At 52.9% G+C, this 281,161-nt stretch overlaps 8 protein-coding genes and 2 non-coding genes across 19 annotated transcripts; 8 read left to right on the top strand and 2 right to left on the bottom strand.

Moving 5' to 3' along the window:
- The first annotated feature begins 429 nt into the window (after positions 1-429).
- On the top strand, positions 430-27,966 carry CALU (calumenin). 2 transcript variants are annotated; one of them, XM_038752135.1, is made up of 7 exons: positions 430-460; positions 10,516-10,744; positions 16,027-16,220; positions 19,754-19,920; positions 21,037-21,097; positions 24,039-24,238; positions 25,514-27,966. In XM_038752135.1, the coding sequence occupies exons 2-7, from the start codon at positions 10,524-10,526 to the stop codon at positions 25,616-25,618; spliced, it is 948 nt and encodes a 315-aa protein (XP_038608063.1). In that variant the 5' UTR covers positions 430-460; positions 10,516-10,523; the 3' UTR covers positions 25,619-27,966. The 2 variants fall into 2 exon arrangements, with proteins under 2 accessions (XP_038608063.1, XP_038608061.1); XM_038752133.1 differs by lacking the exon at positions 16,027-16,220 and adding an exon at positions 16,294-16,487.
- A 2,765-nt stretch (positions 27,967-30,731) lies between these two features.
- Positions 30,732-30,803, top strand: TRNAP-UGG. Its single transcript has one exon. It is a non-coding gene; the product is annotated as a tRNA-Pro (tRNA).
- Positions 30,804-33,440: 2,637 nt separating this feature from the next.
- On the top strand, positions 33,441-33,512 carry TRNAP-AGG. Its single transcript has one exon. It is a non-coding gene; the product is annotated as a tRNA-Pro (tRNA).
- Positions 33,513-39,167: 5,655 nt separating this feature from the next.
- Positions 39,168-76,930, top strand: CCDC136 (coiled-coil domain containing 136). 5 transcript variants are annotated; one of them, XM_038752341.1, is made up of 18 exons: positions 39,168-39,213; positions 40,552-40,659; positions 44,188-44,436; positions 44,661-44,735; positions 51,201-51,524; positions 56,324-56,435; positions 58,099-58,303; positions 58,540-58,689; positions 59,286-59,462; positions 59,794-59,982; positions 60,903-61,091; positions 65,453-65,662; positions 66,221-66,481; positions 67,182-67,421; positions 68,054-68,320; positions 69,330-69,518; positions 71,161-71,319; positions 74,711-76,930. In XM_038752341.1, exons 1-18 carry the CDS (start codon positions 39,168-39,170, stop codon positions 74,819-74,821), a joined length of 3,261 nt encoding a protein of 1,086 aa, XP_038608269.1. In that variant the 3' UTR covers positions 74,822-76,930. The 5 variants fall into 5 exon arrangements, with proteins under 5 accessions (XP_038608269.1, XP_038608271.1, XP_038608273.1 ...); XM_038752342.1 differs by lacking the exons at positions 39,168-39,213; positions 40,552-40,659; positions 44,188-44,436; positions 44,661-44,735 and adding an exon at positions 45,983-46,045; XM_038752343.1 differs by lacking the exons at positions 65,453-65,662; positions 66,221-66,481; positions 67,182-67,421; ... (1 more) ...; positions 69,330-69,518; positions 71,161-71,319.
- Positions 76,931-82,207: 5,277 nt separating this feature from the next.
- FLNC (filamin C) lies at positions 82,208-120,581 on the top strand. 4 transcript variants are annotated; one of them, XM_038752241.1, is made up of 48 exons: positions 82,208-83,213; positions 92,001-92,249; positions 94,365-94,462; positions 94,581-94,731; positions 94,869-94,987; positions 95,259-95,336; positions 95,512-95,674; positions 95,955-96,155; positions 96,923-97,060; positions 97,330-97,456; positions 97,818-97,954; positions 98,382-98,575; positions 99,621-99,734; positions 100,091-100,234; positions 100,496-100,619; positions 100,827-100,987; positions 101,269-101,359; positions 101,661-101,830; positions 102,082-102,199; positions 102,438-102,700; positions 103,290-103,887; positions 104,654-104,827; positions 105,027-105,189; positions 105,512-105,672; positions 106,358-106,525; positions 106,754-106,877; positions 107,202-107,358; positions 107,477-107,666; positions 107,837-107,860; positions 108,209-108,456; positions 110,511-110,609; positions 110,989-111,088; positions 111,383-111,523; positions 111,799-111,927; positions 112,031-112,204; positions 112,411-112,572; positions 112,807-113,010; positions 113,486-113,638; positions 113,848-113,970; positions 114,200-114,442; positions 114,880-115,149; positions 115,453-115,590; positions 116,393-116,508; positions 116,891-117,023; positions 117,183-117,359; positions 117,584-117,802; positions 118,856-119,065; positions 119,523-120,581. In XM_038752241.1, exons 1-48 carry the CDS (start codon positions 82,859-82,861, stop codon positions 119,708-119,710), a joined length of 8,181 nt encoding a protein of 2,726 aa, XP_038608169.1. In that variant the 5' UTR covers positions 82,208-82,858; the 3' UTR covers positions 119,711-120,581. The 4 variants fall into 4 exon arrangements, with proteins under 4 accessions (XP_038608169.1, XP_038608171.1, XP_038608170.1 ...); XM_038752243.1 differs by lacking the exon at positions 110,511-110,609; XM_038752242.1 differs by lacking the exon at positions 107,837-107,860.
- A 2,418-nt stretch (positions 120,582-122,999) lies between these two features.
- Positions 123,000-128,402, top strand: ATP6V1F (ATPase H+ transporting V1 subunit F). Its single transcript, XM_038752633.1, has 2 exons — positions 123,000-123,221; positions 127,867-128,402. Exons 1-2 carry the CDS (start codon positions 123,064-123,066, stop codon positions 128,066-128,068), a joined length of 360 nt encoding a protein of 119 aa, XP_038608561.1. The 5' UTR covers positions 123,000-123,063; the 3' UTR covers positions 128,069-128,402.
- A 966-nt stretch (positions 128,403-129,368) lies between these two features.
- ATP6V1FNB (ATP6V1F neighbor) lies at positions 129,369-130,732 on the top strand. Its single transcript, XM_038753235.1, has 2 exons — positions 129,369-129,936; positions 130,546-130,732. Exons 1-2 carry the CDS (start codon positions 129,492-129,494, stop codon positions 130,653-130,655), a joined length of 555 nt encoding a protein of 184 aa, XP_038609163.1. The 5' UTR covers positions 129,369-129,491; the 3' UTR covers positions 130,656-130,732.
- A 3,163-nt stretch (positions 130,733-133,895) lies between these two features.
- Positions 133,896-154,488, bottom strand: LOC119932861 (kielin cysteine rich BMP regulator). Its single transcript, XM_038751983.1, has 43 exons — positions 154,343-154,488; positions 154,083-154,257; positions 153,581-153,605; positions 152,255-152,344; positions 150,591-150,805; positions 150,255-150,438; positions 149,705-149,781; positions 149,346-149,403; positions 148,223-148,305; positions 147,701-147,794; positions 147,040-147,122; positions 146,708-146,801; positions 146,106-146,185; positions 145,846-145,939; positions 145,081-145,166; positions 144,895-144,988; positions 144,397-144,549; positions 144,125-144,231; positions 143,913-144,006; positions 143,610-143,783; positions 143,364-143,446; positions 143,134-143,227; positions 142,576-142,761; positions 142,021-142,191; positions 141,524-141,700; positions 141,189-141,274; positions 140,804-140,894; positions 140,563-140,645; positions 140,286-140,379; positions 139,865-140,038; positions 139,455-139,537; positions 139,138-139,258; positions 138,919-138,998; positions 138,617-138,716; positions 138,191-138,279; positions 137,691-137,793; positions 137,471-137,613; positions 136,828-137,000; positions 136,574-136,676; positions 136,157-136,258; positions 135,476-135,640; positions 134,987-135,293; positions 133,896-134,439 (listed from the first exon to the last, which is right to left on the bottom strand). Exons 1-43 carry the CDS (start codon positions 154,486-154,488, stop codon positions 134,171-134,173), a joined length of 5,283 nt encoding a protein of 1,760 aa, XP_038607911.1. The 3' UTR covers positions 133,896-134,170.
- A 45,558-nt stretch (positions 154,489-200,046) lies between these two features.
- IRF5 (interferon regulatory factor 5) lies at positions 200,047-205,715 on the top strand. The gene is made up of 8 exons (XM_038752441.1): positions 200,047-200,247; positions 200,605-200,794; positions 202,412-202,473; positions 203,169-203,202; positions 203,305-203,583; positions 203,926-204,318; positions 204,513-204,631; positions 204,803-205,715. Exons 1-8 carry the CDS (start codon positions 200,062-200,064, stop codon positions 205,040-205,042), a joined length of 1,503 nt encoding a protein of 500 aa, XP_038608369.1. The 5' UTR covers positions 200,047-200,061; the 3' UTR covers positions 205,043-205,715.
- Positions 205,716-206,622: 907 nt separating this feature from the next.
- Positions 206,623-279,155, bottom strand: TNPO3 (transportin 3). Of its 2 annotated transcripts, none has more exons than XM_038752493.1 (23): positions 279,008-279,155; positions 251,053-251,253; positions 242,760-242,833; positions 241,534-241,690; positions 236,484-236,627; positions 233,441-233,616; positions 232,042-232,180; positions 230,963-231,109; positions 230,058-230,165; positions 228,708-228,799; positions 225,874-226,013; positions 224,192-224,383; positions 223,028-223,119; positions 221,580-221,656; positions 220,058-220,118; positions 218,668-218,808; positions 217,561-217,677; positions 216,702-216,796; positions 214,650-214,806; positions 214,042-214,209; positions 211,915-212,027; positions 208,667-208,757; positions 206,623-207,656 (listed from the first exon to the last, which is right to left on the bottom strand). In XM_038752493.1, the coding sequence occupies exons 1-22, from the start codon at positions 279,125-279,127 to the stop codon at positions 208,697-208,699; spliced, it is 2,772 nt and encodes a 923-aa protein (XP_038608421.1). In that variant the 5' UTR covers positions 279,128-279,155; the 3' UTR covers positions 206,623-207,656; positions 208,667-208,696. The 2 variants fall into 2 exon arrangements, with proteins under 2 accessions (XP_038608421.1, XP_038608420.1); XM_038752492.1 differs by having other exon boundaries at positions 218,668-218,814.
- Between the last annotated feature and the right edge of the window lie 2,006 nt (positions 279,156-281,161).

Consider the following 281,161-nt stretch of genomic DNA (forward strand, 5'->3'; position numbering starts at 1 on the left):
AATGAATGGGGCTGGGGGAGGAGGGTCCCACACTGCCTGACACGTACTCAATTCCCCGTTTCCCGGCGGGTCGTTTCCGGGTTCCCGCCCTTTCCCTCCCGCGGTTCCCAAGGCAACGAGGAGGAGGCGGGAGGAGGAAGGGGCGGGGCTTAGCGCGTGAGTGACAGGGCGGGAATCGGGCCCGCGCGCGCTCGTGGGGACGTGGCGCTTTCCGGCCAATCGGGGCCGAGCGGCGGCGCGGCCAATGGCGGCCCGGGGGGGCGGGGCGAAGGGGGCGGACTGGCCTGCGATTGGCTGGCCCCCGGGCAGCCGGGGCCGCTTCCGGTCGGGCGGTGCGCGAGCGCGTGAGGCGAACCGGGCGGGGAGCGGGAGCTGTGGAGGCGGCGGCGGCGGCGACGACGACGACGACGACGACGACGACGACGACGACGACGAGAAGGACGACGACGACAGGGGCCAGGTAACGCGAGCCTGACGGGGACCCTCCCTCCTTTCCCTCGGAAAGACCCCGGTCTCTTCCCGGGACTAGAGAGGAGCGGCCCCCGGCTCCCTCTGCCCATCCGCCAAGCTCGCTCTCTTCCTCCCTTCAAGGCCCTGCTGAGAGCTCACCTCCTCCAGGAGGCCTTCCCAGACTGAGCCCCTTCCCTCCTCTCCCCCTCGTCCCCCTCTCCATCCCCCCGTCTTACCTCCTTCCCTTCCCCACAGCACCTGTATATATGGTTGCACGTATTTATTACTCATTTATTTATTTTACTTGTATATTTCTATCCTATTTATTTTATTTTATTGGTATGTTTGGTTCTGTTCTCTGTCTCCCCCTTTTAGACTGGGAGCCCACTGTTGGGTAGGGACTGTCTCTATGTGTTGCCAATTTGTACTTCCCTAGCGCTTAGTACAGTGCTCTGCACATAGTAAGCGCTCAATAAATACGATTGATTGATTGATTGATGGGCCTGTAACGCCTCCCCGCCTCAACTGGGGCCTGGCCCCCGCCGGGGTCAAAGGTCACCGTTGTCTTGGTGCCCCGGGCCCCCCCCCCGCGGCCACACCACCCTGGTCGCCACTTTTTTATGATAGTGATAGTATTTGTTAAGCGCTTACTACGTGCCAAGCACTGCTCTAAGCGCTGTGGTGGATACAAGCTCATCAGGTTGTCCCACTTGGGGCTCGCAGACTTCATCCCCATTGTACAGATGAGGGGACTGAGGGCCCTCCGCGGCCCCTCCCCCGGGAACACCACCCTGGTCGTCACTGCTTAATAATAATAACAATGATGATGGCGTTTGTTAAGCGCTTACTGTGTGCTAAGCGCTGGGGTGGATACAAGCTCATCAGGTTGTCCCACTTGGGGCTCGCAGACTTCATCCCCATTATACAGATGAGGGGACTGAGGGCTCTCCGCGGCCCCGCCCCCGGGAACACCACCCTGGTCGTCACTGCTTAATAATAATAATAGTAATGATGATGATGATGGTATTTGTTAAGCGCTTACTGTGTGCTAAGCACTGTTCTAAGCGCTGGGGTGGATACAGGCTCATCAGTTTGTCCCACTTGGGGCTCGCAGACCTCATCCCCATTGTACAGATGAGGGGACTGAGGACAGATGAGGGAACTGAGGGCCCTCCGCGGCCCCTCCCCTGGGAACACCACCCTGGTCGTCACTGCTTAATAATAATAATAATGATGATGGTGTTTGTTAAGCGCTTACTACGTGCTAAGCACTGTTTTAAGCGCTGGGGTGGATACAAGCTGTGTACTGTGTGCTAAGCACTGTGTTAAGCGCTTAGTACAGTGCTCTGCACACAGTAAGCGCTCAATAAATATGATTGATGATGTTCTAAGCGCTGGGGTGGGTACAAGCTCATCAGTTTGTCCCACTTGGGGCTCGCAGACTTCATCCCCATTATACAGATGAGGGGACTGAGGACAGATGAGGGAACTGAGGGCTCTCCGCGGCCCCTCCCCCGGGAACACCACCCTGGTCGTCACTGCTTAATAGTAATAATGATGGTATTTGTAAAGCACTTACTATGTGCCAAGCACTGTTCTAATCGCTGGGGTGCATACAAGCTCATCAGGTTGTCCTACGTGGGGCTAACAGTCCTCATCCCCATTGTACAGATGAGTGGACTGAGGACAGATGAGGGAACTGAGGGCTGTCCGCGGCCCCTCTCCCGGGTACACCACCCTGGTCGCCACTGCTTAATAATACTAATGATGATGGTATTTGTTAGGCGCTTACTATGTGCCAAGCACTGTTCTAAGCGCTGGGGGAGATACAAGCTAGTCAGTTTGTGCCACGTGGGGCCCCCTCTCCCCATCCTCCCCGCCTTACCTCCTTCCCCTCCCCACAACATATATATATATATATATGTATATATATATATATATATATAAAAGTAATCATATAATTAATTAATTAATTAAACTAAATTAATTTAATTTAATATAAGTAAATATATATAAAAACATATATAAATATATATATTTGTACGTATTTATTACTCTTATTTGTACATATTTATTCTATTTATTTTACTTTGTTATTATGTTTTGTTTTGTTGTCTGTCTCCCCCTTCTAGACTGTGAGCCCACTGTTGGGTAGGGACCGTCTCTATATGTTGCCAACTTGTACTTCCCAAGCGCTTAGTACAGTGCTCCGCACACAGTAACTGCTCAATAAATATGATTGAATGAATGAATGAATGCTTAATAATGATGATGGTATTTGTAAAGCACTTACTATGTGCCAAGCACTGTTCTAAGCACCGGGGTAGGTACAAGCTCATCAGTTTGTCCCACTTGGGGCTCGCAGTCATCATCCCCATTGTACAGATGAGGGAACTGAGGGCCCCCAGCGGCCACTCCCCCGGCCACACCACCCTGGTCATCACTGTTTAATAATAGTAATAATAATGAAGATGGTATTTGTTAAATGCTTACTATGCGTCAAGCACAGTTCTAAGCACTGGGGGAGATACAAGCTAGTCAGGTTGTCCCATGTGGCGCTCACAGTCTACATCCCCATTTTACAGATGAGGGAGCTGAGGGCTCTCTGCGGCCCCTCCCCCGGCCACACCACCCTGGTCATCACTGGTTAATAATAATGATGATGGTATTTAAGCACTTACTATGTGCCAAGCACTGTTCTAAGCACCAGGGTAGATACAAGCTCATCAGTTTGCCCCATGTGGGGCTCACAGTCTTCATCCCCATTGTACAGAGGAGGTAACTGAGGCCCAGAGAAGTGACTTGCTCAAAGTCACCCAACTGATAAGTGATGGAGGCGGGATTAGAACCCACGACCTCTGACTCCCAAGCCCGGGCTCTTACCACTGAGCCAGGCTGCTTCTGGTTGCATGCCCAAACCGTGGAAGGGCTCCTGCAAGCAGTGGCCTGCATTTGCTGCCCCTCTGCCAACTCCCCGCCTTTACCCCCAAAGGCCAGATCTCAGGCCAAAGGGACAGCCCTTGGCCTGGTCACTTGCTCGCAAGGGGTGGGAGATTAAAAGTTCATTCATTCATTCATTCATTCGTATTTATGCAGCGCTTACTGTGTGCATAGCACTGTATTAAGCTCTTGGGAAATACAATTCAGCAACAGAGATAATCCCTACACATAACGGGCTCACAGTCTAGAACTGGGGAGACAGGCATCAAAACAAGTGAACAGGCATCAGTTATAAATAAATAGAATTATAGGTATATGCATATCATTAATAAAAATGAATAGAATTATAATTGTAAAAATGTACATATATACACAAGCGCTTTGGGGAGGTGGGGTGAAGCAAAGGGGGTGATGGGGGGAGGGGGAGCAGAGGAAAAGGGGGGCTTAGTCTGGGAAGGCCTCCTGGGGCACGGAAGAACATCCCAATGGGTCAGCGGAAGAGGAAGAACATCCCAATGGATCAGCGCAGAAGTGTCTCCTGGGGCTAAATATCCCGTGGCTGACATTGAGAAAGTTAATATGCTTCGAAGACATGGGAGGCACTTTCCCCTTGAACCCTTTCGGGTTCCCTTTTGAACCCTCTAGACTGTGAGCTGGTTGTGGGCAGGGAATGTGTCTTCCCACTTTGCTGTACACTCCCAAGCGCTCAGTAAACTCTTCAGCACACAGTAAGCACTCAGGCAATACGATTGATTGATTTGGGGGCCTCTTTAACAGTCTCCAAGTGGTGCCCTTTAAAACGGAAATGAACACGTAAGGGGCCTTTACTAAGAGCGTTCTTTCAGACCACGAAAATATAAAAGTTACTAAGAAAATGCTTAGCGCACTGATTGTGCGCTAGTAGCTCATTTGCCATCAGTGAAAAATAAATGTAGTAATGTTAGGAGTCATTACTGTGTTATAGACCCAATAATCCCAGGTCTGACACTTTTAATTTTGGGTGTATCTGCGTACAGAATTTCAAGTTCACTTCCAGGCCACTTAGATTAAAATCACTGTCTACACCAAGGGGGAAATCATGTAAGCTTGGGGGTTTTCTGAATATCAGCAAATAAGCGATTTCTGTTGGCACTGAACTCAGGGCACTACCCAGATATAAGGTTGTTAGGGTAACAGGTAATACTTATTGACTAAAATTACGGTAACCTAAATAGATGGCATAATCTGCTCTCAGGACATTTTCAAGATAAATTTTCCTTATTGTTACTCTACAGGTTGCCATTTTCAGAGGAAAGTACATTCCTTTTCAACCTACCAACCATCGTTGATCTAACACACCCGTTTGATTGTTCAGTCAATCATATTTATTGAACACTCGTGCAAAGCGCTTTGGAGAGTGCAAGACAAGGATTGGTAAACATGATCCCTGCCCATCTCAAGCTAAATATAGATCAATACTAAACAGAAAGGACACTCAGGGGCATAGGAAAAAGGGATGAGAAATCTGTGAGGCCATAATTTGGAGATTATGCCTTAAGTTATTTCCAATACCTTGCATTCTGGGGGCCCTCAAATGGATTGTGATGCTAATAGTAAAGTTTGTCCTCTGAAGTTGCAGTAGTTGAAACTGCAAACAGACTTGTTGCTACTGGCTAAAAGTCAGGTCAGGTGAGGGGATTCTTTTGAGTTGCCACAGTAGGATTTACACCTCCCTGAATATCAGTGTTCATTGGTGATATGGAAACATTTTGCAGGCTAAGATTACTGCTTTTAATTTAGAGCGGAGAAAGCTACATGACTTTTTCCAAGGTCATAGAACACTTCCTTCAGTCCGAAGGCAAGCCACAACTAAGGCCCGTTACACTCCCTAGGGTTTGCTCAAGGTCCTTATTTTTGCTGATTTTAGTAATCCTAAAGTACTTGGTGCCACCCTTGTCAACCTTTATTTGGATGACAGGAAGGAAAATAGGTCAGTTGTGTTCCTAGGTTTTGATTTTTCTACAGGTAAATTGGTTGCATGACAGACTTTGCACTTCATACCCATCAAGCTTTGGAGTCATTTTAATGTGTGCTAAAACTCTGTTACATTTTGCAAGAGGCCCTGAATCAAAGAAGAGTCATTTCCAAGAAAGTGAAGGAAAATATGTACCTGACAAATCAGACTGTTTAGCATTCACTACTCTGCATCCTGTATCATTCACAGCGGAGAATAATTCAGCACTTCTTAGTTGAGGGGTCACAGTTGTAAAGTATAGCCCTTTCCCCCACCACGAGTGCCTTTTCTGCAAAATGTGCAGCTCAGAAAAAAGGAATCTGCCCACCATACCCAGTTCTCCCACCAGTCCCTCCTGACTATCAGGCCCCAGGTCACTCAGAATAACAGTTAAAATGACCATTAAACATTCTCTCATGTTGAACACATTGTTGCCCAGGGTAGGCGTTCCTATCCTTAATTTGGTCCATTTGTTCTCTTGATTGGATGTAATACAATCTGGCCCACTGTTTCTGGCCCCCGTGGCCTTTTACCCAAAATTACTAGATTGAGAGGCAGAAAAGAAATGTGACAGTGAGAGTTTAGAGGTTTTATGGTCTATGGCTCCCAGAAGGCCCCATTGTTACACATGTCTTTCAACCTCAAGCCATTAATCTCCCCATTTTAACTGCCAGAACAGCTCATCTTTGCTGAAATAGGCTTTTACCAGTAACATACTGTAGGGGATTGAAAGCTCCTTTATTTATTTTTTTCCCTGTCCCCTCAGTGAATAGGTGTTTAAAGTATCAATAGGATGGGAAGAAAATCTCTTTTTGGGAATTGTAGCTTTTTCCATCTGTTGTATTGTGACATGAGGTAGATTTTTTTCAAAGTTAAGCCACAGACTTTACAGCGGGCTTTAAAAAGGCAATCAAAGTGTTTTCATATTTTTCATTCTTGTGAAGCTTGGTGCTTGTCAAGATTTCTTCTGTAATTATTTTGATATTGTTGGGTGGTTTCTTCAAAAATCGACTGCCCCGAGTTAAAATATGGATCTGAGTATTTGCACTTGAATTATTCCAAAGACCTGGCTTTTGGCCTTGAGTTTTCAGTTTGGACACTTGATGCCAGAATTCTCCCCCGCCCCTTATTGGGAATTTTGAATCCTTATATTTGCATTCATGAACTTGGACAGGAGATTTAGTACTGAGCTTCACTATAATGTGTGTATGGAAGAAATCAGGAGAGACAATGGTTTGGTCAGTCTTGGAAGAAAGTTGGCGCTCCAGGGGTATTTGCACTCAGCACCCCTTGCCAGAAATTAGAGAAATTCTTCAGCAAAGTGAAGAGGCCAAGCTTAAATATCTTTAGCCTCGTTTCCATGGTGATTCCAAAAGCAGCAAAATTAAGTAAAAAAAATTAAAGGTCAGATGGACGAGTATTAAATCAGTCAGTGTTAAATTGTTGACAGTCAAGTTGATAACCAAACCAACTGCTGATGCAAGACATTGCAAGATTGCTCCAGCCCCCTCCGCTGGAGGCAGAGCCATCAGAGCCCCACTGAACAGAGCGCAGGCGGTTCCCTCTGGCCCAGTCTGTTGGAAGTAGAGGAAAGTGATCTGGAACCGCTCCATACCAATTATCGGACCCTCGACAACTTGACTGTTCAATTAGTGTCCATTTGGTATTTAATTTTCAGTGATTTGCTGTTTTTTCCTACAGAGATGAATTGTATTATGTAAATATGTATGATTCATTTTTTAGATGTTTAATTTTAGATGGTTCACCATTTCCCTGTCTCCAGAATCACCTTTAAGGAGTATTTCTTTGTCTTAAGCAGGATGGGCTAGGGGGCCTCCTAGTGCATCCGTATTGCAGATGGGTTTTAGGGGGCCTGCTAGTGCATCCGTATTGCAGATGGGTTTTAGGGAGCCTGCTAGTGCATCCGTATTGCAGATGGGTTTTAGAGAACTCTGGCTATTAGGACTCATTTTGGGAAGGAAATGATGTCTACCAACTGTGTTTCATTGTACTCTCCCAAGTACTTAGTACAGTGCTCTGCACACAGTAAGTGCTCAATAAATGCCATTGATTGATGGATTAGAGCTTTGTGCTGGAACTTCAGGCAGTGTGTTGCCTGGGCCTAGCTAATCTTTAACCTTGAACAGGGGTAAGGATTCCTGTGGTTGAGCTCTTTAGCAGGGGAGTTTATTTAATCCTTATTAAACACAGTGATGAGAAGCAACTTTTTTCATTCTTGAAGCTGTACCTTTTGCTTCTGCTGAAGGAGCCTACCTCAGATCCTTCAACAAAGGTGCATTCTTCCACCTTTGGAGAGCATATTCTTGCAGCTAGACATTAATGGGGTTAATTGAAATCCACGGGTGATAAAAAAAAAAAAAATACCCCTCATTTTGACCAGTGGTTTTAACCTCCTAAAAGTGCTTCCTCTTCCAAACAAAAACTGGCTTCAGGGTGTCTAATAAGTTGCAACTTTTACTAATTTGAATTTTTCCTCCTCTCCTTTACTTGGCTTACCCCCAGCAAACCAAGGACTTTAAAATTAGCTTGTGTGATTCTCCTACTATCACTAGTTTCCAAGGAGCTCCAAAGCCCTTCAAGTATCCAAAGTATGTGAATATCTGTATGCATTAATTAAAAGGCAAAAATTATTTTCCCCCCTGCCCAGTGCAGAACCAAGGCATGAGCTGTAATTTGGCCAGCCCAGAGTCAATAGCAGAGCTAGATCTAGAATCCAGGTCATCTGGCTTAAGAGCCAGTGCTTTTCTAGTATTCTTGACTGGTTTGCCCACATCAGAAACTCTAAGCGGAAGCCGTTTCCTTCATAATGAAATCACAGTGTGCTATCTGGTGAGACAATGCTAAATGCCGTCTTCCTCTAAACCGTAAATTGTTTTTAACTCCCTGCCTGACCCATTTTGTACCTAAGGCTTTAAACAGTTGAAGTTTGCAATAACTATTTGAAGATAATTTGATTTCTCTCAGACTTAGTTTTAGCATCAAAGAATTTCAAAATATGGAATGCATGAAATTTGAGAAGGAGGAGCTCTTTTTCAAGGTGACTTAAAAGCAGGATCCTGCTGTTGCCTTCCTTGGTTTCTGGTTATATCTGCCAGGCCTAGATTTTAGTTCTCCATCAACCGAGGGTGGAATCCTTCTGACCCGTTCTTTGAAAAGTTTTTCTTTACGTAAGCATTACATAATCTTTAGTCTGAGGTGGTTATGACTCACTCTCCCCAGGAACCTACTCTATGTTTCATGTAACCGCTTACCTTGGCAGTAACTTCAGAAAGATCCACCAGGCTAAAAGCTGATACAGCTCCTAGAGCACAATTTTTTTCTTTAATTGTATCTGTTAAGTGCTTACTAAGTGTCAAATACTGTTCTAAGTGCTGGGGTAGGTACAAGTTAATTAGATCAGACACAGTCCCCGTCCTGTACAGGCCTCACAGTCCAAGCAAGAGGGAGAACAGGTATCCACACTTTACCATTGAGGAAATGGAGGCACAGAGAAATGAAGTGGCTTACCTAAGGTCACATATCGGACAAATGGCAGAGCTGGGATTAGAACCCTGGTCCTTCAAATCCCCAGGCCCATGCTCTCTCCAGTAGGCCATGCTGCTTTTGATATTAAGGATCTTTCTTGCGATTTTGTACCTTAAATTGATTTACTAAGTGACTAGCAGAAATAGCTAGTCTGTGCGTAGCTGAGGTGCTCTAATCTTTGCCTCTCTAACTGTCAGTGGGTTAGTACTAACCGGTGTCTTTGCCCACGTCTATCCCTGTGGGCTCCCTCATTCATTCATTCAATCATATTTATTGAGCACTCAGTGTGTGCAGAGCACTGTACTAAGTGCATGGGAAGTACAGCAGCCGGACTTGCACCTTGGGGACCAGCTCTCCTAGATGGCCTTACTGCTGGCCTCCTCTGCTTTGTAGCTCTTCCCTCTTCTTTCTCCTATCTTTTCTGCACCATGCCATTTCCAAATCAGTCAGAGCTTAGCAGTGACCCAGACTATTTTATGCGCTTTCTATATTTACACACGTCTCAAACAAGTGATCTCACCATTGTATATGCACTAGTGTGTGTATATGTAACCTTTACCATCCCTTTCCCTTATTGTAGTGTATCTTTTCCCCTTTTTGAAACTTAAAATGTGATACAAGTCTTCTGGAATGCTTGCCACCTGTAGTTCTCACCAAAGAGAATTTTGTTTGACATGCTGGTCTTCTGCTCTGCGTATAAGCAGGTTTTCACTTGAACTGATGTTTCCTTTACATTAGCATTTGAGGGTTTTTGTTTTCTTCTCTTTACAAGCTACCCTCATGGACCTTTCGCTATTTAATTGATGTGTATTTACCTGAAACCTTTAATGAAAGCATCAGGTCATCTTTTAGTGGAATTAACACCAGAGGTTGCCTTGGAGTGAAACCACCATTTTTCTCTTTGCTTTTTTCCTTTCATTCCCTTTTACTGGAGCTCTATAAATATACATGCTCCCCCTGTGTTCTATGAAAAGTTTGATCTAATAATAGGCACTTCAAGCTTTTTCATGGTGGTACATGAATTCAAAGTATTGCTGTAATTATTAGCTATTCCCTGGTTCCATATGTCTTCAGAATGCTTAGCATATAAAGTTCTTAGCCTCTGTCCTAAGTGCAGAATATGATTTTAAAAATTTTTATTCAAATTAAAGGAGAACTTCCTAGAGTAGGTTGAGTACTGACATCATCAGTATATTTATTGTATATCTACTGATTAGGAAATGCTGCAGTATGTGCTTGGGAGATGCAAGACCCATGATCAATGGAGATTGAGGATGTAACTAAAGAGAGTTGGTATGCAAAATTGAGAGTGGACACTGCTGATGAGTCAGATGAAATGTGGAGGGTCCCGAACATGTCTGTGTATTTAAATGGTGTCTCCTAGGGTTTCTTCCTAGGTACCCCAATGAGGGTGCTGTTTGCCATCCCCTTTTCATAATAAAAGTTAGGGAAGAGGTAAGTGACTTGCCTAGAATCATGAAGCAAATTAGAGAGGTAGAGTTTGCCACGGAGCCTTTTGCCCATTATTTAACTGTTGGGTCATATTGCTTTCTGAAGTGACTGTCTCCTTCTCTCTTCCTCCAAAGAAGTCATCATGGACCTGCGACAGTTTCTCATGTGCCTATCTTTGTGCACAGCCTGTGCTCTTAGCAAGCCCACAGAGAAGAAGGAGCGAGTGCACCATGACCCTCAGCTCAGTGACAAGCTCCATGATGATGCCCAAAACTTTGACTACGATCATGATGCCTTCCTGGGTGCAGAAGAGGCCAAGACCTTTGATCAGCTGACCCCAGAAGAGAGCAAGGAGCGACTTGGGTAAGGGGCCACCTCTGAGGCCCAAAGGTCTAATTAAGGAAGCAGAATCTCTTGAGAATCCAGCCTCACCTCTTTTTGCTCCCTGAGCTTTGCTGCTCAGTGAAGCCAAAGTAGCTGCCGCGTCCTCTGAAAGCCAGGTTGAGAAATAAGGCCCCTAAGTGTTGAAGGGTTTGTTCTTTGAAATTTTCCATTACTTACTAGTTGGCACCCTTTCCTTCAAATCAAAATCACTTTTGCAAGAAACGCAGGCCACAGCTCGAGCAGGCCCCAACTTGTGCTGGACCGTTTTGATCCAAGCAGAACAATGCCTGATGGGGCATGCCATATTTGCAGCTGGGTCTTGGTTTTCAGGATGAAGGCCAACTTGTGACCCTGCTTCCCTTTTGTCCGGTTATTGTTCTGGATTGGGGCTGAGCTGCAGATCAGAACCCCATCTGAAGGAAGATCAAGTCCTTTTATTTCTTAGGTGCCTTAGATAGTTTTTTTGTTTTTGTTTTTTTAATTTAAGTAGCTTCTGCTGCCACAGAAGGGCCAAAGTACTGCTCAGAATCTAGTGGTGAATGAATAGCTGCTTGTGTCTAAAGCCGCAGGTTAGTTTTCTCTACTTCCAAACGTGGCTTCTCTCACAATTGTCTCAGCATGGGTATTCCTTTTGAGTACCAGACTCTTAAGTGCCAAAGAGCCAAAGTCAAAATTGGGATCTGACCTGGCATCTGGGGATTTTTTTTTTCCCTCAGATTTCTTAATTCCTAATCCTCTGTTTAAGGCCTTTGGAGAGGGGCCAGGTCTCAAAATGATGTGCAGAACCTCCTCTGAGCATTCATTTGAAAATACCAGTCTGCTTGGTTCTTCAGATGGGGGCCGTCTCTTGGTTAACAGAGGCCACATAAAACCTTGCATAGAAATCAGTCAGAACCAGGAGTTGGAAATAGAAGTGATTGCAGATCAACTTTTGAGCCACATTTGTCCCCCAGAAGCCTTTTCCATGTCAGCCCCACATTAGTAGTTTATTTTTCCCTGTCCCTCAGAATCCCTCAGAGGGTACTAAGATTACAGCTCCTGACACACACCTCAGAAACTCGTTGTTCATACCGCAGGGCCCTAGGCCTGAAAGTATGCTCAGTTAGCCGGACTGCTTTCTGCTCAGCTCGAGCAGGCTTCTTCAGTGCCTAAGACTGTGGAGGTAAGAGACATGTGCTAGAAACTGAGCCTCTGTTGCTTCTGGTCCCAGCTGGCCACTATTGTATAACCTCAGAAAATGTTCGGTTCCCAAAGATACTGCTCAGATCACAGAGTTTATCCTAGAGCGCATTCTAAAATAAACTTGCTTTTTTCCTCAGGTTTTGAGGCTTTCATTTAGCTGTCCACTGTTAAAGTGACAGATTTTGTTTCTCAGTGGTGACTGAAGTAATCTAATGGGGAAAAGCAAATGATTTTATTCTCCAGTATGAGCAAGTGCAAAAGAAAAATGTTCAGTTGAAAAACGGTCATGAAATGCAGAAACACACGAGGTTCTCGCTAGTCAAATTGTCTTTCTAACCTTCAGGAACCATTGCTTGCTTTCTTGACTCTTCTAACTTGCTTGCAAAAAAGAAGGTGGGTGAAAGAAAAAGTATTCTTTCTCCCACCCCAAGAAGGCAGCTTCCAGCTTGTGCTGTCAGATACTGCATGACCAGCTCAGAGTGCTCCTTCGCCTAACATCACCTTCTCTCCCCTGAATCCTAAATAAAAAGCATCTCAGAAGGGATTTGAAATGCTAAATGAGGTATCTGTAAATGTGAGAATATTGCGTCTTTCGGGGATGGGACTAGCTCTTTCCAGGGCCAGATAACAGCAGCTCTCTTTGGGGTCATCAGTTCATGGCAAGATTAGAAATGGCCAAAGCAGGTAGTGCTTCTGTTTGGAGTGTTACTTGAGAGTAAACCTGAAGAGTAAAAGCAGGTGTAGTGTTCAGGGGAGGGAGAGATGTCCCATTATCATTGGTATTTGAATGCTTATTATGTGCAGAGCACTGTACTAAGCACGTGGAAGAGTACAATACAACAGAGTTGGCCAACATGTTCCTGGCCCACAAGGAACTTACAGTCTTGAGGTTATTACCATCATTGTCAAGAAATCCTTAGAATGATCAGTGTGTGGGCAAATTTTCCTGACAAATTCTCTTGTGCACGAATCTATTTGCTAGTCATAGCATAACAATGAGACTGCATATTCATGAAGCACCTCTTTGGAAGAAATGAGAAAATATCACAGCCATTGTGTAACAAATCCTCCCAGCCCTCTGAAGTGGTGGAGATGGGTACTGTCCTTGTTTTAGAAATGAAGCGTCAATACAAGCTACCCTGGGATTTAAGATTATATTTTTCTCTTGTCCCACAGAATGTCTCTAGGACTATATTTCCATACACGATAGATAATTCAGAGAATGGCTTGTGTTAGTAGAAACTGTCCTTGTAACCATATCAGTGCAGAGTTGTTAATTCTTTATCTAAGAAACAAGCACTTAGCAAGCCTGAGTACTTTCGGTTTCCTATAGTAAATGCCTGAGTGGTAGCTGACTACATTGCCATCTTTTTCAACTTCATATTCTGACTTTTCTAGACCCCAAATTGAATCTGCCCATCTTATAGAAAGACCAGGTCAGACATTCCTTGGTAGTCTAGGCAATTTCCAGGCAGAGCATTCTCACTTAGAAATTTGGGTTCCACTTTGTCTCAGGAATTCCTTTCCTTCTTAGGGTACAGAACTTTAGAGCCCAAAGCTATTATCAGCCTTCATGGCATTGTGCAAGAGTCAGGCAGTGTGGTGATTCCCGTTTTGTGTTTCTCTGTCCCATCTTTTTTCTTAATTATATAAATTTAAAATTGGCACCACACATTTTTATATATAGTTGGATACTGCTTGTACTGCATGCGTAGAGAGATGAGGGACGAGAGGGAGAGAGGGGCTTCAGTTACAGGAACATGGTTTAAATCAGTGTTTAAACAAGCCATACTGCAAAGGTCTGTGGTTAAGATTGTAAGACATTTGCCACTATTCTTGCCCTTGCTTGGTTAGATTTTTGAAATGACAGCGAAGGCGTAGGGAGTAAGGGGAATGAGTAGTAGGGAGGGACGGGGAATGGGAGGTCTTTGTAAAGTACGCTCAGTCTCTTCCCAAATTAGAGACAAATTTTCTTTGGACAGTTCATGCCGGAGTTAAGGAGAGGTCCCTATAGGGTCTTCACCCCAGGTTCGTTCCTTCTTTTACAGGGCTACTAAGACCTTCCTCTTCATCCTCCTTTACAGTTCAAGCTCTGAAAATTTCTGTTTAGAAGAGCAGGGTGTACCTTGCAAGAAAATTAAGATTGGAGCCCAGCTGCAGTATGTTTGCCTTTTTTAGCAGTTCTGTAGCAGGAGCTTCTTTAGAACACATTTTTGAAGAAATGTTTGTGTCATACATTTTGAAAGTGCTGTGGATGCAGCGTCACTATAGGGTTAGCAAAGCCAAGCTAGGGGCTTTCGAGAAGTGATTATTGTGGCTTTTGCCATTTTTCCTCTGGTGTTTTACCAAACTCCAGGATGAGGAAAATAGAACACTGAGCAAAGTTTCCATTTTAAAGTTCTAAATCCAGTAGTAAAAGATGGGTGTCAAAACGTCCAAGCAAGTTTGCCTTCTTTGATCCGTGTAATTCGAGCACCGTCCTGGCAATCAGGAGGCCAACTGTCTTGGGTAGCCTTGGTCAAGGTGCTTTACTATACTGGACTATTCCTTCTGTAAATTTGGGATGACCATATAGGTCATCATGTACCTGAATAGTTGGGGATCCTCAGGTGGGAATATGCACATTAAATCGTATCATTTGGGGTCGATTTACTATAATAGGTGGTACAGTAAAAACCTTAGTTCTTGCAGTACCGAAACAAACATTTCTTTAGAAATATTTTAAACCCACAGCTGAAAGTTTACATTGAAATAGATTTCTTTGTGATTTTGTTAAGGAGGGCGGTTAAGATCGATTCCCTGGGGGTGTGCAACTAGCTCCAGACTGAAACATACAGTACATGGACTAGTTGACGTAGTGAGATCATTCAAATGTTGGAGGCTTACAACATTCTCGTTTGTCCTCAGCGACACTTGCCTGGTTTGTTGGATTAGCTGTTTTATTAATTGGAAGCTGGTGTGTCCTTGTATTCAGCTTTTGTTACTGTCCTTACCCCAAAAAGATCATGGGTTAGTGAGACCTTGGGTAGAACTGAGTCAATAGTAATTTAATAGTAATTTAAACTCCACTGCCCTTACAATAGGTGTGATAACATCAGGGGAGAACGGAAGGCAACAGTTTGACATTTCTGTTGGTTCTTGAGATCTTGCTTGGGAGGAAGGAGAGAGACTAGGCGGTGGGGAGTCAACTCACACTACATAAGCTTTAACGCCTTGCTTTGTCACCCCTAACCTCAGCTCATTAACATCCTCACAATTCCCACACCCCATAACCCTGCCATAGACACCAAACCCATCCAGTGCCGCCTGGGATAGAGAAGCCTTTTTTAACCTTATCCACATGTGAAAAACCGACTCACAAGTGGAGTACGCACACAGTGTCCTGCAAGCTGTTGGCCGTTTCTGGCAGCAGGCAATCCCTTTTTCTAGAAAAGACCAGGATTGGAGCCCAGTGGAGAGATTTTTTTTCTATCCCCATGACCGAGGAATGGGCAGTCAGGACTCTGGTGTTTGTAAACCTTTCTCTAGTGTATTTGCAAATCTTTCGGCCACAAACCAAAAAATGTTTAAAGTGTTTTTTTAAAGGCCTGATTAAAAACATTTTTGATTTCATAAGAATCAGGCCGAGACCTTGTAACTTATCAGTACATCAGGGTTCATTTTTGTAGAATAATAATTGAGAAAAACAAAAACCCAGCAACGTACCCCAGAGAGAAAACAAAGATGGAAAGTCCTGAACCAGTTACTTTCCACGGTCTTTCTCTGGGTTTAGACTCCCCCCTCTACAGGGGTGAGCCGGGCTCTCCACTGGCAGCCCAGGGCAGAAACGAACTCTGCTGTCGCTCTCTTTCTCTCGGCTTCTGCCAAGGTGAGTTGCCAGCAAAGCCAAGCAGGTGACTTGGAAAAGAAGGAGCAACCCTGGGCAGCCCCTTCTGGGATTGAGCCGCTGCCGGGGACTTTCATTTGTCCCCTCCGGCCCGCCAGCCATCGGGACGCTCGGCTCGGCTCAACTCGATTTACCGGGGCCAGGGTCTTGTGTCCTTTTAACCCTTTGCTGGATTTTTCTGCATTTTCTACAGAAAGATTGTAAGTAAAATAGATGAAGACAAAGACGGGTTTGTCACTGTGGACGAGCTCAAAGACTGGATTAAGTTTGCACAAAAGCGCTGGATTTTCGAGGATGTAGAGCGGCAGTGGAAGGGGCATGACCTCAATGAGGACGGCCTCGTTGCCTGGGAGGAGTATAAAAATGCCACCTACGGCTACATCTTAGGTAGGTCGCCACCGTCGGGGGGAAAACACCTTGTGGATCCGGCGCCTTGAAACGTAACTGTTTTGTCTTGTAGAATGATTGTAGATAAAATAGACGCGGATAAGGATGGGTTTGTGACGGAGGGGGAGCTGAAAGCCTGGATTAAGCACGCCCAGAAGAAATACATGTATGACAATGTTGAACGCCAGTGGCAGGAATTTGACCTGAACCAAGACGGCTTAATCTCCTGGGATGAGTACAGAAACGTGACCTATGGCACTTACCTGGGTAAGGGGCAAGGTGTCAGCCTGGAAAAGACCATAGCCTCGAGGTGAAAGACGGAGGAGGGTTTCAGAGTAAGAAGACAGGAGAGGAAATGCCCACGGGGACTGAGCCCCTGATTGGCCCACGTTTAGTCACTTGAAGATTGGGTGGACTTTTTGGTTTGGGTAGCCCTCCCCGCCCCCTCAACTCTTAGCTCCTCTGTGAAGTCATGGTTTCTCTGCCCCCTCTTTCTCCCACCATCTCCCGTACAGGCACTAGACCCCCGCTTTAATGGACCACCGTGTTCTTCTGACAAGAATGAGGCCAAGCGGCAAGGGCTGCAGTTTGGGGAATAGTTCCTTTACCGACCAGGCGAACGAAAGCGCGAGATACTAAGTGTACTTTTTTTGGTCCCTTGTCGGGATGGTGAAAATGATGCCGAAGGGAGGGCCGTGTGATCACGGGCTGCTTTATTTCCCCGACCAAAGTGCAACCGTTTGCTCGCAAGCCCTCTGTAGCCTCTGAACGTAGCAGGAATTTATTTGGCTGCTTTTCAAAGGCCACAGAAGCCAGGGTGGCCCAGTTGTTGCTTTCTCTCAATTTGATTGTGCCCCACCTGATTGTCTTCTCTCTACCCCAGAGCCTAGTACAGTGCTTGGCACCTGGTAAGCACGTAACAAGTGTCACCATTTTGCTGGTCGGTGCAGAGCCGCCAGACAGGAATCCTTCCTCCCAAATAGCTTTCCCTCCGGTTTCTTTCTAACTGTGTTACTGCTACACACTAGGTGGTGCTCCTACCCAGGAGATGCTCAGAGGGCATTAAGCATTGGCAAGGGTCCTCATTATTTGGGGGCTTTTGGGTTTTGTTTTTTTTTTAATGGTAGCTGTGTGAATTTAAAAACTATACCATAATTGTCCACCACTCCAAATCTGATTGGTGGTGGTGGAAAATTGGGGGATAAACTGGGCCATCCTAATCTTTTCTTCCTAGCAGACAGTAACTGGGTAATGAGCGGGCTTCCTGTTGGAGAACCAGCTGTTGTTGTTAATTACAGGACTGAGTGCATTTCTGGGGAGATCTTCGTGTCTGAAAGGCCTGCTCTCCTTCCTGAAACTAAAGTGGAAATCTCTGTCAAATGCTTGATGCCTAGCCAAGCCCCGAACAGAGCCCTTTGCCTAATTAAGAGCATGTGTAGTCAAAAGTCAGTGCAGATGGTGAGGCATCGTTACCTCTTGGCTGACATCCTTCTGATTTATCTAGTATTAAAAACAAATATGAAGCAGAGCGTCAGCCTTTGGTGAGCTAACTGAAAAGGCACGCTCATAAATTGCAGCTCAGCCCTAGGCCCTCACTTGCCTCTTGCCCTGAATCTTGATTTGTGGGTACGAGTGAGAGAGAAAGAGAGAGAGAGAGAGTGTGTGTGTGTGTAAGTAACTCTGATGGCCCTGTTGCCGCACAGGGCAGATGATTCAATGTAAAGGGTATTTCTATGGACGGAGGCTACACACAGCTCTGAAGCAGCAATGGCTTTATAAGGTATTCCTCCCCAGAGTGTGGGTGGCACAGCTCCCTGAGGGGTTGAGCTGTATTTTTTTTTCCTTCCTTATTTAAAGGTCAAGCCTATGGGAGAGGGCCTTCGTTATTAGCTCACCCTCTGAGTTCCGAAAAGCCGACAGGTTGGCTGTTCGCTGATGGCTCACGAAGGAAATGTGCTTCTACAGAAGGAACCCCATCCCCACCTCTCCTATGAAGGAAGGAAGGATCTATGCTGAGCACGGAATGAACCACTGTGTACTTGCCCCCTCCCTCAATCATTTTTGCAGGCTGCAAGTGGACCTTAGAGTGTTGCCTGATTTTTTAAGGGGAGACATACCCTCCTTAGGGTGGGTCTAAGAGTGCAGTCTTGATTTCCTCCTTCTCCTGTTATCTTTATACAAATCACTACCAATCCGGGATCCTTTTGGTTTAAAAGATAAGAGATGATAGGCTATTTGAACGAAGATGGCGTGAACTGGGTGATAACCCGTATGGTCTCTCCTTGGTTCACTCTGCACCCTAAAAAGACACTCCATCAGGTTTATTTTATTTTAAAAGTTTACTCTGGCATTACATGCATTCAGCTGAGGGAATTGTCACCAGAGGGGCTACAGGGAAAGTTAAAAAAACAAAAACAAGACTTCAGTCAGGAAGATAACAGCTCACCCCTAAAGAGGCAGCAGTTTTAAAAAGCTGTACTCTCAATGAGTAGGAAGGCTGGCCTCTGGTTGAACACAGCGGCAGGTTGGCAGGGTAGTGTTTCCAGCCAAGGGGGCTGGTAGGAGGTTTTTATAAAGTTGATGCTGAATGTGTTTGCATGTGGCATATTAGATTTATTTTTAATTTGACTCCTCCTGGTTCTCTTTTTGTAGAGAGGTTCTGAGTTACACTCTCTGTGGTTCTTCCAGCTTTTGAAGGCCCTGGCCAGGTCAGAAGTCAGTTGGGCTAGAATCCCCACAGCCTGATATTTCACAGGGAGGGTGGTAGCAGGAAGCAGATTCCCATCTTTATTTTGGCATCTAGCAGTTCCCTGTGGACGATCATTCTCCTTAGTTGGGATTTAAGGAGAAGACTGAGCGCTTCTCAAGGGGAGAAGAGCTCCCCTTGACATGTGGGAGATCTTGGGTACAACCCAGTTAGTCTCTCTCCAACATTTTTCATTTCAAGGAAATTTATTGCCAGAACCTGGGACAGAGCTTCTGAAATCCAAACGCCAGCATGGCCCTAAATCATTCTAACTTACGGTGTGGAAAACCCAACCTTTTACCCAGAACAGTCCCCAGGATATGGCAAATTTAGGCAGTGGGTCTCATCCTCTTCCAGCCTGAGCAACAAAGCCGTTCAGTGCAGGGCCAAATAGCCCTCTGGAACCAGTGGCTCCTACATTTGCTGCAGGAGGTAAAAGTATAAGGAGGGAGGCTTGTGTACTGAACGCCTCTGACCCCCGAGTAGAGGCTGGAAGCAATAGCCCCACACTAGATGATCTGCCCCAAACCCTATGCCACACTTAGAGACAGCCCTGTTTACTGGGAGACAGATTTGGGTGAGGATAAACTTTGGCATTGTGGGACCTAGAACCCTTAGAATCACACCTCCATGTTGGAAGTCAAGTATTTGAGTGTTCCTAGAGCTGTGAAACTTGTACAGGTTAGAGTTAATGGGCCCTGCTCTGATGGTACTAAACGTGTCCCCAAACCATCCCTTATTGTGCTCTTCCCAAAGCTAATGGCCATGTGACTTGTTTGTTTCCTAGATGACCCAGACCCTGATGATGGATTTAACTACAAACAGATGATGGTGAGAGATGAAAGGAGGTTCAAAATGGCAGACAAAGATGGTGATCTCATTGCCACAAAGGAAGAGTTCACAGCTTTCCTGCACCCTGAGGAATATGACTATATGAAAGATATAGTAGTGCAGGTGGGTGGCCTCGTGAGGTACCTGTGGGTGGTTCAGGAACCATCCTGTTGTCTCTTCTCCTTTAGCCTTTTCCCTGGCTTTGGCAAGGCTAGCTGAATCTGCGGAGTATTAGATTTGGATGTTGTATTTTTCTAAGACTGTTGTTTCTCCATGTATTTGTTTCCCTGTTGGAACAGAGGAGAGAACGCTTGCCTCCAGAACACATCTGTGAAGGGTGATGAGCTAGAGTTCCCGGGAAGAACCAGAAATATGGGCTAAGATCTTATCATTCGTTCAGCCATTGACCACAGGATGCTCTGTGAAGGCCGAAACTCCCATAAATTCAAACAATATTGGGAAAGTCACAAGAGTCACACAGTGTGGTGTAATGGATAGAGCTCGGGCCTGGGAGTGAGAGGGTCATGGGTTCTAATCCCAGCTCCACCACTTGTCTGCTGTGACCTTGGGCAAGTCACTTCACTTCTCTGGGCCTCAGTTACCTCGTCTGTAAAATGGGGATTGAGACTGACCCTCACATGGGACAGGGACTATGTCCAACCCAGTTTGCTTATATCCATCCCAGTGCTTAGTACAGTGCCTAGCACATGGTAAGCACTTAACAAATACTATTATTATAATTATTATTATCATCATTATACTTTTTTTAAAAAATCCCATCCACAGCGGTGATTATGCCATTAGGAGAGAGCAGCACTATTGGCCAGCATGACTGCATACTCAATATTTCATGGGTTGTGTTGGCTTTTGAACCATTTCTTTAACCCTTGCTCTTGCATTTTTGGGAGGGAACCATATTTGGTGACCTGGGGAGCTAATGAAACTGAATTCTGGCCAGGAGCCACCAGTAAGTAGGAAAGAAATGGAGTTGTGTTGGAGTCTCCCCCTTCCCCCCCAAAAATTATCCTCTTCTAGTCTTACTCTCCTTTTCACTCCCTACTGATTTCACTTGTTTTACTGCCTAAGTACCATCTTGGTGCAGGGCAAGCTGAGGTTGCTTTCTGATGGATTGGTAAAATGTTACACCTACTTTTCAAAGTCGGGACAGATCCTCACGCTTTGCTGCCAGTCCTCAAGAGGAGTTGCTGACCTCACCTCCCCCACTCTCTCTATCCTTAGGAAACCATGGAGGACATTGACAAGAATGCTGATGGCTTCATTGACCTGGAAGAATACATTGGTGAGCCCCTTGGCTTCTCTCCCATGTGACCATCCATCACCTCTTGTTTTTCAAGAGTGGGTTGAGATCAGAGAAATCTGTTTGATGTGGGAGCTGGGTGCACTTGAACAGCAGCGCATTGTCAGCCCCAGCTTGGCAATGGAAAATAGCTACTTCACCAAACTGCAGGGGTGCCCCGGGGGCATGCCAGTTCCCTGCTGGAGCCATGACAACAATTTAGCCACCATTGCCACTTTTAGGCTCATGCCTGGAGCTCTGGGATCCTGTATCCCTGTTGCAGGCCCTCCTGGGCCTGGGCACCTGCAGGGGTTGGGGCCAACAGAGAAGAAGGAGGGGCATAGAGGAGAAGAGGAACAGATCAGTGACCCAGATTGCCAGAGTGCATGCTCCGTACTTTCAGTGGGCTGTTTGTCGCAGACTGTGTACTCAGGACTGCTGCCAACCCCAAAAGGTGGGAGTGTGGGTACCCCAGTTTGGCCAGAGCCTGGTTGCCCCATATAGGATTCCCGCTGGCATGTGTGCCAAGGGTGGCCATCGCTGCTGTACAGCATATCACTTCACTATGCTGCGATGCGGGGGTTCTGACAGAAAACCTCAAACATAATCCTTCTCTTGTCGTATCAGAGTTGACTTCTGGAGAAAAAAAATCTTTTTCATCTTCCCTCCTTTTTCTCCCTCCCCTTCTCCTATTCCTACCCCCCTTTACGAAGCATTTGTTTGGGCTGCTAGGTCAGGACAGTCTTGGGCTGAACTCTGCCTGAAGTGTTTATGCTTTGCTGCAGTCGCCATCTGAGTCATCAGAGTGTAGAGAGGGGTCAGAACTGTTTTTGGTAGAGCGATAAAAGCACCCCAGTTTCTCCTGGTGGGTCGGGCCCAGTGAGGGTGGAGGGTGACTGCTGGTGCAGAGATCCTGGCACTGGTAGGTGTTGACATGGGAACTCTGGCTGTCTCAACGATTTGCTGTTCCTGGACCTTAGGACCCCCTTTAAGTTAATGTGGAGGTGAAGAGGGTTCTGGATATCAGACAGCAGCAGCAACAGCAGCCCCTGCATCTTGTGGAAGGACAGGTTGCTGGAAGGAGCTCTCGGGGAAAACCCTGCCTGCACGTGCTGACATCATTTGGGCCTGGCCCCTTGAGAGCTGATTGCCGTGGGGCTAGTTCAGCTCCAAGACCTCTTATACAAGACATGGAGCCAAGTATGCCCAATGCATGGGTGGCAGCACCTTAGCTACCGAGCTGCAGTGCCCCTGCTTTGGCTCACAGCCCAGGCCTGGCCAGGTTTTAAAAAAGACATGCTTGGGTAAGTAGGGGAATAGGAAAGGCAGAGCGCTTGCCTGTTACTCAAACCTGCCTGCCTCCCCCCAGCCGCCCCCCCCCCAAGCCCTTTCAGTTCTTCCCTCCCGTACCCCCTCTAAGCCTGGCCCAAGCTGGGCTTTGGGCCAACCTAGGGGGACCAAAAGGCTTCATGTGCCACACTGGCTTGTGTACCAAAAGGAGGTCAAGAGTACCTGGTCCTCAGTACCAGAAAGAGGAAGGAAATCTGGGTCAATCAGTCAGTCGTAATCATTGAGCATCTACTGGGTGCAGGGCGCTGTTCTAAACACTTGAAAAAGTGCAGTGTAGCAGCGTTGGTGGATGTGATCCCTGCCCATGAGGAACTTACACTCTACAGAGGGAAACAATCATTAAAATAAATTACAGGCATTGGGCAAGGTGCTTCCACTGGTTTACACCTCAGTGCCTCCAGCCATAATTGTCTGGATACAGGAGATGAGACTAATAATTCAGAATTACATAGGGCTTTTCTTCCAAGTATCTATCCCCTTGGAGAAAGACAGTAGATGCACCTTATCAGTTTATGATGGAAGAAACCAATTTCTGGTGCACATAGTCAGTTTCCAAGATAGTATTTGTAAAGAAATACTGAGTTTGTATTTCGTTACGATGACGCTATTCCCCTTAATACCGCCATCCCTAGAGTTACCTACTCTCTTATAACATAGGGGCTGTGTTCTTGCAGCACCCCAGATTAAAGAACACTTGGTGCTGCAGTGCTTGCCCTGAATGCCCAATGCCTCACATGCAGACAGACAAATTACTTCTTCTGACACCACGGTGTGCTGTATCTAGGCAGACTCTGAGTATTCCCTGATTCTGCTGTCACACTGTAACCAAAATGGGTTGTGGAAACACACATTAGAGTGGAACTGGCGGTACTTGGCTGTGCCATTTTTCCCAAGTTGCTAAAGCCTAAAGAATGAACTTAGGCTATGATGATGGACCTTCTTTGGTTACAGGTTTCCTAGTAATGTGCCCCGATATGTTGGCCACGCTTCCCCCTTGAGAAAATTCTTGAGAGATTGAGGAGAGAATTTGTTTCAAGACCTACCTAGAAAGATAGAAAACGCAGCATCTGTATAGGTGGCTAATGTAGATTCTACTGTGTACAGAAGAAACCCTAAAACAAAGGAGCCATTAGTCTCTGTCCTAGCAAAGAGAGTCCAGAACAAAAAGAAAAACCTTTTGTTTCGTTTCTCAGCAGTGGAAATGGATGATTATTTTATGAATGGAAAATAAGATAAAATCTTCACCCCCTATCTTGGAAATTGGTATGAATGGCACCACACACTGTGGCTTCCAGTGAATGTTTTGTTTTGTCTTTTTTCCAAAGTCAGCTAAGAAACATTATGCTTTCTTGTGGAGAGCGCTAACGTAATGGGGAGTGCCTTCCTGCTGCTCAGAGGCATGGGAGGGGTGCCAGAAGTGTCAGGCGCATAGATTCATCGACAGCCCAAACTGTCCAATTCTAAGAAGCCTGCTAAACCTTGCCCGGGTTTGCCTGGGCTAGGCTGCAACCTGGTGGGTGAGGAGGGGTGGGAGGCCACGTTGCTGTGACAGGAAGCTGCCTCTGAGAACTTGAGCATATCTGCTCCCGTGCAGGCGACATGTACAGCCACGATGGAAACGCCGACGAACCAGAGTGGGTGAAGACTGAGCGGGAGCAGTTTGTGGAGTTCCGAGACAAGAACCGGGATGGGAAGATGGACAAGGAGGAGACCAAGGACTGGATCCTCCCCTCTGATTATGATCATGCTGAAGCTGAGGCCAGGCACCTGGTCTATGAGTCTGACCACAACAAGGTAAGCGTGGCCAATCCCTGCAGCTTGGGGGTGCAGGCTTCATTACCAGTGGGCTGGCAGTCCAGGTGGTTGGCCCCCTCCCCCAGCATTTGATCTTGCTGCCTTGGTGTGGCCTAGACTCCAGGGAAGTGCCTTTCCAGTTGCTTGGCATTGGTGTGGTTCTTGTGATCCTGTCCCATCCTGGCATCAGGAAGGGTCATTTCCAGCCCCCTTATCGCCTCCACAGTCTCATCTTTCCCAGTGAAGGCTGAGGTCCTGACAGCAGTGGGGGTGGTGGATATCCCCATCTTTAGCCTGGTTTGGAGAAATTCATGGATGTCTGTCATTACCTGATTATTCCAACAACATTTTGCCCCTGTTGGCAATGTTGTTGTTCTGAATGGGCTATTTGTCTGACTCAGTAATGGCATTTTATATCCTCGGAAAGGTCCACGTGAGGGAAGAGAGGTCTGAATTAGAGGAGAAGCCTGTGGGAAAAAGCCACCTCCCATTGGTGGGCTTGGAAGCAGAGAGAAATGGACAGGGAGATGCAAAAATCACGAGGAAGAGCAGACAGAAGCTGCAGACAGAGGGAAAATGGAGAGACTAAGAGCAGGGAGAACAAGAGAATGAAGGCGTAATATTTGTGATATTTGTTAAGCTCTTACTATATGCCAGGCACTTTACTAAGCGCTGGGGTAGATACAGGATAATCAGGTTGGACACAGTCCCTATCCCACATAGGGCTCACAGTTTTAATCCCCATTTTCTAGATGAGGTAACTGAGGCACAGAGAAGGTAAGTGACTTGTCCAAGGTCACACAGCAGAGAAGTGGCAGAACCAGGGTTAGAACTCAGGCCTCCTGACCCCCAGATCTATACTCTATCCACTAGGTCATGCTGCTTCTCCACCTCTGAGTGGAGAGATGTGTGCCGAATGACATTTTAGAGGAATGGTCCAGGCAGCTGAAGGAAGCATGAACTGGAGAAGTGAGAGGATGAAAACAGGGAGATGAATGAGGTGGCTGATGCAGTAGATTAGTAGCCTTATGATGAGGGTGTGGACCAGGGGTTTGGCTGGAATAGGTAGGCTAGAGCAGTGGTTGGAACCAGGACTGGTTTTGCTTATGACCCTTTCAGCAGGAATTCTTCAACTTCCCTCTCTGCCTGGAGGTGTGGAGAATCAAGCTCAAATAATTACAGGAAGCCACCTCAGACTGACCTAACCCTCGGGGCGGTCTCCGAATGGGGGATGGGGTATGTGCAACCCTGCTGACCCACACTTTCTGATTTCAGGATGGCAAGCTGACCAAGGAGGAGATCGTCGACAAGTATGATTTATTCGTGGGCAGCCAGGCCACAGACTTCGGGGAGGCCTTAGTACGGCACGACGAATTCTGAGCGGCAGACAGAGAAGCGCGATTTTCTTCAAAAGTAATTTATTTTTTACAGCTTCCGGTTTCACGTGAAAATCGTGTTCGCTACTGAGACTGTCCATTACAAAGTTCAAGATGAAAAGCAACGACAGCAACTGCCCCCTTTCCTCTACCCAGAGGGACTAGAGGGAGACTCTGTGCTCCTGATGCACGACTGTAATTTCAAAACTTGTGGTTTTTTGTTTTTTTTTAGATTTACACTTTGGTTTCCTGTATAACGAGTTGTTTTTATTTTTGTATTGCTTTCAGACCAGGTAGATGAAATGAAGGATGTAGATCTCCACTTTCTTCTTTGCCATAGGTTCAAGTTAGTTTCTTCCATCCCCAACCCTGTTTTCCTCCTATCAGTTTGTACTTTTTATTTAGCTAACAAACTGCTTTAAAAGCCTATGATCAACAGAGTCCAGGAGAGGGAAGAGGACAACTGTTCCCCAAATTTTATTCAAGTGAGACCGTTTTCAGGCATTATTTCTCAAGAAGGTGTCAGGGGTGGACCCCCCAGGTTCCACAGACCATTTTCTATCCCACTTGAGCACTATCTACAGTGGTAATGAATCCATTACCCCATTACTGGCATCCTGGGGGGCGGGAAGGAACAACCATCCATCCCAAGGTCAGAATGACCCAGGCCACCTGGCCCAGCAAGAATGGAAGGGGTTAGCATCAGGGCCAGTGGGGTGACCAGTGGCACAGGGGTCTGAAACAGGGCCGTGGATTTGTTTCAGGGATAGCCGGCCGGTGGAAACAGACCCGGGTGTCTTTCCAAACATCTCGACCCTTCGAAATAACTAGGACCGGCTTGACTGATGCCTGTTGAAGTGATTGAACATCTGCTGAGTGGCAAGAGGGTCATAAATGTCCCCGGTAGGCACTTAGGGCTGCTGAGCCTATTTTTCTTATTTTTCAACTGGTTGAAACAGCTAAGATGGATCCCATGTCAGTCATGCCATCCAAGTGCCTTTACCTGCCAAGATAAATGATCAGCCAAAGGGCTTCCCCTCAGGGACCCCAAGGCTAATTAGGCTAAAGTAGAAAGTGATCAAGAGCAGGTTAAGGCTCCAGGAAAGCCCTCCACCTCAGAGAAGACTGCTTAGTCTGGGGATCTGGGATGTAGTGGGGCTTTCTTTTCATTCTCCTTCCTGGGCAGTGAGTGGTGGAACTACTATTAGTTAATAGCTCAATTGCAGTGTTCAAATAGCCCCGTGGGCTGGCTTCTTAAACTGCATGTTGCCTAGTTTACCCAGGGATCCTCTTGGCTCAAAATACAGACCACTCACAAACCAGGAGACATGTGGGGGTCATCACCCCACTTTGTCGGGATCAGTTGGTGAGCACCAGCAGCATTCCCAGTGGGGGCCCCTTCTGCCAAAGTGCCATCCTTCCTCCCTTTTTCCGCATGGCTTTGCAGGTTGCAGACCTATGGGAACAGAAAGGCATTAAGGGAGAGAACTTGGGGAAACCATTCTTTCCAACTCAGCAGATGCCACCCTGTTCTTCCCTCTCTCTGCCTCATACAACACTAATCCTCCGTTTCTGGAACTTCCTCCTTTGAAAACATATTTTGTGTTCCCAGGACACTAAGATATTTGTGTGTGTGTGTGAGAGAGAGAGAGAGAGAGAAGTGTGTGTATCCTTTACTCTTTCATGTAATCTCTATAGGTAATACACCTTTGGTATAACTTGAGACCTCAGCATCAGGAGGTGCTAGGTGAATATTAGAAACCAGATGAGGATTTTTTTTTTTATGGCCACAATGAGGGGCTGGGTTGAAAGCTGAGAAGGCAGGCTCCCAGCCTCCCCAAGGCCTCTGGGATGTAGGATTTAGAGTTGTGGGGTAGGAGCCATGGGTAGAAGACCCACTCTTCCTACTCTCCACCTGAAGAATCAAATTCTCCTGGAGACTGGACCACTCAGCCTGGGGGTCTGAGCCCCTGCCCCGGGGTGAAAGTGTGCTGGGCTGAGCTGCGTGGCGGGGGCTCTGCACAGCTGCAGCCGCAGATCCCGGCTCGCATGAGTGAAAATTCACCCACCCCAAGGGTGAATCTTAACCATACGGCGACAGTGGCACCGACAGCTTCTGTGGGCCGGCTGCTCTGCCAAGTGCATTTTATTCAAATCCCTACTTCGTTCCTGGGTTATTTTTCGTTCAGAGTGAGCCCGAGGTGGGTGAGCAACAAGCAGCACATCCACCGTGAGTATCCTGTGTCCTGTGAGTTCTTGGTTTCTTTTGTAATGGAGTGTAAACCAAGTTTTATATTGTAATGCAAGCAGGTGATATCTGTTTCTCAATAAAACTGTTTACATTCACTCTGACTCTGTGTCCTGATTGAGTTCCTCCCTCGGGCCTAAGGTCCCAAGGAAGTAAGCCGTGCAGCTTGACCCCCTCCCCTGCTTCCGGAGACATCGTCACTATCGAAATTTATCCTCACATCACCCCACCCGTGGCTGCTCCTTGTCCCTCCTCTCTGGCCACACTGCCAGATCCAGCCCAGCTGCGCTCCCCACTGACCAACAGATACACCACTCCCAAGGTGTTAGCTGCGTTTGGCCCAGCTGGCCTTTATTTCATGGCTACTCCTGTGTTCTCTGGGCTATGGGGCCCCTCAGAAGAAAAAGGCAAAATACACCATTTCAGACCTGTTAGTTCCCAGGGGAGAGGGTTGGGTCCCCAGGGCCAGAATGACTTTGAGATCTGCTGTCCCATTTCATGAGGTTTCAGGGTAGGGGGTGTGCTGACTTGAGTGAAAGAATTGAGGGCCTGGCTTGGATTCAGTTGACCAGCCCCAGATAAGGAGAGGCCAGTCAGGTCCTTTAATTCTATTTGTTCTGACAACTTGACACTTGTCCACATGTTTTGTTGTCTGTCTCCCCCTTCTAGACTGTGAGCCTGCTGTTGGGTAGGAACCATCTCTATACGTTGCCAACTTGTACTTCCCAAGTGCTTAGTACAGTGCTCTGCACACAGTAAGCGTTCAATAAGTATGATTGAATGGATTAGTGCTGCCTTCCCTTCTGCCCTCTGACCTTCATCCTGCAAACAGATCAAGGTGACTCCTGGGAGAGCCTCTGATGGTTTACAAGTAGCTGCCAGGGGCATGGACTGTTCCAGCAACTGCTGGCTAGTGGGGTTGGTCTGGACGTGCAGGGTAAGGGCTAAAAGCTGTCCTCAGAAGGGCCTTCAGACTGCCCCTGCCCTTCTGGCTGGGGCTAGGCCAATGAGAAATCTGCCCTGGGGTTGCTGGACTCGCTTCCTTTTCCTGTGCCTGACAGCTGGATTGGGAATCAGCCACCATGAGCTTCCCACACACCGTCTCCATAATGCAAGTATGGAACTGCAGGGAGGAGAGATGGGAGCTGGATCTCTTGGAGACTACCTGGGAGCTGGAAGCAATGGGGAGGGGAAGGAAACCTTTGGCCACCCATTCCTCTGGTCCCCACAGAGACCAATCTGCTTCGGCTCCAAGAGGGAGGTCCACTTTTAAGCCTCATGGTGTGGAGACCCCTCCACACCACGAAAATCCTCAAAAATCTCCAGTGGCTACCAATCAATCTGCGCATCAGGCAGAAAATCCTCACCCTCGGCTTCAAGGCTGTCCATCCCCTCGCCCCCTCCTACCTCACCTCCCTTCTCTCCTTCTCCAGCCCAGCCCGCACTCTCCGCTCCTCTGCCGCTAATCTCCTGACCGTGCCTTGTTCTTGCCTGTCCCGCCGTCGACCCCCGGTCCACGTCATCCCCCTGGACTGGAATGCCCTCCCTCTGCCCATCCGCCAAGCTAGCTCTCTTCCTCCCTTCAAGGACCTACTGAGAGCTCACCTCCTCCAGGAGGCCTTCCCGGACTGAGCCCCCTCCTTCCTCTCCCCCTCGTCCCCCTCTCCATCCCTCCGTCTTACCTCCTTCCCTTCCCCACAGCACCTGTATATATGTGTATATGTTTGTACATATTTATTACTCTATTTTACTTGTACATATCTATTCCATTTTATTTTGTTAATATGTTTGGTTTTGTTCTGTCTCCCCCTTCTAGACTGTGAGCCCACTGTTGGGTAGGGACTGTCTCTATATGTTGCCAACTTGTACTTCCCAAGCGCTTAGTACAGTGCTCTGCACACAGTAAGCACTCAATAAATACGATTGATTGATTGATTGAGAGATGATCATGGTAGGGGCAGTTGGGCCCAGGACTGCGCATCACCTTGGGTCTGCCTTGGAGAGCCCTGTACCCCTGCTCCTCCACCTCAGAGCTGCCCCTTCTGCCATACCCTCATACCTGAAGCTGAATTGGAGTCACCCCTGGGGTTATCCCCTCCTTGCCTCACCAGGCAGTCACCCCACTAGGACGCCTTCTCCACCAGCTCAGCTCCCCAGTCTCTGAGCCCATCTTGCCAGGCTGCTCACCAGTACCTCAGAGTAATTTGCACCATTCCCCTCCAGCAAGGGGGTAAAACTTCAGGCCAAGAGTTCTCACAGGTGGTGATGGCAAACAGATGATTGTCCATTCTCACAGGGTATAGCAGGGATACAACAGATGGCTTCTGAGCTGCCCCCTACCCCTCATATATCCCCTGCCCCAGTGCTGATGAGATAACTGAAGCACAGAGAAATCAAGTGACTTGCTCAGGGTCACATAAATAGTACATTTTATTTATTTTTATCAGTCTGTCTCCCCCACTAAAATGTAAGTTCGTGTGGACAGGGAATATGTCTGCTATATTGCTATAATGTACTCTGCCCAGCATATAGTACAGTGCTCTGCACACATTAAGCACTCAATAAACACAATTGACTGACTGACTCCAAAGGATCAGGTGGATATAGGAAAGAAACTGGGCAGGGACCCTGGATTCACTGCCAAAAGGAAGGCTCATTCAGCAATTGAACCTGGGCCCTCTCACTCATAAAGCAACAATCGTTCCCTTAAACCAGTGCGCTGTCTAAATGCTCTTTGACGATTCCATAGTCTCCCTGGGCAGGCAAAGGCCTGAAGGTTAACGAGAAGCTGCGCAACTGGTTTTTAAGTGCCCAACTCAGACTTCACGGTGTCATCTAGAGCATGCGTGGGAGCTTTCCTAGTACGAGTGGCCTGTTGGTCTAGGGGTATGATTCTCGCTTTGGGTGCGAGAGGTCCCGGGTTCAAATCCCGGACAGGCCCGTTTTTTCTTGACAGACACAGTTTGAAATTAGATTTTACCCATCCTCGCAGGGGCCACCGCTACTCAAAAAAACAGCAATTTCCCATCCCCTTCCGACAGATCTTTCTTGGGAAACAGGCCAAGATGATGCAATGGGAAGCTGGTCCAGATGAATGAGTTGTCATTCCCCCTCGCATGCTTCAATATTGACTGATTCACTCCCAGATGCTCGATGCCCCAGTAAACCCCTGAGCAGGAGGAGTGAGCTTTACCAGGGAAGTGCTCTTCACCCCCTTCGCTGTCGGACAGAGTGCTTGTGGGGCTGGAGCTTGCTTACGGATTAAGAAGCCAGAAGGGGGAGGGGGTAAGGTAGAGGAGGAAGTGGGGTGTAGCAAACAACCTGCAAAGAGAGATGCCTAGGAAAAATACCCCCACCAGGGAATAGGAGGCATGCAGGGGCATGAGGGGGAAAGATGAGCCCAGGAGTTCCTGCCTCCCTTCCTCCTCCAGACCCAAGCAGCCAGGGGAGGAACAGCCCCAGAAGATTTTGATCAAAGTCCCATCCCCTGCTCGATTTAGCTGATGGACTTGACCCTTAAGATGAGTAGGGGCTGCCTTTGAGTACCTCCATGGCCAGGGAGATTCTCTCCAACTCTTTCGAGCGCCTTCTTTCCTTCCTCCTTTAGCACTTAGTAAGTGCTCTGCTCACAGTAAGGGCTCAATAAATACCACTGATGGATTGATAGATTGATTTCCCCAAGACTCCCACCAGGAGAGACAGGGACGTTGGGTCTGGGAGGGACTGGGAAAGGGAGAGAGTAAACTCCTTGTGGTTCCTCAGGGAGAAGGGTCTGGGGGGAAAGGAAAGGGTCTGAGGGAATAATAATAATAATAATAATAATAATAATAATAATAATGGTATTTAAGTATTTGCTATGTGCCAGGCACTGTGCTAAGTGCTGGGATGGATATGAGCAAATTGGGTTGAACACAGTCCCTGTCCCACATGGGGCTCACCGTCTTAATCCCCATTTTAAAGATGGGTAACTAAGGCACAGAGAAGTTATTATTAATAATAATAATAATAATTGTGGTATTTGTTAAGCACTTACTATGTGCCAGGCACTGTACTAAGCACTGGGGTGGATACAAGCAAATCCGGTTGGAAACAGTTTCAGTCTCATAAGGGGCTCACAGTCTTAACCCCATTTTATAGATGAGGAAACAGTCCCAGAGAAGTGAAGTGACTTGGGAACTGAGGCCCAGAGAAGTGAAGTGAGTTGTCCAACATCACACAGCAGAGAAGTGACAGAGCCGAAGTTCGAACCCAGGTCCTTCTGACTCCCAGTCCCGGGCTCTAGCCATTAGGCCATGGTCCTTCCCCATTAGTATTTATTAAGCATCTACCTAATGTGCAAAGCATTGAACTAAATCCTGGCAATTAGATAACCGATCCCTGAACCCCATGTGGTTCACAGTCTAATAAAGCTTGTAGGAGGGGCAACTAGGGGTTGGCTTTAAGGCACTCGGTCAGCTCTCTCCCTGCAGCTTACCCTCCCTCCTCTCCCACTGCAAACCAGCTCACCTGCTTTGCTCCTCTCAGGCCAACCTATTCACTGTACCTTGTTCTTATCTCTCTTACCTCTTGCTCACTACCTCCCTCCTGTCTGGAACTTCCTCCTTCTCACATCTGGCAGACCATTGCTCTCCCTGTTTTCCAAGCCCTTCTGGAATCACACCTTCTCCAGGAGACCTTCCCTGATTTCTCTCTCATCTCTTCCTCCTTTATTTCCCTCCATTCTGCCACTTGAACACTTCCGCACCGTGTAAGGACTTGGGGACTCACTGCCCCTTCCTCACCCTTGTACAACTCCCACAGTGCTTATATGCATATGCTTAAACTTGTCGCTTGCCCCTATCTGTGATTTATCTTAGCATCTGTAAGTTCTTTGAGGGCAGGGATCAGTGCCTACCAACTCCATCGTACTCTCCCAAGTGCTAAGTACAGGGCTCAGCTCATAGCATTTATTTCTGCTATGCTCAATAAATAGCATTGGTTGATTGATTTGAATGATGATGATGGCATTTATTAAGCACTTACTATGTGCAAAGCACTGTTCAAAGCACTGGAGAGGTTATCAGGTTGTCCCACGGGGGGCTCACAGTCTTAATCCCCATTTTACAGATGAGGGAACTGAGGCACAGAGAAGTGAAATGACTTGCCCACAGTCACACAGCTGACAATTGGCAGAGTCGGGATTTGAACCCATGACCTCTGACTCCAGGGCAGCCATTGGCTGGATTTGAAACTAAATCTGGACACTGCCGCAGCCAAAAACAAGAAGCCTCCTGTTGTGGAATAGCACTAGACTACTCTCCTCCCGGCATTGGGTTGCTGGGGGGAGGGGGGACGATGCCTGCCCCTGCCTTGCAAATCAGTTGATCAATGAGGGTCTGAGTCTGGGGGCAGAGAGGAGAAAGAAGGAAGAGCCAGGAGAAGTGGGAGAGGGAGGCTGGGAGGAACAGAGTGGAATGGACTAGGCCTGGGCTCTCAGCCAGGTAGGGTGGAGAGAAAGGAGCCGCCTCCTGAAACCAGAAGCCTCAGTTGCTGCTGATGTGGCAAAGAAGACCACATCTGGCCAGCTACTCCTATCACCGGCTCGTTGGTCTAGGGGTATGATTCTCGCTTAGGGTGCGAGAGGTCCCGGGTTCAAATCCCGGACGAGCCCTGTTTTTTCCACCTGGTTTTATTTTAGGGCAGGCAGGGGAGAGCCTGCTGGGGAGCCAGAATGGATGGAGGGGATTATCTGGCCCTTAGTTTTATGTAATAATAATGATAATAATAGTAATAATAATAATAATTTTATTAATTACATCCACTGAGCCCCAGCTCCCTGCCTCAAGACAAACCCAGGTAAGGAGTCAGGTTTTGGGGCTGAAGCCTTCTCCTGGCCCATTCTTCCTCCCTGGCCGCAGAGGCTCCAGGGGAAGGAAGGGAGTTGGAAGGGGCCTGGGAGAGCCTCGGGAAAGGGTTGGAGGAGGGGAAAGTTGCTAGGTGGGGAGGAGGGACTAGCTAAGGTCTTGGGTGGAAGCCTGGAGGGGTTAGGGGGCTAAGGTAAGGGAAGCCTGGAGGGAGTTAATAATAATAAAAGTAATAATAGTGGCATTTGTTAAGCACTTACTAAGTGCCAGGCACTTTACTAAGCGCTGGGGTGGATACAATCAAATTGGGTTGGACACCGTCCCTGTCCTACATGGGGCTCACAGTCGCGATCCCTATTTTTCAGATGAGGTTACTGAGGCCCAGAGAAGTTGTGACTTGCCCAAGGTCACACAGCAGACAAGTAGCAGAGCTGGGATTAGAACCCATGACCTTCTGACTCTCAGGCCCGTGCTCTGTCCACTACACAATGCTGCTTATCACTATGACTTGCTACTTCTGCGTGGGTTAGGGACCTGGGGGAAGCCTAGGGGGTGGGGATTAGGGGCCCAGGGACAGCCTGGAGGAGTTAGGAGTCCAGGGCAGCCTGGAAGGAAAGGGGCCGGTCTGGCCCAGGGGAAGGAGCTGGTTCTGGGGGCAAAGAGGGGAAGATCCTGAGGCTAGGAAAAAGCAATCTCAGGCATCTGCAGGAAACGTGAGCTACTGAGCTACAGTTGGGCAGCTGAGCCCCTTGAGACCCCAGGTTGCAGGGTGATTAAAACAAACTGCTCCCTCAGCTGATTGCGGAGTGGACAACCTCCCTCTCCACCCCAACGCCACTCTGGCCCCAGCCCTGGCCCATCTCGTTGCCCAGCTTCCCATGAGGACAGAAGAATCAGTCCCTCCCTGCCACAGTCCTGCAGCCCAGATGGCCAACCCCATCCCTCTTCAATCTCACCCCCGAGACCCGGGGCTGTGGGGGCTCTGTCGAATGCTGCCACCCCCACTCCCATGGCTAGTGGACTGGGGCTGGAGTGAGAAAGCCCAAATGCCCCTGGGGTGGAGCATCGAGAAGGCAGGCATTGGGAGCAGGACTGGGGGTGGGGGAGAAGTTAGGAGGCTGGGGGAAACCCAGAATGGCTTAGGGGCCCAGGGGAAGCCTGCTTTAGGTCCTTGCTGGGTGCTGGGGCAGGGGGCAGGAGGGGAGAGGACTGCGCTTCTGGGCTGCCCTGGCACAACTGGCTACAAGCAGCCCCACGCCCCTACACCATGATCCCCCGAGGAGGGACCGGGTGCCCATCGGGGGTCTGTGGGGTAAAGTCAACCTGCTGGCTCCTTTCTGGCTCCAAGGGGTGAGACAAGCTAGCCCCAAAACGTTGGGAATGAACGTAATAGTGTCTCCCCTATGGTGCTGAGTCTACAGGGGCCATGATCCCCATGACCCACCCTATGGAGTGGGTGCCTCTGAGCCTCACGGGCCTCTGGCCACTGCCGAGGTACGTGTGCGTGGGGGTGGGGTGTGCTTGCACGTGTATGGGAGTGGGACAACTAGTGTTGGGAAAGGCAGGAGCAGCTCTCCATCCGTGGGCCTGGTCTACCCCCCAACGTATGGGTGAGAGCAGCAGAAAGGGATGGGATGGGGTTAAGTCCCTCAGCCCACTCACAGAATTTGTGGCTCACGGAACTGCGCAAGCAAAAACCGGTCTGCAGGTGCTGAAGTCCGAGTCTGAGGCTTTTCCTAACTCTCCGGAGCCTTGGGCCTGCAGAGCCCAAGCCAAGGAAGAGCTTGCAATCTGAGGTGGGAAGACAGCGGGCCCCCAGGTAATAATCCCCTAGAAGCCAGAGGTGGCCCGCTTCATGAGTGAGAGGTGCTGCAATTATCTGCTGAAAAATTCAGTGCAGTGTGGTATCTTTCTACCCTGCAGCCTCACCCTATGGGTGCCGGGGAGATAAAGGATGAGAGATAATGAGAGAGGAGCATGGGTCTGCGTGTTTGTGTGTGTGTGTGTGTGTGCGTGTGTGTGTGTGTGTGTGTGTGTGTGTGTGTGTGTGTGTTTTGGTGTCCAATAGGCTGGATGGCTCAGGACTAGGGCTTTTGTATATACCTTTGAACTTCACTTTCCCTAAAAGGAGGGTTGGCCAAAAAATGCCAACTTGGGCCATGTCTGAGTAATATGAGTGCTGTCCCTCTGCAGGGCAGGAGTGATGGGGAAGTCGGACCTTGGCGGGTGAAAGGAATTCTCAAAACAGGAATCAGGCACCGCTGGCATCTGTTGGGCTTAATGTATTGAAGCCTGTGGGCGATGGAGCCCAGCACAGGCTGAGAGTACGGGCAACTACAGTCCCACAGAGCAAGTACTGTGCTTCCTGCGTAGGCATATCCTCTCCGCTCCCACCCGGCTGAGCTTGAGTGTCTGACAGTGGAGAGGGGGTGAGACCAGGAGAAGGAATCACTGCACAGTGGCTGAAGTCTACCATTACTCTCTCCCACTTTTCTGCAAAGAGAGAGAGAGAGAGAGTTGCATAATACTGTCCATGAACATACCAGTGTGTGAAGAGTATGAGTGTGACTGAATAGGCTTATGATGGTTATGATGGACTGGATGCATACATGTGAAGCAGCGTGGCTCAGTGGAAAGAGCACGCGCTCTGGAGTCAGAGGTCATGGGTTCAAATTCCGGCTCTGCCAATTGTCAGCTGTGTGACTTGGGGCAAGTCACTTCTCTGTGCCTCAGTTACCTCATCTGCAAAATGGGGATTAAGGCTGTGAGACCCCCTCACTGTAGGACAACCTGATCACCTTGTAACCTCCCCAGCACTTGGAACAGTGCTTTGCACATAGTAAGTGCTTAATAAATGCCATTATTATTATTATTATGTCACTAAGGGTTTGCATGAGAGATGGTGTGAGTGTGTGTTTGGACTTGGTAGTCTTTTTGGGCCATGATTTGAAAGGTGTCCTGCAGCAGAGCCCAGGGATGGGCCACAGGATGGACTCTGGGAACGGACACTGAGGATGGACCCCAGGATCAGCCCCAGGATGGACCCTGGAGATGGACTCCAAAGATGGTCCCAAGGATGGACCCCAGGATGGACTCCAGGGATGGGCCCTGGTAATGGAGTCCTGGGAGTGGACCCCAGAATATATCCCCAAGGATGGACCTAAAGATGGTTCCTGGCATTGGACCCTGGGGATAGGCTGTGGGGATGGGCCCCAGGAAGAAACAGAGAGCCAAAATAACTGGGTCAGGGAGGGGAGGCAGTGGGTAGGGGTGTGAGAGAGGAGCTGTTTAAAGGAGCCAACAGCTGGGCATGAGGCTCTGAGGATGGGCAAGCAGAAACAATTTCTCTGACAAGCTTCAGGCTGTAGATGATCGTGGGGGAGAGAATCACGCCCCCACCCCTGCTCAGTTCCAGACCCTGAGATGCCAGCCCTGGTCCCAAGTGCATTCCTTATCCTTCCCCTACACCCAATCTGCCTGCCATCCGGCTGAGATCCCCTAGCATTCCCCCAGGAGTCACTAGGAAACATTTGCTCCATAGAAGGCAGCTATGGCAAAGGTTTGCCCCAGAGCTGGCTGCACCAGAGGAGCAAGAGTTCCGCCTGAGCTAAGGGTGGCGGACTGAGGACCTGGGTTCTAATCGTGGCTCAGTGGAAACAGCACAGGCTTTGGAGTTAGAGGTCATGGGTTCAAATTCCGGCTCCACCAATTGTCAGCTGTGTGACTTTGGGCAAGTCACTTAACTTCTCTGTGCCTCAGTTCCCTCATCTGTAAAGTGGGGATTAAGACTGTGAGCCTCCCGTGGGACAACCTGATCTCCTTGTAACCTCCCCAGCGCTTAGAACAGTGCTTTGCACATAGTAAGCGCTTAATAAATGCCATTATTATTATTATTATTATCATCTCCACCATGTACCTGCTGTGTGACCTTGGGCAAGTCACTTCACTTCTCTGGCTCTCAGTTCCCTCAGTGGCAAAATGGGGATTCAATATCTGTTCTCCCTTCTACTTGGACTGTGAGCCCCATGTGGGACCAGATTACTTGTATCTACCCCAGCTCTTAGAACAGTCCTTGACACATAGTAGGTGCTTAACAAATATTATTATTATTTATTACATCGCTCATCAGGAGCCATGCAGCAGGGGAGCGGTCAACCTTACTGAAAGCTCACCTTCTCCAGGAGGCCTTCCCTGATTGCACCCCCCTTTTCCTCTGCTCCTCCTCCCCTCCCCATCTCCCCGACTCCCTCCCTCTGCTCTATCTCCCCTTCCCGCACCACAGCATTTGTGTATATATGTACACATTTATTATTCTATTTATTTTATTAATGATGTGTATATCTCTATAATTCTATTTATTGATATTGATGCTACTGATGCCTGTCTACTTTGTTTGTTTTGTTGTCTGCCTCCCCCCTTCTAGGCTGTGAGCCCGTTGTTGGGCAGGGATTGTCTCTTGCTGAATTGTACTTTCCAAGCGCTCAGTGCAGCGTTTTGCACACAGTAAGTGCCCAATAAATATGATGGAATGAATGAATGCAGAACCCAGTTATCCTGGCTCCCGGCCCTCCAGGCAAGACAGCCCCTCTTTTCTCACTCCTCCTTGCTGCTCCTTAGAGAAGCTGCCCCTTTAGAGAAGCAACGTGGCTCAGCGGAAGGAGCCCGGGCTTTGGAGTCGGAGGTCATGGGTTCGAATCCTAGCTCCACCACAAGTCTGCTGTGTGACCTTGGGCGAGTCACTTAGCTTCTCTGGGCCTCAGTTATCCCATCTCTAAAAATGGGGATTAAGACTGTGAGCCCCACGTGGGACAACGGGATCACATTGTATCCCCCCAGGGCTTAGAACAGTGCTTTGCACCTAATAAGCGCTTAACAAATGCCTTTCTCTTTTTCTCTTTCTCTTTTTCTTTCTTTCTTTCTTTCTTTCTTTCTTTCTCTCTCTCTCTCTCTCTTTCTTTCTTTCTTTCTTTCTTTCTTTCTTTCTTTCTTTCTTTCTTTCTGGCTGCCCTTCGGAAGCAGAGCCCTCGTGTGAACTCAGGAGTCCTGGCTCCCAGGGGGTCTGGCTGATGGTCCTGCGCCCCGCCCCCAGAGAGCAAGAGGGGGGCAGGCCTGGTTAATAATAATGATGGTATTTGTTAAGCGCTTACTCTGTGCAATGCACTGTTGAAGATGGGAGGGGGCCTGGACGATGCCCACCGGGAGGCAAGCCAGGCAGAGGGGAGTTAAGGGGACTGGGGGAGGGGGCCTGGATGATGCCCACCGGGAGGCAAGCCAGGCAGAGGGGAGTTAAGGGGTCTGGGGTCGGGGGCCCTGGGGACCCCATAGGTAGGGCTGGGCTGGGGGATGGGAAGGGGGGTGGGGGGCCTGGTCTCCGGGGCCTGGTCAGCTCCCTCCGCCCCCCGCCCCGCCCCGCCCCTCCGGCTCTGCGGCTTCGGCGCTCCGCGGGGCGAGCAGAAGCAGCCATGGAGGCCGGGGCCGGGCCTGGGGCCGGGAGCTGGACTCGTGCAGGTCAGGGGCCCGCCTCGCCCACCTCCTTCTCTCTTCTCCCCCACCCCCGCTTCTTAGTTCCTCTCTCTCTCTCAGCCCCCCGGATCTCCTCCTCTCCATCCCTCTCTCCTCCCCCTCTTCTATTTTTCTTCTCCATCCCTCTGTCCTTAACTCTGCATCCCTTCATTCATTCGCTCAGCCGTATTTATTGAGCGCTTACTGTGGGCAGGGCACTAGACTAGGCGCTTGGAAAGTACAATTCGGCAACAGAGAGAGACCATCCCTGCCCAACAACGGGCTCACGGTCTCTACCCTCCCACCCCCCGCCCCGATCTCCATCTTTCCTGCCCTTCCTGTCTCTCCGTTACCTACCGGTTCCCTCCAACTCTTCTCTCGTCCTGTCTCCCTGCCTCCCTCTTCCCATCCCTGCTTCCCTCCTCCCTTTCCCCCTTCTCCTTTACTCTCCCCCACTCTTCCCACCGCTCCCCTCATCCCACCTTCCTCTCCCCGGGAATCTCCCCACCTGCTCTGACCCAAGAGCTTCCCCAGTCCCGATGGGCCCGGGGCTCGGCCCCGAGGGATGTTTCTGGCTGGGTGGGAGGAGCCGGGGTGGCACCCATTTCTGCCTTTCCACCTGCACCCCCACCTGGAGATCAACTCCCTCCTGCCTCTACAGCCCCCAACCCACCAGAAAGCCCCCCCACTTCCTCCCTGCCTGCGTGATCTAACCCCAACCCAGAAAGCCAACCCCTGAGAGGCTGCAGGGGTGGACAGGAGAGAGGACAAGGGGAGAGGAGTCTTAGTTACAGTTCTGGGGAGGAGGGAGAGGATGCCTCCCTCCCTTTCCTCCTCCCCCTACCTCTTCCCTCTCCATCATCTCTCCCTCTCCTGCTCCCCGACTCTTCTCCCCCTCTCTCTCACCTCCTCCCTCTCTCCCTTTCCGTGCTAAATATACTCCTACCCTTGCTGTCTGTGCCCAAGCAGGAGAGAAATAAGCCAGAGAGAACACTGTCAGTCAGCTTTGGATCCACGGAAACCAGAGGTCCGGTTGGGGGGCTGCAGGGGGAACAGCGGCCTAGAACGTGGGATAGAGTTGGGGGAGGGAAAGGGGGGCGAATGAGGACTTAATTTGGATCTATGTCCTTAGACTCTCAGCCCCGCTGGGCCCACCAAGCCCCACAGAGCCCAGGACCCCTACTCTCTGCTACCTGGGCGGGATGGCTGTCCTGAGCTCAGCCTCTCTCTGACAACCTCACTTGCCTTCCGCCACCCTACCCTCTCTCCCCATCAAGACCAGAGGGTCATGCCAGATATACACACACACACAACACACACACACACACCCCTGTCTGTCTTCAGGACTGGATTTGACCACTGCAGGATCCTGTGAAGGAGCAGAGGGCAACGAGGGGAAGAGAGCCCAGCGCTGGGGCGCTCTGGACCGTCGGAGTGGACCCACCATGGATGGTATGTCTTCCCCTTCCTCCCCACCCCCACTTCCCTCTGCCTAGCCTATATTAATGTCTATCTCCCCACCCGCCCCACCCCAGCCCAGACTGTAAGCTCGTTGTGGGCAGGCAATGTGTCTGTTTATTGCTGTATTTTACTCTCCCAAGCGCTTAGCACAGTGCTCTGCACACGGTAAGTGCTCAATAAATGCAGTTGACTGACTGACCTTTCTTGAAGTTCAGTCCTCCCTGCAGACCCAGCCCTGCTTCGATCCCGGGTTCCATTTCAGAAGTCGTACCCAGAGAGCCCCCGCCAGAAGGGGAGTCATGATTATTATTATATTTGTTAACTACTTACTGTGTGCCAAGCATTGCTCTAAGTGCTGAGGAAGATACAGGTCCATCAGTTTGGACACAGTCCTTGTCCTACAAGAGGCTCACAGTCTAAGTAGGAGGGAGGATTGAATCCCCATTTTACAGATGAGGTAACTGAGGCACGGAGAAGTTAGGTGACTCACCCAAGGTCACACCGCAGACACGCGACAGAGCCGGGATTAGCACCCCGCTCCTCTGACGTCCAGCCCCGTGCTCTTTCCATTAGGCTACGCTGTTTCTCTGAGGCGGTTTCGAAGACCCGCTGGAAAGGATCTGGAGGCCCCCAAAAGCTTGGGCTGCTGGAGGAGCCGCTGGGAGTGAGGGCCGAGGGGATGGATAAAGGAAAGCGGTCCCAGCAAGGTGGTCTTGTAGGGCCACTGGTCTGTCTGGGGCCTGAGACCTCTAAGGCAGGACTGCTTTACTCTGCAGGGAAAAAACCCAATGGCACTGCCTGCTGTTGGGACCCCAGGACAGACTGGTCAGTGCTCTTCTCCCTTACCTCCCCAACTTCCCTTTCCCTCCCTCCCCGGCTCTGCCAGTCCCGGTAAAAGCACCAGAAATGCCAGTTAGGGGAGGGGGTGAATTTTGGCCTCTGGTCCCCTGGGATCCTCCCTAACCTGCTGCTGTCCAGCTGGAGCTGAGATTCTAAAGCCATTTGAAGAGAGGTGTGGGGTTGGGTAATGATGTCAGAGAATTGCGGACCGAATGTCTTTTGGCCGGGGGAGCCGGAATCCTCCCCCTCCAAGACCTTCTTTCCCGGCAACCCCAGCCCCTCCCACCCAGCCTCAAAGATGGGCTGCAACGCCGAGAGGTTGCAAGTGCCGAACTCGGAACGGCTGCTGCCGCCGCTACTGATGACAGCACCTGCAAGCAAAAATGCCAATCTTTCATTTCGCCCGTGAAGCGGTGATGGGGAGCTAGAGGAAGCGGGGATGTCATGGGATGAAAAGGCTCTGGGAGACACAGGTCTAAGGGGAGGTATCTGTATGTGCAAGACATCTTCGGGCCAAACTCCAGACGACCAAGGCAGGACTATGTCTCCTGGGTGTTGGGGACCACCTCGATCAATCAATTAATGATATTTATTCAGGGCTTACTATGTGCAGAACACTGTACTAAGCGCTTGGGAGAGTACAACAGAATTAGTGGACACGTTCCCTGCCCATTACGAGTTTACGGTCTAGAGGGGAGACCGTGTGAATAAATAATTAATAATATATTATTTCAAGATACATAACCGCTACAGGGTTGGGGACGGGGGAAGTATTAAATGTACAACGGTCACAGTTCCAAGTTCGTAGACATCACAGAAGGGCAAGTAAGCCAGGGAAAAGAGGGCTTAGTCAGGGAAGGCCTCTTGGTGGAGATGTGACCTGAATAATCCTTTGAAGGTGGAGAGAGTGTGGGTATGGATGGGGAAGGAGTTCCAGGCTAGGGGGAGGACGTGAGAAAGGGGTCGCTGGTGAAGTAGACATGATCTCCACAGGTCCCACAGCACTTATGTACATATCTATAAGTGATCTAATACAAATTATTTATATTAATGTCTGTCTCTCCCTCTAGACCGTAAGCTCGTTGTGGGCAGGGAACGTTTCTACCAACCCTGTTGCACTGTACTCTCCCAAGCGCTTAGTACAGTGCTCTGCACACAGTAATCGCTCAATAAATACGATTGAATGACTGAATAAAGAAGCAGCATGGCCCGGTGGATAGAGCAGGGGCTTGGAAGTGAGAAGGACCTGGGTTCTGATCTCAGCTCTGCCACTTGTCTGCTGTGTGACCTTGGGCAAGTCATTCAACTTCCCTGTGCCTCAGTTACCTCATCTGTAAAACGGGGATTAAGACTGTGAGCCCCGTTTGGGACACGGACTGTGTTAAACCTGATTAGCTTGTATCAACCTCAGCGCTTAGTCCAGTGCCTGGCACATAGTAAGCACTTAACGAGTACCATTAAATCTTCGGACTCCAAAAAGAGTCAGAGGTCTCAGTTTCCCTCTGAGTGCTCCGAGGGGTAGGGGGCGGGGGGAGCCTGCCAGTGCTCACCCGCTGCTCAGCTCTGCCAGGGCAGTGGGCATGGAGGGGCAGTGGGCGTGGGCTGGGGGAAGGTGGGTATGGATGTGGGGGCTGATGGGGCTGGGGGAGGGTGGGCATGGGGCTGGTGGGACTGGGGGATGGTGGGCAAGGGGCTGGGGGATGATGGGGCTGGGGGATGGTGGGCATGGCGCTGGGGGATGATGGGGCTGGGGGATGGTGGGCATGGCGCTGGGGGATGATGGGGCTGGGGGATGGTGGGCATGGTGCTGGGGGTGATGGGGCTAGGGGAGGGTGGGCATGAGGCTGGGGGATGGTGGGGCTAGAGGAGGGTGGGCATGGGGCTGGGGAATTGATGGGGCTAGGGTAGGGTGGGCATGGAGCTGGGGGATGATGGGGCTAGGGGAGGGTGGGCATGGAGCTGGGGGATGATGGGGCTAGGGGAGGGTGGGCATGGGGCTGGGGGATTCATTCATTCATTCATTCAATTGTATTTATTGAGCGCTTACTGTGTGCAGAGCACTTGGGAAGTACATGTTGGCAACACATAGAGACGGTCCCTACCCAACAGCGGGCTCACAGTCTAGAAGGGGGAGACAGACAACAAAACAAAACACATTAACAAAATAAAATAAATAGAATAGTAAATATGTACAAGGGGAATGATGGGGCTGGGGGGGTGGGCATGGGGCTGGGTGATGATGGGGCTGGGGGAGAGTGGGCATGGGGCTGGGGGATGATGGGGCTAGGGGAGGGTGGGCATGGGGCTGGGGGATTGATGGGGCTAGGGAAGGGTGGGCATGGGGCTGGGGAAGGGTGGGCATGGGGCTGGGTAATGGTGGCCATGGGGCTAGGGGATGGTGGGCATGGGGCTGGGGGATGATGGGGCTGGGGTATGGTGGGCATGGGGCTGGGGGATGATGGGGCTGGGGGATGGTGGGCATGGAGCTGGGGGATGATGGGCATGGGGCTGGGGGATAATGGAGCTGGGAGATAATGGAGCTGGGGGATGGTGAGCATGGGGTTGGGGGATAGTGGGCATGGGGCTGGGGGGTGATGGGGCTAGGGGATGATGGGGCTGGGGGATGGTGGGCATGGGGCTGGGGGATGTGCCCTGATACTGCAGAGATCTGCCTCCCAGGCGAAACCATTCTGCCAGCCCTGTATGAAGAGGAGGAGGAGGAGGAGGAGGAGGAGGAGAAAGAAGAGCAGCAGCTACCTCAGGAGGGTGACGGTGTGGGGACCCTGGAGGAAGGCAAAGCCCGGGAACTGGACCTGACGGAGGTGGAGCTGGAGGAGCTGCGGGCCCAAGTCCTGCAGCTGCTGACGGAGCTGGAGCAGACCAGGGCCCTGGCCGGCCAGCATGAGGACGACTCCCTCGAGCTGCAAGGTGAGGGGCGAGTTGGGGTCAGAGGTGGGGTCACGGGGGTCTCCTCCCACCGAGAGGCCTGGCGCTGTGACCAGAATTCTTCTCCCCATTTGGTGGGTGCCAAGAGCCGGGCCCCAGGAGAGGAGAGGTCTGAGGGAGTGAGGGGGCAGGAGGAGGAGGGGGACAGAGGGGCTGCCAACCCATCCTGAAGACCTCACGCTGTGTCCCTCCTGCTCCTGGGTCAGGACTCCTGGAGGATGAGCGAATGGCCAGTGCCCAGCAGGCAGAGACCTTCTCCAAGCAGATACAGAGACTCCAAGGTAACCCGCTTCCTTGGGGGAGGACATGGCGGGGCGGGGGTTGCTAATCTAGTCGGGGTTCTTGAGATGGAGCAGGAGGAGGTGGGGGATGATCTCTTGCCTTCCTGGAAGCAATGCCAGCAGCTCAGAAATGCCCCCACAACACACACTGACCAGCCTCCGTGGGCAGCTAACTCTGGAAAGGAGTGGCGTAGGCGTCCACCAGCAAAACCAGCATAGGAGGAAGAAGCGCCTGCTTTAGCTCGCCTTAGAAAACAACACAGAGTAGGGAAGAAAGCAGAGAGGACAGAGGAAGAGACGGGCAACGGGAGGGCAGCAAGGCCTAGTGAAAAGAGCACGGGCCTGGGAGTTGAAGAAGCCGAGGTCTGCTTGTGCAGCCTTGGGCAAGTCACTTCACTTCTCTGTGCCTCAGTTAGCTCATCTGTAAAAATGGAGATTAAATCCGTGAGCCCCGTGCGGGACATGGATTGTGTCCAACCTGGTTAGCTTGTACCTACTCCACTGCTCAGTACAGTGCCCAGCACATAGAATGTGCATAACAAATACCATGAGAAGAGGGCTGGGGGAGAGGAGTGTGCCCTGGGTGTGGGAAGGACACAGCACAAAGGGGCAAGAGGAGAGATGAGGGAAAGAGGGAGAGAAGCAGGGGAGGGATAGAGATTGGGTAGAGAAAGGGGGAGAAGGAGAAAGGCCGCTAGAAGGAGAGGAGGGGAAGGAGGGCAGTAGCTGCCTCCACATGATTTTCATCGGGTCTGAGCATCCCTTCCTCCCTCTCCTGGGCGCTGGGGCACAGGGCCAGAACTCCGGGTGTATTTATAGCTGCAGCGGACTGTGTCTGTGGGTGACCCCTTAGCTTCGCCGGCTGAGAGCGGCCCTGTCATGCACATTGATACACGCGCCGCTGACACACGGCCACCTGTCCCCGGAGCATAAATGTATAAATAATTCCGAAGTAAGGCTGCCCGTCCACCCAAATCCATGCTCATATCTACAAGGAGCGCAAGCCGACCCCCGCCGTCTCACAGGGAGAGAGGTTTGCATTGACACGTGGACACGCGATGCCTAACCCCGAGGCCCCGCTCGGGCTTCCCCGGCCGCCCAGCAGGGGGCAGCAGGACTCCCGCGCGCCTCCTGCCGCCCTCCCGCCTGTGCGCACGCGCGCGGTCCGTTTGGCCGCCAGGGGGCGCGCGGCCCGCTTGCCCCGCAGGGGGGCGCGCGGTCCGTTTGGCCCGCCAGGGGGCGCGCGGTGGGCGGTGGGCAGTCCGGGGGGGGCGCCCCCCCCAGGACCGGCACCATGGAGTCCCTCTCCGGTGAGTGACACCCGGGACATCCCCTGGAATGCCCTCCCTCTGCCCATCCGCCCAGCTAGCTCTCTTCCTCCCTTCAAGGCCCTACTGAGAGCTCACCTCCTCCAGGAGGCCTTCCCACACTCAGCCCCTTCCTTCCTGTCCCCCTCTCCATCCCCCTCATCTTACCTCCTTCCCTTCCCCACAGCACCTGTATATATGTATATATGTTTGTACATATTTATTACTCTATTTATTTATTTATTTTACTTGTACATATCTATTCTATTTATTTTATTTTGTTAGTATGTTTGGTTTTGTTCTCTGTCTCCCCCTTTTAGACTGTGAGCCCGCTGTTGGGTAGGGACTGCCTCTATATGTTGCCAACTTGGACTTCCCAAGCGCTTAGTACAGTGCTCTGCACACAGTAAGCGCTCATCAATAAATGATGATAATGGCATTTATTAAGCGCTTACTATGTGCTTAATAAATACGATTGATTGATTCCCAGACTGAGCCCCTTCCCTCCTCTCCCCCTCGTCCCCCTTTCCACCCCCCATCTTACCTCCTTCCCTTCCCCACAGCACCTGTATATATGTATATATGTTTGTACCTATTTATTACTCTATTTTTTATTTATTTTACTTGTACCTATCTATTCTATTTATTTTATTTTGTTAGTATGTTTGGTTTTGTTCTCTGTCTCCCCCTTTTAGGCTGTGAGCCCACTGTTGGGTAGGGACTGTCTCTAGATATTGCCAACTTGGACTTCCCAAGCGCTTAGTACAGTGCTCTGCACACAGTAAGCGCTCATCAATAAATGAGGATAATGGCATTTATTAAGTGCTTACTATGTGCTTAATAAATACGATTGATTGATTCCCAGACTGAACCCCTTCCTTCCTCTCCCCCTCGTCCCCCTCTCCATCCCCCCATCTTACCTCCTTCCCTTCCCCACAGCACCTGTATATATGTATATATGTTTGAACATATTTATTACTCTATTTATTTATTTATCTTACTTGTACATATTTATTCTATTTATTTTATTTTGTCAGTATGTTTTGTTCTCTGCCTCCCCCTTCTAGACTGTGAGCCCACTGTTGGGTAGGGACTATCTCTATGTGTTGCCTACTTGTACTTCCCAAGCGCTTAGTACAGTGCTCTGCACACAGTAAGCGCTCAATAAATACGATTGATTGATTGATTGATCCCCTCCCCCTCACAGCCGTTTCCAGCCTCACCCCCCCTCCAGGCACCTGGCTTGGTCGGGTAGATCGATCAGTCAATCAATAGTATCGGGGAAGCAGCGTGGCTCAGTGGAAAGAGCCCGGGCTTTGGAGTCAGAGGTCATGGGTTCAAATCCCAGCTCTGCCACTTGTCAGCTGTGTGACTTTGGGCAAATCACTTCAATCAATCAATCAATCAATCAATTGTATTGAGCGCTTACTGTGTGCAGAGCACTGTACTAAGCACGTGGGAAGTACAAATTGGCAACATATAGAGACAGTCCCTACCCAACAGTGGGCTCACAGTCTAGAAGGGGGAGACAGAGAACAAAACCAAACATATTAACAAAATAAAATAAATAGAATAGATATGTACAAGTAAAATAAATAAATAAATAAATAAAGTAATAGATATGTACAAACATATATACATATATACTTCACTTCTTTGTACCTCAGTTACCTCCTCTGTAAAATGGGGATTAAGATTGTGAGCCCCACATCAGCCCCACCTGATCACCTCGTATCCTCCCCAGCGCTTAGAACAGCACTTAACAAATACCAAAATTAGTAGTAGTAGTAGTAGTAGTATTGAGCCCTTACTGGATAATAATAATCATGATGATGGCATTTGTTAAGCGCTTACTATGTGCCCAGCACTGTTCTAAGCGCAGGGATAGAGACAAGGTTATCAGGTTGTCCTATTTTGGGCTCGCAGTCTTGATCCCCATCTTACAGATGAGGTAACCGAGACACTGAGAAGTTAAGTGACTTGCCCAAAGTCACACAGCTGACAAGTGGCGGAGACAGGATTAGAACCCACCACTTCTGACCCCCAAACACGGGCTCTTTCCACTATGCCACGCTGCTTCTCTGGACGCCGTACTGATAAGAGTTAGTAGACACGTACCCAGCCCACAGCGAGTTTACAGTCTAGAGGACGAGCTTACAGTCTAGAAGTCTAGATAATAATTGGTATTTGTTAAGCACTTGCTATGTACCAAGCACTATCCTAAGTGCTAAGTGCTGTTCTTTAGAGTAATAATAATAATAATTATGGAATTTGTTAAGCGCCTACTGTGTGCCAAGTACTGTTCTAAGCGCCGGGGTAGATACAAGGTAATTAGGTTGTTCCACAGGGGGCTCACAGTCTTAATCCCCATTTTACAGATGAAGTAACTGAGTCACAGAGAAGTTAAATGACTTGGCCAAGGGCACCCAGCAGTGTTGGAGCCAAGATTAGAATTTAGGTCCTCTAACTCCCAGTCCGTGCTCTTTCCACCAGGCCACGTACTCTCCCGAGTGCTTAGTACAGTGCTCTGCACGCAGTAAGCACTCAGTAAACATCATTGATTGATTGCCCTCTTTAACATCCATCCTGACATTTAGTGTCATGCCAACTGACAGCCTTACCTTCTTCCTTCTCTTTTTCCTTCTCTATCCCCCTTTCCCTCTAGTAACCCAGCATGGAGCGCTTGTTCGCACCTGCTGTTATTTTCAGCCAGCACGACTACCAATGGGAACAAATTCCATATGCTTTCCTCCAGCTGTGGGAAGAAGTGTTTCCTTCGGTTTGCCTTGAACCCACCACGCTGCGGCTTCAATGGCTCACCTCTTGCGCTCGTAATGTGGGATTTGATGAACAGCAATTCCATATTCTCTCTGCACACAGCCTTCAATCATGCCCCTTCTCCAGCTTCATCGTTCTGTTCTGCCCCATTTCCCCAGCTCTTGTTTTCTTCTGGAATGGGGGGATTTTCAGAGACCCCTCTGGATAGAGGTGGGAAGAGAGAGGGAATTGGAGTGAAGAGGAGAGAACAGCCCAGATAGCAAAAACGATCTTTAACGTTCCCTTTCCCTGTCGTCAAGCTGAGCTGCTATCTACTCCTCTGGTTGGGCTCCCAGCCCACCCCTGGTTCCAGGAACTCCCAAGTCTGGAAAGATGGTGGGGGTGAGCCCAGTTTCAGTCTAATCCCGCTCTGGAATGGGACTTCCCAGAACAGAGAAATAGAGAGGGTTCCCCAGGACTTGGAGGTTGCATGAGGAAAAGGGAGGATGTTCGGGGCAGATCTAAGTGATGACAGCGAGTCGTAGGAGAAGATGCCTTGAGCCTGCTGCAGGGCTTTGCAGGAGTCTGGAGTTCAGGGCTGGAAACAACCTGGAGATCTCATGTCATCCTCTGCCCTTTTCAGTCAGTGCTGCCAACTTCACTGCCCACCAGGGGTTCTCAGCCCAAGCCTCTTAGACGAACTCTGGGTTTTCTGGGTTTAGGGAGAATGAGGAAAATCTGTTTACTTCAGATAACTTCTCACTTAATGGGAATTGGATTCCCTCTTTGTCAATCAATCAGTAGTATTTATTTAGCTCCTACTTTGAGCAGAGCACTGGGCTAAACTCTTGGGAGAGCATACTTCATCATCAATCGTATTTATTGAGCGCTTACTATGTGCAGAGCACTGTACTAAGCGCTTGGGAAGTACAAATTGGCAACATATAGAGCCAGTCCCTACCCAACAGGGGGCTCACAGTCTAAAAGGAATCTCCAATCTAATGGTGGAGTTTACAGCCTGCCAGAAAAGCGAACAATCTAATCTGGGCCCTTTCCCTGTATTAGGTGGTGGTTAAGTGGGCTTAGCGCCCCGGGAGAGACAATTGACCATCCTCAGTGGGGTGGAGGCAGCGATCTCTCAGGGCCTGGCCACCACCTTCCAGGGCTGGTTAAGGGGGCCGGGACCCCGTGGCCCTTGGGGGTCCCCTAAGGACCCGATGGAAAGGGTAGGTGCTTGGAGGAATGAAAATTCCTTTCCACTTGCCAGGCCACCCCCTCCCAACTGGCTTCAAGGCAAAGCGGTTCTCTGAGCCAGTTGGCACGGGACCAGCTAGAACGCCACGCCTGTGGCCCCGAGCCAGCCTAGACGGACCCCGGCAGAGGGTGGTCCACGGTTCACTCGATCCGGCCCACTCCGACAGCCGAGAAAGTGCCCCCAGAGCCCCGCAGGGGCGAGGCCAGAGATGATGCTCCATTGCACCGGCGGGAATCCCACCCTTTGTCCCAGTTATCCCCCCGGCTCTGAGGAACAGACAGAGACAAGGGGCTTTGAATCCCTGGCCCCAGGCTGGCCTCACTGACCAAAGGGAGCTCCATCCGGTGAGCTGACACTGTCCAGCTGCCATTTATCTCCCTTTTGTCCTGAGATAAGAAGTCTTTCCTCTAAACTCAGGAATTTGGGTCAGGCTGAGCCCCAATTCGCCAGAATCATCCCAGGTCTGCCAAACAGCAACCAAAACTCCCAAGGGGGACTTGGAGCTGACTATGTTCCACCCCGTCATGGTCTTCGTGACTGAGAATGACCGCCCAGTCCTGATGAATCACTAATAATTGTTGTATGTTTTAAGCATTTACCGTGTAAGCTCACCGTGGGCAGGGAGTGTGTCTGTTTATTATATTGTACTCTCCTAAGCGCTTAGTACCTTGCTTTGCCCTCAATACATGCTCAATAAATACGATTGAATGAATGAATGCATGCATGTGCTAAGCCCTGCGCTAAGTGCTGGGTTAGATTCAAGATAGGTGGGATGCAGTTCGTGTCCCACATGAAACTCACAATCAAAGTGGGAGGGAGATTTTACAGATGAGGGAACTGAGGCCCAGAGAGGTTAACTGACTTGCCCAAGGCCACACAGCAGGCAAAGGGACCAGGCCTCAAGGAGTCCCTGACCAGTCCCAGTCCCCCAAACAAGGACTAATGGACTCTCTCAAGCGCTTAGTACAGCGCTGCCCACCCAGAAGGCACTCAGTAAATTCCATGGATTGATGGATGCGGAAACGGAGGGGGCCTCGGGCCGGAGCGCGGGACCTGGGGCGGAGTCTGGATGGTGGGCGGTTGTCTGCACCCGCCTCGCGTTGGACTCTGCCAACGGTGCCCTCCCTCCCCGTCTGTGCCCGGCAGGCCAGCTGCGGTCCCTGCGGGAGGAGATCACCTGCCTGGAGGAGGAGAAAGAGAGCGAGCTGCAGGAAGCGGAGCAGGAGCTGCGACTGGCCCACGAAGAGATCCAGGCCCTGCGGCAGGCGGCGGAGGACGCGGCGGCCGAACACGAGGGGGACGTGGCCATCCTGCAAGAGGAGCTGTGCCGGCTGCGGGCCGAGCTGGCCCGCACCGAGAGCACCCGGGAGGAGTACGAGCTGGAGATCACCACCCTGCGGGCCGAGATCCAGATGAAGAGCGGCGGGCGGACGGAGAGCAGAGCCCTCACCGACGTCGGCGTGCTTCAAGGTAGGATTGGGCCCCCCCGGCCAGGCCCGGCCCGGGAATAATAACAATAAAATAGTGATGCTAACAAGAATAATAAAACTGGGGTCTTTGTTAAGTGCTTACTATGTGCCAGGCACTACGAAATGCAGGGGTTGATACAGGTTGGACTCGGTCCCTGTCCCACATGGGGCTCACAGTCTCAATCCCCACTTTACAGATGAGAGAACTGAGGCACTGAGAAGCGAAGTCACACGGCAGTCCAACCTAGCCCGGCTCAGCGCCGGCCAGCCCAACCCAGCCTGGTGGCGGGACGGGCAGAGAGTGAGTGGGCCTGTGTTGGGAGCATCTCTGTCCTCCACAGGGTATATGATTCAAAGTTAAAGGCAATCTTTTTTCCCTGTTGGCAGAGTTGGGCACCCTAGTGCGGCCATCTAGATCTCCGAGAGCCTCCCCAGGTTGCAGCTTGAGAGAACAGGAAACGTTCTTGTCTAGTGACTTCTTAGCTGTCCCGAGGCTCTGAAGCCAGTGTCTTCAATCAGTCAATAATATTGATTGAATACTGACTGTGGACAGAGCACTGTAACGAGTGCTTGGGAGAGTATAGTTCAATAGAGTTGGTTAGCTCCTGTCCACAAGGACAGTCTAGACAGGGAGACAGACATGAAAATAAATTGCAGGTAGGGGAAATGGAAGAGTATCAAGATGTGTACTTAAGTGTTGCGGGGCTGGGGTGAATATCAGTGTGCTTAAGGAGTATACCCCTAAGTGTATAGGGGACACAGAGGGGAGGGCAAATAAAGTGGGGAAATGAGAAGTTGTGAGGGAAGGTCTTTTGGAGGAGATATGATTTTATAAGGTTTGGAAGGTGGGGAGAGTGGTCATCTGTTGGATATGAAGGAGGGGGGAGTTTTAGGCTAGAGGGAAGATGTGGGCAAGGGTTTGGGGGCAAGATAGATGAGATCGAGATACAGCGAGTATGTTGGCATAATAATAACAATAATAATAATAATGGCATTTATTGAGGGCTTACTATGTGCAAAGCACTGTTCTAAGTGCTGGGAAGGTTACAAGGTGATCAGATTGTCCCATGGGGGGCTCACAGTCTTAATCCCCATTTTACAGATGAGATAACTGAGGCACAGAAAATTTAAGTGACTTGCCCAAAGTCACAGAGCTGACAAGTGGCAGAGCCGGGATTTGAACCCATGACCTCTGACTCCAAAGCCTGTGCTTTTTCCACTGAGCCACGCTATGCGTTGTAGTAGGTGGTTCACGAGGAAAGGGGGAAGCCAGGAGAGTTGATTGAGTACTTTAAAGCCGGTGATAAGGAGTTTCTGTTTGATGCGAAGAAGGATGGGAAAACATTGGAGGGTTTTGAGGAGTGGCGAGTTGTGGACTGATGGGTTTTTTTTTAGAAAAATGATCCGGCAGCAGAGTGAAGTATGGACAGGAGAAAGGAGGTCAACGAGGAGGACGATGCAGTAGTGATGACTGGATATAATATAAGTGCTTGGATCAGTCTGGTAGCAGCTTGGATGAAGGAAGGGGCAGATTTTAGCCTTGTTGTGAAGGTAGAGACTACAGGATTTGGTGACACACTGAATGTGCGGGTTGAATGAGAGAGATGAGTCGAGGATAATGCTAAGGATATGGGCTCATGAGACAGAGAGGATGGTGGTATAGTCTACAGTGATGGCGAATAATAATAATAATGTTGGTATTAGTTAAGTGCTTACTATGTGTCAAGCACCGTTCTAAGCGCTGGGGTAGATACAAGATAGGTTGGACACAGTGCCCGCTAGAGTGGTGTTGTCTACAGTGCCTTCCCCCATCTTTGCTGAGACCAGCAGTTCCAGAGAGTTGCCTTTGTTTGGCAGACAGACCGTGGCCCGAGAGGCAGGGAGTCGGAGCACAAGTGGCCCAGCCTTAGATCAGGAAAGAAGGGGAAGGGCCAGAGCAGGATCAGTCAAAACTGGGACCTCCAGGGGCTGCAGTCCACCCCAGCTGCAGGAAGCCCTGACCTGCTGCCCCTGGTTTCTTCTAAACCGAGAGGGCTCGGGAACGTGGGCCGGGGCCAGCGGGAGGCAAAGGAAGAGACTGTCAATGGGCTCCCTCGGAAGGACTTACCAGGAAGGCCCACTAGTCCTTGGGATGGGGTGAGGGGAAGCAGGGTCAGAAAAGCAAAGAATGGTTAATAATGAAGACAGGCTGTTTGGGGAAGGCCCCAGCTGCTCATTAATAGCAGCTGGAAACCAGAATCCAAGTAGCTCATGGGTTGGGCAAATGGCTTCATTCAAATGTCAGGTGGTTTTCATGGGGCCTGGCTGCTGTGGGCCATCTTGCCCAAGGGAGACAAAAGGGCAGGTAAGGCAGTGGGAGTCACCAGAATTCCTGCCTTCTCTTCTTTTTTTAATTAATTAATGGTATTTGCTAAGCACTTACTATATGTCAAGCACAGTTCTCAGCGCTGGCGTAAATGAAAGTTAATCAGGTTGAACACAGTCCCTGTCCCACATGGACTCACAGTCTAAGAAAAGAGGGAGAACAGGCATTGAATCCTCATTTGGCAATCGAGAAAACGGAGGCTCAGAGGAGTTAAGTGACTTGCCCAAAGTCACCCAGCAGACAAGTGGGGGAGCCTGGATTAGAACCCAGGTCCTCCAACTGCCCGGCCCGTGCTCTGTCCATTAGGCCACTCTGCTTCCATATTCTGCTGACATCTGAAGTGGGTCAGAGGCGCCTAATTGGGAAACAAGAGCCCGTTGTTGGGTAGGGACCGTCTCTATATGTTGCCGACATGTAATTCCCAAGCACTTAGTACAGTGCTCTCCACAGTAGGCGCTCAATAAATACGATTGAATGAATGAAACAAGGTTCACTGGGATTAGCCGAACTCACCGCTCCACAGGTGTCTTTAGCGATAATGCTGTTTGGCAGGAGCTAGTATCTGAAAGGGAAGGCTGTGACAACTGGATAAAACCCAGAGTGTCATAATAATAATTAGGGTGTTTATTAAGTGCTTACTCTGTGCTAAACTCTGGGGTAGACACCAGAGAATCAGATTGGCCACAGTCCTACCTGGGGATCACAATCGATTTTGGCCCCTTTTGACAGATAATAATAATGATGGTATTTGTTAAGCGCTATGTGCAAAGCACTGTTCTAAGCGCTGGCGGGATACTAGGTGATCAGGTTGACCCATGTGGGGCTCACAGTCTTAAATCCCCATTTTACAGATGAGGGAACTGAGGCACAGAGAAGTTAAGTGACTTGCCCAAAGTCACACAGCTGACAATTGGCAGAGTTGGGATTTGAACCCATGAGCTCTGACTCCAAAGCCCGGGCTCTTTCCACTGAGCCACGCTGCTTCTCTGCAGATGAGGAAACTGTGGCTCAGGAGAGGTTGTGACGTGCCCCAAAGGCATCCAACAAGCCAGTGGCCAAGCCAGGATTTGAACCCAGGACTCCTGGCTCTCAGTCCCAGGGCCTTTCCATTCGGCTCTACTGCCTCCCTTATGGGAATAAAATGATGGAATTAATCAATCAAATCAATCAATCAGTGGTATTGAGCTCTTATTCTGTGCAGATCACTCTACTAAGCACTTGGGAGAGTACAATATAACTGAATTAGCAGACGTTCCCTGCCCATAACAAGCCTACAGTCTAGATGGAAGGGGGAGAGACCTAACACTTCCAGTTAGAGATGAGGGGAGAGACCCAGCATTTTGGAGCTGCTTCTTAGTAAGCGCTTAAAACCCCCCACAAATTATTATTATTAGTGCTCTGCACACAGGAAGAGCTGAATAAGCTCAGAAGCAGCGTGGCTCAGTGGAAGGAGCCCGGGCTTTGAAGTCCGAGGTCATGGGTTCAAATCCCGGCTCCGCCCCTTGTCAGCTATGTGACTTTGGGCAAGTCACTTCACTTCTCCGGGCCTCAGTGACCTCATCTGGAAAATGGGGATGAAGACTGTGAGCCCCCCGTGGGACAACCAGATCACCTTGTAACCTCCCCCGCGCTTAGAACAGTGCTTTGCTCATAGTAAGCGCTTAATAAATGCCATCATTATTATTATTCTTTGTGCCTCAGTTCCCTCATCTGGAAAATGGGGATGAAGACTGTGAGCCCCCTGCGGGACAACCTGATCACCTTGTAACCTCCCCAGCGCTTAGAACAGTGCTTTGCACATAGTAAGTGCTTAATAAATGCCATCATTATTATTATTACTATTATGAAACCGAAGTGCTCCACCCAGCTAAACCGCTAGAGGTTTGGGGGCCCCTGAGATCCAATCATCATCATCATCATCATCATCATCATCAATCGTATTTATTGAGCGCTTACTGTGTGCAGAGCACTGTACTAAGCGCTTGGGAAGTACAAGTTGGCGACATATAGAGACAGTCCCTACCCAGCAGTGGGCTCACAGTCTAAAAGGGGGAGACAGAGAACAAAACCAAACATCCTAACAAAATAAAATAAATAGAATAGATATGTACAAGTAAAATAAATAAATAAATAGAGTAATAAATATGTACAAACATATATACATATATACAGGTGCTGTGGGGAAGGGAAGGAGGTAAGATGGGGGGATGGAGAGGGAGATGAGGGGGTTTGCGACAGCTGAGAAAGCTGTTTGGGGGGATGAAGAGGGGCAGCTGCCTAGGGTGAGGAGAGGAGCCCTGGGCCCTGTGTACCCCTGGGGAAGGGAGGGTGCAAGGATGCTAGCCAGCTGCCTGCTTTCTGTTTTCCAGGCCAGGAAGGCGGGTGGGCCCAGCTCCCATGGATTTAGCTCCTGTCTTGTATTCTCCCTCTTACAGAGGAGCTGCGGCAGCTGCGTGAGCGTTGCCAGATCCTGACAGAAGAGTACCATTCACTGCAGCAGAGCAACGGCCTCCTAAGCGAACAGCTGGAGGAGCTGGAGGCCCAAAGGTACGGCCAGTGGGGCCGGGCAACGCGAGGGGACCTTCAAATGGACCGGCCCGTCATCTGCCTTCTCGGCAAGCCACCCTAGGCTTTCCCCTCCCAAAGCCCCACCTGGGGCACTGGCCCCATCCAACGGGCAAGGCCGAGCAGGGCGGAACTGGGGCAAATAGCAGCCTGCCCCTCCAGCGCCCAAGGCCGTTCCATTCCAGGACAGCCTGGAAGCAGGGAGGTGCTGGACAGGGAGGGATTCCTGGCTTTTGGAGATGGGTTAATAATAATAATAATAATAATAATGATGATGGTATTTGTTGAGTTCTTACCATCAATCAATCAATCGTATTTATTGAGCGCTTACTGTGTGCGGAGCACTGTACTAAGCGCTTGGGAAGTACAAGTTGGCAACATATAGAGACAGTCCCTACCCAACAGTGGGCTCACAGTCTAGAAGGGGGAGACAGAGAACAAAACCAAACATATCAACAAAATAAAATAAATAGAATAGATATGTACAAGTAAAATAAATAAAGAAATAAATAGAGTAATAAATATGTACAAACATATATACATATATACAGGTGCTGTGGGGAAGGGAAGGAGGTAAGATGGGGGAGAGGAAGGAGGGGGCTTAGTCTGGGAAGGCCTCCTGGAGGAGGTGAGCTCTCAGTAGGGCCTTGAAGGGAGGAAGAGAGCTAGCTTGGTGGATGTGCCAAGCCCTGTTCTAAGAGCTGAGGTAGATACAAGGTAATCAGGTTGTCCCACGTGGGGCTCACTGTCTTCATCCCCATTTTACAGATGAGGGAAATGAGGCACAGAGAAGTTAAGTGACTTGCCCAAGATCACACAGAAGACAAGTGGCGGAGCCGGCATTAGAACCCATGACCTCTGACTCCCGAGCTTGTGCTCTTTCCACTAAGCCATGCTGCTTCAATTCATTCAGTCGCATTCATTGAGCGCTTACTGTGGGCAGAGCATTGCACTGAGTGCTTGGGAGGGTACAATACAACAATAAAGACACATTCCCCGCCTACAACGAGTTTACAGTCTAGAGGGTTGAGCAGCCCAGACCGGCCTAAAGTCAGCTCAGAGCCCAGGTCACTAGGCTGGGCGGACCCCGGGGCCGATCACAGACGGGCACGTTCCACGAGGACTCAGTCTCTGGACTCTCCTAATTAGGGATGGAGCAGGAGCAGGCCGGGGCTCACTCCCGCCCTGCTGCCCTGGCGTGCCCTCTGCCCTGGAGCCTGCCACTGGAGACCAAGGAGGGTGGTTGGGGCTGGGCATCAGGCCAAGTCTGTGCGCCAACAGTTGAGTCCCGGTCAGCGATGCCCGCCTCCCTGCTCAGCTGAACTGCAACCGCAATGTTCTGGAGCTCTCATTGTGTTTATCTTTGTCCCGGCGTTTTCAAGTTGTTTTGTCTCTATGTATTCAATGTCTCCTCTTGGGTCCAGTGCCCATCTCCCTGCCCTCTGAGAGCCAGGGACCAAGTCTTATCTGGCCTTTGCTTGGTACCTCATTCCTCGTCCCCCACGATTAGCGCAGCGCCAGGCACATGGTAGATGTGCGGTAAATACCTCTGGCAGGCTGAGTGGCTGGACTAGGAGGAGCTGGGCTGGAGCCGGACAGCCGGCGGGTGGCCCTTCTCACCGAGGCCCCGCTTTCGGGCTTGCAGAGCAGTGAGAGCCGTGGAATCAAGGCAGGAGCCGAGCCCCCGAAAGAAGATGCTGACGACAGGGTGCCAGGCCTCAGAGAAGGAGCTGCAGGGGGAGCCGGGTCCGTCCAAGGCCAGAGAGCATCAGGAAGATTCCGAGGTGGAGGCAGCGCTCCGGCAGCAGCTGCTGGGGGCTGAGGAGCAAGTGCAGCAGATGCAAGGCAAGGTAAGACCCAGGGGAGGACTGGTGGGCTGTCGGGAGGATGGGTGGTGTGGTCAAGAGGCCCGGGGATGGAGGGCGAGGCTGTCCCAGGAAAGGGCCTGGAGGGGCGGACTTGCTGCCGGCTGACGAGCGAGCTCCTTGCCTGTCCCAGGGGTGGCACCACCCCCAGTTCAAGATCCCTTTCTGGAGCGGACCCCCACCTACCCCAGTCCCCACCCCCCGGCCCCCTCTCTGCACAGTGCGAAGAGCTGTTCACGGAGCTGCAGGAACTCCAGCTGCAACACCAGGCCAGCCAGGAGGAGCAGGGCCGGCTGCTGGAGGAGCTGCGGCTCTGTCAGGATGAGCTGCGCCGGCTCCAGAATGCCCAGGGCCCCAGTGCCAACACCCAGGTAACCACTCCTGGGGTGGTGGAGGGGGGGTGGTCAGCAGGGGAGCAAAGGGGGCATGATCAGGGGGCAACTCTAGACCCGGTGGGAACCCCACTGTAGTTCGGGGAGAGGTGGGACCCCCCCCCCCTCAACTGGCTGTTGGCTTCTACCTCGGACATTGATCATGAGCGGCAGCCTATGGGGCAAACGCGGGCAGCTGGGCACCAGGAAAGGGCCCTCATCCTGTGATCCCGGCATCGGAGGAGAGAGCGCACCAAGATTCTTAAGGTAGTTTCTCACAGTACCCTCGACAAAGTCTGCATCCTCCCTGGTGCTGGGTAAAGCTTGATGTGTCACCATCTTTGACTTCGCCTTGGTAAGTGTGTTTTCCTATGGGCAGTGTGCCTGGATCTTGGGCGAAGCGCCGGAAATGAACGACCTGCCCAGGCCAAACCCGCAGCTGGTTTGGTGGCAGGGGAGGCTTTCCAAATGCCGACCTGCCTCCAGGCCTGGAAAAGCGGGAGAAGTTGGGAATTCTGGGCATCGAGGACCAGGCAGCAAGGTGGAGGGCTCACCAGTCCCTCAGTGTAACTATTTCTGCTCCACATCCTCCCCAGCCCCAGAGAGAGGAGCTGGAGATGAAGCTGCAGGAGCTGCAGCAGCTGTACCAGGCCAGCCAGGAGGAGCAGGGGCGGCTCCTGAAGGTGCAGGGGCAATTGCAGACAGAGCTGCACTTCTGTCAGGAGGAGCTGCAGCAGCTCAGGGAAATTCAGGTGGTCTCAAAAAGCAACAAGGTAAAGGCAAGGAGAGGGAGCAGGGTGGCTTTCCCGTCCGGAGGGTGGCTGAGGGGCCGCCAGGAGGAAACGGAGGGGGAGGGCCTGGCTGGAAGCCCTTGGAAAAACCTGGGTGGAAGCCCCAAGAGCGGGGAAGAGACGGGGCAGCAGGAGAGGGTGGGGAGAAAGGATCAGGGCTTCTCGCAACTGGCCACAAGTTCTTTCCCTTCCCCGGGTCCGTGGCACACGGAAGCCTTAAAGGTAGAGCAAAGTGTCTGGATCTGAGTGAGATTCAGGTGGCGGAGGCAGGGATCTCAGGGTAACGGTGCTGCCTCGACCTCCCCCACCACAGAACCAGGAGCTGCTGCACAGGCTGCAGGAGCTGCAGCAGCTGAACCAGGCGAGCAAGGCAGAGCAGGAGCGGCTCCTGGAGGTGCAGGGCCAACTGCGCGAGGAGCTGGGGCTCTGCCAGGACGAGCTACGGCAGCTCAAGGAGGCGCAGGCCCTCCCGTCCAAAAGTGACTCCAGCCCCTGGGACCAGGTAACAGCCAGCCGAGGCCAGAGAGCAGGTTTCCTCCAGCCTGAGGAAACAGCAGAGCACAACAGATGAGGGAGGAGATGTCCCATTCAGATGAGGGAGCCGAGTGGCAGGACGGAACTTTAGCCCCTGGCTGAGCAGAGCCAAAGCTAAGTGGGCTGCAGAGCATCCTCCCCGAGTCCCCACGGGGACTGAAGATGGGGCTGGACAAACTCTGGGTTCCTTTTTTTTAAATGGTATTTATTAAGAGCTTAGTACACCGAGTGGTTTGCTAGGCACTGTACTAAGCGCTGGGGTAGATACAAGGTTGGACCCAGTCAATGGAGCTCACAGTATTCACTCCTATTTTACAGGTGAGTCACTGAGGCAAAGAGAAGTTAAGTGACTTGCCCATTCACTCTTTCATTCATTCATTCAATCATATTCATTGTTGCTTACTGTGTGCCAAGTACTGTACTAAGCGCTTGGGAGAATACAACAACAGACACATTCCCTGCCCACCACGAGCTCACAGTCTAGAACCCAAGGTCACACAGCACCGAAGTGGCAGAAACAGGATTAGAACCTAGGTCCATCTGACTCCCAAGCCCCTGCTTTATCCACTAGGCCACATTGCTTCCTTTGAAGTCTCTGCACTCGAGGAAGCCCTGGTAAGCACAACTCAGGGAAGGGGACATCTTGTGCTTCCTCATTCTCCATCCTCCCTCTTCCCCTGGTCCCTGCCCCTTGCCATCAGATGCAGAGCAGCTAGGCTGGTCCAGACAGGGCAGGGAAGGAGAGGAAGCAAGGAGAGGAGGTCTTAAGAGTGCCTTGTTTCTGAGGAAGATCCTGTGATCTGGACAGGAGGAGGAGGAGGCAGGAATCTCTCAGGGAAACAGCATTGTTTGAACACACCCTCCTCCCCCCCACCCCTTCCCTACCAGGAGAAAGTCCTGCTGCAAATGAAGCTGCAGGAACTGCAGCAGCTGTACCAGACCAGCCAAGAGGAGCGGGGGCGGCTCCTGGAGATGCAGGGACAGTTGCAGGAGGAGCTGTGGCTCTGCCAGGGTGAGCTGCAGCAGCTCAGAAAGGGCCAAGCCTGCCCCCCCGATTACCTCAACCACATTAACAAGGTAACCGTTGCTCAGATAGGAACGACCTACACTGGTGAAGGGGTGGGGGGTGGCAGCATCTCAGGAGGGAGCGTGAGAGGGACAGGGGCAGGGTTGGGTGTACCCTTCCCCTGCCCCCACTCAGTTTCCTGTGACCACAGCTGATGGAAGTAAAAGGACAGATCGACAGATAGGGCTATACCCAGATAAATAATAATAATAATGATGGCATTTATTAAGCTCTTACTATGTGCAAAGCACTGTTCTAGCCCCTACCCAGCCAGAAGTAGATGCTCCTCAACTTTGAACCTGTGGGGACTGATCCTGGCTCATCCACCATCTTCCTACCTTATCCTAATCTGTGCTTTGGTTGGTTTTGCCCATATAAACCCAACAAGCCCCAGAGCGGAGCCTTAGGAGGAGAAGCCCTAACCCCGCTGGACTCTTATGCCAAAGGGCAGCAAGAGTGTGGTTTACCTGGTCAGAATTAGCCAGTATCTCATAATTGCAGTTTACTCTGATGGGACCACAGAAATAATAATAATTATGGTATTTGCTATGTACCTACTGTGTGCCAAGCGCTGGGGTAGATTCAAGCTAATCAGGTTGGCCACAGTCCCTGACCCACGTGGGGCTCACAGCCTTAATCCCCATTTTACAGATGAGGGAACTGAGGCACAGAAAAGTTAAGCAACTTGCCTGAGGTTACAGAGACACCTTCAGAATTCACTCTCCCATTCATCTTCCCCCCCATCCCACCCTGTTCCCAAGCCTGGCCTGGGGAACGGTAGGCGGGGGTGGGTGGAAGCAGCCGGAGGACCCCTCCCCATCCCCTTCACAAGACAGGTAGTTGGAAGGAGGGAAGGAATGAAGTGCAGGTAGGAAGATCTCAAGGGGAGAGAATCGGAGAAATATATCATGTTCAAATGAATGGTGCGAAAAGCAATGAGATATCTATCTACAGTTAAAGTGACTGTCCTGCCCTTGTGGGACAATCCCACATTTTTTCCCTGAGTCCTGCCAGAAGTCCATTTTGACCCAGGTAGGGGTGGTTCCGGGCAGTGGAGCAGCTTCCTGGAATTCCCCCCAACCCGGCCCCCAAACCTGCCCTGGGGAATACCAAGCAGTCTCCAGGCTCTTCCCACTGCTCCGCTCCTGTTGCCTGTCTCTGTTTTGTATCAGTCTCAGCCTCATTCGCCCTCTTGGTCTCTGTTTCTGTCTCTCTTTCTCTCTGCCTTTTTCCTCACTCCAACTCCTTGAACCATTGACTCCTCCCTCTCCCACCTCCCCAGGAAGCCCATCCCATGCCCCACTTTGAGCTCCAGAAAACCTGGTCATTTCATCTCTGTGTGTGTTTGTTGACCTTGAAAGTCCCCTTCTATTCTCTCAAAATACACAATTAGAGGGGACTTGGAAAGTAGGTTTCCTGCAGCCTGGGCATAAAATGAGAAACTAATGCATTTGTTCAGAGGTGGGGGGAAGGGTCATGAGGTGTAGTAATGACTCTCCTTTAATTGCTTGTTAAGCCTTATTCTCCTCCTACTCCCCCCTCCCCACCAAAAAAAAAATATTCAGAGAGATCTCACTCTTCTTCTGCTGGAGCATTTGAAGAGTCGGCAGGCAGGCTGGGGCTTGACCTGACAGAAACAGGAGATGCCCCATCCTCTCCTCTCCTACATACTCTCTTTCAGTTGAAATGTAGCAGTGACAATCTTTTCTTTCATTCATTCATTCAGTCAATCAATCAATCATATTTGAGTGCTTACTGTATGCAAAGAACTCTACTAATCGCTTGGAGAGTACAATCTAACAATATAACAAACGCATTCCCTGCCCACAGCGAGCTTGGGAGGGGGTTGCCACTGGTCCCCCCAGTCAAGGAGTTGTGATGGGAGTCATCTGGGGCAATGGCAAGAAATGTAGCCAGCTACCTGGCAGCCACCATCTCAATGGGCACTTTGTTCATTCATTCAATCGTTATTTAGTGAGTGCTTACTGTGTGCAAAGCACTGAACTTGGGAGAGTACAATTATAACTTGCCCAGTGTTCATTCAGGAAGCACAGAAGATATGTCATCTGCGTCCATCTCACCTCCCCAGAGGCAGCTGGGGCAGTTCACCTCTGGGCTCTGTGATACAGAGGCCTCCCCATTCCCGTTTAGGGATGGGCTAAGGGGAATGAGGAAGATATGGGGATAGAAAAGCCTCTGGTTTCCTCTCAAGGGGCTCTGGGAAATTTTACTCTTTCCAGGCTAGAAGTGATGCAGCCCCTAATGGCCTTGAAACCCAAAATGAAGGGAGGAGATGGAGAAAAATAGGGACAGGGTAGGAACCGGAAGAAGAGGTCCGAATGAGAAAGGCAGGATTCTGGTCTCCCATGGTGACTGAATCAGGGGAAGCAGAAAGAATTGGTGCCTTTTCCAATGTACTAAGTGCTAGGGAGAGTACAACAAAATTGGTAGACATGTTCCCTGCCCACAAGGAGCTTATAGTCTAGTGGGGGAGACAGACTTTAAAATAAAAAAGGGAGATGTGATTTTAGTAAGGTTTGTAAAGGTGGGGATAGTTGTTTGTCAGCTATTAAAGGGAGGGAGAACTTGGCCAAAGGGTCGGTGGCAAGTTAGATGAGAATGAGGTCGAGTGAGTAGGTTGGCTTTAGAGGAGCGAAGTATGTTGAGTTATTGTAGGAAATCAGAGAGGTGAGGTAAGAGGGAACAAGGTGATTTAGTGCTTTAAAGCCAATGGTAAAGAGTTTCTCTTTGATGTGGAGGTGGATGGGCAACCACTGGAGGTTCCTGAGGAATGTGGAAATATGAACTGAACTTTTTTTAGAAAAAAACAGTCTACTTAGACTGCGAGCCTCTTGTAGGACAGGGACTTTGTCCAATCTGATGAATCTGTATCTACCCCAGTGCTTAGAACAGTGCTTGAAATGTGATAAGCACTTAAAAGTGCCATAAAATAAATGATCCAGACTGCAGAGTGAAGTATGGGCTGGAGAGGGAAAAGACAGGAGGCAAGGGGATCAGCAAAGAGTCTGATGCAGTAGACAAGGTGGGATATGATAAGTGCATAGATCAGCATAGCAGCATTTTGGATGGAGAAGAAAGTGTGGATTCTAGCGATATTGTGAAGGTAGAACTGAGGGGATTTGGTGACAGATTGAATATGTGGGATGAATGAGAGATGTGTCAACGATAATGCTAAGGTTACAGGCTAGCGGGACAGGGAAGATGATGGAGCCATCTACACTGATGAGAAAGTCAGGCAGGGGACAGGGTTTGAGTGGTAAGATCCAAGCAGAGATGTCCTGAAGGCAGGAATAGCATCTGGAAGCCACCAGAGCAGGAGGGGCAGCCTGCCCCTGTCCCAGCATTCCTCGCGGCACCCATCCTGGGGCAGCCTCATCTTCATTGTAACTGGTAGCTTTTTAAACTTTTATGGTATTTAAGTGCTTACTATGTGCCAAGCACACTACTAAGCACTGGGGTAGATATAAGCTAATCAGCTTGGACACAGTCCCCGTCCTACACTGGGGCTCACAGTCTTAATCCCCATTTTACAGATGGAGTAACTGAGGCCCAGAAAAGTGACTTGCCCAAGGTCACACAGCAGACAAGTGGCCCAGCCAGGATTAGAACCCAGGTCCATCTGTCTCCCAGGCCCATGCTCTATCCACTACTATTTCTAAGCACTTATTATATGCCGCATCAATCAATTAATCAGTGGTATTTATTGAGCACTCATTATGTGTAGAGCACTGTACTAAATGCTGGGGACAGTAAAGAGTTGTTAGGCACCATCCCTCCCTCAAGGGGCTTACAGTCTAGACAAATATTGTATTAAGTGCTAGGGTAGGGGCACTATAATATCAGACACAGTCTCTGTCCCAACTGGGATTCACAGTCTAATGGGGAGGGAGAATGGATATTGGGTATTTTATCCCCATTTTTACAGAAAGAATAAACTGAGGACCAGAGTAGTTAAGTGACTTGCCCAGGGTCACACAGCAGGCAAGGAGCACAGGTGGGCAGCTGCTCAGGGGAGGGATATCCCCGAGCTCCAATGGCAAAGGGCAGGGAGTTCTTGGATTGCTGCACGGTTAAATGCCCCTCCTCCTCCTGCATTCTCCTCCTCTTCTTCTTTTCTCCTCCTCCTCCCTCCCAGGATAACTGCACTGCCCTCCTCCTCCTCCTCCACCATTCTCCTCCTCCTCCCCTCTTCTCCTCTTCCTCCTACCTCCCAGGATAACTGCAGTACCCTCCTCCCCTACAGTACAGACAGGGTCTGTGAGTAACTGTCACCTGTGTATTAGTTCCCAGGGCTTAGTACAGTGCCCTGCACACAGTAAACGTTTAACAAATGCTATTTCTGCTACTACAGTGTGAGGAGCTACTGAGGAAGCTGCAGGAGTTGCAGGAGTTGTTCCAGGTGAGGCAGGAGTCACTGGGGCAGCTGCAGATGGAGCAGGGGCAGCTATTGGAGGAGCAGAGGTGGCTGCAGGAGAAGCAGGGATCCCTGCAGGAGGAGCTTCTCCTGCTCAAAGACGCTCAAGGCCCCAAGCCAGAAAGCAGATGTCTTTTCAGCAGTAAGGTAACGACAGCCAGAAAGTGGAACCAGGCAGGGTGAGCCTGGAGAGGGGATGGATGGGCGGTGTGGTGGTGAGGAACATCCTGGGGAATTGTTCTAAGGAAAGGAAGAGAGATGGGATGAAGAAAGAGAGAGAGAAAAAGGGAGAGAAAGAGTGGAAGGGAGAGAGAAAAGGGGGGGAGAGACAGAGAAATAATGAGAGGGAAAGAAAGAGGAAGAGAAAAGGGGGAGAGGGAGAGGGGGAGGAAAAGGGGGAGAGGGAGAAAGAGGGAAAGATAAAGGGAGGGAAAGAAGGAGGGAGAGAAAAAGAGGGAGGGAGGGAGAAATCTGAAGATGGGCCCTTGCAAGCACCCAGTCTTGGGGTCCCCTCACATTCTGTCCCGGGCCACATGACAACATGGGCACTGTAATTTGCCTGGACAGTGGGTGCCAGGAGGAAGGGGCTGGTCTGTCTAGTCTGGGTGGACCCAACTAGGCATGAGGATCCTTGTGGTAATGGCCCAAGGAAGAATCTGGTCTGGAGGTAACCATGCCTTCCCACCTCCCCCACTCTCCTGGCAGAGTCAGGAGCTGATGGACAAGTTGCAGGAGCTGCTGAAACTGCAGCTCCTGTACCAAGCCAGCCAGGAAGAACAGAGGCGGCTGGTGGAAGATCAGGGCCATCTAATAGAGGAGCAGGGGCAGCTGCAGGAGGAACTCCAGATCTGTAAGGAATTGTTGAAGCAGGAGGAATATTGGTCAACCCTGTCCTCCCAAACTCAAACCATCACCCTCAGCAGCAGCAGCAGCAGCAGTAGCAGCAGCAACAGCAGCCACAGCAAGGTAACTGCATCCAGAGGGCTGGGCCCCTGCAGTCAGGAAGGAGTTTATCCCAGGCAATATGGCCACCAAGATGCAGGGGTAGTGAGGTGGGTGGGCTGAGAGGGCTGAAATCTCACTCCAAAGGAGGATGGAAGCTGAGGGAAAGGGAGAGAGGAGTGCACCTAAGACCAGGAGGAGCCTCACACCTAGCTGCACAAGTAGCCAAGAAAGCCAGATGCCAGAGACGACTACTTTTAATTTGGGTGTGGAGGTATTGGCTCCTGTGCCTTCCCAGGTTGGATTCCCATTGGATCGAGGTGGGGTAGAAGGTGGGCCATGGGCCTCTGAACTCTCCCACAGGGCAGCGCCCTGGACAAAGGGAATTCCTTGGCCAATGGGACCGAGGAGTGAGGCAGGGTTGGCATGAAAAACCGCAGGGAAGCGGAAAGAGCTGGTAGCATAGGGAGCTCCGCATTGTGGTAGTGGAACATAGACTGCTCCAGCGTCACCCACCAGAGGCACTTTGTGATTATCCTCTAGTTTGATTCTGGCTCCCAGATCCAGGCTAGAGGCCCAAGTCCCGGCGTGCAGTGCAACCTTACTTGTTCAGGCCATCCATCAATCCCCACTGGGCAATTGCACTGGGGTGGGGTGAGGTCCCTGCCCTCGGACTTTCCTGGGATAAGGGTGCCTTCCCCCCAGCCCACTTTCCTCACTGCAGTTTGAGGAGATCTTGGGCAAGCTGCGGGAGCTGCAGGACCTGTACCAGATCAGCCAGGAACAACAGAAGTGGCTGCAGGATGAGCAGGGAAGGCTCCTGGAGGAGCGGAGGCTGTTGCAGGAGGAACTACACCTATGCCAGGAGGAAGTAAAGCTGTTCAAAATCCCAAGCACCCCTGTCTTTTCCCTTCCAAGTGACTTGAGCAATGACAACTTCGGCAGCAGCTTTGAAAGCACTGAGGTAATGACAGCCTGGGTGAGAGACGAGACCGGGAGGTAGAGAGAATGGCCCCAAGGGTGGTGCCAGAGGGGAACTGAGTGATGAGGTCAGGTGCTTGTTAAGGAAATACTAGTACAAAAGGAGAGGCGGAAGGGGATCAGGGAGGATGGGCCTTGGACAGTAGGACTAGAAGATGCCAAGTGCTGCGCCACCTCCCTTGCTTGGATCCACCCTGCAGCAGTGCTGCTCAGTATGCTGAGAACCGGAGAGAGGCTGGGGCCTCCTCCTCAGGCCAAGCTGAGGGGATGATCCTCAGCACCCACTGCCACCCACCCAAGGCGGGCCTTCTAGGGCTGGGCAAGACCGCTCTGGCTAGAAAGTGGGTGGCTGACAACCATGGAGCTGCCTGCCAAGCAGGCGGGACATTTCACCTGGGCACGGCAGACCAGAAGGGTCATCTGGGAATTCCATTGTCAGCCGCCCCACGGCAGTCATCAGGGACCATGATGTACTGCACACACGACACCCCCTTGGACCAGCTGAGCATCGGTCAAGGGGAGGAAAAGTGTAAGGAAGGGCATGGGCCCCACTTTTCTCTGACGGAGCTTGGGCCAGGGGTCTCTAAAGCACACTGCCCGCCTCCCCCGATGCAGGCGGCAGACTTAATTAGCCAGCTCATGGTCAAGCTGCAGAAACTCCAGACTATGTACCAAGACAGCCTCAAGGAGCAGGACCAGCTGAAGCAGGAATTGAGGCAGTGGATGGAGGTGCAGGAGCAGCTGCGGAGGGAGCTACAGAGCTGTCAGGAGGAACTGCAGGAGCTCCGGGAGTCCAAGGCTGTCCCCACTCTTCCTGAAGGCAGCAACCACCACCACCACCACAGCAGCAGCAACAGCAGCGAAGTAACCCCAGCTAGAGAGGTGCGAGCGGGAGCGTCAGGAGCCAAAGGGGGACTCTCTCTCCAGGGGAAGACAGGAGACCCTTCCCTTTAGGGTAACCACGCCAGAGGCAGGGGAGTGGAGGAAGCAAAGGGATGGGGTTCGGTTGGGAGGGAGCATTCTCCCAACTAAATTCCCGGTGGCCACATTGCCCATGAGTTGGATCTCAAGATGCTGCCTAGGGAGACAACACGCAGGGTGGTATTTGACATATTCTCTGTGGGCTACCTGGAGAGGGGAGATCCGGCCTCCATATCGGGGAGAAGGAGGGCACTGTTTCTTCCGCCTTTCTCCCTGGCAGTTCCCCGGGATGGCTTTGGGAACATCCTTGGGCCTGTCCTCGGTCCCCAGTTGGGCTCTTGATTTCCTCTGCTGGGTAGAGGCGTTTTGCAAATTGTGAAGAATGAGGCAGCCACAAAGCTTCTTCTAAACAGCCCTCCTGGCTAGGTTGCCACCTGCCCGGGGAACTGTGGGGCTCTCATTCATTCATTCATTTTTTCAATCGTATTTATTAAGTGCTTACTGTGTGCTGAGTACTGTATTAAGTGCTTGGGAAAGTACAGTACAGCAGGATGAACCACTCTGTCAGAGAAGTTCTGCCCCATGATGTCAGGGATTAGTCTCAAACCTAGGCTAGGTTGCCTGGTTCCTTCACAGCATGGGGTTGAGGGGGCGGGGAGGGCTGGTCAAAGGTGGTAACTCTATCCCTAAATGTTTCCCCCCACCACCAGAGTGGGACACCGCAAATAACAAAGAAAACCAGGTCCACAGCCACTTGTCTGACACCACTTCCTACTCACCCTGTGTGAGTAAAAGCCAGTTGTCGACCAGATCGACTTAAATGCTGATTTTCTGTACTGTCCACCACTTTCCCTGATTGGTCCTTTGCCAGGCCCCATGGGCGATGTAGGGAAATGGCCGGGGGTCTCTAAGCGGAGGCCAGACCAATTGGTCCAGGACTTCCCAGGATAACTACCCTCTCCGCCAGCAGCACAGGGAACTGCAGATGAAGCTGCAGGAGCTGCAGCAGCTGTACCAGATCAGCCAGCAGGAGCAGGGGCGGCTTCTGGAGGTGCAGGGCCAGCTAAAGGAGGAGCTGCGCTTCTGTCAGGAGGAGCTGCAGCAGCTCAAGGTTTTGCAGGCTTCCACTGGAAAAAGCAGCGTTGTCATCAGCAGCAAGGTAACCTGGAAGAGACGGGCCGGGGAGAGAGGCAAGATCCCGGCCACAGCAGCTGGAGGGGAGTGGGGAGAGGAGAGAGAATGGGTGGGTAAGGGGCTTTTCTTTTTTTTTTTTTGTATATATGTGGTATTTGTTAAGCACTGGGGTAGATACAGCCCACATCCACGTGGGACTCATAGTCTTAATCCACATTTTACAGATGAGGTGGCTGAGGCGCAGACTTGCCCGAGGTCACAGAGCAGACAAGTGTTAGATTTAGGGTTAAAATCCAGGTTCTCTGGTTCCCAGGCCAGTGCTCATTTCACTAGGCCATGCTGCCTGAGGAGCTCCCTAAGGTTTCTGCCCCTCACCAGAGACTTAAATAATAATAATAATAATTGTGGTATTCGTTAAGTGCTTACTATGTGCCCAGCACCGTTCTAAGCGCTGGGGTAGATACAAGGTAATTGGGTTGGACACAGTCCCTGTCCCCCATGGGGCTCAAAGTTTTAATCCCCATTTTACAGATGAGGTAGTTGAAGCCCAAAGAAGTGAAGCGACTTGCCCAAGGTCACCCAGCAGACATGCGGCAGAGCCGGCTTTAGAACCCAGGTCCTACTGACTCCCAAACCACTATGCCATGTTAAGGCACTAAGTCGTACCACTGAGTGTTGTGGGCAGGAAACATGTCTGCTAAATCTGTTGTACTCTCCCAAGCTCTTAGTACAGTGCTCTGCACACAGTAAGCACTCTGTAAATACCATTGATTGATTGACACAAGGGAGAAGGGTGGAGATGGGGGCCTCCTCTCCATAGTGGTGGTGGTGGTGATGATCATGGAGTGTCTCAGAGTAAGCAGCAAACAAGGCTTAGCCCAGAAACGAGGATTCTGGGACCGAGAACATGCGCCAAGGAACCGATTAAAGTGCTGGCAGTTTGTGCAGCTTCCAGGGAGGGGTCAGGCCAAGTCAAACCAAACCCACCCTACATAGAAGACCTGGGTTTTCATCTCAGTACACTTCTCTGAGCACCTGACTGCAGGGCCATGCATACAGTACTCTTCATCGTCACCATCATTGATATTTATTGAGTGCTTACTGTGTGCAGAGCATCATACTAAGAGCTTGGGAGTAAAATGTAACAGAGTTGGCAAACACATTCCCTGCCCACACTGAGCCTATAGTCTAATAATAATAATAACTGTGGTATTTGTTAAGCACTTACAATGTGCCAGGCACTGTACTATGTACTGGAGTAGATACAAGGTAATCGGGTTAGAGACAGTCCCTGAGCCACATAGGGCTCACAGTCTTAATTCCCATTTTACATTTTACAGATGAGGTAACTGAGGCATAGAAAAGTTAAGTGACTTGTCCAAGGTCACACAGCAGGCAAGTGGCGAAGCTGGGATTAGAACCCTGGTCCTTATGATTCCCAGCCCCATGCTGCTTCTCCACTTCCACAAACCTCATCCCAATCGGAACACAGTTTCTGTTTTGGAGCCTGGAACTCGATGCTTTTGAAGATGTATCTCTAGATCTTCCAACTAGATCTTTCCAGCATTGCCTGCAGGGAGCCCGTAGCTTCCCTAGGGTGGTACTGAAAGATGACAGAGGCAGGAACCCCTCCAGATAACTTCCCCACTCCCCTCCCCCTTCCACAGAGTGAGGAGCTGCATATGCTGCAGGTGCACTACAAAGCCAGCCAAGAGGAGCAGGGGCAGCAGCTGCAGGACAAAGGGCAGCCGCTGCAGGACGAGCTGCAGCAGCTCAAGGACACTTCCCTCGAACCTCCCAACAGTCCCGACGCAGAGAGTAATAAGGTAATCAGCCCTAGGGGCAAGACTAGGAAGGAACCGGCCCTCTTTCCCAAGGTTCCCCAGTTCTGGAAAGAGAGGGAATGGAATGCTAGTCCCCCAGTGGAAGTGGGGACAGGGAGAGAGAAGCTCAGACAGAGCCGCTGGCCTGGGTGAGTTCCCCCCATTCAGTTCCAGGCAGCCCCCCTTCCCTGGAATCCAAAGGTGGGAACACTGGAGGCTGCAAGGCCTAGCATGCTGCAGTGCACAGTTCAAACCCTATATTGCACGCTGGGAGTAGTCATCTTCAACCGCAGCACTGCTTGTAAGCACCAGTCAGTCACAACAGGGTGAAGAAGCTCTTGCTTGTTATACTCTTGGACAAGAGGTTCCCCCACCCCCTGCTGCTGGGAGCAACGGCTTGGGCCAGGAGAAGACATACTAGTGGTGAGGTGCAGAGGCACACATCTCCAGTGCTTCCAGCACTCTCCCCAGTGTCGGGCAGACCATTGCCTGAATGGGCCATGGCCCACTGAAGAAGTGCTGAGGTTGGGGGTTGGTGGGTGGGGAAGGGAGCAAGGATGCAAGAGGAAGTGAAAAATGTCATTCACACCTGCTCTTCCCATAACACAGCATGATGTCACCCAGACAGGCAGCACCTGGCTGGGACAAACAGTCCAGGCAGGGCTATGGTCTCTCCAGTGTGTAGGCACTGCCTGGCACTGCCCAGCCTAGAGACAGGGAATGAGCTGAAAGTCCATTGGATTTGCTCCATCCTTGAGGGTTACCCATGACTGACCAAATCTATCTGGCTAAGGTCAAGGTCAGCTTCTCTGGCACATCCCCAAGAGATCTGGGGAGCAACCGACAATGGCTGTGCTGGGGTGCAGTGGCCCCACCTCATTCTCATATCTGGTCCGAGGGATCATTCTGGGCCTCTGCTGGAATGGTGGGGAGTTGGGCGGGCTGGGGGCGCAGTTGATTCAGGGACCATGGGGTCCATTGTAGAGTTACTCAAACCTCCCCAGCCTCTTTGGGGTCCTCAGCTCCAGCTCTCCTGCTCACGGGAGCAGGAAGGCCCCCAGGGGAGCCCAGCACTGGACGGTCCCAGAGAAGGTAGAAATTCAGCCACTCATTTGACTGGCTCCCCAGGGTTTGGTTGCTTGACCTGCAGGAAGGCTATGGACTGGTGGGGCCTTCCTCCCGGGTCCCTAGGGGGGTCCCTGCTGGGGGGACCCCCCTGCTGTGTGAGAGGGTCACTCAGGTGTCTGCTCATCAGATCCAGGAGATTCCCAGGCCACAGCCAGGCTGTGAGGCGGGAGGCCTCAAAGATCCTCCCCACCCTTTTGAGGGAGTCCTGGCAAGGCCCATGGACAGAACTCCTGCGCCAACCCCTGCTGTCATGTGAAGGTCTGGACCCCCTCTGGCCCCAGCTTCCAGGCCTGGCTTGCCTCCCTCCCCCAGGGTTGGAGCTCCCTCTGTCCTCTTCTACACACAGGCTCTCCCCCACTGCCCCATTTGTACACTGGCACTGTCCCCCTCCCTGGCAGTGGTGGGTTTGGCCGGTGACTTAGTGAGTGCCTCGGCTCGAGGTGTTATGCTGCCAGTGTGGGAAGGGCAGGGCCCAGGGCCTGACCCTGAGTCAGACTGGGACATGGATGCAAAGAAGGCGGGGGGCCAATGTTGGCAGAGTCGAGGGCCCGACAGGGGGACCATCTTCAGAGGCTCCTGAAGGCGACGGCCCCCTCGGGCATGAGGCCTGGCCCGCCCCCTCGTCTGGATGGTGCCCTCCACCTGCCAAGGTGAGAGGGGCAGGAGGGGCCTGAGTCAGGAGGCCGGCCCTCTGTTCCAAGGCTGTTGCTTCTTCCTTTCTGTTCCACATCTGCAAGGCGCTGACCCCGACGAGCCAAGGTCCCATGCGAGGTCCGAGATGCCAGGGCCCTGCTTACCTGCTTTTTAACCTCTCGGTCTTTTTCCTTTCTCCTTTCCTTTCATTTTGCCATCATCATTACCTGTTGCTTCATCTGTTTGCATCGTGGGCTCCCCTGTGCACCCTTTCCCCCTCCGACATGTCACAGCCACCCCCTGCCCCCGATCCCCCCATCTTCTCCCTGCCTCTCGTAGGCCTGGTGGTCATATCGGCTCTGCTCTGGTGCTGGTGGGCTGAGACCTCGTCCTAACACAGGTACTGGTATTGCTTCCTCTGCTCCCGGGGGCCTGAGGGAGGGAGCCGCTCATGCTGCCTCTCCCTGCTCCCCCCTCTCTTCCACCCCACTCCGTGACACCCCCCACCTTCCCCCACTGCTTGCTTTGTGCTTTCTCCTTTGCGCTGCACCTGGAGTTCGGGCTGGGACTCCTGGCTTCTCCTTGGACTCGGCTTCTCTGGACCGCACTCTCTCTCTCTGCTGTCCGGCGGCAGGGTGCTACCTGGTGGATGGTCCAATCGGAGCTTGAAGACCCAGCTCAGGGGAGGGCGGTCCCACCGTCATCTTCCTACAGCCAGGCTCTCTCTCGTGAGGCCTTTCCTGGCCCAGCCCCTGCCAGGCCAAAGGCTGACGGCTCCGCAGGCTGCTCTCAGGGAGCTTCGGGCTACTCTCAGGGAGCGGCTCCCAGGGAAACCCTCCTGTGGCACCACAGAATGGTCCCCAGAAAACCCATCCCTCCCCGCTGGGGATCCCCAACCCCGGGATGCTGGGCCAGGTCAGCCTCTCCCTCCCTTAGCCCCTGGAAGAGGTAGACAGACCCTCCATTCTGCTCTCACAAAGGCCCAATTCGATGAGAGCTTGTCTCCACCGAGTGAGAACACTCAGAGGGGCATCTCCCAGCTGCTTCCTGGCCAGTGAAATGGGGCGTACTTGATAGCCTGAGTCCTGGATGCGGCCCTCAGGCCTTCTCACTGCTTCAGCCACAGCCCAGTGATCTAGACTCACCTATAGTCCAAATCTCAGGGACCAGACCTCACAGCTGAGATTCCTGGCTCCTGTTCTCGAGGCCTTAATCTCTTCTGCTCATCTCGGCCGGTCTCTGCCTTGTAAAGGAGCTGAGAGGTTTTCCCTGGCCTCATCCCAAACGCTAAGCCCTTTCCTCCTCGAGTTTGGCTGGTAACCAGACCCAGATGCTGACCCTGACCTCAAAGCCTCCTCCTTGACCTCCGACGCCTTGACAGTTTGGCAGTTGGGAAAGATTTCTGTTGTGGTCCCTGTGCCTACCACCCACTGGGAGCTGGGGCGATGTCTCCCCCAATTCTCTGAGAGGGAAACTGAGACCCAGGGGTTCCCACCCGTTCCTGCTCCAGCTCCAGCTGGGCCAGGTCCAGGGAGGATTGGCATCCTCCCGTGGGGGGAGGTGGTGTGAAGGCAGGAAGGGCATCGTCTGGTTGGGGGAGCCCTCAAAGCTTGCTTGTCCTTGGTCCCCACAGAGCCTGCTCGGCATCTGGAAGCCCATGGTGCTCCTGGCCATCGCCGCTGTGGCCATGTACCTGCTACCCAACATTCAGAAGCAGGAGACAGACTGCTGCCCCACAGAGTGAGCGGAGGTCCTGGTCAGTGGGCTCAGCATCCCCACCGGGCCCAGCCGCGGGCAGGACAAACTGGGCCAGAGCCACCTTCCAGTCCGGCGCCCCCCGGGTCCCTGTTCCCCTTCCTTCCAACCGTTCAGCTCGGACAGGCCGCCAGGGAGTCACCGTCACCGCTGGGAGGGACTTAACACTGACCTCTTAGTTGCACCAGAGTGTGTGGCTTTTTCTTGGCTCCCTTCGCCTCGCATGAGAATTCAATCTGCTACTCTCTCTCTGACCTCTTGCCTTTCTGCAGAGCCTGGGCCCCTCACCCAGCAGTCACACCCCCACCCCCATGCTCACCAAGGGCCTGATTTTGCTTGTGCAGGCAGCTGAGGGAAAGCTGGATTTATCTACTCTTCCCTGGCTTAGGGAACATTTACACCTGCCCATCGTTATCATCCTCAGTGGTATTTATTGAGTGCTTATTGTGTGCAGAGCACGGTACTAAGCTTTTGGAAGAGTACAATGCAACAGAGCTAGTAAACAACTTCTCTGCCTACAATAAGCTTATGGTCTAGAGAGGAGCTTAACTGGGCTGTGACCCATCTGTCCCCGTAGAGGAGTGGGTAGTGTTGGTTGTGTTGGGGTGTATGGGGAGGGGGTTGTGTGTTGGTGTGTTGGTGTGTCTGGCCAACCACCCTTCAGCCTCTGTGGTCTGCCATCTGGCTATGTGAGCTACAGGCAGGGTTGATGTGTATGGTCACCTGCTGGTGAGGCCCATCGGACTACGTGTGCCCAGAGTTGACCCCTGAAGTTGCCTGGTGTGTTTACCTGCATGGGCCATTGCTTGTAGGGGTTCTTAATCCGTGTCGATGTGTGAATGCCACCAGGGCTGGGAGTACCGGAGCCAAATTGGTGTGCAGAAAAGGGGGTCACAGGGGTCTTGGGGCCGGAAGGCATCAGAGGGGGTCGCATCCTCACCCTCAAGAGGGGCCCCAAGCTGTCCTCGAGTCCTCCGCCAACAGGACTGCCCCGGTTTCTTAATCTATATCCTCCCTGGTTCCCCTTTACACTTTGTCCTCTAGTTCCCTGGCAGGTGTGTTGCCAGCCAGCACATTGGCAAGGAAGTGTTCCTCCCCTTTTGTTCCCCAGTCCTTCTCAGTGGAAGGAGGTGGAAGGGAAATGGGCTTATGGAAGCCATTGTAGCAGGAGGAGGAGTAATTGTATTAATGGTATTTATTGCGAGTTTAATGAGTGCAATGCAGCAATGGATAGTATATATTGAGTGTTTACAGAGCCCTGAACTAAGTTCTTGGGAGGGTACAATAGAGATAGTAGGAACGACTGCTGCCCTGAGGGAGCTTACAATCTAACAGGAGGTAGGCACTAAAATAAATTAGTGGTCGGTAATGCAGTGCACCCTACCAAGTCCTTGGGAGATTCAGCAGAGCCATGGTGAATGGGAGGCTACTGAAAAACATTTTGTAGCCCACTCTCGGCAGCCAAGTTAAGGGTGATGTCATGAAAGGGTAAGCACCAGGATTCAGGACCTTCTGAACCAAATTATGTCAACAAGGGCTTGGGGGTTACCCTTAGTGCCCCCAGGACTGGAACTACCATTATGGTATTTGGTGGGGTTTTTTTTTTTGAGGCCATTAGGCCAGCCTGGAAGGCAGCTTCAGGACCAGGGGACTTGAAAGAGCACCATCCTCTGTGGGGGCCTATAAGCAAATTTTGGAAGCCCAAACCCTTCAAGGGACTGCCAGTGGGCCTTGTCCCCCAACCCTTCTTACAAATGGCTCTGATGTGGCTCCAAAAAGCCCTAGATCTGGGCTTTAGGCCTGGTTAATGAGTTTGTGTAACTCCCAATACTTCTGTAGAAGTCCCCCTGCCCTCCTGTCATTGCCCCACTCTTGTTTAGCGGTAGTAACGGTAATAGTATTTATTAGGTGCTTACTGTGCGCATAAAACTGTACTAAACACTATACAGAATACAAAGGTAGGAATTCCCTCTAGACTGTAAGCTCACTGTGGGCAAGGAGTATGTCTACCAATTCTGTTATACTGTACTCTCCCAAGCACTTAGTAGTGCTCTGCACAGAGTAAGCGCTCAATAAATACCATTGATTTTGATGATGATGATGATAACGATGAACCGTCTCTGTTCCTAGAGGGGCTCACATTCTGTGTGCTGTTGCCCCGTCAAGGCCCACTGCCTGCCTTGAAGCCCAGACAGAATTAAACAGGTCAGGAGATCTTGGCTCACGTTCCCGATTTTCTTTTTGGTTCTTCAGTGTCACTTCTACAGGAACTTGCCTGCCACGACTTCCCATCACCCCAGCCCACTCCCTCTGATGATGGTCTTGTCCTTACCTGTTTGCAGCTGCTCCTGGGCCCCAGGGCCTCACATAGAGTAGGAAATCCCAGAGGGTGGACAGTAGTGTCCTGGCTAACGGTGGTTAAGTGATCTGATCTGGCTCCTGAGCTCAAGGAAGCTTGGAGCTGGCCTGGTGGTCTGCCCAGGGCCCAGAACAGCTTAGAGCCCCAGATGGACTGATCCCAGCCCTTTCCCAGATCTGTCTTCCTTGTACCCCGATGCTCTTCCGGGCTCATAATGTGTTTGGCCTGGAGCCTGCCTCCCTGTGCCATCTTAGAACTCCAGATCTTGGCTTCTTCCTTTCCCAAGACCCACCATCTTGGTTTGGTGAAGGGAATGGAGTCCTGGCTAGTCGACTCCTGTGCAGGGTGTCCTTCAGCCCCTAGGGTCTTGCCCTGCCAGATGGCCAACCCCAGAACAGAAGCCAGTTGGCCCCGGAGTTAGGTCACTCACCCACTGATCCAGCTTGGCGCCTAGGCTGCTGTAATGGACGTCACGGTGTCTAACAGGCTCAGACCCCACGGGAGAGCGGGACAGCTCGGGTCTCCCGAGGAGGTTCAGTGGGTGGTGAGTCAGGAGGTTATAAACGGCCCACGGCCCCTTCCAGCCCAGTGCCAAGTCAGCTGATGAAGCCCCCTGCACACCCCCTGGTGTGCCCCACGGCCCAGAGGAAAGGGGCAGGCTGGCAATCCTGAGATGGAGGCGGGAGGGTATCGGAGGAGGTTGGCAGGTCCGGGGCAGGCATTGCGCACAGTCCGTTCCGGGCCCACGTCGCTCCCAGTCTCGGGGCCGCAGCTCATGGACTATATTGAGGGCTGAGTCACCGGCCCTGCGCTCTGGGCCAGGAGGGCGGGTGGGCCGACTGGCCAGCCGGGGGCCTGAGTCAAGACCCGATTTATCCTGGACGGCAACGGGCTCAGATTGCGGGGGCGGGGGGTGACGGGAACCATCCGCTGGCATCGCTCCCTGCTCTGCCCCATTCACCGCCTGCCCCTGTCCCTGACGGAGGCTCTGGTTGGGGCCGGTAGAGTGGAGTGGAGAGGAGCTGATGGGGAGGCAGCACCAGGGTGCTCTGCCGGCTCCTTCCCCACCCCAGGCCCGGTGCCCACACTTCTTCCGGGCCCCCTTCCCCGGTGGCCACCCATCATGTGCCAAGTGCTTAATACAGTGCTCTGCACACAGAAAGCGCTCAATAAATATGATTGAATGAAGGTGCCATTTAGCCCTAAGTCGCAGGGCAGTGGCCTCCCTTGCTTCATCCAACCTTGTCCAGGAGCCTCTTTTCTCCACTTAGCCAGCATCGACCCCCTAGCAGTTCTGGGGGGTGGGGGGGAGGGCAGGACTACTGGGTTCTTCCTTCTACATAAGCATGACTCACTCTCTCCTGGCTCTGACTCATGCTCTCCCCACACTAGGACAGGGGATGTCACTCCCCATCCTGGACTGGGGAACACCGTTCCATGAGACCTGGTTGCTCTACAGTCAAATGGCAAGTCCTGGGCTCTCGATTTCCTTTACTGGGCCTCTTGAAAGCTGTCCTGTTGCTCCAGGGCTCCTGGGTCTGGGGTGGGACTAATCCAGTTTGGGAATCCCCTGGGGGGCAGCGGGGGAGCTCACTCTCATCATTTGGGCCCACCCTGGAAATCCCTGGCCCTAGGAAAATGGGCCAATACCAGGGCCCTGAGGATTTGGAGCTTCACCCGTGACCTCCCCACAGTATCCCCAGGCTCTACCTGGGAAGAAGGGTGAGGGCAGAGCCAAACTGGGTTTCCCGGGTCCTTAGGGCTAGGGGTCTTCTAGGGCAGAGCTCCCCTGGCCAGGTGCCATCCCTAGGGGCTCAAAGGGGACTGGACTTCTATTAGGGCCTCTGGGGGCAAATCAGAATATCATTGGGCTCACTTGCCAGCCCCCCGACACAATGGGGACTGGCTGAAGGGCTCAAAGGGTGTGCGAATGGCCCTGGCAGCCGCACCCCCAGAGCAGGCCCCAGGGGTCTCCCAGAGGGACCATGCCCTGTGCCACGAGGAGCTAGGTCAGCCTCAATCCTTTTAACATCAGACCCTGGCAGTAGGGTCCTCCACAGGAGGCCAGGTCTAGAGGAGCAAGACTCTGGGGTCCCTGGTTCTGGGGTGAAGGGACTCGGGGGCCGGGGGGCGGGGGGGGGGGGGGGCGCAGGAACTGTGGTAAAGAGCTGCAACCAGGAGAGTGGAATTCCTGAGCCGCATGTCACGGCCAGGAGACGGAACATGAGCCCTGGGCCGAGGGCTATTTATACCCCAGCCTGTCACCATCAGGGCTCTGGAGCCCCTACCCCCCGCCCCCCATCAATCCATCCTGGTGTCCAGCTAGGGCCCCCAGAGGCCCCCTCCCCCAATTACTTATGCGCTTATCTCCCACCAGCCTCTCCTGCTACCCCAGGCCCTCTTGTCCTTCTTCCATTAGCCCAACCCAGCAGTTCTGAGAGAACTCAGATTGCCCGACCCACCTTTCTCCTGGGAGTGAGAGGGGGTGCTGCCTTCTCTGATCTGAGGTCCCCGCAACCTAGGACAGCCTCCCCCTCCCCCCAGCCCCTCACCCCAGAGGCTCTGCCCTCCTTCCCTAACCCCCAGCTTTTCTGAGGACGAGAGAGAAGTAAATCAACAGGGGAGTCCCAGAACTTTCCAGAGTCTCCTCGCTTCTCACCTCCCCCTCTCCTCTACACTTCCAACCACCACCACCACACACCCCTCCTGCAAGCTGGGCAGGAGACACCGTCTGAGTCAAAGTTTGGAATAGCCCTCCCCACCCCAGGATCTGGACTTAGGGAAATCATGGCTTCTGGGATTTTGGTGGGTGCTCCGGCTTGATGTTGTTTTTCTGCTCACAACTCTGACTCTCTGCGCCCCTTTCCCTGCCCTGTGCCTCAGTTGTCTTGGCATCTCCACCCCGCCGAGTCCTAGGGGCCTAACTCCCGGGCTCCGCTTGGGCCACCTCCACCAGGTTGGGGGCACCACCTTGTTCACCTTTTCCCTCCCTCGGCGGCCCATCGCCCCCCATCAGGTTCAGGGCCTGCCCCCCCGTCTCCGCTCGGGCTCACGTTCCCCCTTGGCCGCCTCCCGAGGGATGTCCCCGCCCGGCAGAGCAGGCTCTTCCTTCCGAAGGCCCGGCCCTCTCCCCAGGCAGGGCACGGTGCCCGGGGGGCTCCCTGGCATGAGGGAGGCTGGTCCTGACCCCCCACCCCTCCCCATGCCCCTGCTCAGTCACCCCCCTGAGTCAGCCCCAGGGGAGGACAGAGATGATTCAGGGGGGGACCATCGCCTCTGAGTCAGGGGTCCCCACGTGCCGAGACTAGTAGGTGGCCCGTTTGGAGGGATTGGGGTGGGGGGCGAGACCTCCCCCTTGTCACACCTAGCCCCGCCCACCCGGTATTGGGGACGGGGGCGAGGGAGAATCGTCTGGGAAGAGCGCGCAGACAGGCAGACGAGTGACTGGGCTGTGAGCCAGGACTCCTGGGTCCTGTTGCTCGTTCTAATAATAATAATAATGATGTCGGTATTCGTTAAGCGCTTACTATGTGCCAGGCACTATTCTAAGCCCTGGGGTAGATGGAAGCATTGTGACCCAATGGAAAGAGCACGGGCTTGGGAGTCAGAGGTCATGGGTTCAAATCCCGGCTCCGCCCACTGTCAGCCGTGTGACTTTGGGCAAGTCACTTAACTTCTCTGGGCCTCAGTTACCTGGTCTGGAAAATGGGGATGAAGACTGTGAGCCCCAAGTGGGACAACCTGATCACCTTGTATCCTCCCCAGCGCTTAGAAAAGTGCTTTGCACACAGTAAGCGCTTAATAAATGCCATCATTATTATTATTATTATGGGTTCAAATCCCGGCTCCGCCCACTGGCAGCTGTGTGACTTCGGGCAAGTCACTTAACTTCTCTGGGCCTCAGTTACCTTGCCTGGAAAATGGGGATGAAGACTGTGAGCCCCAAGTGGGACAACCTGATCACCTTGTATCCTCCCCAGCGCTTAGAACAGTGCTTTGCACACAGTAAGCGCTTAATAAATGCCATCATTATTATTATTATTATGGGTTCAAATCCCGGCTCCGCCCACTGTCAGCTGTGTGACTTCGGGCAAGTCACTTAACTTCTCTGGGCCTCGGTTACCTCGTCTGGAAAATGGGGATGCAGACTGTGAGCCCCAAGTGGGACAACCTGATCACCTTGTATCCTCCCCAGCGCTTAGAACAGTGCTTTGCACAAAGTAAGCGCTTAACAGATGCCATCATTACTATGATACAAGGTAATCAGGTTGTCCCACGTGGGGCTCTCATCCCCATTTAACGGACGAGGGAACTGAGGCCCAGAGGAAGTGAAGCGACTTGCCCAAGGTCCCACAGCCGACAAGTGGCAGAGTCGGGGTTAGAGCCGACTCCACTAAGCCACGCTGCTTCCCGCCAACTTGTCCGGGCCTCAGTTTCCCCTCCCCTAGACCGTCTCTCCCCCCGACCGCTGTGGGAGCCTGGATAGCGGGTGGGGGTCGGGGCCCCGGGGAGACCCTCGGGGGGGGGGGAGTGGGCGGGTCTCCGTGGTCCCGGGCCCCCCCCCCCGCCCCCCGGGCCGGGCCCGGCCGAGTCGGCATTCCTGGGAGGCCGGCGCTCTGACGTGGGCCCGGGGGGCGGCGGGGGGAGGGTCCGGCCCGGGGGCTTCTTATACCCCCCGCCCCCCGCCCTGGTCCGCACTGCCCCGGCCCCCCGGCACCGCCCCCGGAGCCCGCGCGCGGCAGGACCGGCCAGCCAGGGACCCGAGGGACCGAGCGGAGGCGGCGGGACTGAACGGGGAGAGAGGACAGGATCCAGCCGGACCCGGACCCCCGGTCCTAGCCCCGGGCCTCGGACCCCGGCCCCCGCGACAGGCGGACACCAACCCCAAAGTCCAGCCGGGCTCCGGACGCCAATTCCAGGGTCCACCCGGGCTCCGGACACCAACCCCACGGTCCACCCCGGGCTCCGGACGCTAATCCCAGGTCCACCCAGGCTCCGGACATCAGCCCCAAAGTCCAGCCGGGCTCCGGACAGCAATTCCAGGGTCCAGCCGGGCTTCGGACACTAACCCCACAGTCCACCCCGGGCTCCGGACGCTAACCGCAGGTTCACCCAGGCTCCGGACACCAACCCCAAAGTCCAGCCGGGCTCCGGACACTAACCCCAGGGTCCACCCCGGGCTCCGGACGCTAATCGCAGGTCCACCCAGGCTCCGGACACCAACCCCAAAGTCCAGCCGAGCTCCGGACACCAATTCCAGGGTCCAGCCGGGCTCCGGACGCTAATCCCAGGTCCACCCAGGCTCCGGACACCAACCCCAAGGCCAACCCGGGCTCCGGACACCAACCCCAAAGTCCATCCGGGCTCCGGACAGCAACCCCAGAGTCCAGCCGGTCTCCGGACAGCAACCCCAGAGTCCAGCCGGTCTCCAGACACCAACCCCAAAGTCCAGCCGGGCTCCGGACACCAATTCCAGGGTCCCCCCGGGCTCCGGACAGCAACTCCAGAGTCCAGCCGGGCTCCGGACACCAACTCCAGGGTCCAGCCCGGGCTCCGGCCAGCACCCCCAGGGTCCAGCCCGGGCTCCGGCCAGCACCCCCAGGGTCCAGCCCGGGCTCCCTCACCGCAGCTGCGGCCAGCCCCCTCCCCCGCCGCCGAGCCCCCACCATGATGAACAGCAGCGGCTACCCCGAGGGCCCGGCGCCGGGCCCCGGCGAGGAGGCGGAGGAGATGCCGTCCACGGAGAAGGACCTGGCCGAAGACGCGCCCTGGAAGAAGATCCAGCAGAACACGTTCACCCGCTGGTGCAACGAGCACCTGAAGTGCGTGGGCAAGCGGCTGGGCGACCTGCAGCGGGACCTGAGCGACGGGCTGCGGCTCATCGCGCTGCTCGAGGTGCTCAGCCAGAAGCGCATGTACCGCAAGTTCCACCCGCGCCCCAATTTCCGCCAGATGAAGCTCGAAAACGTGTCCGTGGCCCTCGAGTTTCTGGAGCGGGAGCACATCAAGCTCGTGTCCATCGGTCAGTGCGGGGCCGCGCGCGGATAACCAGAATAATCATCATCATAATGTGGCATTTATTAAGCGCTCACTATGTGCCAGGCACTGTTCTGAGCGCTGGGGAGGTTACAGGGTGATCAGGAGGTGTCCCACGGGGGGGCTCACAGTCTTCATCCCCGTTTTACAGATGAGGGAACTGAGGCCCAGAGAAGTTAAGTGACTTGCCCAAAGTTACACAGCTGACAGTTGGCGGAGCCGGGCTTTGAACCCATGACCTCTGACTCCAAAGCCCGGGCTCTTTCCACTGAGCCACGCTGGGTGATCAGGTTGTCCCACGAGGGGCTCACAGTCTTCATCCCCATTTTACAGATGATGATGATGATGGCATTTATTAAGCGCTCACTATGTGCCAAGCACTGTTCTAAGCGCTGGGGAGGTTACAGGGTGATCAGGTTGTCCCACAAGGGGCTCACAGTCTTCATCCCCATTTGACAGATGATGATGATGATGATGATGGCATTTATTAAGCGCTCACTATGTGCCAAGCACTGTTCTAAGCGCTGGAGAGGTTACGAGGTGATCAGGTTGTCCCACGAGGGGCTCACAGTCTTCATCCCCGTTTGACAGATGATGATGATGATGGCATTTATTAAGCGCTCACTATGTGCCAAGCACTGTTCTAAGCGCTGGAGAGGTTACGAGGTGATCAGGTTGTCCCACGAGGGGCTCACAGTCTTCATCCCCGTTTGACAGATGATGATGATGATGGCATTTATTAAGCGCTCACTATGTGCCAAGCACTGTTCTAGGCGCTGGAGAGGTTACAAGGTGATCAGGTTGTCCCACGGGGGGCTCACAGTCTTCATCCCCATTTTACAGATGAGGTAACTGAGGCACAGAGAAGTTAAGTGACTTGCCCAAAGTCTCACAGCTGACAATTGGCAGAGCCAGGATTTGAACCCATGACCTCTGACTCCTAAGCCCGTGCTCTTTCCACTGAGCCACGCTGCTTCTCTAGTAATAATAATGGTAGTTGTTAAGTGCTTACCATGTGCCAAGCGCTGTTCTAACCACTGGGGGAAATACAAAGTTGTTAGGTTGTCTCACGTGGGGCTCACAGTCTTCACCTCACAGCCTGCTTCGTGGGAAGCAGCATGGCTCAGTGGAAAGAGCACAGGTTTGGGAGTCAGAGGGTTCTAATCCCGGCTCCGCCACATGTCTGCTGTGTGACCTCAGGAAAGCCATTTAACTTCTCTGAGCCTCAGTGACCCCATCTGTAAAATGGGGATGAAGACTGTGAGCCCCACTTGGGACAACCTGATCACCTTGTATCCCCCCCCAGCGCTTAGAACAGTGCTTTGCACATAGTAAGCGCTTAATAAATGCCATCATTATTACTATTATTATTATTCACCCCCATTTTATTCATTCATTCATATTTATTGAGCGCTTACTGTGTGCAGAGCACTGGACCTAAGCACTTGGGAAGTACAGATGAGGTCACTGAGGCACAGAGAAGTTAAGTGATTTGCCCAAAGTCGCACAGCTGATGAGTGGCGGAGCTGGGATCAATAATGGTATTTGTTAAGTTTTACAGATGGGAGAACTGAGGCACAGAGAAGTTAAGTGGCTTGCCTAAAGTCACACAGCTGATAAGTGGCAGAGCTGGGATTAGAACCCATGACCTCTGACTCCCAAACCCGGGCTCTTTCCACTAGGCCACGCTGCCGGTGCTTCTATTGGCCCTTGGAAAGGGGACCGAGGGCGAGACCTCTCGGTCCCCGGGGAAATCCACGGTCTGGAGGGTGGAGGGGCTAGGGACCCCTGGCTGGAAGAGGGGCTGTTCAGCAGGGACAGGAAAAGTTTTCCCCCACCCCTGATGTCCCCTTCCATTCCTGGCCCTTAGGGGCCCCAGGCAGGTCCCCCTCAGTCAGGAGCAGAGCTGCGCCTTCACCCCCAGATTTTCCCTGGACCCCCTGCGGCCTGGCAGTCAGAAACACTGGTTTCCAGGGCTTCCTCCTTCATTCCAGCCCCTACAGCCTCCACCCCAGCTCACACTCCTCGCCGGACATCCCCAGCACACCCCCTCCCCAGACATCCCCTCCCCACTCACCCGCTACCCCTTTGTCACACCCCGACCCACGCTCCTTCTACCTCTCCCGCACACCCTGACACACACTTACCTCTCTGGCACACAGATAACAATAATAATAATAATAATAATAATAATAATGGTATTTGTTAAGCGCTTACTATGTGCAAGGCACTGTTCTAAGCGCTGGGGGGATACAAGGTGATGAGGTTGTCCCATGTGGGGCTCACAGTCTTAATCCCCATTTTACAGATGAGGGAACTGAGGCCCAGAGAAGTTAAGTGACTTGCCCAAAGTCACCCAGCTGACAATTGGAGGAGCCGGGATTTGAACCCATGACCTCTGACTCCAAAGCCCGTGCTCTTTCCACTGAGCCACGCTGCTTCTCTGGAGAGGTAGATGCATACACTCTACCTCTCCACCGCACCCTGACACATACCCTACCTATACATCACACCAACACATCCATCCTCTATATCTCCATCACACCCTGACACATACACTCAGCCTGTACCTCTCCATCACCCTGACGAGCACGCTCACCCTCTACCTCTCTGTCACACTCTGACACACACACTCACCCTTTACTTTAGAGAAGCAGCGTGGCTCAGTGGAAAAGAGCCCGGGCTCTGGAGTCAGAGGTCATGAGTTCTTTCTAATCCCGGCTCCACCACTCGTCAGCTGTGGGACTTCGGGCAAGTCACTTCGCTTCTCTGTGCCTCAGTTACCTCATCTGTAAAATGGGGATTAAGACTGTGAGCCGCCTGTGGGACAACCTGATCACCTTGTAACCTCCCCAGCGCTTAGAACAGTGCTTTGCACATAGTAAGTGCTTAATAAAGTGCCATCATTATTTACTTCCACACTCTCACCTGGAAACACACACCTTCATCCTCCCCTCGCATCCTTGCATGCACACACAAACCACCACCCTTTCACCCTTTCCACTCACACCGTCCCACATCCTCCCACACACACACTCACCCACTCAACTCACACCACAACACACACACTCCCTCACCCCCCATGCACACCCCGTCACAGACACATCCGCATACACCTTCACCCACTCCACTCACACTCTGCCACCCACACCCACCCATTCCGTCTACACTCCCCATTCACCCTCACGCACCTTGATACCCACAAGCTCTATCCTCCTCTCCTTTTCTGCCTTCTTTTACAAACCAACATCCCCGCCCGATGCTCACACAGGTCTCCCCACCACCACTTTTCCTTAGAGCACAGGCCTGTTTCCTGTCTGTTGGGGAAACCCTAATCATTCCCTGTCCACCTGGCTACCAGTAAGCTCAGAGTGGAATGGGGCCTGGACCCAGTCCCCTGGGCAAACTCTGGCCCTTCTTACCCTAAGGCATAGACAGCCCCAGTGGCAGTGGGGGACTACAGACATGGGGGTGTGGGGGGAAAGAGGGACATGTAAGTGACCTCTCCCGGATGGTGTGTCTGCCCCTTCCCTGGTCCGGCCACAGTGATGAGGGAACTGGGAATGGGACGCTCCCAGGAATGTGGGTCCCCAACATGTCTCCTTTCATTCTGGGACTGGGGAGACTGAGGAAGCCAGGCTGGAGGGGGCAAGGCAGCAGCATCTCCCCAACCCCTGCCCCTATCCCCACCCCCTCCCTAGGCATGTGCTGAGCAGCTGGGCCCAACCACGGGCAAGGGGGGCGGAGTGGGGTGGGGGGGCCTTTCCAGGGAGAAGTGGGAAGGGGCCCTGTTTCTGAAGCCTAAAAAGGCACTGACTGTGTGCAGGAAGCATTAACCCTTTCCTGCCTGTGCCATGTCTCTGCCTGCCTGAGAGAGTCTCTCTCCCTCGGGGAAAGCAGGAGCTGGGGAGGGGAAGGAAACTGCCTGGGGCAGGAGAGGAGCAAGGAGAGCCCACCTGGAGGAGCCCCCTCAGGCAGAATACGGGGAGGGAACCCTCAGACTGACCACCGACTTGCTGGTCGCTCCCGGGACAGGGCTGAGGGAGCCAGGCCGTGGGATGGCAGCACGATTGGAGGGCCAGGGCCACAGACCACCAGGCCAGGGCTACCAGAAGAATAACCCAAGGGGCCCTTGTTCAGGGACCAGGCCCCCATAAGGGACCTATCAGCAGCCAGTGGAGGAATCAGAGGCATCTTACATGGAGGCTTCGCTCCCGGGCCCCATCACGGAGGCTGGGGTGTTGAGACTCACCCCAGGCTGGAGGAGGCCAGTAGGAGCCCTGGGGAGCGGCTCCTCCATCCCAGGGTGGGGTGGGGGGCACACAGGAGAGAGACATGAGAGAGAGATTTCCAGATTATCCTGCAGGCAGAACTGACCCCTCTCTTCCCCCTTCCCCCCCACCCCCCCTGCACTGCCTGGCCAGCCCAAATTAGCAGCTGAGGTCAGCACGGGGCCCCTTGCCCTGTCCAGCCCCTTCCTCCAATCTCATCCCCCTCCTCCCCCATCTCCCGACCCCCCTGCTCCAGTCTGGAAATAGCCCGGCCGGCCGTGACACAGCAGATGTCTCTGAGCTTTCCAGAAGGACAGACATTGTTGGGGTGGAGGGGGACATGCACGGTGGGCAGGGCAGGTGGCCTTGATGGCCTTCAAAGAGTCCCTTCTCCTTTCAACCCAAACACTACCTCCCTGCTTCCCATTAGGATGGGTTGGATGGGATTGGTTTAAGAGTTGGGGTAGGGCCCGGGGGGCCCCAGACTTCTTGCCCTAGGGAGACTGACAGCAGGATGTAGAATGAAGTCTGGGGAAGGCCGAGAATGGGGTCAAGAGCAGGACTTGGGAGGGTGACCCTGGTGCCGGTGCTAGAGGATGGGGGAGCCGAAGGCCAGTAGAGTAGAGGCCAGTGAAGCCAGACGCCAGTGGACCCAAAGGCCAGGGGGCCAGGGACCAGTGTATCACAGGAGCAATGACAGGAGGGGATTGGGGGGACTGTCAGAGGACTGGATCAGGCAACTCTGTTGGGTTGTGAAACTCTGGGCTGATCCCACTCCCTACCGGTACCTCAGTTTCCCCTGGCTGACAGATCTCTAGTCGCCCGGGGTAGGGTGGAGGGGATCAGGACTGAGGGCCCCAAAGGAGGGTGGGGAAACTTCCTCCCACCTATCCCCCAACCTATCCACCCACTCCAAAGCCCTCGGAAGCCCCGTGTTCCAGCCCAGCTAAGCCCAGCGTGACTGAGTCCCGGAAACCAGTAACACGCATGAACCTGACCTCAGTGGAGGAACACAAAGCTGGGCCGTGGCAGGGGGCTGGGATTGAGGCAGGGGCCGGTGGAGGGAAGAGGCCGACCTGGGCTGGGGAAGCTCCCCTGTTTCCTGTGGGGGTGGGAAGAGAAAGAGGAGCTGTTTCTCAGAGCCAAGTAGCTCATGTGTGTGAGTGTGTGAGTGTGTGTGCGTGCACGCGCTCATGTGCGAACGCACACACACACGGACACACACATCTATGAGATAAGCTGTCAGCAATGCAGCTGTGGGGCTAGGGCTGGGAGGAAGGGGCCAGCCAGGCCTGGATCAGGGGAGAGAACAGTGGGGGGCTGCCCAGCTGTGAGCAGATGTGAGGTGTTTACTCCCTGCCCCTGGGGGCATCCTGTGGCTGCTCCCCCACTTCCCAGCAGCCCCAGAACAAGGGACCCCCCCCCCCCCATCTCCAGGGGAAGGGACAGGTTTGGCTGCTCCTGAGATCAGCTTGGGTCCCAGGCCACCTCCTCCTCCTCCTCCTGTTCCGGGCCAGGGGAGACAGCACATCCCTACCAACCCCACCCTAGCCCACACCCACCCCCCTCCCCCTGGTGTGGAGTCCTGACCCAGCCCTTCCTATTTATCCACAGTGTGAAGCTGCAGAGCAGGAGGGAGGGGAGGAAGCTGGTGGCCGACCGCTGGGGGAATAAGGACCTGGGGGCTGCAGGTCAAAGGCTCGGGCCCACTTCTTCTGCCCCTTGAGGATCTCAGAGATTTCTCACCATGCAGAGAAGGAAACTGAGGCCCCACAGGCACCCAGGGAGCAGGTGGCAGAGTCGGAATGTGCACCCAAGAGTCTTGACCCTGCAGTGGGTTGGGAGAGGGAGGTGTTTAAGTGGCAGGGGAGGTCAGACCCACCAGAGGAACCCACCACTGCCCTGGAGGTGCAGTCTTGACTCCTCTCTCCACCCCGAGGGGCTGAGAACAAAGAGGCCAGTGAGCCCAGCCCACCTCAGCTGTTCCCCAGTTGCTGTCCGGTTCTCCCAGAGCCAACAGCTGGGGGAGCGGGGGTGGGTGGGTGGGGCGCCAGGGTAGGGGCGGGGGTGTAGAGGGCCCGGCAGCTGTCCCGGCCTGGCGGCACTCCCTGCTTCCTTCCCCCTGATCGCTCCTTGAAGGGAGGTGCAGGGGATGTGGAGTGTCCGCTCCCACCCCCCTCCCACTTCAAGGGGACAACCCCTCACTTGGGGAGCTGAGGAAGTGGGGCCGAGGCTCTGGAGTAGGGCAGTCTGGAGGCTGAGCCCTGAGGAAGGAAGCCAGCAGAGAGGGAAAGGAGGAAGGGAGATGAGGAGGAGAAGGCTCTCACTCCTGCCCAGGGGGGTGGGGTCAGGCCAACCGGAGGGAGGCTGTGAGGAGGACAAGGGAACCGGGAATTACGTCCGCTGCCCCTAGTCCCTCCCGGTCTCCTGAGGCCTAACACTCAGCCCCAGGAGGCAGGCAGAGGAGACCTGAGTTGCTGGGGGAGACAATTTTCCCTCCCACAACATAATCCCTTCCCACCATCCCTCCCTTCCTCCGCTCCCTCCCCCCACACCACTTTCTCCCCAGGACTAGCCCTCAACTTGAAAAGGAATCTGGGGATCCAGTGGGTTGGAGCAGTGCTTGCCCACCTCATGGGGTCGGGGCTGGGGTCCAGGGGAGGGCAGGGGACACAAGTGGCCATGTAAAGAGGTGTGTGCATTTGCAGGAGTGTGTTGTGTGTGTGTGTGTTTGTGTGTGTTAGGGTATGAGGGGGTCAGAGAGAGAGAGGAGGGAGCTGGAGTGCCTGGCGGGGGAGTGTGTGTGTCATGGAATACAAAAGCTGCCAAACTATTGTGCTGCGGAGGAGTGTGGGGGCCAGGGGAAAGGGTGGGGGGAGGGGAGACAGTGGAGTAGGAAGGCGGAATCAGTGAGAGGAGAGAGAAGGGGGAGAGGGGACATGGGGCTCCCTCCTCTTTGGGGGTGCGCCTACCCTCTCTTCCCCTCTGAAGCAACAGGATTAGCCCCGTTGGGCCCAGCCAGGGTTTCTGAAGGAAAAAGGGATTCCCCAATTTTCAGGCCCCAGGGTCTCCCCTCAGCTGGTCCCCAGCCAGCAGTGAGGGGGCGGGGGAGAAGGGGGGGAGTGGGAGGGTCCATCCTTCCTACCAGCCCCCGCCTCCATGGCCCTAGCAACCAGAATAAACAAGGCCGACTCTCCTCTTCACCCCACACCCCTTCCACAGGCTGCTCTCTCCGAAGGGGCTGATTGAATCCTGGCTCCCGTCTTCTCTGCCCCAAGAACCCAGGGATAGAGCCCATCGGGGTCTTGAGCAGGGCTTCTGCTAGTGGCCGCAGGATATCCTACTTTGGCCAAGGGAGCCTGCTGCTGGGCATGGTGATCCAGGAGAGCTGGCTTTGGCAATGGGGGGAATTGGGGGCCGGGGGCAGGGAATACCCTCTACCGGCTCCTGCCTTTTCAGACCACATGCCAAGCCCTGCTTCTGAGAGACAGTCTTCCATCTCCCCCACTCCTTCCACCATATCTTGAGGGGCCTCTGAGGAGCTCACAGTGGGAACTGGGGCCTTGGGGCAGGGCAGGGTGGGGCCAGACTCTGCAGTTGGTACAGGGAGCGGGGATGGGAGAGATGTCCACTAGCCAGAAGTCCCATTTCCTCTGCCCACTGAGCTGGCCCCCTTACAGATGTCCATGTTACCCACCCACCCTTCCTCACCCTCACCTACTGGGCACTAAGTTTTCAGGGTGGGCAACTGGGTGCTGGAAAACAGAGCGCCCCCTAAAAAGAAGCTTGACAGTTGCTCCCAGCATCTTTGGGGACCACCTAGAGAGCAAAACACTGGGCAGAGATGACCGGGGTCTAACTCAGGATGGCCTTACTCAGGGACGCACATGGAATGAAAGGTGTCTTGGAGGGAATGGGACACATTGGAAGAAGGAGAGAGAAAGAGAGAGGGAGAGAGAAAGAGAGAGAGACAGAGAGAAAAAGAAAGAAAGAAAGAAAGAAAGAAAGAAAGAAAGAAAGAAAGAAAGAAAAAGAAAGAAAGAAAGAAAAGAAGGAAGACACTTCATCAGCTCTCTTAGTTCTTTTCTCCAGTACACCTCAACTTGCGTGGCATTGTGGATAGAGCACGGGCCTGGAAGCCAAAAGGACCTGGGGTCTAATCCCTGTTCTGCCACTTGTCTGCTGTGTGACCTTGGGCAAGTTACTTCACTTCTTTGGGCCTCAGTTACCTCATCTGTAAAGTGGGGATTGAGGCTGTGAGTATCAAGTGGGACAAGGACTGTGTCCAACCTGAGAAACTCGTATCTACCCCAGTAGTAGTCCATTTACCTCTATTGTATAGGGGACTCTGCCCACAATAGATGCTCAGTAAATACTGTGATGGATTGATTGATTTGGAGTGCTGTCAAGGAAGCCTCCAGGCGTGGGTGCATATATGGGTGGGGGGTGGGAATCAGGTCCTCCCTGACTCTCCTCTGCTGACCTGCCCTCTGCCCTTTCAGACAGCAAGGCCATCGTGGATGGGAACCTGAAGCTGATCCTGGGGCTGATCTGGACCCTGATCCTGCACTACTCCATCTCCATGCCCATGTGGGAGGATGAGGACGATGAGGATGCCCGCAAACAGACCCCCAAGCAGCGGCTGCTGGGCTGGATCCAGAACAAGGTGCCCCAGCTCCCCATCACCAACTTCAACCGTGACTGGCAAGATGGCAAGGCACTGGGCGCCCTGGTAGACAACTGTGCCCCCGGTGAGTGTTGGCACCGGGTGGATAGAGCTGGGAAGGGAGGGGCTAGCAAGACCTGGGGGAGCAGGGAAGGTAGGGCTGATGGGGCCTGGGGAGACAGGGAAAAAGAGCCTGGCAAGGCCTGGGTGGAAGCAATTGGAAAGACTGACCCCCGTGGGCTGGAGAAGTTGGAAGGAAGGGCCAAGAAGTCTTTGGGCTCATGTAGCCCAGGCAAAGGATAAGGTGTGTGACTGGACCAGTTGTTCTCCACCTCCACTGAGGACCGGACCGGCAAGAGGGGACTCTACTGGCCGCATGCGGGATTTCAGTTAGATACCAGGAAGAATTTCTCCACTAAAGGGGTAGGAAGTCACTCGAGCGGGTGTTCGAGGACGGTGGATGACTCTCTGAACGTCTAAATAGTGGAGGCTCATTTGTCTGGGCCGAGTTAGAGGACTGTTCTGCCCAGAGGTGTCTCCCAGCCCAGGGATGCTGGCAGGAAGGCACCAGAGAGGTATTTGAGGGGCATTTTTGCATAGCACCATCACGTGGGCACCTGGCAAGGGGCATTGATGTCCCCCTTGACGGCTTGGAGCAGTGGAGGCAGCTATTGAGTCTGGGAGAAGTCGAGAAGGGAGGACGAAGGGACACGGATGGGGAAAGGGAAGCCTAGAGAAAAGTAGGGTCTCCTCCCTCTTCACTTTCCCCTCTTCACTCCTCCCTTCCCACTCAGGCCTTCCTCCCTCTTCCCTCCTCCCTCTTCCCTGGGCGCTTCCCTTCTGATCCCCCGGAGGATGAGGCAACTCGATCCCTGTGATGCTCCCCGGTGGTCCGGACTGGTGCCTCCTCCCACCCCCATTTTCAGGCTCCCGACCCTTAGTTTGTGGCGGATCCCGGGCCAGACCGGGCCGGACCGGGCCAGTGGACAATGTGGGTTTGGGTGGGGAGGGGCGAGGGTCGGCCCCATGTCCCGGGAAACGATCCCAGCTGTTGCGCCTCTGTCTGTCCCGGCTGCCAACAGTGAGCTCAGCACCTCGGGCTGGTCACGGATTCTGGCCTTCAGTGCCCCCTCCTCCTCCTCCCCCAACATCCAGCCCCACCTCCAGCTCTCACAATAGTCACCCCTTCTCCTTCCTCCCCTCCACCGCCCCAATTCTCCTGCCCTGCCCCTTAGGCCCCACCAGGGCCCAGAAACTTCCTACTCCATAGGTCAGTGTGTGGCTCCCAGCTGGGTGAACTCCTCCCATGCCTGGACCTCAGTTCCCCACCTAGACAAAGCAGGTACAGGGTGAGAGATGGACCAGAACATTATTATTATTAATTATGATACCTGTTGAGTGCTTGCTGTATGCCAAGCACTGTTCTAAGTGCTGGGGTAGATACAAGTTAATCAGGTTGGATACAGTCCCTGTCCCATGTAGGGCTCACGCTCTTAATTCCCATTTTACAGATGAAGTAACTGAGGCCCAGAGAAGTTAAGTGACTTCCCCAAGGTCACACAGCAGACACGTGGCAGAGCCAGGTTTAAAACCCAGGTCGTTTTGGATCCCAGGCCCGTGCTCTATCCACTGATCCACACTGCTTCTCTCTATCTGTTAAGCACTAAGCACTTACTACGTGTAAAGCACTGTTCTAAGCATTAGGGTAGGTACATGTTAATCAGGTAGGACACAGTTTCTCTCCCACATGGGACTCGCAGTCTAAATACAGAAGGACCAGATGCAAGTAACTGGGCAAGTGAAGAGCGCTTGGAGAGCCAGGGGGCAATGTGGGATGGACAAAGGGGGAAGATCTCTCCTGAGTAATGCTGTCAAGCTGGCCCCACCTCAGTGCCGACCAACTGAGCGAGGGCCCAGGCACTGGGGAGTGAACCAGTTCCTCAATATTGGTGCCGGGCAGTGCCAGGCTGGGGCAGAGAAGCTTCATTGTCCACTCCGGGCAGAGCTGGATTCCTCCAACGAGGGCCGAGATCTCCCTGGAGTTCTGTCTGCTGGTGTCTGCGGTGGTCTGTCTCGGGCTGGGGGTGGAGGAGGCCCCAGGCTGCCTGCCCCAGGCAGGGCAGGGTGAGGAGGCATATCGGCTTCATTCCCCCTCCTTAGCTCATCTCTCTTTCCTTCCTCTCCCCCGACCCTGCTCTAGGCCTTTGCCCCGACTGGGAGGCGTGGGACCCCAACCAGCCTGTGGAGAATGCCCGGGAGGCCATGCAGCAGGCCGACGACTGGCTCGGCGTGCCCCAGGTACTGGGCAGACTGGGGACGGCCCAGGGGCTAGCCTAGGGGCCCTGTGATGGGAGAGGGGGTGGTGAGGGGCTGCTCCCTAGGTGTCTCCTGACCCTGGCATTCCCCTGCCTGGCAGGTGATTGCCCCAGAGGAGATCGTGGACCCCAACGTGGATGAGCACTCCGTCATGACCTACCTATCCCAGTTCCCCAAGGCCAAGCTCAAGCCAGGGGCCCCCGTGCGCTCCAAGCAGCTGGACCCCAAAAAGGCCACAGCCTACGGACCCGGTACGCGACCTTGCCCTGGGGACCGCGGGGACCGCCTCCTCCGGGCCATCACTCTTCTGAGTCCTCCCTGGGGAGGGGCTAGGCTGGCCCGGCCCAACTCCTTCACCTCCCCCTCTGCCCCTCTCTGCCCTCCCCAGGCATTGAGCCCCATGGGAACACAGTGCTGCAGCCAGCCCACTTCACGGTGCAGACAGTAGACGCGGGGCTGGGAGAAGTGCTGGTCTACATCGAGGACCCCGAGGGCCACACTGAGGAGGTAGCTGTCCAGACCTCGTGGGAGCTGAAGGGATGGTGGCGGGGAGGAAGGGGAGCGAGGGGCTGCCAGGAAAGGGAGGAGGTAGGAGGGGACCGCCCAAGCAGGGCCAAGATGGCCACCACACTCGCCTGCCATTTTAGACATGAAATCTAGTTAGTTGATAGTGGTTCTGTGGTAACTGGGTGGAGGCATCCCAAGGGGTTGAAGGGAGGAAGATCAGGTAAGCTCATCCCCTTCTCTTACCTTTCCCTTCTTTCCCACCTCCTGCCAGGCTAAAGTCGTGCCCAACAATGACAAGGATCGAACCTTCTCCGTCTCCTATGTGCCCAAGGTGGCTGGGCTGCACAAGGTATTCCTGCCAGCCCCTTCCTCGCCCACTCTGCCCCCTCCCCCCGTCCCCTTAACTCATTCTCCGAGACTCCTGCCCCAAGGCCAATGCCCAGTTCTGATCCCGTATGGTCTCCCCAGCCTGGATGTGCTTTTTCCCAGCTCCCTTCTCCCAGCACTGACCCCTGACTTTGCAGGTGACAGTGCTCTTTGCTGGTCAGAACATCGAGCGAAGCCCCTTCGAGGTGAATGTGGGCATGGCCCTAGGGGACGCCAACAAGGTGTCAGCCCGGGGACCCGGCTTGGAACCTGTGGGCAATGTAGCCAACAAACCCACCTACTTTGATATCTACACTGCAGGTAGGGCCTGCCTGGGAGTCAAAGTGAAAGGTGACACCAAGTCTGATTTCGGGCGGCAGGTGGTGGGTGATGGGGGGCATTAGGGAGTGCTGGGCAAGGGTCACAGGGCAGAACAACTGGGAAAAATCAGGGGATAACAACCAATTAGGATTGGGGCCCAGAGATGAGGTCTTCAGGTGCTCCAGTTCCTGGGGGGTTCCAAAGAACCAAGGGAAGCAAATTTGGGATGAGAGTGTGGGTGTGAGGGGGAGGCTGGAGCTGATAGGCATATCCCCGACAGGGGCAGGCACAGGCGATGTGGCCGTGGTGATCGTGGACCCCCAGGGCCGACGGGACACCGTGGAGGTGGCGCTGGAAGACAAGGGTGATAGCACGTTCCGTTGCACCTACCGGCCTGTGCTGGAGGGGCCACACACCGTGCATGTGGCCTTCGCTGGGGCCCCCATTACCCGCAGCCCCTTCCCTGTCCACGTGGCTGAAGGTGAGCCCCTCCTCCCTCTCCCCTTCCCCCAAATGGCCCCACCCAGAGTCTCTCAGTTTTGCGGTGGGTCCTGACTCCTTGCCTGTGGGCATTCTGAGGCAGACCTTGGATTCTGGGTATCTGCCCAGTGGCTCTGTAGGTGTTCAGTTCTTTGGCATGGCCCGTTTTCCAGGAGGGGCTCTCAGGGGATTTTCTTGTTCAGTGACTCGGCCTTTGGCATTCCTGAGTCTCCTGAAATGAGGTGGGCCACTTCTGCAGGGTGAGGCCCAGTGGACGAAGTGAAGAAGCATGTGCCTTCCTCTCCCCACACCCCACTCTGCCCCCAGCCCACTGCCCATCAGCCTTGAGATCAGCCCTCCCGCTTCCTCCTGAGAGAGGACAGTGGGCATTGTAGCTGGTGCCATTTGAAACCACACCTAAGCACGCTCCTGTCGATACAGAGGATGCCTCACCTGGCTGGTAGCCACCAACTGTGCCGAGGGGGGATGTGTTCCTCAAAGTGGGAGGCGGAAGGGCAATGAGGGGATTGAGACCCATCAGAAGCTATGACTGGGATCCGCAGAGCTTAGCACAGGGCTTGACCCATAGTAAGCACTTAATGAATACCACCATTATCATTACTTTGATATGATAATGAATACGCATTGGAATTGGGTAACCCAGTGGGCTCTCCACTTCACCGGGATGGAGCAGCAGTGGTGGGATGGAGGGTTGGCCCGAAGGAATAGGCCAGGTCTCCCAACCTTGGGCCCTCCGACTGTCCACAGCCTGCAATCCCAATGCCTGTCGGGCCACGGGCCGAGGCCTCCAGCCCAAAGGAGTGAGGGTGAAGGAGGTCGCTGACTTCAAGGTGTTCACCAAGGGGGCCGGCAGCGGGGAGCTCAAGGTCACAGTCAAGGGTCCAAGTGAGTATGAGAACCCTGGGGTGGCAGGGAAATGGGCACGATCTCCTGGGCAGCATCAACCAAGGGAGCCCCCGAACTCTGTCTCCAGAGAGACCTACCAAGCAGCAGGGCCCAGAGCCCAGCGCTCTGCCCCTCAAGGCCATTGGCACAATCTCACCTCCCTAGGCTGATGTTCAGACCCTTCTCCCCCGAGCCATCTGTTCCCAAGCAACCTCTCCCTGGGGCAACTTGGGGGCTGGGCTCACCTCACCCCAACCCTCTCCCAACAGAGGGCACGGAGGAGCCCGTGAAGGTCCGGGAGGCCGGTGACGGCGTGTTTGAGTGTGAATACTACCCAGTGGTGCCCGGGAAGTATGTGGTCACCATCACCTGGGGCGGCTATGCCATCCCCCGCAGGTAAGCCCACGTACCATCCCCCAACCTGCCTTCCGGGACCGTAACAGCCGATGCTCTTGATGAGCCCCAGTGTTGGACCCTTGAGCAGGGTGCCAGGACTTTTCGGTCTTACTCCTGCCCCCACTGGGCCCCGCTCCACGCCTTTAGGAAGGAGGGATCTGAATCTCCCGGAAGCGGGAAGGAACTGGGAAAATCCCAGGGCTCATGGTGACTCCCCATCACCCTCTGCCACCCTGAACCCCTCAGCCTCCTCCCCCACTGAGACCAGAAGGGCAGTGTGAGCAGTGGGCAGAGAGAACTGGGGAGAGTAATGGAGGTGGGCATGCCCTGATGCTGGCTCCCTGCCTTCACTGCCCCGCAGCCCCTTCGAGGTGCAGGTGAGCCCCGAGGCCGGAACACAGAAGGTGCGAGCCTGGGGCCCTGGCCTGGAGACGGGACAGGTGGGCAAGTCGGCTGACTTTGTGGTGGAGGCCATCGGCACGGAGGTGGGGACACTGGGTAAGTGAGCGGGTGCCATGAATCGGGGCTCCGGGGTGAGGGTGTGTATGACTTGGATGTGTGCATATGGAGAGGGGTGGGAAGTTAGGGAGTCCCTGAGTCTGGCTCACCCTGTCCCCTCTCCTAAACCAGTCCTCGGAGGCAGAGGACCAGAGTTCTTATCCCGGCTCTGCCACTTGCCTGCTGTGTGACCCTGGGCAAGTCACTTGACTTCTTTTTGCCTCACTTTCCTCGTCTGTAAAATAGGGATGAGATCCCTGTTCTCCCTTCCCCTTAGCCTGTAAGCCCCCACATGGTACAGGGACTGTGTCCGACCTGATTGTCTTGTATCTACACCCCAGTGCCTAGTACAGTACTCAGCACCTAGTAAATGCTTGACAAATTCCACGGTTGTTATTGTTATCACGATCGTCATTACCATTCCCAGGCTTCTCCATCGAGGGCCCGTCCCAGGCGAAGATCGAATGCGACGACAAGGGCGACGGCTCCTGCGACGTGCGCTACTGGCCCACAGAGCCCGGGGAGTATGCGGTGCATGTCATCTGCGACGACGAGGACATACGGGACTCGCCCTTCATCGCTCACATCCAGCCCGCACCCCCAGACTGCTTCCCCGACAAGGTAAGCTCTAGAATTCTCCCCCTCCCCGTCCCCACACCACTCTGACGGCTGGCCCGCCAGCCTCCATCTCGCCCCCCTCAACCCCTTCACAAACACAACCCAGCCACCAGCCTCAGCCACCCCTGTACCCCCACATCCCCACAGCCACCCTTGAATATTAAGCTTATTCTTGCATCAACTCTCCCGCTCACCTCATTGTTGTCCCGTTGTTGGGTAAGGACCATCCCTATGTGTTGCCGATTTGTACTTCCCAAGCACCTAGTACAGCGTTTCCGCATAAAGTAAGCGCTCAATAAATACGATTGAATGATTGAATGAATGTTGTGCTCTGGTCATTCATTCATTCAATCGTATTTATTGAGTACTTACTGTGTGCAGAGCACTGTATTAAGCTGCAGGGTTCCTCCAGGGGGATTTCTTCCACCTGCTGCTCCCCCACCTACTTAGGAGGTCTCCAGTCAATGGCATTTATGATGATAAAGCAACGTGGCCTAGTAGAAAGAGCAAAGGCCTCGGAGTCAGAAGGATCTGAGTTCTAATTCTGCTCCCCTACTTGTCTGCTGTGTGATCTTTGGCAAGTCACTTAAGTTCTCTGTGCCTCAGTTACCTCATCTGTAAAATGGGGGTTAAGATTTTGAGCTCCATGTGGTACAGGGACTGTGCCCAACCCAATTTGTTTGTAACCATCTCCGCACTTAGTACAGTGTCTGGTGTCCTAGGCTCCTCATGGGTGAATCCCACAGACTTGGGGCAACTCCAGGAGAGTGACAGGGATCTCTGGGTCCACCCCCAAAGCCTGGTGTTCTAGCTGTGGGGTGAAACCACCCAGCTTTTGGATGGATGGACCATCACAGCTGTTCTCCAATATGTCCCAAGGGCTTCCAAGCAGACTCAATGTGACAGAAAAGACCCATCTGACACCTGCCCTTTCCAGAGTTAGTCTGCCCCTGCCAAGCCCCGGCCTGCATGCCTTCCCCCGCAACCTCTCCGCCCGCTTTACCCTTGCCCTGCGGGTTAATCCAGAGTCCCCTCTTCCTCCTTCTAGGTGAAGGCTTTTGGTCCGGGGCTGGAACCCACAGGCTGTATTGTGGACAAACCAGCCGAGTTTACCATCGATGCCCGGGCCGCGGGCAAGGGTGACCTCAAGCTCTATGCCCAGGTAGGGCAGGACCCATTGGTCTGAGGGGCCCACTGATCTGGGGAATCTCTGGGGGAAAGAGGGAAGAGGCAGGGAGACAGGAGGCACTAGAGGCAGAAGGACACGGCTCAGGGAAGAACCAAGAGGCTCCGTTGCCCAAAAGTGTGCCACAGAAGCAGGGAGCAGGGTTTTCTGTGGCTCAGATATTTCAGTGACCTCGCTGGTCCTGGTGGGCCCTGGGACTGTCCGGTGACAGGTTGTGGGAGTCCAGCAATGTGGCTGAGATTTTGATTGGGGGCTGCTGTCTGGCTGGGTTCAGGAGGGGACCATCTGTGGTCTCATTCCTGGGGTTGGGGTGGGGCTGTCTGTGTCCACAGGATGCCGAAGGCTGCCCCATCGATATCAAAGTCCATCCCAATGGGGATGGGACCTTCCGTTGCTCCTACGTGCCCACCAAGCCCATCAAGCACACCATCATCATCACCTGGGGCGGTGTCAACGTCCCCAAGAGTCCCTTCCGGGTACATATTTCCTCAACCCCCTGGCTCCCCTGGCACCCCACCCCTATGACCCCCATCGTACCCCCCCTGCCCTGGGGTCTTGGGGCCTGGAAGTCCTGGGGATGGGAAATCACCCTTTCTGGCTATGCCAGCCTGGGCCTGGGCCCTACTTTCCTCTGAGGGACCCCAGGGAGAGGTGGAGACACAATGAGGGGGCTGGGCCTGAGGAAGAAAGGGAGAGACAAGACGCCATTCTGAGGAGCCTCCCTGCCTCCCCGGCAGGTGAACGTGGGGGAAGGCAGCCACCCAGAACGGGTGAGGGTGTACGGCCCTGGCGTGGAGAAGACGGGGCTCAAAGCCAACGAGCCCACCTACTTCACTGTGGACTGCAGCGAGGCCGGGCAAGGTATGGCATGGGCCTAAGCCATGTCTGGGGGGTGGGGCAGGGGAGGGGAGGTCGGGGTTTGGGCTCTGAGGACAGGAACCAAAAAACTACTCTGATGGCCTTGAGGGATAAGGGGGGAGGACTGGACTTGGCCGAGGAGTAGAGTTGAGGAAAAAAACCTGGGGCCTGGCATTCGTGTCACTGGCCACCATGGTGCCCTTCATCCAGGGGACGTGAGTATTGGCATCAAGTGTGCCCCGGGTGTGGTGGGCCCGGCTGAGGCCGACATCGACTTCGACATCATCAAGAATGACAACGACACCTTCACTGTCAAGTACACGCCCCCTGGGGCCGGCCACTACACCATCATGGTGCTGTTTGCCAACCAGGTAGCCCCTTCACCTACCCCACTCAGGCCCCCCTCCACCTCCCCGGGTCTCCCTCATGTCCTCCTCCACCTATGGTGCGCTGGTGGGTGGAGTATGGACTATTCTCTCCTCTTCCTTGTGCCTCAGTTCCCCCATAGTCCAATTGCCCTGGGCCCTGGCCTGAAGGTGGGAGGAGGAGCGCCTGATGACCCTGTGGTCATGCCTGGCTTGGGAAATCCTTGGCTTGCAGGGGGCTGAGTGAAGCTCTGACCAGCTCCTCTCCCCTGTCCTGCCATGTCCAGGAGATCCCGGCCAGCCCCTTCCACATCAAGGTCGACCCATCCCACGATGCCAGCAAGGTGAAGGCCGAGGGCCCTGGGCTCAACCGCACCGGTGAGTACCCAGTGACTTCCAGGTGGAGGTTGGGCTAGAGGTAGGGTGACCGTTCACCTAGTCTTATTCCAACTAGTTTGATTTCCAGCTGGCTTTCCTCATCCGGGACCATTGGGGTTGGGGTAGGGGAAACGACAAATGGGTGTCCAGCATTCTTGAGTCTTAACTGGAGGCTGGAGTCAGGCCCCTCCCCAGAACTGGGAGATGGCCCCCACCGCCCAGACATCCTGCAGACCCTGGAGAGGCGGATCCTAGCCCCCCTGCTCCCCCCTCATCTGTCCCTCTGGCTGGCGACCTCCAGGTGTCGAAGTGGGGAAGCCCACACATTTCACAGTGCTGACCAAGGGGGCCGGCAAGGCCAAGCTGGATGTAAGCTTTGCTGGAGCAGCCAAGGGCGAGGCCGTGCGGGACTTTGAGATCATCGACAACCACGACTATTCCTACACCGTCAAGTACACAGCCCTCCAGCAGGTAAGCCAAAGCCAATCCCCATGGCTTCCCCACGGTGCCCACCCTGCTCCCCGGGAAGCACCGAAATGCCCCAAGTCCCTGCTGGGGGGCCAAATCAATCAATCAGTCAATGAATCAATCAACTGGGGGTATTAACTGAGTACTTGCCATGTGCAGAGTACTGAGGATCAGGGACAGGGTCCCAGATCTTTGGGGGACCCAAACCCAGTCTTCAAGTGTGATTTGACTCCCTTCCCCGCCCTCCCCCACAGGGCAACATGGCAGTGACCGTGACTTACGGAGGGGACCCAGTCCCCAAGAGCCCCTTTGTGGTGAATGTGGCTCCTCCTCTGGACCTCAGCAAGGTCAAAGTTCAAGGCCTCAACAACAGTAAGTGGAAAAGGAGGGAGGGCAGGGAAAAGGCAGAGAGAGGGGGGAGTGCTGGAACTTGGAGCAGTTGATGTAAGGGGATTGGGGAGGAGTGGAAGGAGGAAGAGTCTGGGGAGGACCTAGGGAGAGCAGGTTAGGAGTCAGGGGAAGTGTTCTGTGACTTCCAGAATCCCTGCCCACCCATCTCATGTGGTCCCTCTTCCCCTCTCTTTCTCACTTTGTCCCTGCTGCGGCCCAGAGGTGGCAGTGGGGCAGGAGCAGGCCTTCTCTGTGAGCACACGTGGGGCCGGAGGCCAGGGTAAGCTGGATGTCCGGATGACCTCTCCCTCACGCCGGCCAATCCCCTGCAAGCTGGAGCCCGGGGGCGGGGCTGAGGCCCAGGCTGTGCGCTACATGCCTCCCGAGGAGGGGCCCTACAAAGTGGACATCACCTACGATGGACATCCCGTACCCGGCAGCCCCTTCGCCGTCGAGGGTGTGCTGCCCCCGGATCCTTCCAAGGTCAGACGGGCAAAACCAAGGGACCAGGGGGGTGAGCCTGGAGGGGAGGGTCTTAGCTGGGAGGGGAGGAACCAGGGGCTGAGTAGAGAGGGAAGGGGTCGGGGCCTTAGGTGGGAAGGGAGAGGCCAGGACTGAGCTGGAAGGGAAAGGACCAGTTGGGGAAAGGGAGGCTGGGTGGTTAAGAAGGAACCAAAAGGGGCCCGGGGGGTAAAGGTGCAGGGCAGAGGGATTGGGCAGACCTTAGGACTGAAGGCTGGTGGGTGTTTTGGGTTGGGCCCCCTTGTCCTGGTGGGTGTTTTGGGTTGGGCCCCCTTGTCTCCCCCACCTCCCGACACCCATCTCCTAGCTGAGTGAAATCAAGAGACAGAATTCTCTCAGGGAGCACCGGATCCACCCAGCCGGGAAAGAGTTAACCTTCCTCTCCTGGAGCCGGGCCATGGGAGAGGCCTTGGGCCAGGCCAGGCTTAGGGCTGAGGTTGGATCTGTGGATAAGGGGTTGGGAGGGGAGGTGCATCTGGCATAAGAAGAAGGGAGGCTTGATGGTGGGCCACAGCTCTGACCTGTGGTCCCTTGTATGTCCCCCCACCAGGTTTGTGCTTATGGGCCAGGCCTGAAGGGCGGGCTGGTGGGCAAGCCAGCGCCATTCTCCATCGACACCAAGGGAGCGGGCACCGGGGGCTTGGGCCTGACGGTGGAGGGCCCCTGCGAGGCCAAGATCGAGTGCCAGGACAATGGGGACGGCTCATGCGCGGTCAGCTACCTCCCCACGGAGCCGGGCGAATATGCCATCAACATCCTGTTCGCCGAGGCCCACATCCCTGGCTCCCCCTTCAAGGCCGACATCCGGCCCGTCTTCGACCCCAGCAAGGTGCGGGCTAGCGGGCCAGGACTGGAACGGGGCAAGGCGGGCGAGGCGGCCACCTTCACTGTGGACTGCTCGGAGGCGGGCGAGGCGGAACTGACCATCGAGATCCTCTCGGACGCCGGGGTCAAGGCTGAGGTGCTGATCCATAACAACGCCGACGGCACCTACCACATCACCTATAGCCCCGCCTTCCCAGGCACCTACACCATCACCATCAAGTATGGTGGCCACCCCGTACCCAAGTTCCCTGCCCGGGTCCGCGTCCACCCTGCTGTTGACACTAGCGGCGTCAAGGTCTCCGGCCCCGGGGTGGAGCCCCACGGTAAGTCGCCCCCTGCTCTGCCCCCTACCCCTCAAAGTCCCCGGACCGAGCGGGCATAGCTCTGCTTTCCTTGCCCGGGCCTGGGTGCACCCACGGTAGAGCGCTGGAATGTGGGCATTGAGTGATTTGGATGGGGTAACTGGGGGCAGTGGCTGCACATGGGTCCTAAAGAAAACAGGAGATAGTGGGAGGGGAGGGGAACGTGGGTGCTCAACCACGGAGGCAGGGTAGGTGGGAGGGTGAAGGATAGGAGGAGGCAAAGGAGGTCTGACTAAGGTAGATGTGAGACAGAAGGCCTGGGGCTGTGAGTGAGGGATGCCACCTTCACTCGTTCCCCGGTGCCACAGTGGGCCAGCCCGTAGGCATTTCGCCAGCCCCAAGCCCTCCGGCCGGGTAGCCTACACTATGTGGGGAGAAAAGATTCTTAAAACCGGAGGGTCGTGGCTGGCTGGCTGCCAAAGGGTGTGAGGAGTCTGGTGTCTGGGGCCTGTGGTGGAAGAACAGGACAGAGTCGAAACAGGGGATCCCTAAGAGTGGGGAATTAGCACCAGGAGGCAGTTGGTAGTGGGTGAGCTAGGGTGGACGGAAGGACAGGCATTTGGATGAGATGTTGGGGCATGGCAGGGGATTGTTCTCTGACTTTAGGGGAAGATGGGAAAGGAGCCCAAAGAGTTATGGGAAACGGGATCTGGCTTAGGGAGGGACACAGGGAAGAGACTCAAGCTGGTGGCTCAATAGGCTGACTTCTCCTCTATCCTGGCCCCAGGCGTCCTGCGGGAGGTGACCACGGAGTTCACAGTGGACGCACGCTCCCTGACCGCCACGGGAGGGAAACACGTGACGGCTCGCGTGCTTAACCCCTCGGGGGCCAAGACGGACACCTACATCACGGACAATGGGGACGGCACCTACCGGGTGCAGTACACCGCCTATGAAGAGGGTAAGGGCAGGCCGGGGCGAGGGGCAGTTGCCGGTGGGGGCAGGAGTGGTGGTGGGGCAGGGAGTACAGCCAGGGAGGCGGCAGCAGGAGGAACCTGGACCAGTGGGCCGGGTGGCAGAGGAGAAAGGGGCCAGAACGGGCTTCCGGGCCCTACCCTCAGCACTGAATTGGACGGATTTTCCTATTCTCTACCTGCCAGGGGTGCATCTGGTGGAAGTCCTTTATGATGACGTGGCTGTGCCCAAGAGCCCATTCCGGGTAGGGGTGACCGAGGGCTGTGACCCAACCCGGGTCCGCGCCTATGGCCCCGGCCTGGAGGGAGGACTGGTCAACAAAGCCAATCGCTTCACCGTGGAGACCAGGTACAGCCCCCTACACCCCTCCCCAGCAACCCGACATCTCAACACCTCTTCACCTGCCCCCTGGGGATCGGGCCAGGCCCAGCTAGGTCAGAGGGAGGATCTGCCTAGATTCCAGCCCCACAGTCCTAGTCCTCTGCTTCAAATAAGGCTGGACTAGCTTTGCTCTGACCGGACCCCATCGTTTCAGCCTTGCTGGGCTCTGGCTGCCACTGCAGGAAAACCTGCCCTGCCCCTGCCCCTCCCATCCTCTCCCACCCATTCTCCTGACCCATCCCTCTGTCCCCACACGCGGCTGAACCAGGGCTTGGGGGTTGTCCCACAGGGGGGCCGGCACCGGGGGTCTGGGCTTGGCCATCGAGGGCCCCTCAGAGGCGAAGATGTCCTGCAAGGACAATAAGGATGGCAGCTGCAGCGTGGAGTACATCCCTTTCACCCCCGGGGACTACGATGTCAATATCACCTTTGGCGGGCGGCCCATACCAGGTGGGGCCATGGTCAGGGCAGGCTGGTGGCGGGGCGGAAGAGGTGACGGGGTTGGGGACACGGGGGCCCAAGAGAGGACTGAGCGGAGAGGGTGGTGAAGGCATAGTATTTACTGAGCACTCACTTGATGCCGTTCACTGAACTAGGCACTTGACAAGTACAGAATAAAGAAGAAACTCATTCCCTGCCCATAGAGAGCTTACATTATAACGGGGAGACAGGCATAAAAATATTTCCAAGTGAAGTAGTCAACTAAGTGGGTGAACGATTAAACATATGAGCAAGAGTGTCAAGGATGGGTGGGAAGTTCATAATCACTGTGGCATTTGTAAAGTACTTGCTGTGTGCCAACCGCTCTCTAAATGCCAGGTAGATACAATGCAATCAGATCGGACCAGTCCCTGTCCCACCTGGGCCTCCCAGGTTAAGGAGTTGGCTCCCACGGCTTGGAGTTGAGCAGCGGACATGGGCAGGGAAGCCCTGAGGAGGATCACGGCCCCAGAGTTAGCTGGGTTTGGGGCGGTGGGTTGGAGAGGCTCAGGGCCTGGACCAGGCCCGAATGGTGAAGGGTGGGAAGTGACAGAGACTGGGGGTTTCTCCCCCTGTGACTACGGTCAGGAGTTCAGGGGGCAGGATGAGGGCCAGGCGCAATCCCTGGGGGTGCTGACCCTCCTGTGCCCCACAGGAAGCCCATTCCGTGTGCCCGTGAAGGATGTGGTAGACCCCAGCAAAGTGAAGTGCTCGGGGCCAGGGCTGGGTGCTGGGGTCCGGGCCCGCGTCCCCCAGACCTTCACCGTGGACTGCAGCCAGGCCGGCCGAGCCCCTCTTCAAGTGGCCGTGCTGGGGCCCACAGGTACGGGACATCTGGGCTCGGAGGTTGTGGGGAGGAGGAAAGGAAGGAGGAGGGGAAGGATGAAGGGCGGGGGAGGGGAGGGAGGGAAGGGAGTGAATCCCAGAGGTGTACTTTCCAAGCGTTTAGTACAGTGCTCTGCACACAGTAAGTGCTCAATAAATACAACTGAATGAATGAATGAATGAATGAATCCTTCTCTACTCTCCCCAATCCCCTCTCGATCCCCAGGAGTAGCCGAGCCCGTGGAAGTGCGGGATAACGGAGACGGCACCCACACTGCCAAATACACTCCGGCCACCGATGGTCCCTACACCGTGGCCGTCAAGTATGCCGACCAGGAAGTGCCTCGCAGGTGAGGCCCCAGTATGGCTCTTAGTCCCCAGGTCCCAGTACGAGCACACATGGCTAGACCTTGGAGGCGGGCCCCCATCCCCCCACCTCTGAATCAGAACTTGGGGAGAAGCCTTAGACCACGTGCCCTCTCATTCCCCACTCTTCCTACCCTCCCCTTGGCATCCCCTAGGGCCCCCTGAACCCCAGAACCTTGTCCCATCCTCCCAAGAGGCCGGGTTGGAGACCTGAAGTCTGGAAAGGCGTCCCAGGTGCCAAGGCATCCCAGGAGGAAGAGGACAAGTGGTCTCCCCCCTGACCGATGACCCCCTTCCTCCCTCCCCAGCCCCTTCAAGATCAAGGTGCTGCCAGCCCACGATGCCAGCAAGGTGCGTGCCAGCGGCCCAGGGCTCAACGCCGCGGGCATTCCTGCCAGCCTGCCCGTCGAGTTCACCATCGATGCCCGTGACGCCGGGGAGGGGCTGCTCACCGTGCAGATTCTGGTGAGAGCCCGGTCCCTGCCTCTCCTCACCCCACCCTACCTCGGGCCTATCTTCACCCACCCCAGCCTGAGTCAGGAGGGGGCAATGCACTCCTCTCACCCCTTCCCCGACCTCGCAGGACCCAGCGGGGAAGCCTAAGAAGGCAAACATCCGGGACAATGGGGATGGCACCTACACAGTGTCCTACTTGCCGGACATGAGCGGCCGCTATACAATCACCATCAAATACGGGGGCGACGAGATCCCCTACTCACCCTTCCGCATCCACGCCCTGCCCACCGGGGATGCCAGCAAGTGTCTCATCACAGGTGGGTGCCCCGTCTGTTAACTCCACCATGGCTTCTGCACCCCAATGCCAACCCCAGGGGTTGGGGAGGAAGCAGATGCCCCAAACTGCCCCCTCTGGGTGTCCCTGGTTCCCCCCGGGCACGTCCCTAACACACTGCCCCCACGTGCTCACACACTCCTCTTTTTCCAGTGTCCATCGGGGGCCACGGCTTGGGTGAGTGTCCTGAGTGTCCTATTTCTTCTTGCTGCATGCCAGGGGCTGGCATGGAGTTGGGTGACCAGGGCCCAAGGGCCCTTGGCCACCTGTCTGACCCACGGGGGGGACTCTGAGGCCATCTTTCCCAAGTCCAGTCCCCTATGTGCCCATCTCTCCTCCCTCTCTGATCCCCACCTCCCCTTCCTCCCCCACCTGCCCCCCACAGAATTACCTCTCTCCATGGGGGCCACTGACCACATCCCCCACCACCTTGGGCCAGGGGGGTCCACTGACCACAGCCATCTTCCCACCACCTGGGCCATGGGGACCACTAACCACACTCCCCTTCCCGCCATCCCTGGGCAGGCGCGTGCCTAGGTCCCCGGATCCAGATCGGAGAAGAGACGGTGATCACGGTAGACGCCAAGGCGGCAGGGAAGGGCAAGGTGACGTGCACGGTGTCCACGCCGGACGGGGCGGAGCTGGACGTGGACGTGGTGGAGAACCACGACGGCACCTTCGACATCTACTACACCGCGCCCGAGCCGGGCAAGTACGTCATCACCATCCGCTTCGGAGGAGAGCACATCCCCAACAGCCCCTTCCATGTGCTGGTGAGCCTGGGGACGAGGGGTGGGGCTACCGAGGGGGTGGGCTTCGGGCAGGTTGAGTCCCGCTGGGGAGTCGGGGGAAGGGGCTGCCGATGGACAGGAAGCGGTAATGGGGATCCAGAAGCATGTGGGCATCCATTCTCCCTCTAACCCTCTCGCCCAACTCAGGGCTCACCAAAGCCCAGTGTGTGACCCAAAGAGGTGCCATTCCCAGGTCCAGTACTGGGCTCCGTGAGGCCTGGGGAGGTGGGAGGGGGCTCTAGGGTGACAGGGTGGCAGATCCCAAGCCCCCCTTCTTGGGGGACAGAAACTACTCAGGTCACCACCTCACTCCCTTCCCGCCAATCCCAGGGACCTCTTGCCACCACTCCCAGGGTAGCTGTATTCAGTCTCTCCAAATTTTCAGCTCCCCTGCATTTCTGCCACCACTCTTGACTGGTGGTGATGTTATGCTGTCATTGAGGGACACGTGAAGGCGGACCCTACTAGCCGAACCTGCCCTGGGCCCAGTCTTCAGTTAACGCAGCCTTAGTCGTGGCAAATTTGGGCCCTGCAGATGATTGGTTCTGTGCGCGTGGTCACCCTACAAACAACTGGCTTAAAGGGGTTCCATCAGATTGTCTCCCAAAAAGCTGCAGTGGCAAAACAAACCTGGGCACTCCCCTGCTGAGAAATTGGCATGCCGGTCACTTCGGTCCAAGGGCTTTGTGCTGAGCCACAGGCACTTTGGGGTCATTGGGTCCCCCTTATGCCATCTGACTACTTGGGGGCAGCAGCCCAGGACTTGAGAGACCCCGAGTCCCCCCAAGAAGAGAACAGAGTTAGGGCCCTCCAGCACCTCAAGGGGCTGACCACCCTTCATGATGCCCATCGTAGGTGGATTAAAAATCAAATTAGCCCTGGCCAATTTATCAATCATTCAATCAATGGCATTCACTTAGTACTTTCTCTGTACAGAGTACTGTACTAAGTGCTTGGAAGAGTTGATAGACATGATCCCTGCCCATAAGGAGCGTACAGTCTAGATGGGGAGGCAGACATTAAAATAAATTACAGATAAGGGAAATGGCAGAGTATAAGGATATGTACCTAAGAGCTGTGGGGCTGGGGCTGGGTGAGCACCAAGTGTTTAAGGGGTACAGATCCCAGTGCGTAGGTGACACAGAGGGGAGGGCAAATAGGGTGTGGAAGTGACGGGTAAGTCAGGGAAGGCCTCTAGGAGGAGATGTGATTTTAGGAGGGCTCTGAAGATGAGGAAAGCGGGGTCTGTCTTTTGTGAAGGAGAAGGGAGTTCCAAGCCAGAGGGAGGAGTGTGACCCGGGAGTCCGCCGACCCCTTGTCCACATCCTGCCTCTGCCCTGGAATGCCCTCCCCCTTCTATCCGACCATCACTCTCCCCATCTTCAAAGCCTTATCCAAGGCACATCTCCAAGAGGCCTTCCCTGACTAAGCCCTCATTTCCTCTGCTCCCTTCCCTTCTGCATTGCCCTTGCATTTGGATTTGCACCCTTTATAATAATGATGGCATTTATTAAGCAGTTACTATGTGCAAAGCACTGTTCTAAGCGCTTTATTCCCCCATCCCTCAGACCCGCAGCACTTATGTACATATATATAATTCCTTTATTTGTATTAATGTCTCTCTTCCCCTCTAGACTGTAAACTCACTGTGGGCAAGGAACGTGTTTGATCTTCTCTGTTATATTGTATTTTCCCAGGTGCTTAGTACGGTGCTCTGCCAACAGTAGGTTCTCAATGAACATGATCGATTGATTGAGGATCTGAGCAAGGGGTTGGTGGCACGATAAATGAGATGGAGGTACAGAAAGTAGGTGGGCATTAGAGGAGCAGAGTGTGTGGACTAGGATGTAGTAGGAGATCAGAGAGGTAAGGTGGAAGGGAGGGAGCGTATTGGGTGCCTTAAAGCGGACAGCAAGGCGTTCCTGTTGGATGTGGAGATGGGCAGACCCGAGCTTTTCCACAGCCACCTTCGCTAACCTGCAATGCCCATGTTGCTGCGGTGTAACTGCGTGTTATCCCATGCCTTGCCTCACCAGGCGTGTGACCCCATCCCTCACGTGGAGGAGCCATGTGACACCCTGCAGCTTCGCCAGCCCTTCCCTCCACACCGGCCCAGCGCCTATCCCGCCCACTGGGTACCAGCCTATCTTCAACTCCCTCCTCCTCTTCCTCCTCCTGCCCTTCCTCCTCTTCCTCTCACTCTTCTTCCCCTCCTTGAGGCTCCAGGGCTCCCAGACTGTGTTGTGGGGGGAACCTCTCAAGGGCTGGAGCCACAGAGGGAGATGGGGTTAGGAAAGGGGAGACTGGAATGGCCCTCCCAAACCATCCCATGACTATAACTCTTCTCTTTCAGCTGCTGCCCTCTCCTCACCTGCTGAGCTTCCTCCAGACGCTAACTCTTTTGATTTCTCTCTCTCATTCTCTATTTCTCTCTCTCTCTCTGGGCAAAAGGCCCCAAACTCACCGGCCCTCCCCAGCCAACCTCGTCTCTCCTCTTCTCCTCCCCTTCCACAGGCTACAAAGGAGCCGGTGGCCCCAGCCGAGCCTCTAGAGTCCATGCTGAGACCCTTCAATCTGGTCATCCCCTTCACAGTTCAGAAGGGAGAGCTCACAGGTACTGCCTCCCTGAGCTACAGGACCCCTTGATTCTGCGCTTGGATCCAGGAGGGTCCCCTCCCAGCCAGGTCAAGCCGGCAACGAGGAGGAACCGAGATATGCCCCCCCGTCCTGGGAGGTCTCAAGCTTGACTGGGAGGTTCTAGGTCCCCTGGTTCCACCCCTGACCCCAACACCAAGCCCCTGGCTAAGGAGGGGGTCGCCTTGAGGGGTGGGAGCTCAGACAGGCCAACAGGGAAGCAGGGCCCAAGGTCTCCACCCGGCAGGACACTAACTCTGCCCGGGCCCGGCAGGTGAAGTGCGGATGCCCTCGGGCAAGACGGCCCGACCCAACATCACGGACAACAAGGATGGCACCATCACAGTGAGGTATGCGCCCAGCGAGAAGGGCCTCCACGAGATGGGCATCAAATACGATGGCAACCACATCCCTGGTGAGTGGAGGACAAGAGAATGGGTAGGGGGCAGGGGGCACTGGGAGAGCAACTAGAGCTGGGTCCAGAAAACTGGGCTGGGGGGATAGGGAGTGGGACTGGGTCCTAGAGGGTAGGGGGAGGAAAGTCAGGTGTCAGTATCAGAAGCCATATCAGCAGCCGGCACAGGAGCCGCAGAGCCAGTGGGGATGGGGCTAGGCAGGGGTTCCGGAATTCCATATTGACTCCTCTCTTCCCTCTACCCCCATGCCCTCCCCGACTTCTCCCACCATCAGGGAGCCCTCTGCAGTTCTACGTCGACGCGATCAACAGCCGCCAGGTGAGCGCCTACGGGCCGGGTCTGAGCCATGGCATGGTCAACAAGCCGGCCACCTTCACCATCGTCACCAAGGATGCTGGGGAAGGTGAGAGGGGAGGGCTAGGAGAGGGCTGGGCGGGAGCGACGGGAGTGGCTGGAGGGACCTGCCCGGAGAGCGGGGTTCCGAGCATGCCCTCTCCCCACCCCAGGGGGTCTGTCCCTGGCCGTCGAAGGCCCGTCCAAGGCCGAGATCACCTGCAAGGACAACAAGGACGGCACCTGCACCGTCTCCTACCTGCCCACGGCACCCGGGGACTACAGCATCATCGTTCGCTTCGACGACAAGCACATCCCTGGGAGCCCCTTCACTGCCAAGATCACAGGTACCCACCCTCACGCTCCCCAAAGGCTCTTCCCTTCACCTCCGGGACCACAAGTTCCCCTGGGCCCCCAAATCCCAGAACTCCATGGCCCTCACCTTCCTCGTCCCCATCCCCCTACTCACCAGCACTTGCCAGGGGAGCCCCTGGGCCCCCCATCCCCAAGGCCCTCGGGACCTGAGGGGCTGACCCCCACTCCCCCTGCTCAGGTGACGACTCCATGCGCACGTCGCAGCTGAATGTGGGCACCTCCACGGACGTGTCCCTGAAGATCACGGAGAGTGACCTGAGCCTGCTGACTGCCAGCATCCGCGCCCCTTCGGGCAATGAGGAGCCGTGCCTGCTCAAGCGGCTGCCCAACCGGCATATCGGTGAGCCTCGGGGTGGGTGCAAGGAGCGTGGAGCAAGGAGGGAGGGAGAATGACCCACAGGCATCCTCCTGCCCGGGCCTGGCCAGCATCTCCAGCATCCTGTCCTCCACTCCAGGCTTTGACTGAGGCCAGAGCAAACCATTTGCCCAGGCCAAAGGCACCGGGCAGAGGGGTATGTAGGGCCTCGCCCAGGGAAAGTGGCCGTAGCTGATGCCCAGCCTGCACTTTCCACAGGGATCTCGTTCACACCCAAGGAGGTGGGTGAGCATGTGGTGAGCGTGCGCAAGAGTGGCAAGCACGTCAACAACAGCCCCTTCAAGATCTTCGTGGGACCCTCGGAGATTGGAGATGCCAGCAAAGTGCGGGTCTGGGGCAAGGGCCTGTCTGAGGGTAACACCTTCCAGGTTTCTGAGTTCATCGTGGACACCCGCACTGCAGGTAACCATCCCCCTCCCGGGAGCCTCTGCGACCCCTTCCCACCTCTGTCGCTCCCGGAACCCCCAGAACCTCTGGAACTCCTGGGGTCAGCATTAGGAAGAGTCGGGGCTGCCACTGGCCCCCGGCCAGGTCAGGGTTAGCCCCACAGGGCTTATGAGAAAGGTTAGTGGCCCCCCCCACCCCGATTCCTGAGGCTCCGGGACAAGAAACAGTCCTCATCTTCCAGGGCCTGGCCTAAGAAAGTCCCAGCAGGCCGAGCTACCCCCGTCCTTTTCCCGTCTTCCTCAGGGCTGAGTCACCATCTCTCCCCAGCCACCTTCCCCTTGCTGAGAGTCATACTGAGGGTTCTGACCCATCGTCATGGAGCAGTGACTCCTGCCCCATCTCTCTCACCCCCAACACCCTAGCTCCCCAGCCTCTGCCCCAGGAGGACTGATCCTGAGGCACCTCTGTCCCTTCCCGTGCCTCCCCGCAGGATATGGGGGCTTGGGGCTGAGCATCGAGGGGCCCAGCAAGGTGGACATCAACTGTGAGGACATGGAGGACGGGACTTGCAAAGTCACCTACTGCCCCACCGAGCCGGGCAACTACATCATCAACATCAAGTTCGCAGACAAGCACGTGCCCGGTGAGGGCGGGACCGGGGCTGGGGGGATGGGGACCCTGAAAACAGGGCCCGGGAACCTGGAATCAGAGCTGGGGACCCCAAAGGCAGGGCCTAGGGATCGGGGGGGGCTGGTGAGATCCTGGGCGTGGGATTGAGGAAAGGTGAGGAGGGAGGAGGGACGGGGCCATGCCCCTGACGGCTTCTCCCCTCCACCACCGCGGCCACCTCAGGGAGCCCGTTCACAGTGAAGGTGACCGGAGAAGGGCGCATGAAGGAGAGCATCACCCGGCGCCGGCAGGCCCCCTCCATCGCCACCATTGGCAGCACCTGTGACCTCAACCTCAAGATCCCAGGTATGCAGGAATAAGGTTGTCCTGAAGCATGGCCACCTGCCCACACGCGTGGCCTGACGGGGACCCTGCTGGGTTGGGGCTGAGTGACCCCCGGGGTTAGGGAGGGGACTGGGCCTTGGGGGTTTTTGGAGCGCCTTTCCTCGCCCTCGTCTCCCTCGCTTCCCCACCCCCTGTCTTGCTATCCCTGCCGCCCCCCGCCCACTCTCCTCTCCTCACCCCCTGCCCACAGGGAACTGGTTCCAGATGGTGTCGGCTCAGGAGCGGCTGACCCGGACGTTCACGCGGAGCAGCCACACATATACGCGCACGGAGCGGACGGAGATCAGCAAGACCCGAGGCGGGGAGACCAAGCGGGAAGTGCGGGTGGAGGAGTCCACGCAAGTTGGGGGTGACCCCTTCCCGGCCGTCTTCGGAGACTTCCTGGGCCGCGAGCGGATCGGCTCCTTCGGGAGCATCACCCGGCAGCAGGAGGGTGAGCCCAGGGCGCTGCCCGTGGGGCCAGTGCTAGTACAGGGTGGCCGGGGTGGCCCCGGTGTCTGACCGGGGATGGAGAGGGGAATTGGTCCAGGTAGTGTCCACTTGTGGGGTTTGCCCACATGACTGTCCACTGTGCCCACTGCTGCGCCTTGTGGCTCCATCCCTGACCCCATCCTATTCTGGGCACATCCCAAGTCCCTCTTCCTGTCTCCATTTTCCCACATCTAGCTGGGATAGTGGGAAGGGGACAGGAGGGGAACCTTCCTCAAGAGCCTCTGGAGCTGTTCTCAGCTGCTCCACCCCAGAGCCAGCTCCACCCCAGAGCCAGCTGTATGTTAGAATGGGAGAAGGGGAGAGCCTCCCTGAGGTCCTGAGCCAGGGGAGGGACTGCCAGCTGACCCTCCTCCTCTGCCCGTCCTCTCTCCCCACCAGGCGAGACCGGGTCCCAGGACATGACCGCGCAGGTGACGAGCCCGTCCGGGAAGACGGAGGATGCCGAGATCCTGGAGGGCGAGGACAGCGCCTACAGCGTGCGCTTTGTGCCCCAGGAGATGGGGCCGCACACGGTCACCGTCAAGTACCGGGGCCAGCACGTGCCGGGCAGCCCTTTCCAGTTCACCGTGGGGCCGCTGGGCGAGGGCGGGGCCCACAAGGTGCGGGCCGGGGGCACCGGGCTGGAGCGCGGCGTGGCTGGCGTGCCAGGTGAGGGGCTCGGGAAGGGGAAGGGGGCAGGGGACAGGACAGGGTGGATGGGGACACCAGCTGGGCAAACACCCAGAGGGAGGTTCCGGGGACAGGACATGGAAGTCCCGGGGTCAGGAATAGGAAGAGCATTTGGGGGATGACCCTGGGGTGCGAGGACTGGGGGGGAGGAGGGACGCTGAGCCTTCCCTAAGACTCCATATAGCTTGAGAGGTGGAGTTTGGAGGCTTCTGAAGTCTCTCCTCTCTCTCTTTCTTCCTCTCTCTCCTCTCCCTCTCTGTCCCTCTCCCTGCCACCCCACAGCGGAGTTCAGCATCTGGACCCGAGAAGCCGGGGCCGGGGGCCTGTCCATCGCAGTGGAAGGGCCCAGCAAGGCTGAGATCGCATTTGAGGACCGCAAGGATGGGTCTTGCGGGGTCTCCTACATCGTTCAGGAGCCAGGTGAGGCGAGATGTATTCATTCATTCATTCATTCATTCATATTTATTGAGCGCTTACCGCGTGCAGAGCACTGTACTAAGCGCTTGGAAAGTACAATTCGGCAGCAGAGACAATCCCTACCCAATGGACTCTCGGTCTAGAAGTAGGGAGACAGACAACAAAAAACAGAAAAAGTTGACAGGCGTCAATAGCATCAATATAAATAAATAGAATTATAGATATATACACATCTTTAATAAGATAAATAGAATAATAAATATGTACAGATGTAGTTTGAAGGTCAGCAGGGGTGCTGGGGTCAGATGGGTCCCCCGCCTCTACCTGGGCCCCGGCCCCATAAACTGGGCATAAACTGGATTCTTCGGTTGACAGACCCTTGAGCCAGGGACTTCGTCTAATTCTCACCCGTGTGTAACTTCCCAATGCTTGGTACATAGTGCTTTGCACCCATTAATGCTTAAGAAATTTTAAGTAAGCAGGGGATGTGCCTAGTTACTCTTTTGTAGTCTTGCAAGCGTACAGTACAGCCCTCTGCATACTCTAAGCACTCAATGAATTCCTAGGCTTAAGTCCTATGCTACGACCCCCATAGTCCCTGCTGGGACAGGGGGAGGAGGTTGTGGGGGGCCTTACACTAGAATGTGCCCCAGGCCCCAAACCCTAGCCAGCCTATCCTGTTGGGAGCTAGGGAAGGTGAGCCGGTTGCAAGGTATCACTGAGTCCTCACTCCTCATTCAATCGTATTTATTGAGCACTTACTGTGTGCAGAGCACTGTACTAACCCCCTCTACCCCCACTCCAGGGGACTATGAGGTCTCTATCAAGTTCAACGATGAGCACATCCCCGACAGCCCCTTCGTGGTGCCCGTGGCCTCCCTGTCGGACGATGCCCGCCGCCTCACAGTCACCAGCCTCCAGGTACCCGTGGGTGGAGGGGGCGACCCAGACCCGAAGCACTGGGTCTGGCCCAGCAGGAGCCCAGATGTGGAGGGGGTTGAGAGGAGGGGCTTTTGGACAGAGCCGGATGCGGGGGGAATGTAGTAGCATCCCCATGAGGAGCCCAAGTCTCCATCACATGATTGTTGTTAAGCAGAGACTGAGGGCAGAGCCCTGTATTGGGCAGATCAAGGACACCCTGCTCTGGTCCTGGCTGGGGGGATGCTGGGGAAGGGGCAGAGCTCCAGGCGTGTGGTGCAAAGGAGGGATGGGGTCCTTGTGCCCAGTCCCAGAGTGGGAGCAGGGAGGAGAAGGGTCAGCCTGAGAGTGGCACGGCCTGCCCTGATGGTGGGTACCGTTGCAGGAGACGGGGCTGAAGGTGAACCAGCCAGCGTCCTTCGCGGTGCAGCTGAATGGAGCCCGGGGCGTGATCGACGCCAGAGTGCACACTCCCTCGGGAGCCGTGGAGGAATGCTACGTCTCTGAGCTGGACAGCGGTGAGGGCTCGGATGGGGACGCCCAGTCTCCCCACACAGGTCCCCTCCAGTCCCGGCCCTTCTCCGCTGTCCTGCAACCTGGGCCTGAAGGGTGTGGGCGGGGTCTTGCCTGGGCAGGAGGTGAGGGACGCCCCCTCCATGGATCCTTCATCTCTGCAGACAAGCACACGATCCGCTTCATTCCCCACGAGAACGGCGTCCACTCCATCGACGTCAAGTTCAACGGCTCACACATCCCAGGGAGCCCCTTCAAGATCCGGGTCGGGGAGCAGAGCCAGGCTGGAGACCCTGGACTTGTCTCTGCCTACGGGCCAGGCCTGGAAGGAGGCACCACCGGTGAGTCTGGGCCGGGACCCTCACCAGGAGGCTCCCTGGGCTTAGAATGGGAGCGGGAGGCGGCTGAAGGGGGAAGTGGCGAGGGGACCCTCGCTCTGCTCTGGTTGTGCCCATGGGCTGACACATGGTTCCCCCCGCCCCACACATGCACACACACAAACACACACACACACACACACAGACCCCCTGTGTGGTCACATGTCCATCCTCCTTTTCCCCTGCAGGCGTGTCATCAGAATTCATCGTGAACACAGTAAATGCGGGCTCGGGGGCACTCTCGGTCACCATTGATGGCCCCTCCAAGGTGCAACTGGACTGCCGCGAGTGTCCGGAGGGTCACGTGATCACCTACACCCCCATGGCCCCCGGCAACTACCTCATCGCCATCAAGTACGGCGGCCCCCAGCACATCGTGGGCAGCCCCTTCAAGGCCAAGGTCACAGGTGAGGGGGGGCCGACAGACCACTCTGGGAAGCTTCAGTCCTCCTTGCCTCCCCGCAGTGGGACTTTGGCTTCCGCTGAGTCAGGTTGGGGACGTAGGGGAGGGGTACCACCCAAGAGGGCTACACAAGCATTGGACTGAACTGTTTGGACGTGGGGCCCTCCTAACCACTGACACCTGTATGCCCAGTGTAATACTGGACTTGGGAGAGGGCAGAAGAAGTAGAAAATATTGTCCTGGCAATTAGAACCTTACACTGTAATGAGGGAGTCAGGCAGGCATAAATTTTCAGTCATTCAATCGTATTTATTGAATTGCAATCATACAATTGGTACAAGAGTTCAGGTACCACAGATACAAGAAATGAAACCTCGCTGGTATTTATCGAGTGCAGAGCATCGTACAAACAAATGGAATAAATGCATCGTTATCCAGGCAGCGCAGAGCCAAGGGCGGCTGCTGGGTGGTCCTGACTGGGGAGGTGAGGGTGAGGTGAGGAAGGCTTCCTAGAGGAGATGGGTTTTAGGAGATTTTGAAGGTGGCAAGGAACTCAGTTTGGTGGCTTTGAGAAGGGGGATGGTTCAAAGCAAGGGGAAGGGCAAGCCCAATGAATTGGAGTCTGGCGAATCGAGAGCGAGGGGCTGCTGGAAGGCTTGCCAGGAGGACAGAGTGGGAGCTGGGCCTTGGGGCAGGGGCCCACAACCTCATACAAGACCAATCCATCTATCAATCAATGGCATTTGGTGAGCTCTCACTGTGCACTGAGCGGGTTGGGGAGTATAAGAGTCAGTGGGGATGATCCCTGCCTTCAAGGGGCTTACAAGATAGGATGCAAATTAGTGCCATGAGCCTTGGATCTCTTCAAAACCAGAGCAGTGGGGCAGAGACCACCCCCCGTCTCCTGGGCAAGCCAGCCGGAGCCACTGAGCGAAGGAATCGCCTCCCCAGCCAACCCCCCTGCATGGCCGGGATGGGACGGGGTGGGACCAGCCTTCCCGCAGTGAGGTCCGGGGCCCATTCCCGGCACTCAGCCCCTCTCCCCTGGCCTCGGCAGGGCCCCGGTTGTCAGGCGGCCACAGCCTCCACGAGACGTCCACGGTGCTGGTGGAGACAGTGACCAAGTCGTCCTCCAGCCGCGGCTCCAGCTACAGTTCCATCCCCAAGTTCTCCTCCGACGCCAGCAAGGTGGTGACCAGGGGCCCCGGGCTGGCCAAGGCCTTCGTGGGCCAGAAGAACTCCTTCACCGTGGACTGCAGCAAAGCAGGTGGGGCGGGGACCCCAGCTGGAGAGCAGGGAGCGGGGAAGGGGTGCGGGGAGATCTTGGGAGCAGTGGACAGGACTGTTGAGCCCCTTGCAGAATGAGGAGCTAGGCAGCGAGGGAGCCGGCAATACCCCACAGGGCCTGCTCTCTGACAGCACGGCATAGTGAACAGAGCATGTGCCTGGGAGTAAGAAGGTCATGGGTTCTAATCCCGGCTCCACCATTTGTCCGCTGTGTGGCCTTGGACAAGTCACTTAACTTCTCTGGGCCTCAGTTACCTCATCCGTAAAATGGGGGTTACGGCTGTGAGCCCCATGGGGGATAGGGGCTGTCTCCAACCTGATTAACTTGTATCCACCCCAGAGCTCAGAACAGTGCTTGGCATATAGTAAGCGCTTAACAAATACCGTCATCGTTATTATTATTATTGTCTCCTCCGCGCTACCCCACGCCCCCCCAGGTACCAACATGATGATGGTGGGAGTCCACGGGCCCAAGACTCCGTGTGAGGAAGTGTACGTGAAGCACATGGGTAACCGGGTGTACAACGTCACCTACACCGTCAAGGAGAAGGGGGACTACATCCTGATCGTCAAGTGGGGTGACGAGAGTGTCCCGGGAAGTCCCTTCAAGGTCAACGTGCCCTGAGCTCCCAGCCTGCGTCCCCCAACCCCTCCACGGTCATCCACCCCCACCACCCACACAGACACAGACACAGACACACAAACACACACACACACACACACACACACACACGTCAGCTGGGGACAAGGGGGCTGTGCCCCGTGTTTTGGGGTTACAGATGAATGGATTGGTTTCCCATTGGGACCCCCCTCATCCTAGGCAGGGTCCCTGGGCCTCTCATCGGAGGGGCTGTGTCCATCCTTGGGATATGCTTTTTGAATTGGGGTGGGGACCGTGGAGCTGAAAAGCTCCCCCTCATCCCTAGTGTGGTGCCTATCGAAATTTGCCTGAGGGAGTTGGGGAGAAGGAGAAAGGAAGCCCTGGGGGGTGCTGGCTGGGCTGAGCCGGGGGCTGCAGGGGGGTGCATGTGTGTGTTTGTGTGTGAGCTCCCCCAAACTGCACCCACAGCCAAGACCCCGGGATACGCCTGCCCCCAAATTGGAGATGCCTATGCCCCCCAGGACTGTAACTTGCCCCCTCCCGCCCCCCCACCCCCACCACCCCCTCCTGGGGCGGAGGATCTGGAGAAACAGATAAAGGACACAAACGTTTAGGAGGGAAAAAGATGTCTGCAGCGAAGAAAAGATTCAGTGGTGACAACGGCAGCAGCAGCAGCACCTGGGGGAAGGTGAATTTTTGTACACTTCGCACAGCCCAGCTTCCTGGGGGACTTTTTTTACCATTGCACAGCTCAGCCCCCGAGGGGGGGCCTTTTGTATGCATTGCGCGGCCCAGCTTTCCTGGGGGGCTTTTGTACCTCTCTTGCGGGCAGCCCCTCTGGGAACTGCTGGGGTGGAAAGCTCTGGCCCCAAATAAAGTGTGGCCTGTCGCAGTGGCTCTGACTCTTCTTTCGCATTTTCTTTCTCCCGCCTCCTTATTGCCCCCCAAACCTGCTGCCTCATTTGGCTCAGAGACCTGGTGCTGAAGAATCCAAGCAGCCTGGCTTAGTGGAAAGAGGTCGTGGGTTCTAATCCCACTCCGCCACTTGTCAGCTGTGTGACTCCGGGCAACTTCTGTGCCTCGGTTACCTCATCCGTAAAATGGGGATTAAGACTGTGAGCCCCAAGCGGGACAACTTCTTAACCCTGCATCTTTCTCAGAGCTTAGAACAGTGCTTGGCACATAGTAAGTGCTTAACAAATACTGTCATTATTGTTATTGTTATTCTCTGTGCCTCAGTTACTTCATCTGTATAATCAATCAGTCGTATTTATTGAGCACTTATTGGGTGCAGAACATTGTGCTAAATGCTTGTGAGAGTACATTATAACAGAGTTGGTGGACTTGTGCCCAGATGACAAGAAGTCAAGGACAAGGATTGAGACTCTGAGCCCCATTGGGGACTGGGACTGCGCCCAACCCAGTTTGCTTATATCCACCCTTCTCGACTGTGAGCCTGTTGTGGGCAGGGATTCCTTGTTGCCGAATTGTACTTAGTACAGTGCTCTGCACACAGTAAATACGATTGAATGAATGAACACTGTGTGTTCAATGGGCCAATGGGAACAGTCCTCATTTACGGTACAGTAAAGCAGCCCCAGTTTCAATCCAGCTAGGTTGTCTGTTGAGTGCGCATGCTCAAGGCCGGGGGGCGGGGCCGTGAAGCCCTCGGACCGACGTCTGACGAGTGCGCATGCTCAAGGAGGGTGGGGCGGGGCCGTGAAGCCCTCGGAACGACGTCTGACGAGTGCGCATGCTCAAGGAGGGTGGGGCGGGGCCGTGAAGCCCTCGGAACGACGTCTGACGAGTGCGCATGCTCAAGGATGGGGGGCGGGGCCGTGAAGCCCCCGGAACGATGTCTGTTGAGTGCGCATGCTCAAGACCGGGGAAGGGCGGGGCTATAAAGCCCCCGGGACAATGTCTGTTGAGTGCGCATGCTCACGGCCCGGGGGGTCGTGAAGGCTTCGGGTCGATGTCGGATCGTCATCATCAATCGTATTTATTGAGCGCTTACTGTGTGCAGAGCACTGTGCTAAGCGCTTGGGAAGTACAATTTGGCAACATATAGAGATAGTCCCTACCCAACAGTGGGCTCACAGTCTAGAAGGGGGAGACAGAGAACAAAACCAAACATACTCACAAAATAAAATGAATATATAGACAGTCCCTACCCAATAGTGGGCTCACAGTCTAAAAGGGGGTCGTGAAGGCCTCGGAACGATGTCGGATGAGTGCGCATGCTCAAGGCCCGGGGTTGGGGGAGGTGGAGGTCGTGAAGGGCTCGGAACGATGTCGGATGAGTGCACATGCTCAAGGCCCGGGGTGGGGAGGGTCATCATCATCGTCATCATCTTCAGTCGTATTTATTGAGCGCTTACTGTGTGCAGAGCACTGTACTAAGCGCTTGGGAAGTACAATTTGGCAACATATAGAGACAGTCCCTACCCAACAGTGGGCTCACAGTCTAAAAGGGGGTCGTGAAGGCCTCGGAACGATGTCGGATGAGTGCGCATGCTCAAGGCCCGGGTTGTGGGGGGGGGGGGTCGTGAAGGCCTTGGGACGATGTCGGATGAGTGCGCATGCTCAAGGGCGGGGGTGGGGGGGGGTCGTGAAGGCCTCGGAACGATGTCGGATGAGTGCGCATGCTCAAGGCCCCGGAACGATGTCGGATGAGTGCGCATGCTCAAGGCCCGAGGTGGTTGGGGGGGGGGGGGTCGTGAAGGCCTCGGAACGATGTCGGATGAGTGCGCATGCTCAAGGGCGGGGGCGGGGGGGGTGTCGTGAAGCCCCCGGAACGATGTCGGATGAGTGCGCATGCTCAAGGCCCGAGGTGGTTGTGGGGGGGGGTCGTGAAGGCCTCGGAATGATGGCGGATGAGTGCGCATGCTCAAGGCCCGAGGTGGTGGGTAGGTCGTGAAGGCCTCGGAACGATGTCGGATGAGTGCGCATGCTCAAGGCCAGGGGTGGGGGGTGGGGGGTCGTGAAGGCCTCGGAACGATGTCGGATGAATGCGCATGCTCAAGGCCTGAGGGGGCGGGGGGGGGGGTCGTGAAGGCCTCGGAACGATGTCGGATGAGTGCGCATGCTCAAGGGCGGGGGCGGGGGGGTGTCGTGAAGCCCCCGGAACGATGTCGGATGAGTGCGCATGCTCAAGGCCCGAGGTGGTGGGGGGTCGTGAAGGCCTCGGAACGATGTCGGATGAGTGCGCATGCTCAAGAGCTGGGGCGGGAGGGGGGGCGTGAGGCCCCGGCACGATGTGGGCCGAGTGCGCATGCGTGGAGGTCGTCGGGGCGGGGCCGTAGAGGAGGCGTTTCCCGAGGGCAGGGTTTCGGCTCCCCGAGTCCCGACGGTGGGCGCCGCGAAGGCGGGCGCGGAGCATGGCCGGCCGGGGGAAGCTCATCGCCGTCATCGGCGACGAGGACACGGTCACCGGCTTCCTGCTCGGTGGCATCGGGGAGCTCAACAAGAACCGACACCCCAACTTCCTGGTGGTGGAGAAGGACACGGCCCTCAACGACATCGAGGACACTTTCCGGTACGGTGGCCCGGGAGGGCCCGGCCGCGCACACCGACCGACGGGCGGACGGACGCGAACCACTGATTCTCCTCCTTATGATTCATAATCACCCTCAGAATCATGGTGGCATTTGTTAAGCGCTTACTGGGTTCCCTTCCTTCCTCTCCATCCCCCCCCATCTTACCTCCTTCCCTTCCCCACAGCACCTGGATAGATGTTTGTACATATTTATTACTCTATTTCTATTTATTTTATTTTGTTAATGTGTCTGGTTTTGTTCTCTGGCTCCCCTTTTAGACTGTGAGCCCATCATCAATCGTATTTATTGAGCGCTTACTACGTGCAGAGCGCTGCGCTAAGCGCTTGGGAAGTCCAAATTGGCAACATCTAGAGACAGTCCCTACCCGACAGTGGGCTCACAGTCTAAAAGGGGGAGACGGAGAGCAAAACCGAACATACTAACAAAATAAAATAAATAGAATGGATATGTACAAGTAAAATAAATAAATAGAGTAATAAATATGTACAGACATATATACATATATACAGGTGCCGTGGGGAAGGGAAGGAGATAAGATGGGGGGGGGGATGGAGAGGGGGACGAGGGGGAGAGGAAGAAAGGGGCTCAGTCTGGGAAGGCCTCCTGGAGGAGGTGAGCTCTCAGGAGGGCCTTGAAGGGAGGAAGAGAGCTAGCTGGGCGGATGGGCAGAGGGAGGGCATTCCAGGCATTCCCCATCTTACCTCCTTCCCTTCCCCACAGCACCTGTATATATTTATATATGTTTGTACATATTTATTACTCTATTTATCTTGTACATATCTATTCTATTTATTTTATTTTGTTAATATGTTTGGTTTTGTTCTCTGTCTCCCCCTTCTAGACTGTGAGCCCACTGTTGGGTAGGGCTGTGTCTATATGTTGCCAACTTGTACTTCCCAAGCGCTTAGTCCAGTGCTCTGCACACAGTAAGCGCTCAGTAAATACGATTGATTGATTGATTGATTGTTTTATTTTGTTAGTATGTTTGGTTTTGTTCTCTGTCTCCCCCTTCTAGACTGTGAGCCCACTGTTGGGTAGGGACCGTCTCTATATGTTGCCAACTTGGACTTCCCAAGCGCTTAGCCCAGTGCTCTGCACACAGTAAGCGCTCAATAAATACGATTGATTGACTGACTGTGAGCCCACTGTTGGGTAGGGACTGTCTCTATATGTTGCCAACTTGGACTTCCCAAGCGCCTAGTCCAGTGCTCTGCACACAGTAAGCGCTCAATAAATATGATTGATTGATTGAGACAAGGTGGAGATACAAGGTGATCAGGTTGTCCCACGTGGGGCTCACAGTCTTCATCCCCATTTGACAGATGAGGGAACTGAGGCACATTCATTCAATCATATTTATTGAGTGCTTACTGTGTGCAGAGCACTATACTAGGCGCTTGGGAAGTGCAAGTTGGCAACATCTAGAGGCGGTCCCCGCCCAACAGCAGGCTCACAGTCTAGAAGGGGAAGACAGACAACAAAACAAAATATATTAATAAAATAAATAGAATAGTAAATACGTACAAGGCACAGAGAAGTGAAGTGACTTGCCCAAGGTCATACAGCTGACAAGTGGCGAGGTTGGGATTATATGTATGTATGTATATATATTTGTACATATTTATTACTCTATTTATTTTACTTGTGCATATCTATTCTATTTATTTTATTTTGTTACTATGTTTGGTTTTGTTCTCCATCCCCCCCTTCTAGACTGTGAGCCCACTGTTGGGTAGGGACTGTCTCTATATGTTTCCAACCTGTACTTCCCAAGCGCTTAGTACAGTGCTCTGCACACAGTAAGTGCTCAATAAATACAATTGATTGATTGATTAGAACTCACGACCTTGGACTCCCAAGCCCCTGCGCTTTCCATTGAGCCACACTGCTTCTCTAATTGTGGTGTTTGTGCCACAACTAGGTGCCAGGCACTGTAGTAAGCGCTGGGGTGGATACAGGCAAATCCCTGAGCGGAGCTAGAGGCAGTTAAAAAAAATACCCAAAACTGTCTTTGTTAAACGCTTTGCAGTAACTGTATTTGCTAAACGCTGGGTTAGGTGCAGTCCTGATTATCTTGTATCTACCCTAGCGCTTAGTACAGTGCCCGGCACATAGTAAACGCTCAACAGATATCATAAAAATAATCCCAGCTGATCGGACACAATCCTTTTCCCACCCGGGCCTCATAGTCTGAGGGAAGGAGAACGGGTATCTTCATCCCCATGTTACAGATGAGGAAACCGAGTCACAGGAAAGTTAGGCATCTTGGCATGGTGGGTAGGGCACGGGCCTGCGAGTCAGAAGGTCATTCATTCATTCAATCGTATTTATTAAGCGCTTACTGTGTGCAGAGCACTGTACTAAGCGCTTGGGAAGTACAAGTTGGCAACATATAGAGATGGTCCCTACCCAACAGCGGGCTCACAGTCTAGAAGGGGGAGACAGACAACAAAACGAAACATTTGTTTTGTTAAGTGCTTTATTTGTTAAATATTATGTGCCAAGCACTGCACTAAGTGCTGGGGATAATCAGGGCCCACAGGATTCACAGTCTTAGGTGAACAGGTATTGGATCCCCATCTTGCAAATGAGGGACCTGGGGCTCAGAGAAATAAAGTGACCTGCCCAAGGTCACACCGCAGAAGAGTGGTGGAGTCATGGGTTCTAATCGCGCCTCACCACCTGTCTGCTGTGTGACCTTGGGTAAGTCACTTCACTTCTCTGGGCCTCAGTGACTTCATCCGTAAAATGGGGATTGCGACTGAGCCTGGGACGGAGACTGTGCCCAATCGGATTTGCTCGTATCCACTCCAGTGCTTAGCGCCTGGCATATAGTAAGCGCTTAACAAATGCCATGGTGATGATGATTATTGTCCAGAGTACTGCATCGGGCCAGTGGCAGAGCTGGGATTCGCACCCAGGCCTCCCGGCTCCCAGTCTCGTGTCGTGTCCACCGGACCACGCGGCTTCTCAGCGAGGGGTGATGTAAGGCCGTCCCGGGGTGGGCTGTCACCGAGTCTGGCTCGGTGGGGGATTCCTGGGTTCCCCGCGCCCGTGGCCACCCCCGGCTCCCTCCGCCTCGGGATCCGTTGTGTGCAGCCGGAGGAGCCGGGGATGCGCCTGGGAAGTTCCCTCCGAGGGTCAGCTTCCCATTTTTTGGCCCCGGAGGTGAGGCCGGGGCAGAGTCAGCCCCTTGTGACCCTCAGCGGGGAGAGCCCGGGACAAGCCGCTGCCCAAGCCCCGCCCTCCTGCTGCCCTTTCCCAGTCAGGCACTTACTGCTGTATACTGAGCGCTTCCTGCGTGCAGAGCACTGTACTAAGCGCTTGGGGAAAGTGCAGTATAACAGAGTTGGTAGACCCCAACGAGGTACTCCACGCCCCCCACCCCTTTTCCAGCCCTGCCCTGCCCGGGAGCTGTTTGCCCTGGGTCTCCCCACCATCAGAGGCATCAGAACCCAGCGAAAACAGGACAGACGGACGGGCACACACACTCATCCCACCCCACCCCACCCTTTAAGAGTGGCCACTTCACCCCACTAGTTGAATAACTTGAATCCAGCCCCTCCCAGTCACGTCCAGACTTGGGCCTGCCCCTGCCGAGGTCCGTGTGCCTGCCCCACGCCCCGACTGTTTCCCCAAACAGTCCAGACCACAGGGTAACTGAGGCCCGACCGGTTTTCGCTGCCCACAGCCCATGGGAACCACTCCCGGCCCGACTCTGGAAAGTCTGATCCTATCGGTCAGCTCTGACTGGCTCCGGGGAAGGTCACCATGACCCTGTGCTATGTGTGTGTGCTGTGGGGCTACTGGAGGGGAGGATAACAAGTGTAAGTGAACATAAAATGAGGTATTGATCCACCTTTCCCTAGCACGGATATAAAATGACAAGAGCAGCAGTTGTTGAATGGGCCTGGCCTGGGAGGAAGAGGAGATTAATCAGGGAAAGTCTCCTGGAGGTGGTGGGTTTTTAGGAGGGCTTTGAAGATTGGGGGGAAGCTGTGGACTGGTAGATTTGAAGGAGTGAGCTCCAGGCCGGAGGAAGAAAGGGGTTGGAGGTGGAGAGTTGAGAAGGAGGCTCTGTGAGGCCTCCTTATTTATTTTAATGGCTGTCTCCTCCTGTAGACTCTAAGTGCCTTGTGGAGAAGGAACGTGTCTACCAACTCTCTGTATTGTCCGCTTCCAAGCACTGTAGTGCTCTGCACACAGTGAGTGCTCAATAAATACCACTGATTGAGGAGTCTCTTTTAGACTGTGAGCCCACTGTTGGGTAGGGACTTTCTATATATGTTGTCAATTTGTACTTCCCAAGCGCTTAGTACAGTGCTCTGCACACAGTAAGCGCTTAATAAATACGATTGATGATGATGATGATGAGTGAAGAGGGCCAAATTGGGTCTCCCTAATTTCTGTGCAGGGTTGCAGCCTGGTGGCCCAACTTGCTTCCCTGCCATTCTCCTGCCTCTTGGTCACTGCCTTTCCCTGAATCCTCTGCTTCTCCACCCCCCGCCCCCCCCCAATCTTCCTGCAGCCACCGTCCCACCCAGACGGAGCCGGGCCCACGGGGAGGCTGACCCTCACAGCTCCTGGCCCCCTCCTCTCTTCCCGTTCTCCCCTCCCCTGCAGGCAGTTCCTCAACCGGGATGACATAGGCATCATCCTCATCAACCAGTATATCGCTGAGATGGTACGGCACGCGCTGGATGCCCACACCCGCTCCCTGCCCGCCGTGCTGGAGATCCCCTCCAAGGAGCACCCCTACGATGCGGCCAAGGATTCGATCCTGCGCCGGGCCCGCGGCATGTTCACAGCCGAAGACCTGCGCTAGCAGCCCCCGGCTACTAGCCCTGAGCCTTCCCTCTGCAGTGTGTGTCCATCTGTCCATCCGGTGTCCCTCCCCTCACTCGGAGGCTTATCCGAGAAGGTGTGGCCTCAGCCTGCTGGCACCCTTCAACCGGATAAGTTCTCTCCAGCCCCCTGGGGTAGGCCGGGGCGAGACCAAAAACCTCAAGAGAAAGTAGATCTGAGGGAACCCGAAGCTGGCCATGCCCTCCAACACGAACACGCGCGCCTTTCTTTCCTTCCCCTCACCCTGCTCCCCAGCAAGGCTGGTGCTGTCTGTTTCATAGTATTATTAAATTAAAGGCTCCCCCTCTCCTGGCTGCCTCTTGATTTTTTGGCTGGCGTTGAGGGAGAGGATGAGTGGACGGTGGGAGGAACAGGGGTGAGGGCGTAGCACAGAGCTGTGCTCAGTGTTGTAGCTGCAGAGCTAGTGTAGTAGTGGCAGAGGAGAGAAGCTAACCCCCAGAATTCCCCAGAGCCCATGGCCTGGGCCCAGTAGTGAAGAGGAATGTGAGGAACAGGAATCTCCCTAAGGAGAGGGAACTGTTCTCCTGTAGGGAGATGGGGAGGGGGTAGCGGGGAGAAGAGGGAACTATATAGACACGAACCCCTGGAGTGTTAATGTTAGCCTGGTGAGGGCTTGGGGCCCCAGGCCAAAACGTCTCCGCAACTCAAGGAACAGTGGGGCCTAGTGGGTGGAGCACGGACCTAGATGTCGGAAGGACCTGGGTTCTAATCCTGGCTCTGCCACTTCTCTGCTCTGTGGCCTTGGGCAAGTCACTTCACTGCTCTGTGCCTCAGTTACCTTACCTGTAAAATGGAGAATAAGACGGTGTCCAATCCGTCTCGTACTTACCCCAGTTCTTAGTACAGTGCTTGGCATATAGTAAGCATTCAGTACTAATTTAAAAAACAAAAGCTCCCTCTGAACTGCGGGTGCTGGCTGGAGATAGGGTAGGGCTAATGGTCATAATAATAACGTGGTATTTTAAGTGCTTGCTGTATGCCAAGCACTATACTAGGTGCTGGGCTAGATATAAATGAATTCCAAGTGGGGCTTAGAGTCTAAGTAAGAGGGTGAACAGGTATTGAATCCCCGTTTTGCAGGTGAGGGAACTGAGGCACAGAGAAATTGAATGACTTGTCTGAGGTCACCGAACAGACAAATGGTGGAACTGGGATTGGAACCCAGGTCCTCTGACTCTCTGGTCTGTGCTCTTCTCGCTAGGTCACGCTACTTCCCGTGCTGGGAAAACTCCAGCGCGGAACCCCTCCACACCCGCACCGGGCCCTGTGTGATGTGATGTGGGGTTCAGTTGCCAAGGCAACAGGCTCCTAGACCCAGCACTGGGCAGGAGGCGACTGGCTCCTGAATTTTCCCCTCGGTCCTGGGCCCCTGCCCGTCATCCATGGCGCGGCACCTGAACATGGATACGCAGCGGCAGAACTTCTGGAAGGAGGAGTACCTCAAGGAGATGCTGCTCCGCTTTGGCTGGCAGCGCAAGTACGGCGCCGCCGTCCGGGCCAAGCAGAGGGCCCGGGTCCAGGCCCGCGAGGGCCTCAAGCTGCCCACCATTGCCCCCAAAGGCCTTCCCAAGGTCCCTTCCCCACCCAAGGCCCCCACCCCACTCCCGCCCAAGGCCCCCGTCCCCAAGCCCACTGGCCCCGTCTGTCCCTCCCCCCCCGACGGGGAGATGTACCCCGTCCCCCCCGCCATCCGCACCCTGCTCTACCACGGCGTCTCCCACGACCAGCAGGGCCGAGTCTGCTACCTGGCCGCCCGTGCGGCCACCAGGCCGGAGGAGCGCTACCTCTACCCCCTCACCACCAGCTTTGTGTACGGCTGGCAGCTGGGTGAGGCGCCCCTGCCCCCCTGTGCCATGGGTGGCCATCACGGGGTGGTGGGAGCGGCAGAGAGGGTCCACTTCCTGCTGGAAAATCCGTGGATGGGGCAGATCCTAGTCTGGGAGGGAACTAGAATTCCACGCGCCCCCAGCCCTGTTCAGTGGCTTTTCCTTCTGCTCATCAGGGCTCTGGCAGGTGATCGATTAATCAATCAGTGGCATTTATTGAGCACTTACTGTGTGTATACCACTGTACTGGAGTGTGAGCTCAGTGTGGGCAGGGACTGTCACTGCTTTGTATTGTACTTTCCCAAGCAGTACAGTGCTCTGCACACAGTAAGTGCTTACTAAATACAATTGAATGAATACTAAACGCCTGGGGGAGTACAGTATAACAGAGTTGATAGACACATTCCCTGACCACCAAGGGCTGATAAGGTGACTCCCTGCCCCCTCTGCACCCCTACAGACATCCATTTCCAATGTCTTCCGGGGGGCTTTTCTCCTTTAATGGGCATCAGCTGGGGTGGACGAGGTCCGTGGTCCAGCACGCAACCGGCCCTCCCTGGCCCACCCACCCGGTCCCCACGCCTGACTCTGCCACGTCTCTCTTCCCCAGGCCCCACTGTGAAGGGGGCCCTCCCTTCCAACAAGCTGTGCCGCATCGAGACCTTCTTCCGCAAGAATGGAGCTTTCTCCGTGCTGGACCCCCGGGACTTGGCCCTCTGAACCCACCCTGGCTGGGAGGAGCCAGGTGGGCCGCAGGTGGGCTGGGGAGATTACAAGCCCCGGGAGGGGCGCCGCAGGCTCCTGGGTTTGTGTGTCTGTCCCGTGCTCCTGCCCGTCGCCGCTCCCAGCTCCTGCTGACCCCCGGCAGCTCTCTGTCTGACCCCTGACCTGCGGCCCAGGATTGGGGGTCCAGGGAGAGTACTGGTCTTTGGGGGCTACTCCCCGGGCCCTGTTAGGCTGCAGCAGCTTCTGGAAGATGTGAGTATTCCTGGGGTAGAGAAGGCCTTCTCTGGTCATGATAGGGGCCGCTCCCCTCCTCCTCCTCTCGTCCTCCTTCCGCATCCTCACCTGTCCCTGCGGGCCTGCAGCTTCCCTGTCCTTTCCCGGTGCACCTGCTCCAGCTGGTCCCTTATGGCACTTCTCTGCCGGTCCACATCCCCCTGCGGCCCCAGGAAAAGAGCCTGGGTCCCCGTAGCCAGCCGGGAGCGGGGCGGGGATACGGCATGGGCAGGCAGCAGCGGGCAGTGCTGCTGCATGGGCATCCAGCTGTGGGTTGACGGGGGCAGAGCTACAGCGCGGGCAGCCAGTCTGGGGGGCAGTCCTACCGCATGGGCAGCCGGCGGGGGTAGTGCTGCCGCAAAGATGGGCAGCAAGGGGCAGAGTTACCGTAAGGATGGGCAGCAGGTGGCAGAGCTACCGCACATCCAGGCCCTCAATCTCCTCCCTCCCCGCCGCCCCGAGCTGGGTCTTGCCTGTGGCCAGGCCTGGGTGGGCGAGGAAGGAGGTCCCACGGGGCCATCTCCGAGGCGGCGGATCCTGGCGATGCACAGGCACTCCTGGACCTGAAGGGCAGGGGGGAGATGGGGGTGATGGGGTTGAGCGGGAGGCAGGGCCGGGCACGAGCCTGACATGATCCTCGGTCCCTGCCTGGTTCACCCCGGCTCCCTCCCTGTCCTCTCCCCAGACTAGCTCACCTGCAGACTGGCTCACCTGCAGCCACTGCCACTCGCCGTCTCGCTTGCGCCTGTGACCTGCCTCCCGCTGCAGATGCAGGAGTCTCTGCAGGGCAGCTTCCTGCTGTTCAGGGGTGGGGGCCACCAAAGTCCTCTCTCTGTGAGGACGACTGAGGCAGGGGTGCTGAGGAGTTGGGGGGAAGGATGGCACTGAGACGGCTTATAGTGATTACAGTATTTGTTAAGCGCTTACTATGGGCCGGGCACTGTACTAAGCACTGGGGTGGATAGAAGCAAATCGGCTTGGACATAGTCCCTGCCCTACATAGGGCTCGCGTTATAGTCTCCATTTTACAGATGAGGTAACTGAAGCCCAGAGAAGTGAACTGACTTTCCCAAGGCACAGTGCTCTCCCCCTTTTAGACTGTGAGCCCACTGTTGGGTAGGGACTGTCTCTATATGTTGCCAACTTGTACTTCCCAAGCGCTTAGTACAGTGCTCTGCACACAGTAAGCGCTCAATAAATACGATCAATTGATTGATTGACTTTCTCCAACCCCTGCCCGATCCTCTCACACCCGACTGTGCTGTGGTCTAAAGCTGGAGGGTGGGGAAAGGGGGAAGCAGGCCAGAGTGCCGGTCTCCAGGGGGGCCTGGGCTGAGGGAAATGCCCTTCTGTCCAGGCGCCAACTCCCCAGAGCTCCCGGCTGTGGTCACTCCCGCCTGATGAAGCCCTCGAGAGCAGGAGCCAGCGGCTGCCGGAGTTGTGAGTCTGGCTCGGACCCTCTGTCCCTCAGGCTACTCCTTCGACCAATTCCTGCCCCCCCTAATCATTCATTGGTATTGAGCACTTACTGGGTGCAGAGCACTGTACTAAGCACTTGGGAGAGCACAATACAACAGAGTCGATAAACTCACTCCCTGCCCCAGCCCAGTGTGTACCTGCTGGAGCCCCCGCCTTGACCCCATGGCCACGGAGACCCCCACTTCCCCCCACCCTCGGCCTCCTCACCAGTGGACCCTTTATGCCATCTGCGCCTCAGGGCTCCAGCCCCGACCCTGCCAGCTGAGCCCAGGGCCCCTCCAGCTGCAGCCCGACCTGGCGTGGCCATAGGAGCCCCAGGCGGGCCCCGGCGACCAGCTTCAGGTCCCACAGGAGCTGAGGAAGGTGAAGGAAAGTCCAACAGGGAGAAACCACTTACTACTCCAGTCTGAACCCGGCCTGTGCCCCTGCCCCTGTCCAGCCCGTCCAATCCATGCCTTGCCCTGCCCGTACCTGCTTCTGTGCCCGCCGCCTCCGCTCCATCTCCAGCAGCACAGTGACCAGCTCTAGCCCTCTGGGGCAACCGGCCCTCAAACCTGGGAGCAGGATACTCCATGGTGGCACCTTCCCTGGCCACCCCAGCCCGTCCCCCCCCCCATCATCCCCCTTACTTTCATCAATGCGGCCCAGTACTGGCCCAGCTGAGCAGGGGCATGAAAGAGTCGCTGGTACAGGACCAAGACCCGCTCCAGGGACGATTGGGGGTGGGGGGCAAATTCGGGGTCCATGACCTCCTCCCCCCAGGTCCAACTGCCCTGCTACCGGGCTGTGCTGCAGCCCCTCAATAATGTATGAGCGCCGATATCTGAGCCTGACTTTATGGGGGAAGGCAGGAGGGTGTGTACGTGTGGCCAGCTGGATATTGTCACTCCCAGCAGGTCGACGGGGCCCAGGGGACCCCAGCTTGGCTATGCAGGGCCCTCAGCCATGGGGTGCCATGGTTCTCTGGACCCTTGCAGTATGAGCGGTTGGATCAGTGGCGGCATCTAGCCCAGATGCCCAGAAAGTAGGCGCTGGGAAGGGCAGGAATGAGTTTGCTCCACCGCCAAAAAGGGTAGGTGCCCCAGGGGGCCATGCCCATCTCTGGGGCTGGGTGCAACAGGTGCCCAGCCTGAGACCACCCTCCCCAGCTGCGTGAACTGAGTGCAGGAACCCAGGCCCAGTTGCTAGGGCTTTCTTCAGCTCAATAACCCCCATGCCAGTCCTCTTGGTCACTGCCTCAGTGTCCCCATCGGCCCCACCGTGATAGTGGGCAGCACCGCAGGGCTTGTGGACACAGCCAAGTTCAGCCCACCCCCTTCTTGGCTTGCCGGCCACTGGCGTTCCTCAGAGGGTGGTGTCCATTCTGCCCGGCACAGACCCAAGGACAGGATGGCATCTAGGATCCGAGGGTTCCATCCCCCGCTTCACCCTCCACGGCCCCGGAGAGCTCGGTGTCCCCACAGAGGAGAAAGGCACAGAGGATGAGAAACCATCAGCGGTTTAATGCTCCAGATGTGGGTTCAGCTGGCACCCCGATTCAGTGGTAAACCAAGCAAACAGGGCCTGACTGGGCACCACCCTCCCCGCACCTTTCCAGACTGGCATCAGCGTGACAAGCCTAGTGGACCAAGGAGTGGAATGGGCCAGGCCACCAAGGGTCTTGGTGTATGGTGGACTGGTCACCAGGCTCTGGTGGGCAAGACCTGGGCGGGGAGTTGTGACTAGAAGCCGAGTTTCCGTCCGGCCAGGTTGTGAGCTCAGGATCTCCGGCGGGGGTCTCTGCTGGGGGTGGGCAGAGGCATGGGCTCCAGTTCTGGGGCCAGCTGGATTGGAGGGCAGAACTCGGGCAGGATGCAGTGACCCTCGTGCTCCAGCAGCCCAGCCGGACACTGGCAGCTGGGCACACACGGCCGCACGCAGTGGGCGGCCAACTCTCCTAGGGGCACGTGCTGGTTGAAGCAGGTCCGGGGGCAGGGCGGGCCACACTCGTCAAACACAAAGCCCCGGTCCAGGGGACAGCCCACCGCTGCGGGGAGAGGAAGCAGGATCAGTGCCAGGGGCCAGCTGGACACCACTCTACACTGGGTTGCACTAAGCAGAAACCCTGACCTTTGGACTTAACCCCACACTGTGGCTGATGCTTCCTTGGTCCCCTGGCACCTTGCCATGAGGCATCATGCTGCCCCCACCCCTATTCCCCTGACTCAACCAAGCCCTCGACCCTCAGCCCCTGGCCTGGCCATGTCCTCTCCCTTTAGCCTCTGGCCTAACCTCGTCCTTTCCCTCCAGCTCCTGGCCTGATCCTGTCCTTCCGTTTCAGCTCTTGGCCCGGCCTTGTCCTTTCCCTTCAGCCCCTGGCCCAGCCTTGCCCTCTCCCTTCAGCCCCTGCCCAGCCTTGCCCTCTCCCTTCAGCCCCTGGCCCACCCTTGCCCTGTCCCTTCAGCCTCTGTCCCACCTCCTCTAGTGCCCCTGCCCACCTACTTCCCTGACACCTTTTTCTTCTCCAACATCCCTTAGGGTACTGCTCCCAGTGGGTCACCCCCACAATCTCCCCAAGGTCCCCAGACCCTCACCACAGAGCGAAGGGCCCCGCCATTTGGGGCTAATGCCAGCTTGGCGGCAGCGGGTGGCATAGGCCTCGAGGACATCACAGAGGCAAGCATCGGCAGGAGCTCCTGGCCCACAGGCACACAGGTCATAGACACAGGCGGCAAAGAAAGGCTCCGGGTGCACGACCGAGTGGCAGCGCCCGAATACCACCGACTTCAGCACCGCGCAACGGGCATTGGCCTCACGCCGGGCCCGGTATCCCGCCTCTCGACATGGATTGACGTCCTGGCCCGGGGAGCAGGAGTCGTCCTGCCCAGGTTCCGTGGGGACCTGGAAGTAGATGAGAGAAATAGGCATCACCCCCAAGTGGGCGCAGAGCCTGGAAGAAGAGCCCTAGACCCCAACTAAGCTGGGTTCAGCCCCCCCTGGATCTGTGCCCACGCAGTGGTTCCGTCCATGGCATCAGCAGTGAGTGGCATAGCCATGTGGGTTCCCACTCAATGCCCACCTACCTTCCAGCTGTTGCCGAAGGCGGCCTCGGAAGCCAGGGGCAGCCCTGTGGGGCCCCGCAGCTCATCCTGGGTGAACCCATTGAAGTTGCCACAGAGCCCACAGGTCCGGCCCCGGTAAGAGCCCGGGACGCTCACCTCCACCTGGGACTGACCATTCCACAGCACCTGGCAGAGGGAGGGGCAGGGAAGCCGGGTCACCCTGGGCTACAAGGGGGCCTGGCCCCCCGGACCTGGGCCCTGACCCTGAGAAACAGTGTGGCCTAGTGGAAAGGGACCCCGGGCCCTAGGCCCTGGCCCCGGGAAGCAGTGTGGCGTAGTAGAAAGAGCCCAGGCCTAGGCGTCTAATCCTGACTTTGCTCCGGGCCTTCTGTGTGACCTTAGGCAAGTCATTTAACGTCTCTGGACCTCAGTTACCTCATCTGTAAAATGGGGATTAAGACTATGAGCTCCATGTGGGACAGGAATTGTGTCTAATTTGATTAATTTATATCTGTCCCAGGTGGTAGTACACTGCCTGGCACAGAGTAAGCACTTAACAAATGCCAAAAAAAACCCCACCCATGGTGGAGGAAGGGGGTTGTTTTCTGGTCCCTAGGGCGAGGCAACTCTCAGGCGCTGGGGTACAAGTCCAGGAGGTGTTGCTTCCCCCTGCCCTGTGCCCCCCTGCTCCCCCGTGCCCACCTTGAGCCCGAGCTGAGTGTGCAGCAGCACCGTGCGGCCCCGCAGCTCCACGAACAGCAGCGGCTCCCGCAGGAAGGGCAGGGACACCGGCCGCCCGTCCACCTGGGGACAGACGGATGGACGGAGGGGTGACCGGGCATCGGGCGGCAGGTGGAACCGGCTCCCGGCGCCCCAAAGCCTGTCTCTGCCCACTGGGCCCAGCGCCCCGGCTCTGCCCTGCCCTGTCCACGCTGCCCCTCCCGGAGCCACAGCTGGGGTCAACCTCCAGCCCGCCCTCAGCCCTGGCCAGAGCCTTACCCCAGGCTGCCCCGTGCCCCCTCCTCAGCCCCACCCGGAGCCCCCCGCCCCATCCTCAGCCCCACCCGGAGTCCACCCCCCCAGCCCCCCTGTGCCCACCCCCAGACTCCCGGCCCTCACCGTGACGTGTCGGTCTTGCAGGAGGCGCACGGCCAGGCCCCCCGCCAGCAGCACCATCACCACCCGTTGCCGCTGGTCCCGCCGGTCCTGCTCCACGTGCACGCTGCCGCCGAGCGCGCCCCCGCCACACACGGACGGACGGACAGACACACGGACGGACAGACAGACGGACGGAGCGCGCTAACCGTGAGTGACAGGCCTGAGCGGGGTGGGGGTCAGGGGTCAGGGGTCAGGGGTCGGGGGTCCGGGCCCACCTGAAGTCCCCTCCCCGGCAGTCCCGGGCCAGCACGTAGCTGCAGCCGCCCTGGAAGCGGAGCAGGCGGCCGTCGAAGGTGCGGTAATGCGGAGCCCCGAAGGCCAGGCAGGAAGCGGGGCGGGGCTGGCAGCGCGGGCAGCAGGCGCCCGGACGGAGGACCGGGGCCTCCTCCTGACACCGAGGGCAACGTCAGAGACGCCCACCAACGGGCCCGCCGGCCCTTGGCCTTGGCCGCCCCCTGCCCGCCTGGCACGCCCTGGCCTCCTGTGCCAGCTTGGCCCGCCCAACCCACTGCCAACACTTGAATTTACGGCCTGGAACGGGTGGGACTCTAGGTTTGCCTCCCCACCGGTCCTTCCTTGCGGATGTGCGCACCCGGAGGACGGGGAGGTGGGCATTGCCAGGGCCCGAGCCGGTGGTTCGATGATAGACGTTGCCTATCTTGACTCCCCAAGCTCTTAGTACAGTGCTCGGCACGCAGCAGGCGCTCAATAAACACGATTGAATGGTCGGGGATGTCGGTCCCTGACTTCAGCTCCCCTCGGGCAGGGAGACTTAGGATAAACCCTGGGAGTGTGGGGCCCACACTTTTCCTGTCCGGCTGCACCCCCTTCCCCAGTTTGAAACTAGGGGCCGCTCACAGGGGCACAGGTGAGGGGTGGGCATCGCTGGCTCCGGCACTGCAGGACGCCGGAGTGGCAGGAGCAACTGGTGCACTCGTCCACTGCCCACTGCTCCCCGGAGGGCACCTCGCGGCCTTGGTAGGAGCAGGGCAGGGCGGGGGCTGGGGAGCCAGAGGGCTTGGGGTCAGACCTCGCTCCCAACTTCCTCCCGCTGCCCCACCGAGTCCCCAGGACTCACCCTGGCACTGGTCACAGCAGCTGCCTGGGACCCGCTCCCTGGTCCAACCAGCGGGACAGGCCAAAGCTGGGCATTCCTCCTTGCGGCACTTCACGTGTCCCAGCTGGGTAGAGGATGGGGGTGGTTCAGGTATGCAGATGGGGTGGGGGGGTAGGAATTCCCTCCTCCCTCCAAAGCATGTCCCTCCCCGTTCCCACCCGCGTGGGGAGAAAGATGAATCCTGATCTGGGAGGAAAAGAGGGGGACTGGAAGAAGGGAAGTGTCCCAGAGTCAAGGGACTCCCCCTTCCTGGTTTCCACTTCCACCTCCTTCCTTCATCACCCAAGTGTAAGAGCCGCCTCCTCCTCTGCAGCTCCTTGTTTCTCCATTCAGCCACCCCGGGCAGCCCTTCTACTCCACCCTCATGTGAAGTCTGAGGCTTCTCCCCTCCTGACCCTGAGCACGCCGCTGCCCTGTGACTCAGTTTCCCTCCCTCAAGCACTCCCCTCCCCCATGCTCACCTGGCAGGTGCAGGTGACACAGGCATTGCCCGCATCCTGCCAGCTCTCCCCGTCGGCCACTCGCTGGTCCTCCACCTCTATCACACAGTCTGATGGGGAAACAAGACCCAAGCGGTCTCAGGGTTCGAGTCCCTCCCAACCGAGCATCCCCCACACTCCCAACCAATCAGCAGGCTGGGGCAGCCCTTTGGTGTTTCGACTCTGTACCGTACCCACACCCCGTAGCAGTTCAACCAGTCAGTCGGCAGCCACAGCTCCCTCTCCTTGGAGGCCAAGGATTCTGGGACCCATAGCTAGAAACCTATTCTAAAATCCCCATCCGTGGTGGAGAAAAGGATGCCCACGGGTGGGAGCAGGGAAACTGGGGTGGTCTGGGGATGGGGCCTGGGGAGCAGGGGGGTCCCGAGGCAGGGGCCAGGCACTTACCATCACAAACAGGGCAACAGGCACCGGGGGGCGTATGGCGCTCTGCCAGGGGGCAGCTGAGCTGAGGGCAGGCCCGGGGCACACACAACCACGTCAGGTCCTAGGGATACAGGGTGACCCCAGAGAGGATGGCCCGGGGTGGATTCGGGGAACACGTGGTGCTCTCTGAGGCACATGAGAAGGGAAGGGCCCAACTTTGGAGCCAGAAAGAATCCTCCCACCCAGAAGAGCCGTCTTTCGGTTTGAAGCTGGTCCTTCCCGTCGTCTCTAAGTCAGAGGCTTTAGGAGGCTCAGGGGGTTACCTGGCATTGGCAGGTGTAGCAGGGATCCGGAGCAGGCAGCCTCCTTCCCAGCAGCCCGGCTGTGCAGTTACTCAAGGCCTCTGTGAGGATGGCCACAGGGAGGTCGAGGAGAAGAGGCTGGGGGCCTGGTTCCTGACTCTCCGCAGGGGACCCCAGCCTCCTCCTGTGAAGGCCCTCAACTTTTTTTTACCTCCCTCCCAACCCCAGCCTGGGACTCACGGGCACAGGTCGGGCAGCAGTGCCGAGGCCCAGGGGGCAGGAGCTGTGATGGGGGGCAGCCCAAGAGGCTGGGGCACTGCATCCGGGAACAGTGCAGGCGTGGGGCACCCTCTGGCTGCAGCTGCAATGAGGTGAGTTGGGGGGACCCCAACAGGTGCAACGGTATTGGGACCCCCCCCCAGCCCAGCCACCAACCCACACCTGGGCACCCAAGATGCCACCTACGAGCTATTTCTACCCTCTCCTGCCACACCTGTCCCCAGGCTGGGCTCCATCCCTGCAGCCACCGGCCCCGTCGCTGCCAGTGCTGGCCATACCTCACAGGTGCAGAGTTCACAGGGGTCGGCGCCCGGCTGGAAACTCTCCCCCGGCTGGTACGTCCGGCCCTCGTGCACACAGTCTGGAGGGGAGCGAGGGCCCGGGCAGGGAGGCGGGTCTCAGATTTGGGACTCCCATCTGAGCTGGCACCCCCAACCCAGCCAGGGGCCGAATGCAAGAAAGTCAGAGCCTTGGGCGAGAGGGGGAAGTGAGAGGCTTCAGGGCCTGGGCCCAGAGAATGGGGGCAGATTGGACATGTCCCTGGATAAGCCAAGAGAAGGGCATGGATTTGGACCCAGGAAACCAGTCTCCCAGCATGTTGACCAGCCTCTGCCACCTTCCCAACTGTCCCTTTCTCCCTCTTTCCCTCCCCAAGCCCTGCCCCAGGACCCCTCTAGGCCTCTGGTACCTTTGCAGAGTGGGCAGCACTCCCCAGGCACCTGGTGGGGGCGGGCACAGGAGCTGACGCAGTGGATGCGGGCACAGGTGACGACGCCCTCGTGGCACACGCAGGTGGAGCAGGGGGTATCTGGCGGGGTCCAGCTGCTGCCCTCAGGGTGTTGGATACCCTGAGACACACAGCCTGAGGGGCCAGGGATTGGGGGGTGTCAGGCATGGACCCCCCCAGCCAGCTGGCAGTGATTTGATGATAGGGGTCTTGGGACTGGGAAGGAGCTGGGGTGGAGGGGGGTCACAGAACTGGCAGCATCTTCCACCCCCCCACCCATCTTCCACCCAAGGGCTGGCAGGCTGGCTGGGAGACAGTCAAGGGGCTGCCCAGGCTGAGGTCAGTGGGGGCCACACGGGGAGAGGTCTCTTGGTGAAACTACCTCTGCAACGGGGGCAACAGGTCCCGGGCTCTGTGACCTGCAGGGCACAGGACAGGCGAGGGCACGGGTCCTTCTCACAGTGCACGCTGCGAGCCTGCAGGAGATGGAGATCAGAAGATGGGGGTCCCCACTGGGATCCCCTACCCTCCCCTGTGGGGCAGGAGTGAGGTGGAGTGTTTGTCCTGTCTCAAACAGGACCTAGCCTACTCCTACAGTGTGACCCCAGCAGACCCCCCCCACCCCACCCCCGCCAAGCCATGCCCACTGAACAGGGTACCTGGCAGCGACACTTCTCACAACTGCCCTCTGGTCCCTCGAACACCTCCCCGTCCTGGCGTTCCTGTCCCTCAAAATGGCAGCCTGGGGCCAGTGGGGAGAGGAGAGGGCCAGTCAGGGGACTGGTCCTGCCTCCTCCCCCAGGGATCCAGGCCGCCCGTTTAAAGGGAAGGAGGAAGGGAGAAATAGTGAGTGGAGGGCAACGAGGTTACAGAAATAGTGAGCGGAGGGCAATGGGTTACCTAGACAGATGGGGCAGGAGCAGGGTCCTGGGGTGGGGTGAGGGCAGGCGGCTGGCGGACACAGCTTCCTCAGGCACTGCACAGAGCCATCCTGGGGGAGAGACAACAAGCTCCCTCAGCTCTCTAAGCCTCCAGGCCCCAGCCCTCTACCCACAGAACCCCCCAGCACACACTCAAGGTACCTATTCTAGCCCCCTTCCCCCACCACCACCACACCCTGGGCCTCCAAACCCCTTCTCCTCCCCTCCGCAAGGACCCTTAGACTCCGGTCCCTTCTCCGCAGGCCCTGGCCCAATTGGGCCTCAGTTTCCCCAAGGAGGCCTGGATGAGGAAGGTCAATTCGACACCTCCCCAGATGATTCTCTCCTTCCCTCCTGGCCGTTACCTGGCAGGTACAGAGGGAACAAGTGGGGTCGGCCGGGTCTGGGAATGTCTCTCCCGTGGCTGCGGTGATCCCCTCGTACAGGCAGCCTGGTGGGAGGTGGGGCTCGGTGAAAGAGCAGGGGTCTGCAAGGAGGGGGCTGGGGAGGGGAATGAGTGAGGGGCCTGGGGTCTGCAGGAGGACTATGGGGCAGGGTGGGCTCACGGGAGCTGGCGGGCCCGAGCCCAGCCCCAGGGGCGGGGGGGGGGGGGGGGGTTGCTATAGACCTGTACGGGGGGTCCTTGCCACAGTGAGGACAGCAGCAAGAGCAAAGGACTGAACTCGGAGCCCAGCCTTACCCTGGCAAAGCGGGCAGCACTGCCCGGGTGGGGTGATCGGGTGACTGCAGCCTGGCTGGTAACAGGGCCGACGGCTGCAGGAGACGAAGCCCCCAAGGCAGGTGCAGTGGCTACACGGTTCTCCGGGCTCTGGGAACTCCTGGCCGCTCACGTAGGACTCACCCAGGTATTCACATCCTGAGGGGACAGCGAGGGACCGGCCTAATGGTCACCGTGTGCCCCCACACAAACACACACCTGCGCAGCTCCCCGGCAGAGGGGAAGCCACCTCCCGACCCCCAGGAAAGCTCCCCCGAAGAGCGGCAGCCCCTGCTCATGCCAAAGTTACTGCCCAGCAGAGTCGGGGCATGGGGGTGGCTGGGTGCAGGACAGTGGAAAGGAGGGTAGGGAGAGAGGAAGGGGGAGGGGAGAAGAGGGTGGAGAGAGGGGAAGGGAAGGGAATGGGGAGGAAGTAGCCCCCTGCCTCAATCCCGCAGCCCGTCTCTGCCCCCACGCACCATCACAGGCCGGGCAGCAAGGTCCCCGGGTGGGGAAGGGGCACTGGACGGAGGCACAGGCGCGGGGCTTGCAGCTGACGCTGCCCTCCCAGCAGAGGCAGACCTCGCAGGGGGCCCCGGGGGCCGGGAAACGCTCCCCATTGGGCAATTCTTTCCCATCGTACAGGCATCCTGCAGTGGGGGTAGGTGGGGAGAGGGGCTGGGGGGCCGGGGGGAGATCCTGCAGAGCAGCAGACCCCGCAGCCCAACCCTGCGAAGCGAGGGCCGTGGGGCTGAGCCAGCAGCCCCCAGCATGGAGGCCCTGCAGGAGCCCAGACCTGTGGAGGTGGGGAGGGGACCAGCGGTGGGGCTGGGACAGGGGTCACAGGGGGGTGGGATGCCTGGCCTCAGCCTGGGGTTGGGCAAGAGAGCAGGGTGCTGTGGTGGCTTCGGGGCCTTCACCCCCTGCCAAGAAGGCCAGCTGGGCTACTGTCAACAAAGGCCAGCTGGGCTAATGTTGCAAGAGGGGTGGCTGGGCTACTAGCGCCCGAGGGCCGGTTGGGGTGGCTGGGCTACCATCACATGAGGGGCAGCAGGCACCCTGCAGGGGATGTGTGCAGGGTGCTGGGGCGCAGGGCAGCCGTTGGCAGGATGTGGAACCATTGAGGCAGAGGCAGCGGCGGCAGGGGTCCCCGGGTGGGGAGAACTGCTCCTGATGGTGTGCGGGGGGTAATCCAGGCCGTGGGCAGCCAGCCGGAGGTTCTGGGGAGGGCGGCCCATCAGAGCCAGCCAGGCCCCACCTCGCTGAGCTCCCTGGGACAACTTCCCTGCTGCCCCCTGATGCCCATGCCAGGCCATGAGCCCTGGGAACCCCACTGCCCCTCACCCCCAGCCCCTTTGAGCCCCTAAAGCCCCTCAGTCCCCAGGGTTAGGCGAGCCGGGAGGAGGACAAGGCTGGCACCAGACTCCATCCCCTCTGATTCCCAGGCCCTCAGCGATGCCCCCTCCCCCTCTCCTCTCTGCCTGCCTTCTGAGATTCTTGGCAAAGCAGGATGGGGAGAGGGGCGCGGCTGGAAGGGTGGGAGGAGATGGGGAAGGGGAGAGGAGTCAGAGAAGAGCAGGGCAGTTCTGTACCCGGGCACCCGGGGCAGCACTCGCCAGGTGGCAAGAAGGGCTCCGGGCAGGGCAGTGGGGGGCACCTCCGGCTCAGGCACTGCACGTTCCCATTCTGCGGGCATTCAGATGCCCACAGTCAGGATCCACTATCCCCCATGCAGCCCCTCCAGACAGGCGGTCTCTGCCAGCCTGTCTGGCTCCGCCACCCCCGCCCCAGACCCTCCCGGCTCTCCCTCCCCTAGACTCACAATGCAGTGGCAGAGGCGGCAACGGTCGGTGGGATGGGGGAATTCCGCTCCGTTGGGATATTCCTTCCCAGCAAAGTCACAGCCTGGGAACAGGATGGGGAGCACCCAAAAGGTGAGTATCCTACTGCTCTCCTCACCCCCTAGTCACCACAGCCCCCCGGGAACTCCAGGCCGCCTTCAGCCTCCCCTAGATCCCTCACTCCATTTCCCCCCGACCCTTCCTGGACCTTCCAATCCACCACTCACCGTTACAGTTGCTCCGGCAGCAGGTACCAGGCAGAGGGTGTGCACAAGGAGCCTCGGGGCAGGCCCGGGACTGGCAATGAACAGAACCTCCCTGGCACTGGCATTCCTGGCACGGATCCCCGGGACTGGAGAAACTCTCGCCATCCACAAACACCTGCTTCTCCAGGAGGCAGTCTGTCCAAGCGGGGTTGGCCAGGTTAGGGGGCCTGGGACTTCTGCCCCCTCCAACTAGCAGGCACCCTGAGATGGGGGAATGTCTGTGGAACTAGCGGGCACACAAGACCAGCCCGCAGAGATACATACCTGGGCACTTGGGGCAGCACTGCCCGGGCAAGGTCTGAGGTCTGGCACAGGTGGTAGGGGGGCAGTTGATGGGAGAGCACTGGACCGTCCCATCCTGAGGAATTAGGAGAGAGCCAGAATGGGGTGGGCCACACTCTGGGGTTCAGAGTGGCAGTGGCGGGGAGTCGGGGAAGGAGTTGAGGAGGGTGGTGAAGGGATCGAGGGCAACATACCAAGCAGTGGCAAGTCTGGCAGGGGTTGTCGGGGTCTGTGAAATTCTGCCCATTGGCATAGATGCAGTGCTGGAAGGTGCAGCTCTGGCATTTGGGGCAGCAGGCTCCTGGACAGGGAGGGGTGGAAGGATCTTGCTGAGCGCAGGGTCCTGGGCAGACTCTGGGAGGGGTCAGTAGGGAGTCGGGGCAGGAGTTCAGGCTGGGCAGTGCTGGGGACAGACCCCAAGCCTGAGGAGGAGATGTGGTAGGAAGCCCAGGGTCGGAGCACTCACCGGGCGTCTGGGTCGGGTGCTGGCAGGTGGGCGGGGGGCAGAGCACAGGTCCACAGACAGGCAGCCCCCGGACACAAGAGCACGTGTGGCAAGGCTGGCCCTCCGGCTCCCACTCCACTCCCTCAGCAAACTCCTCTCTGTTCAGCACGCACACTGAAGGGCACACCACTGTCACCGTGGCAACCCGGACCCTTCCGGCCTTCAGGGACAGCAGGCCTCCTCACCATCTCCATAGTAACCAGAAATCCAGCCCCTCCAGGGGCCCTCTCTGGGTACCCGCCACCTCCTGTCTCCCCCACCTTTGGGGGCACGCCATGTCAGGACACCCCCCCAAAAAAAATCTCCCTGTCACCACGGAAACTGCCTCGGCGGGCTTTGGGGCCCTCTCTCCACAGGACCCGTCCTCTGTACAAGCTGGACATCCCCCCCACCCACCCCGCATGCCTGGGGAGGCTGGGGAAGCTCCCCACCACTCCCTGGCCTAGGAAGGTCCCTCACCCTGGCAAACTGGGCAGCAGTGCTGGGGATGAGAGACGGGGTGAACACAGGGAGCTGGGGGGCACTGCTCCTCCTCACAATGTACAGTTCCAGCCTGCAGAGAGGGCAAGGAGGGGGCGGTTAGGGTGAGACCCCAGAGCAGAGCTTCCCAAATGGGCAGGGGGAGAACCCAGTAGCCCAGCAGACCTGGCAGGAGCAGCGGGTGCAGGGGCCATGCCCTGGGGGCTGGAAGGTCTCCTCGCTGTGGTACTGATGCCCCTCATATTCACAGCCTGTTAGGGAGATGGGAGTTGGGGTTCACCTCAACTAATTCCCTCCTGCCTGGAGGCTGCATGCACCAGCCCAAACAGGGGCGGGAAGGGCCCTCTCCATCTTCTTGAACTCTCTGGAGAAGGAGATTCCCAACCTTCCACAGTCCAAGACTTTAAAGACCCCCCGGGGTAGAAAGCTGTCTAACATATCTAATTGGAATCCTTATTGCGGCAATCGTGACCTTGGGCCCGTCACTTAAGTTCTCTGTGCCTCAGTTAACTCATCTGTAAAATGGGGATTAAGACTGTGAGCCCCATATGAGACATGGCCTGTGTCCAACCTGATTAGCTTTGTATCTATCCCAGTGCTTAGAACAGTGCCTGAAACATAGTAAGCACCTAACAAATACCATAAAAAAATGCTTAACCAATATCAGAAATCATAATAATAAGTCCATTTTTGATTGGTCTGTTGACTGGTCGATAGATACCTTTAGCCTTCCTTTTCTCCCAGGTAAATCATTCCAGTTTCCTAAACCTTTCCTCCTGGAGCTTTTCTTCTGAGACTCAAGTACTACTTGCTGCTCTGCTCCCGGTCCTCTCTGACACCCCCCATCCCTCCAGCTGATGTGTCCTTCCATCAACACCCCCACCCCCAATGCTTCTCCCTGTTGTGCCCCTTGTCAGCCCCCAGACTCACCTTCACAGACAGGGCAGCACTGGCTGGGCCTTTTCCCCGGGTGGCTGCAGGGCACAGAGGGACAGGACACCGGCTCACAGTGGACATGCCCATCCTGCCAAAGGGGAGCCCCAGTCGGCCTTTTGGGAGAACCCCAAGAGACAGCTTCCTCTGGGGTTTCCCTTTCCTCCTCCCCCCGCCCCCCAACCACACTCCCTCCTCCTCCTCCGCTCTTTCAGGGGCTTCCCGTCTGGCTCTTTGGGGCACGGGGACACACTCACCTCACAGCGGCAGTGGGTACAGGGGTCCCCAGATTTCACAGGCTCCCCGCTGCGGTATTCATGCCCACTCAAGAAGCATCCTGGAGGGGACGCAAATTGCTCTTCCATTCCCTCCCTTGCCCCTACCCACCCCATTCACCCAGGACTAGGGAGAGCCACCAGCTCCCTGCAAGAAGGAGGGAGTCGGTAGGCAGGCCTGGGGCTCCTTCACCCCTACCCCACTCCAGTGGGTAGCACCTCCCACCCATGGGACTAGTTGAGAGGCCTCAGAGCTGGTTTCTGGATCGTTTTGGGAATAATAATAATAATGGAGGTATTTAAGTGCTTACTATGTGCAAAGCACTGCTCTAAGCTCTGGGGGGATACAAGGTGATCAGGTTATCCCACATGGGGCTCACAATCTTAATCCCCATTTTACAGATGAGGTAACTGAGGCACAGAGAATTTAAGTGACTTGCCCAAAGTCACACAGCTGACAATTGGCAGAGCTGGGATTTGAACCCATGACCTCTGACTCCAAAGCCTGTGCTCTTTCCACTAAGCCACACTGCATCTCATCTCCCTCCACTCTAGGAGACTTTTTCACACCCCTTCTGGCTCACCGTCACAGACTGGGCAGCAGGTACCAGGGCGGGGCCGGGCAGGGTGTGGGCAGAGGTTGGCACATTCCTTCTGGTGGCACAGGACCTGGCCCTCCTGAGAAGACCGAAGGGGCCAAAGATCAGGACCCCCCACCACCACTAAAGCCCTGTTCCTTTGGCTCCAGCCCCAAAGGATCACATTCCCGAGGCCTCCACCCCCAGATCCGTGTCTCCCCTTACCCCCACCCCAACGCACAGACACACACATGCACACACACAGTGCTCTAGCCTCTCCCTGGGAGAGGAGGAAGTTGGAGGGAAGCTGGGGGAAGGGAGTTTAGAGGGCAGGTTACCGAGCAGCGGCAGAGCTGGCAGGGGTCACCAGGGGCCATCCACTCATCTCCATGGGCGTGGGAAGAGCCGCCCTCCTCACAGCCTGGAAAGAGGGAGCAGGCTCAGGGCTGGGCTGGCTGGACCCACAGAGAGAGCCCTGCCACCTCTTTGGGCCTGGCACCGATCAAGGGAGCCTGGGCCTCATCACCTCCCAGACACCGACCCTGGCAGACAGATAGACATTGCACCAATACCCAGACGTGTGGGGTGTCCTGCCTCATACAGAAGACAGAACTGTGGGGGCAACAGTCTCCGGGCACCTCCCCCTAGTAGGCACTGCCCAGCTGCTGGCACAGCCCAGTTCCAGGGAGGCCCCACACTGTTTGCCTGGGTGGGAGTGGGGCTAGGACCAGGACTAGGCTGCAGAACCCAAGTAAAACACACACACCCATATACACCCCTACCTCACCTTCATCCCCTGGCTCCTTCCGTCCCCTTCCCCAGTCACTCTCCCACCCATGCCCACTGTCCCATGCTGCCCTCCCCAGCCTGGCTGGGTTTCGGTGGCAGAGCTAGTGGAAGCAGCAGGAACAAAGGGAGTGGTGAGTCTCCAGCCCCTTACCCTGGCCTGGGTGGAAGGGGCAATGAGGCAGGGGAGCCAGGAGCTGGGGGAAGTTTCACCTTGGCAGGTTGGGCAGCAGCGCCCAGGGCTCAGGATAGGCTGGGAACAGGTGCTGGGTGGGCACTTCACAGGGAAACAGCGAACCAGGCCCCTCTGTAACCCACAAAAGAGTGAGACAGGGGAGCAAGAGGACTCGGAGTTGGAGAGAGCCTCGCAGGGTGCAGGCAAAGGGCAGAGAAGATGCCAGGTGGTGCCAACCCAAGGCCCATGGCCAGGGTACCCGAGAGCCAAGTGAAAAGAGGGTGGCAGGACTGGCATGGCAGAAAGGGCACAAGATGATGGTAATGATGGTATTTTTAAGCACTTACTATGTGCCAAGTACTGTTCTAAGCACTAGGGTAGATACAAGGTAATAAGGTTGTCCCACGTGGGGGTCACAGTCATCATCCCCATTTTAAAGATGACTGTCCCAGAGGTTCATGATGGACTGGGATTGGGGAGAGCCTCAGAGGCAGGAGCAGGGCTCTGAGGTTGGGTGGCCTGGGGAGGCTCTGGGCAAGGGAGAGGTGCCAGGCTCTCACCAAACAGGAGCAGCTGAGACAAGGATTGGAGCTGGACAGGAAGCTGGTGCCCTCTGGGTAGTGCCGCTCCTCGTACTCACAGCCTGGATGTAGGGGAGGGCAAAGGAAAGGTCACTGAGCCCATGGGCCAGTCATTGGTAGGAACTGGCTGTGGGCAGTGACTCCTGACTCTCAGAAATCTCTCCTCGGTCCTGGCACCTCTGTAAGGGGAGCTGATGGCCATTGGGAGGGGTTTTCAGGCAAGGAGGAGGGGTCAGGAGGACCTGAGTGGCAGACAGGGCAGCAATCTCCAGCTGGGGTGTAATGCTCGAGGCATGTGAGCTCTGGGCACAGGGGCCCCTGGCACTGCACCGTGCCATCCTGTAGGGAAGGAGAAAGAGCCCCTTTGCCCACAGCTCTGTGGGATGCCCAGCATTGGCACCCCAGCTCTCCCAAGGCTGCCTCACCACTCCTCCACCTTGGCTTCCCCTCCACCCCCCACCCCTGCCCCGCTCACCTTGCAGGTACAGTTGGCGCATGGCTCTCCTGAGTAGGTCTCCCCGTTGCCCAACTGTTGCCCACGATAGGAGCAGCCATCACATACTGGGCAGCACTGCCCCGTGGGCACCCAGGCGTGCTGGCAGTCAAGGTGTTGGCACGTCTCCCGGATGCACACCTCCTGGCCTCCCTGCACACAGGGCATACATGGCAATAGACACACAGGGTTTACCTGGAGGGAGAACCGGACCCGGGAACGCCAGGAGTCTGGCCTGCCACGACTGAGGGGCTGATGGGCAGAGGGGACATCGTGCAGGGGGAGGGGACCACAGAGTTCTAGGGGCCCCCATACCCCTTTACCTGGCAGATGCAGCTGACACAGGGCTCCGGGTGCCACGTCTCCCCAGCCCTGTGACCCCCCAAGCAGTCTGGGAAGGAAGGGACAGATGTTCAAACCAAGGCAAAGAGGTAAGAGGGAATCTTTGTGTCCATGAGGGTCTGTGCTTGGGCCAGTTGGGGTCTGGGTCTGGCACACTATCTGTGTGTTGCACATATTGTTTACGTGAGTGTGTGCGGGCAACACCCTACAGCACCTAGTCCTGCTGTGGACCGGGCCCTTCCCTGGGCCCCCAGTCTGGGCACTGACCTGGCTCACAGTGAGGGCAGCATCCTGGGGGCTGCTGAGTACACGCCACTTTCCCATCCTGTGGACAGGAAGAGGCCTCAGTTTCCCAACTGGAAGCAGGATAGAGGTAGTAGAGCCCCCAGGCAATAGGGGCCCACCGCCCTCTCACCGGGGGAAAGTTGGAGAGGCTGATTACGACTCAATTCTGAGCACATTGACTTCCCCAGAACTGTGTTCCTTTTCCAGCTCCCCAACTACCTTTCCAACTGTTTGCCAGCTACCTAACAATACAGAAGCTCAGGATGCACGTTGTGGGCAGCAAGGGAGGTGCAGAGGACAAATCGGGACAGGGTCTGGGGCAGGGGCTCTCCAAGACTCACCAGGCAGCGGCAGGCAGTGCAGAGGTCCGGGAAAAACGTTTCCCCATTGCTGTAGTCCTTGTTGGCATGGCTGCAGCCTAGCCAAAGATTTGGGCTGTCACCAAGGGGGGTCGGGGGAGAAATGCTCCTCTCCAGCAACAGCCACAAGGCAGAGGAAGGAACAAGGGGCCGGAGGAGGATGAAGGAGGGGATGTCCAAGGGTTTCCAGCCTCTAGGGCATGGAAAAACAGGTCTGGAGATGTTCCACGTCCAGCCCCAATGTTCTTAGACTGGGAGCCCAATGTTGGGTAGGGACTGTCTCTATATGTTGCCAATTTGTACTTCCCAAGCGCTTAGTACAGTGCTCTGCACATAGTAAGCGCTCAATAAATATGATTGATTGATTGATTGATTGACGAGGTTAGTTCCCCAATTCTGCTCCACCCCAGCCTGAGCCTAAAGGTGCAGGGCTCCATGGGGAGGGCCGGGGGGTGCAGGGAGCAGAGCAGGATAGGAAAGGTGAAGGGCCCTGGTGCGGGACAGGAGGTACCAGGGGAATGGGAAGGGTTACCGAGGCAGTGGGGTCGGTCTGGGTGGGCCAAGCAGCGCACTGCCCCATCTAGACAGAGGCAGCTGGTACAGGCGTCGGGCTCCCAGCGGGTCCCGTCTGGATGCTGTTGCCCCTGCCAGGTGCACAGAGGCTGGCGGCACTCACAGGACTCCAGCTGCTTCACCCGGGACTGCAGGGCTGCGTTCTGGGCAGAGGAGCCGGGGGCCCATCAGACGGGCGAGCCCGTCCCCACCCCAGGGCAGGAGGAGACTGAGGCACAACGTCCACAAGGGAGGCCCAGTGGAACCAAGGTGGAAACTAGGGTCCCTGACCCCTGACCTCAGTCCCAGCCCCCACCTGCTCTTTGAGCAGGGCCACTGCGGCTCCCAGCCCCCCCAATCTCTCTTCCAGGCGGCGCAGCCGCTCTGCGTCGGGCCCGGCTGGGTCAAGGGGGTCAGCGGGCTTCTGCTGCTGGTAGTGCCGGACATCAGTGAGGCCGGGAGGTCCCAGGGGGCCCGGAGAGCCTGAGGGATATGGGGAAGGGAGCCAGGGCTGGAGGGAGCTCTCCAGGTCTGGGATCGGGGAGGGGAAGAAATCACATCAAGTTTCCCCACCCAAGGTTCTCCTTCCCCCAGCCCGAGGCTCTCCTCTCCTCCAGGCCAGTGGCTACCTCCCTTGGCTACTGCTGGGACTCCACTATCATGAGAGGGGGCAGGCCTCCCAGTGACCGGAGGCCCCCTGGATTGCAAGATCCTCCAGGGCAGGGTTGGTGTCTTTTAACTCCCCCTCTGTATAGAGTGGGCACTCCATTCATTCATTCATTCAATTGTATTAATTGAGCGCTTACTGTGTGCAGAGCACTGTATTAAGCACTGGGGAAGTACAAGTTGGCAACATATAGAGACGGTCCCTATCCAATAAATACTACTTTTTTATAGTGTTTGTTAAGTTCTTACTATGTACCAGGCACTGTACTAAGCGCTGGGGTAGATACAAGGGTAGGTACAGACCGTGTCCCACATGGAGCTCACACTCTTAATCCCCGTTTTACAGATGAAGTAACTGAGGCACAGAGAAGTTAAGTGACCTGCCCAAGGTCACACAGCAGACAAGAGGCAGAACCGGGATTAGAACCCACGTCCTTCTGACTCCCAAGGCCATATACTATCCATTAAGTTATGCTGCTACCTTGAGTGCTGGGATCTTGCTATGGCAATAGGGGACAGATCTACTGGTTCTATGTTGACATGACAGGAGGCCCCCTAGACTGTAATATCCTTGAGGGCAGGAATGGGTCTTGTAACTGTCCTGAGGGTTTAGTATAGTGGTCTGCACAGCGTGGCCAGTTAATAGATACCATTAATTGATTGACTGCCGGAGCTTTGCTATCGCGATGGGAAGTAGGCCTGCTGGTTCTGCGGTGATGGGGACCGAACAAGCTAAGAGGCTCTTTCCAGGAGTCAGTCACCCATAGGGAAAAGTAGGAGGAAGCGGAGAATATGAGAAAGGAGGTGAGGACAAAGGACTCAAGAACAGGCCGGAAATCCAAAGTGGACCCAATGGGAAGTGGCATGGTGTAGTGGATAGACTGTGGTCCTGGGAGTCAGAAGGTCATGAGTTCTAGTCTTGACTCCGCCACATGTCTGCTAGGTGACCTTGGGCAAATCACTTCACTTCTCTGGGCCTCAGTTACCCCATCTGAAAAATGGGGATTAAGACTGTAAGCCTCAAGAGGGACAGGGACTGTGTCCAACCCAATTTGCTTAACAAATACTACAAGTATTATTATTATTATGAGGTGAAACAAGGCTCCTCCTATCACCCCGCCTCGACTTTGATGAGGTCTGAGCGCCACCCCGGGGCCCGGGAACTGAGAATGGGGAAGGGAAGAGGGGAGTGATCTTGGCCCATGGGAGCCCCCTTCGATGTCTTAGAGTCAGGTTGGGGTTCGGGATGCAGGCCTGCCCTGGGTGGTCATGTGGTGGAGCTGTGGGGAGTGAAGCGAATCGGTTTTGATTCACCACCATCGGTGGGTGCGCCGCTCCTCTGACAGCAGCGCAGGGGGTGGGAGGGTGGGGATGAAGAGATGAGGCCCCTGGTGTCCAGCCACTCTGTCCCGGGCATCGGGGGAGAGAGGGAGCAGGTCCGATGGTGAGAGAGCGGTTTCCCACGGACATGCCTCGTTAGCGGAGTCAGGAAGGCAGGGAGCCAGCCTAGCTCCTCATTAGCAGCATTTCCCACGGGAGGGGTCTCTCTCTCTCTCTCTCGCTCTCTCTCTCTCTCTCTCTCTCTCTCTCTTTGACCATCTCCCAGGGGGGTAATGAAGCGTGAGAGTCAGAGGACATTCGTGGTCCATCCCCTGTGACAAAACAGAGCCAAGAGCTTGGCCCTTACCCCACTCCTGGGTCCCCAGTTCTCCAACTACCTGCCCTTCTGCTTTCCACACCAGGGGTTGGGGGTCGGAGAGAAGTGGGCTGGTCCAGAACGGGCCAACCTTGACTCCTCTTCCCAATTTCCTGTCTTCTCTCCAGCCCCTCCAGGAATTTCCGGTGTTGCTGCTCCGCGCCCCAAGTGGGAGTCGAGGGAGACATCCTTCTTTCGTGCTTTCTTTATGGTATTTGTTAAGCGTTTACTAGTCATCAAATACTGTTCTAAGTACTGGGGTAGGAACAAGTTAAGTCAAACACAGTCCCTGTCCTGCATGGAGTGCACAGTCTAGGTAGGAGGGCGAACAGGTACTTAATCCCCGTTTTACAGTTGAGGAAACTGAGACACAGAGAAGTTAAGTGACTTGTCCAACACCACACAGCAAGCCATCCATGCTCTTTCCACTAGGCCAAACTGCTTCCCTGCTTGGAAATGAAGCCCCATCCAGCCCCAGATCTCAAAGCACTTTGCAAGCATGTCTGAGGTTTATGTTTGTCCATTCTGCAGAAAGAGACACTTAGCCATTTCAAGGAGCACTCACCTAGTTGGGCAAAGACCCATGAAGACCCGTGGAGTTGGGCGCTCCAGTCCAGGGCTTCATGGGCCACCAGGTTCCCACACCCAAGAGTCTCATCTGCCCACTGTCCCTGGGGCGAGGGAAAGGGGGGGAGGGGTGTGTGTGTGTGTGTGTGTGTGTTTGTGTGAAACATCTGGATTCTTCTCGCAGCTGGCCCACAGATCTTGGAGTTGGGACACCTGGATTCCTGCCTCTGCCTCTGGAGTCTTTGGGAAAAAACCGAACCTCTTTTCCTGACCACCCCCTTCCCCAGGGGCTCATCTCTGTCCAGTCTGCCCATAGCTGGGAGGGCATCCTAGGAAGAAGGAAGGTGAGAAGCAGTGGGAGGCCTGCACCCACCTACCTGCCCCATCGGGCAGTGCCAGGGCCTGCGGGGTAAGCCGTACGGGGAGATCTCTGCCCGGAGCCAGGAGCCCTGCCAGGGGGATCAGAAGCTGATGAGGGAGGGAGGGAGGGAGGGCGAGAGGGAGGGAAGGATGGAGGGAAGGAAGGTGGGAGGTGGGATGGCATCTAAGGGCCTGCCAGTGGGCAGCAGAATAATAATAATAATAATAATAGTACTTGTTAAGTGCTTGCTATGTGCCAAGCACTGTTCTAAGAGCTGGGGTAGACTCAGGTTGGACCCAGTCCCTGTCCCACATAGGGCTCACACTCTTAATCCCCATTTTACAGAAGTGAAGTGACTTGCCCAAGGTCACACAGCAGACGTGTGATGGAGCCGGGATTAGAACCCATGAACTTCTGATTCCCAGGGCTGTGCACTACCCACTAAGCCACGCTGCTAGTGAGGGAAGGAGGGAAGAAGGGGGGAGCACCCAAAGGCCTGCCAGGGGGCAGCGGCCTACCAGGAATTTGGAGGTGGGGTCCCCGGGTGTGCTGGAGAAGGCCACTATAAGGTCCAGGGGGAGTTGCAAGCTGAGGCCCCCCGGGGCCGGGGTCATGGTCACGGGCTCCTCGCGGTCCCGGTACAGCTGCACCCTGCCCAGCTCCAGGTGCAGCGCCAGGCGAGCCCACCGGCCCCTGAGAGAAGGGCGAGGGCCCGGGCAGCAGCGAGTAGGGCCGCAGGCTGGTCCGGTAGTCCAAGCACAAATAGCCTGCCCGGGACCTCGACACCAGGCGGAGCAAGGGCTGTCCGTCCCTCCAGGTGGCCTCCGGGGAGAGCAGGGCCAGCAGTGAGGGCTCACCCCTGACCCCGGCCCCGATGCCCCGGATCTGCTGCTCCTCGAACCACAGGCTCAGTGCCCCCCGCATGGTGGAGAGCAGTTAGAGGGTGAAGGCGTGGGGCAGGGTCGTCCCCCGGTTAACCCCGGGCACCCCCGCACCGCTGATGTTCAGAGCTTCCAGCAGGTCCCGGATTGGAAGGTGAGAGGGACGGGGAGGGCAGTTGAAGGCGGGCCTGCCCCCTGAGCTCCCGGCACCCTTCGCTGCCTCCTACTCCAGGGTCAGGCTCCTGGAGTCTCACCTGGGTGAAGGCCCGAATGGACAGGGGAACCCAGGGAGAGGCCCAAAGTGACAGGGGACCCCCCCCCCCCCACCCCGTCTAGGCTGGGGGACTCCTTGGGCCCTTCTCTTCCTGTCCCACTCATCTCAACCCCTGCCCCAAGCCTTGCCCCCCGGCCGTCGACCCCCAAGCCCTAAGGCTCATCTTCTCCGGGGTTCTGCCCCCACCCTCGGTTTTGTCCCCAGCCCCGCCCCCCCTCCATCACCCCCTGGACCCCCCATCCAGCCCCGGTGTCAGGGTCACCCTAAGAGTGTCCGACCTTTGAGAAGGAGGACCTGTGCCAGATGGAGGTAGGAGCCAGGACCCAGGAGACTCAGCTTCCCATCTCCCCCATCCCTCCCACCTGGCCGAAAGGAAATCGGGGTGCATAGCAACCCCCTCCCCTCCAAATTTCCTCTGAGCAGCTCACCTCCCATCCTTCTATGACCCCCTGCCCTCAGCATCCTCCGGCCCCATCCTCCCCTCCCCTTCCCCCTACAGCCCCCGGCCCCTCGGTCCTCTCCCAGACCGATAACAAAGAAGAGCCCGCCCATTCCTGCTTTGCTGTTCCTCTCCCTCTCCTTTTCTCCCTTGCTTCCTCTCAAGAAATAATTAACTTCAGACTCCACAAGGAGGCCCATTCCAGGTCTGTCTCTAGCCTCAAGCTGGCCGACTGCGGCGGCGTCTACGCAAGACTTTGCGCCCACCCGGTCCCCGGTCCAGCCCGACTCTGGCGATGGGGTGGGGAGGTCTGTGACAGGGACTGGAGCGGAATCCCCCGGCCCGTGCCCTCTTACCCTTCCTCCCTCCCCATTTCCCTTCCAAGACTTCATTCTCTCAGATCCCCAGGGCCTGGCGTCGCCCATTTCCCCAGTACTGAGGGAACTGGGAAACGGAGGCCCAAGGAGCCAGAGGGACTCGTCCCACAGCCCATCAGTAGTAGAACTGGGAACCGAATATAGGAGGGTTGGTCCCTAGGCCCTTTCTCTCTCCAGATTTGCTCAGAGCCCAGGTGTCCTAGCCCTGGAACCAGCCTAGGACTCAGCCTCAGGGAGAGGGAGGGGACTCACCGTTGTCCTCTAAATTGGGTTGTGCCAACTCCAGCTCGGGTAGTGCCAGGGCAAGGGGTAGCAGGAGGAGGGAAACAGCAGAGGGCAGAGCCCAGGGAATCCCCGGTCTGACCATGCTCCTGCCCCCTGGACCTCTCAGCCGAGAAAAGAATTTGGATTTCTAGGGCTGAAGGCACAGCCGGAGCTGGGCAGGGGCCGGGCTGGGGGCTGGACAGGGGGCTGGACGGGGGGCCGGACCCGGACGGGGGGTGGGGAGAGAAACCACAGCTCTGATTCTCTCTCTTTGTTCGGGGAGTTTGGTGACTGTCTTCCTCTGAGCCTATCCATCTGGGTCTCTGTCTCAGCCCTCTTCCTGGTCTTGGGCTAGGAGAGCTTCTTGTCCAGTTTTCAGCTGGCCTGTCTCCCTGCCTGGGACTGAGGTGGTGCTGGGGGCCTTAATACACTGTATTTGACTTTAAGTGCTCCTCTCCCTCCTCCTCTGCCTCTATCTCCAGGTCCCGTGATTGGAAGAAGGACCCCTGTTCACAGGGACTTGGGGGAATACAAAGGCCCTGAGATAAAAGCTGATCCGGCACCCTCTGGGTGGGGGATAAAAGCTGCTCCTGCCCTCAGACCCCTCCGTCGCCACCGAGAAAGGCGCCCTGGAACTGCTGCCTTCCCTCCATCCACCAAGGGTCCTGGGTCCTTGTTCCCAGCAAGCTCCATGCACACTGGGCCCGGGGTAAAAAGTGTGCCCATGCATACCCTCAGCACGAGGCCTCCACTGTGTGTGTGCCCTGAACTCTTAGTCCTGAGGAGCTTGAAATTCTGCACCCTGGTCCCAGCACCCCGGCCCATCCTCACTTCTTCGTCCTGCAAATCTCTGCACACTTCCCCAGGCCCAGGAGGTGTCCAGTGCCAGCCTCCCCCTTAGACTGTAAGCTCCTCAAGGGCAGGGATTGTGTACTGTACCTCAGCATTAGCAGTTATCTAAGCACTTGGAAGCTCTCATTTCTTCCTTCTGCAAATCACTGCACACTTCCCCAGGCCCAGGATGTGTCCACACCAGCTCCAGCTTCCCCCTTAGATTGTAAGCTTCTTGAGGACAGGGATGTCTATTGTACATCGGCATTAGCAGTTATCTAAGCCCTTGGAAACTCACACACCAGTAACACTTAGGTCAATCAATCAATCGTATTTATTGAGCGCTTACTGTGTGCAGAGCACTGTACTAAGCGCTTAGGAAGTACAAGTTGGCAACATATAGAGACGGTCCCTGCCCAACAGTGGGCTTACGGTCTAGGAGGGGGAGAAGGTCCATGTCTTTACACTCTCCCTTCCTTCTACCTGTAATTTATCTTAGTGTCTGTCTCCCTAACTAGACCGTAAGGCCCTTGAGGGCAGGGATCATGTCCACTAACTCTCCTGACCTTTCCTAGGTGCCTAGTACAGTGCTCTACGCAGAGTAAGCTTGCAATAAATAAGACTGATTGATGGATTGATTGCTAGTACTGGGTTCTGCACCCAGCTGGAGTTCGATTCCTCTAGACTATAGGCTTGCTTTTGCTTTGGATAGGGATTCATTCATTCAGTTGTATTTATTGAGCGCTTACTGTGTGCAGAGCACTGTACTAAGTGCTTGGGAAGTACAAGTCGGCAACATATAGAGTCTCTACCAAATCTGTTGTATTGTACTCTCCCAAGTGTTTAGTGCAATACTCTGCACACAGTAAGCATGCAATAAATCCGATTGATTGAGAAACAGCATGGCATAATCAATCAATCAATCAATCGTATTTATTGAGTGCTTACTGTGTGCAGAGCACTGTACTAAGTGCTTGGGAAGTACAAGTTGGCAACATATAGGGACAGTCCCTACCCAACAGTGGGCTCACAGTCTAGAAAGTGGGCTCACAGTCTAGAAGTGTGGATAGTATATGGGCCTGGGAGTTAGAAGGTCTTGGGTTCTAATCCCGGCTCAGCCACTTGTCTGCTGTGTGATCTTGGGCGAGTCACTTCATTTCTCTGTGCCTCAGTTACCTCATCTGTAAAATGGGGATTGAGATGGTGAGCCCCGTGTGGGACAGGGACTGTGTCCAACCCAATTTGCTTGTACCCACCCCAGCTCTTAGTACAGTGCCTCGAACATAGTAAGTGCTTAACAAATACCATTATTATTATTATTATTGATGGATTGATTGGTTGATAGATACTGTGGCAGATCTCTAGGGGTCTTCTGTCTACCTCCTGGGTAGACTGGATGAGGCCACGCTGCAGGCTAGGGTAGGAGAGGAGGGGGTGGGTGAGTAGTGTGGGCTGCTTTCTCTGTTCCTGGGAAGGAGGCAGCATGAGGATGGGGCAGTCGTGGAACTGGGAAAACATGCCAGGGCGAGGCTAGGGCTAGTGACAGGCTGCGGGGAAGTGGTAGGAGGGACAAGGCAGCAGATAATAATAATAATAATAATAATAATGATGGCATTTGTTAAGCACTTACTATGTGCAAAGCACTGTTCTAAGTGCTGGGGGGATACAAGGTGATCAGGTTGTCCCACATTGTGCTCACAATCTTAATCCCCATTTTACAGACGAGGTAACTGAGGCTCAGAGAAGTTAAATGACTTGCCCAAGGTCACACAGCAGACCTGTGGCAGAGCCGGGATTCGAACCCATGACCTCTGACTCCCAAGCCCGGGCTCTTTCCGCTGAGCCATGCTGCTTCTCTATATGATATGAAGGGGAATGTCACTGGCTGATTGGCTTTCAGTGCAAGCTCACTTAGAGTACAGAAGATTTTACATCCCCCTCTCTAAGCATAAGGGAGGGACACTTTGCTTTCTCTTGAGGGCCAGGAGAGGTCCCCACCCAAGTCCTATAACTGCCATTTTCCTGCTGCCCCCAGCTTCTGCCAACTGCCCCCAGCCTCTGCTGCTGCCTCCAGCCTTTGCCCGCAACCTCCAGCCTTTGCCCGCAACCTCCAGCCTCTGCCCTACCTATCCGCCCTGCCCCTGCCCCCCACCCCCCCCCATCCCCTCAGCCCTCACCCTCTGGCCTGCAGCAGCTGTGGCTGCTAAGCATCTTAGCTCAAAGCCCATTAACGAGGGCTCGTCTTGGGAGAGTAGTCCCAATGCCCCTGCCCCACAGCATCTCCCCCTTCTAGACTGTGAGCCCGTTGTTGCCAACTTGTACTTCCCAAGTGCTTAGTACAGTGCTCTGCACACAGTAAGTGCTCAATAAATACGATTGAATGAATCATCACCTTCCCCTCTCCAGCCGGGACAGCCCCATTCCCTGTCCTACCCCCATTACACACACAAACCCTTCACCCTCCCTGCTCAATTCCCCCCCCCCCCCCCAGCATCTCTGCGGCCTCCTTCCTAACTCCCCACCCACTGGTATGCAGAGCCCCCACTGCCCCTCTCCACCCTTTCCCTTATGGAGGTCCAAGGGTCCAGCCTCCCAACAAAATCAGGTGGTCCTGTGTTCCAGGTGCTCCTCCAACCTGGGAGGAGTGGGTAGGACCCCAGTGCCATTTTCTCTACAATCTCACTGGTTCAGGCTGGAGTCTGGAGCCTCCTGCAGGCCAAGTAATCAGCTTTAATTGTATTTTTAATTCAATTTGTACTTCCCAAGCGCTTAGTACAGTGCTCTGCACACAGTAAGCGCTCAATAAATACGATTGATGATTTGTTCTGACGACTTGACACCTGTCCACATGGGTTTTTTTTGTTGTCTGTCTCCCCCTTCTAGACTGTGAACCCGTTGTTTCGTGGGGACCGTCTCTAATATGTTGCCGACTGGTACTTCCCAAGCGCTTAGTACAGTGCTCTGCGCACAGTAAGTGCTCAATAAATGCGATTGAATGAATGAATGAAAGTAATATGCTCCCCCCCACACACACACTGCCCCCCAACATCATCAGACAGGTGGGAAGTGTGTGGTATAAGATGGGTTAATCCAATTACTCTCTCCCCTGCAGCCACCAGGGAGGGTATTATCTGCCGTGGGGCTGCTGGGTTAACTGAGCCGGCCAGCTGCTGCCGTGGGCAGGCTTGGCTCTGAGCTGTCTCCCTCCCCGATGTGTCCTGGAGCAAGCAGGGCCACCGACTGACCCTGTGGACCTGTCGTGGGGGCCAGGGCCAGAGAGAAGCAGCATAAAGCCTCAGCCGGAGCCATGACATATCCGGACCCCCAACTTGGGTGCTGACCCGGGACGCTCTCGGAACCCAGGGGAACAGGCGAAGTCGTCCCCCAGGTAAGATCCGAGGGGGCGGTGTGGAAATCAAGTTGGACCCCTCATCCAGCTGGAGCTGTTGGCAAGACGTCTGGGACTCAATTAATGGGGTGGGTTTTGCAGGGTGATCCTAACGTGGCAGTATGTGTGTGGAGGAGCAGGAGAAGGAGCAGTAGGGATTCCTGGGGTGAGGGCAGCTGGTTCTGGACTCCTCCCGGGAGAAAAGGCGGGTGATTGGTTTTGGGGCCAAGATGCCCACATCCTTCCCCTACCTGCCCCCTTGGATTCAGCTGTGAGTAGTTCTACTCCTTGTACCCTAACTTCCATCCTCTCACCACCCTCAGAACCAGACCTGCCTGGAGAGCTTGCTTCCCTGCCTATTAAGTGCCCACAGAATCAGGGCACGGCATCCTCGGCCAGGACAGTGCCTGGCTCTGAGAGCCTCAGCTGGTGTGGAGTGGGGGCTGGGTTTGGAGCTAGCCGTCTGAGACAGCAAGGAGGGAACTGGCTCAGGGAAAGGCTGATTTGGCTTTGTCACTGGGCAGGTTGGGCTGAGAATCCTTCCTGACTCAATCTGCCCATGTCTCACCAAGACGATAATAATAATAATAATGGCATTTATTAAGCACTTACTATGTGCAAAGCACTGTTCTAAGTGCTGGGGAGGCTACAAGGTGATCAGTTTGTCCCACAGGGGGCTCACAGTCAATCCCCATTTTCCAGATGAGGGAACTGAGGCGCAGAGAAGTTAAACGACTTGCCCAAAGTTACACAGCTTGACAATTGGCAGAGCCAGAATTTGAACCCATGGCGACTGACTCCAAAGCCCGGGCTCTTTCCACTGAGCCACGCTGCTTCTCTATCTGTCATGAAACATACAAGCCCTATCTGTGTCTGTGCTGCAGGGGGCCATTAGACAACAAGCTCATTGACAGTAGGCACTGTAGCTTTTTTTTATGGTACTTGTTAAGCACATACTATGTGCCAGGCACTGTTCTAAGCACTGGGGAAAATACAAGTAGTCAAATTGGACTCAGTCCCTTTCCCACATTGGGCTCCCCACTTTACAGATGAGGCAGCTGAGGCACACAGAAGTTAAGTGGCTTGCCCAAGGTCACACAGCAGGCAAGTGGCAGAGCCGGGAATAGAACCCAGGTTCTCCTGGCCCCCAGGCCCGTGCTCTACCCACTAGGCCATGCTACTTCTCGTGCTTACTGTTCTTTGTAACTCCATACACAGAGGCTTAGCATACTTCTTGACAGCACCTGAGCTAGGAAAGAGGCCCCACAGTGTTAGGTGGGGAAAGGATGAGAATTAAGGGAAGAGTTAGCATAGGATGATCCCTTGGGGAAGTGACCAAGAGTTCCTGATCTGGACAAAACAGGACCTGGCTGGGGTTTGGCGAGCGGACAGTGCAGACTGGAGTGCCTGGGAGTCCAGAAACTGGGCTCTAGTCCTAGACTAGCTGCAGGGCTGGTCTAGCCTTTCGATTTCTGTATTTCCTTTTCATGCAAATAGAGTAGTGGCCCCCTCTCCTCCTCACCTCACTGGAGTCAAGCTTCGGATTAACAGCAAATAATAAATAATAACAGACAGTAAACAGCAGTTAGTACGGTGCCTGACACATACGTGCTTAACAAATACCATAAAAATAATAACTGTCATTATTATATTTAAGCACTTTGTGCAAAATAGTGAACAAAGCCCTGGCTTTGTTTATGAACAATTTTAAGTAAATCAGACAAAGTCCCTGGGGAGGAAGAACAGGTATCTTACCCCCATTTTCACAGCTGAGGAAATCAATCATTCAATGGTATTTATCAATAATTATGGTACTTGTTAGGCACTTACTGTGTGTCATGCAGTGTTCTAAATACTGGGGTCAGTACAAGTTAATCAGGTTGGACACAATCCCTGTCTCACACTGGGATCATACTCTTAATCCCCATTATACAGATGAGGTAATTGAGGCCCAGAGAAGTTAAGTGACTTGTCCAAGGTCACACAGCAGACATGTGGCAGAGCTAGGATTAGAACCCAGGTCATTCTGACTCCCAGTCCCTTACTTTAAGCACTAATTCATGCTGCTTCTCTTTATTGAGCACTTATTGTGTGCAGAGTACTGTATGAAATACTCAAGTACAATACAACAGAGTTGGTAGACACATTTCCTTCCCACAGTGAACCTACAGTCTAGAGGGAGAGATGGACATTAACATAAATAAATTACAGTATAAATAAATTGTGGAAACTGGGGCACAGAGAAGTTAAATGACTTGCCCAAGGCCACCTAGAAATCAAACAGCAGGCCCAGGATTAGAACAGATTTGGAAATTAAATGGTTTATTAGACAATGATGATTATCTAGGGAATCTTCTCTCACTCCCTTCCGTGTCACCCTTGCACTTGGATTTGCTCCCTTTATTAACCCCTCCCTCGGCTCCGCAGCGCTTATGTACATATCCGTAATTTATTTATTTATAATAATGTCAGGCTCCCCCTCTAGACTGTAAATTCACTGTGGGCACAGAACATGTCTATCAACTCAGTTGAATTGTACTCTCCCAAGAGCTTAGTACAGTGCTCTGTGCATGGTAAGCACTCAGTAAATGCCATTGATTGATCAATTGATACAATAGAGTTGTATTCTATTCCTGCCCTCAGGGGGCTTACAATTAGGGGATTTCCTACTCTCATCACTGAGCCATTTGACTCTGCCATCTTGCAGGGCTATGGCTCTGAGCCCAGCTCCTTGCCTCTCCATTCATCCTGTGCCCTCTGCGCTATGGGTAACACTCCGTCCCTTGACATGGCCGGCCCTCAAATCTTCCCTCTCCTGGTTTCTCTCCCTTTCCTTCTGTTTGAAAGTAGCCGGGAAGATCACGGCAGGAAGCGTGGACTCCTGGGTGTCCACCTTCTTCCCACTGCAGCAGCAGCAGGTAAGTAAAGAGGTGGGACTCCTGGGTTCTAGTCTCCAACTCCACTGAACAGGGCTGGACTCCCTCCTCAGCAGGAGTCCAGCCACCAGATGAGGCACCTAAAGATTGGTGATCATGTGGGCCAACCAACCATTATTTGGACTCGGTTGACAACAATGATGGGGGTCCCAGGGGAGGGGTCTCAGGCTCAATTCCTCTGACCCCACAGCAGTGGGAGGGTCTGCTTGGGGCAAGGAAGAAGCCCCAGACTCTTCTGTTTGCTCTGCAGAGTTGTGGCCCCAGGAGCCCTGTCCCCAAAACATGCCCCAGGCCGAGCTGATGTGGGATGCCTGGCTGCTGGCTTTGGCTGTGACCTTTCACCTGAGCACAGGTATGGGAGTTGGGTGAAGGGGACTTCTTAGTTATTCCCACTCCCATCTGGCTTGGGAGGTTGGGAACGGGGGTGGAGAGGGAGGAGGGGAGAGCTTACTGAGTGAATTGGTAAAGTCATGAGAGCAGGGTGCACCATGGTGGATAGGTGGGGAGAATCAAGGCCTGGGGAAGGGTCAAGCCTGGACAGAGGTGGCATAGTGTTGGGGTGGCAGAGAGCAGGCTGGGCACGTTTCAAAATGCCAGGCCAAGGGGTGGAACGTCAAGGAGGAGGGGCATTAAAGTGACCTAAGATGCGGAGTCAAACCTGAGCTCCACTTGGGACCAGACTGCTCCTTGGCAGCCCAAGTCCCTACTAACAGCTGCAATGTCTGATCTGCATGTGATGCATCTACCCCAGAGCTCAGCGCAGTGTTTGACACAGAAGTGTTTAAATATTATTATTATTATTACTATTGTTGTTATTATTATTGTTATTATTTTTGTAAGAGATGGTACCTGTGTTAATGGAGAACCCATCTCAAAGTACCCTTCACCCCCCTCAGCCTGCTTGGGGATTTACTTCCTATTCCAAATCTGCCTATGATGTGACTTTCGTGCACCCCTAAATCTGCCCACCATATCAGGATTGAATCCCATGGAAACTCCTTTTTCTTCCTTTCCTTACCAAGAGGAATGAAACGCCTTAGTTCAGTGCTCTGCACACAGTAAGTGCTCAATAAATACGATTGAATGAACGAAGGAAATGCTGAAGTGTAACCGCTTCTGTTGGATTATGCTTCTCGCTATGATGCCTCTCATGATATCCCCCAACATTTAGACAAAACCCAACAGCCCAGTTTACCCTCTCCGGTCTTTTCTGAACGGCTCCTCAGCCTGTCACTTCCATTTGTTGTGACTGTCTTGGTGTGGGTAGAGGGGGAAATGTCCCTGGGACTTCTTAATGTTTGTGTGGGACAGGGAGCGAGATTCTTTCCCCTCTGCGTCCTACCCAACTTTCCCCTTAGTCCCACCCATCTTGGGCCCAGTTTAAGGGCCTGCCCTGCCCAGCCCCATCTTCAAGTGCCCGTGGGCATCCATAGGCTCTGACAGCTACTACCACTTCTACAAACTCCCACCCATTGTGCCAGACAAGGCTTAGCTCAGGTCCCCTGCTCCTGCTGGCTCTCTGCTGCTGGCCTTTCCCTGACCAGCCCTGATGACAGTGTACTGACAGGGAGGCTCATAGAGCGGGAGAGCGGTCCCTGTCACCCACTAAAGGAGGTAGTAACCATGGTGCCGGCCCCATTGCCGAGACTTCTGGGCTGGGAATAGAGCTGGTGGGGAAAGTGGGGGATGGTGGCCACGTCTTCTTTGCCTGGAGGTCACCAATTGAAGTAGTTCAGACTTGCTAGAAAGTTGGAGTCCTGGGGTGAGCCTGGGGTTTGCACCAGGAGGGGGAAGACTGGGGGTGACTCTTCAGAGGTAATTTGGTAGCTTGTATGACAATGAGGCCTTCTCTGACTAAGCCCTCCTTTCCTCTTTCCCACTCCCTTCTGTGTCACCCTGACTTGTTCCCTCTATTCATCCCCCCTCCCAGCCCCACAGCACTTATGTACATATGAGTAATTTACTTATTTATATTGTCTGTCTCCCACTCTAGAGGGTAAGTTCATTGTGATCAGGGAATGCACCTTTTTATTGTTATATTGTACTCTCCTAAGCGCTCAATACAGTGTTCTGTGCTCAGTAAGTGCTTAATAAATACAACTGACTGACTGACTTACTGATTGATAGTCCAGCCGGGACCTCCAGTCAGTTTGGGAGTCACTGGCTTAAGGGGAATTGGCTTTGAGTTAGAGAATTCAGTTGGGAGCTGGGAAGGGAAGATTAAAGACTGGAGAAAATGACTTTGTCCCAGCCCTATGGCTGGCCTTCTGTGGGACCTTTGGCAAATTATGTGACTACTCCATGCCTCAGCTTTCCAATCTGTCAAATGGGGATAAAAAATATCTGCTCTCCACTACCTTTTAGATTGTGAGCCCTGGGTGGGATGGGGATGGTGCCTATCTGATTATCTAGAATCTACTCTGGTGCTTAGCACAGTGCTCGGCATGTGGTAAGAGCTTAATAAATACCATTTTTTAAAAAGTTATGGTTGGCTGGAGGGCAGATGAAGGTGCGGGGGGGCGTCCATGGAGATGCTGACATCTGGGCCTGGGTCTTTCTTTGGGAGGCAGCCCCAGGGAGAGCAGACCAGTGCTCTGGAGGCAGCAATATCTTCACGGAGATCCCAGAGAACAGCCCCAATGGCTCCTTCGTGGCCAACCTAACGGGCTTTGGGGATCCGCTGACTGGTGGTCTGCAGCTCTGCCTGGGTGGCACCGATGCCCACTGGTTCTACCTGGAGGAGAAGGCCATGCGACTCAACATCTCTGCAGGGAAGATCCTGGACAGAGAGGTGCAGAATGGGGCCAGGATGGGCATGGGGTAGGGTGCGGTGGGCATGGGGATGGGCGGGGGACGGGGCTGGCGGGCAGGAGGTTGGGGCAGGCGTGGCGCAGGGCCTCTGTGGGAGAGCTGGGAAGGGCAGGATGAGGTTATGGGTGTTAATCATCAACAGTGTATATCCTGATTGATCACTGAGTAATTCCAATCAAAATCGACCTCTCTACCTCATCACCAGCGCATTGGTTTATTAAGGCACCACAATGTCCCCAGCCCTAACTTGACAGTCATGGTATTTATATTAATGTTTTTCTCCCCCTCTAGACTGTAAGCTCATTAGGGGCAGGGAACGTGTCTGCTTATTCTCTTGTACTGTACTTTCCCAGGCGCTTAGAACAGGGCAGGGAATGTGTCTGTTGTTATATTGTACCCTCCCAAGTGCTTAGCACAGTGTTTTGCACACAGTAAGCGCTCAATAAATACGACTGAATTAGTGAATGAATGAAGGCTGTGGACATAGTGGTCTCTGAGAGAAAATCCAGCTGCAAAAACCAGATTGAATGAAAAACCACCCATAGAGTTAGAGCCACTGTTAGGAATAGGGCCTGGACTTTGGAGATTGGGTAAAGTTGGATTATGCCTAACGAGGAAATGGAGCCGGTTCCTAAAATACTAGATCACTGGGGGAATTTAAATGTCTTCTCCCCAGGTGCTCCTGGGATCTGGTTGTCAAGAACAGAATGTTGAGAGTCTGGAGTGGGGAGAGTCTCTGCTAGGGAAGGTGGAAGCGATGGGGGTGGGCCAATGAGAAAGAGCTGGAATGGGGCATCAGTTAATCAAACGTATTTATTGAGCACTTACGGTGTGCAGAGCACTGTACTAAGTGCTTGGGAGAGTCAGTAGACATGTTCCCTACCCACAGTGAGCTTACAATCTGGAGGAGAATAGCAGGGAGGTTTGAGTGATGCCAAGGATGATGGTGGGAGGGGGGTTTGGTCAGAGGGTCAAGAGTTCCACTGGGCACGATGCCAGGCAGGAGAAATGCTGGCTATGATGGTGTTGGTGGTAACCATGGCAGTTGTGATGCTGCTGCCAGGGAGGTTGCTGGAGATGGGTGGAGTGGAGACTGAGACCCTGGAGGAGGAGGCCAGATCCCAGCACCACCTTCAGGGCCTGTGGTTTTGGGAGGGATCCTTGGTGAGGAGCGGTGCCCCTGGGACAGGCTCCCTAGCCTCCATGCCCACAGAATGCCCAGCCAGCACCCATCCCCAGCCCATGCCTGCTCCCGTGGGGGCAGGGCCAGCTGCCAGGCTGCACAACCACCCTGACTCCAGGCTCCACCAGCCCTGCCAGTCTTCTAATAATCATTATGGTACTTGTTAAGCTCTTACTATGTGCTAAGCACTATTCTAAGTGCTGGAGTAAATACAAGTTAATCAGGTTGGACACAGTCGCAGTCCCAAGCCCACAGTGGGCTCGCACTCTTAATCCCCATTTTTCACAGATGAGGTAACTGAGGCACAGAGAAGCTAAATGCCTTGCCAAGGTCACACAGCAGATATGTGGCAGAGATTAGATTAGAACCCAGGTCCTTCTGACTCCCAGGCCTGTGCTCTATCCATTAAGCAACACTGCTTCACTGACCCTGCCCAGTCACCCCAGAGCCCCCAACCTGCCCCTCCCCACCCTCTGCCCCTCTGGAGCTGATCCCAGAATGACCCTGCCACAAGGGATCCGGCTCTGCAGCATGTCTGCTGTGTGACCTGGGGTAAGTCACTTCACTTCTCTGTGCCTGTTGCCTCATCTGTAAAATGGGAATTGAGACTGTGAGCCCCACGAGGGACAGGGACTGTGTCCAACCCGATTTGCTTGCATCCACCCCAGTGCTTGGCACATAGTTAGCGTTTCACAAATGCTACAATCATCATCATCATCAAGGGAGCAAGGTTAACCTCCAACCTCATGTCTGTGTCTTCCAGGCCTTAGATCCTCCTGTGCTGGTAGTAGCTTTGTTCTGTTCTGAGGATCACCTCCCCCCGGTAAGCTCCCCATCCACCCCACGCCCCAAACTTGTTGGCTTGGTGGCCTGACTCTGGAAGTTTATCAGACCCTCTACCCTCTCCCTCCCTGGCTTCCCTCTTGGTAGTCTGAGTCATCTGCCCCTATTTCACCCCCTCTCTCCCCTCCGTCTCGCCCAGGTGGAGTACAGGGTGATGGTACGTGTGCTCGACGTGAATGACCACCAGCCCTACTTCCAGGGAGGGCCCATCCTCTCGCAGAACATCAGTGAGGCAAGACTCCCCAGGAGGGCTGGCCAGGAGGGGAGGGAGGGTCTTGGTGTCCAGGAGGGAGTTTGGAGAAGCAGTGGCAGAGCATGGAGAAGGGTAGATTTCATTCAAACGTATTTATTGAGCGCTTACTGTGTGTAGACCACTGTACTAAGCACTTGGGAAGTACAAGTCGGCAACATATGGAGACGGTCTCTACCCAACAACGGGCTCACAGTCTAGAGGGGGGAGAATTTGAGGTGGGAGGCAATGGGGAAGGTGCCCAGGCTCCTGCTGACACCCATCCTTTGCCCAGCTGGCAGCCCTACACTCCCTGGCGTTCACAACACAGGCAGAAGACAAAGATGGTGACCCACTCATGTACTCCATCGACAGCACCTCGGTGAGCCGACTGGGCTGATTGGGTCCTCCTCGCCTTGCCCCCGGCCCTAGACTGATGCTGCCAGGCTGGGCCCTGCCCACCCTCTCCAAGTGGGAGGATGCGCTCCTGAGAGAGACCCTGCCCCATGCCAGCCCACCCCAGAGTCAGTTGCATTCCGGGGTCAGAGCCAGGGCCTGCAATGATCAGGGGAGGCGGCAAGAAGGAGGGACCCCAACTAAGCCTCTGTTTCCCTGGGGCTGAAAGTCAGGAGGCCACACAGGGCAAAGACCCAGCCATGGGGGAGGGTGGCCCGGGAGGGGATGAGAAGGTCAGCACCCCCTGACCCTCCCCAGTCCCATGATCCCACGAGCCCCTTCTGCCCCTTGCAGACCGATGCCAAGCATTTCCGCATTGATCTTCCCAACAGCGGGAGGGTGGTCCTGGCCCAACCGCTGGACTTCGAGACCAAACGACAGCTGGAGGTCGTGATCCATGCCGTGGTAGGGGGCCCCAGAGCCTGGGGGTGGGTATACAGCCCCTTTGAGAGCTACTGGAGAACCATCAGGCCAGGCCGGGTGGGAAGTGTGTGGGTGGGTGGGTGTACGGCCCTGGACACCTGAGTCTTTGGTCTCGGCCCTGCAGGTTCCTGGGACCTCTGAACTCACCACTGCCGTTGCCACCCTTAATCCCCTTTGTAATTTCCCTAAGTGGCTGGTGGGCACCTGGTTTCAGCCCTCCTTTTAGGATCTGGGCTGGTCACCCTGGAACAGACTTCACCAAGTCCCTGATCCCACTGAAGGATTTGCAGGGCACGCGGCAGGCAATGGATTCCTGAGTTAGACCCAAAAGAGTGCGGGGAGTGGGGTGGCAACTTGTCCTCCCTCTTCATCATGCAGGGGCCATGGGGGATGGACAGAGGCCCCATGGAACAGGCTCTCTCCACTTTGGCTGGCTCCAGCAGATGGAGTTCACCTAGAGATAGTTTATCCATGCCTCAGTTTCTCCCACACCTCCCCAAGGGGAATGGCAGCTGGGTTGGGGTTGAGGCCGGGACCTGTCCCCAAGAGAGTTGTCCTGGTGCCTGGGAGAACATCTTGGGAAGGGGCTGGATGGATGGGTTGTCCCCTGACCCAGACCCTGTGACTGTCCACCCCACCCAAGGAGATGAACACCAGGGAACGCTACCGCTGTTCAGTCACCATCCGCATCAATGTCCTGGACGGGGATGACCAGTACCCCCGCTTCCTCCCTTGCCGTCTGCTGCCCCACCGCGGTGCCGGCGTCTGCGTCAGCCCCGTCTACATTGCCAACATCACCGAGGGAAGCACTGTGGTGAGAGCCCCTCTCAGGGACGAGGAACGTGTCTGCTAATTCTGTGCTCTTCCAAGCTCATAGTACAGTGCTCTGCACATACTACGCACTCAATAACATTGGTTGGCAGGGAAGCGGGGACCCCAGCTGCATCTGCTCCAACAGCCCCTTCCCCTTTCCAATCTCAGGGCATTAGGCAGATTCAAACTCAGTTTCCACAGGCCAGGAAGAGTTGGGGGAGGGCATATTTTGGGGCACAGCCCTGGCATGACCTCACCCTTTATGGGTGGGACTTGGTTTTCCTCCTCATCACCAACGTGACTGCTCTGCCTTAGGCCTGGCTAATGTGTCCAGACAGTAGGGTGGGAGGGAATCACAAGCAATTGGGTTGGGGGAAGTTTGACCTGCCCTCTCCACGCTTCCTCCCAGGAGGGGCCTTTAATCTTTTCACCTGGGGCCATCCACGCTGAGGATGGAGATGAGGGTCTGCAGGCTCCTGTCTCCTACTCCATCCTCTCAGGTACTGGACTCAGGGATACCAGGACCCACCATGCCGGCCCTGTCCCCTGTACCTCCAGGTCATTGTAGTGCCCGACACAATCCTGGGCTCCCCTGACCCCATAGCCCCCTATCAGGGGAGTCACCCACCTGGCCGGGATGGAGGGATGGGGTGGACCAGTTGGGGTCACAGCCGCATACTGGAGAATGAGTCTTGCCGCCTGACAATTATGAAGCGATGATAGGTGTTGGCAGCAAGGGGAGTCTCTCTGACCCATCCGCCGACCACTGCCCCTGGAGCCTGACAAAGCCCGCCGGCCCCAGGAAACTATAACAGAGATGGGGACAGCATTGGCTACCTGGCTAAGGCCAAGACCAGGACTGCTGCAGAGGGCCGGTGGCGTTGCCCGGTTGTGTGTCGGAGGGCTCTCGGGGGGACCCTCAGCTTTCATACAAGAGAGCCTCCTCTGGGCCCCGGCATCCTTGAGCTTCCTCTGCCACCAGGAGTCATGAAAACAGCTTGGGGAGAGGCAAGAAGGCACAGAGGCAACCAAATAATAGGATCGGGGTGGGGAAAGAGAGAAAATAGCCGCCCCCAGGTTCAATCGGGAACAGATCACTGTGGGATGTGGCAGGTTTGGGGAAGGGCACCCAGGTAAGGGTCTTGCTGCCCTGGGCTTCCCAGCCTGGATTGCCACCCCAGGACCTATCCCTGCTGTCATCACCACATCTCCAACCCCCGGCTCTCCTCCTCATGGGGGCTTAGGTGATGCCGCTGGAGATGCGAAGTCTGGCGGCAGGGAGGGCCCCTTACCAACCCATCCTTGGGCCTGCTCGCTTGCAGGGGCAGACTGGGGTCGTTTCCATATTGACAATGCCACAGGGGCCTTGAGCATGCAGAGCGCTGCCCCCAGCAGCCAACTGACCCCCGTCTTCCGCCTCATCATCATGGTAGGGCCCAGCCAGGGGATGGAGACCGGGACGGGTGGGATGGGCCTGGAGAAGCCCCTTAAAGTCCCGAGCGGCCCTAACTCAGGCTCAGAGTGCCCTTACATCTATCCCTCCCTCTCTCTCTCTGTCCTTCCCCGCCTCTTGCCCCTTCAGGCTGCCCAGGTGAATGATGCCAAGAAGTACGCAGTGTCAGAGGTGGTAGTCCGGGTGTTGGCCACCAACCACTTCCCACCACGCTTCCCCCTGCCCCGCCTCGTCTCTTTTGTGCCCGAGGGCCCGGGCGCCGCGGCCCTGCTGCTGACCTACGGCGGGCGGGTCCTCACTCTGCAGGCGGTCGACCCTGACTTCCCCAATGTGAGTTATGCCCCATATTGCCCCAGGGCGCCGGGCTCCTCTGGACCCAGGGCCTCCCCACAGAGGATCCTCCCCGGGGAGAGATGGAGGCCAAATCGAGGATCTGGAGGGGAGGGGAGGTGGGAGCTGGCAGAGGGACCCCCGGGCAGGGAAGTGAGCGTCTCCTCTGGGGTGGAGGGGTGGGTCAGTAGGGTGAGAAGGGAGCCCCATAATCCATCTGCCCTTGCAGGGAGTCAACCCACGCCTGTGGTATGAGCTGCAGCCCCAGGGCAACCAGTCCCAGCTCTTCTACGTGACACAGGGTGGGCTGGTCATCGCCAGGCCCCACCAGCTGCGGGCAGCCGAGAGATACTCCCTGCAGGTGAGAGCTGACCCCTGGGACCCTGAGTTTCTCCCTCTGCCTCCTAGAACCCTTGCCCTGGACCTAGCCTATCTCCCTCGATCCTTTCCCCCTTCCCCGAGTCCCTTCCTCCAGCCCTCCAGAACCCCTTCTCTAAGGCCCTGACCCATCCCCTGAGCCCCTCCCTTGGGGCTTCACCCAAGCCTGCATCCCCAAGGAGGACCAGTGCTGAAGTGACTGTCAAGATTCCTGAGTTCATTTCCTGCCTAGGCCTCACTGGAAGTCCCTCAGTGACTCCCCTAGTTCCTCACCTAAGAGCAGGGTGAATCCCCTCCTTGATAGGACCAGGTGTCTCCAGCCTCCCCTCCCCTGTCCTCTAGGTCATCGCCCGAGATGAAGAGTCAGGGGAGTCCACGAATGTCTCAGTCAGCGTGGAGGTACTGCATGCCAGCCAACCAGGTAAGCTCAGAGTCCTGCGGGGAACCCAGGGGCCAGCGCATGGGCTGGGAAAGCCACGCAAGAGGCCTGAATGAGGAGGGCCCCCACAACAACAATAATAATAATATTGTGATAAGCACTTACTATGTGCCAGGCACTGTACTAAGTGCTGGGGTGGATACAAGCAAATCAGGTTGGACACAGTCCTTGTCCCACGTGGGGCTCACAGTCTCAATCCCCATTTTACAGATGAGATAACTGAGGTACAGAGAAGTGAAGTGACTTTCCCATGGCTACACAGCAGAAAAGTGGCAGAGTCGGGATTAGAACCCATGACCTTCTGATTCCCAGGCCCGTGCTCTATCCACTACCCCATGCTGCTTCCCAGGGGCGGATGGGATGAGGAAGAGGGTCCGGGGTTGGGGAGGGTCCAGAGACTTCCTGAGCCTCTTCTGCTCCTCCCCGCAGCTCCCCCAGATCCAGCAGAGCCCCTCCAGCCCCGGAGCCTGGCGGAGGTGGCAGCCGTGGGTGGGGGTCTCGTTGGGGCCGTACTGTTGGTGGTGGTCGGGCTCTGTCTGGGCTGCCGAGCACTGAGGAGGCGGCAGAGGCGCCGGCAGACCCTGGAGCAGGTGACGCTGGCTGGAGAAAAACACCCAAATGTGGTGAGTGGCAATCAGTCCCCTGATCTCCCTCATAATAATAATAATAATAATAATAATATAATGATGGCATTTATTAAGCACTTACTATGTGCAATGCACTGTTCTAAGTGCTGGATAATAATGATGTCATTTGTTGAGCGCTTTCTATGTGCAATGCACTGTTCTAAGTGCTGGATAATAATGATGATGTCATTTGTTAAGCGCTTACTATGTGCAATGCACTGTTCTAAGTGCTGGATAATAATGATGATGTCATTTGTTAAGCGCTTACTATGTGCAATGCACTGTTCTAAGTGCTGGATAATAATGATGATGTCATTTGTTAAGCGCTTACTATGTGCAATGCACTGTTCTAAGTGCTGGATAATAATGATGATGTCATTTGTTAAGTGCTTACTATGTGCAATGCATTGTTCTAAGCGCTGGATAATAATGATGATGTCATTTGTTAAGCACTTACTATGTGCAATGCACTGTTCTAAGTGCTGGATAATAATGATGATGTCATTTGTTAAGCGCTTACTATGTGCAATGCACTGTTCTAAGTGCTGGATAATAATGATGATGTCATTTGTTAAGCGCTTACTATGTGCAATGCACTGTTCTAAGTGCTGGATAATAATGATGATGTTATTTGTTAAGCGCTTACTATGTGCAATGCACTTCTAAGCTCTGGATAATAATGAGGATGTCATTTGTTAAGCGCTTACTATGTGCAATGCATTGTTCTAAGCGCTGGATAATAATGATGATGTCATTTGTTAAGCGCTTACTATGTGCAATGCACTGTTCTAAGCGCTGGATAATAATGATGATGGCATTTGTTAAGCGCTTACTATGTGCAATGCACTGTTCTAAGCGCTGGATAATAATGATGATGGCATTTGTTAAGCGCTTACTATTTGCAAAGCACTGTTCTAAGCGCTGGGGAGGTTACAAGGTGATCAGGTTGTCCCACGGGGGGGCTCACAGTCTTAATCCCCATTTTACAGATGAGGGAACTGAGGCCCAGAGAAGTTAAGTGACTTGCCCAAAGTCACACAGCTGACAATCGGTGAAGCAGGGATTTGAACCCATGACCTCTGACTCCAAAGCCCGGGCTCTTTCCACTGAGCCATCCTCCTTTTCCACTTTTAGACTGTGAGCCCACTGTTGGGTAGGGACTGTCTCTATATGTTGCCAACTTGTACTTCCCAAGCGCTTAGTACAGTGCTCTGCACACAGTAAGCACTCAATAAATACGATTGATTGATTGATTGATTCTGGCAGTCTCCGGGGGCTGTTCCAGGAGATCCAGAAGTCAGCAGCCTGACCTTTGGCCCCTACAGACCTGTGGTCCCTGCCCTTTCATGAAACCCTTCAACCTCACCCCACGTCCCAGATCCCTCCCTCTGTCCCCCAGGACAGTGACCACGCCTTCCCTTCTCTCCCCACTTTGTTTTAACTTCTGGTGTCCTAGAAGCCACAGGGGCTGGAGCAGGTGAGTGTCCCCAGTGAGGGTAGCCTGGCCCCCGGCCCCTCAAACCCCCCTGTCCCTGTAAAGTCCTCTCAGGCAGGTGGCACCCCCGGGCAAGGAACCGAATGAGACACGAGGTGACCAGGGGAAGAAGGGGTGGGCTTGGCCCAGGCTGGGGATGCTGTGGCCCCCAAGGAGAGGGCCAGCTCCAGACAGGGTCTGGGGAGTATCAGGAGGGGCCTGGAAGGAGACTGGGCTGGGAGCAGAATCCCAACACTTGCTTCTTGCTTCCTTGAAAAGTCCTGATGTCCCCTCTCCCAGAGACCCCTCATCATTCCTAGCATCCATCAGCAAGGGCATTGGCAGGGTCTTCTAACTTCCCTCTAGGGAGTCCAGGCCCCACCATTCCAGGCCTTGGTTATTCCCAGTCTTCTCCTACCTCTTCTTCACCCGCTAAAGCTCCCTGACTCTCCCTGAGTCTACTCCCCTTGTTGTGAGGCGATGCCCACCTGCTGGCTGGGTCTCCTGGCCCCTCACCCCCAGTGGGCTTGGACCCAGCTCTGAGGCCCCAGAGGAACCCAGCCAGGTAACAACACTGCCGCTCTCCACTCTGCCAAGGCTCCGTGGGGCTGTCTGCCAAGGGCAGAATTAGGCTCAGGTGGGGACTAAACAGCCTGTAAGAGGATTAACCTTACTGGCATCAGAAAGATTTCATGCCTTTCACACCTTTTGTAGGGAAGGGTGGAGATTGTCTTGCCCAAATAAGGATCTCTGAGCACTGAACCCAAGTTGGAGGTGGTCAGGGTGTCCCAGAGCCAGAACTCCTGGGAATAACGGAGGGTGTAGCAGCCTCAGGGCTGGGCATAGAACCCCTGGAGGATGGCATTATGCAGGCAGAGTCCCAGATTTGTGAGCTCCCTGATGGGATGCCCTGGGCCGGAATCCTGCCAACCTTGGGGTGGACATCATTATCCCTTTGAGCCCTTGGGCCTATTACCTCAAGCTGGCAATCAACCCAACCTCCCAGGGTAGTGGGTGGAGAGGGATAGGCAAGAACTGAGGGAAGGCTCTCTACACTGTTTCTTTCCAGCTCTCCTCCACCATCCGACCTGGGAGATCCCTCCTGAGAGTGGGGAGCTGGGGGACCGTGGGAGGTGCCCTCGGGGCCAAGCTCACCAAACTTGGCCTGGACTCTAGTCAAATCCTCTCTTCACCACTCCTTCTTCCTACCTCTGGTGACCCCCTGAGTCCTGGGTCTTTCAGCTCCACTGCACTCTCCCACACACCTAGTCTGTATACAGCAGGTGCTCAATGAATATTCTTGAGCAAATGAGGGAGTGAGTGTGTGGATGAGTGAGTGGTTCTCCAAAGCTTCGCCTGCCCAGCACCAATACCGCTGCTGCCACGCCACCTTCACGCCTTTTGCTTCTCTCTCGCTCGCTACTGGTCCCGCTGCCTGAAAGAGTTTAAAGTGTTTCCAGATGGTGAGTCGCTGGCAAGGGTGGGGCGCAGAGGGGGTTTCCCTCCCCCAGCCCCCCTGCTGCCCCCTTGCCTCCAGGGGGTGGGGCCGGGGGACACGTGCTCAGGTTGCCCTGTGCCAGAGTTGTCTGTGTGTGGCCCTTGGTTAGGGGGCAGGGGTTGCAGTAACCAGCCGGCTGGGGGTGGAGGTGGAGGCGGGAACTGTGTTCCCCACAGGGGAAACTGAGGCCTGGGAGGAGGTCTGAAACCCAGCTGCTGAGAATTTTAAGATTCTCGTGGAAACCGTCCCTCCTTTATGATGAAACTTTCGCACTTGTTTGGATGAGTTTGCCGAGGGTGCTGGGTGGGAGGTTCGGATAGGGAGAGTGGGGCTACCTCCAGATTCATTCATTCAATCATATTTGAGCGCTTACTGTGTGCAGAGCACTGTACTAAGCGCTAGGGAAGTACAAGTTGGCAGCATACAGAGATGTTCCCTACCCAACAATGGGCTCACAGTCCAGATCCCTGCAGCCCTCCCCTTCCCGGCGGCTCCCCCTTGCCCTTCACTGTTTCCTGGGGTAGAACCAAGGCCTGTGAGCACTGTTCCCTGCTGGAAAACCGTGGAGGCTGTGTGGCGGGGTGGGGAGGGTGAGATCCAAGACTCAGCCCAGCCCCTGTCCCAGTTCTGGTCCTAGTCCCAGCCCGGGGGCACCAGAGACCCGGCCTCTCAGGCCCAGTGTGTCTCTTGAGACTCTGCTGTACCCCGAACATGCAGCCCACATAATAATAATAACAATAATTGTGGTATTTGTTAGGTGTTTACTTTGTGCCAGGCACTATATTGAGCACTGGATACAAGCAAATTGGGTTAGCCACAGTTCCTGTCCCACATGGGGCTCACAGTCTCAATCCCTATTTTACAGATGAAGTAACTGAGGCACAGAGAAGTGAAGTGACTTGCCCAAGGTCCCCCAGCAGGGAAGTGCAGGGCGCTGAGTCATCCCACCCACCTCCTAAGAGCAGTGGCTAGTGGACAGTGGGACAGATGTGGCTTCTGGCCTCCGCTTTAGGAGCAAGGAGGACTCGACTAAAGAGGGGAAGGGCATAGGGGACTGTGTGACCCTAGGTTTTAGAGTGTGAAGGAAGGAGAGTAGGTGAAATGGCTACCCTCTCCCATCATCCCTCAGTAGAGCTCTGAGGCCCCAGCCCAGGCCGTTTTTCTTTCCTTTGCCTCAATTTCCCCACTCTGTAAAACGATAGCATTTCCCAATCCGTCCACCCGCCGCTGCCCTGTCCAGCCAGCAGACGCCAGCATCTCCCCACCCTTGGAACTAGGGCAGGGAGGGAGGAGCTGGACATGAAGGGAAATGTGGGGAGGAGGAGGGGGGAATGAGGAACTGGGTTGGGGGCTGTGACAGGGAGGAAGGGGCATGGGGCTGAGAGAGACCAGGAAGCGGAGCCATGGCAAAGCCATTTCCTATAAGTCACAAGAGCCCTCCGGGCATGAGCCACTCCGTCCCCCCCGTGCCCTTCCTCCCCTGCCCGGACCACATCTCCACCCTCTTTCCTCCCTCAGGACAGCACCAGCAAGGCAAGCCCGGCCCCGGAAAATATCTCCTTCCAGAATGAAGGCTTCAGCGAGCCCAGGGCCGTGGTGACCAAAGACCCCCCCGGCCCCAACAATGAGAAGGACCTGCCACCACCAAAAGCCAAAAGAAGCCTCAGGCCCCCAGTCTCCAATGCCCAGAGGAGGGAGTCATTAGAGCCAGGGGCAACACAGCTCTTGGAACCAGGCCAAGAGCCCCTGAAGGGAGAGGGGAGGCTGGCAGGGGCCGAGGCTGGATCGGGCCAGGAGGAGAGCCAAGAGCAGAGCCACCCAGCCCAGCCTGTGGAGGAAGCCCTGCTGGGAGGCCAGTACAAAGCCCAGGGTCCCATGTGTGGGGCGCTGCAGGTGGGGGCTAGTGCCCCTGTGGCCAACCATGTAGCTGGAGAGGTGGCCGGCCTGCCCCAGCTTGACCCGGAGTCCCCTGCCGGGACAGACCCAGGGAGGGAGGAGAGGGCAGCCGCCACTGAGATCCCTTCCAATGGGGAAGTGGTTCAGATGGCGCCAGGGGTCCTGACCCCCAAGGAGTCTCCTCTGGAGCCAGCAGTAGTCCCCTCTTCTCTCATCCAGCTCCTGGAAGACTCCATTGAATGCTAGCCCCCTCACCCTCCGTTCCAGCCAGCACCGGCAGGGAAAGAGCAGGTTTGGTCCAGGACTTCAAGGGTCCAACGGGCAGCTCAGGGATCAGGTGGAAGCTTTTGTCTGGGCATGGGTCGGTTCTCTTTTCCACGGTTTTATTGGGAGCAGTTTTCTGTCCTCCATCTGTGCCTCTTTCCCTCAATGAAGGAGAGAGGAGGACACCCACCTCCAGGAGAGGAGGACTGGCACTTGAAAAGTGCCTGGAACTGAAAGGAAGAAGGGGGGCAGGGGGAGGGGTGTGTGTGTGTGTGTGAGTTGGTCAAGGATTTGCTCTGCACACAGTAAGCGCTCAATAAATACGATTGAATGAATGACTGCTAATCCCTGCATTCCATATGCCACTACCGAGTTAAGCAGGGCCCTGTCTCCTTAGAAGACATTTGAGGGAGGGGCTTCCCTGCAAGTTATGTGACCTGTAGAAGGGAGCTTAGGTCTCCTGAGCTTAATTTAGGTGGCCAGACCAAGGCACCTTCCCTTTTCAGAGAGTCCCAACAACGTTTGTATTTTTCTCTTTTTTTAGTCACTAGAGTATGTGCTCAATCAGTCCATAGTATTTATTGGAAACTTACAGTGCGATGAGCAATCTTTTATTTCTAACATGCTCCCAAGCACCTACTCCAGGGCTTTGTGCAAGGTAAGCACTCAGCAGATAGCGATTTTGATGATCAAGGCGGTCTTTCCCCGGGAGGGGATGTTTAGAAAGTTTTCCTTAAAACCACCAAAGGCCAAGAGCTTCAGGCTCAAAGATGCTTCCAAGCAGCTGCCCAGCACACCAGCAAGGGGAGCAAATGGGACGGTGGGAGTTTAGGATTATTCATTCTTTCAATCATATTTCTTGAGCGCTTATTGTGTGCAGCGCTTACTGAGGATTACCCAGGCATGTGCTCAGACCAGAGGTCGGCTTAATGAAACTGACAGTCTCAGGTGGCAGGCGATGCCTAAAACTAAATCTAAAACTAAATCCCGGTAGGCATACCCCAGCCACTCACCTCTGAACTGTGGGCTGATTGAGGTCTTGTGTCTCCTCTTGAATTAGTTTTGAAAATTAACCCCCTTATGGTTTTACTCTATTTTCCTGCTATTTGGTAGAGATCATGTGGAAACCAGGATGGGGGTGGGGGAGAGCGATGACAACCATTACAGGAGATTGAAGTATTCCAACCGGACACCCTGATTTTCACTGTCTGGAGGAGGTGGGCTTCCTGGAGAAGGTGGGCTTTGAGAAGGGAGGGACCCAAGTGGAGGATCAGGTAGAGGCCGGGCCAGACGTGAAGACCGAAGTGTTGGGGAGGAGGTGTGCTGACTGAGGGATGACTGGTGGGGAGCAGGAAAGATGAAGGACAGGCAAAAGGTGGGCCCCAGGAGGAAGAGAAAGAGAGGAAGAGGAGAATGAGTCCCGTTATGTTTGTGTGTCTGAATCTGGCTTGCCTCCCCCATCCCATGGAAAATTCCTCGAGGGGCTATGAGTTTCTCTTCCTCTGAAATCCCCATTCCCATGGAACAGTGCTTGGCACCCAGGTGGACTCTAGGAATACTGTCAACTGATAAGGGGTGAGTCAGGGAAGGGCTTGGTGGGGCAAATGGTAGCCTTTGGGTCAAAGTTGGGGTGGGATGCACGGAAGATATTTAATAAATTGATAAAGGGAATGAAACAAAGGATGAAAAATGGAGGGTTTTTTTTCAGATTTAAGATACATGGATTACAGATTCTGGTGCAAATATACCGATTCTTTGACATGAACAGTACTCCCGATGGCTCAGGCTAAGGATTCATCTAGCCCAGTGTTCTGACTCCTTTGGTGTCCCACCTGTAGAAGTACTGTGCTGCTGATTGCCCTACTGGAAGAGTGTTTGTCATGGGAAGAAAGTCTACTTCACCCTCTCCTGTGGAATCTTCCCTATCCTTTCTGCTAGGATTGGAGGGTTCTGCCAGCCCCGCTCTTGAACAGAGTTTTGAGTTTGGTTCCCGACCAGAGCAGCTCGTGTCTAGCCTCTTTTTTTTAATGGTACTTGTTACGCGCTTACTATGTGCCAGGTACTGTTCTGAGCACTGGGGTAAATGCAAGCTAATCAGGTTGGACAGAGTCCACGTCCCACAAGGGGCTACAGTCTTAATCCCCAATTTAAAGGAGAGGTAACTGAGGCACAGAGAAGTTAAGTGACTTGCCCAAAGTCACAAAGCAGACAAGTGGCAGAACCAGGATTAGAACCCAGCCCCTGCCATTCCTGTGCCCGATTCCCCACTGCTACTTCCTTCCAGAGACCCCCAGCTGTTGGAATTGAACCCCCGGGTTGGGAGTCAATCCCGGGCAGTGCTGTCTTGGGAATCAAATCGGGGCTCCCTGGTGAGAAAAACATTCCTCTTCCTGGGAAAACTCAACACAAGGTGATAGCCACCTGCCGGGGGGACCCAGCACCAAGCTCTACCGTGGGCAAGCAGGGGCAATGAAGGGAAGAGTCTTCCTTAGCTTTAGCTCCAGGAGACACTCAAGCTATCAGAGTGTCAGGGCAGAGGGAGAAGAGTGTCAGGGCAGGGGCATGGGGAAGGGATGGCAGGGGCAGGGGGCAGGAGGAGGGGAGAGCCCAGGAAGTGAGGCAGGCTCTCTGAGGGAGGCAGGCTGAGCTGGAGGCTCCTGGGGATGGAGATGGACACGGATCCCAGGTGTGGGGAGGCCCATCTGGGTCAAGCAGGGGCTGTACCTGTGAAAAGTCAGTGCCAGGGGCTGACCACCCGATCTGCTCTCTCCACACAGGCCTCCAGAGCAGAGCAGAGATTAAGGTGGGAGAAGGCAGTTGGCCCCATGGTCCCCTCTCCCTAGAGTGGAGTTCAAAGTGCTCAGATTTGGAACGTGGCCACAGGGACTATTTTTAGGTTCTTGCTGCCATGCTGGTTTCCAGACTCCCACTGCCTCTTTCACTTCCTCTTGAAGCACTGGTTCTTACTCCCCGGCTTCCGTCCAGCTCGAGGGAGAGTTCCTCTTGCAGGCCTCCCCCTTCCCACTCCCTCACAAGTCACCATTGGCCCAGGGAAGAGTCTCAGGTGGGAACTGCCCTAGGAATGGCTGGGAGCAAAGAGCCTGGGTCTGCTCTCTGGGCTGGAAATTCCAGAGGGTCCGGCCTGAGACTTTGTCTGGAGACGGTAATTCCCCTTCCCTTCCCCCTCGTCTCAGCAGGGGGAAGTGGGAGTCTGGTTCCAGGCTACCCCTTGGGTTGGCAGTGGGGAGGGAAAGGCTTGCTTCCTCTTTCCCAGCCCCAGGCCCCTAGCTCGGGGATAGATGGGGAACTCAGCAGGACCTCCCTCAGGGCTGGGAAAAGCTGCGGGCTCCAATTGCAGGAGGCTTACCGCCCTCCCAGATAGCAATCAATCCTATTTGTTGATGATGATGGTATCTGTTAAGGGCTTCTATTTGATATGGTAGATACAAGGTTATCAGGTTGGATGCAGTCCCTGTCCCACGTGGGAATCACAGTCTTAATCCCCATTTTACAGATAAGGTAACTGAGGCACGGAGAAGGGAATTTACTTTTTTTTGTATTAAGCGCTTACTATGTGCCAGGCACTGCCCAAGGTCACACAGCAGAAAAGTGGCAGAGCTGGGATTAGAACCCAGGTCCTTCTGGCTCCCGGTCCCATGCTCAATCCACTACACCAAGATGCTTCTCTTTGCTGAGGGCTTACTGTGTGAAAAGCACTGTACTGAGGGCTTGGGAGAGTACAGTATAACAGAATCGGTAGGTACGTTCCCTGCTCATAAAGAATTTAGAGGGGATATGCTCACTGGAACCTCAAATCCAAGCAGCCTCTAAGGGTGCGGCCCCTGTGCCTCTCCTTGGACGTTAGAGTCTCCCCCCGGGGATGCTGGCTCAGCTCAGGCCCAACCCCCTCAAGCTTGGGCTTTGACTGGGCTGACGGTCTGACTTTTGACCCACGCAGGACTCAACTCTACCTCTGAATGGAGCAGGGAGCCCTGAGCTTCTCTGGCCTCCGCTTTGAGGGTCAGGCAAGTGTGTGAAGGTTTTGAGGATCATCATCATCATCAATCGTATTTATTGAGCGCTTACTGTGGGCAGAGCACTGTACTAAGCGCTTGGGAAGTACAAATTGGCAACATATAGAGACAGTCCCTACCCAACAGTGGGCTCACAGTCTAAAACGGGGAGACAGAGAACAAAACCAAACATATTAACAAAATAAAATAAATAGAATAGATATGTACAAGAAAAATAAATAAATAAATAGAGTAATAAATATGTACAAACATATATACATATATACAGGTGCTGTGGGGAAGGGAAGGAGGTAAGATGGGGGGGATGGAGAGGGGGACGAGGGGGAGAGGAAGGAAGGGGCTCCGTCTTGGAAGGCCTCCTGGAGGAGGTGAGCTCTCAGTAGGGCCCTGAAGGGAGGAAGAGAGCTAGCTTGGTGGATCCCAACTAACCTAGGGAAAACCCAATTTCAGGCTGAAAAAATATCTCCAAATTTGCTTGCCTTTAAACTACATAATAACAATAATAATAATTGTGGTATTTAAGTGCTTACTGCGTGCCAGGTACTGTACTATATGCCCTAGGGTAGATACAAGTAAATTGGGTTGGGCATAGTCCTTGTCCCACACTCATTCATTCAATCAATCATACTTATTGAGTGCTTACTGTGTGCAGAGCACTGTACTAAGCGCTTGGGAAGTACAAATCGGGAACATATAGAGATGGTCCCTACCCAACAAAGGGCTCACAGTCTAGAAGAAGAATAATTATGTCATTTGTTAAGTGTTTACTGTGTGCCAGTAACTGTTCTAAGAACTGGGGTAGATACAAGATAATTGGGTTGGACACAGAGAAGCCAAGTGACTTGCTGAAGGTCACACAGCGAAGAAGTGGTGGAGCTGGAATTAGAACTCAGGTCCTTCTGACTTGAAGGTCCGTTCTGTATCTAGTAGGCCGTGCTGCTTCTCTGAATATGAGAAGCGTGAAGACACTCTGAACCAAGCTGCTGACCAAGGGGGCTCTGGGGCTGGTCCCGGCCACAGTTTAGTGAGGAAGAGCTGAAGTAGACCGAGTCTGTCCTCGGGGCCTGGGACTCTGTTTGATTAGCAGATGCTTCCCTGGAGGGCTCTGCTCTGCCCCTCTGCACCATCTCCAGTCTGCTTAGCTGCCGAAGATTGGCCTGAAGTTCCCAGGGGAGGCAGCGGGATGCGGAGACGGCACTGAGGGGATTGCATGGGAAAACCTATCAGGAGCCGTCAATCAGGCAGCCATTCTGGTAACAATTGTGATATTTATTAAGCGCTTACTACGTGCCAAGCACAGTACTAAGCACTGGGGTAGGTAAAAGCTAATCAGGACTCACACGGGGCTCATAGTCTAAGTAGGAGGGAGAACAAAAATATTGAATCTCCATTTTGCAGATGGGGGAACTGAGGCGAAGAGAAGTGAAGTGACTTGCCCAAGGTCACACAGTAGGTATGTGGCAGAGCCAGTATTATAACCCAGGTTCTCTGATTCCTCCAATACTTAGACTGTGAGCCCCGTGTGGGACAGGGACCGTATCCAACCTGAATACCTTCTGGTATTTGTTAAGTGCCTCCTCTGTGCCAGGCACTGGACTGAGAAGCAGCGTGGCCCAGTGGAAAGAGCCCGGGCTTGGGAATCAGAGGATGTGGGTTCTAATTCCGGCTCCGTCACTTGTCTGCTGTGTGACTTTGGGCAAGTCACTTAATTTCTCTGTGCCTCAGTTATCTCATCTGTAAAACGGGGATTAAGATTGTGAGCCCCTTGTACCTACCCTAGCGCTTAGAACAGTGCTTAGCACATTGTAAGCACTTAACAAATACCATTATTATTATTGTTACTTAGCAGGGAGGCAGATACAAGCTTATCAGGCTGAACACTGTCCCTTTCCCATATGGGGCTCACGACCTTAATCCTTATTTTACAGATGAGATAATAATAATAATGATGATGGTATTTGTTAAGCGCTTACTATGTGCAAAGCACTGTTCTAAGCGCTGGGGGGATACAAGGTGATCAGGTTGTCCCAGTGGGGCTCACAATCTTAATCCCCATTTTCCAGATGAGGGAACTGAGGCCCAGAGAATCAATCAATCAATCGTATTGATTGTAAGTTAAGTGAAGTTAAGAGAAGTTAAGAGAAGTTAAGTGACTTGCCCAAAGTCACACAGCTGACAATTGGCAGAGCCGGGATTTGAACCCATGACCTCTGAGTCCAAAGCCCGTGATCTTTCCACAAGTTAACTGACTTGCCCAAGTTCACACAGCAGACAACTGGCAAAGCCAGCATTAGAATCCAGGCCCTCTGACTCCCAGGACCGTGCTCTTTTTTTACCATATATCTGAGTGCTTAACAGTGTGGCTCAGTGGAAAGAGCACAGGCTCTGGAGTCAGTGGTCAGGGGTTCAAATCCCGGCTCCGCCAATTGTCAGCTGTGTGACTTTGAGCAAGTCACTTAACTTCTCTGTGCCTCAGTTCCCTCATCTGTAAAATGGGGATTGACTGTGAGCCCCCCATGGGACAATCTAATCACCTTGTAACCTCCCCAGCGCTTAGAACAGTGCCTTGCACATTGAAAGCACTTAATAAATGCCATCATTATTATTATTATTATTATTAGAACAGTGCTTGACACATAGCAAGTGCTTCACAAATGCCTTGATTATTATTCCCAGGTCCATATTATTCCTAGGCCATGCTGCTTCTCATTGTCTAGGTTCCAGGAAGGCTGGGGGTTTAGAGGCAGGAAATTCACTGCATATAGCACAATCCTGGCAAACATTATGCGGATTCAGGCGAAACCTGAACTTTTCTTTTGAAAAAATGACTTGCCCGACAATGTGCATGTTGTCCCTGTTCTGTTGTCCCAGAAAGCCCACTGATTTGCCCAAAGTCCAAAGTCCAAAGCCCAAATGCTCCACCTGGCCCCACAAACCGAATCTCCCTGGCCCAAGCCCCCCATTCTTCCCCTCCCTGGATCCCTGGCAGGGCAGAACCAGGGCGATGGAAATGCCCTCTCACCCCCAGGACACAAATCCAGAACAGTTCTGAGAGTTGGACAGGCCCTCTGCTTTCTGTGTCGCCTAAGCATTTCACTCATTCATTCAATCGTATTTACTGAGCGCTCACTGTGTGCAGAGCACTGTACTAAGCGCTTGGAAAGTACAATTCGGCAACAGAGACAATCCCTGCCAACAATGGGCTCACAGTCTAGAAGTGGGAGACAGGAATCAAAACAATTAAAAAGGCATCAATATCCATAGAATTATAGATATATACACATCATTAATATAAAAAATAAAATATATGTACTTATATGCATAAGTGCTGTGGCGGGGAGGGCGGTAGAAGAAAAGGGGCATTAGTCTGGGAAGGTCTTCGGATCTGTACCCTTTGGGCTCTTGCTATCTGCCCACTCTCAGCCCCTCGGCACACATGTGCATATCCATAATTTATTTATTTATATTAATGTCTGTCTCCTGCTCTAGACTGTCAGCTCGCTGTGGGCAGGGAACGTGTCTACCAACTATGATATGTTGTACTCTATTTTATTAGTGCATATTTATTCTATTTATTTTATTTTGTTAATATGTTTTGTTTTGATCTCTGTCTCCCCCTTCTAGACTGTGGGCCCGCTGTTGGGTCGGGACCGTCTCTCTATGTTGCCAACTTGTACTTCCCAAGCACTTAGTACAGTGCTCTGCACACAGTAAGCGCTCAATAAATTTGATTGCATGAATGAAGTCGGTGAGCGCTTTGTGCTGCACTCCACCCAGATTTACTTATTTATTTATGTATTTATTTTATTTGTACATATTTATTCTATTTATTTTATTTTGTTAATATGTTTTGTTTTGTTCTCTGTCTCCCCCTTCTAGACTGTGAGCCCGTTGTTGGGTAGGGACCGTCTCTATATGTTGCCAACCTGTACTTCCCAAGCGCTTAGTACAGCGCTCTGCACATAGTAAGCGCTCAATAAATACGATTGAATGAATACTCTCCCAAGCACTTAGTACAGTCAAGGGCTCAATAAATACCATTGATTAATTCATTCAATCATATTGAGCGTTTAGCGTGTGCACAATACTGTACTAGGCACTTGAGAAAGTACAATACATTGAGATTCCTGGGCTGGAGTTGTGATGGTCTGGCTCTGTGGTCAGATCAGTCAATCAACCAATCAATGGTATTGATTGATTGATTGATTGATATATTCCTGAGCTGCTCCCACACCTTGCACCCTAGGCCCTGCCCAGGGGAACAGACCCCAGGGAGCCTGCAGCTAGACATTTATTTAGGGCTTGCTGTATGCAGAGCACTGTACTAAGCCCTTGGGAGAGTACAATATAACAATAAACAGGCACATTCCCTGCAGCTACTTATTTAGTGCTTTCTGTGTGCGGAGCACTGTATTAAGCACTTGGAAAAGTGCGGTATAATAAACAGACACATTCCCCGCAGCAGTCCTTTTTCCAAACCAAATTCCGATTAGTTCAATGGTATGTACTGATTGCTTACTGCGTGCAGAGCATGTGCTAAGCGCTTGGGAGAGTACAGTAGAATTTGATTAACTCAATTCCACACGCTGAGTCCCTCCCAAAGCTGCACCTGGGCTTCAATTACGGCACACTGCAAAGGCTGCTTTGGGTTTTTTTGTTTTGTTTTATTCCCCCCGCCCCCCAACCGGATTTTGGAAAGGGGATCGGTGCTTTTCAGTCAATCACAGAAAGCCCCCTCCTTTCCCATAAGAATCAGCGTGGCTTAGTGGAAAGAGCCTGGGCTTGGGATTCAGAGGGTGTGGGTTATAATTCCACCTCCGCCACTTGTCTGCTGTGTTGGACCATGGGTTTGCCACTTAACTTCTCTGTGCCTCAGTTACCTCATCTGTAAAATGGGGATTAAGACTGTGAGCCCCACGTGGGACAACTGATTACCCTGTATCTACCCCAGTGCTTAGAACAGTGCTTGGTACGTAGTAAGCGCTTAACAAATAGTAATAATGATAATGATTAATGATAGTATTTGTTGTCCCACGTTTGGCTCACAGTCTTCATCCCCATTTTACAGATGAGGTAACTGAGGCCCAGAGAAGTGAACTGACTTGCCCAAAGTCACACAGCTGACAAGTGGCAGAGCTGGGATTAGGATCCACCACCTCTGATTCCCAAGCCCATGCTCTTTCCACTGAGCCACGCTGCTTCTCTAATACCATCATATAAATCATACCATCTAATAACTACCATCATCTTAAACAAGGCTTTGTTGTAGGATGAAACATTCCCAAGTGGAATGGGAATACAAATAATTTATTGATTTGTATTAGTGTCTGTTTCCCCCCTCTAGACTGTGAGCTCGTTGTGGGCAGGGAAGGTGTCTGTTTATTGTTGTAGTGCACTTGAAGCAGCTTGGCTCAGTGGAAAGAGCATGGGCTTGGGAGTCAGAGGTCATGGGTACTAATCCCGCTCCGCCACTTGTCAGCTGTGTGACTCTGGGCAAGTCTCTTAACTTCTCTGTGCCTCAGTTACCTCATCTGTAAAATGGGGATTAAGACTGTGAGCCCCATGTGGGACAACCTGATCACCTTGTATCCCCCCAGCGCTTAGAACAGTGCTTTGCACATAGTAAGCGCTAACAAATACCATCATTATTATTTCCCAAGCACTGAATCCAGGGCTCTGCACACAAGCAAGCGCTCAATAAATACGACTGAATGTATGAATGAAATGGGACCCTCCCTCTCCCTGTAGCTCCTCTCTCTACTGTCCTTTGCCTTGACCACTGGCAAGTCACTTCACTTCTCTGTGCCTCAGTTACCTCATCTGTAAAATGGGGATTAAGACTGTGAGCCCCTCATGGAACAACCTGATTCATTCAATCGTATTTAATAATAATGATTAATGATGTGCATCTAGCTTTACTCTATTTATTCTGATGACTTGACACCTGTCCACATGTTTTGTTTTGTTGTCTGTCTCCCCCTTCTAGATTGTGAGCCCGTTGTTGGGTAGGGACCGGCTCTATAAATTGCCAACTTGTACTTCCCAAGCGCTTAGTAAAGTGCTGTGCACACAGGAAGCGCTGAATAAACACGATTGAATGAATGATTGAATGAATGATGGCATTTATTAAGCGCTGACAATGTGCAGAGCACTGTCCTAAGCGCTTGGGAAGTACAAGTTGGCAACATATAGAAACGGTCCCTACCCAACAACGGGCTCACAGTCTAGAAGGGGGAGACACCTTGTCACCTTGTATCCTCCCCAGCGCTTAGAACAGTGCCTTGCACATAGTAATTGCTTAACAAATGCAATTATTATTATTATTATTATTATTATTATTAATCTTAGCGGACCCTCAGGCCCAAGGCGGCCCCAAGAAGGGTAAACATTGGGCTGGACAAAGTACAGCTGCTTGGCTGTAAATAAATCCTGAGGTTAGCAAGCACCCTCCCAGGCCCGGAGCCAAGCCCCACCCTCAGCCCGGCCCCGGCCTGGGGGTGGACGGGACCGGAGAAGAGGCCAGTCCGGGGAGGGAGCGGGGGAGACGCCACCCCCACCTCCAGGCCTCTGGCCCCTTTGGGCTCTGGATTCCTCCCCCGGGAGGCGGGGTAGCAGTGGGATTCATTCATTCTTAGAGAAGCAGCGGGGCTCAGTGGAAAGAACACGGGTTTTGGAGTCAGAGGTCATGGGTTCAAATCCCGGCTCCGCCAATTGTCAGCTGTGCGACTTTGGGCAAGTCACTTAACTTCCCTGTGCCTCATTTACCTCACCTGTAAAATGGGGATTAAGACTGAGCCCCCCTGTGGGACAACCTTATCGCCTTGTAACCTCCCCAGCGTTTAGAACAGCGCTTCGCACATAGTAAGCGCTTAATAAATGCCATCATTATTATTATTATTCTTTCATTCATACTTATTGAGCGATTATTGGGTGCGGAGCACTGTGCTAAGCGCTTGGACAGTCCAATTCGGGAACAGAGAGGGGCAATCCCTACCCACCCTAGAGCGGGATCCCAGTCTAGATTGCCAACGCCTAAACTGGCCATGACCCTTCCCGCCCTCTGCGTGACTCAGTTTGCCCCTCTTGCATCACGGTGGACCAGGAGGGCCGGTGGCCGGGGGTTGGGGGTTTCCCTCTGTCCCCCCTCCCCGCTCGGGCCCCCCATCTTACCTCCTTCCCTTCCCCACAGCACCTGTATATATGTTTGTACATATTTATTACTCTATTTATTTATTTATTTTACTTGTACATATCTATTCTATTTATTTTATTTTGTTAGTATGTTTGGTTTTGTTCTGTGTCTTCCCCTTCTAGACTGTGAGCCCACTGTTGGGTAGGGGCTGTCTCTAGATGTTGCCAACTTGTACTTCCCAAGCGCTTAGTCCAGTGCTCTGCACACAGTAAGCGCTCAATAAGTACGATTGATTGATGGATTGTGCGGAGCCCTCGGAGCCCGGGAAGGCCTCGGCTGGGCTGGGCTGGGCTGCTCGGTCTGCCCTGCCCTGCCCTGGTAGGGGCATCGCGGGCCGGGCGCCCCCGTGCCCCCCGGGCCCGGCTGCGTGCCCGGAACCGGGGCGGGGGCGGAGCGATGCGGAAGTGTCGGCCGGGGAAGGAGGGAGGGAAGGAAGGAAGGAAAGGAGGGAGGGAGGGAGGAGGCGGCGGCCGCCGCCGCCGCAGCTCCAGGTGAGCCCGGCCCGGCCTGGCCTGCCGGGCCCCGCCGCCCGGAGCCCCCTCGCCCCCGCTGACCACTCCAGGTAAGTCCCGCCCGCCCGCTTCCCCCCTCCTCTCCCCTCCAGACAAGGGAACTCTCCTGGGCACTCTCCGGACCAGCTCCTGGCCATTCTCCGGGCCAGCTCCGGAGCATTCTCCTGGGTACTCTCCGGGCCAGTGTCCGGGCCAGCTCCGGGCCAGTCCCCGGGCCAGCTCCTGGCCATTCTCCGGGGCAGGCCCGGAGCATTCTCCTGGGCATTCTCCGGGGCAGTTCCTGGGCATTCTCCGGGGCAGCTCCAGGGCAGCTCCTGGGCATTCTCCGGGGCAGCTCCTGGACATTCCCCGGGGCAGTTCCTGGGCATTCTCCGGGGCAGCTCCAGCGCAGCTCCTGGGCATTCTCCGGGGCAGCTCCTGGACATTCCCCGGGGCAGTTCCTGGGCATTCTCCGGGGCAGCTCCAGGGTAGCTCCTGGGCATTCTCCGGGGCAGCTCCGGACCATTCTCCTGGACATTTTCCGGGGCAGCTCCGGAGCATTCTCCTGGGCATTCCCCGGGGCAGTTCCTGGGCATTCTCCGGGGCAGCTCCGGAGCATTCTCCTGGACATTCTCCGGGGCAGCCCCTGGGCATTCTCCGGGGCAGCTCCTGGACATTCCCCGGGGCAGTTCCTGGGCATTCTCCGGGGCAGCTCCTGGGCATTCTCCGGGGCAGCTCCGGAGCATTCTCCTGGACATTTTCCGGGGCAGCTCCGGAGCATTCTCCAGGGCATTCCCCGGGGCAGTTCGTGGGCATTCTCCGGGGTAGACCTGGCCATTCTCCGGGGCAGCTCCGGAGCATTCTCCTGGGCATTCCGCGGGGCAGTTCCTGGGTATTCTCCGGGGCAGCTCCGGAGTATTCTCCTGGGCATTTCGCGGGGCAGCTCCGGAGTATTCTCCTGGGCATTCCCCGGGGCAGTACCTGGGCATTCTCCCGGGTAGTACTGGGCATTCTCCGGGGCCGCTTCTGGGCGTTCTCCGGGGCAACTCCGGGCCATTCTTCGAGGCAGCTCCGGGGCATTCTTCGGGGCAGCCTCCGGGACATTCTCCGGGGCAGCTCCTGGGTAGCTCCGGAACAGTCTCCGGGGCAGCCCCTGGGCATTCTCTGGGGCAGCTCCGGGCCATTCTTCGAGGCAGCTCCTAGGCATTCTCCGGGGCAGTCTTCGGGGCAGCCTCCGGGACATTCTCCGGGGCAGCTCCTGGGTAGCTCCGGAACAGTCTCCGAGGCAGCTCCTGAGCAGTCTCTGGGACATTCTCCGGGGCAGCTCCTGGGTAGCTCCGGAACAGTCTCCGGGGCAGCTCCTGGGCATTGTCCGGCGCAGTCTTCGGGGCAACTTCGAGGTAGCCTCCGGGACATTCTGTGGGGCAGCTCCGGGGCAGGTCCGGAACAGTCTCCGGGGCAGGCTTCAGGACAGCTCCGGGGCAGTTCCTGGGCATTCTCCGGGGCATTCTGCGGGAGAGTCTCCGGGGCAGGCTTCAGTGCAGCTCCGGGGCAGTTCCTGGGCATTCTCCGGGGCATTCTGCGGGAGAGTCTCCGGGGCAGTCTCCGGAGCAGCCTGACCCCCTCCGGCCGCTCTGTGGGCAGGGATTGGCTCTCTCTGTTGCTGAATTGTACTTTCCAAGCGCTTAGTACAGTGCTTTGAACCCAGTAAGCGCTCAGTAAATACGATTGAATGCATGAATGAATGATCCCCGCCCGCAGCCTTTGGCCCCCGGGAGCCTCCTTGTTCTTCGGGCCCTGCTTGCCCCCTCCCCCGGGCAGCGGGCTCCCCGTGGGCATCGCGCCCTTCGCCCTTGCCCCGGGGACCCCCTCTCACAGTCTGAGCCCCCCCAGCCACATGTTCCAGACCCCCGAGCGAGGCCAGGACCGTGCCCGGGCCAGGTGTACAAGTAAACTTGTACTTCCCAAGCGCTTAGTACAGTGCTCTGCACACAGTAAGAGCTCAATAAATATGATTGAAAGAATGAATGAGGTGCCCATCGCGCCGGGCAGGGCGCCGCAGTGGGAGAGACAGAACAACTGGGTTCCCGCCGATCCACTGGGGCCGAGGATATCTTTGGGGAGAAGGGGCTGGAGGGCCCAGTGTCCTCAGAGACCCTCCCTACGGGATGCTGGAATGTCTCTTCCCCTCATCCCGGGCCCTTCTGCCCCCCTCGCCCCCAGCCGGGGCACACTGGCAAGAGGAGGATTCTGGAATCCCGACCCCCACCCCCCACCCCAGCTTCCTCCCCATCCTCCCCTAGGAGACTGGCAGCAGACTGGCAGGGGTCCCGACCACCTGGAGAATAATAATAATAATGATGGCATATGTTATGTGCCAGGCACTGTTCTAAGCGCTGGAATAGCCACGAGGTCAGCAGGTTGTCCCACGAGGGGCTCGCAGTCTTCATCCTTATTTTACAGATGAAGTCACTGAGAGGCCCAGAGAAGTCAAGTGACTTGCCCAGGGTCACACAGCAGACAAGTGGCAGAGTCGGGATTAGAACCCACGTCCTCTGACTCCTAAACCCGGGCCCTTTCCACTAAACCACACTGGAGAAGTCACCCCTGCCCCACCCAGGGAGTCCTGGGCCCAGGGTGCAGCTCTGGGCTTCCCTGGAGCCAATGGGCGGAAGGGGGCAAGGGGGCCGTGCCCTGGGGCAAGCCCCCCGGTGCACCCAGCCCTGGCAGGGGGCCAGCTGCTACCTGGATTGACCCCGCCAGCCAGTGAAGGCTGCCTGGGAGAGCAGCCCGGCTGGCCACCCACAAACACAGCATCTTTATAGCCCTGGGCCCTTCAGCTTGGGGCTCTCCAACACCTCCCTGCTCTGTGGGCAGGGAAGGCCGGGCCTGGGGCTGTTGTGCCAGAGGAGCCCTGGACCGTGGCCCGGGCGGAGGGGAGACCGACAGAGGCAGCCCAGCAGGCTGGACTTCTGGCCCCCTCAGCAATGGGGAGGGGAGAAGCTGGGTTGGAAGAGAAAATGATGAAGTTCACTTTGGTCGAGATAGGGAGCCCCCTGACCCCTGCCCCTTTTTTGGTCCTTCCTCCTCCCATCCACCTCCTTGGTAGATTTTCCTCCTGCCCCTAAGTCAGGTGACCTAGGAGGGGCAGAGGCCAGGAACTGCCACTGACAGCTCTGTGCAAGGAGGAGGGAAGAAGGGGAAGCAGTGTTTTTGAGGCAGTTTTTCATTGCCCGCAACATCCCTCCCTCTCCCCAACTTGGGTTTACATGCCTTGCAGAAAGCCACCTCTCCGTGCTGGGCACTGGGCATCATCTAGCTGTGGGTCAAATCGACGCCATGACGAGTGCCCAGTGCTGGCAAGAAAAAAATGTGAAAGCCAGCAATTTTTTTTCCCATAACTTTTGATCAGAATTTTTGAGCCCATCTTCTAGACTGTGAGCCCGTTGTTGGGTAGGGGCCGTCTCTGTTGCCAGCTTGTACTTCCCAAGCGCTTAGTACAGTGCTCTGCACACAGTAAGTGCTCAATAAATACGATTGAATGAATGAATGAAATGACCCCTCTGAGATTTTCTCTGTCTGAATGCAAACTCAGAGGACTGACTGGTACCTATGTGCCAGTAGCATGGGAAGGAGGGTCTCTGCACACAGTAAGCACTCAATAAATACAATTGAATGAATGAGGGGGTGCCTGGGACTGGAGGGGGGTGGGACCCAAGGAGGGGCCCAAGGGGAAAACCTTGGGACCTTTTCTTTCACGCATTCGTTCATTCATTCATTCATTCACTCGTATTTATTCCTGGCTTCACCAGTTGTCTCCTGTGTGAACGTGGGCTAGTCAGTTAACTTTTCTATGCCTCAGTTACCTCGTCTGTAAAATGGAGATTGACTGTGAGCCCCACATGGGACAACCTGAATACCTTATATCTACCCCAGCACTTAGAACAGTGGTTGGCACATAATAAGCGCTTAACAAATACCATAATTATTCTTATTGAGCGTTTACTGTGTGCAGAGCACTGTACTAAGCGCTTGGGAAAGCACAATACAACAATAAAGTGACAATCCCTGCCCAGAACGATCTCACAGTCTAGAGACTGTGACAGGAAGGCAGAGACTTTGATCAATCATGTTTATTGAGCACCTTACAAGGTGCAAAGCACTGTGCTAAACACTTGGGGAGGTCCAAGTACAGTATAATGTAATGCAGTAGATTGGGTTTCTATTGTAATTCCCTCAGGATCCTGTTTAGTGTTTTGCACAAGGGAGCCGTTCCATAAGTACTGTTGGTGGTGATGATGTCAGATGGGCCGTGATGTCAGAGGCAAAGAGATCTCGGACTTTCCAAATGGAAAATGGAAACGCAGGGAGGGGTGCCGATAAAACCGTGTGTTTTTAGGAAGTGGGCAGCCGTGAAGGGCTCAATGAATACTTGCCTCCCAAGGCCTGTCTCATTACTATTATTATTATTATTATTATACTTAAACATTTTCTAGGTGTCAGGCACTGGGGTAGATATAAATTCATCAGATCAGATATAGTCGCTGTCCCACATGGGACTCACACAGCCGTAAGTAAGACGGAGAACAGGTATTGAATCTCCATTTAGCTGTTAAAGAAACCGAGACAGAAAAATCAAGTGACTTGAGCAAGATCACCCAAAAAACAAGAGGCAGACAGGTATCGAATCTCCATTTAGCTGTTAAAGAAACTGAGGCATAGAAAAATCAAGAAACTTGAGCAAGATCACCCAAAAAGCAAGAGGCAAAGCTGGGATTAGAACCCAGGTTCTCTGACTCCCAGTAACGCTGATTAGCGCTTAACAAATTCAGTAATTTCCTTAGCTCTGCCAATTGTCAGCTATGTGACTTTGGGCAAGTCATTTTACTTCTCTATGCCTCAGTTACCTCATCTGTAAAATGGGGATTAAGACTGTGAGCCCCCCGTGGGACAAACTGATCACTTTGTAACCTCCCCATTCACTCATTCAATCGTATTTATTGAGTGCTTACTGTGTGCAGAGCACTGTACTAAGCGCTTGGGAAGTACAAGTTGGCTTCCCAACTTCCCTGGAGTACAAGTACTCCCCTGCGCTTAGAACAGTGCTTTGCACATAGTAAGCACTTAATAAATGCTATTATTATTATTATTATTATAATGATGATAATACCAGACTGTAAACTCTTTGTGGGTAGGGAACTTGTCTTCTAACTCTACTCTACAGAGAAGCAGCGTGGCTCAGTGGAAAGAGCCCGGGTTTTGGAGTCAGAGGTCATGGGTTCAAATCCCGGCTCCGCCAATTGTCAGCTGTGTGACTTTGGGCAAGTCACTTAACTTCTCTGGGCCTCAGTTACCTCATCTGGAAAATGGGGATTAAGACTGTGAGCCCCCTTGTAACCTCCCCAGCGCTTAGAACAGTGCTTTGCACACAGTAAGCACTCAATAAATGCCATTATTATTATTATTATTATATTGTACTCTCCCAACCTCTTAGTCCAGAGCTGTGCACAGAGTAAACGCTCAGTAAATATGAACGATTGATTAATAATGAAACTCCCACGCTCTTTCCACTGGGCCATGCTGCTCCTTAACATTCAATCGTATTTATTGAGCGCTTACTGTGTGCAGAGCACTGTACTAAGCGCTTGGTGGCCATTGTGCAGTTGGAAAGATTAGAGTCCCAGGGAGAAGCTTTCTCTTGATCCCAGTGACAAAGTGGGGTCAAACCCAGGGGTCCTGCAGCATTCTGGGCTTTGTCTCTTCGTAGCTCAGTGGCGATCTCAAGGGAGCTCGAGAGGCTGCTCTGAGCCCGATTGGGAAAAGGAACTGAGAAGTAGGTGCTAACCAAGCGGAGCTAATGAGGGCAGAGAACACTTTTAGGGGAGGTGGGGGAGAGAAAGACCTTGCAGGGAAGAAGATTGGGCCCACCCACCGGGCAAAGGAGAAGGAAGGGCCCGGAGGAAGGCTGGAGCTGGCCTGCAGGGGTTCAAGGCACAGCCAGCCTGGGAAGTGAGCCTCGGAGAAGAAAAAGTCACACAGCCATCTGGCTGACCCACAGAAACTGCACAGGAGAAGGCTTCTTCTGCCCCCGGAACCAGGAACTTGCAAAGGGGCACCCAGAAGCCAGAAGAGGTCTGTAAGTGGCTGGGGCGATTGGATGGATGGATGAATGAATGAATGGGGCAAAGCGGGCGATGGGAAGCGGGGTTGGGCGGGTCAGGCTCCAATCAATCAATCAATCAATCATATTTATTGAGCGCTTACTATGTGCAGAGCACTGTACTAAGCGCTTGGGAAGTACAAATTGGCAACATATAGAGACAGTCCCTACCCTCCAGTAGTGGAAGCTTCATGGTCTAGTAGAAAGAGCACGGTCCTGGGGTCAGAGGATGTGGGTTCTAATCCCGGCTCGGCCACATGTCTGCTCTGTGCAAGGAAAGAACACCGGTTTGGGAGTCAGAGGATGTGGGTCCTAATCCCTGCTCTGCCACTTGTCTGCCCTGTGACCTTGGGCAAGCCGCTTAACTTCTGTGCCTGTGACCTCGTCTGTAAAATGGGGATTAAAACTGTGAGCCCCATGTGAGACAACCTGATTACCTCCTATTCAGTCATATTTATTGAGCGCTTTACTGTGTGCAGAGCATTCTGCTAAGTGCTTGGGAAGTACAAACCGGCAACATATAGAGATGGTCTCTACCCAACATTCATTCATTCAATCGTATTTATTGAGCACTTCCCGTGTGCAGAGCACTGTAGTAAGCGCTCAGGAAGTACAAACCGGCAACATGTAGAGACGGTCCCTGCCCAACAACGGGCTTACAGTCTAGAACGGACTTATATCTACCCCAGCGTGAGTAGAGTGCTTGGCACATAGTAAGCACTTAACAAAACACCGCTATTATTATTCTCTGTGCCCAGTTACCTCATCTGCAAAATGGGGATTGAGACTTTGTGTCCCACGTGGGACAAGGACTGTGTCCAACTTGATTGGCTTTTATCCACCGCAGTGCTTATTACAGTGCCTGGTACATAGTAAGCGCTTAACAAATGCCACAATTATTATAATTACTTAACTTCTCTGTGCCTCAGTTACCTTATCTGTAAAATGGGGATTGACTGTGAGCCTCATGTGGGATAGGGAGTGTGTCCAACCTGATTACATTATATCTCCCTCAATGTTTAGAACAGTGCTTGGCATATAGTAAGCGCTTAACAATTGTTATTATTATTATTATTAATGGGTGATGTCCAGAGTTCCTGGACTGGACGGAGGAGCATTTCGGCAAAGCCCATACCCTCTTCCTGGCCTGTTCTGGGACTCTGGAGGCCTCAACCACCTCTGCCATATGACTTTCCCAGACAAGCCCACCCTTCCCCTAGCTGGGCGCCTGACTCCTCGGGAGGAAGTTGCCACAAGTCCAACTTGTACTTCCCAAGTGCTTAGTACAGTGCTCTGCACACAGTAAGCGCTCAGTAAATACGATTGAATGAATGCCGCCCCAGACTCATCCTCCTTGCCCTCATCTCCACCCCAAAGGCCAGACCCTGTGAGGGACCAGGCGTCCTGTTTCCATTTCTTGTCCTATGACTCAGGGGTTGGCCCAGTGACGGTGTCTGCCGCCCCAGTTTCCAGGCCCACTCACTAGAGCCTCAGTTTGGCCTTTCTTTGTAGTGGGAAGAAAGGGGCCAGAGGAAAAGAGCGGGGGGTCTCGGGCTCCCTGGTTTCCCAGGCTCTGGTTCACCAGGGGGGTGGGGGCTGGGGTGGATATAGGGTGAGGCACTGTGTGAATTCAACTGAGACAGGAGAGGGTTGGAGAGTTTCTGCCTCTTTACAGCTTGTTAATCAGGGCCGGTGGGAGGGACTAAAAATGTCGACTGGGGGACTAGGGAGGGGGCGTTCAGGAACCATGTTCATTCATTTATTCATTCATTCAGTCGTATTTATTGAGCAATTACTGTGTGCAGAGCACTGTACTAAGCAATTGGGAGATGTTGCCTTTTCGTCCCGGAGAAGTGGGGTCTGGGTGAGGTTGGAAGCTGAATAGGTTCAGGAAGTATATATGTATTTGTAGAGAAGTATATATGTATTATGTAGAGAAGCAGCGTGGCTCAGTGGAAAGAGCACGGACTTTGGAGTCAGAGGTCAGGGGTTCAAATCCCGGTTCCGCCACTTGTCAGCTGTGTGACTTTGGGCAAGTCACTTCACTTCCCTGGGCCTCAGTTACTTCATCTGTAAAATGGGGATGAAGACTGTGAGCCCCCTGTGGGACAACCTGATCACCTTGTAACCTCCCCAGCGCTTAGAACAGTGCTTTGCACATAGTAAGTGCTTAATAAATGCCATTATTATTATTATTTTGCGGGGAGAGGGACGGGGAGGAAGACCCAGGCCTACGGGTATTGCCATTCAAGTCAATCAATCAATCAATCAATCGTTGCCATTCAAGCCCAAATGGAGCCTGCAGAGTCAAGTGTTCCCCATCGAGGGCCCCTGTCCCCCACTCCCCCGGGGTCCCGAAGATGGGAGGAGGCGCACCGGGCCCAGTTCTCCCCCATCGTGTCCTGGTGTTCGGGGCAGCCACATCCCTGCCCTTGCTGCTGCCCCTGCCCCTGCAGTGAGCTCCCTCTGCCAAGCTCCAGTCTCCCCCGGCCGGGGATCGGGTTTGGGGCTTGGGCGGGGGGCACCCTGGGCCTTGGGTCTTTGAGGCCGGGGTCTCCTCCTAGTTGGGGCACCGCCGGAGTTGTCAGGACGCCCTCCCGGCCGGGCCTGCAGAGCTGCCATTTGGAGCTGGGAGCATCTCTGCCGCCCTGGGCGGTGATGAAACCCCCAGCGATGACTGCGCAGCCCAACCTCAACGCCGAGGAAGAGGGAAGCCCCCCACAGAGACCCTGGGCAGGGGACTTGTAGCGCAGCCTGCTCTGCCCACCCGGGTGGGAAGTGTGGGAGGAGGAGGAGGAGGAGAAGGACTGGGTCTGGGTGCCATTCCTACTGACACAATCCCTGCTGCCCTCTCCCTCTTAGTCTTCCTGCCAGGATGCCCCCCACCCCCTCGTTGCTGCCCCCTCCTCCCCCAGCCCCACCCCCAGGAGCACAATGAGTCAGGTTTTCGACACAACCGGTCCCGAGGCCTTTCATTTCCCTGCTGGGGTGGGGGCGTGGGATTGGGGGAGCACAGAATAGGGAACTGAGCCACTTAGGCCCCAGGGAAGGAGCTTCACCCCCAACCCCCTACTTCTTTCCCCTTGGAAAGGGCAGCGCCACTCCAGGACCCCCCTCACCTGAGCATAGGCAGCCTGGAAGAGCTCAAAAGGCATGGAGCAGGGGCCCCGGCCCTGGGCTAGAACTGGGGGGAGTGGGAGCCGGCTCTGGAGAGCAGAGTAGAAGAGGCCTCTTTATGTGTACATTGCTTCTCACTCCCCATCCCCCAGGACCCCGAGTCCTATCCCTCCAGGAGGCTGGACGCTATGACTGGCTCTCCGGAACTGCCAAAGGGGCAAGTGGGTGCGGCAGCCTTGCCTACGGGCCTCAGCAAGGCAGCAGTGGCAGCCGGACGTAGGCAGACATCCAGGAAGTGTCCAGGTCCTGCTAGGCATGGACAAGTCCTGCCATCCCACCCCACGTGGGGTGTTAAGCGGGGTGGGTCCAGACAGGGATACTGGGCCTGGAACCGTACAGGTCCTGCTTTGGGTGATGTCAGCCTAGGCCAGCTCTGCTTGCCAGGACTCCTGGCTCTCATCTTGTCTCAGCTCCTGGAGCATCCTTCCTCTCTCTGCAAGGGGGCAGAATTCAGCATCGTCCCCAGTCTGAGAAGAGGAAAACCTTTGGGACTTTGGGATCCTTTTTCCCTGCTTTGAGTCCCCCTGGTCCTCCCAATGGCAGCTGTTGGGGCCCCCAGACTGGTGCTTTCACCCCATCCCCCAGCACAATCTGGTATCTGGGTCCAAGACCAGCACCCAGGAGCTAGGCTCCGCACTCCTTGTCACCCAGCAAGACTAGACTTCTGCTGTCTCTTCCCCTCTGGCCCCCAGCTGAGAACAAGCTTAACTGGCAATGTTCGAGCCCCTGTGGGTGCCCAGGAGCGGGCTGGCTAAGAAGACCGGGAGGATGGGCCGCCAGCTTTTCTTGGGTCCAATGTGTGGTCCTTCCTCCTCCTCCCCACACCTAGCGGGCTCCGATTCCAGGAACCCCAAGCTCTCGGGTAGGGTGCAGAGGGCCCGGTTTCTGCTGTACTGACCAGCCCCGCTCCCCAGGTCCCCCCTGCCACCCCCGCGCCATGAACCTGCCGGTGCCGCCCCCTCCACGCCGAGTGCGGCTGAAGCCCTGGCTGGTGGCCCAGGTGAACAGCCGCCAGTACCCGGGGCTGCAGTGGGTCAACGCCGAACGCAGGCTCTTCTGCATCCCCTGGCGCCATGCCACCCGCCATGGGCCCCCGCAGGACGATGACAACACCATATTCAAGGTCAGTTACATGGTGGGGGGCGGGGGGGAGGACACCCCCAGGGTGAGGGAGGGGGGATGCCCACTGGATCCCACTACAGTCCTCTAGACTGTAAGCTTGTTGTGGGCAGGGAATGTGTCTGTTTATTGTTATACTGTACTCTCCCAAGCGCTTAGTGTAGTGCTCTGCACCTAGTAAGCGCTCACGAAATACGATCGTCTGACTGACTCTCCCGCTTCCCGCTCGTGCCCCCTCCCACGGTTCTCCGTCGCACGGCAGTACGGGTCCCAATAGGCGAGGGGGCCTCGCCCCCCCACTGCCTCAGTTTCCCTCCTCGGGGGACTGACGGCCCCGTGCCCTCCTTCCCACCCGCCCCAGGCCTGGGCCAAGGAGACGGGCAAGTACACGGAGGGGGTGGATGAGGCGGATCCGGCCAAGTGGAAGGCCAACCTGCGCTGTGCCCTGAACAAGAGCCGCGAATTCAGCCTGCTGTACGACGGGCCTCGGGACACGCCACCTCAGCCCTACAAGATCTACGAGGTCTGTGCCACCGGCCCCACCCCGCCAGGTAACCCACCCCGCCGGGGGCAAGTAAGCCCAACAGCCTCTCGCAAGGCCCAGCGGAGCGGAGCGGCTGTCCAACCCTGCCCATTGGCTCCGCTTGGCCCGGCTGTAGACCACAACTTGTGGGCAGGGAATGTGTCTGTTTATTCTTATAGTGTACTCTCCCAAGCGCTTAGTAATAATAATAATAATAATGGCATTTTTTAAGCGCTTACTATGTGCATAGCACTGTTCTAAGCGCTGGGGAGGTTACAAGGTGATCAGGTTGTCCCACGGGGGGCTCACAGCCTTCATCCCCATTTTCCAGATGAGGGAACTGAAGCAGAGACTAATAATAATAATAATAATGGCATTTATTAAGCAGTTACTATGTGCCAAGCACTGTTCAAAGCACTGGGGAGGTTACAAGGTGATCAGGTTGTCCCACGGGGGGCTCACAGGCTTCATCCCCATTTTCCAGATGAGGGAACTGAAGCGGAGACTAATACTACTAATAATAATGGCATTTATTAAGCAGTTACTATGTGCCAAGCACTGTTCTAAGCACTGGGGAGGTTACAAGGTGATCAGGTTGTCCCACGGGGGGCTCACAGGCTTCATCCCCATTTTACAGATGAGGGAACTGAAGTGGAGACTAACACTACTAATAATAATAGCATTTATTAAGCAGTTACTATGTGCGAAGCACTGTTCTAAGTGCTGAGGAGGTTACACGGTGACCAAGTTGTCCCACGGGGGGGCTCACAGGCTTCATCCCCATTTTACAGATGAGGTCATTGAGGCACAGGGAAGTGAAGTGACTTGTCCAAAGTCACACAGCTGACAGTTGGTGGAGCTGGGATTTGAACCCATGACCTCTCACTCATTCATTCAATCCTACTTATTGAGTGCTTACTGTGTGCAGAGCACTGTACTAAGCACTTGGGAAGTACAAGTTGGCAACATATAGAGATGGTCCTCAACATATAGAGATAGTACTGTGCTCTGCACACAGTAAGCACTCAAACGACAATTGAATGAATGGCTAAGACTGTAAACTCGTTGTGGGCAGGGAATATGTTTATTGTTATATTGTACTCTCCCAAGAGCTTAGTACACACAGTAAGCGCTCAATAAATATGACTGAATGAATGAAAGAGAACCTGCCCTTTGGCTGGGGTCTTTGGGAGCAAAGAGAATGAAACTAAAGTGCTGTTTTTTTCCCATTGGCCCTGGGTACCTGGCTCGGGCTCATGGAATAATGGTGTGGACATGTGTACAGGGCATAGGGTCATAGGTGTGTTGTGGGGTCTGTGTTAGCGGACAGATGTGAGTCACACTCCTGGGAGCTCACCAAGGGGGTGGATCTCGTCCGTGCTGGACTCCTCGGTCAGACGAGACAGACCAGAGGTCGCCGCAAATGTGGATGTTCAGATGCGATGACTATGATTGACTGGTCACGGGGGTGGGGCATCTGGGAAGGCTTCCCCGGGGAGGTGGCCTTGGGCCGGGACATGGAGGGGCTGGAGAGGGTGAACCACAGACCGAGGGCTACCAGGCAGCAGGCTCGACTGGATGGGAGGGCGTGGGCTTGGGGCAGAGTGAAACAGGGAGCCTAATGGTTTCTTGACTTGCCCCACAGGGTCCTTGATGGGCGAGGAGTATGGCTGTGGTCCAGGGGAGGAAGAGGAAGAAGAAGAGGAGGTGAATGTGGGCTGGAATCCCTGCCCTAGGGTTTAGTTATCCATTCCCTTCCAGAGCCTCAGTTTCCCCACTGCCACCCGAGTTCAGGGACCCTGTGGATGGGGCTCGGAGATGTCCTGTCATTCCAGCCTCTGCTCTCTCCTGTCTTCAAACCTTGAGGTTGGGAGAAGTTTCCAAGGTCAACATGTCCATTCTTCTGGTTCTGGGCAGTCTGGCGCCGAATCCACCCCAGGCCTGCCGGGGTACCTCCCGTCCCCGCCCCGAGGACCCGGCCTTTCCCTGTGCACTGGGAGCTGAGAGGATGCGGTCTCTCTGACGCTCACGGAGTCCCAAGAAAGACATTCACTCACTCCTTTCTGATCTAACCACAAGCTGCCCTGCTGCAGTCCACCTCCTCTTGTGTGTCCTCAAGGGGAGACGATCACCCCCGCCTCTGGATACTAACCATTTCTCTACCGAGGGTGGTTGAGAACTTTTATTCTGGTTTAAAAAATCCTCACGAGACTGACCTTTCTGGGCAGTCCACCCTTTGGCCATTGGTACTCTCCCAGCTCCGCACATCTCCCCCTCTCCCCAACCTGGATCTGGGCCCTCACCCTGGGGCCTGGCTAAACCAAAAGGGTGGGGAGGAGTCTGTGGCCGGGTCCCGGTACTTGGACTTTAATAATCTCCCTTCTGCCCCTCTTCTCCCTCAGCTGCAGCAAATGCTACCAACTCTGAGTATCACAGGTGAGGAAGGGATGGTGGGAGCTGGAGGAGGGAGGAAGGGGAATGGGAGAGTTCCACCCTGAGCCGGAGGAACCGATGCCTTGACTCTTCCCCTCTCTGCAGACCAGGGCCAGGTCCCAGTCCCGGTCCCGGCTATGCAGCCCTACCCCTGGCTGAAGCACGAGCTGAAATGGCCGCCCGGCTACGAGCCGCCCTTGGGTTTGGGCCCCTCCCCTGCTGCGGCGGCGGCCCTGGCCCTTCCCCCTGGACCCCCTGCTGGCTTCGGGGAGCTGCTTCCAGGGGGCTTGCCAGGCCTGGAGCCCGGACCCCTGGGCTCCAACCCCGCTCCTCCTGCGGAACAGTTGCTGCCGGACCTCCTGGTCAGCCCGCACATGCTCCCACGTAAGGCCCGCCGAGCTGGGAGTGGGTGGGGCCCAGGGATCGGTGACAAGGCCCGGGGTGGGTGGCAGGCAGAGCCCCCCGGTTCCTGGGCCAATGTGAACCACTTGTCCTGAAACGGACTGGGTGGTACTGAAATTCCGGGCTCCGTCTCACCACCCCTAACGTCTAAGGGTTTCCCCCACCCTGCCCAGGGTGAATCAGAGGGCCCTCCCTGGGGATGGGACAGTGGGCCAGGACTTCTGGGGGGTAGTGGGCCAGGGTCAGTGGGCCACCGGGCCTTGGAGGGGGGATCAGGAGCGAAGCACTCACGGGGCCCCCCGCGGGGCCTGTCCCTTCCCCCAGTGACCGACCTGGAGATCAAGTTCCAGTACCGGGGCCGGCCGCCCCGCGCCCTGACCATCAGCAACCCCCACGGCTGCCGCCTCTTCTACAGCCAACTGGAGGCCACGCAGGAGCAGGTGGAGCTGTTCGGGCCCGTGAGCCTGGAGCAGGTACGCTTCCCCGGCCCCGAGGACATCCCCAGCGACAAGCAGCGCTTCTACACCCTCCAGCTGCTGGACGTGCTGGACCGGGGGCTGATCCTGCAGCTGCAGGGCCAGGACCTGTACGCCGTCCGCCTCTGCCAGTGCAAGGTGTTCTGGAGCGGCCCCTGCGCCAAGCCCGACCACCCCGGCCCCAACCCCATCCAGCGCGAGAGGAAGACCAAGCTCTTCAGCCTCGAGCAGTTCCTCAACGGTGAGGCCCGGATCCCCCTCCTGCTTCCCGGCCCCCTGACCCACCGACGGCCCACCCCTCTCCCCTCTGACCCCAAGGCCTGTCTCCTGCTCTAGCTCTGCTCTCCCCTCTCCTCTCCCCTGCACGTGGGCCAGGAACTGGCGTTAGGGTCTCGGCTGAGAGCTGGGCCTCGGCCCCTGCCTCCTTCTCCGCAGAACTCATCCTGTTCCAGAAGGGCCAGGTGCCCACCCCGCCGTCCTTTGAGATCTTCTTCTGCTTTGGCGAGGAGTGGCCGGATCTCAAGCCGCGGGAGAAGAAACTCATCACCGTGCAGGTAGGCGGGGCCCGTGGCCCCCTCCCCCTCTGCTCGGCCACCCCCATCCTCCCCCGACCGGCTCTTGCGGCCTGGTCCTCGGGTTCCTCGATTCGAGCCCCCGACCGCTCCCTCTCCCCTACCCCAGGGCCCCCCCCGTTCTGCCCCCTGAGCCACCGCTGGTCTCCCCAGGTGGTGCCCGTGGCAGCCCGGCTGCTGCTGGAGATGTTCTCGGGGGAGCTGTCCTGGTCGGCCGACAGCATCCGGCTTCAGATCTCCAACCCGGACCTCAAGGACAGGATGGTGGAGCAGTTCAAGGAGCTGCACCAGATCTGGCAGTCGCAGCAGCGGCTGCAGCCCACCCCAGCTGGACCCTCGAGCCAGGACGCGGGCACGGGACCCTGGCCCATGCACCCAGCGGGCATGCGCTAGGATTGCCGCTGGCATCGCCTCCCTCTTCTCGCTCGGCCGTGCCCACCGGCCTGCCTCTCCTCAACTCATGCCGAGGTGCCAACGGGATGCAGGCCCCTCCCCACCTTGGCCTTCCGGAGTCCTGCTGAGAACCTGCAAGCTGCCCTGGGGAGGAGAGGACAGGCCAGGACAGGACCGGACAGGAGGCCCAGCCCCGGCACGACAGCTGGGATCACCACTCTGGCTGCTGGGGTAGGTGATGGAGGCTCCAGGGAAGAGCCAGGGTGGATGGGGCAGGGCCTCGGAGCTGCCGCCGCCACCGCTAACTTGGGGAGCGCCACTCCCAGTGGGTGCCACCTTGCACCTGGGGGGAATTGCTAGTGGTGTCGGTCCAGAGAAGCCCCGATTGCCCCCGCTCCCCGACTCCGGGGCTGTAGCGCTGCCCTCTCTCAGCTGCACGAGGTGCAAGTGGCTGGGACATCCCAAGTAGGGGTGCAAACTGCAGGGATGGTTTCTGGTAGAGGGCAGGGGTCCCCTCACATGGCCCTCTGAGCCGCCCCGGTCTCCCTGAGGCAAAGGGGAAGCTGAGGACAGGTTCCTCCAGCTGGCTACAAGTAGCTGCCCTAGGGGCAGGGGACCACGGGACTGGTTATGGGGCCTGAGCTGCTTTGTTAAATAAACTTCCTTAGACTTGCCCCTCTGCGTGTGTCTTCCTCCACCCTGGGGACTGCTGAGCTGGTCACGGTCTTGGGTGGAGACTTTGCTCAGCCCCTCCAACTCCACAGCAAACACGGTTCCCTCTTCCTGCCCCCCCCCCCCCCCAAAGACGTTGAGGGATAAGTCTCTATGGAAAGCCCTCTGCAATCTTCAGTGAGAATAGTTCCAGGGCCTGACAGCCGCTTCCCTGCCAATCGCCACGTGCACCAGGGGCCGGAGAGCAGGACAGTGTGGAGAACCTAGAGGAAAGGTGCTAAGAAGCCTGACGGCCGCACAGTGCAATGCCCCTGGTCCTTCGCTCCTCAGGGCGGAGTTTCCTGACGGGATAAGAAAGTGCGACTGACTAAAGGAGCCCAAACAATCGCAGAACAGACTTAACATGCAGGGCTGAGGCCACTTCAAGCCAGTTTTTCTATTCGGAAATGCAGAAAGCTTTCTCCATCATGGCCTCTGCTCAGATACTTCACTGATGGAGCCCCATCCCCCACAAGGAGGGATGGGGCTGGGCCTAGCTGCTCTTGCGATGAGTCCCTCTGGGCCCCAATTTCCCCGTTTCCCCTCAGAGGGGGAACAGAAACACCATCTAGTTGCAGTGCAGGGGGGGCTTCCTCGTTGCAGCCGGGCTAGGGGCCGTAGCCCAGCCTGCTTTGGTGCCTGACGTGGTTGCCCCTACCCAGGGGTTGGGTCAGCTGGGATGTGGGGTTCCCCCCACCCCCCCGCCACCCCCCCAATCTCCTGGGATGGCCAGAGGACCCGTCACGGGCCATTGCCGGGCCCGCAGCCTCGGTGGTAACCGCAGGCCGGCCGGGACGAGGCGGGGCAGTCCCCGCCCCGTGGGCAGACGGGCACAACAAGAAGTCGAAGCGGAAGAATAAGAGCTTAGATTTTTTTTTTTATTTTTTTCTGTTGTTGTTTTTTCAGTTGATTTTGTTGTTGTTTTGTTCTCGAGATGGCTACAACACCAGACGGAACAGTGCGCGCTCCCGCTCTAGGCCGACAGCGGAGCCGGCTCGCATTGCTTTGAAAGATTAAGATCGGGTTTGGCACCCTCCCTTCCCTCCCCCATTCCCAAACCTTGGAATAAAAGCGTCAGCCCCGTAAAACACATTGTTGTATCTCCCCCACCCTGCCTTCTCTCTCCAAAATTTAAGAAAAAAAAAAAACTTTCAAATTAAAAAAAAAATATTTTAAAAAGAGAAAATATATATATAATATATATATAATACTCCCCTGATTTTGAGCTCTTGTCTCCATGAGGCTGACAGGGACCTGGTGTCTGAGTGGGGCCGGGACTGGGGTGGCCCAGCTCCCTGATCCTCGTCCCTTGTCTGATCACCGTAGGGGAAAGAGGTGGAAGGCAGGAGAAACTCATTTCCGTTTGGTGTATTTCAAAAATAATAATAATAATAAAAACAAAAAAAACTAAACACCTGAAAGATGTTTCCCACCCCCCTCCACTGCAGCAATTTGGTTTATTCTTTCAAATTCCCACGTTTTTAAGTAATCTGCTTTTTTCATTTCATTTCACAGAAAGTTCATTACTTTTATCGTATTCTGTGGTTGGTTTTCATTCCTTTTTGTTCTTCTAAATGCTGCCAGGCAAACGTTTCCGGTCTTGTTCCGCTTCATTTGTTTTTCCTTTTTTTTTTTTCTTTTTAAAGTTTTTTCTTTTTCCTTTTTTAAAACGAGTCCGACAGGAAACCAGCTTCCCATGGTGCCAACGCAGGCTGCAGCCATCTTGTCCGAGCGCTGTGATTTGCCCTCTGCCCCCAGAACTGCCCTAGGGAGCTGGGCCTCTTCCCCCGGGGCTCCTTGGGCGCGCGTGAAAGCCCCTTCACCACGATGGAAGGCTTCTGGTTGCGGGGGGACACATTCTTGTTTTCGGTTTTCTCCTGTCTTCTAATGCGAAAAGACATTCCTGGGGACAGGGAGGGAGAGAAACGGCAAGGCAATCGGCATCAGCCCCTGGCTGTTGGTGGCGAGCATTTTTAGACTGTTGGGTAGGGACTGTCTCCATGTGTTGCCAACTTGTACTTCCCAAGCGCTTACTACAGTGCGCTGCACACGGTAAGCGCTCAATAAATACGATTGACTGATTTTCCAATGTACGCTGCCAGTCAGCATAGGGAGCAGGCGGGCACTACGGCCAACGGCCACTTCCAGGGACCTCCAGGGCCACCCCTGCCCCGGTAACTGGCTTGTGGCATCCTCCCCCTCACTTTGTGTTTCCTATTGCCCTCGGCCGGGAAAGGCCTTTAACTTGGGGCGGGTGCCTAAGTTCCCCCAAGAAGTTCTGCTTCTCCATTAAGGAAATCATCCCCTTAAAAGAGGAGAAAAGGGCTGCCCGGTAATGGTTGGCGGAGACCGTAAACCCACCTCAGAGGCCTTGCTGTGGGCTGCCCTGGGAAGGCTTAAGTTAGCAGGCCACAAGCCCAGCAGTTCCTAGAGCACAGGCAGAGTCCTCGGAAAGTCCTCGCCCTCACCCACCATCCTCCTTTTGCACCTCGACTCTCTAGATGCTTTCCATCAGTCACGCAAACAGTTGAGAGGTAGATCCCGACTGTGCAGATATGGGAAACGCAGCAGCTGGGACTCGAGGGGTCCTTTAATTGGAACTGCAGATCAACTACATTGTAGCTTGTTTTGGGTCCCGACAGGGGAAGTTCAAAAGACTGGACATCTCGACTGGTCTAGGGCACGGACAGACAGATTTACCCCTTCCGTCCCCCGCCAAAGGGCACCCGGGAAGGAGCTGAGCAGGTTTTGAGTGAATGCCGGGGACTCCAGCTGCCCCCCGCAACTTGCACCGGGGGACTGGGTATCGCCTGTGTGGCTCCTGGAAAGGTCACCCCACGTGCGAGAGCCCCCCAGAAAGGCCAGACACTGCTCTCTCACCAGTGGGACCACCAGTGGCACCACTCAACTCACCTGGGGACAGGCACGGTACAGGAGTGCAAGCTATCGAAACAGTCTGGTGAAGTCCCGCAAGGCCCAGCAAACTTGTTTACATTCCTCAGCACTGGAAAGGAAGAGAGAGGTGGCAATCAAATTTGGCGGACTGTGAGGTTGAAGGGCCCAGGCCAGGGCCCATGGATGGAGAAGCCATGCTACAGCGGGTGTGGGGCTTGGTTTTCTGCCTCCAAGCACCCCGTTGTGATTTCCCTTCTGCTTCTCTCACCTGGGCGCCGGCTCTGGCTGAAAAGGTCCGGCAGCTGAGTCGGTACCAATCCCTGATTTTCTAGTTGAACAAGCTGCATTTTGGGGGGCAGGGAGGGTGAGAGAGTGAGTGTGTATGTGTTGGGGGGGGGGAATAAGGAGGAGGAAGGGAGGAGGAGGAAGTGGGATCCGTCCTCAGGCAAACACTTGAGATGCCTGTGTAGCATGTCAGCAGCGCACTGGGCCAGGAGATGATTCTAACCCAGCCCTACTGCTTTCATACCACTCCCGGGCTCACGAGTACCACTGGGGCACTGGAGCCAAGCCAAGATTCTCCCTCTTTCCCGGGCACTGTGACAAAGAGCTGTTTTAGCATCGGCCCCACGTGGGTAAGGGAGAATCCCCTTGTGAGCTCTTCCTCCAGCTCTGCCCGTATCATCCCAGGGCACCAGCACAGCCGAACACCATTCGTGAAGCCAGAAAGTAGGGACAAAGGGACCAGGATGCCTTAGAGCCTCCGACCATCAGGGCCACTGTCACAAACAGGGATTTAGGGCCATCTCCCTCCTGCCTCTCCTTCCCCTGGAAACCCAACCAGGAAACTTTCGTTTTTATGGGACTCGTGCCATTATGCTCTTCCTGGATTTAATAAGCGGCCGTAAAAGCGTTTAATTTCGGGGCAGTTTCCAAATCAATAATAATAAGGGTTTGGTCGGCATTGGGGTTGACCGAGAACAGATTCATGCCGCCAGCTGGGTTGGGGGAGCGGCTGTGTGGTTTAGCGGTTAGAACAAAGAACCCAGGCCGGCAAAACCCTGGATTCCAAGGCTGCGCTGCTCTGACTCAGATTCTGCCTGGAGAGACCTCGACTTCCTGTTCTGCCCGAGCCGCGGGGTTCCCACTCTTCCAGGTCGGGGTCTCAGCCTTCCCCAGCAGGCTCTGCTCCTAGCCTTTTTCAAAACCTCCTGGCCTCTCACACGCAGGGGCAGGAAGGGAGAAACTGTGGCGCTCGGGGAGTAAAAAACGGGGCTGGAAACCGTGCCCATTTTTTCACCAAATTAAAAACCACCACCCTACTTGCTGAATGGCCAAAGTCCTTCTGCTCCTTGGAATTCCCTGGCTAAACGTGGGAAAAGATGAGCTACCTGCGGTCACCCCTATCCCAGTCTCTAAAAGAGACACTGTTCCAGGTAGTCACCAGTTTTCTGCCCTGTGGCGGGAAGCAAGCGATGAGAATGGTTACCAAATCCTTCTTGGAAAGAGAGGTCTAGGGCAGTGGTTCCCCAGTGTTTTCCCATCAGGGGTCCTTCAGGTAGCCGACTCCCATTCACTCCCTTCACTCACTCAGGTAGCCACTTCCTTTCTGGTCTTGAATGCCACATTTCCAGTCATGCCCAATAGTTCTTAATCCTCACCAAGTCCCCAGGCCCCTTCTTGTCCCCTAGCCCAATTTTGCCCTCCAAATAGATAACCCCTCGCAACAACTCCACTCCTCAACACTTCCCATCCCAATCCCCGGCCCTTTAACCCCCTGCCTGGCCAGAAAGACAAGAAGCTCTCCTCTCTCTGTCCTGGTGGGAAGGGACAGGGCGACGAGAAGGAGACAAGGAGTCTAGGAGACAAGAGGCCCCGACGGGCTGCCGGGGCCGGATGGCCGAAAAAGCTGGGGAATTCGCCACCGCCGCTTCAAAGACAGGCTGGGGCTTGCTGAAATGAAACTGAACCAGTTCACCCTCCCTGATAGGATGGCAAACACAAGGCACGTTGAGGCAGGACCTGCAGGACCTTAAGACCAAGACAGGGGGACTGAGTCACAGAGCCACGGGCTCAAAGGCGGCCAGTAGGCTGGGGAAAGCCAATTAATTCTGGCAGGTCCGGAATCCCGAGCCTTTTCTGGCTCTAGAACCCCACCGGGACTTGCCCGGTTCAGCCGCGCTCCCTCGCCATGATGTCACGGCCCTGTACGGGAGCCGCCAAACTCGTTTAGCCAAGAAAGATCAAGGGAAGCCCAGGCTGCAAGCCGGGGCATCTTGCAGTCGCTGAGTGAGTGGAGAAAGCCCTTTACCAAGGGGCTTGTTTTGGTGAACCCCCAATCTCGGGGTGATGCTCGCATCCCCTGGATTGAATCAATGAGGCGATCTCTCACCCTGTGACTCCTACACCAGCTCTTTACCCCATAAGCCAAGGCTAGGGAGGTGGCGGGGAGAGGAGGGACGGCAGCGAAGAGGAGGAAGAGGTGGAGGATGGAGAGATTTAAACCGAAGAGTGTGCGTGGGTGGGTGACCGTCCCAGTTAGTCCAGAGAGAGAAGTCCCGAGGCAGACTCTGTGGAGAGTGTTCTAACCCACCCAACAACTGCCCGAGTCTACCCTCAGGGCAGGCTCCGGCCTCTTTACATTGACACTTTGTTTAAAAAAGGCAGAAGGAGGTGGGGGCGGAGGATGTGGGGGATACGGGTTAACTTTTGTCCTTAGGTTGCCCCCGTTTTGGTGCCCTCTCGTTAGGCAGTCCCTGTTGGCAAACTCCAACCTGGCCCCTCAGCCGGCCACTGTCGCCTCAGCCCACGGGGGAATAGGGTCTGGGAGTTTGCACCAAGCCCAGAGCAGGATGAGCGCATTAAATTAGCTTTCCACCCCAATCGCCTCACATCCGCTCCCCGTTCTCGGTGAGAATCGAGAAATCCTCGTGAGCCGGTGTGGCCCGACCCCATCTGCCGGAGTGGACCGGGAAGAACCCCTTTCCCCCAACTGTCCCAGAAGACATAAATGGGAGAGGCACTCTTCAATGATAACCAGGAAGAGGCCCCGTCCCCCAACACAGAACACATCCTCGGTTGGCCCCCGTAGCTAGTCCGGGGGCCCGGCCACACTCCAAGAGCCAAAAGCAGTGACACCATGGGGGCAGGCAAAGGGCACGCTGCCCTGATGGGTTTCGGAACGAGTGAGCGATGTGCCAGCATACAGCCAGAGCCACCTCCAGCCCACCTCACCTGTCGCGTCTCCCCTGCCCGCACTCACTCACCTTGTGACCTGCTTGTGGAAGTCGGTAAGCTGCTTGTGTGTAACCGTGACAGCCCCTCCGGTTGTTTCCTTTGGTAAACCCTTCAGAGAATTCTCTAGCCATCGGCAAAACGTCTGCGGGGTGCGGGAGCCAGGGAGGGGGAGGCGGGTGGGAAGGAGGAGAAGAAGAAAAGAGGGGAGAAATGAAAAAGATGCTAAATGGGGTATATTCCCCCACTGGGCTCTATGAGAACCAGCAAAGGCTGGTGGATTTCCGTTGAGACCTCCCCACACTGGACATACCACGGGAGATGCTTTAAGATGGACCGTCCCCATTTGGACATGACCTCTGAAGTGGGTGAGGGGCTGTGCTGCTCGTTCTGGTAATCCCCCGCCCCCCCCGCCCCCAGACACCAGGCAGGTGGAGCTCCACCTGGAGAGCTGCATGAGCTTTGCCCCACCACCAAGTCACTTCCCAGTCTTGAAAATCCCCTCCAACGGAAGGGCAAAGAAGTAGAAGCTCTAAGTATAAAGGGTCAAAGGGCGGGCGACCCTCAGACCCACTCCATAATCCTAGAGTCCTAGTGCAAGGAGAAATCTATATGAGGCCCTCCGCCCTCCCCCCACCCCTGTGCTTCTAAACAGACTGTTCCCTAACTCCCCCTCCTTCCTGCCTACCCACTAGGTCAGAGCAGGCTTGATCTCTACCCTGATATCTCTTGTCTGCTGTTATTCCGCCCATTTCCTCCCATCCAGTTCTCAGGGGAGATGGGGAGCAGCTGGCTACCTCCCTCTGCCCAGGGCTCCCAGTCTGCCCCCACCCTTAACCCCCTCCTTTCCTGGCTTCTCATCGTTTCACTGAGCTCTTCTGGCTCCTCTCCGGATCTCCCCCCAACTCACGAAGTGTGAGCTCCACCTGTGAATGTGTGAAAACCGTGTGCAATCTCCTATCGGCCAGGGTTAGCCATCGATGCCAAACACACAGCCCTTTCCATATGAGGCCACCTAGAGAAGGCTGCCAGGCCCGGGGAGCACTCCATGCGGGGAGAAGCTTGGGTCCTAAGATATCCCAACAGAACCAGGGCTAGGAAGGGCACCAGGGAAGAGCTGCCCTGCACAGTGTGGCCCTCACAGGAACTGCCCCAGGACCCTGCCGTGCCAAGAGACAAGCTCGTTCAGGGGGAAAACAGAAAATGGAGCTATCGAGAGTAATTTGGCACTTCTGATAATGCTGAGCCTAGGGTAATAATAACAGTAATAATAGTAGCAGTGGTAGCAACAGTATTTGTTAAGCACTTATTACGTGCCAAATACCATACTACTAGATAATCAGGCTGGACACAATCCCGGCCCCAGATGGGGCTCAGAATTGAAGTAGGAGGGAGTAGGATTTAATCCCCATTTTATAGATGAGGTAGCTGAAGCACAGAGAAGTTAAGTGACTTTACCAAAATCACCTAGCAGACAAGTGGCAGGGCTGAGAAACAGGTCCTCTGACTCCCAAGCCCATATGCTCTTTCCACCAGGAAACCCTACTTCCCAGAAACTAGTCCTGGCTCCACAAGCGTTCCCTCCCAACTCCGTCCACCCTTCTCACTACCACCGTGCCGCCTCTAGCCCTTCCCCGAACCTTGGCTGGCCCTGAGGGAGATGGGAATCAGCAGCCAACTCCCTGGACAAAAACCATACTCGACCCTTGCCAGTCTGTCCATAGCAGCTGCAAGCCTGGGACTGTAACCTGGCCTTTGGGGACACTGCCCTATGTCTCCCGCTTCAGGTCGATCCCTGCCCCTCGGGACACACCCACACCCGGTGGCTGGGGAACAATGCGAATAGCGTGATAAAAACGTTTGGGCAGTTCGCGCCAATCCTAGCTGAAGACTCATTAGGGCAGTAGTGGGGAGGTCACCCTCCCTTTGGTTTCACGGGAAGCAGAGAGGCGTCGAGGGAATCAACAAGCTTCCACCCGCCTCCTGAACGTACAAGGCCCCCCTGGGGCTCCACTGATCACCCGGTACCACGATGTCCTAACTGGGCTCTGTCCCCAGGAGCCAGTGTCTGCTAGGAACTGAGCAAGAGAGACAGAGAGAGAGAGAGAGAGAGAGAGAGAGCAAGTCTTCCAAGGCCAACCCCCGTTAGGTCGTCTTACCGGTCTGTCGACTTGCATGATCTCCCAGAGCACTTCGGCCACATCCGGCAGGGTGTACGGGGGCAGGCAGAAACAGCACGTGTGCAGCAGCTGGCTCACAAGTTGCTGTCCGAGCTGGTTCATTACTTGTCCGATCAGCTCTTTCCGCAGCTCAAAGTCCTCTTCGTGCTAAAGAGAACCAAAGGTGGCCGGGTGAGCACTCTCCAACCCCCTCAAAGATGGAGCTCCGCTCCTTCCTCTCCCAGCCCATTTCTTTGCATCCAGGGATACAGGGACCCTGCTGCCCAAACTCTCCCCTTCTGCCCACCACACTCTTAGGCTAGGGGCGAAGGTCAACCAATTAATCGTGGTATCTAACGACTCAGTTTCCAGGGGAAGAACCCCGAGCCTCCAAGGAGGCCCAAACCCCCATCAGCAGGCGGGCTGTGGATAATCAGCCTGGAGGCCAAAATCAGAGCCCTTCTGTAAGCATGACTGGTGAGGGGGAAGCAGGAGTGAACCAAGGGTGAGGAACAGGAAAGGAGAGCAGAGGCCTTTCCCACTCTTCTGGGAAAGGCCTCCTTCCTCAACAGAATCCTGGCTTGGGAGTTGGAGAAGGAAGTACGTACATCATTGGCCACCCCAGAGTGGATGAGATCACGCAAGAACTTCATGACGCTGCAGTTGGCGTCCCGGTGGTCGAGGGTGGTGCAGGCGATGGCCCACTGCAGGATGGGAATGACCACCTGACTCCTCAACAGGGTGACCGGACTGCGCTGGATAAACCTGGAGGGGGAAGAAGAGAGGGGCTAGGTACAGAACGCCGGCATGACACAAATGGGGTCGATGGTGCCAAAAACCACTGAAAACTTAAAAGATCTTGGTCCACATAACCCAACGGGGACAACCCAGAACCTTGAATCTCGGCTCTCCCTTGAGTAGCAGAAGTCATTTCAGATGAGGGACCAGTTTGTTTGCTATGCTATTTAAGTGCTTACAATGTGTCAGGCACTGTTCTGAGTGCTAGGGTAGAATCGAGAAGTGGGTTGGACACGGTCCCTGCCCGACCTGGGGCTCACAGTTGAAGTAGGAGGGAGTTTCTGCTGTCACAATGACCACTTTTTGTATACACTACTATCCAGGAAGGTTCTCCCCAAGAGGTCATGGGGGGTGGAGGACACTGCCGATTTTGGTTAAAAAAAACCAAAAAACAACCAACAGGGCTCAGAATGAATTCCAGAATGATTCAAAAGTAGATCAGTTCTGGGCTAAACCCAAGTCTTGGGAGATTCCCCCAAAATCCATAATGCAAATCCCAGTTGAAGGGCCCCTGCAGATTCCCAATGATCTCATCTTACCTATCTGCTCTCTTTGCCTGTTTCTCCCTAACCCTACCTCCCACTCTCAAATCTCTTGCCTCAGCCCCCTCGCTCCCGCTGTACCCAGGGCTTGGAACTCCCCCTGATCAAAATCCATCAGACCACAGCCCTCCCCAAATTCAAAGCCTACCTCCTCCATCAGGCCATTCCAAATTAATTCTCATTAGCCACCCCTGGCAGCTATGTACCTATTTGTACCCAGTCTCTCATTATAAATGCTTATTCATTTAAGAAGAAGCAGTGTGGCTCAGTGGAAAGAGCATAGGCTTTGGAGTCAGAGGTCATGGGTTTGAATCCCTGCTCCGCCACATGTCAGCTGTCTGACCTTGGGCAAGTCGCTTAACTTCTCTGAGCCTCAGTTCCCTCATCTGTAAAATGGGGATTAAGACTGTGAGCCCCACGTGGGACAACCTGATCACTTTGTACCCCCCCAGCGCTTAGAACAGTGCTTTGCACATAGTAAGCGCTGAACAAATGCCAACATTATTATTATTATTATTATTAAACTCTCCATTCAATTACTTATTTTAATTATTCTTTTTGCAAATACATTTACTGTCTGTCCGCCCCCTTCGGAGTGAAAGCTCCTTGTGGGCAGGAAATGGGTACAGTCAGTGCACCCAGTGGGCCCTCAAATACAACCACTACTGCTGCTGTGACAGAGATAACAATAACAATAACGCTTACTATGTGCCAAGCACTGTTCTAAGCACTGGAGTAAATAAAAGGTTGTCAGGTTGTCCGTCTGTGTGGGGCTCACAGTCTTAATAAATATGTTTGTACATATTTATCACTCCATCTATTTATTTATTTTACTTGTACATATCTATTCTATTTCTTTTATTTTGTTAATATGTTTTGTTTTGTTCTCTGTCTCCCCCTTCTAGACTGTGAGCCCACTGTTGGGTAGGGATCGTCTCTATATGTTGCCAACTTGTACTTCCCAAGCGCTTAGTACAGTGCTCTGCACACAGTAAGCGCTCAATAAATACGATTGATTGATTAATCCCCATTTTACAGATGAGGTAACTGAAGCACAGAGAAGTGACTTACCCAAAGTCACACAGCTGACAAGTGGTGGGATTAGAACCCACTACCTCTGACTCCCAAGCCCACGCTCTTTCCACTAAGCCACGCTGCTTCTCTTAAGATGCAACTGCAGACAGGAGAAAGGGGCTCAGACCCCTGACAAAAGTGGGGCCAGCACAGTGATGGGGTGGGAGGTGTGTGTGTTTTTGTGTGTGTGTATATGTGTGTATATATCCTGGCTGAGCTCAGCAGCAAGCAAAGGGGTTGGGTTACCTGGTGGCTAGCCGGAAGAGGTCATCCACAGTGTCAGGGTGATTCTGGAGGCCGTTCTGCTGCTCTAGGAGCTGAAAGGTGGGGATGCATAGTGCCTACAAGAAGGACAGAGGAGCGATTTTATTTCAATGGTCACTGGCCTTCCTCCAAATGTCTGGAGGCAGATGGAGGGGAAAAGAATGGGGTTCAGAGAAACGGTGCAGGCTGCAGCAGCACTCGGGGTGGTCTCTGCCACCTGAGCACTCATGTCCAGGACTTATGGCTCAAAAGGGGAGGGAAGACGGCTTTGGGCTGAGGACCCCAGGAAAGGGGGTGGTAATTTAACCCTTTCAATCGGCCACCTGCCAGTTACTGCAGAGACCAAATCAAGAGGACGTGGCTCCAGGGCCACCTTTTCCACCGTGCTTACTGCCCACGCTGAGCGTCTCCCTGGATCTTAAATAGCTTCCCCAAATGCTAAGTCGATTTAATAGTAGAGCATAAGGAGTTCATAGCTGGACTGTCTGGGGTTTGAAACTTTTTGAGTGCCAGGCAGCAAGTCCAAACATAAGAACACCTCTGGAGAGGTTGCATGTCACGCAGAGCACCTGCTAAACTCATTAAAAAAACACCCACTGCCATCCCCTTATCCATAACCTGCAAGCTGAGAGGAAGTTTTTACTAACTGGAAAAAATGAACTTTACCGCAGTGCAAAGCCTTTAGCAGTCAACCCTGCCACAGGAGGGAAATACCACTCAAAAGGCAAGAGGTTTGAGCCAAGATTGGACGGTGCGCGCACACGCACACACACACACACGCACCTATGCTATCACCTAGTCAAGGCTGAGGAAATGGCTTTCCTCCCACAGAGAGACTTACCTGCAGCATGTCTAGTAGCCCCTGCCGACAACCCTCTTCCATCCCGTACTCATCCACCAGGATGCTGCCGAGGTACAGGAAACAGGAGTGCTGATGCACCTGGTATACGCTCACCATCTGCCAAGCGGAAGCAGCACCATGAGGTCATTCAGAGGCAGCCGTCTGGCTCCCCAAAGAGCAGCCACTGTGCCGGACGGGTCCCTTCCTTCCCAGGGGCTCGCCCGGCCTTGGGAGGGCCAGGGCAGCCCTCCAGTTTCTCCAGGAACCAACAATTGAAATACTGTGGTGGCTCAGCGTGACTCCCTCCCAAGGTGGGGTGCAGCCGGGTAAGTTGATTCTGTGACCCTGTGAAAATTATTCTCAGTCCTCTCAATTGACCAAGTTAACCAAGCATGTTATGTGAAGTTAGGAAAATGATATGCCCTGCTATTTGCTGGTCACGAGCTTCAACTGGGAGTGACAAGCAATGAGGGTCTTGGTGCAAATTCCTCCCGTCACAGTCCATCCACGGCTCTGCCGTGAACGTCAGCTGGGTTTGGAAATGGTGCAATTATCCACCAGCAGCCAAACGATACCAACCGAGGCGTGAGACTCGGGTCCGGAACGTACCGGGGAGCAGGAATCAGGCTGGAGCTCAGTGAGGCCACAAGGCAAGTATTTAAGTGAAAATGACTAGCAATGTGAACTGCTGTTTTTGATTTTCTTCCCCACTGTGAAAATGACTCCGTGAATACATACTTCCAAATGAAATCCTAGGGGGCGGGGGGTGGACATCAGTAAATGGGAAGGTAACACTTATGGTCTTCTAATTTAAAAAAGAAAAAAAAAGAAAAAGACATCCACTGGACACAGATTTGAGGAACTCAGGTGGGCTTACAGACTGAAGGTCACAGAGTTTAACTGATGAGCAATTCCAATAGAGACCCCTAATGATTTCGAGATGAATGGCCCAGAAATCAGCCAGCTCAAGATTTCCAGTCGCCCCAGCGCTGCTCTTCTCTGAGTGGGATGGACCTGCCCCCACCGTAGCCCGACTCCCCTGCCCAAATGCCCACTTGTTCATGCGCCCGCGACGGGCCCTGGAGAGTCTCGGGGCGAGGAGCTTACCTGGGTGACCAGGGGCTGAAGCAGGGCAGCGGAGCCTTTGCCCACGCAGCGAACAGCAAAGCGCAAGCACCGGCAGCAGCGCTCCACGATGCGGTTATCTGCCCGGTGCTTGTTCAGGGTCTCTGACAGAACAGGCCAGATCTGAGCCAAAAAGGGGAAAACACAGGAGGAAAGATAAAGAGGCAGGAACAGACCGGCCTTGACTTTAAAGAAGTATGGAATGGCTTTTGCTGCCAGGAACAGATTGGATTTTACTTCTATTGTACTCTCCCAAGTAAGCAGCACCGTGCTCTGCACAGGGTTGGCTCCCTCTAAACACTACTGATTGACGGGTGGTTGGGGGTTCTGGGGAGAAGACATCATCCACCACTGAAGAAATGCCCAGTAACAGTAAAGCAGTAGCAATGTTTTAAGAACTGAAAGGTCCCGGCTTCAGTGAAGAACTAGCTCTGCAGAAGCAGTTAGCGTTCTTTAATAGGAAGAGTTGCTGTCGGATGGTGCAAAGGTCTTGAACGCAGTGGGGATTTTAAAGGAAAGGAGTCTTTAACCCCGTTAGTTGACTCAACAGCGTTTCGGAAACTGGGGATTTACAGAATGTCTTTCTTCAGATAATCCCAAAGTCCTTCTCCCAGGCTGCTTTAGAGAGCCTCTCCACCCGCCGTGAAACAGTGGATATGTAAATTACTACTGGAGCGTGAAAGAGGTCACGCATCACTGGTCAGTGGTACAACTGGAATCAGAATCCGGTTCTCCAGACACGCTATCTTCTCAGAGCCTCCTAAGGCCCTCTCAGAGCCTTAGGGCAGACGGCAGGCCGCTGCTGGGAAGTCTGGGGAGCCGTCAAAAAGCGGCAGTTGACCCAAGGTCTGAGGTAAAATGGAAACAACTTTCTTTTTTCACCTCCCCAGATGCTGCCGTTCTCTGGGGTGGGCTGGAGTGTGGGGGCTGGGGATGAGAGGCCTAAATGTAACTGGGGTGGGGGGAGACACACGAGATTCATGAGGGGGAGGTTGGGAAGGTATTTCAGGTGAAACCATGAGAACGCAGGGATACCATTTCTAACGCAACACTAAAAGCGTCTGAAGCAGAGGGCTAATCTAGGCCTACTCCCATCCCTTCACTCTTGACTCTTCAGGGAGACTCCACCCAGTCTGCTTTCTGGTCAAAGCTGAGGTAGAGGTGACTTTATGAGCGGCTGGTACCTCTGGTCTCCAAATCTCAGTAGCAAGGGGCTTCCTTTCCAGGAAGCGGAGTGGTGGGGGTGCCGGGGGAACGGGGAATCGGGCTCCCACGCGCTACCCAAATCCCAGCAAGTGGAGGAAGAGTAGGAGGGAGGCAGGCTCTGGGGCCAAGGGCACCTCTGAGCCCTGGGGCACCCATCGGCACTTACTTCCTGTATGACTTTTTGGCACGGATGAGTCTGTCCATTTTCTACGATGGGGTTGGTGTGTCTGGGGAAGAAACAAATGCCCCGAAGCAATGAAGGCCAAGCAGTTTCTCAGATGAAGCAACCCACCACGCCCCCTGCCCACTCGCTGAAGGATGAATACCAGGCCCCCGGCCCGGCGGCACAGCCACTCTGCAGCCAGACACTCAGTCAGGCTGCTCGCCCCCAGCCTCCTGGGGGCCGGACCTGAGGGCGCCTGTCTTTCTGAAGTTGGATCAGTCACTCTTACCCTCTCCAAATCTTCCCTCCCAGTGTCTGCAAACCCACACACATCCCTTCGACGGTGACCGACTCATCCCCAAGGAGGCTTCCCAGCAGCTCGGGGAACAGTGGGGTTTTGCAATCATTTCTTTCTTTTTCCTCCCCTTTTGCCCTCAACGTGTAGCCACGAGTCAGATATATTAAACTGGGCCTCTGAGTCTTCCCTGAGAAAACAAATGCAGCTTCGCTCCCGTCCCAGAAAGGACGAGAGCTTCGGGGCCTCCAGTCCGGGGAGGCTGTTTCTCCCAACCAGTAACAGTTAGGCAGACAGAGCGTGCCCACCTCTGGCCAGCTCCAACCCCCTTTCCTGACCACTGCGCTCTCTAGCCCCTTCCCCATTCTCCAGTCCCCCGTCTTTAGCCATGTTTTCCCAAACCCAACTCCACACATTAACTTTATCCTCAAGCCACAAATTCCTGGATTTTTCTTTACTTGGCTCGAAACGAGGGTTGCCTTCAACAAACCCTCAGAAGTTGGCACAGAGTGAGGTGGGGGTGGCCCAAGGTGGGTGGAGGGGAAAGGGAGGGAGGAAGCTCTCTAGTCCTCCTCCTAAGTGAACAGGATGAGAGTGGGCTACCATTTGCAGACCAAGGTTCGCGAATGCAGGACAATTCTCCACCCTGCTGGTCCAGCACCTTTGCCTGTGTACTCTGCAGGTCCCCTTCTCCGCTCTCATCCTTCACCGTTTGGGGTTTAGAAGGCCCTCCTGAGGAATCATTCCCAGGGAAGAGCTGCCCTTTAATCCACTCTCCCTCAGTTGCCTTTTTAACTCATCAGGCCCCCTCTTGCTCTTGGATGAGGACTTGATCGAGAAAAACCACCTCAGGATCCTTTATTGCTTTCCACCCAGGAGAGACCAAGGGCTCAATTACTCTTTTACAAGGGGACATGGACAATGCCATAACAGCAATGATGTCTTAGCTTTTGCACTGTGCCTTTCATCTCGGGCTCTCAGAGCTCTTTTCAGACCTCATCCTCCCTGTTCTCCAGAGGAAAGGCCAAAGGCTGGGCAGGGAAGGTGACTTGCATGGAGTCACCTGAATCGAAGGCCAGACAGGTCTGGGAAGGGAAGAGAAGAAGTCCACCTGGATCCCAGGGCCTCCACCCAAGGAGAAATCCCAGGACCTCACCAAGGTGAAGCCGGCTCCATGGCCGTCCTCGACTGCTCTCAGCCAAGAGACTCTTCAGCCTCTTTCCTTCTTACCTAAATATGACTGCAAGGCGATCTAAAAACACAGTGGGGTCCGAGGATATGCCATTGCTGGGCTCCTGAGACAGTAGCTGAGGACAGACAGAAGTCAATGTTCAGAGAGAGCATTCACACATGCATGTAAATTCTTCGTTCTGAGCCACTAGCAACCACCATCTCCAGGAAGCATTAACACAGGTCTCTTCCATGGCACCTGGCAGATAATTTATCCCCACATCCAAACCCAGGTGGGAAAATAAGAGGAGCGGTTTCGGGAACCAAGAAGGGACTTTCATGACAATCTGACTTTTGCTGACCTCCCTGCCTCCTGTCTCTCCCCACTCCAATCCATACTTCACTCTGCTCCTTGGATGACCTACCAACAAAAACGTTCAGTACATGTCTCCCCACTCTTCAAGGGCCTCCGATAACTACCCAGCCACATCCGTCAAACAGAAACTCCTTAGCACAGGCATTAAAGCAGTCAATCAGCTCATCCCCAGCCTGTTTACTTATGCGTCTATCTTGTCTATCTCACTGCTGACCCCTTTCCCACATCCTCCTCCTAGCCTGGAACTCCCCGCTTCACATAGGCCATATTCAGTCATTCATTCGATCATATTTATTGAGCGCTCACTGTGTGCAAAGCACCGTACTAAGCGCTCAGGAGAATACAATATAACAGCAAACAGACACATTCCTGCCCACAATGAGCTCATAGTCTAGAAGGGCTCACACTCTACAGGGTACACCACCAGAGGGTATACTGCTTTACCACCACTCTCTCCACCTACAATCACGGTCACATCTTCTCCATGAAGGCTTTCCTGATTAAGCCCTCTTTTCCCCGGCTTACGCTACCTTCTGTGTCATCTATGCACTTGGATCTGTGACATTTGGATCTGTGCTCCCTTTTAGACTGTGAGCCCACTGTTGGGTAGGGACTGTCTCTATATGTTGCCAACTTGTACTTCCCAAGCACTTAGTACAGTGCTCTACACACAGTAAGCGCTCAATAAATACGATTGATGATTTGGACATTTGCTATTCACCCCACCCCTAACCCCACAGCACTCATGCCCATCTTTAAATTATTCATTATAAATTATGTTATTTACTTACATTAATGCCTGTCTCTCCCTCTGGACTGAAAGCTCATTATGGTCAGGGAATGTGACTGGTAATTTTCTTGTACTGTATTCTTCCAAGTGCTTAGAAGAGCGTGCTGCACATACAGCAAGCACTCAATAAATATCACTGATCTACTGATTATTATTGATTGAAATCAAAATGCTGGACTGGAGGCTCTGGGCAGTGGCTCACTTACTGCCATAGTGGAAAAGAGTGGAGTAGAAGCCAGGAACCCCAATCCCCGCGTCCCATGCCCCAACCATTAAGTAGCAAAGAGGCCAGCTGGGGGTGGGGGCAGGGCTGAAGATGCCAGTCTTCTGGCCCGGGCTCACCTTTTTCAACGCCATGACCTGAACAGCACACAGTTCACTGAGGCATTCGGCAATTTTCTCCAAGGGTAACCTGGCGAGGACCAGCGCCGTCCCTGGAAAGCAAAGGGGAAGAAGCACATGGATGGAGAGGGGGCAGAGTCGGGGGGCACTCGATACCCAGAACTCCATAGACCACCCTACTTAGCAACAACTGACGGGGCGGGAGGAGGAGGAGGAGGTGGAGGAGGAGGTGGAGGAAGGTGAGGCTTACCTGGTGGGACTGTTTGTGTCCTTTCCCCAAACGGTCATGATCCCGAGTTTTGACCATCCCTTCTTTTCTTATTTTTCCTTTCATGTTTACCCGGGACTTGGTATTGACAGTCAGAGATGCCAACTCCATGGGGGCGATGGGGGCCGCTGCCCCCACGGGTTTCCAGCTGTGGGGGTGAAGCCATGGTGTTCACCCCCACAGCTTGGGGAGGGGAGGGAAGGGGGAAGGGGGGGCCCCTGGAGTTGGACTAAAATCACAGGCAGGGCAGAGGACAGAACTCTGAATGGAGTTCTGGATCCCTGCCCAGCCTGCTAACTGCATCACTGCACTGTCCCCTATGCTCAAGGGTGGAGCAATAGGGAGAACAAACCAAAGCTGGGAACTGACAGATTTCTGCAGCTTCCATAATCCCTTTCCAGACTGAAACAAATGCGCCTTCCACCTCACTGGAAAAGCTGGGCTAAGTCACATGAATACACCAGAATGCAAGGCCAGAAATGCTGCACAGATCCCTCTGCTGGCATCCACCCCCCCCAAAATAAGGCACACACACACACACACACACACACACACACACACACACACACACACACACACACACACACACACACACACACACACACACACACACACACACACACACACACACACACACACACACACACACACACACACACACACCACACACCCCCTTTACCCCACCCCCGGCTTTGGATTGCTGGTCAGAAAGACCCACTTACAGTCTCTTTGGCCAAGCGAAAAAAAAAAAAAAACCCTGGAACTAGAGGGCATCCCACCCCAGTGCCAACGCCAACACCGGCACAATACCCCCAGGGCAAAAGAGATGTGCCCGGAGGTGGTCAGCTACATGTCGGCTGCTCAGTAACCCACTACGCATATCAGTAGATACGTACCTTTCAGCAGCCCCACTGCAGCCTCTGGGGAGAGCATGAAGGAATCGAGGGAACGAGCAATCTCCAGCAGTCCATTAAAGTGCTGAGCCATGTGGTCCCGGCAGACCGAGCAGATGTTGTGGATGGCTTTGGCAGCGGCGGAGGCCAGGGGCTTCTCACAAAGGCCTTTCATCAGATAGCCCAGCACAGGGTCTAAGAGCAGAAGATATATGAGAAACGGCAGATTTCAAATTGGTAAAGGGAGTTCTGGCTTGCTCGTTCCAACTTCTTACGGTTTGCTCGCTTACAACGCAAGCATGAGACTGGGGAAAGTGGGAGTAGAAATGGCTAGTTTGGGCTCCACCGGGAAGGTGGGCGTGACAGAGCACATTTCAATGATGTGCATTTAGCTTTAATTCTATTTGTTCTGATGACTTGACACCTGTCCACATGTTTTGCTTTGTTGTATGTCTCCCCCTTCTAGACTGCGAGCCCGTTGTTGGGTAGGGACCAGCTCTACATGTTGCCAACTTGTACTTCCCAAGCGCTTAGTACAGGGCTCTGCACACAGTAAGCGCTCAGTAAATACGATTGAATGAATGAATGAACAGGCCGGAGTTGGAGTTACTCTGGGAGCTTCAAACTCTGGGCTTGGCCATTTCTCACTTTATAGCAGTAAAGGGCTCTTGGAGACATAGTTGATCTTTTTAGCTCTTTGGGACTTGGACCAAATTACGACCCCAAGAAGATGGGAAAGGGACAACTGCAAACTGAATGGGGGGAAAGAAAGAAAATCCCTGCAGTCCTGACTAGTTCAAGATGGTTAGTTCCTTCCCCACTGCTTCTCCCAAATGAGCCCTGCCAAACATCTCTTGCCTCCTTTTTCACAAGGAGCGAAAAGTCACTGCTTTTTGGCCATTGGATATGATTTCTCTAGGTCACAACTACACCTACACCCTTCAGCCGGAGGATGACTTCAATGCTGGGGGAAAAAACTCCCTTTGTTCCCCACAGGCTGAATGGGGCCTGCGAATTATAGTTTGGGAGAGTCAGACGGGGTGGGCACAAAGCCAAGCCCAGTTGGGACTGGGCTGGCCTCCATCACCTACTGGTACCCCGTGGGACAGATCTTCAGGCCAGGGGGCTGGGTGACGGTGGGGGGGGAGAGGTCACGGTGCCACTTGTGGGACTCCCTCCCCCCCCACCCCATTTACTGCGTGCTTACTGTGTGTAAGGCGCTGAACTAAGCACTTGGGAGAGCACAGTACAACAGAGTTGGTAGACACGCTCCCTGCCCACAAGGAACTCACAATCTAGAAGAGGAAATAGACATTAAAATAAATGAACCCCCAAACCGTCTAATAATAATAATAATAATTGTGGTAGTTGTTAAGCGCTTACTATGTGCCAGACACTGTACTAAGCGCTGGGGTGGATACTTGCCAATTGGGTTGGACGCAGTCCCTGTCCTACAGGGGGCCCACAGTCTCAAACGTTATTTTACAGATGAGGGAACGGAGGCCCAGAGAAGTAAAATGACTTACCCAGGTCACACAGCAGACAAGTGGCAGAGCCAGGATTTGAACCCATGACCTTCCGACTCCCAGGCCAGTGCCACGATGCGCCCTGCTGCTTCTCTAGAATAACTATGCATCCCAGAGAAGCAGTGGAGCCTAGTGGAAAGGTCACAAGCTTGCACTCACCGAGGAATTGGGGGTTTCGGTCAACCACTTCGCTCATCTCTCCCACCAGCTCGATGCTGGTGTATCGGACGGCCGTGTGCACCGTCTCTGGGAGGCGGACAACTCCTTCCAAGACCTCCACCAGAGTTGGGTTGTTCTCCCTGGGGAAACAAAGGGAAGTGCTCATGACTCTGCGTCCTGCTCAAGCGCCGGGCCGCCGGCACCCAAGTCATTTTTAAGGAACCCCTTGGCTCGCCCATTGCTCAACCCTTGGAAACACCCATCACTCACAGCTTTTCCCATACGCCCTCCAAAATAGAAGGGTCAGAATGCAAGGTGCCTGAAAGCCACACCACTCTCTCACACAGAAATGCTGCCGAATGCCATCCGAGGGGCTGGATTTTACTGAGGGGGAGACTTTTCTCAAGTGACGGTTCAGCGCTGCCACAGTGCGGGTTTTCACCACATGACTGGCCGGAACTGGTTGTTGGGGAATGAGGGAATTTTTGCGCCTGACAACGCCAGCTGCTTCAGATGCGATGTGTGGTAGTGTTGCTCTAATGGGCAACGATTATGGCATGAGTTGTCAAGTGGGGTATTTGAAGAGCATGATCTGCACATTATAGGGGAGCTGGATGTACCCATATAGTTCTTTTATAGTAGCATGTCCCTGATGAGGGACATCCCGCCTCGTGTTAGGTTCTGGGAAGACAAGAGCTGTAGGTGGAACAGCCTGATTTCCTGGGGACATCCAGGGGAGGTGTTCTACAGGAGGCTCCCCGTGATAATTAATCTAACTAGATGACGACCAGCTGTCCTATTCCCGCTCTTCCACGAATGCTGACTCTGCAGCAGTTCTCTGGTTCCGGGAACTGAAAAGCTATCGAAGAGAAGCAGCGTGGCTCAGTGGAAAGAGCACTGGCTTTGGAGTCAGAGATCAAAGGTTCAAATCCCGGCTCTGCCACTTGTCAGCTGTGTGACTTTGGGAAAGTCAATTCACTTCTCTGTGCCTCAGTGACCTCATCTGTAAAATGGGGATTAAGACTGTGAGCCCCCCGTGGGACAACCTGGTCGCCTTGTAATCTCCCCAGAGCTTAGAACAGTGCTTTGCACATAGTAAGCATTTAATAAATGCCATTATTATTACTGTTTTCAAATGTCCCCTTTTCCATCCTGGATTAGACCAAGAGAGCCCCCTGTTGACTACAACAACGGGAATGCAATCCTTGGAATTTATAAAGCTAAAAGTTGGGGCCACTCCTCGGAAGATAAACGTTGGAATGACACCGTGGCCTGGGACAGTCTTGGCAGGAAACTAAATTCACAGTTCACTCTGTGACTTTGGAAGCCCCAGGTGCTGTCCATCCCCTTTCCTTGAAACCAGCACTAGACAGGCAGCAGAAGCTGTTTATAAGGTATTTTACTATGGAGATGTGCTATGTGGAAGGCAAAGAGATGTTACAATTCTTTTGGGAAAGACTGCTTGGAAGAGATGCCCCAGATGTAGGCGATGACACTCTGAGCAGCGTGGCTCAGTAGAAAGAGCAAGGGCTTTGGAGTCGGAGGTCATGGGTACGAACCCCAGCTCCGCCACTTGTCAGCTTTGTGACTTTGGGAAAGTCCCTTCACTTCTCTGTGCCTCAGTTACCTCATCTGGAAAATGGGGATTAAGACTGTGAGACCCCGTGGGACAACCTGATCATCCTGTAACCTCCCCAGAGCTTAGAACAGTGCTTTGCACATAGTAAGTGCTTAATAAATCTCATTATTAAATACAAAGTTGCAGGTTCCATGGGCCAAGTCCTGGCAATCAACTGAGACCAAGAAGCCCAGACTGAGCCCCATTTTTCCTCTCCTCCGCCCCATCCCCCCATCCTACCTCCTTCCCCTCCCCACAGCACCTGTATATATGCTTGTACAGATTTATTACTCTATTTATTTTACTTGTACATATTTAATATTCTGTTTTGTTAATGATGTGCATCTAGCTTTAATTCTATTTGTTCTGTTGCCTTGACACCTGTCCATGTTTTGTTTTGTTGTCTGTCTTCCCCTTCTAGACTGTGAACCCGTTGTTGGGTAGGGACTGTCTCTATATGTTGCCAACTTGTACTTCCCAAGCACTTAGTCCAGTGCTCTGCACACAGTAAGCGCTCAATAAATACGATTGAATGAATGAAGTATCTCCAATTACCTATAACTCAAGGCCGCCAGGAGGAGGAGGGAGGGAGTCCTAGCAACAACTGCAAATTCAGAATGACTGGTTAGGAGATGGATGCAGCATTCAAATCTCCTGGGAGGTGGGGGGACTTAGGTTGGGGGTGGGGAGTGTCAACAAGGGTTTGGGTGGTTGGCCCAAAGGGTTCACAATTGCCTGTGCCCTCAGGCTGACCCTGCCCATACCTAATCCCACATCACATCCAACTTTCCCACAAACTCTCTGGGTGAGTGATCAGATCATAAAACAGAACAGAGAACCCCCTGGACCCTGGAATTCTTTTTACTATCCTTCTCTCCCTCCAGAAAGCCACATGCAGTGAAATAAAATCAGAATTTGGTGCTATTAGCTTAGCACAAACGTCTATTTGCCCTGGATGGGTGGGCACGGCTCTCTCGGCACAACACTCTGTAGGAGGTAGAAATACTAATGATATAGCTGCTCAGGCGGCCATCCAGGGCACAGTAGAGGAGAAGGAAAGAAGATGATGGAGGACACAGGCATCACTGTGCACGCTTAGGATTACTAACCAGCAGAGAGATTCTCCAGGCTTCCCAAGGACTCTAATGGTAGAGCAAATTAGCCCGATGCCCCTCTCTTGACACTGATGTCCCTGCAAAAGGGATTTGGTACTCACGGGTCAACGCTCTTGGCTATGGAGGCCATGATAAAGAGAACCGCTTCTGTCACTTCCCAGGGAGGGTTGCCTTCTTTCAGAGTGGAGTACAACTAAGAAAGACAAAGGAGACCGATCAATTCTACAAGTTCAAGGAAATCCAACCCATTTAGTTTTGTTCCCAAGCCTGCTGACAGAGCTGGGAGGGGAATGCTATTTTCAGCTCTTATTCCGTTCTAATCAAGAGGCCAGAACTATTTCTCTAAAATACCATGAGAACATTCTTATGACGAGGCGATAGATGTTCCCTCATTTAGTCTCACCCACCTCTTTGGAGGCGGAACAGTTTTATGGGGCCACGAGAACCCACCAGGTAATCCCCAGCTCTACTAATCTTAAAACAAGACACTAGACTGGGATGTTATGAAAGATGAGAACAAAGGAAAAAAAACAGGAGCTGCATCTCAGTCATTCAGTTGGGAGCCAAGGACATTCCCAAGGGCACAGAAGGAAGCTTCATTATAACCAAGATGCAGCTGAGCTCCAATAAGAAGAGACTGAAACAGTCTCCCGCCTTGGGCACGAGAACAACTAGTCAGAGCAGCTGGCTGGGTGACCCAAGCTGCCTAGGTGCCACCTGACCCGGCGCTCTGCAGAGCCTTCTTTGCAATTCCCTCCACTATGGTGGCCTGGGCGTGGGTGTGGAAGAGGGGAGAGCCGGGGCACGCCAGGCACCACCATTTCATCGACAAAAATACAACCTGGTGACGGGCAGGCACGCAGAGACCAAAGAGGGCCTGGGTACAGCCGGGCCTGGGTCAAAACACAACAGCCGCTCACCCCTGTATGGCAAGAAGGGCCGGCAGGGAGGAAGGGGAAGTGAATGCCAACCGTGCCCTAGGGAAGTTGCAAGGGGGACAGACGCAATTGCCTAAGCGGTAACGGTTGCCCCATTTCACCTGGCCAGATGCCAGCTCCTCTGAAAAAGCCCTGCATCTTGTAGAACTACAGATAGGTTGAGCTTCAGCTCAAAAACACTGCCCCAACAGAGGCGTGCCTGATGGCGGGAGAGGGGCTGCAGAACCAGGGCCCTGAATGGATCCAAATTCCAGGTCCTGATCCAATCCAGTCCTCATAGGGGATAAAAGTTTCAGTCCCACCCAACTTTAAGCCTGGCCTGATCCAGCCCACCCAAGCTTAGGACCCATGGACTGACCCAAGCCAGTGAGGATTCGGTGCTCTCACCCAGCCCTCAGTGGTTGGAGTGATAAAGTTATTTCAAACCAGGCAGGTTCCCTTCGGCTTGGGCAACCTTCTGGGGACGAGGGAGACACACAAACACACATAACTGGCTGGAGAGAAGGGGCTCACCTGTGCAAAACACTCCATAGAACCAACCAAGAAAATCAAGTCCTTCACCAGGTCAGACACCCTCATCCGGAACTCCCCAAAGTCGTCAGTCTCCTCAGGGACGCCCTCCTGAAATTTCAAAGCAATAAGAAGATATTAAACCTGGACTGGCCGGTTCCCCAGCCCTGCAGAATCAGAAACTCGGTGGGGGGCTGAGCACATAGGTGCCATCAGGAGCCCAGTCCCATCCAGCAGGAGACCAGAAAAGCCCTAATGCTATGGGTCTTTTCGTCAGACTAGCTGTTTCCTAAAAATTTCCTTCTTAAATCCCCGTCGTTTACTCAAGGTCTTTCAATAACAATCACCTTTCTTGACTATCAACTAACAGGGAAGTCAATGTGCCTGATTTTTAAAACACAAACTTCCCTACGAGGGCAGGTGTGTCTCCCTGTAAAATTCACAGAATCAGGAGTTGGGAGGTAGGGGGGTAGGGGTGGACAGGGGAAATAGGTCATCAGTACAGATTTATGCCTTTAATTACAAAATATATTTGGGCCTTTCACTGAAGTGGAGGGCAAGGACAGTTTCCATAAACATTCAGATCTAGGGAAGAAAATCAGAACTGGGATCCCTAATTCATACTGGGAGGACTGACAAACCAACCCAAACCAATCCCCAAAACTGCGGAAGCAGCAGAAGGAACAAGGAACCCAAAGCGGGGAGAATAACGGCTGGATGGCAGAACAACTCTCCCAGGTTCCATTAGTTTCCCATCCTTTGTCGCCACCCTAGAATCCCAACCTCTTGGGGAACGGCTGTTGTACCGTGCTTTCCCAAATGCTTAGGATAGTGCTTGGCACATAATAGGAGTTCAATAATTACAACTGATTGGACAAGGAGAGAAAGGAAAGCTAGTGGAAACTTACGTGATCGGGATCCAGCTGGCAGTGTCTGGCCAGGGCGTGGAGCAGCCTTTGGATATAGGCTTTGAAGATGCTGTGGATAACTGCGTCATCTGTTTTGTACAGATGCTCTCCCAGGCGGTACCAGAAGTTAAAGGAGATTTCCACCACCTGTTGAGTGAAGAAATGGAGGGTTAATAGGACCCCACAAATTTTACAGGCAGCGGATACTACGGGAGGGTGCTGGACCACTCAACGGGGGTCCAGAGGACAGGTGCCGCTAAGGTACGGGCACTAAATATAAGCCAACCCATTGGCCCGATTTCCATTTGAAGCCAAGCTGAAAGCAAGGGTTTGGTGCAGGCAGTTCCATCTCACATTCTGCAGTGAGGCCAGGGAGACCCCCACAGTGGGGAAGAGGAAGGAAGAGGAAGAGCTGCCCCCTTGGAAGCAGCAGTTTCCAAGGGTCAGTTCCTTGTGCAGAAACAAAAGAAAATAATAGTAATAATAATAAAACAGGTTCCTCGCAGCAGCCTGTCCCTCTCTCTGTGATGGACTGAGGCTTCAGAGAATAACAAGGACTCATTTCTTTCTTTCTTTTTTTCTTGGTGGGAGGGCTGGGGGAAGGGGAGCAATGAAATGAAGAAATAGTCCTAGAACTGAGAAGCAGCTTGTTTAGGGCCCCAAGTATGGTAATGTCAGGGTTAGGTAATCAATGGAATCACAAATCCTTTGTTTCTCGGACTCTACGATGCGCTACCTCCCAAGGAGACAGATAGACAGACAGACATACCCCCCCACACACAAAGCGGCATTTTTATAGGATAAGAGACAACAATGAAACTCTGTACTGACACAAGGACAGCAGAGCAGGTTCAGAATGGGGGGGAGGGGGGAAGAGATAATCCATCTCCTTTGCTATAGCCCTTGGTCACCCCTAAAGCAGACACTTAAGTGCTGTCATGGCTACGGTTCCCTCGATAGCAGCACGTATGCCTTCAGTGAAAAAAGTACAAGACTAAAGCAAAGCTGTGGGAAGGAAACATTGGGATGCAGGCAAGGGAGTTCGAAGGATACCTTCGCGACCTTCCCTCCAGTCCTACCTCATACTGAGGATGGCCCGCACAGATAAGGAGCAGCTCCAGAGTCCGCAGGTCCCCGAGCCCCTGGCCTGGCGTGCAAACGATTCTTTCAAGAAATGTTTCACACAGTTCAGTGAAAACCCGGCAGTAATTCAGGACCCTGGGGGAGAAAAGGGAAACTCAATCACACGGCTCAAATGGATAGATTTAGAAATCGCTCAGTGGCATTCAACCTGCCAGCACCGCTTCTCTGCCCCGAGCCAACGCAATCGAAGACAAAACTCCCCCTTCACACCCAGACCATCCATCCGTAGCAGACAGGCCAGGGCTCAAACCATGTAACGAACCGAAACAATCAATCGCATTTATTGAGTGTTTACTGTATGCCAAGCACTGCGCTATGCATTGGGAGAGAACAATATAATGGAGTTTGATAGACATGTTCCCTGCCCACAAGGAGCTTACAGTCTATAGCCCCTTCAGCAGCTTCCTAATCACCCACAGCCTGTTTGCAATGCTGCAGCCCATTCTCTGTTACAACTGGCCCCAAGAGGCCAGTTTGGTTTACTTTTGGTGCAGAAAAATGGGCTTAGAAAAAGCTTGATCCAAAATCTTGATTATTACCCTAAACGTAACTGGCAAAATCTACCCTAAAACAAGACTTTCGTCTCAGGGTGCATTCTCTTCTCTAGCTGCCCACAGACCAGCAATTCACTGGACTCCCTACTGAGTTTTATCATGTTCACAAATCCTCGGTGACGCTTCACCCCAGGCCTATGTCCACCTTGAAGAAGGGCGATCTGGTCTGGCCTATCAAACAATGGGTGGGTCTCCCAGCACCCCCCCAAAGGCCACCTACAACCCAATCTTCAACTAACTGCTCTGGCCTGAACACTCTCGCCTCTCATATTCGACAGACAATTCATCTTCCCCACTTTAAAGCTTTACTGAAGGCACATCTCCAAGGTCTTCCCTGACTAAGCCCTCTTTTCTTTTTCTTCAACTCCCTTCTGCGTACCCCAACGTGCTCCCTTTATTCATTCCCCCTCCCAGATCCACAACACCTATGCACACATCTGTAATTTGTTGATTTATAGTAATGTCTGTCTCTCTCTCTAGACTGTAAGATCACTGTGGGCAGAGAATGTGTCTGTTATACCATGATTATTGTAGTCTCCCAAGCGCTCTGCGCACCGTAAGAGCTTAATAAGTACAACTGACTGGCTGACTGACGGAACTGTTTGCTGAAAAGTACTGGGAGGTGGATAACCCAGAGATCCTCTGCCTCCATCTTTGGCAACAAGGATTTACATACATTAAGAAAGAAAATTCAAGCTGTCACCGTAGCGCACGATCCTCAGTACGACCTTGACCAGACACAGAACAACTCTGACCTCCCACAGCCACTTCAGCCACTTACTTGTCTAGGTCTTCCCGAGCCACGGCCATGTGGTAGGCGGCTTCCAAGGTCAGGACGCCCTGAAAGAGCTGCAAGGCCAAGGGCAGATTGGTCTCCACATTCTCAATTGCATAAAGCGCCGAGCAGACACAGTCCGAAGCCGCCTCGTGCAGGTTGGACGACGTCTTGTCCTGTTGCTGGAGGGCAACATGGGATTAGAGGGAAGGGGAGATCCAGTCATTTCGATGCTGATCAAAATATGCACCAATAATAGAGACCTGGGTGCATGAAGACCTGGGCAGAGTTCAGAGGCTCACGAATACATGGACAGTGTCAAAATCTTTCAGGATCTCTCGGCCTGGGGCTTTGTCAAATTCTCCCCCAACTCGGATCTGTCAAGCAAACTGCTTGGGCTGCAAACCCTTTCCTGTGTCTGAGTAAACACCTCAGGGCTGGTTTACTCAGCAACACACAGAGTGAAAAATAGACCAAATGAAATCCAAGGCCTCAGGTGGTAAATGTTCATTTCAGAACTGGACCTTAAACAGCATCAGGAGGCCAAAGATGACCAAGAAGGTGTGGGGGGGGGGGAGGGGAGATACATGTGTTCAGCAAGACCCAGAGACCCAAATGACAATTCTAAATGAAGATAACATTGCTCATTTCTATTAGTCACCCAGCATTCCCCTGCAAGTTCCCTACTTGTGCAATTTCCTAGTAGGCAAACAAGTTCAATAAAAGCCTCGAGGACTTTAAATTTAATTGTTTGGACAAGGAAGAACAAAGATTTGTGCAGAAATTCTCTGGGTTTTGCTTGCGAAATGGGAAATGTGGCACATTGTGATGGCTCTGCTTTTAGGAAAACAGAATGGCCGAAGTGGACTGTTTTCCTATGTTCCATCCCTCAACGTGCCAAAACGGTCCATTTCCCACGGTCCCCAAGGTGTCCGGTGCCATACTGGCTTTCCTTGCCACTGAAATAGGCCACGGAACACGGACGGTTCATTGCCACTCCAGGCCTAATTAAAAAAAAACCCACCAAAAATACATCTAGTTATACACAGCAACAGAGGAAAAAGCCTCAAGAAGAGTGGGCGCCCCATAGAGAAAAATCTGCCCAGAATGGGTAATGGACAGAACCAGTAGTTAAGTACCCCAGTGACTCTGCAGTTCAATCTGGAGCAATAGTGAACGCTTGAATGCTCATTTCCTCTTCTTCCACTCCCTTTTGCGTTGCCCTGGCACTTGCATTTGTACCCTTCATTCACCCCACCTTCAGCCCCACAGCACTTCTGTACATATCTGGTCCGTCTCCCTCTCTAGGCTGTAAGCTGCTTAGGGGCATGGAATATGTCTACCAATTCGGTTACACTGCACTCTCCCAAGTGCTTAGTACCGGTACTCTGCACACAGAGTACCTTCTGATTGATTGATTGAGCTAACTCTGCACCCTGACAGGATTCTCTAGCACCTCCAATTCAAAACAAGAGATCAGCCCTCTCACCCGCCTCCCTTCTCCTTGAATCAACAGGACCCTGCTTGAGACAGCCCTGCTGGCTTTCGTGCTAAGCAATGGGGAGAGGAGGAGGCAGTGTGCAAAGCAAGCAGCCAGAAGGACCACTTCCCAGTCAAACTGAGGAAAAAAGGGCCTCTGGGTTTTTTTAATTAAAACCGGCCATCTGGCTAAGATAGATGAGTCGTTCAGAGGCATCCTACACTACAAATCACTTTAACTCAGTCCTTCCCCATCTCCTTGAAAGTCTATCAAGGGCTGGCCCACAGGTCTATTTGACAAGATGTGGCTCATCCAGGGACTGTTTGCTCTATGTTCCACCCAGGGCCAGTGAACCACTGACATTCAAATGCTCAGTTCTACAGTACTCTGAGGACTACGTCTGTCTTCAAATAGTCATTTCTCCCAACTCGCTACGGTCAGAATCACAATCCCTGGCTTACAGAAAATATGGAGGCGCTGAACAAGGTGATGAGTGGCCCAGAATCAACAGGACCCGGGGCAAAACAATCACTGGGACGCCTCACTGGAGCCCTAATCCACAGCCTTGTCTCCTGGGCCACGGTGCGTAGCCAAGCCTTCATCGTCAACAAACAGCGGCACACTAATAGCCTGGTTTTGTTTTACCAAGAAATGTGCCAGCTAACAACAGAATGTCGCTCAAATACACCTCCCATTTTTGAACTCCACAGCAGCATTGATCATAGATGGTGTCAATAAAATTGCACACCCCAACCAAGCTCCGCTTGGAAAGAGCCCCTGGGTCCTCCGCTTCTTTGGTCTGCTCAATTTCCCTGTTCCTGTGACTGCTCCTTTATAAGTGCTGAAAGCCAGTTTGTTCCATCATGGGACAGAAAAAGCAAATGAGGATAAGTTTGAAGGAGATGGTGCTAGGGGCTATTTTCTCCAACACCAACAAAGAAAACAATTCTTGCGTAAACAGCAACCCCACTGATGTTACCTCACCCTAGACTACTTAGCAAAACCTTCTCATTACTCGAAAGGCTACTCGATAGGCTACTCGAAAGGCCTTTCGAGATGAGCCTGATATGGGCAAAGTCCTAATACTCCTGATCCCCATATCTAAGCCAAGCAGAAAGTGTTCCCCTACCTTAGCTGTTGCTATCGGCTATGAGTGAAAATCCCAAAATCCCAATTTGGAAGCAATGTAAGGAAATGGTATCTTCGGTTTCCAAAATTAATACTGATGAATTATAATCATTAATTACTACTAAGCCCTGGGGTATATTCAAGGTAACGATGTTGGACACCAGAACCTGCCCCACCTAGGGCTCACAGTCTAAGGCAGAAGGGAAAAGAAGTACTGATGCCCCATTTTACAGATGAGGAAACTGAGGCACAGAGGAGTGAAGTGACTTGCCCACAGTCACCCAGTAAGGAAGTGGCAGAGCTGGGACTAGAACTGGGGTCTTCACTGTTTCTACTAGACTATGCTGGTCACTGAGCTGAATTCTGAAGCTTTTGCTGTTTTCCTGAAGGCCATTTATGGAATCTGTGAATATTCAGGGGAAAGCACAAGTGAATACTCACCAAAACCTCAAAGAGCAGGGCTAGTAACTTATTGTTAGCCATGAAGTTACTGTCCAGGACACCCAAGTTAAACCAACTCCCCAGGCAGCGAAAGGCCTTCATAAGCATCTTCTCATCTGTTCCTGCTTTCTCCACACAGGTCATCTGGGAGGGATGCAGAAAAAAAAAAATTAGATCTTCGAATGATATACTAATATTCACATTTAATCAACTTAATCAATTTCCCACACTAACGCCACACCTAGGGGGTGGGCTTGGAAGCCGTTTTGCAAAAAGAAAATCCGAATACATAAATTTGCTTTCACTCCTGTCTCACGCATTCATAGCACTAGACATGTTCTAGGTTGATACTTGCCAAGCAGAGATAAAATGTTAAGGGAATCTGAGGCCTGAAATTCAGAATCTTTCTGAGAAAGGCTTTGAAAGATAAGTGTCCACCTCAGACAGTCAGATAACCTAGTTAGAACACATTCTAGGCTGCTGCAAAGAAAAGTTTGATTTCATTTCTTACACCAAAGCTCAGTAACTTATTACAATCAATCAATAATATTTCAGCAAATTAGGTGAAGTACTTAATGCACAGGAATAAAGTTCAGTTACATGGAAAAATGTTCCTTCAAAACAAAAATGAAATGCAGTAGCATCAAAGGGCAGGGTAGGATATTCGGGATACAAAACAAACCACACAAACACAAGATGGGTAAGACTGATGAAGCCCCAAAACAGCAGAAAGAAACCGCTGGCTGAATATGAGTCAGGAATGTAATGGCTGAATTAAAAAGAAGAAAATGGCAAATACACCAGGGTTCATTCATTCATTCAGTTGTATTTATTGAGCGCTTACTGTGTGCAGAGCACTGTACTAAGCGCTTGGGAAGTACAAGTTGGCAACATATAGAGCCAGTCCCTACCCAACAACGGGCTCACAGTCTAGAAGAAGGGTTGAATGGGATGCCAATGGAGGAACTACCCCTAAAAAACCCTTAAGCAAAATGGTCTAGTTTTGAAAAAGGCTGCTATTCTTCTCAAGGAGTGCACACACAGACACACTTACTCCTACTTCCCAGTTTTAAAAAGTAGAGTGCAACTGAGTTCTCACATGAAGTTTTCCTTAACAAGGATTCTGTTAGTAACGCAACACCTGCCTTAAAGGAAAATTTGTGCTTATTGCCTTTCAAATTGCAAGCACTAGCTAAAACCAGCTGCTCGCCTTCTCCAGGGTGTCTTTGAAATGGAAGGAATCCTGCTCAGCAAGCCACTGGCACGGAGTTCCAAGAGAAGGAGCAGCTTTGAATTTCTCCTTGGATAGGTTAAATTAGCAACGAATTGATTTCTCAGCCCAACTTTATTAAAAAAGCTACTGGGCCCAAAGTGGTTTGGTTCACCTTAAGGCAAATGACCAGCTGGATAGCAGGAGGGTTAAAATGAAGCTCTGTGGTAAGCTTTACCAACAACAAGGACAAGAGACAGACAGAAGATCACTTAGACTGCAGCAGGGAATGAACACAAGGGAAAAATTCAGGAATTGCTTTGATCCAAAAGCCCCTTTACCCTCCCCCTCTGCCATCCCTCCTTCCCTTCCCCCCTTCTCCCCTCCACCAGATCTGAGTCTGAAATTTGGCCAGCAATAAAGGCCAAGAAACACACAGCATATGGGGACGTTGGGGAGTTCCTGCTCCGGTTTAAACTAGAGAGCCCCTAGACTATTGGGTCCAATACCCGGGAGCCTTTCTACTAGATCAATCAGCATCAGAACGCTCTCACACAAACCTTAAGGGGCCCAACTTAGAAGGAAACATTTATTTAAAAAACTGCTAAAATGAAGGGCATTGGGAAAAACAGAAAAGTCAATCCAATGAGGGGACAAGGTCTGCTTGGATGCAATGGGATGGAAAAATTAGGCTCAAAAACAAGATAATATATTTAGATTGCACTACTATCCAAGGAATTGGGCCCCCAAAATGGACTGTGGAAGCCCCATTATCTGGGCTAATTAAAAGACTGGGCGAGAGTTTGGCAGAAACAATCCTCCAGTGGCCAGAGGGCTGAAGTCTCAATGCTTATGACTCCTTGGCTTGAAGATGATGGGAAAAGAAATCCTGAAATCCACTGCAAAGGAACAGTGCGAGAGCTCTAGGAGGGAGATGAGCTAGAGAGGTTCATAAGGAGAGAGATGAGAGGCAGCTATGGGGACAAGAATAAATGACGAGCGGTTAAAGAGTCCTTTGCGACATGATATTAGAATTAAATAGAGCTTTACATTGGCAATTTTGGGGTAATTTCCATCTCCAGGTTCTGCAACATTAACAAACTACTTGCCAGGATTACAGACTTATTATGCACAGCAAGGGGTACATTATTCCTTATCCTGGATGGCCCATTCAAATGAGGAACATGAAACAGTAAAAATTAATGAGAACTTTCCTCAGAGATAATTTGTAAGGTGCAGAATTTCATTACTGTGTCAAATCCAAGATCATTTTAGTCACTCCTGGGTAGTCAATTCAAATAAAGTTTTATGAAATGGAAATAGGGAAAGCAGCTCTCTCCCAGCCCAAAAGGATCACTTTGCCAAAGTAGCTCTTTCATTTGGAACAACTCTTGACTGTCCTCTTACCCCCGACCCTAAAGTGGACAGCTGGAGGGTGGGAGGCCAGAGATTCAAACCCACGGACCTCTTTCCTTGCCACAGAACTAAGCAGTTTGCAGACATATTCTAATCAACGTTCACTAAGTCATCAGTTAAGAGAGAGAACGATACGGACACTGAGGACTTGGAGAAGACACCATTATGTATATTCCAATGCCCACGGGATGCACGGCACTGGATAAGCGGAAAAATTTGGGGTGTAGCACATCCTGGAATACAACATATTCCCGAGACTATCTCCTTCCTGACTGGAAATAAACCTGGGCAATTTAGGGACTCATATAAATGCTTTATCATCATCAACAACTTAATTTTATTACCTACCAGGACGGTTCTGGCACAGTCAAGTGGCCCCGAACCACAGTGTATCTTTCAAATGAGACTTTGGGACCCACTAGAATAATAATAATAATAATAATAATAATAATAATAATAATAATAATGGTATTTATTAAGTGCTTACTATGTGCCAAGCACTGTTCTAAGCGCTGAAGTTAAGAATAATAATAATAATAATAGCATTTATTAAGCACTTATTATGTGCAAAGCACTGTTCTAAGCACTGGGGTAGATACAAGGTCTGTCCCACGTGGGGCTCACAGTCTTCATCCCCATTTTACAAATGAGGGAACTGAGGCTCAGAGAAGTTAATAATAATTCTAATAATAATAATAATAATAATAACAATAACAATAATAACACTAGAAGGTATTCGGGGGGGGGGGGGGGTCCTTAGGTCCAAGTAGCAGCGGTAGCTCAAGTTGTATATATTCAGCCCCTCTCCTCTGTGCAACGAGTTGCACTGAAAAGGAATTACTACAGTCCAATGAGGGCAACAACAAGAGGTTATTCAGGTAAGGCTTTCATGTGGAAAGTGTTTAATTCCCACCTTTGTATTCATTTCCAGCATTTATTACAGTGCTCTGCACACAGTAAGTGCTTAATAAACCCTATTACTGCTATCAATCAATCACACTTATTGAGTGCTTACTGTGTACAGAGCACTGCACTAAGCACTTGGGAGAGTACAATATAACTGAGTTGGTGGGCGCATTCCCTGCCCACAATGAGCTTACTGTCAAGAGGGATCTTTCTACAACTACTACCATTGCCACCACTGTAGACATGTTCTCTGCCCACAATGAGCTTACAGGCAAGAGGGAGCTTTCTACAACTACCACCACGACTACTACTGGGTGGAGGAGGGGTGTGATTTGGCAAAGAGAGAATAGGAAGTGCACTCAAGAAGAGGGAGGGTGGTGTGAGAGTAGAGTAGTAATAACAGTATATATAAAGAACCTATTTGCAAAGCGCTGCATGACATGCTAGGGAAGAGCACTGGGCTGGGAGTCAGAGGTCTTGGTTTCTAATCCTGACACAATCACTTGTCTGCTGTGTGACCTTGGGCATGTCACTGAACTTCTCTGTGTCCCAATCTCCTCAACTGTAAAATGGGGATTAAATACCAGTTATCCCTCCTAAGTAAACTGTGAGTCCTACGTGGGAGAGGGACTGTGTCCAACAGGATTAATTAATTAATTAACCAGTGCTTAGAACGGCGCTTGACACATAGTAGTTGGGTAGGGACCGTCTCTATATGTTGCCAACTTGTTCTTCCCAAGTGCTTAGTACAGTGCTCTGCACACAGTAAGCACTCAATAAATACGACTGAATGAATGAAGAAACGTAAGTGCTTAACAAATACCATTAAAAAAAACCACTTGGGTGAAAAGTAGATATAGTCCAATGATGCCAAAATATTGAAGTGGTAGTTTTTGGTAGCAGCAATTTCACAAAATGGCTTCAGTCCATCACAAAACTACTTCCCAACACATAATACGTTGTTCAAACCAAGCCAGTTCTGTGGAAAATCTATTTCTGTGTTCAAAAACAGCTTCCCCGTACATTAGGTCAAAATAATATTAGTTCTGTGGATTTTTGTTCTGCATTCCATGTTATTTTCTCATCTCTGAGCTGAGCAGACTGCTAATCATCCCTTTTCCATTGACTCTAAGGATCCTTAGGACATCTCCGTTGTGGTTCACACTCATTACCTCAAGCCTGGTCACTTTCATTTGCCGGCCCCCAAGAAGCCACTAGGACTGTGGGGGGTGGGGAGGGGGAGAGAGAAATTCTCTTCAAATGTGCAGCACGGCAACTTATTAGGCCAACTCCTCAACATGGCCAACAGAAAACTGACTCCCAACCTTGATTCAATCAATGGTATTTGTTGACCCCTACTGAGTGCGGAGCACTGTACTAAGTATGCTCAGGAGAGTACAATACAATACAACAGAGTTGGTAGGCACAGTCGCTACCTCCAAGGAGTCTTGCCACTTTCTTCAAAACTATTTGTCACGGGATAAATTCCTCAGAGGGAGAGTTCCTTAAGCTACTTACCAGCAGAGAGACTACTGTGCTGGAGTAATAGGCCAGGTCTTCAATGATCTCTGTGCGTCTATTAGCTCCAATGCGTAAGGATCGACTATGCACTTCCTCAGGCAAGACTGTGAGGATCTCGAGCAGAAAAGGTAGTGATGTCACATCATTGCTGTATCTGGAAAAGAGGAAGGGAAAATAAGCCACGGGACAGAACAAGAGGTACAAAAACCACATTTTTTTAAAAAGCAAAAAACAAACAAAAAAATATACCTCACAAACCAAGGGGACTTTTGAATGCATTACTGACACCTACCCATGAAGGTGTGAAAAGGATATGGGCTAATTTGCTGGGGCTCAAAACAAACTTTTTCCAAATGAACAGCAAAATGGTAGTGTACCTGGGGCTTCATAGAACAAACAAAAAAAACCAGATCTCAAATGGTCATACTTGGGTGCTAAACTTAAGGAGCCAAACTGCTTTATTCTGCTTAAAAAGCCTGCAAAGTAACTGGTTCTGATTTTCCAGAAAGAATATTAGCCCTCTGACCTCTTCCAAGGAAGCAAAGTCATCTTAGTGAAACAGCAAAAGGTTTCAGAATTGCTCATGTGCCATTTAGTGATCAATAAAATGAGCAAGGGAACAGTTGGGCAGTTGTTTATTTCTGCCTTTCATAGAAATAAGGAGCTATGCGTCTTCAGTTTTGCCGCAAGTGATTTGGTCAGTTTTCCCAGCTGAGGCACAGTGAATAGGGGTACGCCTACTGGAAAGAACACAAGTCTGGAAGTCAGGGGACCTGGGCTCTAATCCCAGGTATTCCACTTGTCTTTAAGACTTTGGGGAAGTCCTTTGACTTCTCTACGCCTCAGTTTCCTTTATCTGTAAAATGGAGAACCACGATTTGCTACCCCAGTGCTTAATACAGCACTTGGCACACAGTACACACTTAAATATCACTATCGTAATTACTATTTTTATTTTATGCAAAGCAATCACACCCAGAATCTCACAGGTGTAGAGAAAAAAAAAACATAATTTGGGAAATAACTGTCTTTTTTTCTTTGCCAACAAATCTGTGAAGGAAATTCCTTCCTATCTGGAATTTCAAAATACAATGATCTCAGTGACCATCGGATCCTGGGGTTGATTTAAATCCCAGATGGAGAAATACTGTAACCTGCCCATCAATGTACATTAACAAAATGCCTGCCAAAATTGGGGCCCATCATGAAGAGAGGTCACTTACTTTTCCACCAGTGTCTGTACACAACCCTTCCAGGAAGGCATCTGCAAGGCAAGATCTGCTATTGCTAAAGCAAGCTGAATGGGAGGAAAGAAATAAAGAATGAACATAAATACATAAATGGGGGCATTGCGACCAATCCTAATCAGTAAGAAAGCGCTGGACCTGACAAAAACTCTTCACTTCTCTAGGAGAAATGCTGACCAAAGGAAGATTAGTTCAGAGTAGGGGGAATCTATCCTTCTTCACTATGTGCACTAGGACCCAAGTGTAAACAGGTTATTCTGGGCCCAACTGCACATAGTCACTGAAAAGATGACCCCGTTGAAAAGAACATACCTTAGATTACTTTTATTCTGCCAATGTAGCTGAATCTGAAGGGGAAGCTGCCTACAAATATAACTCAGGGCAGCGATTTATGGCCTTTCACCTACCCACTTCCCCTGATCTCTACTTCCCGCTCAGAGCCTCCTCCTTCAAAGATACTAATTAGTAGATTTTCTGAACCAGCTGGCAGGGAACTGATCTAATGTTCGCCTTTCCTTAGGGGTTAGATTGATCATCCATTGACCTCTAAAGGTTAAGGCCAGACACCTCTAAGTTATCCTCCAACATCTGAGGCAATTTTCTCCAGCAACCCCATATAGATCCCAGCGGTCTATACAGTACTCAGTCTAGCACTAAAGACTGACGTTCTACTAGAAGGCATCCAATCCCTCCAAGAAAAGCACCTTTACAGTCACCTACTGGTACAGGTAGCCGACTGACGGACCCTCTCTATGTACACTTCTGCTGACCAAATATAGGTTGGTTCCATTTAAACAGAAAATTATAAAAACATGTTGTTCTTTGACAAAGATAATTTCTTTTTAAATTCCTGACCATTAATGAAAGAACATTTCTGACAGCAAGAATGCAATAGGAGGACAGTAAAATGACATCAGGCCCTCAATTTGAGTAGCTAAGGCACAACCTTTCAAGTTGCCACATCAATTGCTTTTACTTGTAAGCCATTTTGAATCCCAAAGTAGTAACAGAAGAGGAAAGAAATCTCCCCACCCATTGTTTTACGAAACAGGCAGACTGCTAACAAGGGATCAGTCTCTCTCTGTCTTGTCTCTTCCCTCACCTCTGACCCCCACCTCCAAAAAAACCCAAAAACCATTCATCCAGAGGTTAAAAAAAACCCCTCAAGATTTTGGATGCCTAGGGCCACCCAGGTTATCTTCTTGAAACCCACTGCCTGTGTCCAATTGGTATTAAGGCCTCTTCATTACCAACAGCTCTTCAGAAGGCCAGACTCAAATGGGTTACTTAAATAAGGTTTTGTGCCCAAGGCAGAAAATAGCCTGGGAATTAAGTGAACTGCACTGCAGTTCTATCTCTGATTTAAAGTACAGCATACCTAAGACTTCACATCTTTGGGCATTAGATCCTTCATTACAGAAAATTTGTTCCTAGATGTTTTCTTCCAATAGACTCTTGCTTGCAAAATTCTCAAAATGTTCTTGTACCATAATGTCCATTCCATTCTCCCACAACTTGGAGGTTACATTCTTGAAGCAGCATGGCTCAGTGGAAAGAGCACGGGCTTTGGAGTCAGAGGTCATGGGTTCAAATTCCAGCTCTGCCAATTGTCAGCTGTGTGACTTTGGGCAAGTCACAACTTCTCTGTGTCTCAGCTACCTTATCTGCAAAATGGGGATGAAGACTGTGAGCCCCCGTGGGACAACCTGATCACCTTGTAACCTCCCCAGAGCTTAGAACAGTGCTTTGTGCATAGTAAGCGCTTAATAAATGCCATTATTATTATTATTATTATTGAAGAACTCTGCATTAAGGGACTAATAACCTAAGGCATTCTATGGAAAACATATAGAGGGTACACTGCTTATAATACCAAAGGCAGTAATGTTATCCCCTTGGGTTGTACCACTAAAAAATACAGTCAACCCTTAACTACCCTTAAGGGTAGAATGCTTCGACCCTTAAACCTGAGACTTTCAAAACACCAGAAAATGTTGAGAACCTGTGAGAATGAGACATCAATTTGCCTACTAGCTATCCACCATAATATTTGCTTCAGTCTTCTCTGCTTTGCAGGTGACTAATATTCACTATTTATTTCATGTAACAAAAGGGGGGGGGAGAGAGACAGAGACAGAGAGAGAGAATATATAAATCCTGCAATGCATTAGGTCTTTGTCCTGAATTACCCTTCCCCGAACATTCTAACTCCTTTAGGAGAAACTGCCTTATCAACCAAATCCAACCGGCAAGTATATCCACTGAAAGTCACTAAAATGTTTCCCAATCAGTGGTATTTATTGAGCTGAAAAACTACTCCAAGAAAATGACAGTTCCTAATATGAATCAACACTGAATCAAAACCCAATTCATAGACCTCACCAGTTAAATTCACACTTACATTGAGGAAGAGCCTTCAAACCAGTTTGGTGAGATTTGAAACCTCTTAAGTTCCTACATTCAGAGTAATGCAGTAATACCAGAAAGTGAATGCAAGAGACACAAATCAAATTCCATCCTCTGAAATCCTTCTGTCCTCTTCCCACTTTTCCTAAAGCTACCCATCTCTCTTTCCATGTTCAACATAAACCTTTTACAATACCTATCACAATATGGATCATGTGATTAGCTCCCACTTTTCCCCCAAAACTAACTGGAAAAATAAACAAAAGAAAAAAGAGGATACTCAGCCACACAGAAGTGGAGAAAAAGGAACCCCATGGTCTTCTCATTTCTGATTCTAAGGAGACCACTCTTGAGAGCCACTGACTCACCATGCTTCCAAAGCCTGAAAATAGGAACCCTGGTGGAATAAAGTTGCAAAGTAATCTAGCCTAGATCTAATCAGGTCCTCACCGAAAATATTCCACACAAATGGAGATCTGTCCACTTTTGAAGACCACTAGAGAAGGTGATTTCAACAACCTTCAGAAGCCTGTAAAATGATCTAACCTAAATCCTTCCTGTTTTATTCAAGTTGCACATATCACACTTCCTCTTGCTCTTTCTTCAATTGCAATCAGATGTCCTAGTCCCTGACTTCTGAACAAATTTTTATCAGTAACTAACCTGACGGCCAGCAAAATTTAAACGGTATTTGGGTCATGGCCTACCAGATAGCGCTCAGACCCAGGAGTCAGAAAGAGCTAGAATCTAATCCCTCTTCCTGCCACTTGTCTGCTGTGAGACCTTGGGCAAGTCACTTGGCTTTTCTGTTGCATCAGTTACCTCAAACAGGGGTTAATACTCTGGGCCCCATGCGGGACATGGATGGACTGTGTCCAACCTGATTAGCTTGTTATCTATCCGTGCACTTGGCAGAATGCCTGGCACACAATCCAGACTGGAAGATGATTGTGGGCAGGAAATGTGTCTGTTTATTGTTGTATTGTAATCTCCCAAGCGCTTAGTACAGTGCTTTGCGCACCGTAGGCGCTCAATAAATACGATTGAATTGAACGTAGTAGGAGCTTAATGAATACCATAAAGAAAGGAGGAGAACACAAGTGAGACCAGGTCCATGCTGCTCTGAAGGCAGTGCAGCCTGATGGAAAGAACACAGGACTGGGAGTCTTGGGTTCTAGTTCCAAGCACTGGCCTTCTGTGGGACCCAGGACAAGTCACGAAGGGCTGAGCCAGTTTCCTCCTCTGTTGAGGGGATGATTCCTGGTTTCCCACCTCCAGGAATACGAGTCCCACGTTGTAATCAATCAATCACTGGTATCTGCCGAGCACTTACTACATGCAGAGCACTGTACTAAGCTCTTGGGAGGTACAATTCAAGAGCAGGCAGACACGATCCTGGCCCACAAGTTTAAAGACCAGAAGACAGGGGCTGTGTCTGAGCGGATTAATCTCGTATCTATCCATCACTTTAACACAGTGACCACGTTTAATACCGTAATAAGCATCTTGATTCTGTGAAATTACCCTCGTGGCTCTTATTTTATAACATTTTAGACATTTCTGAAAGACCAGTTGACCACGGCTGGGCTGAAGAGCCCAATGATATCTTTTAACAAGACGTTTGAGGTCGGAAGGCTGCTGCAGTAATCGTTTTGGGAGGGGATGAGGGTGGGGTGATCATATGGTTGGATCCATAAAATATTACAAAGAATGGACCAGATTTAGAGCATAACCATGTGGAAAGTAAACAGAGAGGGCAGCAAGGTTGCAAATTTCTGGATCCGGGAGACAGTGGTGCTGTTAATAGTGATGGGAAAGTCAGGCAGTGAACATTTAGGAGTGGAACTGAGTTCAGTTTCTGCCACAGATTTTAAACTGCACTGTAGAGACACATTATTGCTGGGAGGAAGACCTGTAAAACTGTACAACAGGTTTCCTTAAATCCTGTAAATTTACTAAATTTAGGGAAAACTGGAATAATAATTTTGTTATTTTTCAAGTGCTTACTATATGCCAAGCACTGTCCTAAGCACTGGGGTAAATACAAGATCATCAGAATAAACACAGTCCCTGTCCCACATGGGGCTCACAGTCTAAGTGGGAGGAAGAACAAGTATTTTATTCCCAGTTTACAAATGAGGGAACTGAAGCACAGAAGTTATTTGTCCAAAGGTCACAGCAGGCAAATGGAAAAGCCAGAATGAAAACTCAGGTCCTCTGACTCAAAGTCCCCACTCTTTCCTTACTGCTAAGGTACTCTCTCAAGTGTTCAGCACAGCCCAGCACACACAAGTGCTCAATACCACTAACTGATGGATTGATTGCTCTTGGTGGAAGCCTTGATATTGAATGGAAGATGTTCACAACGTTTCTTCGGCTACCTCGTCTGAGAACTCAGTATTTCTCCTGCTACAAGAAAGCCCTACAGCTTGCTTATTCCTCATATTTCACAATATCCACCACTGCCAAGATGTAAGGCTCTTCTCACAGGTCACATTCAAACCATTCAAACACAGGAGGGCACCCAGAAGATTATTTTAAAATAGATGCAGACACCAGCTAATATTTCACATGACCTCTGGCTCATGGCCAATGCCAATCTCTACTGCATGGCACCCTTTAGTATACACCCAATTTCCTGACATGAATTTCATTCACCACTTCCTTACAGCCTGAATTCACTTCCCAGATCACATCCTGCCCAGTTAGCAAGGGAGGGAGAGATTAAAAAGAGGGGGAAAAAAAAGGAAAGAAAAAAGACCCTGATTGCTAAATGATGATCTGTAGTTTTCTGTTCAAGAGCAAACTAATTTAGTGGGTCAACATGGTGAAAACAAAACCAAAAAAACACCTGGAGTCAGAAAATAGTGCCCTTTGGATCCAAATCACCTTGAGTTTCAACACCCAGGTAGATCAGCAGAGAGTGAAGAAACACCAACACCTGCTCACAGAGGAGGGGTTAGGATAATAATAAAGGTGGCATTTGTTAAGTGCTTACTATGTACCTAGCACTGTACTAAGTACTGAAGGAGATACAAGATAATTAGACTGGGCCCAGCTCCTTGCAGTCTGAAGGATGAAAACTGGGGTGGGGACCAGGCAGTGGATTTGGGACATTATGCAATTCAATAAGAGGGTATTAAGTTGACCAAACTGCAAGATAATTGGGGGTCATTTTGAAGAAACAATCGGGGGAAAATTCACCAACCGAACTGGGAGGCGAAAAGATTAGGAGGGGAAGCCCCTTGAGGCCAGGGATCGTGCCTAACAACGCTGTTACAATGCACTCTGCTCAGTACAATGACTCTCCTTCTTCACCTGTAGATGCTAGCATTCACCCTCGAACACTCCAGAGAGGCTGAAGCACCTCCCTATTGCAAAAAAGGAAACTAAGGTAAGCCCTGGGGAAAGAGACTTAATACCCAGCAGGAACAACAGGCCTGGCTCGACTCATGGGTCCCCGGAAGCATAGTCACGGAGACCATCCCGGGTTTTGGCTGCTAGGCTCTGGGGTCTCCTCCTCATTGGTACAATAACTACCAAGGAAGTGCCTCAAGTACAGGGCAGGCTGGGATCCAGACAGTAATCGAAGAAGGAAACAGTGTCCGGGTGCACATCGGAGGGACGGCAGTAGTTTAAAGTGTCAAAGCGCTGCCTGGGTGAATAGAGGTCTGCAAGGGGAACGCAATGGGTCTGGAGCAAGGAGGGCAAGGACAGCCCCCGCCCCCATAAAACACTTGTGATTCAGGGAACTGACTTTGCATGTGACATCATACAGAACACAGCACTTCTATTTGACACGACAGAACGACATCATACAGACCCCGCATATACATGCGGCACCAATGCAATGATCTAACAAAAGAACATTTGGGCGTGGTGAATTTTTCCCCGTCTCAGAAAGGATACGTTTCTGAAGGCAGTCTTGGTGCACGATGGTCCTGAATTTCATAAGTCTCAGTTCAGAATATCGAACCTCAAAACACCTCGTGTAGTACCTTGCACCAAGAGGACCCTCAAATATTAATTAAGGCTAACTGTTACCCAAACACAGAAGGCTGGCTTCTGTTTTTTTCAGCTCTGATCCCTAAAGGGAACGCTTTCACACTGTTCTCTTGGGACTTTGAGATGGGTTTTGGGGTGGTCTGTTTGGCATTACATCACGCTCTTGAGCCAAACGTCATGGCTATATTAAGAGACTCTTTTAGGTGTCCACAGCAAAGTCTACCTAGGTGTACTAGTCTTAAAGGAGTACTTCGCGTACAAACTATACCATATACAGAGCTTTAAAGATACACCCTGTAACTTTCAAACCGTAATTTATACAGAATAATGATGTTAATAACATTTGATTATTGTTAATAATAAAGATATCTGAGGCACCGGGAAAGCTCTAGGAGAAATGTTTGATATAAACTGAGAGGAAGCGAGCCAGAGGCTCTATATTTATCTACTTTAAAAGAGACTGTAAATACAATTCTCTAGACTTTAGCCGTTGTATAAATTCCCCAGCCTTCATTTCTGATCTAGGAGCCTTCCTTGGGTGCTCTTTTTTTGTTTTTTAAATCTAAGAACCAGCTTCAATCACACATGGAGAAGCAGCAGAATGGGAGGGGGTAGAAAAGGCGTGATCAAGGGAACAGGGGATGATAACTGCAGCAGAGAAGAGCATGTCTTTGAGCTAGGGAGGAACACAGTGTGATAGTGTGGGCTGGACACCTGTAGAAGGGTTTTTGAAGGGGGCATCCTGACTGGGAAAGATGCCCTGGCCTTGAATGAGAACTTCAGGAGCAGAAGTGATGGGGGAAGGAGTGGGGAAGAACCATGGTCTGATGATCGATATGATAGCAGGGGGGACAAGGTCATTGCCACTCTTCCGCCACGTCTTCTCACAGCATCCTTCTACCATGAGGGAGTCACTATCATTGGCAAGCCTGAGTAACACTGATCGATTGGTTTGTCAAAATCTAAAATTGAATTCAGAATGGGGGTGGGGTGTTCCGATTCAGTTCCAAACTATTTGAGGCAGGGCACTAGAAATGTGCTAACTGTCCAGGATTGACCATCCAGGGGTGCTATCAAAACAGAAGTAAAAGTTTTGTAGGGGATGAGCATCACCCAGAGCTTAGAACAGTGCTTTGCACATAGTAACAAATACCATCATTATTAATATTATTATTATCATCAAAGAGGCAAGACAGAAGATAATGCTGGGGGCTGGAAATATTAACTAGAACAGCCCAACAGGGTACAACTTTTTTAAGTGCACAATGGGACCGCAGTGGCTTTTCCAGTCTCATACATACTCGTGGGTGAATTTCACAGTCAGTGATGTCTTCTTTGAGTACGAAGGACAAGCTATAATGTATACATAAACTATATATATGTTTGACTTTTAAAGACCTCCAAGAAAGAGATCCAGCTACTTCCTTGGGAAGCCAGCCCAGAAGACCCTGCTGATCCAAATGACTTCTCCTCTCCAAATCTGATGAGCTCCTCGAAATGCTTAGTGGCTTGTGCCATCTTGCATGTTAGGGCACTGCCCAAAGTTGCCAAATGATCCCACATGAGGGACGACAGCCAACTCTATCTGAACACCACTTATAAAACCTTGAACCTCAGCTCTAGCTGTCGGCTTCCAAAAGCTTCTCGAAATGCATGATTCCTCCACTCACCCCAGGACATCCCCCTCCTGCCACACCTCCATAGCAGTGGGGGTGTGGCATGGATAACTACTGGAGCCAAGGCCAGCCCTTGCTTACTTTCGAACAATCAATCAAGCCATTTGCATCTGGGTGACTTCAAGCTAAGGAGTCACCTAGATTGATCCGCATGCTCCCCTAAATTGCAGCCCAGGTTTTACCTGAGTAACAATGACAGGTGATAAGTCTTTCAAGTTCTGGATGTGTGACAGCAAGGAGTCCCGTAACGAGGCATGAGAGTCTGTGGGAAGCTCATAAAATGAGGTCTGAATCTTCATCTTCATCGTCTGGGCTGCAAAATAGCACGATTCCACATCCTGCCGGATCTGTAACAACTGGTCAGAGATTTCCCACGCGTGAACCTGAAAACAGATCAAAACAGAGACATCATGGAGGAGAGGTGACACACTAATTAGCCAATTACAACATCTGCAAGGCTGACTTTGAAAGCGAAAGGATAGCCAGAACTCCCTTTCTAACATTTTGAACCCAACACTGGGAAGACAGAACCCAGGATGGAATGTCATATGGCTCATCCTACAGATGTGTGCCACAAGTTGCCCCATTTCAGGAACTCCCTTACCACAGCACCACTTCTCTCCTTCACTGACCAACCAAGCCTCACTCTTGGAAACATCAATTCCTTCTCTACACTGAAGACCTAGATCTTTGATCATACGGTGAGAGTTGGAAATTTCAAACACAAGTCAGGTTGTGAGAAAAAGGAGAGCCAATAGTATGTGAGAAAGCCACTGTGAGAGCACCTTCCAACCTTTGACGGTCCCCGCCTCCGGCCTCCACTCTGTCATTTCTAGGCTTCGCTTCCAGCTGTGGTGAAACACCTCAACCCACGAGAAGCTGCTACTTGTCCGCCTCGATGGGCCTAGATTCAATTTTCCACACTGCTGCAGTGTCCCTGGTGAATGTTTCACTGAAACCAGCAAATCACGCTTTAGAACGGCTACAACCAACCTACCTGCTTCTTGAATACTTCTTGCAGTTCACATCTTGGAAAATAATGGAATGACCAAAGCCCAAAATTTGACCATATAAATTCCTGGATTTGGTCATCATCAGACATGAGCAGAGGACTCATCTTGAAAGTCAATCATAAGCACCTGTATATATGTTTGTACAGATTTATTACTCTATTTTACTTGTACATATTCACTATTCTATTTATTTTGCTAATGATGTGCATCTAGCTTTATTTCTATTTATTCTGATGACTTGACACCTGTCCACGTGTTTGTTTTGTTGTCTGTCTCCCCCTTCTAGACTGTGAGCCCACTGCTGGGTAGGGACCATCTCTACATGTTGCCAACCTGTACTCCCCAAGTGCTTAGTACAGTGCTCTGCACACAGTAAGTGCTCAATAAATACAACAATGAATGAATGAATAAAAAGATGCTTCTTTCTTTTTATCTTAATAGTATTTGTTAAGTGCCTACTATGTGCCAGGTGCTGTACTAAGCACTGAAATAGATACAAGCTAATCACTTTGGACACAATCCCTGTTCCACTTAAGGCTCCCAGATTTAATGTCCATTTTACAGATGAGGTAACTGAGGTCCAGAGAAGTTAAGTGACCGGTCCAAGGCCACACAGCAGACAAGTGGTGGAGCTGGGATTAGAACAGAGGTCCTCTCACTCCCATGCCCATGCTCTTTCCACTAGGCCACACTGCTTCTCAAATGGATAGGAGGCCAGAGGACAACAGTCACCCAATCAGAGGGTGAGACAGAATACATCAAACTCAATTCAAACTTTTCTATCTCTCCCATTAGATGGCAAACCCCTTATGGGCAGGGATATTTTGCTTCTGGGGAAATCCCAAGCGCTTAGTACAGTGCTCTGCACACAATAAAAACTTAGTAACATCACTGATTATCAAAAATTCCTACTTATCCCCAGTGTTTTGGAAGAAAGGTGGTAATCTTAGATTAGGGATATAGGAAATCAATCAATGGTATCTATCAAGTCCTTTCTGTGTGCAGAGCACTGTACTGAGCGCTTGGGAGAGTAAAATACAATAGAGTTGGTAAGCATGTTCCCTGCCTACATAGAGCTTACAGTTTAGAGGGGGAGATAGACTTTAATATAAATAATTTGCAGATATGTACATAAATGCTGTGGGGCTGAGGGTGGGATGAATATCAAATATCCAAAAGGCATGACGACAAGGAAATAAGATTAAGTGATTTTCTGGAGTTGTGGAATAACACCACCGCCCTTCGTAATACTGACCCCACCCCTAGAAGTGGCAAAAAGAACTTAAGCTCCCTCTTCGAAAGTACCCCAAGGAGGCCGGCAACCAACAGCAGCTTTCGTCTCTCTCCACCACTGGGCAACGGGGATCCTTTTCCTCCCGCAAATCAGATTTCAAAACCAATCGGAGCCATGTAGCAGTCAACCGGCAACCCAAGTACGCCTACGGCTCCAGCTTAAAATTCCATCCAAGTACAGCTGTTCTGCTGAGGCTGCCGCTTTGAAATACAATTACCTATTGCCCCGAATCAGCGAGAAAGTCTGACTGTCAACTAACTGAGGCAGGCAGCCTGTGAGCAATTCAGCTGCTTGGGGGGTGGGGGGGATGCCCACACTGTTTTATTCAGAACGACAGCCGGGACAAACCTTCACATTAACAGATCTCCACTTTGGCTTGAACCCGTCCTCCCTTCTCTGACACTGCAGAAGAACAGTAGAAGAGGTGCGTGGCAGGGAAGTGCTGTAGGCTCCCTGAACCCCATGGTCTGCTCCCCCTTTCACCCAATGGTTAAAGCAGCTCTGTGATTTAGTGCTGTCTTCCAATAATACACTTGCTGGGCTTTTCCGCCGGCAAATAAAAAGCAGCAAAATCCAAATCTCCCTTATAAACCAGGTGAGTTCAGAGCCGAGAAAAGTTTTGGTTATGGCCATCATCTGCAAGGAATCCTGACACTGCCTCAGGGAGTTTGCTCCTTAGTACCACAACACCAAAGGGGAGCAGACAGGATACTCCACCTGGAATTTTCACGGTGACCGACCAGAAAAACAACCCTCTTTCACAGTGGCAGGGAGAGTCATTCTCAGGCAAGGTCACATGACAGAATGGAAAAGTTCGATGAGGTGGGAGTCTTCTGGATGGGAAAAAGTTAGGTTCTAATCCTGCCTCTGTCAGAGAGAACACTGCACCCCTTTAAAAAGCTAGGAAGAGCAGGGCCAGCAAAATCCCACACCCACCCACTGGGACCCTGCAATTATGCACTAGAAAGCACTCTATTCTTCTAGATTGTAAACTCACTGTGAGCAGGGAACATGTCTACCAACTCTTACAGTGTATTCTCCCAGATGCTTAGTACAGTGTTTTTGCACATAGTAAGTGCTCAATAAATATGACTCATTGATAACCTAAGAAGGAACCTCATTTGACCTACCATCTCACTTTGAGTTTTCCTCCAATTCCGCTCCAATCAAGATCTGGAGAAATGACATGTTGTAATGCTTCTCTAGCTCTGGGTTTCACTCGGCGCTACCTAGAAACTGGCTGACCGGGTCACTAAGGTTAGGAAACGGCGGCTTTGTTAATCATTCCTTCCTATGAAGGAATCATTCCTTTACATTGCCAAGATCCGCCCTTTCCTCTCCATCCAAACTGCTACCCTGCTCATTCAAGCTCTCATCCTATCCTGTCTGGACTACTGCACCAGCCTTCTCTCTGATCTCCCATCCTCGTGTCTCTCTCCACTTCAATCCATACTTCATGCTGCTGCCCGGATTATCTTTGTCCAGAAACGCTCTGGGCATGTTACTCCCCTCCTCAAAAATCTCCAGTGGCTACCAATCAATCTGCGCATCAGGCAGAAACTCCTCACCCTGGGCTTCAAGGCTGTCCATCACCTCACCCCCTCCTACCTCACCTCCCTTCTCTCCTTCTACTGCCCAGCCCGCACCCTCCGCTCCTCTGCTCCTCTCCTCACTGTACCTCGTTCTCGCCTGTCCCGCCATCGACCCCCGGCCCACGTCATCCCCCGGGCCTGGAATGCCCTCCCTCTGCCCCTCCGCCAAGCTAGCTCTCTTCCTCCCTTCAAGGCCCTGCTGAGAGCTCACCTCCTCCAGGAGGCCTTCCCAGACTGAGCCCCTTCCTTCCTCTCCCCCTCGTCCCCCTCTCCATCCCCCCATCTTACCTCCTTCCCTTCCCCACAGCACCTGTATATATGTATATATGGTTGTACATATTTATTACTCTATTTATTTATTTATTTTACTTGTACATTTCTATCCTATTTATTTTATTTTGTTGGTATGTTTGGTTCTGTTCTCTGTCTCCCCCCTTTTAGACTGTGAGCCCGCTGTTGGGTAGGGACTGTCTCTATGTGTTGCCAATTTGTACTTCCCAAGCGCTTAGTACAGTGCTCTGCACATAGTAAGCGCTCAATAAATACGATTGATTGATTGATTGATTGATATGACTACCAAGGTAAGACAGCCCCACCACCTGGATCAGGCTCTGGGGGCAGGGGGACAAACACAAGATGGCCCAAACTGGCCAGAGAAAGAAGCCGCCAGAGACCCGGTGACTGGTATCCGAAGCAGACCCCGATGTTCAAAGTGATGAGAGCCACGGCACTTGAAATACACGAAAGTCAGGGTCACACAGTCAGCCAAAACATAGCCAAAATCTTGGTTTTCTTAGAAAAGTGGGTGAAAATTCCACAAGGAATTTTTCAGGTATTTCCATTTAAAAAAATAACGCCAAGGCTGCATCAGTAAGCTCACATCATAAGGCATCCCGAGTGCCTAGCCAGATCTGTTCATTCTTTTGAAATTTCTTCTCACTGCACACGGCATGAGGCCCCGCACCTGATACCCCCACGCTGGGCAGCGCAGGGAAGGTGAGGACTGGGGGGGAGAGGAAGCAGGGCTGTCCGAGGAGGGGGCTCACGGGGGTCTTTCCTCACCTGGAGCCTGCCACTGCAGGGGGCACGACTCCGAGCGAGGGCAGGCGGGCAGAACACAACTCGGGAATCCTGGATATTCCACCTCAAGTTTGCTGTGAGGAGGAGTAGCGCTTCAGCACGTAGAACAGTGCTCTGCACATAGTAAGCGTTTAACAAATGCCACCATTATTATTATTATTAGTGTGCACACGTGGACCTTGGGGGAAGCGGAAGGGATGGTACTTTCATTTTCCCTGTTATTTTGAAATTTACCATAAATTGCAAAAATACACTTTTCCGGGGGGGTGGGAAAGGCTGGGATTCTTTGAAGCTGTCATTTCACTACTGTGAAATGCATAATATCTTTGGAAGCTCCTGTATTAAAAAAAAATCCAAACTTGTTTTAGACATGCCAGCTTCAGGAATTTGCACAAGGGTCTAAAACTGTCTGAGGCTCTCCTCCTGACAATGGCAATTAAAAAGGAAACACAGCCTGAGATCTGTTCAGCAGTTCAGCAAATGGCAACATCCCTCCACTCAGCCAAAGCAGAGTTAAGAATAGATCTGATCTTGGCCTTTGCTATGACTTTCCCCATTTTTATGATTTGATGCCAAGCTCCTCTCTGTGCAATAAGAGAGCAGGACTACATCTTCCCCTTGATTTTATTCCAAATCCCATTCTGCCGCCTCCTTTCCCCACACTGAGCGGCTAGCCAAGCAATGCCACGAGCCCCACCATCTGACTTTTTGGCTCCTCTTTGTTTGTTACATGCAGGAACAAACCAAGAGCAGCTGAGGTCAGGCACCGTACCACATCTTCAGAAATCAAGCCAACAAGGGAGTCTACCAAGTAGGCCCACCGAGATTGCTAACAAATCACTTCTCCTCGAGACCAAACAATGGCCAGTCCAGAACTCAGACTGGATCTCGGAACTCAGAGAAACTGCGTGGCTCAATGGAAAGAGCACGGGCTTGGGAATCAGAGGTCATGGGTTCAAATCCCAGCTCTGCCAATTGTCAGCTGTGTGACCTTGGGCAAGTCACTTAGTTTCCCTGTGCTTCCATTACCTCATCTGTAAAATGGGGATTAAGACTGTGAGCCCCACGTGGGACAACCTGATCACCTTGTATCCTCCCCAGCCCTTAGAACAGTGCATTGCACATAGTAAGCGCTTAACAAATGCCATCGTTATTACTATCTCAACTTTCCAATCTGGAAAATTATCCTGACCCCAAAATTCACAGGGCTCACTCCTGCACTCTCCCTCTTTCAAATCTCCTGTCAGTACCTAAAATCAATCACACCAAATATAATGGCAGATATAGTTCAGCCTTCGACTTCGGGATCTTGTACCACTTTATATTTCGCATTTGGGGAAGTAGAGGCCCAACGGGAAAAGAACGGAAAAAAAATTTCATATAAAAGCACGGCTACCGAGTTGGCTGATAGGGTGACGTGGCTAGGGCCTTGAGGAAGTAAGTTCTTTTGGCAATGGGAAACGTGTCCCTTTTCTGCCGAAGGGTGTCCAACAGCTCCAATAAACACCACTGTAAAATGTGTAACTCATTCATGGTGCCTGCTCAGGTCAACAGACAGACAACATGGGGGCAGCAAGAGGCAGAGGTAAGTGAAGAGAGGCATATGGTGGCAATGGCAGACTCACATGAGGAGGCGGCCAGGGAAGAGGCCAACTTTAATACATGGAAGCTGAGTAAAACGCTAGGGAAGCTGGCTTTGTCCCTCCCCCACAGCACACATCCCTTCATTTTCATAGCTACGGCACACTGTCTGACAGCGAAGATGGCAGGAATGGTGGTGGTTGGAGCATATCAATAGGTCTTTCTCACCACAGCAGTAGTTACGGTAGAGAAAACTAGGTAAGTGTGGGCAAGCGGTAGAAAGCCAGAGGGAGCTGGGATGGAGGGGGAGGTAGAGGAGATGAGAAGAGCACAGTGAACTGGGGAAGTGAATGGAGCGAGAAGAGGCAGCTCAAGGTGACACATGGGAGGGAGGAGACAAAAAGGAAAACTAATATCGGGGGGGAGGGGGTCCAGGGAATGGCAGAAAGATGGGACAGTAGAGAGACCCTGGCCAATGATGAAGAAGGAGCCATGGAAAAACAGAGGAGCGAGCCATGGAAAAACAGAGGAGCTAAGGAAGGTACCCAGTAATCAGTCAGGGCACATTCACCCTTCTCCAACTCTGCAGCCTTGAAAATACTGTAGAATAATGGCTGCGCTAGTCATAGTAATAGAATTGTTGCCTTTTCTACCGGGAGGTTTCCTCAGGGATCAAACCTCCACTTACATTTAAAAGGGTTGGTTTTTCTCCTTTTGTTACTTTATCCTGGACAGGCACCGACGCAATAACAATGGGGAGCCATATTATAAGATCTATTTAATGACCATAAAACATCATATGAAATCTTCAGGGGGGGAGGGGGGCGAAGCCAAGATGTTATCTAGATGCTATGGCAACAAAAACTCTCACTTGCACAGCAATATAAGCATGGGTTCACACCACTGAGAAGATGGAGAAAGAAAGAGATCTCACCACCTCCCTGTCACTCCACCCTGCATCTGTCAAACCTGAAAAGGACCAGGCTGAGACTCTCTTGTACTCCTGTTTTATGCTATCGAGTCGTCTCTGACCCATAACAACGCCAGGGACGCATCTCTCCCAGAAAGCCCCACCTCCATCAGCAATTGCTCTGGTAATGTTTCCACAGAGTTTTCTTGCTAAAAATCCAGAAGTGCTTCACCATTGCCTCCTTCCACGCAGTAAACTCGAGTCTCGAGTCTCCGCCCTCGACTCCCATGCCGCTGCTGCCCAGCACAAGGGAGTTTTGACTTGTGGCAGATTGTCTTCCACTCGCCAGCCACGGCCCAAGCTAGGAACGGAATGGATATACCTCTGCTTGACTCTGCCTCTCATAGTTGAGACTGTTAGAGTACTGGAAACTCTCCAGGTGCAACCCTGCTAAACCACCTCCTGACCTCCTCTGCCCTCACGACGCTTGCTTTCCGACTCTCTACTGGCCTCCAATTCAAATCTTTATCATATTAACATGTCTCATATCAAAGGAGTTAATGAAACGGAGGTGAGGCTGCTCCAGGATGGAAATCAAACTAATTCTCAGACAATCCAGCTCTGAAGACTAAAGCTTGTTGGGACTGTCAAAAACACTACAGCTTTGGAAGATGACCCTTCTTCCCTTTTCTTTCTTCTTAAAAGCGGCCCCACAACTAAAAAATCAAATACTCTCACTGGTCTCACTACAGACAGACCTTACTCTCTCTATGGTTTAGAAGATGCCGCAGAGGTGGGTTTTCCTTCATAAATACTGAAGCTCTGGGCCATGGAGATCCAAAGCTGGTCTCCTTTGTGATGGGCACATTTCTAACAGAACTTTTAGAAATCATTCTCTGTGTGTCTTTTTTTTTTTGGTGGCATTTGTTAAATGCTTTACTATGTGCCAAGCACTGTACTATGCACTGGAATAGATACAAGCTAATCAGGTTGGACACAATCCCTGTTCTACCTGGGGTTCACGGTCTTAAACCCCATTTTACAGATGTGGTAACTGAGGCACAGTGAAGTGATTGGCCCAAGGTCACACAGCATACTCTAGATTGTAAGCTCATAGTGGGCAGAGGACGCGTCTACCAACTCTGTTATACTGAAGTCTCCCAAGCGCTTAATACAGAGCTCTACACACAGTGAGTGCTCAATAAATGTGATTGGTGAAGCCAGGATTAGAACCCAGGTCCTTCTGACTCCCAAGTCTGTACTCACTAGTATCCACTATCCACTAGGCAATGCTGCTTCTGTATTTCTGTCTTGGGCTGCAGAGCAGGGGCCCTTCCCACCTTTGGGGACAATGGTTTTAGACAAGGCCACGGGGCCGCGACCAGGTACAGGATGAGAGTGTGCGAGAGAATAACTCTCAGAGACAGACAGAGGGTAAAGCTCGGGCCAGTACTGGCCCATCTAGCCCTGGCTTTGTTGCCAGTCCCCTTCAAAAATCAATTGCTGCACATGCTGGACTCTAAAATACAAACGCTCTTAGACCTGAGAGAGGAAAAAAAAGAATCTGACCCATTTAAAACTACAAGACATACAAACCCAAACACCGCTGTTTTTACAACTCCCATACTCACCCTCGTGCTAACAATCACAAGTCTTCAAGAACTAAACCCTTTCAAGTGTGCCAGCACAAAGAACCATGGAAAGAAAAAAAATGATAAAACACCTGCAAATCCAAATTCCTTATGTGAATCTCTTTCTAAAGTGACAGTCATTAGAAACTGTTTGCAGTGAATGCAGAAGTGAATAAACAGGCTTCACTGCTGCTTCAAGTCAAAGACAGAAGTATGGCTGCCTTTTCCTCAGGACAAACGTCTGATTCTGAAATGCTTGAAATCGGGATCAGACCGGAAAATGAGAAGCAGCATGGCCTAGTGGATACAGCACAGACCTTAAAGTCAGAGGGACCTGAGTTTTAATCCCGGTTATGCTACTTGACTGCTCTGTGACCTTGGGTAAGTCGCTTCACTTCTCTGTGCCTCAATTACCTCATCTGTAAAATGGGGATTAAGACTGTGTCAACCTGATTAGTTTATATCTACCCCAGCACTTAGTGCAGTGCCTGACATACTAAGCACATCACAAATACCATTAAAAACAAAAACGAAAAATAATATGGAGCAAATATGGAACAGAAGTTGAGAAAAAAGACCAAATTTTAGTCAGTCAGCAGAATTTTAAAAATGATGTTAAGCGCTTACTGAGTACCAGGCACTGTACTCAGTGCTGGGATAGATACAAAATAATTAGGTTGGACACAGTCCCTATCCCACATGGAACTCACTTAATCTTCATTTTACAGATGAGGTAACAGGCACAGAAAAGGAAACTGATTTACTGAGTGTTGACTGTGTGCAGAGCACTATTTTAAGTGCTTTGCCCTGAACTAGCAAATACAAACAAATATTCAATATCTTAGGCTTCACTGGTCCACACACTTTTCCCACCCACAAAAAAAGGGATTTAATTTTTCTGGAGAGCTCACTGAGCTGGCTGCATTTCCACTCACAGCACTTTTCAGAGGTGGAACACGATGCGGCCACCCAAGCCAGTCAATCGATGTAATTTATTGAGTGCTTACTGTGTGCCGAACACTGGACTAAGCACTTAGCACTGTCCAAAGGATAGAAACTTGCTGAAAGGGGCCAAGGTAGAAAGTCCTAATGAGGTTACGTGAATCGGTTACAGGTGGTAAAACTGCACAACACGACCGCTGCATTGCCTAGGTGAACCTCAAAGTCCCAGTTGAGATGAAACCGGACATTTTCTGTACCATCTTTACATGCTGGTATGATCTGTACTTTCAAAGTGGGGGAACAGAGGCACTCACTCGCTCCAGGCAGCAGGGAAAAAAATCAGTAAAGAACTCCAAGTCTTCCAATAAGTAGAGAAGCAGAATAGCATGATTTATAGCTCTGGGGACCCCAATGTGGCTGTTTTGCCACGAGACTGAGAGAAACGGATTTGCAGAGATCTTGAAACTGTGCCAGAAAACCGGGCTGGCTGGAACCGGGCCAGAGGAAGAGAGGATCATACTCTGGGTTCAAACCCGAGTTGGGAAGCAGCAGGGCCTAGTGGATAATGCCTGGGTTCCAATACCGCTCCGCCTCTTGTCTTCTGTGTGACCGTGGGCAAGTCACTTTAACCTCTCTGTGCCTCAATTTCCTCAACTGCAAAAATTGGAGATTCAATACCTTCTCCCTCCTACTTCACCGGAACTGTATCTAGCCTGATTAACTTGTCTCTACCCCAGGGCTTAAAGCAGTGCTCGCGCTTAACAACCATATTAGAAAACAAAAAACTCATTTCTATCCCTTCGTGCTGCCTAACCTGCTGCCCAGGAGGCACCTTGCTTTTAGAGTGGGAATGGGGAAAAGAAAAAGAGCAGAAACAACAGCCACCTTTCAAGAAAGGAGAAGGCCACCACTCGAAAGTTACAGCCTGCCAAAGTGAAATCGCTACAAAGCTGGCCGTTTTAGCAGAATCCCTCTGGAGAGTGCTTATTGTTGTGAGAGAAAACCAAGGGGCTATTTACTATTCTCTAGTCCACATGCAAACGGTGGTGGAGGTTTGCAAAACACCCCTAACCCCGGGGCCTCCATGTCTACAAGACCCCCCCAATGGCTCGGTGACCACACTTCAATCTCTACCGCAAAAGGAAGTTACCATGATCTGTGCCCAAGAGTCAGCCATCTTTCCTGCTGAACCAATGGGAGAAACCAGAAATCGAAATTAGTTCTTTCCCCTGGTTTTGGAACCACTGTTTCCGGCCCAAATAACGCTCTCCCGAATAAAACTTCTTAAAAAACTCGGATCTCCAGAAAAGCACCCTAGATAAAGCCCATTGCTGTATTCTTGATGCTTATATCCACCATATTTCACCAGAGTTCAACACCTTCCGGGATCTACGCATGAGGCAAAAACTCCTCACCCTCGGCTTCAAGGCTCTTCATCACCTCGCCCCCTCCTACCTCACCTCCCTTCTCTCCGTCTACAGCCCATCTCACACCCTCCGCTCCTCTGCCGCTAATCTCCTCACCGTGCCTCGTTCTCGCCTGTCCGGCCGTCGACCCCCGGCCCACGACCCCCGGCCCACGTCATCCCCCTGGCCTGGAATGCCCTCCCTCCGCACATCTGCCAAGCTAGCTCTCTTCTCCCTTTAAAGCCCTACTGAGAGCTCACCTCCTCCAGGAGGCCTTCCCAGACTGAGTCCCCTCCTTCCTCTCGCCCTCCTCCCCCTCCCCATCCCCCCCACCTTACCTCCTTCCCCTCCCCACAGCACCTGTATTAATGTATATATGTTTGTACGTATTTATTACTCTATTTATTTTATTTGTACATGTCTATTCTATTTATTTTATTTTGTTAATATGTTTTGGTTTGTTCTCTGTCTCCCCCTTCTAGACTGTGACCCCACTGCTGGGTAGGGACCGTCTCCATATGTTGCCAACTTGTACTTCCCAAGCGCTTGGTACAGTGCTCTGCACACAGTAAGCGCTCAATAAATACGATTGAATGAATGAGTGAATGAATGAATGAATCTCTGATCTTTATTGACTGTTGGGCCGGTTAGAACTCAAATATGCTGGTCCTCATTTTGCAGGAGGGAAAAGTGAGTCACAAAAGATGTGATCGTTCGCCAGCAGGAACCAGCGATGCGGCTGGAAAGAACCCAAGAATCCTGCATGCTGCTCCCTGCTCCCTCCCCTCCTAGACTGTGAGTCCATTGTTGGGAAGGGACCATCTCTATATGTTGCAGACTTGTACTTCCCAAGCACTTAGTACAGTGCTCTGCACATAGTAAGCGCTCAATATATACGATTGAACGAATGAATGCACTGTACTCATGCCTGCTGCCCCTCCATTTAGATACCCGGGAACCCAATCACGTGCTCCAGTTAGAGGTCCCATAGCATCCAGCCCTCCCACTTCGTCGCCCCTTCTCTCCACCTGGGCTGGGGGCCACCAGTTCCCCGCCTGGACGTTTCCCAAGGGGCCATCTCACCCGAAGCCCGTGGCTACGAGTCAACAGCCCTCCTCATGGCAGTGGGTTTCAAAGGCACTGCAACTAGGGGATCTTTCCCACTTAACCATCTAATTCCGGCAGGCCGCTTCACAAAGCCTTTACACAGGTTTTCACACGGCTGCTTCTGTGAATGTGCAGTGGCTCTGGCCCAGCGAGCCTTTCACTGGTTGCCCCTAAGTCTCTCATTATCCACTTTCAAACGAATGCGAAAAGAGCTTCTTGCTTTTTTTTTTTTTTTGAATGATGCGCTGGTGCTCTGTATGACTCATTTCTATCTGGATAGTTCAAACTGCCAATTCCACTGAAATCACTGAACACACCCTTAAAAACGCTCACACACAAACCCAGAAAGCAGACAGATTCATTAGCTGCCAGGAATCGAGAAGGGATGAGTGAATGCTGTTTATTAATCCTACCCAAACACCCCAAACTAAGGCCGGCTAGCCAAAACACTTCGTTGAGGGGTAGGACAGAGCTCACTGGTTCAGTTGCAAAATGGAAAACAGAAATCTCAGCAATAAATAAGCCAATCGGTCTTGAAAAGTCTGACTTCACAAAACCAACAAGGAACAGCAAAGAACTCAACAGCAGTAGCTTCGAGGCTGAAATTTCCCCAGCCACCCAATGATTTATTCACTGAACAAGACCTACAAGGAGGAAAGACCCAGGAGCCCCCCAGCAATCCGTAGATACAGTGCTCGAAAAGAAAAGAACCAAGGTTCCAGAGCACAGGGTCAGAGAATACCGAACCAAACAAAAAAAAAAACCCCAACCTAACCCCTTAGAGGCTCAGATGGGTCCTGTGGCACAGAAAGACCTGGAGCTGGACAGATGAAATTTTCTGAGTCCAGGAAATACAATTCTGCCGCGACAGATAAGGAGAGAGTGAGTGTGGTTTGACTGAAATGGAAAAGGAATTCTCAACAGTCCCACCTAGACCACAGAAACAGACACTGCTTGTCTGGCACAACAGATTGTCAGTTGATGACAGACACTTACTTGGTGGGAAGACGAAGGAGAGTGTGAAGGAAAAAAGAGGAAGTATCATTAAAAAGAAATCGGATCAGATGACAGTTACTAAGCCAAGGGCTCTTGGTTAAATTTCATTATTTTGTTAGGTGGCCTGAAACTAAATAACTTTCAGGGCTGGCATCCTCACCTTCGAGACAAAGAGGGGATGCCAGATCAAAAAGCCCATTCTGAGAGGAAAGATTTTAAAGAATCACAAGGAAGTTACCAGTCCCTCATAAAGTCTCTCAGCAGGAGAAACTAAACTCTGTTGGAAGCCAAACCAATTCTACATCCAAGGCTTGTTTCCAGAGCCAGAAGCCCAGGAGCCACTTCTGATTCTTACAGCAATCTCCACAACAATTGGAACGATGAAAAGGAGGAAAAATACTTGCCTTCGGGAGGAAAAAAAGAATTCCTGAGAGAGAAGCATCTGTGTCCAATTCTGGCCTCTTACTTCTGAGCCACTTACTCTCAAATAAACATCCTGAGTTAGAGATCACTCTCCACCCTTCTGACTGATATACCAGATAGGACACCATTCCAGGGAGGGACAAACAAGAAGGCTGCTACCTCAACCTACGCTCAGAAGACTTCAGGTCCCGGCCTGCAGAGCTCCTCCTTGATCCCAGAGAATCAGTCACCTACGATCAAGAGTCAGGTGACTGGAATCGCTGGAACCGATCGTCTCTTTGTTGCCCAGAAAGTTGCAGGGCAGAGCACTTGGCAAAAAGGAGCCCATTTCACCATCCCCAGGGAGGGGAGGACCTAAGATGAAAAGCTGGTGAAGGGCACGATGGGGCCGAAACTACAGCTGGTTGGGTCTGTGATGTTCCCCGGAGTCCTAGACCAAATCGTATTCCTGGTCAGACCCTAGAGCAGTCCAACTTGGCAATGCACCACGAACTGAACAAGGTACCCAGGGCACATCAGGACCCCCTGAACCCCCAGGGTTCAGACTGGCATCCCCAAGCCCAGGCCAGAGCAAAACCATCCTTTAGGGGTGGGGGCAAAGACTGAACTTCGCTGGAGTAATCACTTTAAAATAGGAAAACAACCAGAATCGCCACATCTTATGAAAACCAGGTACTGCCCCTTGGATTTCTGGCAGTTCCACTGACCTCCTCTGGTCCCCCGTGCCATGTCAGAGTATCATATGCAAAGCCCGAAAAATCCTCAGAAGAAAAAAAAACTCAAATGAAGGACAGGGCTTCATAACCCTCCCTCATCTTGGAATCTCGGGGATATCACAGGATACACACAAGTATTTCAAGCACAATATGACCTCTAAGAAAGACCAACAGGTTGGCACACACCAGACGATATTTCCATTTGCCAAAAAGACAGAAATAACCTCCTCTGGCATCAAACCGACAGCCAACGGACAGCAGAGGCTTCCAGCCCAGCTCTGATATCGGCCCCTGGGAGCTAACCACTGAGTCTGGAGAGTTCTTTGACTTCAAGGATCTCGGATCCATATGGTTCCCTTGATTGGTTTCTAATTTCCTTCCTACTCTAGTGCTCTACTCACCCGAGCAGTTGTTAACTTCTTCCCTTATAAATGCAAGGTGAAGGCAAAAGTGACCGAAGTGGTCTAAGATAGCAGCCGCACCTTTTCTTCCCTTGTCTCTGACAACAGTGAGAGGTACGGATCCAGAGCGCAGATGTGCCCATTCCTCATTAGAAATGTAAATTCCAAGTAGCCCTGGGGGGTGGTCCCTGGCTGCTTGTCAGCACAGTCTAAATCCTCAGACCAACCACCCCTGGCCCAGGACCCCAGCTGCCTCGAGCCGGCCAGCTGCCAGGAAGAATGCCAGGCCAAGCAACCAGGGTTTGAAGGCAAGACTCTGCTACAATACCAATAGAAATGCAATCGCTGGGGCCCTTGTATATGCAGGCTCCTTGCCTTTCTGGCACTCCCACGTCTGCCCCAAGAGAGAGGTGGAAAAGGGAGAGAGGGGAAGAAAGGGCATTTCCTTCTCTGCGGAGGAAGCAGCTTGGCTTTCAAAGGTGTGTTTTGTTCTGGTGGTCACATGGCTTGGGGGAGCAGGATTGTACGATCAAACCCCTGGGCGTCGAGATAAATCACAAAATCACACCACCCAAGAAACCGAGGTCCCCCACATAAAGGGAGAGGTCCAAAGAGGAAGTGCTGGGAGTTCTACAGCGAGAAAGTAGCAGCCTGGCCTGGCGGGAGTCGGGACCTCGGTTCTCCATCTGGCTCCGCTGCTTGTCGGCTGTGTGACCTTGAGCTAGTCACTTCACTTCTCTGGGTCTCGGTTACCTCATCTGTAAAATGAGGATTAAGACTAAGCGCCCCATGTGGGACATGGGCTGTGTCCAACCTGATCACCTTATATCTATCCCGGTGCTTAGACCAGTGACTGGCACATAATAAGCGCTTAACAAATGCCACTAAAAAAGCACGTCAGGAGTCCAGAAAGGGATACACTATGACCTCTAGCCTGTGTAATCTGATAAGCGAGAGAGAAAATTCCCAAAGAAACAGAAGCCAAACCAAATCACACTATGCCAAGGTAATCTGGTCCATCAGTCCCCAGGGCCTGGTTTGATTTGATTTGCTGCTTCATTGTGAAAGCGCAGCTTCCTGACTATATTTTCTGTTAACCCTCCCTTCCCTAGACAGACATTTATGGTCCACTCTGAGTCACATAGTCCATATTCTGTGGAGGGGTGGCCACCCCTTCGATGCTTCCTACATCTCCGGGAGGCTTGATTAGCCAGGTCATCCCACTCTGTTCAACCGATATAGCTATCCAGCCAGCGCAGGCCCCACTAAGTACACAGCCAACAAAAGTCTTCATCAGGAACGAAGAAATACTTCTTCAAGATTCAGAAAGTGTATTTTCAAGAGAAGTTTTGGGATATAACATGGCGGCAGAATTACGGAAAGCTCTTCTGACAACATGTGTCTGTCCTTGAGGTCGGAAATCATGTCTTACTAATTCTGACGTACTCTCCCAAACACGCAGTACGGTGCTCTGCACACAGTACGTGCTCAAGACAATGGACTGACTGGATAGAATGACGCACGGTAACATATGGAACTGTGCCCATCCAAGAGGCATCACACGTGGGGCAAAGACTAAAATAGGCATTTTCTTTAACATGGGGTTCTAAAACACAGTCTCCGCATTATAGGAAAACTGACCAGACTCCAAAAAGGCCTAGCATAGGAAATGCTGGATGGCACTATTATTACATTTGTTAAGAACTTACAATGTGTCAAGCACTATTCTGATCGCTGGGGTAGATTCAAGCTAATCAGGTTGGACACAGTCCTTGTCCACATTAGCCTTTCCACCACATTAGCCTTTTGGTGGTAAATGGCTGGTATCTTAAATAAAACGATCAAGGAACAGACCTTCGCTGTTTACACCCTCCAAAAAAACATTTGGGGTACTTAAACTATGAGCCCCAGGTGGGACAGGGACTGTCTGTACTAATCATCTTCTAACTACCTCAGTGCTTAGCAAGAACCCCCCTCCCTCCCAAAAAAATGTGCTTGTTAGCAGCATCTTTGTTTCCTTCCTGTCACAGGTCCATGGAAATAAAACTGGTGGGCTTCATGATGACATTTTTTTAAAGTTCTTTTATAATTTTCTGATAGACAGGCAATTTCTTCTCGAAGCAACTTCTGTTTGCGAAGTCGTCCCGAGAAAACTCGAGGCCAACCATGTGCTCTCTCTCTCCTACATACAGGAGAAAAAACAGCCTTGGTGCTGACAGAAACCTTTCAAAATTCCCTGCCAGTTATCAACTTATTCATCGTTTCCGTAGCTTGAGAGGATCACTGAACTCATCAACAAACTGAGGTCGAATTCCAACTCTGTCATTAGAAGCAAAGTCATTTGCTTTCCTCAGCCCTTCACTCTTTCTACATACAATAAAGAACTGGCTCTATTTCACAAGAATAACTGACAGAAAGTCATCAAAAGCTGAAAATATAAAATGCCACAAATGCTGGTTCTAGTTAAGCCTCGATTATGGAGAATAGGAACTGCGCGAAAAAATGAAATAACTGTCAAATTGTATTTATTAAGTGCTTACTGCGTGCACAGCACTGTACTAAGCTCTTGGGAGAGTACAATACAACAAAGCCCCTAGGAAAAAATGAATGCACCATATTATTTAAAGAAATCATCAACTCCTTTTGTCCTCCTGACGTTCCTGAGGAATAGGGTGGGGCTACTATTATTATTCTTTCACAGATGAGAAAAGGGAGGCTAAATGAAGTGCCCACTGTTAAAAATAGAATCCAGATCTTCCGAGGCTCTCCCCACTGGCTCACTCTGCTTACTTCCTCTCCACTGACAATTCCCAAACCTTATTTTAATCAAGAGTTCAAGTCACTTCCTCCACCAAGCCTTTACCAGAGCTGCTAACAAGGAGCAAAAGCGAGAAAGGGTCTGCTCTGTTCCTACTTACTCTGTGCCCTGACACTCTAGGTGCTAACAAACTGGGAAAAGACCAAAAAGGGTGGGGAGGATAAAAAAAAAAAAAACAATAAAAACCACAGTCCATCCTAATAACCACTTTCCAACATTAACATTCTTGATAAAAATTAAGACTAATTACACATAGACTGACTATAGCATAATGGATATATAATGGATGGATGAACGACGGCCAAACAATCCATAGATTAGAGAAAACAGAAATACATTTCACACACACCCCGACCCAACCAAGCTTTCATAAGTGCTAACGAAAGGGTGTTTGTTTTGATTTTTACAACTTCTCCGTCCTTTCTCTGTCCCCGTAGTGGGGTACTAGCAGGACACTCAGCTCATCAGTGCCTGACTGGAATATTTACTTTTTAAACCAAGAAATGGAAGGGACCGAAGGAAAATTAAGACGGCAGAATCCCGGGGGGAGGAGAAAAAGCAAAACCCGGGGAAATGGCATAGGTTTTAGTAATATCATGTCAACCTGAGTAATGATTGACATTTTCATAGCATTTAACAGTTGCTCAGGTGGTCGAGATCTCCAAGACACAACTCATCAGAAACCGGGCTCAGGGTCAGTCGGAGGAGTTAAGATGGAAAGCACCTGGACCACTGTCTTTACTGTACTATTCCAAGCGCCTAGTACAGTGCCCCGCACAAACTGAGTGCTTAATAAATACTACTGATTGTCGGAAGACAGAAAAGGAAACCTATGAGGGCTAGACCGGGGAGAGGGGTGCAGGGGGGAAAGAACAAACTCAAGTGCGGGAAATGAAGGTCAATCAATCAGTTGGATTTATTGAGCGTTTACTATGTGCAGAGCACTGAACTAAGCACTTGGGAGAGCACAACACAACACAATCAGTAAGCACGTTCCCCGCCCATAATGGACTTCTGGGGTTCAGAACGGAGAATTATGAATGGGAAGTATTCATTCATTCACTCCTTCAATCGTGCTTACTGGATGCACAGCACTGTACAAAGCGCTTGGGAAAGTACGATGTAACAATAAGCAGACACATTCCCTGCCAAGATGAGCTTACGGTCTAAAGCTCTCTTCTTCCCTTCAAACCCTAGAGAGAGCTAACCTCCTCCAGGAAGCCTTCCTAAACTGAGCCCCCTTTTTCCTCTCCTCCTCCCCCATCGCACCCCCCAACCTCCTTCGCCTCCCCACAGCACTTGTTCATATTTGTACAGATTTATTACTCTATTTTACTTGTATATATTTACTATTCTATTTATTTTGTTAATGATGTGCATATAGCTATAATTCTATTTATTCTGACGATTTTGACACCTGTCTATGTGTTTTGTTTTGTTGTCTGTCTCCTTCTAGACTGTGAGCCCGTTGTTGAGTAGGGACCTTCTCTATGTGTTGCCGATTTGTACTTCCCAAGTGCTTAGAACAGTGCCCTGCACACAGTAAGCGCTCAATAAATATGATTGAATGAATGAATAATGAAAAGTAGAGATTGGGGGTCGTGGCGGAGTTTGGGGTACAGCCGAGGGTAGGCCTGGGTCTTCCTGGGGAGCAGCAAGGCTGGAACCTTAATAATAATAATAATAATAATAATCAAGTGATATAATATTAAGACAAGTGAGGTGACTTGCCTAAGGTCACGCAGCAGACAAGTGGCGGAGCCGGGATTAGAATCCATGACCTTCTGACTCCTAGGCCCGGCCTCTGGGATGTGGATTCTAATCCCGACCCTGCCACTTGTCTGCTGTGTGACCTTGGGCAAGTCGCTTCACTTCTCTGTGCCTCAGTTACCTCATCTGTAAAATGGGGACTGAGACGGTGAGCCCCACGTGGGAAAGGGACTGTGTCCAACCCGATTTGCTTGTATACACCCCAAAGCTTAGAACAGTGCTTGGCACATAGTAAACACTTAAATACCATTATTATTATTGTTCTCTGTGCCTCAGAAATCTCTCTGTAAAATGGGGATTAAGACTGTGAGCCCCACATGGGACAATCTGATTAACTTGTGTCTCCCCCAGCGCTTAGAACAGTGCCTGGCACATAGTAAGCGCTTAACAAATACCATCATTATTATTATTATTGTTACTCACTCATTCATTCAATCGTATTGATAGAGTAAACCCTGTGTGCGGAACACTGTACTACGCGCTTGGGAAGTACAAGTCGGCAACATCTAGAGACGGTCCCTACCCAACAAGGGGCTCACAATCCAGAAGGGGGGAGTCAGGCAACAAAACACACAACAAAAACCAAGTAGACAGGTATAACTACTCAGCAGCCAGTCGTCAGGGGCAGGGGGAGTGAAGACTGTGAGCCCGTTGTTGGGCAGGGATTGTCTCTATCTGTGGCCAAACTGAACTCTTCATCCCCATTTTCCAAATGAGGGAACTGAGGCCCAGAGAAGTGAAGTGACTTGCCCAAATTTACACAGCTGACAAAGTGGCGGAGGCGGGATTAGAATCCACGACCTCCGACTCCCAAGCCTGGGCTATTGCCACTGAGCCACGCTGCTTCTAGGCAGTAAGCGCTCAATACGACTGAATGAATAAATGGTCATGGGTTCTAATCCCGACTCTGCCACTTTGTCAGCTGTGTAAATTTGGGCAAGTCACTTCACTTCTCTGGGCCTCAGTTCCCTCATTTGGAAAATGGGGATGAAGACTGTAAGCCCCACGTGGGACAATGTGATTACCTTGTACTTCCCCCAGTGCTTAGAACAGTGCTTGGCACCTAGTAAGGGCTTAACAAACACTATTATTATTTTATTCTCTGGGCCTCAGTTCCCACATCTGTAAAATGGGGATGAAGACTGTGAGCCTCATGTGGGTCAATCTGATCACCTTGTATAACAGCACTCAGCAAAGAGTAAACGCTTAACAAATGCTATTATTATTATTCTTATTCTCTGGGCCTCAGTTACCTCATCTGTAAAATGGGGATGAAGACTGTGAGCCCCACGTGGGACAATCTGATCACCTTGTACTTCCCTCAGTGCTTAAAACGGTGCGTGGCACCTAGTAAGTGCTCAATGCCATTATTGTTATTATTATTATTTTCTGGGCCTCAGTGACCTCATCTGTCAAATGGGGATGAAGACTGTGAGCCCCACGTGGGACAATCTGATTACCTTGTATCTAACCCAACATTTAGAACAGCGCTCAGCACATAATAAGCGCTTAACAAATACCATCATTATCATTATAATTATTATTATTCTCTGGGCCTCAGTTCCCTCACCTGTAAAATGGGGATAAAGGCTGTAAGCCCCACGTGGGACAATCTGATCACCCTGTATCTAACTCAGCACTTAGAACATATTTATATATATATATATTTGTATGTACTTATTACTCTATTTTATTTGTACATATTTATTCTATTTATTTTATTTTGTTAATATGTTTTGTTTTGAATGAATTCATTCATTCATTCAATCGTACTGATTGAGCGCTTCCTGTGTGCAGAGCACTGGGCTAAGCGCTTGGGAAGTCCAAGTCGGCAACATCTAGAGCCGGTCCCTCCCCAACAGTGGGCTCACAGTCTAGAAGGGGGAGACAGACAATGAAACAAAACATATTCATTCATTCATTCAATCGCATTTACTGAGCGCTTACTGTGTGCAGAGCACTGGACTAAGCGCTTGGGAAGTACAAGTCGGCATCAACTAGGGACGGTCCCTACCCAGCAGCGGGCTCACAGTCTAGAAGGGGGAGACAGGCAACGAAACATATTAACGAAATAAAATAAATAGAATAGATCCGTACAAATAAAATACATAGAGTAATAGATACGTACAGACACAGGATTGAATGAATGAATAGAATACATAAATAAGTAGAGTAATAAATACGTACAAACACAGGATTGAATGAATGACTGAGTGACTAGAAGGATGGCCACTGTTGGGTAGATACGTACAAATAAATAGAGTAATAAATACCCAACAGCGGGCTCACAGTCTACAAGGGGGAGACAGAGAACAAAACAAAACATATTCACAAAATAAAATAAATAGAATAGATATGGACAAGTCAAATAAATAAATACATAGAGTAATAAGTAGAGTAATAAATACGTACAAACACAGGATTGAATGAATGACTGAGCGACTAGAAGGATGGCCACTGTTGGGTAGATACATACAAATAAATAAATAGAATAAGAAATACGTACAAACATAGGACTGACTGAATGAATAAAATAAATAAATAGAGTAATAAATACATACAAACATAGGATTGAATGAATGAATGAGTGACTAGAAGGATGGCCACTGTTGGGTAGGGGCCATCTCTATATGTTGCCAACTTGGACTTCCCGAGCGCTTAGTACACTGCTCTGCACACAGTATCATCATCATAAATCATATTTATTGAGCGCTTACTATGTGCAGAGCACTGTACTAAGCACTTGGGAAGTACAAATTGGCAACATATAGAGACAGTCCCTACCCAACAGTGGGCTCACAGTTGAGAAGGGGGAGACAGACAACAAAACCAAACATATTAACAAAATAAAACAAATAGAATAGATATGTACAAGTCAAATAGAGTAATAAATATGTACAAATATATATATATATATATACAGGTGCTCTGGGGAGGGGATGGAGAGGGGGACGAGGGGGCTCAGTCTGGCAGTCTGGAGGAGGGGCCTTGAATCAATCAATCGTATTTATTGAGCGCTTTCTGTGTGCAGAGCACTGTACTAAACGCTTGGGAAGTACCCTTGAAGAGAGGGTAAGCGCTCAATCAATCAACCGTATTTATTGAGCGCTTACTGTGTGCAGAGCACTGGACTAAGCGCTTGGGAAGTACCCTTGAAGAGAGGGTAAGCGCTCAATCAATCGTATTTATTGAGCGCTTCCTGTGTGCAGAGCATTGGACTAAGTGCTTGGAAAGTACAAGTTGGCAACATCTAGAGACAGTCCCTACGCAACAGCGGGCTCACAGTCGAGAAGGGGGAGACAGGGAACAAAACCAAACATATTAACAAAATAAAATAAATAGAATAGATATGTGCAAGTCAAATAAATAGAGTAATAAATATGTACAAACACATATACATATATACAGGTGCTGTGGGGAGGGGATGGAGAGGGGGACGAGGGGGCTCAGTCCGGCAGTGTGGAGGAGGTGGGCTCTCAGTAGGGCCTTCAAGGGAGGGTAAGCGCTCAATCAATCAATCAATTGTATTTATTGAGCGCTTCATGTGTGCAGAGCACTGTACTAAGCGCTTGGGAAGTACTCAATCATTCAATCATATTTATTGAGCGCCTACTGTGTGCAGAGCACTGGACTAAGCGCTTGGGAAGTCCGAGTTGGCAACATCTAGAGACGGTCCCTACCCAACAGTGGGCTCACAGTCTAGAAGGCTCCATAAATACGACTGATGGATGGATGGAAGGATAATAACAATAATAATAATAACTTTGGTATTTGTTAAGCGCTTACTATGTGCAAAGCACTGTTCTAAGCGCTGGGGAGGATACAAGAGGATCAGGTTGTCCCTTGTGAGGCTCACAATCTTAGTCCCCATTTTCCAGATGAGGTAACTGAGGCTCAGAGAAGTGAAGTATATGTATATATGTTTGTACATATTTATTACTCTATTTATTTATTTTACTTGTACATATCTATCCTATTTATTTTATTTCGTGAGTATGTTTGGTTTTGTTCTCTGTCTCCCCCGTTTAGACTGTGAGCCCGCTATTGGGTAGGGACTGTCTCTAGATGTTGCCAATTTGTACTTCCCAAGCGCTTAGTACAATCAATCAATCAATCATATTTATTGAGCACTTACTATGTGCAGAGCACTGTACTAAGCGCTTGGGAAGTACAAATTGGCAACATCTAGAGACAGGCCCTACGCAACAGTGGGCTTACAGTCTAAAAGGGGGAGACAGAGAACAAAACCAAACCTACTAACAAAATAAAATAAATAGAATAGATATGTACAAGTAAAATAAATAGAGTAATAAATATGTACAAACATATATACATATATACAGGTGCTGTGGGGAAGGGAAGGAGGTAAGATGGGGGGGATGGAAAGAGGGACGAGGGGGAGACCAAACATACTAACAAAATAAAATAAATAGAATAGATATGTACAAGTAAAATAAATCAATCAATAAATAGAGTAATACATATGTACAGCGCTCTGCACATAGTAAGCGCTCAATAAATACGATTGATTGATTGACTGACTGTGAGCCCACTGTTGGGTAGGGACTGTCTCTAGATGTTGCCAATTTGTACTTCCCAAGCGCTTAGTACAATCAATCGTATTTATTGAGCGCTTACTATGTGCAGAGCACTATACTAAGCGCTTGGGAAGTACAAATTGGCAACATCTAGAGACAGGCCCTGCCCAACAGTGGGCTCGCAGTCTAAAAGGGGGAGACAAAACCAAACCTACTAACAAAATAAAATAAATAGAATAGATAGGTACAAGTAAAATAAACAGAGTAATGAATATGTACAAACACATATACATATATACCCAATGGGGAGGACCAAGGTTCCAATAATAATAATAATAATGATTCATTCATTCAATTGTATTTATTGAGCGCTTACTATGTGCAGAGCACTGTACGAAGCGCTTGGGAAGTACAAGTTGGCAACATCTAGAGACCGTCCCTACCCAACAGCGGGCTCACAGTCTAAAAGGGGGAGACGGGGAACAAAACCAAACCTACTCACAAAATAAAATAAATAGAATAGATAGGTACAAGTAAAATAAACAAATAAATAGAGTAATAAATATGTCCAGTGCTCCGCACATAGTAAGCGCTCAATAAATACGATTGATGATGATGATGATGAAGTGACTTGTCCAAAGTCACCCAGCTGACGGTGTAATAAATATGTCCAGTGCTCTGCACATAGTAAGCGCTCAATAAATACGATTGATGATGATGATGATATGTACAAGTAAGATAAATAAATAAATAAATACAGTAATAAATAGGTCCAGCGCTCTGCACATAGTAAGCGCTCAATAAATACGATTGATGATGATGATGAAGTGACTTGCCCAAAGTCCCCCAGCTGACGGTGTAATAAATATGTCCAGTGCTCTGCACATAGTAAGCGCTCAATAAATACGATTGATAATGATGATGATATGTACAAGTAAAATAAATAAATAAATAAATACAGTAATAAATACGTCCAGCGCTCTGCACATCGTAAGCGCTCAATAAATACGATTGATGATGATGATGGTCTATACAAGTAAAATAAATAAATAAATACAGTAATAAATATGTCCAGCGCTCTGCACATAGTAAGCGCTCAATAAATACAATTGATGATGATGATGATATGTACAAGTAAAATAAATAAATAAATACAGTAATAAATATTTCCAGCGCTCTGCACATAGTAAGCGCTCAATAAATACGACTGATGATGATGATATGTACAAATAAAATAAATAAATACAGTAATAAATATGTCCAGCGCTCTGCACATAGTAAGCGCTCAATAAATACGATTGATGATGATGATATGTACAAGTAAAATAAGTAAATAAATACAGTAATAAACATGCACAGCGCTCTGCACATAGTAAGCGCTCAATAAATACGACTGATGGTGATGATATGTACAAATAAAATAAATAAATACAGTAATAAATATGTCCAGCGCTCTGCACATAGTAAGCGCTCAATAAATACGACTGATGAGGATGATGATATGTACAAGTAAAATAAATAAATACAGTAGTAAACATGTACAGCACTCTGCACATAGTAAGCGCTCAATAAATACGACTGATGATGATGATGATATGTACAAATAAAATAAATAAATACAGTAATAAATAGGTCCAGCGCTCTGCACATAGTAAGCGCTCAATAAATACGACTGATGAGGATGATATGTACAAGTAAAATAAATAAATAAATACAGTAATAAACATGCACAGCGCTCTGCACATAGTAAGCGCTCAATAAATACGACTGATGGTGATGATATGTACAAATAAAATAAATAAATACAGTAATAAATATGTCCAGCGCTCTGCACATAGTAAGCGCTCAATAAATACGATTGATGAGGATGATGATATGTACAAGTAAAATAAATAAATACAGTAGTAAACATGTCCAGCGCTCTGCACATAGTAAGCGCTCAATACGATTGATGAGGATGATGATATGTACAAGTAAAATAAATAAATACAGTAATAAATATGTCCAGCGCTCTGCACATAGTAAGCGCTCAATAAATACGATTGATGAGGATGATATGTACAAGTAAAATAAACAAATACAGTAGTAAACATGTCCAGCGCTCTGCACATAGTAAGCGCTCAATAAATACGATTGATGAGGATGATGATATGTACAAGTAAAATAAATAAATACAGTAATAAATATGTCCAGCGCTCTGCACATGGTAAGCGCTCAATAAATACGATTGATGAGGATATGTACAAGTAAAATAAATAAATAAATACAGTAATAAACATGCACAGCGCTCTGCACATAGTAAGCGCTCAATAAATACGACTGATGGTGATGATATGTACAAATAAAATAAATAAATACAGTAATAAATAGGTCCAGCGCTCTGCACACAGTAAGCGCTCAATAAATACGATTGATGAGGATGATGATATGTACAAGTAAAATAAATAAATACAGTAATAAATATGTCCAGCGCTCTGCACATAGTAAGCGCTCAATACGATTGATGAGGATGATGATATGTACAAGTAAAATAAATAAATACAGTAATAAATATGTCCAGCGCTCTGCACATAGTAAGCGCTCAATAAATACGATTGATGAGGATGATATGTACAAGTAAAATAAACAAATACAGTAGTAAACATGTCCAGCGCTCTGCACATAGTAAGCGCTCAATAAATACGATTGATGAGGATGATGATATGTACAAGTAAAATAAATAAATACAGTAATAAATATGTCCAGCGCTCTGCACATGGTAAGCGCTCAATAAATACGATTGATGAGGATGATGATATGTACAAATAAAATAAATAAATACAGTAATAAATATGTCCAGCGCTCTGCACATAGTAAGCGCTCAATAAATACGATTGATGAGGATGATGATATGTACAAGTAAAATAAATAAATACAGTAGTAAACATGTCCAGCGCTCTGCACATAGTAAGCGCTCAATAAATACGACTGATGATGATGATATGTACAAATAAAATAAATAAATACAGTAATAAATAGGTCCAGCGCTCTGCACATAGTAAGCGCTCAATAAATACGACTGATGATGACGATGATATGTACAAATAAAATAAATACAGTAATAAATATGTCCAGCGCTCTGCACATAGTAAGCGCTCAATAAATACGAGTGATGATGATATGTACAAATAAAATAAATAAATACAGTAATAAATAGGTCCAGCGCTCTGCACATAGTAAGCGCTCAATAAATACGACTGATGAGGATGATGATATGTACAAGTAAAATAAATAAATACAGTAATAAACATGTACAGCACTCTGCACATAGTAAGCGCTCAATAAATACGACTGATGATGATGATGATATGTACAAGTAAAATAAATAAATACAGTAATAAATAGGTCCAGCGCTCTGCACATAGTAAGCGCTCAATAAATACGATTGATGAGGATGATGATATGTACAAATAAAATAAATAAATACAGTAATAAATATGTCCAGCGCTCTGCACCTAGTAAGCGCTCAATAAATACGACTGATGATGATGATATGTACAAATAAAATAAATAAATACAGTAATAAATAGGTCCAGCGCTCTGCACATAGTAAGCGCTCAATAAATACGATTGATGAGGATGATGATATGTACAAGTAAAATAAATAAATACAGTAATAAATATGTCCAGCGCTCTGCACATGGTAAGCGCTCAATAAATACGATTGATGGTGATGATATGTGCAAATAAAATAAATAAATACAGTAGTAAACATGTCTAGCGCTCTGCACATGGTAAGCGCTCAATAAATACGACTGATGATGAAGTGACTTGCCCCAAGTGCCCCGGCTGCCGGTTGGCAGAGGCGGGATTCGAACCCAGGACGGCGGCCGCCGCCTCCTCCTCCTCCTCCTCCCCGCAGCCCTCCCGGTGGCCTCACCGAGCGCTGCAGCTCCCCGAGCCAGAAGGAAGCGCGCTCCTTCCCGCTGGGGTCCGGGTCGTGGTAGAGCGCCTGCACCGCCTGGTACACCAGCTGCAGGCTCGGCTTCCCCCCGTCCATGGTGAGGACGACGACGACGACGATGATGGCGACGATGGCGGCGGCGGCGGCGTCGCCTCGTCGTCCCCCTCACAGTCCCGGCCGCGGCCCGTCCCTGCCCGGCGCCGCCATCCCCGCCGCCGCCTCAGCCGTTACCGGGCCGGGTGTCCCCGCGAAGGCCGCCCCCCCCGGAAACACGGCCCCGGCGGCGCTGGGGTTCCGCCCCCCCCCCACCCCCGACTGGAGCCCCCTCCCCCCGCCCCCTCCGTCGGCCGCCGATCCCGCCGTCCCCCCCCGCTCTCCCCCGTCGCCGGCCCCGGGACTCGCTCTGCCGGAAAAAGGCACACACAGGCGCGCAGAGGGGCCAAAAGGGGCGGACCGGAAGTGGGGGCGCCCGGCCGGGGAGCACTTCCGCCGGCGTCGCCGCGAACCCCTTCCCCACCGGAAGTGGGCGCCCCGCCCTGGAGCGGAGCGGGAAGGAGGCGGCGCCTCGCGCGCTCGCGTGCCTTGGGCCTGGCGGGGCCTCCTTTTCCATTCATTCATTCAGTCATTCAGTCATTCATTCATTCAATCAATCGTATTTACTGAGCGCTTACCCTAAGGAGAACACTGTACTAAGCGCTTGGGAAGCACAAGTTGGCAACATCGAGAGACAGTCCCTACCCAACAGCGGGCTCACAGTCTACAAGGGGGAGACAGACAACAAAACAAAACATTCATTCATTCATTCATTCAATCGTACTTACTGAGCGCTTACTGTGTGCAGAGCAGTGTACTAAGCGCTTGGGAAGCACAAGTTGGCAACAGATAGAGACAGTCCCTACCCAACAGCATTCTCACAGTCTACAAGGGGGAGACAGACAACAAAACAAAACATTCATTCATTCAGTCGTATTTATTGAGCGCTTACTGTGTGCAGAGCACTGTACTAAGCGCTTGGGAAGCACAAGTTGGCAACATCTAGAGACAGTCCCTACCCAACAGCGGGCTCACAGTCTAGAAGGAGGACACAGACAACAAAACAAAACATTCATTCAATCGTATTTATTGAGCGCTTACCGTGTGCAGAGCACTGGACTAAGCGCTTGGGAAGCACAAGTTGGCAACAGATAGAGACAGTCCCTACCCAACAGCATTCTCACAGTCTACAAAGGGGAGACAGACAACAAAACAAAACATTCATTCATTCAATCGTATTTATTGAGCGCTTACCGTGAGCAGAGCACTGGACTAAGCGCTTGGGAAGCACAAGTTGGCAACATCTAGAGACAGTCCCTACCCAACAGCGGGCTCACAGTCTAGAAGGAGGACACAGACAACAAAACAAAACATTCATTCAATCGTATTTATTGAGCGCTTACCGTGTGCAGAGCACTGGACTAAGCGCTTGGGAAGCACAAGTTGGCAACAGATAGAGACAGTCCCTACCCAACAGCGTCCTCACAGTCTACAAGGGGGAGACAGACAACAAAACAAAACATTCATTCATTCATTCAATCGTACTTACTGAGCGCTTACTGTGTGCAGAGCACTGTACTAAGCGCTTGGGAAGCACAAGTTGGCAACATCTAGAGACAGTCCCTACCCAACAGCGTTCTCACAGTCTACAAGGGGGAGACAGACAACAAAACAAAACATTCATTCATTCAGTCGTATTTATTGAGCGCTTACCGTGTGCAGAGCACTGTACTAAGCGCTTGGGAAGCACAAGTTGGCAACATCTAGGGACGGTCCCTACCCAACAGCGGGCTCACGGTCTAGAAGGGGGAGACAGACAACAAAACAAAACATTCATTCAGTCAGTCAGTCATACTTATTGAGCGCTTACTGTGTGCACAGCACTGAGTAAATAGCTAACTGCTATTAGTCTGACTGCTAATAATAGTCTAATAAATGCTATTATTATTAGAAGGGGGACAGACAACAAAACAAAACATTCATTCAATCGTATTTATTGAGCGCTTACCGTGTGCAGAGCACTGGACTAAGCGCTTGGGAAGCACAAGTTGGCAACAGATAGAGACAGTCCCTACCCAACAGCGTCCTCACAGTCTA

This window comes from Tachyglossus aculeatus, chromosome 10 (genome assembly GCF_015852505.1).
Source record: "Tachyglossus aculeatus isolate mTacAcu1 chromosome 10, mTacAcu1.pri, whole genome shotgun sequence".
Lineage (NCBI taxonomy): Eukaryota > Metazoa > Chordata > Mammalia > Monotremata > Tachyglossidae > Tachyglossus > Tachyglossus aculeatus.

What these genes read in the sequence shown, in the direction of transcription:
- LOC119932861 (XM_038751983.1), bottom strand. Translation starts at nt 154,488, where the DNA reads ATGCGGGGGGCACTGAGCCTGTGGTTCGAGGAGCAGCAGATCCGGGGC. An exon ending in GTACCCACTGCCGCTGTGAG is followed by an intron (nt 145,940 to 146,105) that starts GTGAGTGTGTCC and finishes CCCCTTTGGCAG; the next exon opens with GATGGGCATGTCCACTGTGA. An exon ending in GCACCCGCTGCTCCTGCCAG is followed by an intron (nt 144,989 to 145,080) that starts GTCTGCTGGGCT and finishes CCCTCTCTGCAG; the next exon opens with GCTGGAACTGTACATTGTGA.
- CALU (XM_038752135.1), top strand. Translation starts at nt 10,524, where the DNA reads ATGGACCTGCGACAGTTTCTCATGTGCCTATCTTTGTGCACAGCCTGT. An exon ending in GAGAGCAAGGAGCGACTTGG is followed by an intron (nt 10,745 to 16,026) that starts GTAAGGGGCCAC and finishes CATTTTCTACAG; the next exon opens with AAAGATTGTAAGTAAAATAG. An exon ending in TGAAAGATATAGTAGTGCAG is followed by an intron (nt 19,921 to 21,036) that starts GTGGGTGGCCTC and finishes CTCTATCCTTAG; the next exon opens with GAAACCATGGAGGACATTGA.
- FLNC (XM_038752241.1), top strand. Translation starts at nt 82,859, where the DNA reads ATGATGAACAGCAGCGGCTACCCCGAGGGCCCGGCGCCGGGCCCCGGC. An exon ending in CCGAGGGCCACACTGAGGAG is followed by an intron (nt 94,988 to 95,258) that starts GTAGCTGTCCAG and finishes ACCTCCTGCCAG; the next exon opens with GCTAAAGTCGTGCCCAACAA. An exon ending in TGGTGCTGTTTGCCAACCAG is followed by an intron (nt 100,988 to 101,268) that starts GTAGCCCCTTCA and finishes TGCCATGTCCAG; the next exon opens with GAGATCCCGGCCAGCCCCTT.
- TNPO3 (XM_038752492.1), bottom strand. Translation starts at nt 279,127, where the DNA reads ATGGACGGGGGGAAGCCGAGCCTGCAGCTGGTGTACCAGGCGGTGCAG. An exon ending in CACCTGTCATTGTTACTCAG is followed by an intron (nt 242,834 to 251,052) that starts GTAAAACCTGGG and finishes CCTCCCATTCAG; the next exon opens with CTTGCTTTAGCAATAGCAGA. An exon ending in CCGAAACCCCCAATTCCTCG is followed by an intron (nt 224,384 to 225,873) that starts GTGAGTGCAAGC and finishes TTCTGCTCTTAG; the next exon opens with ACCCTGTGCTGGGCTATCTG.
- ATP6V1F (XM_038752633.1), top strand. Translation starts at nt 123,064, where the DNA reads ATGGCCGGCCGGGGGAAGCTCATCGCCGTCATCGGCGACGAGGACACG. An exon ending in GACATCGAGGACACTTTCCG is followed by an intron (nt 123,222 to 127,866) that starts GTACGGTGGCCC and finishes CCTCCCCTGCAG; the next exon opens with GCAGTTCCTCAACCGGGATG.
- CCDC136 (XM_038752341.1), top strand. Translation starts at nt 39,168, where the DNA reads ATGGAGGCCGGGGCCGGGCCTGGGGCCGGGAGCTGGACTCGTGCAG. An exon ending in GAGTGGACCCACCATGGATG is followed by an intron (nt 40,660 to 44,187) that starts GTATGTCTTCCC and finishes TCTGCCTCCCAG; the next exon opens with GCGAAACCATTCTGCCAGCC. An exon ending in GCAGATACAGAGACTCCAAG is followed by an intron (nt 44,736 to 51,200) that starts GTAACCCGCTTC and finishes TGTGCCCGGCAG; the next exon opens with GCCAGCTGCGGTCCCTGCGG.
- IRF5 (XM_038752441.1), top strand. Translation starts at nt 200,062, where the DNA reads ATGAACCTGCCGGTGCCGCCCCCTCCACGCCGAGTGCGGCTGAAGCCC. An exon ending in CACCGGCCCCACCCCGCCAG is followed by an intron (nt 200,795 to 202,411) that starts GTAACCCACCCC and finishes CTTGCCCCACAG; the next exon opens with GGTCCTTGATGGGCGAGGAG. An exon ending in AGAAACTCATCACCGTGCAG is followed by an intron (nt 204,632 to 204,802) that starts GTAGGCGGGGCC and finishes TGGTCTCCCCAG; the next exon opens with GTGGTGCCCGTGGCAGCCCG.
- ATP6V1FNB (XM_038753235.1), top strand. Translation starts at nt 129,492, where the DNA reads ATGGCGCGGCACCTGAACATGGATACGCAGCGGCAGAACTTCTGGAAG. An exon ending in TGTGTACGGCTGGCAGCTGG is followed by an intron (nt 129,937 to 130,545) that starts GTGAGGCGCCCC and finishes TCTCTTCCCCAG; the next exon opens with GCCCCACTGTGAAGGGGGCC.